The following is a 257,206-nucleotide window of genomic DNA, read 5'->3' as shown; positions in this document are numbered from 1 at the left end:
TTAATGTCATTTACCTTCGTTCCCGTGTTTGACTCGTGCTGTAAATCTCTTCCTTGTTTTTAGTTCACGTGATTATGTAGGAGGTGTGATGACGCGATACGTGACTCCGCCTCCTCCATTAGAGTATATGGACAAAAAACAGGTTCCAGTTATGACCATTACGTGTAGAATTTCGAAATGAAACCTGCCTAATTTTTGTAAGTAAGCTGTAAGGAATGAGACTGCCAAATTTCAGCCTTCTACCTACACGGGAAGTTGGAGAATTAGTGATGAGTGAGTCAGTCAGTCAATCAGTCAGTCATTCAGTCAGTGAGTCAGTCAGTGAGGGCTTTGCCTTTTATTAGTATAGATACTGTATATATATATATATATATATATATATATATATATATATATATATATATATATATATATATATATATATATATATATATATATATATTCATTGCATTCGTAGTGTGAGTCCCGACCTGATTGTACGGGTGGTTACCTACCAGGTAACGCATGTGCTTGGTCTGCCCTCGGCAAATATCCGCCACAGTGCCCTCTTCAGTTGCGAGAAGCAGATCATGGAATGTTGCATTGTTTACTGTCCAATAATGCAAAGTGTACGCAACATGTGTTTCGCCCTTATTTGGGCTCGTCAGGTGTACACACTCTACAGCTCCCCTCCCGGGGATCAAACCTATGCAACATTCCATGATCTGCTTCTCACAACTAAGGAGGGCACCTTGGCGGATGTTTGCTGAGGGCAGACCAACCACATGCATTACCTGGTAGGTAACCACCCATACAATCAGGTCGGGACTCAGACTACGAATGCAATGAATGTAACTACTCTGGACCTACAGGCTGTCAAATAAACGAACCACATGCCGTGGCGCAGCATCAAGGGGCTTCGTCTCTGACGCTGACGTCCGAGGTTCGATCCCCGCAAGGGGAGCAGTAGAGTGTGTACGCCTGATGAGCCCAAATGAGGGCGAAACATGTGTTGCGTACTCTTTGCATTATTTGACAGTAAACTATATATACAGTATATATATATATATAGTGATCTGCAGAGGGTTAGGGTTAGGTTAGGCTTAGGGTTGCTCATGAGCAACTCTCAACCCATAATGATGCAGAGACATACAAAGGTTCAAACAAGAAAGGATTTTATTGACATACGTGAAGTATTCAAGGGAGGAATGGAAGAATATATACAGTATAACATAATATAAAAGAAAACAAAAAACTGTGCTGCTCTTGGGGTCTAACTAAATTCAAATTTACCTTTTTTACTCTTCAATTTGTTCCAGACCACTGGTTAATTGTTTTCCCTCACTGCCAGGTGAGCTGTTGACTGTTCTTTTCTTCTAATTCCAAGCTTACCTGGCTCAGGAAATGGAACTTCTTTTAAAAAGGGGCCCTGGAAGACTTCTGAGGACATGGCCTGCCAGCCAGGAAGTACTTCTGGGCTAAAGCAAAGCCCTGGGGAGGCATACAGTTGTTCACTTTAAGGTTTAGGCTCCTGTAACAGTGGCTATTGTACAGCACCAGCTGCTTCTGACAGGCCTATTTTATATATATATACAGGGAGTCCTCGGGTTACAACATCTCGACATACAATGTTTCAAGTTTACAATGCTCACTCCCATAAAAAACTGAGACATGAGTGTTTCGGTTTATGCCATTAGTGTTGTACTTTCAGACTACGTGGATGAACTAGTTTGGTTGCGCGCAGTGGAAGAATACGCAGTAATGCAGCGTATGAGTGAGGGAGTTGGCGAACAAGCTTTGTTGCGTGCGGATGAAGTGTTCCATTTGTGTGTATTTGTTTGGCAACTTTGTGGCCCTTATCGTGGCTCCTAAATGAATGTCAGAGTTTTCAGATGGTAGTGCTTCGAAGAAGAGGAAAGCCATTACGATGGAAGTGAAATTAGACATTGTAAAGAGATCAGAAGGAATAAAGGTAAGGAATTTTTTTACACTCGTTTTTTGTCAATTTTTCTGTTACTACAGTACAGTGTACAGTACAGTATATTTATGTCCTTTTCCTTTTCTGTGGCTTAGTTGTGTTTTTATATTCTAGATTATGATTTTGCAAATGTGTTAGGATAGGTAAGTGACTTAGGCTAGGACGTGTTTCAACTTTGGTTTGCATCACTGTTGTAGGAACGGAACTGTGTCGTAACCCAAGGACCCCCCGTATAAATAACTAAAGTCCGTATGTCCAGTCTTTCAGAGAAATGTGATTGGTCAAATTGGCATTGGTGATGCTCTGAAAGAGGAAGTGTGAAATGCACAAGGAGGAGTAACGCTGAAAGTGCACACTGAAAGAGTTGACTTCAAGGGCAGAAAGTACTGTATAAAACCGGAAAGGTGCTAGAAAGGTGCCATGAAAATAATGACAGTCTGAGAATCAGGTTTCATGGGAATGTGCCCAGGATAAAGAGAGGCTGAGACGTGCATGAATACAGAGGAAAGAAGCAGAAAGTACATACAGGGCAAAAGATAGCAAATGTTTTTAAATTATGTTATAAACTGTCTTTGACAGATATAGTGTACACAAGGGGGTGCTCAGCTCCCCAAACCCCTGACACAAAAGACACAGAGCCCAAGTCCAGAACAAAATATACATTTATTATACATGGGGACACACTTTTCCTTAATCCCCCCAGCAGCACAGTACAAAGCACCAAGCACTAATACACAATCCTTTCTTCTCTTCTCTCCTTTTCTCTCCTTCCACCTCCACTCCTCCACTGGCAAGCTTTGCATGTCTTCCTCCTGACTCTAGCTCGTCTGAATGGAGTGAGGCAGCCCCCTTTTAGAGTACCTGGAAGTGCTCTAGGTGTTCCATAATACCCTTCCAGCTTCACTTCCTCGTGTGGCGGCAGCCCTGCAGAGAGGGCTCAGCCATTCTCCATGTGACCCCTGGTGATGGCGCTGGGCCCCAGCAGGGTTGAACTCCCATGCTCGAAACCTGTGGCACTGTAGCAAGCCAAGGGGTTGCCCTCTATTGTTCAGGAGGAGGTATTGCGCCGTGCAAGCTCCTTCCCTATGTCCTTCCATTATGACAGTGTCCCAGTCGGGTAGGAGTCCCAGCTGTCCTTGTGTGTGTGTGTGTGTGTATTAGGGGGGACCCATAGATTCCCCGAATAATTAAAAAAATTGTAAAAAATTATAAAATTTGCAGTAATTCCCTTCAAGTCAATGTCAAAATACTCTCCTTAAGATGCAATCCTGTTGTTCTAGCACATCTTTTGTTACCATGCCTTGAGCCTCCTGGGCTTTTTTTTTACTGGATTTCTTCAGCAGTAGCAAATCTTCTACCCTTCAGTCTCAGTAAATAGTAGAAAGGGGCGGGAGGTGTGGGTGTGTGTGTTAGGGGGGTTGTTGTGAAGTCACAACCACATTTTTTTTTTGGTCAGAAACCCTTTTACTGACAATGTGGTGTGTGCAGGTACTCTGTCATGGTAAAAAATACAGTTTTGTGTGCGCCACTTCTCCAGATGTTTTTTCTTGATGTTTTCCCATAGACACCTGAGCACTTCAGTGTAATGTTATTGATTAGCAATCTATTCAGAGAGAGCAAACTCTTCATAAACAAGTCTGTCAATGTTGAAAAATGTGATCATCGTTGTGTTTTGAAAATCTGATATGGCGGCTTGGAGAAAACAAATCAACAAATTCGCTTGAGTGATTGTCAAATAAATGGAAAATCAGTGCTCGATCAACTCAGTACAATACCACTTGATGGACTGATTATACACTCTCACTCTCTCTCTATATATATATATATGCAAAATGATCTATAGGGGAAATCTTGAGCAATTCACTAGCTGCAGCAGCAACAGCTACAAGAGACCACAACTGCTTGATAGAGGATATTTCAAAATATTTACTAAGGCAGCATGAACGAATAAGAAGGTTAAATGGAAGATTGTGAATAGGAGAATACAGAGGTCAATCACAAATGATTATGCCCTGCGTGGGCCTGACTAAGTAACTGCCCTTAATGATATCTAACCTCAAGGTTTACATACCCTGTGTAATGTTCTTCTTCTTCCTAATTCTGAACCTCTGCTCCTTTCTTCCATTTTTTCTTTTCTCTCACCTTCTCTCAATGCCAGTAGAGCTCTCGCTCCACTTCACTTGCAGTTCTAAGCTCTCTTACTGAGGTTAGGGAATTTCCTAAGATAATTACCAGTTTCAACACCTTCAGGACAGGAAGTACTTCTGAGCTGAAGCTGGGTCTATAATCTTTGTGAGGCAACTACATTTCCCAAGAATCATTGCAGGGTCTAGGGTTACCTGGGGTATGATAGTGACTGCCTACTAGCACAAGAGGTACTTGGTCACTCTTCCATTATGTGGGCATCCTGTCCTGCATATGCAACCTAATCGCATTCCCCCTTGAAGATGGCACTGTTCATACAGATGAAGAGGGCTCAGCTGCATGGAGTGACATTGACTATTTCAGAAAGTCATGAAAAATATTTCCATAACAACCTGCAAGGATCTTTGCTGGGGTCTGAGCAACCCTGTGGTCTAGAAGTGTGTGGTAGTAATGAACGTCTCTGTGTGAAGAAGTCCGGAGATTGGAGGAAAGTTGGTGTAGTGGAGAATAGATCAAGCGGGTATTTTTGAGGTGCCAGGGAGATTATCCATGCTGAAGAAAACATAAAGCATTAGGAGCAGCAAAATGAAGACTATGTGCTGTGGGACTGCATGTGAGCAGTTGGTGCCATATCTACAAGTGAAGACGTGTGAGTGCGACTGTCAAGTATGAACCTGAGTGGGATTAGACAAGGTGAACTGCAGTTTGCTCTGATGTCCAGTTGTTTTGGGGGCATTCCTCTAGGTTTCTAAGAACAGGAAAGTTGGCTTAGGTGTTCTACAGTTATGTGATTGTCTGTGTTCAGTAATACAATAAATACTTCTGTTAATTTAAGAGGTGGAGTGCTCATTCTCTTCTGTCTTGGTGGTAGTTAAAGTTTATACAGTACATACAGTTTATACTTTCTGTCTCTCAGCGTGGCTCATAAATCTTTACTTCTCCATGTGCATTTTACACTCTCATCTCCCCTTTCATTGAATCACCAAAGCCAATCTGACCAGTCACACATATATATACTGCGGTGGGCTGGCGCCCTGCCCAGGGTTTGTTTCCTGCCTTGCGCCCTGTGTTAGCTGGGATTGGCTCCAGCAGACCCCCGTGACCCTGTAGTTTAGGATATAGCAGGTTGGATAATGGATGGAAATATATATATATATATATATATATATATACAGTATACTGTATATATATATATATATATACAGTAGAGTCTCGCTTATCCTACCTTCGCTTAACCAACATTCCATATTATCCGACGTCCCAAACAAAAAAAAAATGCATCAATCGGCAACAAGAACTGCAAGTTGCGAGCATGAGCGTAGTCTATTTTTTTTTGCTCCGGACTCTACCACAGCTAATTACAGTGGAACCTCGGTTTGCGAACTGCAAATATCAAAGCGAATATCCCCATAAGAAATAATGGAAACTCAGATGATTCGTTCCACAACCCAAAACTAGTCATATAATAATGATTAATACAAAATATAAAGTAAACATACATAAAACAAATGAACCTGCACTTTACCTTTGAAAAGAATCATGGCTGGTGTGTGATTTTCTAAACTCTTGTGGGATTCCACCCAACGGGACGACACGCGGAAGAGCGTCCCAAAGCAATCGCAGTCTCCCAGTGCTGTAGCAGTTCACCGTAAAAGCAAATCAGACAAGATTGTGGACATGCTATAAGCGCCTGCCATCGATGGGTGATACAAGGAATAAGGAACGTTATAAATGTGCAAGGCACAGTGCTACTTGGCCATGGCCCTGCCTGACTGCTGTGTTTGTGTATAGGAGAGTGAAAGATCCCGCTACAATAAATAACCGTGCTGTTGCTGTTTCAGGGTGAATAAAGCTGGTGTTGCTAAAGTACTGAGACTCAGCTTTGTGTTTTCGGGTGCAAGACGGGAGCACGCATGTCACAGCACAAACACACACACACACAAGCAGTCACAATGCTGTAGTAAACAGTATACGCTTGTACGTATGTTGACTATATGAGTGATGGAGTTAAGGCTCTAGAAACTGCAATTAAATACATTGAGCAACAAGAAGAAGCTACAGGAATCGACATAATGATGCTGCAAAGATGGCGAGACTTGGCAGCGAAGAAACGGCACTCATCAGGAAAGCAGACTACGATCAAAAACTTTTTTAAATCATCACAGAACTGAACTTTTTAAGTACAGTACATACTGTATTTAACTTCAGACAATTCTGTAATTGTAAGTTCATTTTTTCAGTTAATTTTTTCTGTTGTTTTGTTGTAAAACATGATTATTAGGTTCATAATGCATAAATTTATAACATAGTTTGACGTTTAATAGGCTTTTTCTTAACACCTCCCATTAATCCGACATTTTCGCTTATCCGACATTCTGCCGGCCCGCTTATGTTGGATAAGCGAGACTCTACTGTATATATATACTGCTCAAAAAAATTAAAGTCAATGGAACATCTGGAATATTCATCTGGGGCCTCATATATAACGCCGTACGTAGAACTCACACTATAACATGGTGTAAGCACAAAGCGGGAATGTGCGTACGCACAGAAAAATCCAGATGCAGGAACCTGTACGAACGCAAACTTCCACGTTCTTCCGCTACATAAATCCTGATCAGCGTGAAAAGTAACGTACGTGCACGCGCCTTCTGTCCCGCCCCAACTCCTCCCAGAATTACGCCTCTTTGAATATGCAAATCAATATAAACAGCCCTTAAGCTCAGCCTTCTGTGAGAAGACAATGGAAAAAGCAAGGGAGAAAATATAAGAATTTCAGCGAATACCAAGTAGAGGCAAAGGAAAAACGTACTATTTATTGATTTAAACAGTGGTATAAACAACAAAAGGAAGTTGATCGAGTGACATAGCGTGTCGGAGAAACTCGAAAGCTCAAGTTCACAAAGTCGCACAGTGCCCGCAAATAAAAAAGAAATTGTTAGATATCAAAGTCACGGTGAAAAGCTGAGTCGTAGCCCACCGTCTGAGTGTCATATGAAAGCTTATTAGGGTACAGAGAAAAAAAAATAGGCACACAGTGGGAAAAAAGCACGAAATCTCGAAATTTCCACTTTAATCATGTAGTTTATTTTGTCATTAAAGTAGAACATCATAAACTTCATCTTAAAATCGTTTAATTTACTAGTTTCTCAAATCCCATCGTAACTAAAGTAGCATGTTAAATGCTTTGTTTTGTATTTGATCTTCTATGTGCTCTATGTGTGTGAACCACTACGTGCTTCCGGGTTTTGTCTTCCTCCGACAGGACACAGAATCCATTACATTCGTAATATCACAGCTCTCTGAATAATTAAAATACTGAGATGTATATTTGATATCATTTTCATGATGATAGGAGTTAAAGCATGTTATTAAACATGGGAACTCGGTGGCACAGTGATTGTACGCGACCTTCGATGAATTTATTGCAGCAGTGCTGTCTCTTTCAAACGTACTAACCCCCAATTCCTGTCCTTACTTTTCTTTCTCCAAATACCTAATCGCCACACAATCAGCTCTGTAATAGACGTTAAGCCATCTGTAAGCTTATAACGCCAATTCTTCAAAACTTTTAAGGAACACTGAAATATCTTTGTAGTACATGTTTAATTATTCAATCCTTCATGCCAGTCCCAGTGAAGCATACAGTGCGAGGCAGGAATGAATGCCAGATCCTTACTAGCTTAGCGACACCGTGTCCTTTAATTATTAACAATATAGATTATTTAAATGAAGTTAAAGTTTTATCTGTATAATATAATAAACATATTTTGCGGCATTTAATCTTAAAAATGATATCGTCATCATGTGTAAATACGCGCTTTATAAAGTGGCTTAGGTTGTGCAATATTATAACTGTATCACAAGTTTACAGTGAGGTAATTGTACTTATAAGTATAAACAGTTCTACAAGGAGCACTTGATGGACTGATTGAGTGCATTTATAGTTCTTGGGATGAAACTCTTTATGAATCGCGAGGTCCGTACAGAAAAGGTTATGAAGCGTTTGCCGTGTGAGAAGCAGTTCAAATAGGAAGCATGGCTGAGGCAGCGTGTGCTTGATGCTGTATACCGATAATTCTCTTTCTGATCAGCTGCTCCGAGTGGTGCAGTGAGAGTAATATGGAAAAAGATGATCCGCTGTGGCAACCCCTAACGAGAGCAGCTGAAAGAAGTAAAAGAAGGTGCAGTGAGAGTAACAATGCTAAAGTAGTTATGGTATTTGGAACAGTTTGACCATTCCGTGGACCATTATATTGTTACTGGTTAATTACAATCAGATGCATTAAACTAAAAAACAATATGCGGTTAATTACAGTGTATTTATAAAGCCGCGTCATGGATGTGGATCTGAAAAAGAAAGGATAAACTCACAGGAACAGTAGCACCGCTTTGACGCTGGGTGCCACCAGTCTGCAAAACCGACCACAGAACTTGCGTACGTCAGGGTATGAGGTACCGTGGAAATGTGCGTGGCTTTATGCCAAGTTTAGGTTTTATACATCGCGATTTGAGTGTGGAAACGTTCGCACGCAACATTTCTGTGTGTACGCACCGTTTATACATGAGGCCCCTGGTCAGTTAAGTAGCAGAGGGGGTTGTTAATCAGTTTCAGCTGCTTTGTTGTTAATGAAATTAACAACAGGTGCACTAGATAGGCAACAATGAGACAACCCCCAAAACAGGAATGAATGGTTTAACAGGTGGAGGGAGGCCACTGACATTTTTTCTTCTCATCTTTTCTGACAGTTTTTTCACTAGTTTTGCATTTGGCTATGGTCTGTGTCACTACTGGTAGCATGAGGCCATACCTGGACCCTACAGAGGTTGCACAGGTAGTCCAACTTCTCCAGGATGGCACATCAATACGTGCCATTGCCAGAAGGTTTGCTGTGTCTCCCAGCACAGTCTCAAGGGCATGGAAGAGATTCCAGGAAACAGGCAGTTACTGTACTCTAGGAGAGCTGGACAGGGCTGTAGAAGGTCCTTAACCCATCAGTAGAACACTGCCAGAGCCCTACAAAATGACCTCCAGCAGGCAGGCCACTGGTGTGAATGTCTCTGACCAACCAATCAGAAACAGACTTCACAAGGGTGGCCTGAGGGCCTGATGTCCTCTAGTGGGCCCTGTGCTCACTGCCCGCCCGGCACCGTGGAGCTCAATTGGCATTTGCCATAGAATACCAGAATTGGCATGTCCACCACTGGCGCTCTGTGCTTTTCACAGATGAGAGCAGGTTCACCCTGAGCACATGTGACAGACATGAAAGGGTCTGGAGAAGCCGTGGAGAATGTTATGCTGCCTGTAACATCGTTCAGCATGACCGATTTAGTGGTGGGTCGGTGATGTTCTGGGGAGGCAAATCCATGGAGGCACGCACAGACCTGTACAGGCTAGACAACAGCACCTTGACTGCCTTTAGGTATCAGGATGACATCCTTGGACCCATTGTCAGACCCTGTGCTGGTGCAGTGGGTCCTGGGTTCCTCCTGGTACACGATAATGCCTGGCCTCATGTGGCGAGAGTATGCAGGCAGTTCCTTGAGGATGAAGGAATTGATACCATTGACTGGCCCTCACGCTCACTTGCCTGACCTCAATCCAATAGAACACCTCTGGGACATTATATTTGGGTCCATCCGACACCACCAGGTTGGAGCTCAGACTGTCCAGGAGCTCAGTAATGCTCTGGTCCAGATCTGGGAGGAGATCCCCCAGGACACCATCCGTCATCTCATTAAGGGCATGCTCCCCCCCCCCCCCCGACATTGTTAGGCATGCATACAAGGACGTGGGGGCTATACAAACTACTGAGTATGATTTTGAGTTGCTGCAATGAAATTTTGGCAAAATGGATGAGCCTGCCAAGTCATTTTTTCACTTTGATTTTTGGGGTGTCTTTGAATTCAGCTCTCTGTAGGTTGATAATTTTCATTTCCATCAAACAATGTGCCATCCTTTCGTTCCTAACACATTACCATATCAGTCCATATCAGTAGAGATAGCCAGCAGGATTTTTTTCCCATTGAGATCTGATGTGTTGTTCAAGTTGTGATCCTTTAATTTTTTGAGCAATTTATAAATGTATATATCACAGTCATATATATTCTCACAGTGCCAGTTGTCATCATATATATTTTCTCACAGTTAATGCCACCTCTCCATGGAAGTACATTTAAAATCATAGCTGACCTGATGAACTCCAGATCACTCAAAGCATGTTCACTCTATCTCAGGAGAACATTGAAATTTTCTAGTGTGACTTTTCTGCATTCAGGTCAAGTGGGGCAGTACCACTATCTGCCAGCAGGTGGTGCTGTTGTACTAAAATTAAGTAAGTTGTAAAGTCAAATTAATGATTTAAGAAATTATTAAAATGTTTATATCAAGCTCAATTTAGTTGTCAGTTAAGATTTTTTACTTTTTACGTGATATGTTCAGTGCAATTTCTCATACAAAAAAGTTTCTTTTTGAAATATATTACGTTTTTTTCGGGCAGTTCTGGATTGCTCTGGCAGGTCTAGCTTGGCTCAGGGGGTGCATTTGCAGCTTCAGTTTTTCAGTTTTGTCCTGGGGTTTAATTTATATGACCCCTTTTAAGCTTTTTTGTGAACTTTTACATCTAACTCTTTTGCAGTTGTCATCATCATTATCATGAATCACAATGATGATTATACTATTTAGCGCTTTGTCTATTGAACATAAATTGTGAATGTATGAATATTTATGTGCTTTTCTGCTTGTAATGTTGAGTATTTGAAATTGATATTATTTACTACTGTACATCGGTGGTTGTACTATATAAAAATATATTAATAGATGTGCATGTTGTATGCATTATTTGGCTGACAATTGTCATTTAATCACTGGTACTGTTAGCTTAGTACATTTTGAAAACTGGTGTCTGTCCCTCACTGCCTCATGTAAGGTTTAGTGAAGGTGGTCTCCTTCCTTAGCCCCTCTCCAAAATCTTTGCCACTACTATTTTCTTCCATGGCTCTTTCCATGAGGCTCCAATAATCTTTATTCAACTGGCTCTACATCATGCCACTCATTTGGAGTCCAAGGGAACACCATCTGCGCTCACTTTCATTCAACACCATGATCAGATCCAAGCCAGGATGCTTCCCAAGTCTTGCTGGCAGCCAATGGATTAAAGCAGAGGAGCTGGTCTTGTAAGTTGTGCTTTTTAAGTGCTTGATCATCTTTCTCTCTCTCTCACTACTCACACACACACACACACACATTCTACGTGGCTTTTCATGATGTCTCTGTTCCTTCTGACAGCTTTTATCCAACAGGGCCATACAGCCCCACCAGAAAGAAGGACATGCCCTTAAGGAAACTGGAAAAAGTGGAGACATGTCCTAGCCCAGTAAATTTTGATCACCTGATTCCAGGAATTAATATAGCCTTCCTCAGTTCAACCATTTGCATATCGGGATTTAAGGACTCAGAATTAAACCCTGAGTAGAGGAGACTGCGTGGGAACCTAATCCATGTCTTGAAAATCCTCAGGGGCTTTAATAAAGTAGATCTAGCAAAATTCTTTAAACTAAACTGTGAATTATGTAGTCATAGACATTAGCAGGACTGAAATCAGGAAGCATTTCTTTGCTCAAAGAGCCGTGGGAATCTGGAACCAAATACCAAGTTATGAAGTTGAAGCAGAATCCTTAGCAATCTTTAAGAAGTATCTGGATGGGATACTGCAACATCTCAGCTGTTAGCTAACCGAATGAGCCTGATGGACTGAAAGGTCTCCACTCGTTTCTCTGACTTCTTACAGTATGTTTTTACATACTTTTTGCAGCTGCCAGAGGAGGCACTCCACCAGCAGGATCCTTGCTCTGAAAACTTGGGAAAAACCTTGTGAGACTGAATGAGAAGACTTACAAGAGGCAGATCTTCTTGAATCAATTGTGATCTTTTGGTTGAGTATTACAAGAATGAAGCCATCTCTGGAAACTAAGCTTGAGGTGTTTTTTTTTTAATTTTATATTTTTGGGGCCTTGAAACTTGAACTGATGTTGGGATCCATTCATAACCAGCAATGAGGTCTGGGTAGCCACTTTTATCTTCTTCAGTGGGGTTCTTCCACAACAGATCACCAATTTTGTTTTAAATGTAACCACTACATAGGGGTTTTTATAAACTCCTTCTCATACAGTAGACACAATCTAAATTTTTAAGAGATAAGGACTAAAGTCACTTCTGGGGTTCCTCTGAGATTAGGGGCCCTGAAGTTTAAGCTTTATTAGTTTTTAGTAGATCCGGCCCTGTTGCTGGACTGGATTATCACTGGTATATACTATTCATTAAACGTATCCAGCTACTTAAGGGATGTTAGTTTGTGTCTTGTTTGCTTAACCATTTTAGTACATCTTTTAATTTTAAAAATGAATTTTTGTTCCATTAACCTCCATAAGTGCAAATGTTTAGGTGAAACTATGCCTGCATGAACAAGAAATGTCCTGAAATGTGGGTAATTATTATGGACAAGAAATCTGTGATACACATTCTAATCACTTTATGTTTTAGACTTTATATTTTTTATGTTTCACGGTTATTACGAGGTTTTCAGGTGGAACACCGTCAATGCAGGGCGTGGAAGAAATAAACAGTGACAGAATAAGGAGGTGAAGTAAAACTGAGACAGCCAGGATTGCAAAACGAATAAGCTGGGCACTTTAACCCATTTCCTGAATACTCTTTTATCAAGATCGGGGTCGTACTGAGTCCGATTTTTGGTTAAACATTTTATGAAGTCTTTGGTCTTCTATTCCCAGTCGATGCACTTTGTATGCGGAGTTTCGTTTTCTACCCCTGGTGTGGGTTCCGTTGTACAATTCACCGTTGCAGTCAACTCAATCGGCGTCTGAGTGTAAAGATGTTTCATATAATGAACTGGAGTCCTCTACACGGCACACTCCTGTTGATTCAGATCCTACTGTGGTAACAGTGAGTTCATAGCATGGATGAATGGATCCGAGTCGTGTTCTCCCCAGCCTGCGAGGCATTAGACCATATCCAACAAAACAAGGTGTATCCTTTTCTTTCCTTTATTTTGAATACCCATGCGCGCTTAACTGAAAGGTACTTTTGTCAGCTTGGTAATAACAGGTTCCTAATCTAATAGCCACGATCTCTATCCGTCGATTGCAGCGCTGGCAGAAGTAACCGCAGCTTCCCCATTCATTATCTGCGATGGGGTCAATTCATTCAAGCTTTTCAATCAATGATGCGATATGTCAAGCGCGGCCCTTAACCAATGCCGCTCCTGGAATGGGCTGTCAAGAGGAAGGCGGGGCCAATACAATCATTTATAATCAGTGACGGCCAGACTATAACCAATCAGAAACGGCAGAGCTCACGGACTCCGTCCAAATACGGAGAAAGCAAAATAAAAGAGGCGGGGCAGGAGGAATAAGTTTAGTTGCCAGTGTCCAATGGATCCGTGAAGGGGCGGGGTAAATGCAAATTAGGATATGACAGCTGGCGCATGGAAGGTAAGGTTTTGAATTGACACACACGGAGAGAGCGCTGCTGCTTAGCTGGAGTTGAGAGTGGATGCAATTTTCCTGCACTTCATGCATGGCCCCGGCCATATAGACAGAGGGACGCATGGATTTCATCAAACGCTGAGTATTGTGGCCTCGCACAAGAAGCGACTGAAATACGTTTCAGCTGTTTAACGGTGACTAAAAGCAGTGGTCGAGTAACAGTTACCATCAGATTACTGCAAGAAAAAAATGTTGCGTGCCTTTTCTTTCCCCATCGGTGTGGAGAGGAGCAGGAACAAGGAAAGATTAGAAGCCAGTTTGGCTGGGTTGTGCGAACTGGAGTTTCTGAAGCAGAGGCAGGAATTTTTAGTTCTTAGCGCCCTCGGAATTCATCATGACAGCGAAAATGGGGCAGAAGGGGACCCCCGAAGAAAACAGCTGGGCCCCGCCAGCAGGAGCCAAGACGACTTGACGTTGAGACGGCAACTGGTAAGAAATGAAAACACGGGTGTGGGGGGCGTCTTATTATTGTAAAAGGTATGATATTGGGGTGGGGGAGATAGTCAATTGTCAGAGTATCTGATTTGACAAGAAGGCTCATGAGCTTTGCTTTGATTCTGTGTGGGTCTCCGATTTTTGCGTTTGCTAAGCGAAGTTTTCACTGGTTGGCATCAACACGCAGACGAGAACGCGCGCGCGCGCAACCCCGGGTACAACTGAGAGGTTTTTGGCGTCTCGACTTGGGCACGAACCCTAACCACATCGGGCAAAACTTGTCCTCTTTTGTATCTCCAGCGATTCTTTCTTTCTTTCTTTCTTTCTTTCTTTCTTTCTTTCTTTCTTTCTTTCTTTCTTTCTTTCTTTCTTTCTTTCTTTCTTTTAATCACGGTGCCAAACAGCAAAGTGGAGGAGGTGCACAAATCCCAATTAATTTCCACGTAAAAGCTGTGATTAATGACCCCTTTGTCTTGAAAGGAGACGGTGAAATGTTTTCAGGGGCGCGTCGGGGTCAGCGGGGCTTGGAATGCTTTCCGGCAATAATTAGAAATGTATATACTTACTTTGTGAAGGGACGGAGTAGCTGATGGGGGGCGCGGGGGTCATTATTCTACCCAATGTACGTTCACTCGCTGCATTTTCTTGCAATATAATTAAATTGTTCATTTACACAGCCAGCTGCGGCACAACACGCCTTGAGCGGCTTTCATGGAAAAAGGCGCTGAAAATAAAATAACGGTGAGCCTTAGCTGCCTCTTATTAATAGCAACAGAAGCGCCACAGGAGCGAGGGGTTCCGTTACTAAAGTGAATCCGAGGAGCTACTTTATTGTCGCGGGTTAGGAGGCTTTTCATTCGGGATGATTTTGCAATGTGTGTGAAAGTGCTGCAGTATCAGATGGTGTTTATCTTAGTCAAGCGTGACAGTTATTTACAAACACCAGCTATCGCCACAGAACTGCCCGCCACCGCTCAGCAACGACTTGCTACACAAGGAAAAACGAGTTTTACCAATTTTTCCGATGTGCACTGTTTTGAGTTTTCATTATTTAAATACTCATTTGGACTGATTTCACAAGAAAATAAAATTGCACATTACTGTATTGCACGTGTGCGAGGTAAATGAGAATGGTATTATAAAGATAATTTCCAATATCATGTACTGTATTAAATAAGAATGAGATTTCAATCGAATCCAATTACCCATTATTGCCCTGTTCACTCATAAGAATAATTTAGTAGTAGTTTCAAGTAGTTCCAGACTTATTAACATATACCAAATATGATTACTTTCAATAAGTCCATCCATCCATTTTCCAACCCGCTGAATCCGAGCACAGGGTCACGGGGGTCTGCTGGAGCCAATCCCAGCCAACACAGGGCACAAGGCAGGAACCAATCCTGGGCAGGGTGCCAACCCACCGCAGGACACACACAAATACACCCACACACCAAGCACACACTAGGGCCAATTTAGAATCGCCAATCCACCTAACCTGCATGTCTTTGGACTGTGGGAGGAAACCGGAGCGCCCGGAGGAAACCCACGCAGACACGGGGAGAACATGCAAACTCCACGCAGGGAGGACCCGGGAAGCGAACTCAGATCCCCAGGTCTCCCAACTGTGAGGCAGCAGCGCTACCCACTGCACCACCGTGCCGCCCACTTTCAATAAGTGACGCCTTTAATTATTTAGTTCCACTTTTGTTTTATTTAGGACTTTTCTTTGGAAACATCAACAATTAACACTTCACAGATATTGTGAGGGTACTGTATATAGAAAATAAAGAATGTTGTCGTGTCGATTTTTAAATTAGATTAGAGTTCCTGTTGGTGATTTGTGATACTTCTAGCAAACATGAAGGTGCCAGTGTAGTTCTTCAAAGTGATTCCACAGGTAAACCTTTTTTGGTTCCCAAAAGACCCAACCACATTTGTGTTACAGAGAGAACCTTTATCTATTTAGGTTCATAACAGGCTCCATACAGTAAACAACCATGAACAAATGGTAATAGATAACAACAACAACAACAACATTAATAATAATAATAATAATAATTCATTACATTTATATAGCACTTTTCTCAGTACTCAAAGTGCTATCCACATATGTGAAATGCCAATGGATCATCATTTTAAAAGGACTTTTACTGCATGCAATACCACTGGCCAAGTCCAGGTTTTCTGTTAGTAATCTGTTATTGTTCTGCTAGGTAGCATTTCATACATTAAAGATTTATTATTTTTTTTCTACATATAAGGAAGTTGTTTTCAAAGCACAAAAAAACCTAACTTCATATGCAAAGAACCCTCCCCAGAATGAAATGATACTTTGTCAATCAATGGTTCAATGAAGAACCCCACCACCCAGTAAAGAGCCATAAAATGCCATTGAAGCATCAGGATTTGTAAGCGGGTAAAGAACCATCCACATGAAGGCTCCAGAAAAATACTTTATTTATTTAGATCCATAACATCTCCATATCAGTAACTAACAATGAATGGATGGTAACTGATTTGTGAATAGCAAATGGGTTCCTATTTTAAAAGGACTTTTGCTGCATACGATATCACCGGCTATGTCCCGGTTTTCTTAACCTTAGTGTCCTGATAGGTAGCCTACTACACATTACAAATTCTTTTTTTTTTCAACATATTAGGAAGTTTTTCAAAGCACAAAGAACCAAAATCCTATAAAAAGAATGAAGAATAAAAGCAATGGTTCCACAAGGAACCACACAACCTTAACATTTTATTAAAGGACCAGGGTAGGCACCAAATCATTATAGCAACAATAATAACAATGAATAATTCTGCTAATCCCCAAAACCCTGAATTTGATTAAGTGGGGTTGAGAATGTGACATTATGTAATAGTGCTAATCTGCAGAAGTGCATGACACATTATCTAGAAAATTAATAACTATTATTACTATTGCATAACATCTCACATTCTCCAACTTATCTAATTCATTTTAGGTTTACAGGGTGCCAATAGCATCATGTCAAAGATCGCTGATGATGATGATATTGATGGTGATGATGGCAACAATCATTATTATTAATATTATTATCAACTCATCCACTTATTTTATAAAAATGCCATATAAGCTAAGGGTCAAGGTAACTACACTCCTAAAAGTAAAGGTGCAACCACTTTTGATTCCCAAAAGAACCATCCGCATGAAGGTTTCAGGAAGAATTTGGATCCAAAACGGGCCTCGTAAATAACCAAGAATAGATGATAACTGATTTGTGAAATACACCGTTGCTGCTAAGTTTATGTTTTCTTGATCTATTGGTATCCTCCTAGGTACCCTAAAGATTTCTGTTTTGTCATCATACTAAGAATCTTTTTAAAGCCCAAAGAACTCATTTCATAGGCAAAGAATGCATCCCAGAATGAAATGGTTGTTTGTCAACTGTCAACTGTCAAGCGACAGTTCTAAGAGGAACTGCACAACTCAGCAAAGTGCCATTAAAGAAACATTAAAGAGTGAAAGCTGAATGGGACATTTAACTAGAACCTGTCCTAAGTAGGCCACCTTCTTCTTCTTCTTCTTACAAATTAATGAAGTTATTATATAATAATATTAACTAATACTTCCTAATACTTACCTTGCATATGGCACAGTTAACACACAATGCCAAGTTCAATGACAACCATAATAATTTGTTTTTATCTAATACAAAATAGCCTTGCAGGAAAAGGGAGGTTTAAGAAAATGTAATATGGAGAGATTAAATTTATATTTCTTCCTGTTATTGTTTTATTTCTTATTAAAATGATGCAGTTCTACATATTTACAAATGATGGGCATTTGAACAGGGAATGTCTTAAAGAATATAAGAATTTTCATGAGTTTGTTTTATATCATTTTACACTTTTAGAGATTTTGCCCGTAAAGAATTGTTTGTTCTAGTGCTGCTCAGGGATATTTACAAATTTAAACTGTAATACAGTATTTGTGTTGGATCAAGTTGTAATAAAGGATCTCTAGTCCTGTGTATTTAGTGATAAATGATTAAGTTGGAAGTGAGAATCTGCTACGACAATTACCACTGCTGCTACTAAATGATTTATAATTACCATTGTATCTGTTAATAGCATTGCTGTAATGATACTACATGGTATTCTATCAGTCCTTTTAATGCTTGGTAATCTTTGTAATATCAAATATTTTAGGAAACTGGTAGCAGTTATAGCATTTTTTATTAATGCTCCATTTCAAAAATCACATAGAGTGTCTCTCAAGTTCATTTTCCTTTCTTGTAAAAATGTAATGCAACATTAAAGGGACAATTAATAATAGTCATAAAGGAAATAACCAATATAAATTCTACTGCCTAAATTTTACATTTTTTTAAATATAATTTATGTTAGTCTATAATTCCATTTATGGTAATCTGTCTTTCCATTGCATGCCTTAAACACACCACCCTTTCTTGCGTAAATGAACTGTAAAGTTATTCCCTTTTGGTATCAGCTGTTATTTTCCTACCCAAGTGTGTATTTGTTTTTTTTTAATACTTGTCAAATTGTCAATAGTAATACTAAGCCTTCTAAAAATGCCCCCTATGGCTCCTTTAATTAAGACCGAATGTTACTTTTGTTAGAGGTCCTTGTAATGATAAGATAATAAGCCCTCACTTCAACTGTAATAATAAAGAGTGCCCTGTGGGGTTTATATGGACTTGTATTCAATAAATGAATGGTTGTTATAATCTTTTGGTTGAGTAAAATGATTGTAATATTCAAATATGAATCTTAAAAATCAGTAATGCTTAGTATGGTTTACAAAAAAAAAAAAAAACAAAGAAAACCATCCAGTTCTTTGCAGGTTCGGGGGTCAAGCCAAAGTGTTAAGAACTGATGTTTGAAAGTATATTTCCAATCCATGCAAATGATTTTTCAAAATTGCTATAATAAAAGGCAGCCATGTCCCCAGGGGGGCTTCTCTGTCTTTCTTTCTTTCGCTCTCTCCCTCTCTCTCTCTCTCTTCTTGGTGACTGCATCGTCAACAATGGACAGCATTAGAGCTGAATACCAATGAGCCCTGCCTGCTAGAACAATGGATGGGATGAGGAGTTTGTCCAGTGCATCCCGAAACCCGTCTGCTTGGATGGGTTATTCTCTCTGGCTTTTCCACGCTTATTTATTCATTATGGATTCATGGTTTTTTTGCAATGATAAAAAGTTGCGTATCCCACTGGGAACTGGTATCACGTCTTATCTCGCCCAACTGCTCCATTTGGCATATAAAAGAAGACCTCTTTCGGGGAGTAATTGACTGATACGCGTGGTCTGCTCTCGGGCAATGACAGCAAAGCGTTTTTCATGTCAAGAGGAAGATGTTGGCTGCTTGCTTAGTATAAAAGCACTGAATTTAAGGAAAGAGAGCAGCAGTCGCCGGAGGGGCACCGAAGTCCGTTTAATTCTTGTCTTCTTTTCTGTACAGCAGGCAGAGCGCACCATGTCAAGGAAGCTGTCGCCTGTTGTCGTTTCTTCTTCTTTATTTTTTGCGTGTCCGCACGCCGTGTCACTCCACGTTTTCTGCCGTGCCATTTCATGACTGCGTCTTTCACACTCGCTCATCGGCACTCTCACTCTTTCTACTTCTGCAGAGTCCTGCTATCCTAATCAGATTTCGGTGTTTTTGCGACTCGATCTTCGTCTCCCGCTGTACTTTTTTTTTTTTTGCATGGTTGCGCGATGTTTGACTTTTTATTCTGCTTATGTTTCGATATTCATATCTGCTCTTCGCGCTTAGAGTCTTCTCTCCTTTTTTTAAACTTGCGCCCAGTGTGTGTCATTACACTCTCCCCGTGTGTTCTGTCACTCTGTCATCTGCTGTTTCACGGAGATCGACATTGAGCTGCACACCGATCTCCTCCTGTCTCGCTGGTGGTGGCGCCTCTTTCTCCAGCTCGCTGTGCTCTTCGCGTCTTTCTTTGTTCTGCCTCTTTATAGGCGCACCTTATACTTCTACTTAGGTAAAGCATTAGGAGTAAAGCGACTTAAAATCACGGCATGTTGATGTTTAAGTTCTATAGCAGGGGACCTAGCAGAAGGGGCTCGGTCCGGTTCACGCAGCTGAACACCATACCATATAGCACCTTTAAATAATGGACGCGTTCATAAATTGTATTTCAGATAAAGTTTTCTACAGTGTCAGGACTAACAAAGAGATTCAAAGAAAGCTACATATCACAGTTTGTACTATGTGATTGCTTACAGATGTTTGGCACATTGGCAAAGTGGTTACCCATTACTGTCTCCAGGGTGCGGGTCACTGTGGAATGTCCATGTTTTCCTTGTGTCTGTATGGCATTTGTTCAGTATAATCCAGCCCCCCCCCCCGCCCCCCATCCCAAAGATGTGAAGATTTCTTAATTGACTATAAATTGCCCACCAAGAGTGTATGTGATTACACCACAGTGGGCTGATACCTCACCTAAAGCTAATCCTTGCCATGCATCCAGAGATACCATGACAGATATTGGCTTACTGTGATCCTGAACTAGACATGCAGAACAGAAAATATTTAATTGTACCCAGACTCACAAATTGCATCCTTAAGCCTGATTTCATAAAGCACCTTGTAATAAGACTCAATCATGAGTGTAAAGGTTTGGGGAATTGCAAACCCGTATACTTGAAAATAATGCAAAATATAAGAAAAATGCATTGCAGGTAAAATTTTTTCCAGTGTCAATACTAACAACTTAAGGGAGTTAGTGGAGGGAATTCAAGAGAGCCTTTATACTGTAGCATGATTTGTACTAGGTGATTGCTTTCAGATAGATGGCACATTGGCAAAGAGGTTGCCAGTGCTGTCTTCCAGGTCTGGGTCAATATGGAAACTGCATGTTTTCCTTGTGTGTGTGGGGGGAGGTTGTTCAATGTAACCCGGTCCCACCCTCCCAAAATTGTGTAGATTTCTTAATTGACTGTAAATTGGCCACCATAGGCGGGTGTAAATGCACTATAGGGGACTGATAGCTCACGTAAGGCTAGCTCTTGACATGCATTCCATAATACCATGATAGGCTCTGGCTTGCTGTGATCCTAAACTAGATATGCAGGACAGAAAATATTTAATTGTTCTTAGACTCACAAACTATATACACAAGCTTGATTTCATATTATTATTAATAATAATAATACATTTTATTTATATAGCTCCTTTCCCATGCTCAAGGCACTTACAGAATATAAGAAGAACGGCAGGGTATACAGTATATAGCGTTGTACAAACCAGATAAATAAATAAAGAAGATTACAACAGTGAATTCAGATTAAAAGCCTAACAGACAGCATAATTGATGGTCTCACACACACACATGCACACACACACAGGTTACATGAGCATCTTGAAATAGAGGTAAACTGAAGGAAGGGTAATAAAGTCACGTAGAGCTAAAAGCCTTCCTGAACAGATGAGTTTTGAGTTGTTTTTTAAAAGAATTCATGGAGTCAGCTGACCTGATTAATTTCGGTAGGTCATTCCAGAGTCTGGGCGCTATACAGCTGAAGGCCCTGTCACCCATGGAGTGTAAATTAGTGAGGGGCACAACAAGATTGCCAGAATCAGAGGAACTTAGTGGGCGGGCAGGCACATAGTGATGGAGAAGGTCACTGATGTAGTTTGGCGTGAGGTCATTTAAGGCTTTGTAGGTTATTAGTAGGATTTTATATTCGATTCTGTAAGACACAGGGAGCCAGTGAAGACGGAGCAGGATGAGTGTGATGTGCTCGCTGCTGCTGGTTCGAGTAAAAACTCTTGCAGCCGAGTTTTGAATAAGCTGGAGCTGTGATATAAGATTAGAAGGGGCATCTGCCAGTAGGGAATTACAATAATCGATGCGGGATGTGATAAAAGCATGGACAAGTTTCTCAGCATTAGAGAAGGAGAGGAAGGAGCGAACACGAGATATGTTATTGGAGATGAAAGTAAGAAAGTTTCTTAATGTGATTTATGTGGGCGGAATAAGAGAGTGAGGAATCAAAAATGACACCAAGATTCTTTACAGTAGAGGCAGGTCTGATGAGATCACCACCAAGATGGACTGGGAAGGAGCTCGTTTTATTAAGTTGCATATTAGAACATTAGAACACTCTAGATGAGAACAGGCCATTTAGCCAAACAAAGCTTGCCAGTCCTTTCCACTTATTTCTTCCAAAAAAACATCAAGTCGAGTTTTGAAAGTCCCTAAAGTCTTACTGTCTACCACATTACTTGGTCGCTTGTTACAAGTGTCTATCATTCTTTGTGTAAAGAAAAACTTTCTAATGTTTGTGCAAAATTTACCCTTAACAAGTTTCCAACTTGATGAACTCATTTTAATGTCACAGTCTCGATCCACTGGACTAATTCCCTTTAAATTTTCAACACTTCAATAAGATGCTGCAGATGTTCTATCAAACAGTTGTGGCGAGCGCCCTCTTCTACGCAGTGGTGTGCTGGGGAGGCAGCATTAAGAGGAAAGACGCCTCACGCCTGGACAAACTGGTGAGGAAGGCAGGCTCTATTGTTGGCATGGAGCTGGACAGTTTAACATCTGTGGCAGAGCGAAGGGCGCTCAGCAGGCTCCTATCAATTATGGAGAATCCACTGCATCCACTAAATAATGTCATCTCCAGACAGAAGAGCAGCTTCAGCGACAGACTGCTGTCACTGTCCTGCTCCACTGACAGACTGAGGAGATCGTTCCTCCCCCAAACTATGCGACTCTTTAATTCCACCAGGGGGGGTAAACGTTAACATTTAACATTATACAAAGTTATTGTCTGTTTTTTTTTTTTTTTTCACCTGTATTATTATCATTCTTTAATTTAATATTATTTATTGTATCAGTATGCTGCTGCTGAAGAATGTGAATTTCCCATTGGGATTAATAAAGTATCTATCTATCTATCTATCTATCTATCTATCTATCTATCTATCACTTCAATCATATCACCTCTTAATCTTCTTTTGCTTAACCTGTAAAGACTCAGCTCTTTTAATCTTTCCTCATTATTCAACCTCTGCAGCCCTGGAATCAGCCTAGTCGCTCTTCTCTGGACCCTTTCCAGAGTTGCTATGTCCTTTTAGTAAACTGCAGACCCAAACTGCACACAGGATTCCAGATGAGGCCTCACCAGTGCGTTATGAAGCTTGAGCAGAACCTCTTTGGACTTGTACTCCACACATCGTGCTATATAACTTAACATTCTGTTTGTTTTCTTAATGACTTCTGAACACTGTCAGGAAGTCGATAGCTTAGAGTCCACTATGACTCCTAAATCCTTCTCCTAAGGTGTACTCTCGATTTTCTGACCGCCCATTGTGTATACAAACCTCACATTTTTATTTCCTATGTGTAATACTTTACATTTACTAACATTAAATTTCATCTGCCACAAATCTGTATGCTATCCAAGTCCTTCTGTAATGATGTAACGGATTCCAAATTATCTCCTAATCCACCTATCTTGGTATCATCAGCAAACTTAACCCGCTTGTTACTTATATTCCTATCTAAATCATTTATATATATTAAAAATAGCAGCGGCCCTAGCACTGATCCCTGTGGTCACCACTCTTAACATCGGCCAGTGCTGATGAGGTTCCTCACACCATCACCCTCTGCTTCCTGTGTCTGAGCCAATTCTGCACCCATCTAAAAACATCACCCTGAACTGCCACTTCTTTTAATTTGATGCCCAACCTCTCATGTGGCACCTCATCGAATGCTGTCTGAAAGTCCAGATAAATAATATCATAAGCTCCACTTTGATTTTATCCTTTTGCTGCCTCCTCATAGAATTCCAGCATGTTAGTAAAACACGACCTCCCTCTTCTGACCCCATGCTGACTTTTCCTAATAACTCCTGTCCTTGCCATGTGCTGCTCAATCTTATCCTTAATAATTCCTTCCATTAATTTTCCTGTTATGCACGTTAAGCTTACTGGCCTGTAGTTGCTTGGATCTGCCCTGTCACCCTGTTTATATAATGAGATGATATTTGCCATTTTCCAGTCCTTTGGAATCTCTCCAGTGCACAGTGACTTCTTGCACCTTGTAATAAGACTCAATCACAAGCATAAAGGTTTAGGGTACTGCAACCCCATATTCTTGAAAATTACAAAAATAAGAAAAACGTCTTCACAGACACAAGTTCAATGCAGAACTGAGGTAGAACATGATGGTGGTGGATTTATATAAAGAGGACAGGAAATGGTGGGATTTTAAGTGAACCGGAAACTGGATGTGATGTCATCATCATCAGGCGGGATCTTGGGAAGCAGAAGTGACATCAGTAAGATTCTGATGAGGGTTTGCAGAGGGAGAAAAGGAGAGAGTGTTACTGGACAGCGCCAGCCCCTGGCTCGGCTGAAAAGCACTTACTTTTGAGACTGTAAACCATCTCCCATGTGCACGTGTGTGACAACCTTTACATAATGTGAAATTTAGGTAAACATTTCTAAAATGTTTATACTAACATGTTAAAGGAGTCAGTGGAAGGAATTTGAGGGAATCTACATGGCATGATTTGATTGCTTTCGGATTGGTGGCACATTGGCACCGTGGTTACTACTGCTGATTCCCAAGACCGGGTCACTGGGCTCGTCTCTCTGTCTGTATGGAGTGTGCATGTTTTCATTGTGTCTTTTTGGGTTTTGTTCCATGTTGCTTTGTCCTCCCATCCCAAAGATGTGTAGATTTCTTAATTGACTGTAAACTTGCTACTGCGACTGTGTGTGTGAATGAACCATAGTGGACTGATAACCCCAACTAGGGTAGTCCTTGCCACGCACCCCATGATGCCATGATAGGAAATGGCTTGTTGTGATCCTGAAGTAGGACAAAAAAAATTGAATTGTGTGCAGACTCACTACTTATGTTAAGAAACCTTTCTTATAGCACCTTTTCATAATGGACACCACCATGCTCTATAGGTTGTCACAATCAAAGAAGCCACAGAAAGGGTTGGGACAGCCACCCGTATATTACTCCCTGGCTGCAAAATGATTTAAAGGTTTGTACTGATGTGTACAGATTGGAGTCCAGAACAGAAGTGCGGGGAAGGAGGAAAGGTGGCAGCTTTAAATGTCAGCATAGGAAGTGACATCAAAGGGGCAGGAACCAGAAGGGTCTTCCTCCATAAGCTCACACTCAGAAGTGAGGTCAAAGTGGCCGGAACCAGGAATGGCATCATCAGGGCCAGGTGGAATTTCCCGTGAACGGTCCATAGAAAAGCGAGCCAGTGCACTTCGCTACCTCCAAGGTGACAAGGTACACAACCATTATGTCCATATTTCTGCACTGTGAGTCCAAGTGGGTTAAGGGAATCTGTCATGCTCAAAAAAGAAGTAAATTAGTGAAGAGAACTGAGCAATTTGCCTTATCATTTCATTTAGTACTCTTTTACAGTGAGCATCAAGCAATATTTGATATTTCATGATTTCTACAAAAAAATGACTTGCAAATTAAGTGGCTCAGAATGGATTACACAATGAAAAGTATCATTTCATATAACACTTTTACCTAATGGATATCTTTACAAGGCCCACTGCAAGCACACCATGATTTTTAAATGTATACTATATCGTTACTTACAGAGTCACTAAGCATCACACAGCAATAATTTAATATAGTGCCCTTACATCCATCCATCCATCCATTATCCAACCCGCTATATCCTAACTACAGGGTCACGGGGGTCTGCTGGAGCCAATCCCAGCCAACACAGGGCGCAAGGCAGGAAACAAACCCTGGGCAGGGCGCCAGCCCACCACTGGCCACACCCACACACCAAGCACACACTAGGGCTAATTTAGAATCGCCAATGCACCTAACCTGCATGTCTTTGGATTGTGGGAGGAAACCGGAGCGCCCGGAGGAAACCCACGCAGACATGGGGAGAACATGCAAATTCCACGCAGGGAGGACCCGGGAAGCGAACCCAGGTCTCCTAACTACAAGGCAAGTGCCCTTACATGATAAACACTATTGTTTCCATAGTTCTATAATGTGACTACTTCCCAGCTGTTCATACAACAATAAATTATTTTGTGGTCAATTTTCTATTGAAGAATTTCATGTTTACTTATTTGAGACACAATTCCAGTTGGAGCAGATAAAGGTGAAGTGACTTGCTCATGGTCACATGGTGTCAGTAGTGGGATTTGAATTCATATCCTCTGGGTTTGGGGGTCCAAAGCCTGAACCAGTATGCCACACTGGCTGTGTAGCACCATTAAATAATGAAGACCATGCCAAGGAATTTCACAGCTTCAGCACAGGGCATTGTCTTCCATGTTTCTACAGCTAATTTAATAACTTTGCTAACTTTTTAAAAAGTCTCTGGATGTGATATTGGGACATGTGAGCTGACCAGATGAACTTGATGGATTGAATGTCATTTCTTGGCTTGGTGAGTGAGTGGCTGATGCTTATCCTGAACTGTCATCCCTATGCTTTGCACTCCAACGCCTTTCTCACGTTGCTCCCCTTCATCTACCGTTTGTAGTTTTATTCTTTCCTTTTTGTCCTTTCCACACTCCTTCTTCCATGGCCATCTTGTTCGACATGTGCCATCTACACTCATCCCTCCCTCCTTCCTTTCTTTCTTTCCTGCCCACACCAGGCCATGCCGGATCCTTCTCCTCAGCACTTTCCCTGTAGGCGGTCGGGAATTATGGATCCGTGGCACGCGCAGGAAGGGATTACACAGATTGCAGGGAGCACAAAGTCGGATTAGCTGGGTGGCGGCGTTGATGAAAGCATAAAGGATTAAGAGGGTCTCCTACTCGGAGCTTTGCAAAGGAACAAGAAGAAAAGTTAATGGCAATGGATTAGAAAGCAGAGTCGCTCCTAAATGATTATTTCAATTAGCCGCTCTTTGAGGCGCTGTCTCAGCGGTCGCCGGCAGGCTCCTGGTCGAGACTTAATGACAATCATCTAATGCCATATTGTGCATTTCATTGTTTATTTATTTACTTAAAGAATTAGAAGATTTTGTTTTTCAAACTTGTTCTGGGAACTGCCACTCAGGCTACCGAGGGAACACTTGGTCCCCGGGTAATGGACCACCACTGCCCTTCCCCTGTTTGGCCTCCCAGCTGGGAAAGGGAACGTCAACCATTCTGGCTGGGATGTATATCCACCCATGGTGCTCATCTTTGATGGCCTTCTGGCTTCAAAAGGGATAATTATCCATCTTTATCAGGATGCCCTTTCACCCCTACTGACCATCCATTATAATGTCCATTATAAGGTCCAACCCTCCAGGGATGCAAGTCCATCCATGAAATAAGTTAACTGTCAAGTCTGAATTGACCCCACATGTGTGTGAGTGGAATGGTGCCTTTGCACCCAATGCTTCTGAGATATCCTTCAGTCCCCGGCCAGCCAGTATTAGATTAAATTGACTGGAGATGTCTATGTTATATTTGATAATGGGTGTTTGAGATAAGGGAGACACAAGTATAAAAGGTGTGTTGCAGGAAGATTATCTAAAAAAAAATTAAGGTATACTGTAAGTGCAACTGCCACACAGCCCCGTTGATCTCAGTTTAGTTCTCTGCCTAGTTACACTCAGTGTGGAGTTGGCATGTTCTCCACATGTCCACATGGACCTTCTCCCAACACTCTCAGGACTCAGCTTTCAGCTCTTTGATGGAGTTAAATTGTGAGACTCTAATGGCTCAGAATGACTGAATTAAATAAAGCCGCCATTCCAGTACGTGGTCCTCACTGATGTGGTGCAGTGCAGACGCTGACTTTTACACTTTGTGATTTCTGTCTACATCACACATTAATACAGCTTTAATATTCAGTATTGTTTCAGGCAAAACTGCTTGTAATGCTGTAATGACTGTCTCTAGTTTGAAAGCTAATACATTTTTAAAATGGGTCTGAGTTATTAAGATCTTGACAGAATTACACATCTACTGGTGAAATGTATATTCAGGGATTTCACACCAAGTAAAAAAAGGAGGAATACAAAGACCAGACTGATCCCATCATTACTGGCTACTGATTGGGGTAGATAAAATTAACCAAACTGACTTTTCTTAAATTAGGGAACCTCGCCCCCCCTGCTCCCTTAGCTCGCCCACCCTTTGGTTTGGTTAACCAAATATACAATTTAAAGAGATTGTTATTTTCATGGGAATTGTTACATATGTATTATTTTCACTTTTACTTGAAAACTTTAGTAAAAACAATATTTGGAATTAACTTTTCTTCAAGATCACATTGAATTTTGATTCCATGTTTGGACTTACATTGTGACAAGGCAACGTATAACTGCCTGTGAGTGAATATTGTTTCCTTCTCTCTAATAAATAAAATAACTTCTTTAAATGTTTGTCCACGCTCTTTCTTTTTCGCTTACTCATTGACGTGTCATCTAGAACATATACAGCTAGCCAACCCGCGGCGTAGCATACGCCGCATAATTACTGTATGTATTGATGGGTGACCACTTCCTGAACGACACAGTTGTCAGTACTTGTAGTCACAGTTGAGAAACACTTTTTTAATGTCTTTTAAGCACAGGGGAAACAATGAACATGTGAAACATCCGTAATGTAATAAGCCACCAAGAAAAGTAAAATTGCAACAATACTATCTACAAAAGTGAAAACAAATTCGAGCCCTGTGTATTTTTTAACTGCCTTGTGGGGCTGTAGTAGTGCTGCTACTTTGCGGTAAGGAGACTCTGGAAGATTGTGTGTTCGCTTCCCGGTTCCTTCCTGTGTGGATAGTGCTTTGAATACTGAGAACACCGCTATATCAATGTAATGAAGTATTATTATTCCTATGTGTCCAGCGTGCTCTCGCGCGCGTGCGTGCGTCTGTATGTATGTGTGTGTGTGTGTGTGTGTGTGTGTGTGTGTCACATGCTCTCGCTCTCTCGCTGCACGTGGTCTTGTAGGCAAACGCCGCAAAAATAATATATTGATAGCTGAACACTTCCGGAAAGACACAGTTGTCTAAAAGGAGAGAAAAAAATGAACATTTGCAAAATCCGTAACAGTGCTTTCAGTAAGTACAATGCACACGCGTTTAATTTGTGGGCCAGTTTTTGCCAGCCGACCGCCGTCGCATGGTCATTCAGCGATTCAGTTCCGAGACAAACATGCCTCTTCTTACCTGGTCCTCCCCTGTCCACCTTCGTTCTCTAAGCTTACACACCCCCTGGTCATGTGCCTGCTTGCAAGAGCAACTCACGGAGACCCGGCCACCAACATTAAGACCATGGCGTAGTTGAGAAACACTTTTTTAATGTCTTTTAAGCACAGGGGAAACAATGAACATGTGAAACATCCGTAATGTAATAAGCCACCAAGAAAAGTAACATACTATGCTATGCACAGAAGTGAAAACAAATTCAAGCCCGGTGTATTTTTTAACTGCCTTGTGGGGCTGTAGTAGTGTTGTTGGTTTGCAGTAAGGAGACTCTGGAAGATTGTGTGTTCGCTTCCCGGTTCCTTCCTGTGTGGATAGCGCTTTGAATACTGAGAATCAGTATCGGTATATCAATGTAACGAAGTATTATTATTCCTATGTGACCAGTGCTCTCTCTCTCCCGCGCACTCACGTGCCTGTATGTGTGTGTGTGTCACACGCTCTCGCTCTCTGTCTCGCTTGCTCGCTGCACGTGGTCCTGCAGGCAAACGCCGCAAAAATAATATATTGATTGCTGAACACTTCCGGTAAGACACAGTTGTCTAAAAGGAGGGAAAAAAATGAACATTTGCAAAATCCATAACAGTGCTTTCAGTAAGTACAATGCACATGCGTTTAATTTGTCGGCCAGTTTTTGCCAGCCGACCGTCATCGCACGGTCATTCAGCGATTCAGTTCCGCGACAAACATGCCTCTTCTTACCTGGTCCTCCCCCCTCCACCCTCGTTCTCTAAGCTTACACACCCCCTGGTCATGTGCCCGCTCGCAAGAGCAACTCACGGAGCCCCAGCCACCAACTTTAAGACCATTGGATGAAGCAGGTGAGACGCCAATGAAACAGAGGCACAGGGCTTATTGATTTTTAAAGACTGCTTCCTTCATTGTGTTTTGAGAGGGAAACATACAATTGTCCGTGACTTACAATTGGAGGACCGCCGACGCTAATGAAACAGAGGCACAGGGCGTATTGGTTTTTAAAGACTGCTTACTTCATTGTGTTTTAACCTCAGTTGTAAAGGATTGTTTTAAGGATCCCATGGGATACCCCTCGCAAACCGTTTTACACGCTGCATATGGCGATTCACCTCCACGAGAAACATGCTTCTATGAACAGTCAATGTGGCTCAGAGGTGCATGTGGCCTCTATGACAGACGAATATAAATGACGCCGTTTTTTCTGTGTCGTCGCGTCTGAGTTGGTGGACGTGGCTCTGCGAGTTGTCGTCGCATCCAATGGTCTTAGAGTTGGTGGGTGTGGCTCCTTCCTGCGTGCGCCATGGGTGTCTTACTTGTCGGCGGCTTAGTGAATCCACGCCCCTTCCGGCATGCTTTCCATGGTTGGCTACTTGTCTTCTGGCTTAGTGAATTATATATATAGATTATTGTCCTGATAAAATTTATAAGAATTGAGAGGGCAGGAAGTGTGTCTGCCAAAAGCATTTACACGATTGAGGTTAGATGACCGTGGTCTTGTTTGAAAATAGTTATAAGTAGGGCGTGACTTGAAAGAATCTCATGTTAAAAGTCTCCATCTCATGGGACTTCATACCGCTCCAATGTTTTTGGAATCATTCAATTCTTGCTGGCAACACGAATTAGACTTAAAGTTTAAATCTGAACAATATATTCAATCTCATTTTGCTGTTCCGTTATTTCACAGAGTAATAATTTCTGTTTGTTTGCACTAATGTGATCTTTACTACCCTTTTTTTGAGACTTTCGAATTTTCATATTTCCATTATCTCTAACCTGCTCTGCATGTGTACCGCGGCAACGTTTTTGGAATCTTTTAATTCTCGAGGATAGGCCTCTTCATTGCGTAGAAACACTACTTTTTTTTCCCCTGATGCCAACATGAATTAGACGATCTACAAGTCTCTGACTTAAAGTTTAAATCCGAACAATATATTCAATCTCTTTTCGCTGTTCCGTTATTTCACTGAGTAATAATTTCTGTTTGTTTGCACTAATGCGATCTTTCCTATCCTTTTTTTGAGACTTTGGAATTTTCGTACTTCCATTACCTCTAACCTGCTCTGCATGTGTACCGCGCCAACATTTTTTAATTCTTTACGATGTTCTACTTTGTCATCTACTCTTTGTCCTTTATTTCCAGCCCCGGGCGTGGTTATAAATCTCTTGACACAAAGACTTGTCTCGTGGGACGTATAAGTGTCTCTCCGAGAAAATCACGTCTCGTCTCCTTCCAAGATTTTTATTTTTTATAAACAGAGAGTGTTATAAGAAGTCAGAAAAACCAATATAAAGAGTTGGGGATTGGCCCCATATATTGCTGTGGTCGTTTTAGCAAATTGGTCAATACTGTAGTAAATTCAGATATTCGACAAAATACAGAGGATTGAGGGTGCTTTTATAAAAGGAAAATTGCTGCTGAATGATTAAGGAGGAAGTGACGTCATCACTGGAGGACCGGAAGTGGCATCATCATCGGAAGCCGGAAGTGACGTCATCAAGGGAGGACCAGAAGTGATGTTATCAATGGAAGCCGGAAGTGACGGGGAAGATGAAATATTGGATGGACAGCCATTTTCTGAAATGTGAAGTGATGTTGGTAAATGCTTATTTGTCTTCTTTGGTTCTGGAAAGTTAGAGAAAGAGATATCAATACCATCAAACAACCCTTCATCCTTTATACCTTCACTCACCTCTGGGCTTGCTGACAGTCTCCTAAGCACTCATGTGTGACAAGAGATAATTTTAACACATTTCATAGGAGTAGCAAATATTTACTTGTGTTCAGATGCTGGCTGGTACATCTATGTACAGTAAGTGGAATGTCCTCCTCCATTGCAACAACACTTATTACTGGGGAGAGAGGAGGCACGCTACATGGTGGTAGTACCTTTATGTATCATTTTACAGTCTGGGGTGGGACACCAGGACACACTTAGGCACACTCTACATACTCCAAAACATATACAAGCACAATTAACAGCTCAAGTGACACCTCAGTTTAAAATGAATACTTTGTATCTTGCGTCTGATGTTTTCATGTTGTGCTCCACCATCCATGGCACTGAACTGGATGATTAAACAGTTTCAATACTGGATGGATGGACAACGTCTATTTGTCCATTTTCTAGCCCTTTGGTGATCAGGGCCAAAACCTATCAAGTGTTCTAAGGTGGATCAATGGCATAGCTAGCGGTAGGCGGAGGGGGAGGTCCACACCGGGCAGCACATTTTTTGGGGATGGCATTATTGGCCAAAAGGCTCAGTACAATTCTTGTGTAAGCAACAGGGTTCAGAAAAATATCACTCAAGAATGAAAAAAAGTAAAATTCTCTGATTTTTATCCACAAATGCTTCAAAAATAATTTTCAGACTGTCCTTCTGTGACGGCATAAGACACAGCAGTTGAAATTTATGAGGCAATAACAAAAATAAACATAAACATTACACCTATAACAATTTCTTGGAAGATAAACAACTAATTTACAATTTATAATTTTGTTTCGTTATCAATCCCCACCTATCACTTGTACACTATACTGGTTCTGGTTTTCGCAGCGTAATTATATTAAACTAATAATTACAACACAGCTTATCAGTGTGTCTATACTGTATTCTTGTCTAGTTGATGCTTATAAATAATTATATGTGAAAAAGTATTGCTGTTTCTCTATATATGAATACATCTATGCAAAATGTATCTTAATTTTTCTCTATACGTCATTTTAATTTTCTATTTAAATAGGTTAACATATTCAGATATGTTGGAGGGCGGCAAACTGAAACACCGCCCTGCCCTGAGCGGCACTAACTCGGGCTACGCCACTGGGCTGGATGTGTCTCTCTCTCTCTCTGTGTGTACAGTGCATCCAGAAAGTATTCACAGCGCATCACTTTTTCCACATTTTGTTAAGTTACAGCCTTATTCCAAAATGGATTAAATTCATTTTTTTCCTCAGAATTCTACACACAACACCCCATAATGACAACGTGAAAAAAGTTTACTTGAGATTTTTGCAAATTTATGAAAAATAAAAAAATTGAGAAAGCACATGTACATAAGTATTCACAGCCTTTGCCATGAAGCACAAAATTGAGCTCAGGTGCATCCTGTTTCCCCTGATCATCCTTGAGATGTTTCGGCAGCTTAATTGGAGTCCACCTGTGGTAAATTCAGTTGACTGGACATGATTTGGAAAGGCACACACCTGTCTATATAAGGTCCCACAGTTGACAGTTCATGTCAGAGCACAAACCAAGCATGAAGTCAAAGGAATTGTCTGTAGACCTCCGAGACAGGATTGTCTCGAGGCACAAATCTGGGGAAGGTTACAGAAAAATTTCTGCTGCTTTGAAGGTCCCAATAAGCACAGTGACCTCCATCATCCATAAGTGGAAGAAGTTCAAAACCACCAGGACTCTTCCTAGAGCTGGCCGTCCATCTAAACTGAGCGATCGGGGGAGAAGGGCCTTAGTCAGGGAGGTGACCAAGAACCCGATGGTCACTCTGTCAGAGCTCCAGAGGTCCTCTGTGGAGAGAGGAGAACCTTCCAGAAGGACAACCATCTCTGCAGCAATCCACCAATCAGGCCTGTATGGTAGAGTGGCCAGACGGAAGCAACTTCTTAGTAAAAGGCACATGGCAGCCCGCCTGGAGTTTGCCAAAAGGCACCTGAAGAACTCTCAGACCATGAGAAAGAAAATTCTCTGGTCTGATGAGACAAAGATTGAACTCTTTGGTGTGAATGCCAGGCGTCAAGTTTGGAGGAAACCTGGCACCATCCCTACAGTGAAGCATGGTGGTGGCAGCATCATGCTGTGGGGATGTTTTTCAGCGGCCGGAACTGGGAGACTAGTCAGGATAAAGGGAAAGATGACTGCAGCAATGTACAGAGACATCCTGGATGAAAACCTGCTCCAGAGCGCTCTTGACCTCAGACTGGGGCGATGGTTCATCTTTCAGCAGGACAACGACCCTAAGCACACAGCCAAGATATCAAAGGAGTGGCTTCAGGACAACTCTGTGAATGTCCTTGAGTGGCCCAGCCAGAGCCCAGACTTGAATCCGATTGAACATCTCTGGAGAGATCTTAAAATGGCTGTGCACCGACGCTTCCCATCCAACCTGATGGAGCTTGAGAGGTGCTGCAAAGAGGAATGGGCGAAACTGGCCAAGGATAGGTGTGCCAAGCTTGTGGCATCATATTTAACAAGACGTGAGGCTGTAATTGCTGCCAGAGGTTCATCGACAAAGTATTGAGCAAAGGCTGTGAATACTTATGTACATGGGATTTCTCAGTTTTTTTATTTTTAATAAATTTGCAAAAACCTCAAGTAAACTTTTTTCATGTTGTCATTATGGGGTGTTGTGTGCAGAATTCTGAGGAAAAAAATGAATTTAATCCATTTTGGAATAAGGCTGTAACATAACAAAATGTGGAAAAAGTGATGCGCTGTGAATACTTTCTGGATGCACTATATGCGTGTGAAACCTGAACTTTCAAGTTCAGTGATGGAACCTGAAGGCCAGAGCCCCTTATTCGGATTCTCAATATTATAACAAGGATTGCCTTTTTTTGAAATTGCATATTTGCATTTGTTAGCTGCTGTGAATTCTCCAGTTCTACCACATCCCAAAGGTATTTTGTTGGGTTCAGATCCAGCGAATGGGAAGATCACTGACCTCATTGTCATGTTCATGAAACTAGTGTGAGATGATGTTTGTTTTGTGACATGGTGCATCATCATGCTGGAAGTAGCCATTAGAAGATGGATAAATGGTGGCCATGGAAGGATGTACATGGACAGCTACAATTCATAAATATGCTGTGGCACTGAAGAGATGATTGATTGGTATTAAAAGATCCAAAGTATTCCAAGAATACATTCCCCACACCATCACACAACGACCACCAGCCTGGACTGTTGACACAAGGCAGGTTGGGTACATGGATTAATCCCATTGGTGGTAAATTCTAACCCTACCATCTGTATGCCTCAGCAGAAATCAAGATTCATCAGACCAGGCTGTGCTTTTCCAGTCTTCAGGTGTCCTATTTTGGTCAGCCTGTGCACACTGCAGCCTCAGCTTTCAGTTCTTGGCTGACAGGAGTGGAGCCTGAGATGGTCTTCTGCTATTAAAGCCCATCCACCTCAAGGTTTAACATGTTGGCCATTCTGGGATGCTTTTCTGCTCACCGCATTTGGTTATCTGAGTTAGCCTTTCTGTTAGCTTGTACCATTCTGGCCATTCTCCTCTGAACTCTCTTAAGAACGAGATGTTTCTGTCCCCAGAACTGCCACTCACTGGACATTTTGTGTTTTTCGCAACATTCTGTGTAAACTCTAGAGACTGTTGTGTGTGAAAATCTCAGGAGATCAGCAGTTACAGAAATAGTTAAACTAGCTCATCTGGCACCAACAAACATGCCACGGTCCAAATCTCTGAGATCACATTTTGTCCCCATTCTGGTGTTTGATGTGAACTTTAACTGAAACTTCTGACCTGGATATGTGTGATTTTATGCACTGCAATACTGCCACGCGATTGGCTGTTTAGATAATTGCATGGACAAGCAGGTGGACAGGTGTTCCTAATATTTCATTTAGTGAGTGTATGTGGCAGTATTTTGTTAGATGATGCCAATGTCAGAGGGTATCATAATGATCTGATGCCAACTTAGATAGACCTGGCATCTTCCTTCCATTTTTTGATTGATATTTTATGACACAAATGGTGAATGAACTTGCATGTTGGCAAAAGATAGACAGATATCATTAATAAGGTACAGTACATTATTGTTGATGTTAGAGAAGACTGCACACAGAAAAGAAAATTCTGGAATGGCCTCACCAGAATTTTCATTTTAAAAATGACACTGACCTTCATTTACCAGTTCATCTGCTGATGCCATCTCCAGTTTATGGAATGGACTGCATGGCCATCTCTTCACACTTCATTTAAGCCCTAAGCACTCTAATCTACTGCCATTTTCATGCGGGTGCCCTTTCTTGTTGTTTTATGTAAATGTCATCTGGATTGCTCCTGACGATATGTCTTCTTTGCTTTAAATGTGATTTTTACTGAATGAGGACTGACCTCCTGACGTCAAGTTGAACATTTTTTGTAATTTTATGCACTAGGCAGTTGTAGCTAGTGCTGTTGTGAATTAATGCTTTCATTTTGGCGGCTGTTTTTATGTACTGTCTGCTGGGCCTTGTTGACTTGTGACTCTGATTTGCCATTCAGGTTGGCCTTGATGATCTTACATGCAAAGCTATTTCAGTAAAAGCATCACCTAAATATATAAAATTAAACGTGAAACACTTCTCGTAATGAAATGCTAATGAAACTCCTGCTGTGCCGTTTGACTCTATCGTCATTCATCCATCAAACTGGCTCAGACAATTCCATGGTGGTGGGGAGCTGGGTTCTGTCCTGACAACAGGAGTACAAGACAGGAGCCAACTCTGCATGGGGTGCCACTCCATCCCAGGATATGCCCGGTCATATCATCAATCCATTCATTTTCATTTTCAAACCTGCTAATCACTGTCAGAGTTGTGGGGAGGCTGGAGCCTATCCCAGCAAATATCGAATACAAGACAAGAAACCAACTCTGGATGGGGTGCCACTCCAACCCAGGATATACCCGGTCATATCATCAGTCCATCCATTTACAATCCTGCTTATCCTTGTCAGAGTTGCTGGAACCTATTCCAGCAAATATCGAATACAAAACAGGAACCAGCTATGGATGGGGTGCCAATCGCTCCCAGGATATGCTCACCCATAACATCCATCCATTTTCAAATATATCTATCCTCGACAGAGTTGAGGGGAATCTGGAGAGTAATCCAGCAGACATCGGGCACGAGTCAAGAATAATTCCTGGACACGGCACCACACCATCGCAGTGTGACACTAATGCCAATTTTGCAATACCAATGCACTTAAACCTGCGTGTCTTTGGGCGGTGGAAGAAAAGCAAAGTATCTGGAGGAAACCCATGCAGACATGAGTAGAACATGCAAAGTCTGCATAGGGAACACTTGGGATATGAACCGCAAGGCAGCACCTCTACCACTGTGGCACTGTGCTATTCTCATGCATAATGAGCCAGTCAAGCTTTTATACCTTGTCTTCAGGTTATAGGAGAAAGACCACCATAAAGAAGAAATGGATTTCCCTTAACTTAGCTAAGTTTACTTTATATAATAAGTGCCTCAGGATGAACTAACCCCCCATCCAGAGCTGATTTCTGAAATCCACCAGATGTAAGACTTCAGCCCTCTGTAAACCTACAAGCTTGAGAGTGTTTTATCCAACTAACATCACTAGAAGCCTTCTTAGCTGCAGTGTGTACACACACAGTGTGTAATAAAAGGGAAGCACATGATGTCTGGAAAGGGTTGAAATCCTCTGCTGAAGAATATCCTGTTTATTACTGAGGTTTAGCTTGTGAGTAGTGTGTGACCACACCATACACAATGGCTGTTGCACTTTAAATAGCTGTTAAAACTCTTTTAGGGCTGATTATTTTTCTTTTCCTTTTGACTTAAGGCTGAATATTTTCCCAAAAAGCTCAGTTTTCTAAAAAGCACACAAAGCAATGGTTTCACACATCAATCATCAAAAAATATTTATTTATGACAAATGTCATTGTCTTGAATGTTGTATGAGCCAATAAACTATGTGATGTCACATACATATTACATACCTGTTACATGGTGTGGTTCTGCAAAGTATGGCAACGTTCAAAGCAAAGAAGTAATAAGTTAAATTTGAAAAGATCCGGTCACTGTTATGATGCCGATGATGTACAGTTATATCTTAGTACACACTCCCCTACAGATTCACCTCCCAGCACACTCACTGACTGCATCACTGATCTTAAGTTGGGCAAGGTTGTGGGGTCCAGCGGCTGTGGGGCATCTGTTGGTGAAGAAAGATTCACGGATCTTGACTTTACTGATGATGCTGTGATCTTCGTGGAGTCAATGGAGTCTCTGATCGGGGTGCTCAAGAGATTGATTGAGGAGTCTGAGTGTCTGGGCTTGTGAGTGTCCTGATAAAAACCAAGATCCAGGTCTTTAATGACCTCTTGGGCACGGCCATCAGCAGTGTGTCTGTCTGCGGAGAGAGTGTTGACCTTGTTGAGAGGTGTACTTACCTCGGTAGTGACATTCATGTGTCTGGTGACTTTTCCTATCAAGTCATTAGATGAATTAGAAGGGCATGGGGGGGTCATGAGGTCACTGGAAAGGGGTGTGTGGTGCTCCCGATATCTCTGCAAAAGGATGAAGGTCCAAGTGTTTCGAGTCCTGGTGCTTCCTGTCTTGCCATATGGTTGTTAGACATGGACGCTATCCAGTGACCTGAGACGAAGGCTGGACTCCTTTGGTACTGTGTCTCTCCAGAAAATCTTTGGGTACAATTGGTTTGACTTTCTGTCGAATAAGCGGTTTCTAATGGAGTCCCGAATGAGGCACAATACCTGCATTGTGAGGGATTGTCAGTTACAGCACTACGGCGTTTCCCTGAGGGTGAACCAGCTTGTAAGATCATCATTGTTGGGGACCTGAGGGACTGGACCAGGCCAAGGGGTCGCCCACATAACACCTGGCTGCGGCAGATAGAGGGTCATTTCCGGAGGGTGGGACTGGACCGCACGTCTGCCTGGGGGGTTGCCAACTGGGATCCCCAGTTGTTTCGTCATGTGGTGAGTGCGCCAACGCACTGCACCAGTGCTTGCTCCCCAACTTGACTTGACTTGTTACTGCTAGGCCCAAACTCCCAACTTTCTAAGGCATCCAGCTTCTCTGTTTCTGTTGATGGTACTCTTGTCAAACCTGCTCCTGTTGTCAGAAATGTTGGTGTTTTGTTTGATTCATCTTTTAACTTTGAGATGCACATTAGGTCTCTTTCCAAAATTTCATTCTATCATTTCCGTAACATTGCTCACCTCCGTCCATTTCTGTCCTTTAATGATGCTGAAACTCTGGTTCATAGTTTCATAATGTCTGCAATTCCCTCTTCATTGGCCTTCCTGCAAAATCTCTACAGAAGCTAGAGTACATTCAGAACTCCGCTGCCAGAGTCCTCACCCACGCCAAGCGTTCTGCTCACATCTCCCCTCTTCTCTCCCAACTTTACAGGTTACCGGTTCCATCAAGGATTAAATTCAAGATTCTGCTTCTCACCTTCAAAGCCCTACATAACCTTGCCCCCTCTTCCTCACTCAGCTCCTAGCTCCTTACACTCCTTGTCACTCTCTCAGGTCCTCGAGTAGTAATCACCTTACTGTCCCACACACCAGACTCTCCACCCTTGGAGGCAGGTCCTTCAGTGTTACGGCCCCTCAACTCTGAAACTCTCTTCCTCAGTCTCTCTGAGATTGCTCCTCTTTCTCCACCTTTAAATCTCAACTCAAAACTTTCCTCTTTTATGAACTTTTGTGTACTGTGTATATATTTTTTTGTTTTTATTTACTCTATATGTAAACAGACCTTGGGTTTGTGAAAGGAGCTCTATAAATGCAACTTATTATTATTTATTTTTATTGCACTGCTTGCAATATGTGCTGCACCGGTGCCTCTTTTTCAGTGGTCTGTTGCTTCACCCAACACAATCTGTATAAAACTTTGCAGAAACACGCACCTGTCGCACGACATGACCTGTGCAAAGCTACCAGGGGACAGAGCAAATTTGGACCGGAGATCCCTAAAGTTATAGCGCAAGTCTAGTCCCATTTCTGTTTGCAATGAAACATAGCACTTCATGTCTTCTTTTGTTGTAGGCTTCCACCTTGAAAAACAGGAATGCATTGCAAGCTCAGCACGGGAATCAAAAAATTGCTTGGCATACCTGTTTGTCTTGGTAGACATTAGCTAAAAGGCATCCTGAGGAAAGAACAGCCTGAAGTAGTCCTGGGGCTGGTAATCCGTTGAGTCCACCAGCAAACCACTACATCTTGTGAAGTCTGGTAGCCAACTTGCCTTCTAGACATTGATGTCTGGGTATTCCTTGATGCCGTAGGTGCACCAACTACGTGAACTTGCTCAGCTGGGGAGGAATCATCTAGGGTCAGATCATCTGATGCCAGTACCTCACTCTCCTGTTCGATCTCCAGATCACTCGCATCAAAATCAGAGTCTGAAAAGTCAGAGAGGCCGACTCGGCGATAATACATAAAATGTTACCCACTGAGTATTTTGCTTTGTGGGGTCGCTTTCCTCTCTTGCCTGATGTCAGTGCTATTTTTGCGTTGTTTGCTCTTTGCTACTCATGCACATGCAAGGATTAGACATGAAGTCAATGAGTCTAACATTCCTCCTAACAAAGAGAGTCTACCTAAAACTTAACAGCGAGTTTTGATGATGCTTACAGCTGATTATCGCTCTCTAACCCTGGATGTTGATTGTGGTCGACATCAGCTCTAGATGAGTTTTTTTAAGGTGATGATACCCAGGGTTGTTTTAACAGCATCATAATACGCTGGGGACCCTGTTTGGATAGCAAAACAGAAACATATATAGGCATTAAACATACATTACAGGCATTAAAAATATCATGGGCCCCTATGCTCCTGGGGCCTCCAGCCAGTGCCCATTGTACCCATATACCATCTGGTTGAAAGACAGAACAATAGCGAAGTAGAGGAACCTTTAGGGCGATGATGGGCTGGTGGGTCGATGTCCCTGCTCTTCATCTAGGTTAGCCACTTAAACTGTGCAGGAAATAGACAGGCACTTTAATTTTATGACATTAACAACAAACCCTTCCTACGTTCCTATAAACTTAGTATCTGTTAGCTCAGGTAATGGGTGCCTTCATGAAATTCATAAATGCATAGCCTTTTATGGCATCATTGGGTCAAAGTCTGAGACCAGCCATGATGCCTGTCCATCACAGGAATGAATTATGTTGTGCTGCTGAGGTGTATTTTCTTTGCTCTGTGAATGGAAGGTGCTATTTAAAACTGATGGATGGCATGGTGGTATAGTAGATAGTCTTGCTGCCTCACAGTTACAGAGATCTGGTAGTTTTCCCAGTGCATGTGTAGTCCGTGGGTCCCTGGAGCTGTGTGAGACAGTTGTGCCACTTTTTATTAACATAATATAAAATTCTCAAAGTCATTTCATCCAACTGGATATCTATTCCTGCCAGTCCATTGAAGAAGCCACTTACACCCACCCAACCATTTATGGACAATTAAATATTACCAGTTAGCTGTAATGAAATTACCAACACACAAAGCTTGGGGTGTGGTAGGAATAACGGAGAACCTGAGGGAAAACCTTGTGTAGACACCAAACACCATGTAAGCTCCATACAGACGGCCACAGGAATGGGATTTGAACCAATAATCTGTGTAGCAACAGCACAGGCCACTGTGTATGAACAAATCTGAATACATAAAGAACAGTTTTGAAGAGAACAGGCCATTCACCCCAACACCTACCTGTACTGTTCAATCCTAGTCACCTAACGTTTGTAAAATTTAATCCAGTCTGGTGTTAAAGATCTCCATAGTGCTACTACCCACCACCATATTCCTCAATATACATGATTCTCTGTGTGAAGAAACACTTTAAAAAATTGTGTGACATTTACCATTTAATGGCCACCATCTGTTCCTCTGTGTTCTTGTCAATTAACTTTTTTCAAAGTCACAGCTTGCATCTACCCTACTAATTCTCTTCATAATCTTGAACACTTCTGTTATGTCACTTCTTAATCTCAATTGGCTTAAACTGAAAACAACAGGAAAAATGATTGTATTTAGTTGTGTACATGAAAGTAGTGCAAATAATGCAGTGTTCTATTTATCCTAAACACATCCTTCCTTGAGTTGTACTGCACACATTTGGAGCGCTATATAACTGCACTCGCTTCTGTACACTGCCATGATGTTGACAGTGACGAGTCCACTGTGACCCCTAAATACTTCTCACAAGCAGTACTTTCAAGTTTCAGACCTCCCATTGTGTAATCACATTTAACAGTTGTACTTCTTATGTGTAATATGTTACATTTATTTATATTAAATTTCATCTGCCACAAGATTGTCTGTCCTTCCACCATACAAATATATTTAAAGGGGCAATACTTTTAACATCACCTAATTCTGGTAAACTTCTTCTCACTATAAGCCATTATTTCTGATGTTTAAGTCAGTTGTGCACCAATCTACATGCTGTGCCTCAGACTTCCGTTTCTTTTAGTTTGATGCCCAACCTCCCACATGGGTTCTTATTAAAAGCTTTCTGAACATCAAGATAAATTAACATCATTTGCACCTCTCTTATCATGTGCATTTGTTGCTTCTTCACAGAATTCCACCATATTAGTAAAATACAATCTCCCTGCCTGCTCACTAACATAGAGTGCCTGTTCTTAACAAGAGGTACTCAAACTTTTCCTTAATGCTTGCTTCCATTAATTTATCATTGATACCTATAAAGCTTATTGACTTTTAACTACTTGGACTGACTTATCTGATAGATAGATAGATAGATAGATAGATAGATAGATAGATAGATAGATAGATAGATAGATAGATAGATAGATAGATAGATAGATAGATAGATAGATAGATAGATAGATAGATAGATAGATATGGAAGGCACTACAGTAATCCCTCACTTATCGTGGGAGATAGGTTCCAAGGCCGACCGTGATAACTGAATTTCCACGAAGTAGGGACACCATATTTATTTAATTATTTAACGTGTATTTGGACGTTTTTAAACCCTCCCTGTATTGTTTACAACCCACCCTTTACTCTATTAATAACAGGGACAACTGCTAAGCAATATGAAATCGGTAGATAAGTTTACACGTACTGTATAGCGAAGTACACGTAGCAGCTTGTAGGCGGTCATGACGTCGTCGACCTTGTTGCAAAGATTCCTAAAGCAGATTCCATCCAGACTACTGCCTTATCACATCCACTTGCAACTCGTTTTGCGCCCTGGTTAAAGGACACTGCGGCCGTAGATCTTATATGCTTTTCCTCCTTTTTAAATAAAAAGAATCGTGGACTCATTGATGCCTGCAGCGGTGTAGCTGTTCCCTTCCTTCAACATATCCAAAACGTTTACCTTTTCTGCAATCATTTGCATCTTCTGTTGGCCCTTGGACACGGCCCCTGAAGCAGTAGCACGTTAATGCTGAATGAGTGAGATGAGACTTCCTGGTTAATGCAACACTCCGTCGCTGAGCCAATCAGCAGCACACAGGAACTTAACTGCGTGCTTTGATTGGGTAGCTTCTCAGCTATCCGCCAATAGCATCTCTTGTATGAAATCAACTGGGCAAACCAACTGAGGAAGCAAGTACCAGAAGTAAAAAGACCCATTGTCCGCAGAAAACCATGAAGCAGCGAAAAATCCGCGTTATATATTTAGATATGCTTACATATAAAATCCGCGACGTCGTGAATCTGCGAAAAGTGAACCGCGAAGTAGCGAGGGATTACTGTATATAGTAGATAGATAGATATGGAAGGCACTATATGATAGATAGATAGATAGATAGATAGATAGATAGATAGATAGATAGATAGATAGATAGATAGATAGATAGATAGATAGATAGATAGATAGATAGATAGATAGATAGATAGATAGATATTGTGAATGACACTTTATTTGTTACAAGGAGGAGATTTTTATAGAGGTTTAAGAAATATTACAAGGAACAACAATAAACCCTTTAAATATACACAAAGAATTATTAAAAAAAAAGCAAACAAAATAAAACATTCTGACTTGTCTAAAGATAAGAGAGGCGACAGCTTCCAGTCTTTAGAAATTTCCCCATTGTGCGCATCAGTTTCTGCGTTGAGTTTATATATTTAATTACTAACATCCTAAGCACATTGGGATATGTTATTTGGCTCCCGCAAGGAATTTGATTTTATCCTTCATAACCCTAGCAGCATTTCTCTCTGTGAAATTTCCAAGTCGCTGAGAACCCCCCCTTGATAGTTCCTGTACTACACGTGAGGTTATCGATTCCCTAACATATGAAAATTTCAGAAAAATTACAATGTCAAGCATTACTCCTTAAGTTTGTGTATATACAGTATTATTTTCATCCTTAGTGTTTCTAATAAATTTCACCTTCTTGTTGACTTGTACTACTGTAATATTAAAAAACCTTTTATACTTAACATTTGCAGTGTTTGCAATTTTTGTATTTAACCCTTTTATCATGTCTAATACAGTATCTCTCTAATTGTCATTCACAATAAGCTCTGCATTTAATGCTAGTGTTAATTATCTTTTATGTGTTATGCAGCAGCTTCTACTTTTATAGATTCCTTTTTAGTTCCTTTTCCATCCACTGCATATTTTTTAAACTATTAAATATTTTTAAATTTAGTATAAACTTATCCTGTGCTGTAAGTAGATCTATCTATCTATCTATCTATCTATCTATCTATCTATCTATCTATCTATCTATCTATCTATCTATCTATCTATCTATCTATCTATCTATCTATCTATCTATCTATCTATCTATCTATCTATCTATCTATCTATCTATCTATCTATCTATCTGTCTTGTGGCCAGGTGTGGAAATGATAGCTCAGGATGCAGCAAGAAAATTTTGGGCCACCAACCAAGTTGTCCCTCTTATTGTCCAGAGAAAGCAAAACAAACAGAAACAAACAAAAATAACGCTTGTAAGCATGGGGATCTCAAAAATAAACAAGGGTTGCAGTCGCTCTAGTGGTGCTCTGTCTATCTATTTATCTGTTTGTAGTATTCTGCATGTCAGTGGAGTCAGACAGTTTTTATCCCTTCATTTATTGCTCCCTGTGGAAATGACCCCTAAAAAAAGAGAACTTTTGAAGGAGGGCCACAGAGTTAAGGTCATTTAGCATTTACTGTCTAAGCTCTCTTCCGTTCGGAGTGATTGCCTTCTTTTCACACTTACACCTCACACTACACTCCAAGCTGTCACACAGCCAGACTGAATGTCTTTGTAGTTCACACTGGCTGCCCTCTTCCCCACACTTCCAAACGTGTAATTATATAACATTGGAAATGGAGTATTATATGTTAGTCAAATACTTTTTTCCAAAATTTCCAAACTTCAAAGTTTTCTAATATGAATTAGTTAATGTTTACTATTGCAGTTTTAATTTAACATACTTTAAAATTAAAAGGTAAAACAGCATTTGTCAGCCTGTTCTGCTTCTACATGAATGCTTGCTACATTTCCTTGCGACTGCCTGTGTGCCAAGGACAGTTATTCAGCACTCATAAGCAAAATGTATTTCTAAAATTACCGAGGACATACATGTTAGACTCATTAGTATCTAATGTGGTTATGGCGAGTGGGAACCAGTCCAATCTACTGCAGGGCACAGAAAGGTGCCTACATCCACACTTACTAATTTCAGACATATGCACAACATGCAGACCCCATAGAGACAGTGACCGGGCCAGGATTTAAAGCCAAAGCCCCAGGAGCTGTGGGACAGCAGCTCCCTGCCAGCTACAATTCAATGCATTTCTTCTAAACAGATGTTGCAGAGTCGGATTTAGGATTAAAATGTCAATAAAGGACCCTGTCTTATCTTAATGGCAGCAATGATTTTGAGCAGTAAATTAGGTGGATTCTACAACCAGTTCTGTTCTTCTAGACCAGTTAATAACATAAGGCCTGGACATAAGAGCACAGAATTAAAGTCAGGGAATACAAGAGCAGATTTGCTAGAGGAGACACTGAAGTTCACATTGATTTAGTCAGACTGGCTACTGCGATCAATGCATACATGTACTCACAGTCCATAACTGGTGTCACTCCAGCTTACGTGGGCAGGTTATGTCTGTCTGTCTGTCAGGTTATGGTAACTCATGGAATGTTTTAGTGTAAAATTCTCTAAGTCAGATAATACCAGCATGATTTGTCCCCACCAGAACGAGCAGTCAAGTTGACTTCTGCTAACACTAATGTCTATCTACTTGACATCCGTCCATCCATCCATCCATCCATCCATCCATCCATCCATCCATCCATCCATCCATCCATCCATCCATCCATCCATCCATCCATCTTCTTCTGCTTATCCGAGGTTGGTTCGCGGGGGCAGCAGCTTAAGAAGAAATGCCCAGACTTCCCTCTCCCCGACCACTTCTTCTAGCTCTTCTGGGGGAGTCCCGAAGCGTTCCCAGGCCAGCCGAGAGACATAGTCCATCCAGCGTGTTCTGGGTCTTCTCTGGGGCCTCCTCCCGGTTGGATGTGCCCGGAACACCTCACCAGAGAGGCATCCAGGAAGCATCCTGATCAGATGCCCGAGCCACCTCATCTGACTCCTCTCGATGCGGAGGAGCAGTGGCTCTACTCTGAGCCCCTCCCGGATGACTGAGCTTCTCACCCTATCTTTCAACCGCTCATATTCGCGATCTCGTTCTTTTGGTCACTACCCATAGCTCTTGACCATTGGTGAGGGAAGGAACGTAGATCGACTGGTAAATTTTTCACCACGACAGACCGATGCAGAGCCCGCATCACTGCAGACGCCGCACTGATCCGCCTGTCGATCTCACGCTCCATTCTTCCCTCACTCATGAACAAGACCCCGAGATACTTGAACTCCTCCACTTGGGGCAGGATCTCGCTCCCAACCCTGAGAGGGCACTCCACCCTTTTCCAGCTCTACTTGACATATTTATTTATTTATTGCCAGCTTACATCCAAAAGAGAAATACTTCCACGGAGATGGATAAGCTACTTTTTGAAAAACTCCCATCAATAAGCATCAATTTAGGTTTGGAACATACACAGCATATAAATGTATCTAACCTCTTGGAATATGTCATATTTTATTGTTGTATAACATTGAATAGTAGTGGGTTTAATTTTTTATTTTTATGGTACTTGATCAACAGAAAAAGACTTTTTAATTTTCAAAGTGAAACCAGATCCCTACAAAGTGGTATAAATTAATTACAAACATAAATACAAAATATCTGATCCCTAAGCATTCACCCCCTTCAGTATTTAGTAGATGCGCCTTTGGCAGCCCTGACAGGACAGAGTTTCTGTGCCCAGGCCTCTCTCTTTATCAGCTTGGCCAATTTTCTCAGTTTGTCTTTGCGAATCAGATGTCATGTTGAACGTGAATGAAGAGCCTTTTTCAAGTTCAACCACAAGTTCTCAATTGGATTGAGGTCTGGACTCTGATTCAGCCACTCTAGAACTTTCACATTGTTGATTTGAAGCCATTCCTTAGTGGTTTCGACTTTATGTTTGGGGCTGTTGTCTTGCTGGAACACAAATCGTCTCCCAAGGCAGAGGATTTCTGCAGACTGCGTCAGCTTTTCATTCAGGATTTCCCTGTATGTTCCTACATTCATTGCACTCTCCCACAACACAAGTCTTCCAGGGCCTGCTGCAGAGAAGCATCATCACAGCCTGATGCTGCCACCACCATGCTTTATGGTGTGTTTTTGATAAAATGTGCAGTGCTCACACATGATGTCTTATCTGGTGGTCCCAAATCTCAATTTTAGTCTCATCAGGCCATATAACCTTCTTCCAGTTAACTTCAGGGACTCCCAAGCGTATTTTGCTGAGATGTTTTGTGCGTTTTTCTCTTTGCCACTCTTCTATAAAGCTGCGACTAGTGACGCACCTGGATGCGGTTGTTGCCTGCATACTCTCTCCAAACTGACCAACTGTAGCTTCTAACTCATTTAGAGTTCCCAGAGGTCTGTTGATGGTTTCACTAGCTGTCTTCTTGCAAGATCATTCCGTTTTTGTAGACTAGGGGGCTTTGCCCCCTGCTCACTTCGCTCTCCAACCCCCCTGCCTGCGCTACACGGCAACAACTTTGTGTCTCTACCGCACGTGTATGTGGATTTCACTTTCACCAAACAACAAAACTTTTAATTCTAGGACTCTTCATTGGGAAGAAACACCACTTTTCCCTGAATTAGATGATCTACAAGTCTTATAGTTTAAAGCGAAACAATATCTACATACCTATGTCATACTGTATATTCAATCTCTTTTCGCTTTTACTTTTTCGTCAATATCGCATTGAATTTTGATTCCGTGTTTGGAATTACATCGTGACAACGTAACGTATAACTGCCCGTGAGTGAATATTCTCTCTACACAAACTTTTTCTGACAATAGAACTCATACAAATGAGAAATGATTGAACTGCTTGTAAGGTTGTTAATGTTTTAGATGTGGGCAGGACTTTTCCAAATCTCTTTGCATACAGTCTTGTCTCGCAGGGCTTGAAATCTTTTCTCACGAGATTTCACTTTCACCAAACAACAAATCTTTTAATTCTCGCGGATATGCCTCTGGGAAGAAACACTACTTTTCCCTGATGGCAACACGAATTAGACGATCTATAAGTCTCTGACTTAAAGTTTAAATCCAAACGATATATTCGTTCTCTTTTCGCTGTTCTGTTATTTCACCGAGTAACAATTTCCGTTTGTTTGCACTAATATGATCTTTACTATCATTTTTTTGAGACTTTCAAATTTTCGTACTTCCATTATCTCTAACCTGCTCTGCATGTGTATCGCGCCAACATTTTTGAATTCTTTACGACGTTCTACTTTGTCATCTTCTCTTTGTCTTTTATTTCTGGCCCCAGGGTTAAATCTCTTGGCACAAAGTCTCGTGTCGCAGGACGTGAAAGTGTCTCTCTGAGAAAGTCATGACTCGTCCCAAGATTTTTTTATTATAATAGAGAGATATCCTGCTTTATCCATCCATCCATTATCCAACCTGCTGAATTTGAACACAGGGTCACGGGGGTCTGCTGGAGCCAATCCCAGCCAACACAGGGCACAAGGCAGGAACCAATCCCGGGCAGGGTGCCAACCCACTGCAGTATCCTGCTTTAGCTGTGTCATAATCTTTTATTTCTTAATTATTCATTTAATTGGATATTCAGTGACTTGAATATTTGCTTGTCTCCATCCCCTAATTTGTGCTCTTCAGTCCCCTTCTCGTGGAGCTGCCTGAAGTGTTTGCTTGTCTTCACTGAGTAGGTCAGGCCACCATACTGACTACCCACAAGCTGGACCTTCCACATACCCACATACCCATTTAGACAACAATCAGCTGAAACCCCAGACAGGTGACCTTCATTGAATTCATTCTGGAACTTCTAAAACCAACTGGCTGCACCAGGGATGATTTAGGGGTGTCATATTAAGGGTGTTAATACTGATCTGATTAATTATTTTATGCTTGATATTTGTAATTAATTTGGACATTTTTGCAGAGATCTGAGTTCAGTTTCACATTAAAAAGTCTTTTTTTTCTGTTGATCATTATTAAAAATAGCAAATTAAACCCACTGTGATTTAATGTTAAATAATAATATAATGTGAAAACATCCAAGATGGTGTATACCTTTTATAGCCACTGTACTTAAGGGTAAACCAGAATATAAAATGGATGTTGTTTAAGCCTGGTAAGTTTAAGTGAGCAACCTGAAAACAATACATTAATTAATACAGTAATAAATGTGAAGTCTCCAAAGACAGAAGTCTATCCTATACAGTATTAAACTCCACACAAGACACCACCATCTCAGGGGCTGAACTGGAATTCAAATACTTTGAGGTGGCATCACTGCCATCTGTGCCACTCCAGCCAGGATTATACACTTAACAATTTTAGTGTGTGAAAACCCAACCTAGAAAGCAGCCCCACTGTTTGCCTTTAAAAGCGTTTGGTTTTCTGAGAGGTAGACAGAAATTTTAATAGCAAATAAGGATTTCAGGCAGTTGTGATGAGTGCTGCGCTCATACAAGTATGAGGAGGAGATAAAAGCTTAGGCCAGCACACTTAAAGGTATGAAGATATCTGATGAATGCCTGACCAAATTTGGAGAACTTCAGTACTGTGCTGAAGTAGCTCCACGTTTGGTGATTTTTTTTCCAGTCTGTAGGAAAACCACAAGGAGCAATACGGAAGATGTGAGACACTCTGCTGGGTGCCAATCAGCTTATCTGCTGCTAAATTATTCCACTCTCTACGCATTTGCGTCTTTCTTCATCCATGGAGTCTGCTTTATTTGAGCATTCGCTAACTGTTTAAACGTTCCCCTGGGTCTTAACTGTTTTTTTTAACGAGCAAATAAAAGAAATGCAGACTGTTAGCCAAGTAAGAAACCCGTCTTTCCTTCAGAAAAATGCTTATGTGGCATTGTCTTTAACAGCGAGTGGACCGAGAAACCATCATCATCTGTCAGGGGGCCTCCCAATGTCACCGTTTGAATGTGAGCACCTGAAGTATAAGTGGACAGCTCTGCATGGAGTCATCGTCTGAGTTACATGACAGGTCCCTGTGTGGGACTGTGTTCAAATGACAGTCCAGAAATGCACACTGGCAAATTGATAATTCACCAATTATTATTCAGTTAGTTAGACAGAAAATCTAATTATTTAATTACTGAATTCATTTCTTTATTAGTCAGTTCATTCATTTCTCTGTGTGAAGCCGAACTGTTACATGACAAAGTAAACTCTCCCACTGACTTTCATGAGAAGTCCCTGCACGGCACTGTAGTCCTATAACTATCCATAACTGTTCAGTTAATTAAAAAGGAAATCCTGATTAACAATCCATCCATTTTTCAGATCTTAAATAAATCCATTCAATGTCATGGCAGGAGAAAGGGCTCATCATAGGAGCATTAAAACTGACGTGAATGGTGCAGCAGTTCATCTCCCCATGTTAACCTGCAGATCTTGGGGTTGTGGGAAGAAAACCAGAAATGGGGTGCAATACTGAACTCATTTTACAACCTTAATGGGGGTCTTTCAGGGATGTAGATTAACCCCTTAACCGCCCTCTGCCGGATATATCCAGCATCGTAGCTTTATTGCTGACGCCTTACTGCCGGAATTATCCGGCACATTTGCCTGTGGTTATGTGAATGCCTGGCACGTAGTATAACTGACAGTTTGGCGTGGGTATTATTACTACGTTGTATTTCGACAACTCTGCGGTTGTATTGGCCACTCACGTGATGTGATTCGAAAGTGAAAGCTGTGAATATGGCGAAACGTAAACTGACTTCAAGTGAGGTTTTGCAGGCGATTTTGGACAATAATTCCGATCATGATTGTAGCAGTTCTGAAGAAGATTTTAGCGACAATGATGATCAGCAACGTGCGCTGCATGATACTGTGAATGACAACGCATCGGATGATGGCGATGAGTGGGTGTATCCCCAGCATCTCAGCTGGACTGCTGCCCGTTATCTGAGCCAGATATGAAAGATCCAAACCGTGACCTCTTGTTCAAGCTACGTCCTTTGATTGACCAATTATTTGAAACATTTCAGCAGGTATTTCAGCAGGTAAATACTGCTTGAATAAATGTAAAGTAAAAAAACGAAAATTGTTCAGATAGTGAAAGCTGTGAATATGGCGAAACGTAAACTGACTTCAAGTGAGGTTTTGCAGGCGATTTTGGACAATAATTCTGATCATGATTGTAGCAGTTCTGAAGAAGATTTTAGCGACAATGATGATCAGCAGCGTGCGCTGCATGATACTGTGAATGACGACGCATCGGATGATGGCGATGAGTGGGTGTATCCCCAGCATCTCAACTGGACTGCTGCCCGTTATCTGAGCCAGATATGAAAGATCCAAACCGTGACCGCTTGTTCAAGCTACGTCCTTTGATTGACCATTTATTTGAAACATTTCAGCAGGTAAATACTGCTTGAATAAATGTAAAGTAAAAAAACGAAAATTGTTCAGATTTCTCCTGGCATGGGGAATATTTAGGGAGCTGGCGGTTAAAGGGTTAAGAATCTACTATTAGTTTTAGTAACCAAGCCTTCATTTTGTTTCGTTATTAGTAGGGGGCTTTGCTCCCTGCTCGCTTCGCTTGCCAACCCCCCTCCTGCGCTACGTGCCATCAACTTTGCGTCTCTGCCTCTCACAAATAACAAACCTTTTAATTTTAGATAGGATAAGCCTCTCATTGGGAAGAAACTCTACATTTCCCTGATGGCAACATGAAATAAACTTAAAGTTTAAAGCCAAACAATATCTACATACATCTGTTATATCACCTATGTCCATACTGTATTTTCGATCTCTTTTCACGTTTACCTTTTTGTCAATATCACATTAAATTTTGATTCCATGTTTGGACTTACATCATGACAACGCAACATATAACTGCCCGTGAGTGAATATCGTTTCTTTCTCTCTACACGAACTGTGTCTGACAAAAACATCCACACAAATGAGAAATGATTGAACCATGTGCGTGGTTGTAAATGTTTTAGATGTGGGCAGGACTTTTCCAAATCTCATTGTATAAACACTTGTCTCGTGGGGCTTGAAATTTTCTCTTGCGGGATTTCACTTTCAACAAACAACCAATCTTTAATTCTTGCAGATACGCCTCTGCATTGGGAAGAAACGCTACTTTTCCCTGATGGCATTACACAAATTAGATGATCTACAAGTTTAAATCCGAATAATTTATTCGATCTCATTTCGCTGTTCCGTTATTTCACCAAATAATAATTTCCGTTTGTTTGCGCTAATGCAATCTTTACTATCATTTTTTTGAGACTAACCTGCTCTGCATGTGTATCGTGCAAACGTTTTTGAATTCTTTATGACGTTCTACTTTGTCATCTACTCTCTTTTATTTCCGTCCCCGGGCGTGGTTAAATCTCTTGGCACAAAGTCTCGTCTTGCAGGACGTTGAAGTGTCTCTCTTCAAAAGATCACGTCTCGTTGCAGGATAAAAAGTCTAGTCTCCCAAGATTTTTTTATTATAATAGAGAGATTTGTTTTACAGTTACCGTCACCATATTGTGTAGGTATGGCCGGCTCCTTTTTGTTCTCTGGTTGCTAGGGCTGCCTTTGCATCTCTAGGGGCGTGTCTTCAGAGGTCACAAGTCTTGCCCAGTTAATTGCTGGGGTTAAAAGTTGTTCGAAAAGGTCATTTTCCTGTCTGAGCTGACAGATTGCGAATCAAACCTTTTGCCTAATGCTTTTTGGAAATACTTTTGAAATTTCAGATATTTTGATCCTTGTCTGCCTTTTAGACTTTGGATTCTTGTCTCATGTTTTTGGTTTGGTAATGGCATGCTGACTTTTTGGCTGTCGATACTTTTTTATACATTTGACTCTGTCTCTTCTCCTGGTTGTTATTTTAAACCTTTTTGCTAGTCTAGTAGCATAACATAGGGAATTTGAGCAAACTCCACACAGTGTTATGATTTGCCTTTTTATTTCCTTCTTTGCTAGTTGCAGTTCATAATTATTTATGTAATTGTTTTACAGGTTTCTAATGGGAAGTGCATCAGAAACATACATATATGTTTTTTCTTGGGAAGTGCGTAATGCGTACTGGTTGTTATGGTATCTAATGTGCATCACATGGTGTCTACAACATTCAGGCCATATGATTTTGAGATCATTCGTGATTATGGATAAACAAGGAGGTTCTGCCAAATGAAAGAAAATGGCAAAAAACAGAAAAATTGGGTTGGAAGATGAACTATAAAGAAATGAGTGTTTTCAAAAGCAGGAAAGAAAGCCTAATAAACGTTTAAACCCAAAATGTGAATCAAAATCAAGGTCAAGAAAGTGTTATGAGATATGAGCCAAAGAATTCAAATCCTGAAACATTTTAACAGCACAAGTAGAAGCAGTCAATCCTGGACGGTGAATGTGCAGTACTGAGGAGCCGATTTAAGCATTGTTCCTTCAATAACTAAATGTAACCTCTGGTTACGTCATTGCACAAATTAAATGAAATTAAAATAAGGAAAGTAATTAATTTATATTTACACAGTCATAACATTCATAACGGTGGTGGTGTGTGTTACAGTTCGATTCTCTATTTTCCAGAACTCTGTCTCTCTTTCTCCAACTATGATTTTTGTTCTGATATTTTGGCACTGAAGAAAAGATAGAACAGACTCCAAGTTTAGAATTAGGCCTGGTTTTTGACTTAAATTTCATCTCTCTAACAAGCTACATGACCTAACCACCTGAAATGGCTGCTTATATGATCTGAACAAGCAGTAGCTCTACTCCAAGGTCCACCAATATTGTTCAGCTTCTCACTCTGTCAAGGAGAATGAACCAAGTAACACTGATCATGAGTTTTATTGCAGCTGCTTGTTCTTGCAGTCTCATTCTTTCAGTCATTACCCAAAACCTTATGACCATAGGTGAGATGCACACTGAGCGATTAATCTAAAGCTTTGTTGAAGGCGGAGTGGTGGCTCTGAGGCTAGGGATCTGCACTGGCAATCAAGTCCCGTAAATACCAGAAGTGACTCTACTATGTTGGGCCCTTGAACAAGTCCTTAACCTGAAATTGCTCCATCTTGGGTATAACGTTAATCTGCATCCAGTCCTGCAAGCTGGTCCTTCAACTTGCAGGGAAACCCTGGGAGTTGGTGGCAGGATTTGCACACCAGCCGCTGTAAACACCATCACACTCTTCAGTATGTGGTGCTGAGATGTTAATGGCTGCTCTTGGATCCCTGTCTGGATGGTGTGGACCCAACCTCTGTCTCTCTTTGTTGAAGAACTTGGTTATGATAACCATAAGACTGCTGCTGCTTCATTGATTCATTGCGTAATCTCATGGTCACCTCTGCAATCAGTTGTGAACAAGATACAGAGATGCTTGTCCACTTGGAGCCGATGGTCTCCTCTTACCTGTAGGGAATATATCTCCATTAATGAATAAATGAAATATTGTTTAATTAGTATCTTCTTTTTTTGGGTGTCTGAGTTGTTATATACAGCACTCCCACTCAGGGACTTCATCTCCACATGAACTCACTTTTTGACTCACATTGATACTTTATAGGTACCTGGGTGGATCTATGGCCATATACAGTAACAGTCCACAATGGCATACGGAGGCATTTAGCTAACAACATTAATGGACAACCAGTTAGTTCAGTTAGTTAATAAGAGAACCTAATTCATCTGTTTTCAAACCTATTCAGTGCCACAGTTGGGCATGGAGTTCTAGGTTCAAGGCAGGAACCAACCATGGAGACAGCAAAAGTCTATTGCAGGGCACAATCACACCGGGACTATTTAGCCTAGAGGAATACTCCACCCAAGAATGATATGTTTTAATTGTTACTTAGGCAGGCAATGTGGTGTAGTGGTTAAGGCCTTTGGACTTCAAACCCTGAGGTTGTGGATTTGAATCCTGTTACTGACGCTGTGTGGCCATTAACAAATCACTTGACCTTCCTGTGTTCCATTAGGCAAACTTAAAGAACTGTAACCAATTGGGTCATAAAAGTTGCCTTGGATAAAGATGTGTGCCAAATAAGTAAATGCAGCCCATGTAGTTTGTAGTGATGTGCAAGAAAGAAATTTAATTTCAAGTTTTCATGGAGAACAGGAAAAACAAAGTTTCAGATAGAAAGAGTGTCTATGAAGGTCAATGCTGGCCCAGAGCAAACAATATAAAAACATCTAGGGAAAAATCTCACTTTACTTGTGTGATGTATTCTCATAATGGTCAAAATGCACACATTTTTTGATAAAATATTGCTAAATAAACGCTTACAGAAAATCGGAGACAGTGCATGGAGAGAAAACGCATTTATATATGGGAGTGACCTTTTGAGGTGAAGACATTATTATTGACCAGTGAATGAGGGGGGAAAGGCGGGTATTCAATTCAAAAGCTCCATCTCGTGTGAATGCATTTCCTTTGCTTGCACTGTTCTGATTTTTTTATGGACACTTTTATATTGTTTGCTGTGTACAAGTGTTGGATTCCATAGATGCCCATTTGATCAGAGATTTACTCTCCGTTCTCTTTGTTCTCATCGGACTTCCAATACAACTCGGAGTCCTGCCATGTGCAAAAGTTCGCTGATGACACTGCTATCGTGGGCTGCATCAGGAATGGGCTGGAGGAGGAGTATAGGGACCTAATCAATGACTTTGTTAAATGGTGCGACTCAAACCACCTATACCTGAACACCAGCAAAACCAAGGAGCTGGTGGTGGATTTTAGGAGGCCTAGACCCCTCATAGACCCAGTGATCATCAAAGGTGACTGTGTGCAGATGGTGCAGACCTATAAATATCTGGGAGTGCAGCTGGATGATAAATTAGACTGGACTGCAAATACTGATGCGCTGTGCAAGAAAGGACAGAGCCGGTTATACTTCCTTAGAAGGCTGGCGTCCTTCAACATCTGCAATAAGATGCTGCAGATGTTCTATCAGACAGTTGTGGCGAGCGCCCTCTTCTACGTAGTGGTGTGCTGGGGAGGCAGCATTAAGAGGAAAGACGCCTCACGCCTGGACAAACTGGTGAGGAAGGCAAGCTCTATTGTTGGCATGGAGTTGGACATTTTAACATCTGTGGCAGAGAAGAGGGGCGTCAGCAGGCTCCTATCAATTATGGAGAATCCACTACATCCACTAAATAGTATCATCTCCAGACAGAAGAGCAGCTTCAGCGACAGACTGCTGTCACTGTCCTGCTCCACTGACAGATTGAGGAGATCGTTCCTCCCCCAAACTATGCGACTCTTTAATTCCACCCGGGGGGGTAAACGTTAACATTTAACATTATACATAGTTATTGTCTGTTTTTCACCTGCATTATTATCATTCTTTAATTTAATATTATTTATTGTATCAGTATGCTGCTGCTGAAGAATGTGAATTTCCCATTGGGATTAATAAAGTATCTATCTATCTATCTATCTATCTATCTATCTATCTATCTATCTATCTATCTATCTATCTATCTATCTATCTATCTATCTATCTATCTATCTATCTATCTATCTATCTATCTATCAATGCATTTCTTTTTCTCGGCCATCATTACAAACTAGATGGGTAAAGTTACATATATAAAAAATGTCATTTTTGGGTGGCATATTCCTTTAATATACACCTTTGTGGACTGTGGAACAAAAAGCCATACAGACATAAAGACTATGTGACTGTGTCTCCCAGATGTCTAATATTTATTTCATTCATTAATTGCATTGGGTTTTGAACTGTTTGACAACAGTTCTCCCTGAGTTCTGCATGGACATGCCACTTGACCAACATTGGGACGTGTTGTCATATAACTTACTTCTCTTGAAAGTCACTTTGAATAAACGAATCTGCTAAGTGAATAAATGTAAAGATAAATGTAAATGTAATGGTCCAGAATCCTCGGTGATGAATGACAATTGACAATCAACCAGTCAATTAATTACAGCTTTACTTGATAACTTTCATTGAAATGAATCAATCAATTATTGAAATGACTTAATTAGTAATTACTTTGTCTGTGTTCATCTGTGAATGTTATTTGGATTATAGGCCTGCTTGTGGACTTAGACTCTATGAGGACTCACCCATTGACCTGCACTGGCACATAACCTGTCCCTGTCACTCAGAATCCTAGTGTGAAGGAAATAATGAATTAGTACTTAATCTGTTAATTAATTATTAGTTTAATTTTATTATAAATGAAACGAATTTCATTAATTAATTGATAGTTTTGCTGAGTGGGTCTCTCAACTGTTTAGTCCTGGTTCTGGACTTGAACGCATGAACACACCTATTATCCTTCACTGGTGCATTACTTTTCCTTTTGCAGGTGTGTTGTAATATAATGGTTCAGAATCTCATTCAGAGATAGTAAATAAAATTAATTATTTAGAATCAAGCTAATGATGGCTTATTTGAGCTAAGCAGGCTTTAACTTTGAACTACACTGGAACATCAAAAGTCCCTGTGTGGAGTTGCCAAATATCAGTCCAGAATCCCACACAGAGACAATCCAAGTAATTATACTATTCATTCATTATTTACATTGTTTTAATTAGCAAATCATTAAAAAATTAATTTATTCAGCATAAGGAGAAAGTGTGAGATAAAAGCAAAGCTGCCTACAGTGTCTGGCAGTGAGCTGTGTGACAAATGGTGATGTATTCCATGCACAATCCATGGAACCGAATGAAGGACCAGCGTGTGCCAAAGTAGGTGATTGCAAGTCATGACAGTGCAGCCACGACTACATGCCACTTTCCTGCTTCCTTCTAAGACCAAACCCAGATTTTCCTTAATCCACCCAAGACAGCAGATGATGTCTGCATTTGTTGAGTCCCATTGTCTCTAGATCTTGAATTTGCTCGTACTGGTCTTGTCTCATTGTGGTAGTGAGGGCAGCACACTTTCTTAAATAAAGCCTGCCATGATTTAAATACAACAGTAATTCCCCCCCTTGGCCTTCCTTTATTCACAATGAAGAGCACCAGGTTTTTTTTTTTTTAAGCTATTCATTATCCTTGTAACCTGGGAATTATCTTCTATGCCCTTCGTTGAACTTGATGTGATGCGCTGGAGCACATGCATAGATTTCATCCAGATATGAAAAGCTTAACAATGAAGAGAGCGTCTGATCTGCTTTGTTCCCTTGTTTGAGGGCTCAGAGCTTCTCTGAACTGCTTCAGTCCCTGATGGCGGCAATAAAAGAAAAAAAAATGCATGCACAATATATGCATAGATTTTCATCTTCTGCATTAGCAAGCTGCTCAGGTGCTTTGAATATTAACGCTGGATGAAGTTTGTCAGCTTTTATGTGGTACAGAAGAGGGCTCTTATGCTCTGCTTTTATTCTGCTCCACTTCTAGTACTCACTTTGGAATTTGCTTAGAGGGATGAACCTGCATTATGGGTCACATCTCTCTGAAACTGTATCTGCCCACTTTGGGTTATTTTAACATTGTCACTTTTCTTCTGGTGACTAATATGAGATCGTCAATAAAATCCTAAGTGATAAAACAAGGAATGGGAGTGAACAAAATTGTCACGCATTTTTAGCTCATTTAATTAATAAAGTCACCCATCATTAAAAGCTCCTAATACAGTTCATCCATTTATAGGAACATCTGGCTATGTGGGCCTTCTTTTATCAAGCTGTGCTGATGTTAACTAACACTACACTATATAAATCTCACAGACTTCTGATCACACAAACGCTAGAGGCAACCAGAAGATATTCTTTGGAAAAATGTGACTGATGTTAGTCAGTCTGGAGATGGTTATAGAACCATACCTGCAGCGCTGTGCCTCCACCAAAACACAGTGAGATACATAATCATGACATGAGATTCTTAAAGCAGCTTAATCGCATTGAGAGTTGTGGGAGGTTGGAGCCTACCCTGACAACAGTGGGTACAAGTCAGTAGCAGCTTAGGTTCAGGGGGCAACTCTGTTCCAGGAGAAGAAATGGAGAACAAATGGTTGAATCTTCTCAAATGTAGTCATAAATTAGGGTCAGTGGGCATTATCTTAAATTTGAGATAATAGTGAATCTTCTCAGATATGGTCATACTACTAAGGTCATAGAAGATCATCTTAAATTTGGGATAACAATGAATCTTCTCAAATGTGGTCATACTACTAGGGTCATAAGGCATCATCTTACATTTTAAGTAATAATAAATCTTCTCAAATATGGTCATACTACTAGGGTCATAGGACATCATTTTAAATTTAAGATAACAGTGAATCTTCTCAAATGTAGTCATACTACTAGGGTCATAGGGCATCATCTTGAATTTAGTTAATAGTGAATCTTCTCAGATGTGGTCATACTACTAGGGTCATAGGTCATCATCTTAAATTTAGTTAATAGTAAATCTTCTCAAATTTGGTCATACTACTAGGGTCATAGGACATCATTTTAAATTTGAGATAATAATGAATCTTCTCAGATGTGTTCATACTACTAGGGTCATAGGGCATCATCTTGAATTTAGTTAATAGGGAATCTTCTCAGATGTGGTCATACTGCTAAGGTCGTAGGATATTATCTTAAATTTGAAACAATAATGAATCTTCTCAGATGTGGTCATCCTACTAAAATTATAGGACATAATCATGAATTGGACAAAGTGTATTTCTTGTCCTCAGTGACAGGTAACATTTCCATGATGGCAATAAGTGTAAGAGATGTTTGCCGAGGTGAGTGTAGCCTTTGATTATATTTCCGACACGTTGATGTATACACAATCTCAATGGAGTCCATCCCAGTAGTTTATGCTTTGAGTGAGCTGACGCTTTGCCATACGGGAGAGTTACAGATAAAGTGAGGACGCTTTCAAAAACTTCAAACTGCACCAACACTGATTGGGACAGGTTAAACATTTTAAGTTAACAGAGAAAAAACACCCACTGCTAAACTTTTTTGAGAATAGTTACTATATTTTCATCCCATATTAGATTGTGAGTGATAGTGGTGCTGAGAAATTTAAATGATTCCACCCTATTCATTTAAAATTAGGGTTGTAAGAGGTGATGACGGTCACCTAAAATCCACAATCATTTTCACTGCTTTCAAGGAACTCAAGGTACGATTGTTGTGGCCAGCCAATCCAACTCCTTCTGATATGGCACCTTGTCCCTGTCTGTGATCAGGCCAATCAGGGTGGCGTCATCAAGAAATGTCATCAGATTAATAGATTGGTCCCTGGAGTTGCAGTCATTGGCATAAATAGCGGATGGAAGAGGAGAGAGAACCCAGCCCTGACCATGTGCTCAGGGTCAGAAACCCTGACTGATATTTCTCCATCTTCACTGTCTTAATGTCTGTTCATAAGAAAGTCAGAGATTCAGAGACATGAGACATAGTCCAAATTCATACTGAGAAGTTTTCTGTGGAGAAGCTCTAGTATGATTGTTTTTAATGCAGAACTGAAATCGACAAATAAGATCTTGAAATAAGTAGACAAGGTGTCAAAATGCTCTAAGATATAGTGGAGAGCCATGTTTTTTTGACCTGTTAGCACAGTAAGCAAGCTGTAATGAGTGAAGGAGTCAATTTGTGACAGATTTGAGATGCTGAAGAATTAGATGTTCAAATGTCTTCAGTATTACAGAGGTCAACACTGCTGGCCTGTAATCATTTAGACTGTAAGTATTTTGATTTTTAGGCATAGGGATGATTGTGAATTCTTTGAAACAATAATTTAATTCGTGAAACTTTTCAATGCCGTGCTTGGTTTCATACTAGCGCTGCCATTTCTTGTCGTATTGTCTTTTAAAACACCCTGAGGTGTGTGGCGTGTGACGTCACAGGCGTAATGGGATAAAAGGTCAGCTCTCACATCCCATAGCTATTCAAGACTTTGCATTCATTCCTAAAAAAATAAGAAAATCTTTCATAAAAGATTCAACCATAAAAGACATTATGGTTTTTGACTTGATAGGCATATTTCTTCCACTCTGATTTTTGGTTGACAGCAGTTCTTTTAACTTTCCAGTTTCGATCTTTGCTTTGTTTTTTGTTTATGACTCTTCTCCCGATCATAGACATTTATGCTGGTAGTTCATTTCCACCAGTACCCTCAAGGATTGTTATTATACTGAAAGCAAAGTGTAATGAATGTGAACTTTTGGCATCTTGGACTATTTCTTATTAGTTATAATTTTTAACCCATATTCTTGTGGTGTCATTTTGTTTCTTGTCTTTGTATGGTTAATATATTATATTATATTATATTATATTATATTATATTATATTATATTATATTATATTATATTATATTGTATTGTACCACTCTTTGAACAGCCATGGCCATATTGTATACAGTTGCTAATCTCATTGCCTCTATGTGATGTATTATGTCATCTTGTACCCCCTATATATGATGATGGCACACAGGTTCTGATATATGAGCATTGGGTACTTCTTTAAAATAAACAATGAAAATTAGAATTAGTTAGCGGTAATGTATAACCTGGAAAGAAGTAAGGTCTTGTCAAATGGATGAATTGAACATGGACTGTGAGATGAATTACAAGGCAAAATCAAAGAACAGTAGAGAGTGCAGGAGAAGGTCAACACCAAAGAGACTAAGCAACGGGGTGCCAAAAATCACAATATTAGAAAAAAAATCCTCGGTTAAAAAGAGGCTGGAAAAAGGTCTTAACTGGCTAAAATTCATTTCCCTAACTTTGATACTCACCGTCTTCACATGTAGAGTTTCTACTTGTATTCAAAAGCTTTGGTATGCAGCAATGCATTGCTATTTCAATTGCTGAATATTTTTTTTTGATGATGTCACACATAATGTGGTATCATGTCATATGATTACCGGCCTCCGGTTGCTAAAACAATATAGTTGAGGCCACATAAAGGACACATAAAGTGGCATTGTGGGAAAAGAGAGACAAAAATAGTAATAATGACAAAAAATCTGATAATATTACAAATTACAGTATTAACAGAAATTACATTTAAATCATAACACAATGAAGACAAGCTAGTACGAGGCCTTTGCAACATTTATTTTCAACTATAACATTTGGTTTAATGTTTTGGTCTTGACGATTGGTTTTGACAGCATGTTTTGCTTTTCTGACTCTTATTTGTAACTAGGATGCAGTTTTGATAGCTCCTGCTTGTTTATTTCACTCTTGGTCATTGTACTATCACTCCTGTTACTTCAGAACCATATTTTCCATTCCTGGGGATTAATACACATAGGACATAATCCTACTAAAGTATTGGGACATTGTCTTAAGATGGGGTATATTTGGGAAAATATGGAATCTTCTCAAAGGCAGTAATTTCTTCACATAAATAACCATAGACATATGGAATAGACTCTCAAGTAGGTCTTTGGGGACAGTCAACTTGATGTTATTCTAGACAATCTAGGTGAATAGGATGGGTAAACTTTTTGGGCTGAATGGCCTGTTCTCGTCACAATTTTTGTAAGGTTCTCAAGTTCAAATTGTACCAAAGTCATTTAGAGGAGTAAAGTGGAATTAGTAACCAGGAAGTTGAACTGAATTGAATGGATCTGCAAGCCTGATTAAATTTGGATCAAAGCAGGGTTTATGACTCCTTAATGAGAATGATGATGATATCCACAGGTATGCTAAAAATATTTGCATTTTCCTTTAGAAGAAATGATTTACAGACAAAAGAGACACAATTGAAAGTTTTGAGCTTTGTGTGTCATTTTATGCTTTACAAATACCAAACTCGGCATACACCAAGAGTAGAAAGTCATAAGAACTGACAATCATGCTGGTGGACTCAAAGTTTTGAGATATTTGCGGTATCAGAATTTAGACATCTTCCAAACATTGAAGGAACCATGAATTCCTTCACTTGAGTCTGATATGTGATAGGATAAGAATGATAGGTTGTGAACCTATCAGAGTCCAAACATAACCTTGAAGAAATGTTTTGTATGCTTGAGAGAAACCTTGAAAATATTACCAACGTGAAGCAGTTCATAATGAAGTAATAGAACAAAACCCCTTAGAGCATTGTGAGAGAATGGTCAAATTGTGGGACCTAAAAATTCATGAAATTGTTAGAATACAACTTTAATTGTAAAACTTGCAAAAATTCCCTTTTTAGTAACCTTCGAAATATTCTCCTTGAGATGCAATATAACATCTCCCTGCACTTCTTCCATTCCTGAAAATATTTCCTGTACTCATCTTTTATTACCATGTCTAGAGTCTCCTGTGTTATTTCTTGGATTTCTTCCATTCTAGCAAATTTTCTTCCCTTCAGTCTCAGTTTTAATTTTAGGAAGAAAAAGAAGTCACAGGGAGAATGATCTGTCACATATCGGAGTATAAAGTAACAATCACGTTGTTTTTGGTCAAAGCTGCATGGGAAAGTTTTGAAAGTCACAATGTTAATGATATGAAGTGGCCGAGTCAGAGTCTAGATCTCAATCCAATTGAGAATTTGTGGCTGAATTTTAAATAGGCTTTTCACTCGAGATCAACATAACATCTGACAGAACTTGAGCAGTGAAGAACTTGAAAAAAGAAGAATAGGGAAAATAGAGAACATGGTGTGTGCAAGTACACTTTCATGGTGCAAAATCCAAGTTTAGTTGCATCACTCCTCAAGACGCATTTCCTGATGCTTTCCCAAAGCGGCCTCAGCATTTCAATGTACGGTTATTGTATTTGATAAAGGGAATTGCTGCAAGTTTTATAATAATAAATCGATTCCTCTATTAAAATTAAGTAGCCCACAACCCAATCTGCTTTTGTTTTAGAGAGGAATTCATTTAATAATATTTTTTGGAAAAAATGAACGCGTTTTGCATGTTTTGAGTTTTCAACTGGATGACTTTATGTGACACGAGTAATGTGACATTTTTTCATTGACATTTTGATATTGTATTCAGTGTTAGCCACCTTCTGCCATTGAAGCTTCAACTTTTTATTACCTTCATTTTCCATGAAAACATGAGATTACATTTTTTTTCTCATCACTACAAAAGAGAGTAGGGAAATAACACACCGCTGACTGACGAGTCCCCTTCTTGACCCTTCAAGGGGCTATCATTAGCAACGTCTCTCAACCCTTAGGTGACGCGGAATACCCCTTAAAACACTAACCACCCACTTTCTTTTCATTTTATGTAGCACCTTTCAAAGGCTAGAGCCTATTTAGAAATCATATGAGGACACAATTCAAAGCAACAAGACAGAAAAATGTAATCATTCAGATATGAGAGTAAGAACTTCTGCAGAGAGGCTAGAAAAGGAAAACAAAATGACCTGAATGCACTTAGGAGAAGATTGACTTTTTTACAAAACTTTACTTTTAAAGCAAAAACAATTTGTACTTGGTTTAATAATACATATGCTGCCAGACTATATGAATCATCTGAAAATAATAAAAAATGAAAAATTGTAGCTCACTTGCTGACTGCTTAATGCATTCTTCACTTCATAGCAAAGAAGGCATTAATTAATCACCAGGAGACAACAAACAAGCATAGCATCTAAACGCAAGATAACAATCTTGAACACGCTCGGTCTAATTCTGAGTTGTGTGAAAGAGAGAGAGAGAGACGATCCTGTTGACATAAGGTACAAGGCAGGAACCACACAGTTTATCACAGGGCCTGCTCATGCATAGTCCAACCCAGTATCACAGGGGGCTAAGTTAGGAGGAAGTTGGCAGCATGTGTTGATAGTGCATTGCTGCACCCACCACATGATGAACCACCTGGATTGGGACCTGAGTGCGGTGGGTGACACTCAGCACCACACTGGAACAGTGTGAGGTTTTAAATTAGAGGACCTGTTCCCAAGGTTGGATGCAGATTAACGTCATACCCAGGACATAACAGTTGCAGGTTAAGGGACTCGCTAAAGGGCCCAAAGGAGTAGAATCCCTTCTGGCATTTACGGGATTCGAACCGGCAACCTTGCGATTATCGCCACAGATCCTAATTTAGAGTTAACAATTAATTTTACCTGTTTGTCTTTGGAAATGTGGGTGAAAAACACACACTGACATGTGAAAACTCTACATGGGTAAACAACAGCTTTGTAGGCGATGAATAGTGTAGTGGAGCCTGCTGAGGAATCATGTGGTCATTGCCTTCTGTTTCAGGAATAACTTTAGCAGCATTGTTTTTAACTACTTGCAGTACTTGAACATTTTGGGACATATTGTATTCTGGGACTGTTTCATAAATGTTACAATGGTGTCTTGATTTTAGTTAGAGATGGGCCTGTCACAATTCAGGTCTCTGTCATATCTAACTGTCTAGATAGATAGATAGATAGATAGATAGATAGATAGATAGATAGATAGATAGATAGATAGATAGATAGATAGATAGATAGATAGATAGATAGATAGATAGATAGATAGATAGATAGATAGATAGATAGATAGATAGTGTGATAAGCTGCCCGGACATAGGCAGACAGACACCATTGTACAGTCAACCACACGTTTATTATACATAATCAATCCATCCATCCATCCATTTCCCAACCCGCTGAATCCTAACACAGGGTCACGGGGGTCTGCTGGAGCCAATCCCAGCCAACACAGGGCACAAGGCAGGAACCAATCCTGGGCAGGGTGCCAACCCACCACAGGACACACACAAACACACCCACACACCAAGCACGCACTAGGGCCAATTTAGAATCGCCAATCCACCTAACCAGCATGTCTTTGGACTGTGGGACGAAACCGGAGCGCCCGGAGGAAACCCACGCAGACACGGGGAGAACATGCAAACTCCACGCAGGGAGGACCCGGGAAGCGAACCCGGGTCTCCTAACTGCGAGGCAGCAGCGCTACCACTGCGCCACCGTGCCGCCCATTATACATAATTATATGTCCAAAATGTGCACAAACCCAGTGCCTCCAGCACCAATCTCTCCCAAAGTCCAGGCCTTTCTCACTCAGTCTCTGCCTGCTTGTCAGGCCGCCTCCTCTCTCCTGCCTCCAAACTTTGTCCACTCCTCACCCGACTCCAGTCCTTCTTTGCAGGGAGGCGGCCCCTTTTATAAGTGCCCGGATGAGCTCCAGGTGATCCCCGACACTCCCTAGACACTCCCCTGTGTGGCGGAAGTGCCGGCTGTGTTCCCAGAAGCCCTCCGGGTGTTCCCAGTCTTCTTCCCCCCAGCACTTCCTGGTGTGGTGGAAGTGTTGGGGATCCGGGTCCTTCAGGCATGGGGGCGCCCCCTGGCGGAGACCACGGGCCCCTACAGGGTTGGGCTTCCAAGCCCTGCACCCGTGGCCACTAAAGGAACCAGGGCAGTCGCCCTCTCGTGGTCTGGAGGAGGCATGAGCCCTCCTCCTGTCTTCCTGGGCGTCCCGGCTGGGTACCACCCCCAGCCGTCTGCCACGATAGATAGATAGATAGATAGATAGATAGATAGATAGATAGATAGATAGATAGATAGATAGATAGATAGATAGATAGATAGATAGATAGATAGATAGATAGATAATTTATTTGTCCAAGGGTGAAATTTAAATTTTACAAAAGCTAACCCTCAAAAAACCCTCAAATGGCTAATGATAAGAGAGAAGCCATAGTGAGGCCTTATAAAGGTGTATTGACATAGGTATGGTCTGCTAATGAACCTCAATCCAGACACTTTCAAGTGTAGCTCCTCACGGGTGGAATTACCTGCTGTCTCCAGCAAACTGCTGAGTCTCTGAATGTGCTTAAGAAACTTTTGTTCTGTGAATATTTGTCTAATTGATTATGCCTTTGTTAGGTTCTTGTAACTAGGTGAAGATTAACTAGTCTTGTGTTCTGTTTGGTTTAAGGCTGCTCACTTGGAATGATCAATTTTGTAACCTTGTCCTGTAGTACTTTTCCCCAAACTGCCACCCAGACTGATGTTTACTTGATTATGTTGACCTCTTTTGGAAGTCACTTTGTACAAATTGCCTGGTAAGCAAAAAACGTAATGTTAGGTAAGAAAGAGTTTTAACAGTTTCTTGACACACTTCTGTTGAATAAATCATTGTCTAAAAGTCCTTAGAGCTAGTGTGCCACAGCGAGAATGTGCAGCATTGTTCACAATGGCTCTCAGTTTTGTTTTAATTCTCCCTTCCACTACTACATCCAAAGGTATCCAGGGTGTGCCCCATAACTGAGCCTGCCTTCTTAGTCAGCTTGTTGATTCGGTGAGACTCTCATAAAGTGACTTTACAACAACAACAACAACATTTAGTTATATAGCACATTTTCATACAAAAAAAGTAGCTCAAAGTGCTTTACATAATAAAGAAAAGAAAAATAAAAGACAAAGTAAGAAATTAAAATAAGACAACATTAATTAACATTGAGTAAGAGTAAGGTCCGATGGCCAGGAAGGACAGAAAAAAAAAAAAAAAAAAACTCCAGACGACTGGAGAAAAAAATAAAATCTGCAGGAGTTCCAGTCCACGAGACCACCCAGTCCCCTCTGGGCATTCTACCTAACATAAATGAAATAGTCCTCTTTGTATTTAGGGCTCTCACGGAAGGACTTGATGATGACGGTCATGCAGACTTCTGGCTTTTAATCCATCAATGTTGGAACATAACGGTGCTTTGAGTAGATGGTGGTGGCTCAGCCCGCCACCACAAAGAAACCGGAAAAGAAGCAGAAGAGAGAGTAGGGGTTAGTGTGGATTTTAGAGCCACCATGAATAGTTATTATAATGAATTGAATATACAGAGTATCAGGATTAAATTAAAGTGAAGTTATGAGAAAGCCATGTTAAAATAATGTGTTTTCAGCAGTTTTTTAAAGTGCTCCACTGTATTAGCCTGGCGAATTCCTATTGGCAGGCTATTCCAGATTTTAGGTGCATAATAGTAGAAGGCCGCGGCCGCCTCACCACTTCTTTTAAGTTTTGCTCTTGGAATTCTTTAGAGGCCCGGCCCACTGCACTGGTCATCCCTGCCCACATTAAACTTAGACAGTCTCTGAAGAAGAAAGAGTCTGCTTTGTTCTTTACTAGACCAGTCTGGCCTGTCATTGTTGTGGACCTTCAAGTACTTGTAGAAGTACACCACCTCCACATCCTCTCACTGTATAGTGACCAGGTGTAGAGGATCTTTGGGGGAGTAAAATTTAATAACCAGTTCCATGGTTTTACTGTTGAGTAGCAAGCATTTCTCAAATTTCTCCATCTGACTCCTCTCCTCTGTCTCACCCCCTTGTCAATACACCCCACTAGTGAAGAATCATCTGAGAATTTCTGCAAGTGATATGACCTGGTGTTATATTTATAATCTGAGGTGTTCAAGGTGAACAGAAATAAGGATGACAAGACTGTTGCTGGTCGTTCTCCAGTGTTGCCCACATCTTTATCAGAGGCACAGTTCTTAAGCCTCACAAGATATAGTCTACCAGACAGGGAGTCCATTAATCCAGTTCACCATAGGCTCATCCACTTGCATATCTCTGAGCTTACCCCTTAGCAGGAATGGCTTCATGGTACTGAAGGCATTGGAGAAATTCAGAACATAATCCCCACAGTACTGCTAGCTTTGTCCAGATGGGAATACACTTTATGGAGCAGGAAGAAAATTGTATCTTCTTCCCCAGTGTTTGTCTGGTAGGCAAACTGCAGTGCAGGTACTCTTTCACACAAGGACTTACATAGTCCAGCACCATCCTCTTGAAGGTCTTCATGATCTTGTGCGTAATGGCCACTGGTCTGTAGTCCGTAGTTAAAGAAGTGTCTGCCTTAAAACAAGAGATGTTTTCCACAGCAGTGTCACTTTTTGCAGCCTTAATGACAGACTGATCAGATGACACAGGATACTAGAAAGTTGGTCAGCACAGGGTTTAAATACTTGAGGGCTGACTCCATCTTGTTCCATGGCTTTTCCTGTGTGTAGCCTCCTCAGTTGTGTCCTCACTTGGTCATCAGTTACGGACAGCCCACAAGTGACACTGATGACAGAGGGGATAATGCTGCTGCCTCAAAGATCTGACACCCACTTGTTTTTCTGTGTGACTTTATACTTTGTCCCCATGTCTGCATTGAGTTTTCAGGGTATTCCAGTTTTCCTCTAAATTCCCAAAGATGTTTTTTAGGTTGATTGGCATTTCCAAATAGACCTTGTGTGTTTTAGTAGGATTAGTAATGGCTGGTGTCTGCCTTCAAATGATTCTACCTGGATAGACTCCAGCTCCCCACAATCCTGAACAGGATGATTAATGTTTATGAATGTTATATTAGTATTTAACAGGAAGGAGTCAATCATTCACTTATTTCTTCCAAAAAACATCAAGTCAAGTTTTGAAAGTCCCTAAAGTCTTACTGTCTACCAGACTACTTGGTAGCTTATTCCAAGTGTCTCTCGTTCTTTGTGTGTCATTTTATGCTTTACAAATACCAGACTCAGCATACACCAATAGTAGAAAGTCATATGAACTGAGAATCATGCTGGTGGACTCAAAGATTTGAGATATTTGCAGTATCAGAATTTAGACATCTTGCAAACATTGAAGGAACCATGAATTCCTTCACTTAAGTGTTAAATGATAAGAATGATAGGTTGTGAACCTATCAGAGTCCAAACATAACCTTGAAGAAATGTTTTGTATGCTTGAGGGAAACCTTGAAAATATTACCAACGTGAAGCAGTTCATAATGAAGTAATAGATAGATAGATAGATAGATAGATAGATAGATAGATAGATAGATAGATAGATAGATAGATAGATAGATAGATAGATAGATAGATAGATAGATAGATATTAATCCCCAAGGGGAAATTCACATAGTCCAGCAGCAGCATACTGATAAAAAACAATATTAAATTAAAGAGTGATAAAAATGCAGGTATAACAGACAATAACTTTGTACAATGTTAATGTTTACCCCCTTAGAGCATTATGAGAGAATGGTCAAAAGGTACAAGGTGGGACCCAAAAATTCATGGAATTGTTAGAATAAAACTTTTATTGTAAAACTTGCAAAAATGCCCTTTTTAGTCACCTTCAAAATATTCTCCTTGAGATGCAATATAACATGTCCCAGCACTTCTTCCATTGCTGGAAATATTTCCTGTACTCATCTTTTATTATCATGTCTAGAGTCTCCTGTGTTATTTCTTGGATTTCTTTCATTGTAGCAAATTTTCTTCCCTTCAGTCACAGTTTTAATTTTAGGAAGAAAAAGAAGTCACAGGGAGAATGATCTGTCACATATCGGAGTATAAAGTATTTAACAGGAAGGAGTCAATCATCTTAAATTATTGTTGGTCATTCCCCAGGAAGTTGACCTGTCTTGCTAGCATTTGTCCATCCATTGATTTTGTAACCTGATTACCCAGTTATGGGTGGTTGGGGGGGGAACAAGAAACCAACATTAGATTGAGTGCCAGTCCATTGCAGGACACAAAAGCCCAGATATTTCCATTTACCCAGACACTGGGACATTGATTCAGGCAGTGGTATCATCTATGGCTGATGTGAATCTTAAAGGGATTTTCATACTGAGCTGGTTGTCATCAGCATAGAAGAAGAACATAAGGACATATTGTTGAATAGTATAACCCAGAACAAACATGTACTGTAGATATAAAAGAGTGGTGATCCGATGGCAGACTGTTTAGGATATCGAAACCCACAGCCGATAGGGGATCAGATTTTCGGTTAAAAAAGATAAAAAGAATGAGGTCAGAGAATTACAAACACCTCCAGATGTTGAAGGTTCCATTTAGACCAGCACAGCTCCCTCACGAAGTTTCAGAGGTTTTTAAGTTTAAATATTGTGAAAAGCATCAGTGAAGTGAAGACCCTCATTGTAAGGAATCCTTACAGCTCTGAAAACTGTGGAAAAGCTTGTTTCTTTATCAGGCATTGAAGTGTTAAGTTAAACAATAACGCCTTGATTGGAATCAACATGGGGAGTAATTGCAGAGACACACAGTTCAGATTAAGCCTGCCAGATGTTTTCTAAAAATAGCAAAGGTAGAATCATTAAGTTCCTAGACTGATTTTCTTGTGATAACATTTTATCAAAATGAATTTTTAACCTCAAGAAATGGTTTTGTATAAGAAATAACAACCCAAACAGTGCTTGCCACCCACCAATCCCAACCCTGTCCTATGCCACCCACAAATCCCAACCCTGTCCTATATTCTGTGCCACACCACCAGGAACAGCAGTGATGCCAGCTCACCACATCATCACTCCCAGCTTATTCTAATGAAGGACTTGACCCCAGAATTCCAGATTTGGATTTTCTAACTGGATGTTTCATTCATTTACTTGAGCTGAATGAACTTGTAAAACATAAGGCCATGTTGGTGTATTGTGTCAGTCAGAAGAAGACAGTGTTCTAGATTCTGAAAAGCAGTGATCCAGTTCTGCGAGTTATTAGTTCAGGGGTCTTCAATGTGGAAGAAAAGAGCAATTTAGCAGTTCCTATGCCCAAGCAGATAAACCTGTGCAGATGTACAGAGAGACAGACAGAGGGTCTTTAGAGGTCAAGGAGAATTAGAATTTTAGGTAAAGGAGGGACAACATCAAAGAAAGTAAGTAAGAAGTTAAGCAAGAAAGGTTGAAACTGGAAAGCCAAACCAGCATATGTAGATAAACATGGTGGGAACGTTGAATGGGCAGAGAACTGGGCCAATGGACCATTAAGTGTTGTCTGAGAGGGGATGCCATGAAGTCTATACACATATTAAAACTGAGTAACCTGGTTTCTTGTGGAGTATCTAATATTTTTTAACATAGTACCCAGGACAGAGGTGAAGATGAGGTGAGACCTCAACACCACTGAGAAAGGACGGGAAAATTAGTTTATAGGAGGCCGTACATAGCAAAGGTTAGAAAACCGAAACGGACCTTCTGAGAGTGGAGATGGAGCTTGCAAGGGAGAAAACTGCATGTATGTGTGGAGGAATTATGTTATGTGGCTGATGAAATAAAACAATATCTACAAACCTTAGTAATCCACTTCAGGATCAGTCGTGGCAACACAGGGTGTAAGGCAGGAATCCGTCTTTGGACAGGCTGCCAGTCCTTCACTGAGATCAGTTGTACAAGCACCATGATGGCTCAATTTACATTTGCCAATTAACCCAACACGCATGTCTTTGGCAATCTGAGGGGAACACTGGCATAACTGGAGGAAAACATATGCAGGCACAAAGAGAAACTTTAGTGAAATAACATGTTTCTGAAACCCTTCATAATCTAATTCAGAGTCATGGGGAGTTGCTGGAGTCTACCCTGGCAGCACGTGGTGCAAATCAGGAAATAGATTGATGAAATGTTTGTAATTAGTAGCAAGATGCTTGTGGTAACACTCGGCAGAATTCCTCTTGTAATTTGGAAACATGAAGACTCATTAATATATATATATATGGAATTAAAAAGCAATTAATCAAATGTATTTTCTATTGCAGCTTTGATATTGCTTGCTATCACACATTGCTAAATCCATCAATCTTTCTTTCACATACTAAGTTCCCACTCATTGTCAGATATTTAATCAATCTCTAAATTTTATAGCATAACAATAGTCACCATAAGAAAACATTCTATAGATCAAAACTAATTTTCTACAGCACCTACAGTGCCATAAAATGTACTTACTCCCTTGGAAGTTACATTTTATTGTCATTCAACATTGAATCACAATGGATTGAATTTGGATTTTTTAACACTAATCTATAGGAAACGACTCTTTAGTATCAAAGTAAAAACAGATCTAAATTAGTGGTTCAAATTAATTACAAATGTAAAATACTGAATTTTTTGATTGCACAATTCACCTCTTTAATGCTCAATGGTGCAACCAATTGGTTTTAGTAGTCATAGAATTAGTGTAATGGAGATAACCTGCCTGGGGTTTCAATTGATTGAATTAGAAACGTACCTGGATGTGGCAAGGCCAACTTCTGGAGAGTCAGTATGGTTGGCTAACCCACACAATGAAGGCAAAAACAACACTCTAAGGAGCTCGTTGAAAAGGGGATTGAAAAGCACAAGTCAAAGGATGGAGACAAGAAAACATCCAAGTCACTGAGTATTCCTTGGAGTCCATTTAAATCAGTCTCATAAGTATTTACCCGCATTACGTCAGTGTTTAGTAGATGCAACTTTTGCAGCCATGACAATCTTGAGTTTGTGTGCACAGGCCTCAATCAGCTTTGCACATCTCCACGCTGCCATTTTTCCCATTCTTCTTTGCAAAGCTGCTCAAATTCTGTCAGATGTCATGTTGATCATGAGTGAAGAGCCTATTTCAAGTGCAGTCACAAAATTCTCAATCGAATTTACATCTGGAATCTGACTCGGTCGCTCTATAATATTAACATTGTTGTTTTGAAACTGTGTAGCCTTGGCTTTATGCTTGAGCTCATTGTCTCCCGGGAAAAATAAATCTTCTTCCAAGGCATAGATTTCTTCCAAACTGCATGAAGTTTTCCTCCAGCTTTATCCTGCTTTTTTTTTTTTTGCTGCAATCATTTTTACCTCTACACTCACAAGTTCTCAAGGGCCTGCTGCAGAGAAGCATCCCCAGAACCTGATGCTGCCACCACCATGCTTCGTGGTGGGGATAAAGAATGTCCACACTGTTAAGGAGTGAAAGTTAAAAACACAAGGAATGAAGGCTAGAGACAAAACATTTTGGCTGTATAGCTTTCATAAGGTGTGCACAAGAAAAAGAAAAAGCAGGTAACATAAATAGGAAGGGAAGGAGGGAACAAAGTCAATTGGTGTGAAAAAGGTGCCACTAGAAATGATGAAGGGAAAGATTAGTACGACATTAAGTCCTGGAGAATTATGTGATTCCAGACGGTGTATGAAATTGGCTTCTTCTGACATTCTTTGAAAGGAGTCTTTAAAGCCCTGTGAAAGAATACAAACAGAGAGATCAGTGTGACTTTGATAAAGGGGTGTGAAGTATTCTACAATAAGCTTTGAAAGGCCATTGATCTTAATGATTTGGACATGTTCTCTGAAATGATCTGCTAGCCATTTTACGTTTACATCTCTGTAGATGGATGGCAACTTCCTACAAGAGGCCTATTGTATAATACTGAATTAAGCAGAGGTACCAGATACAGGGGTATTGTTGGTGACATATTTGCAATCGGCACACTGGCTCCTCTTGCAATTCAAAGTGTCTGGTGAGAAATCTGGCTCTCCTCTGTGAAGTGAGCTATGGACGAGAAGTTTGCAAAAGGTTTTTGGTTGATGGAAGGAAGTCAAGGGAGGGTTAGGAAAAGGGGCTCTTGTGGAAGGATCAGTCTACAAAATTGAGAATTTTCTTTAATGACCTTTGAGATCGCGAGAGAAAGAAAGTTAGGGTGGACTTTTAGAATCAGTGGGTTTATTATTGGGGTTTCTTTTAGAGTGGATGCTACAAGGTATACTCCTGGCTTGATTGAGGGCCCCATTCACATCATGACGCATAGATGGTGTGTTTTTTATGATACAAAGTATTCAAACGTAGCTTTAAGTCTCATGGCCAGGAAATTCAATTTCAGTCTCATCAGACCACAGAACCTTCTTCTGGATGACTTCAGAGTCTTCCATGTCCCTTCTGGTAAATTCTTTGCATTTTTTTTTAAATATTGGCTTTCTCTTTGCCACTCTTCCATAAAGCTACAACTGGTGGAGCAACAGATGTTGTATGCACTGTCTTTCTAATCTCAGCCAGCATGTTATATATGGCATCATCTTTCATATGGTACTGTTGCACTATGGTACTGGTCCTCTTCTGTTTTATGAATTCAGTGTCCTATTTTATTTCTACACATTCTTCTTGTGACATCAGCATCCTCACTCTATGTCTATGTGGATTCTGCTCCCAAATTTCAAAGACATTCTGGTTAGGAGAACCTGTAGTTTTAAATTGGCTATGGCCTACTGCCACAGACACCCACACACTGTGCCAATATAGACTCACCATATTATCAGACCTGTACATTAGACATTGGTAGAGCATACAAAGTCCAAACAGACAACAATCAGCTGTAGAATTTAAGCAAGGACTTTGGATCTGTGAGATAGACATCTTAACCACTGCACCACCATTCTGTACATTTTCTGAATTTCTTTAATCCTGTAATAGGGTTACAGGTGCCTGGCAATGATAGACAGTGGAACCGGACATTGTCACAAACACACCCAGGCTCACTCATTCTGGACTACTTTAGATGTGCCAGACTACAAAACCTGCATACATCTGAGATTTGGGGAGGGCCTGGAGAAGAATTCAAGCAAGATGCGGGCTTGTTGCTGGCCACACCCTGAGTGTCACCACATGAAGATGTGAACCTTTGAAAGGCATCTGAAAGTTACTTCAAATGATCAAGTGAAGCATGTTATTTAGAAGTCAGAATGGCCTAACTCTTTCAGTGCATCTCCAGAGAGAGGATCCAGCAATTAGAACATTAGAACACTCTAGATGAGAACAGGCCATTCAGCCCAACAAAGCTCATCAGTCTTATCCACTTATTTCTTCCAAAAAAATATCAAGTCACGTTTGGAAAGTCCCTAAAGTCTTACTGTCTACCACACTACTTGGTAGCTTATTCCAAGTGTCTACCGTTCTTTGTGTAAAGAAAAACTTCCTAATGTTTGTGAGAAATTTACCCTTAACAAGTTTCCAACTGTGTCCACATGTTCTTGATGAACCTCATTTTAAAATAACAGTCTCAATCTACTGTACTAATTCCTTTCATAATTTTAAAAATTTCAATCATGTCTCCTCTTAATCTTCTTTTGTTTAAACTGTATAGACTCAGCTCTTTTAATCTTTCATCATAACTCATCCCCTGTAGTCCTGGAATCAGCCTATAAATACTTGGGAGTGCAGCTGGATGATAAATTGGACTGGATTGCCAATACTGATGCTCTGTGCAAGAGAGGACAGAGCCGACTATACTTCCTTAGAAGGCTGGCATCTTTCAACATCTGCAATAAGATGCTGCAGATGTTCTACCAAAACACGCGGTGGTGTGCTGGGGAGGCAGCAAAAAGAAGAGGGACGCCTCACACCTGGACAAACTGGTGAGGAAGGCAGGCTCTATTGTAGGCATGGAGCTGGACAGTGTTGACATCTGTGGCAGAGCGACAGGCGCTGAGCAGGCTCCTATCAATCATGGAGAATCCACCGCATCCACTGAACAGTATCATCTCCAGACAGAGGAGCAGCTTCAGCGACAGATTGCTGTGATTGTCCTGCTCCACTGACAGACTGAGGAGATCGTTCCTTCCCCACACTATGTGACTCTTCAATTCCATCCCAAGGGGTAAACGGTAATATTATACATTATATCTGTCTCGCCTAAAACTCTCCAAAATGTTTCCAGGGCAAGATCCAACCTGCGAATGCTGCAATCAAGTCCCAGCCTCACTGGGTCACATATTTTGGGCCTGCACAAAATTAACATCATTTTGGACCAAAATTTTTAAATGTCTCTCAGACAGCCTTGGTGTCCCAATCCCTCCTAACCCATTAACAGCTGTGTTTGGTGTTCTTCACTACACTTTTGGCACACAGACTTATTTTGCTAAACTGGAAGAATCCTAACTCTCCTCTTTTAAGTCAGTGGGAAACCGATGTTTTATACTATTTGAAATTGGAAAAAATCAAATATTCAGTTAGAGGATCTGTACAGAATTTTTTCAAAACCTGGCAGGATATAATCAATGATATCTTAGAATAAGCTCTTAAAGCACCGAGGAAGCAATTATCTCCACATTTCTTTTTCTTCTCCATTTATCTCTATTGCCCTATTAAACTCATCAATTCAGGTATGTCTACAAGCCTTAAGTTTCACTCTGTTGGCCATGCTCTCTCTCTCAGGGGTGGGGAGCGACTTGTTTTCAATCCTATCTTTTGTAAAAATTGATCTATTTGTATGTAATGATTACAATAAAATTAATAAAATGTAAAAAAAAAAACAAAACAAAAAAAACAATCCTGAATGATTTAACAGTAAGGACTGGAGAAAATGGGGGCGGAGTTTCAGGGGGAAACCTGGTGGGTGGAGCCTTTTCAGCAGCAGATTTCACAGCTATTTACTACAAACTTTTGAACAAGTTGTCTCCAGACAGGTATTATCATCCTGAGGAATGCATCTGGCCCCACCAGACTATCTGTGTGGTGGCTATGGCTATGTATAAAACATTTTCAACTTATTAATATCTTTTTATTTAGTGCCTTTCACAATTAGTCATGTTAAGTCTTCTTCTTCTTTCAGATGCTCCCATTTAGGGGTCACCACAGCAGATCATCTATCTATCTATCTATCTATCTATCTATCTATCTATCTATCTATCTATCTATCTATCTATCTATCTATCTATCTATCTAGTTGCTCTTCACTGGACCTTTTCTAGTGCTGCTATGTCCTTTTTGTAGCCTGCAAACCAAAACTGCACACAGTTGGCCAAGTTTAGGCAAAACAGACATGAGTGACTGGAGGTAAAGAGGAGTAGAGTCACACAGAGACATACAGATCAGGACAAAGGGCTGTAATCATGGTGGCTAAACATTTCATCATACTCTTTACATGTGACAGTAATGACCCTATAAACCTAAAAACACGTGCACATCCCCAAAATGGACCTAATCAGAATGCCTTTTGTGGAAAGAAAAGCAGAGGATCTGGTGAAGAACCTACAAACTCCACACAGACAATAACCAAGTGGCATTCAAACCCAGGATGCTGGGTCCATGAGGAAGCTGTGCTATCCGCTGTTAGACCACTAAGGAAAGACATAATTTGTAATAATCGATGAAACCTGAGGAGAATGTGTGGATATCAGACAGAACCTTTTCTTTGACATATTGTTAAATGCTTGGGAGCTTCATCCTTTGTATGAAAATGAGCTATAGAAATAAATGTTGTTGTTGGCGATGGAAAAAGCTCCAAATTGTGTCACCTGTCTGGTTGACTGCCCATTGAAAGTGAATTCTACTTCCCTCACAATTACAGAACTGCTTTTCTACAGCGTTTTTTTTATGGAGGAACACCTTGTGTCCACCTAGATGCAACAGATAAAGAAAATCCTGAATAAGCTTAAACGTCTGAGGGTTGGCTAACTGCTAGTAAAAATACTGAAATGAAGAAGTTGTTGTTTTTTTTATTTTTGTAAAGAAATGTGTTTTCCCTGAAATGTACATTGTCCTCGCAGGGGAAAGGCCCTCATCCGTGGCACGTGTGGACAGTGATAGATCGGCGGTGACACGCTCCTCTGCTGTAAATGATCAGACTCCTGTCTTCTCTCCCAAAAGGAGCAGGGCTGACAAGAAGCTTGAATCTCAGCAGCTGCAACAGCACTAAATTGGTCCTCGGATAGTGAGTGTGTGTGTGTGCTAGCCTTGGCCAGAGCTGTTTGTTTTAGGAGCTATAAATTACTCCCACAGTTAAGCAAACAGCAACTGCTTGTAAGGAAGCAATGCAGCCCCCCTAGGGTTAGCGTTTGGTAGGCAGGGTTAGAGAAAGAGAGAGATTTATAGACTGCCCCGGATCTGCAAGCTGATCACAAGTGGCTCGGTCTCTCACCCCATAAACTACAGCACAGCTGCGCCGGTGATGCTGCTCCGCTTAGGGAGATGAGATGATGGCAATGTGAGGAGTACTCATAAGCTGACCGTGATCTTCTGCCCTCTCTGTAAATCCTGAACTGACTGAGAAGGTCTCAGGTAATGAGCTGTGAGATCTTATCAGGCCAAGTGGGCAGAGGTGAACCTGCTCTCCTTTGACTGGTATCTTAGACGTGATCACCGGGTTGACTGGCGATCACACATTGACCCTGTGTGTGGGTGAGACATTTGGGGTGTGTGTGAGTCGGCCCTGTCAAAGATCACTGCTCCGTCCAGGGCTGTTTTTTGCATTATGGCCTGCATTGCTTCTGGCTCCCTGTGACCCTGATTGGGATTAAGCAGGTTTGATAGTGCTGTGGTACAGTATGTTATGTCTTTGTCTTGTGTTTATCCAAAGCAGTTTGCAAATTGAAATTTGTATTTATTTTAATTTCTGCAGTGTAGTAAGTTTAAGAGCTCACTTTTTGTCATGCTGGAAGGATGTGCTCATGATTTTTATTCTAATTGCTTAGTTACTGAAATAACGTAATATAACATAACATAATAAAGGACCATTAAGTGTGGTCTATGAGGGGTGACATAACGCCTACACATATATTTAAACTGAATAAAATAATGATTAAGGTTTTTTGCAGATTATCTAATATTTCTGAACATAATATCCCAGGGCGGCACGGTGGCGCAGTGGTAGCGCTGCTGCCCTGCAGTAAGGAGACCTGGGTTCGCTTCCCGGGCCCTCCCTGCGTGGAGTTTGCATGTTCTCCCCGTGTCTGTGTGGGTTTCCTCCGGGTGCTCCGGTTTCCTCCCACAGTCCAAAGACATGCAGGTTAGGTGGATTGGCGATTCTAAATTGGCCCTAGTGTGTGTGCTTGGTATGTGGGTGTGTTTGTGTGTGTCCTGCGGTAGGTTGGCACCCTGCCCGGGATTGGTTCCTGCCTTGTGCCCTGTGTTGGCTGGGATTGGCTCCAGCAGACCCCCGTGACCCTGTGTTCGGATTCAGCGGGTTGGAAAATGGATGGATGGATGGATAATAAAGGACCATTAAGTGTGGTCTATGAGGGGTGACATAACGCCTACACATATATTTAAACTGAATAAAATAATGATTAAGGTTTTTTGCAGATTATCTAATATTTCTGAACATAATATCCCAGGGCGGCACGGTGGCGCAGTGGTAGCGCTGCTGCCTCGCAGTTAGGAGACCTGGGTTCACTTCCTGGGTCCTCCCTGCGTGGAGTTTGCATGTTCTCCCCGTGTCTGTGTGGGTTTCCTCCGGGTGCTCCGGTTTTCTCCCACAGTCCAAAGACATGCAGGTTAGGTGCATTGGCGATCCTAAATTGTGCTGGGTGTGTGTGTGTGCCCTGGGGGCCTGCCCGGGGTTTTTTTCCTGCCTTACACCCTGTGTTGTCTGGGATTGGCTCCGTGACCCTGTAGGTAGGATATAGCGGGTTGGATAATGGATAGATGGGCGGATAATATCCCAGCACAGAGCTGAAGATAATGTGAGATCCCAAGACCACTGTGAGAGAGGAGGGGAAGAGGCTTTATAGGAGAACTTACATAGCAAAGGTTTGTATTACTAGGGTGTTGTACCGTGTTAGCCATTATGAATGTAGAGAAAAGCCAAGCAAAATGACACCTTTTATTGGTTAACTAAAAAGGTTACAATATGCAAGCTTTCGTGAAGAAGGGGCCTGAGTTGCCTCGAAAGCTTGCATATTGTAATCTTTTTAGTTAGCCAATAAAAGGTGTCATTTTGCTTGGCTTTTCTCTACATAGCAAAGGTTAGAAGGCTTGAACAGGCCTTCTAAGGCTTGAGAATTGAGTTTGCCAGGAAGAAAACAGGATGTCTGGATAGAGGAACTCAGTACCAAATTGATGAAATAACGTTATGCAACATTTGCAAACTCGTGGAATCCAATTCAAAGTCATGGAGGGGCTAGAGGCTTTTTCTGGCAAGAATCATTCCTGGACAGGGTGCTATTCCATCAGTACCAAGTCATATAAACATACAGACATTTACAGTCGCCAATTAACCCTTCTATTGAGAATGTGGATGTAACGCTTGAGTTCCTGGATGAAAACATGTGCAGACATGGTAAGAATCTACAGACTCTGATGAAGTAACAAAACATTCTCAAACCTACTTAAACCATCCAGGGGTCACGGAGGGGTGCAGCCTAGTCTCAGCAGCACTGGCTGCAATCCAGCCAAGGATGGAACAAATCTCTGATGCAGTTAAGAACTGCTAGTGACCTTTATGTGCACCTCCTTGGGGATGTGGACTGAAAACAGGAATACCCAAAGAAAAAGTCACTTTAACACAAGGAGATCATGCAGAATTGAAATAGTTAATAATTCGCTGGAGGGCGGCACGGTGGCACAGTGGTAGTGCTGCTGCCTCGCAGTAAGGAGACCTGGGTTCACTTCCCGGGTCCTCCCAGCATGGAGTTTGCATGTTCTCCCCATGTCTGCGTGGGTTTCCTCCGGGTGCTCCAGTTTCCTCCCACGGGCCAAAGACATGCAGGTTAGGTCCACTGGTGATCCTAAAATTAGTATGAGTGCTTGGTGTTTGTGTGTGTGTGTGTGTGTGTGTGCCCTGCGGTGGGCTGGCGCCCCGCCAGGGATTTGTTCCTGCCCTGTGCCGGCTGGGATTGGCTCCAGAAGACCCCCCCGTGACCCTGTGTTAGGATATAGCGGGTTGGACGATGATGAATAATTAGTTGGAGCATTTGAACTCACAAAGCTGAATCTCAAAGGCAGCAGCACTAACCTCTGTGCCATTTTGTCAATCTAGTAAGTAATGTAAACTATTCACTCCAAATTGGATGGTCTCAAAATGCTATACAGAATTTAATTAAAAGTCAGTCATATTATTCCATCCATTTTCCAAACTTCTGTTACTTCTGTTTCAGGACTGAAAGTAGCTGGCAACATTAGGAGTTAGGCAAAAGGTAGTCCCGAATGGAGATCTGGTCTATAAGCCTTTGTTCAGTCCTTTATAAGATGTGTGAGGAATGTGGACCACCTAGAACATAAGAAATCTGGTAAAATGAGAAGAGACCACTCAATCCATCATGCTTGTTTTCTTAGCTATTAGATAAACTGTCCCAGTATCTCATCCAGTTACTTCCTAAAGGTTGTCGAGGTTTCTACTTCATCTACGTGACTACAGATTCCCCCAACTCTTTGTGTAAAAAAGTGCTTCCTGGTTTCAGTCCTTAATGGACTTCCCTTTAATTTTGAGTACTTGAGTCACTGTTTAGTTGAAATGACCTGGTTTATGTCCTCATGTAGTCTCCTCTGCTTGAGACTAAACAGGTTTAATTCTCGAAGTCTGTCAGAGTAGGACATGGCATGTCTTTAAGTCCTGAGATTCACCTGGCTGCTTTCCTCTATACAACTTCAAGTGCTAAAAGTGTCTTTCTTGTAGTGTGGGGACCAGAACTTTGGTGACACAATACTCCCGATATGGTCTCCCTAGTGCATTATATGCTCTATGCATAAAGTCCCTTGATTTAGATTGTACAGATTTTATGATATTACTTAACATTTTATTTGCCTTTTTCATTGCTTCTACTAAATGCTCAGATGATGAAAAAAAATGTGTCAACATAAACCCCTAAATCCTTTCCAGAGATTTCTTCCTATAGGACAATGTCACCTATCTTGTATTTATAATCCACATTTTTTTTTTTTTGCCCACATGTAGCACTTTGTACTGTTTCTGCGATTAATTGCATTGTTCCGGTGTTCGTCCAGTTGTGAAGCTTGTTGAAGTCTGTGTCTGCAAGTACTCCAATTTTAGTATCATAGCCAAGAGGCTAAGGATGTGCGCTGGTATCTGGAGGGTTCAAATCCCTGTTACTGCCATAAAGAGATCTTACTCTGCTGGGCTGTTGAGCAGGGCGCTTAACCTGCACTTGCTCCAGGGCGCTGTACAATGGCTGACCCTGAGCTCTGGAGTATGCAAAAACAAACAAATTCCTAATACAAGAAATTGTATAAGGTGAAATAAAGAACAACAAAAAATCACAAGTTTATTAACCACACCAGAAGCAATGTCATTAATCAAAAATAGTAACAGCCTTTGCACAGACGCATGAAGGGCCCCACTGATGACCTTACTCCATGGGAAGCATTCCCCTCTTATTTGAACTCTTTGCCTTCTGCCAGTTTATCAACTTGATGTCACCTGGGCAGAAACCCATGAGAAGACATGGAAGACTAGTAAACTCCGCTCAAACTGGCTGAGAGTCAAAATCCTGTTCCTAAGGCTGTGAGACAACACTATTATTATTATTATTATTATTATTATTATTATTATAGAGCGGCATGGTGGCGCAGTGGTAGTGATGCTGCCTCATAGTAAGGAGACCTGGGTTCACTTCCCGGGTCCTCCCTGCGTGGAGTTTGCATGTTCTCCCCGTGTCTGCGTGGGTTTCCTCCCACAGTCCAAAGACATGCAGGTTAGGTGCATTGGCGATCCTAAATTGTCCTTAGTTTGTGCTTGGTGTGTGTGTGCCCTGCGGTGGGCTGGCGCCCTGTCCAGGATTTGTTCCTGCCTTGTGTTCTGGGATTGGCTCCAGCAGACCCCTGTGACCCTGTAGGTAGGATATAGCATGGCTGAATGATAACTTTTTATTATTATTTATTGTATATTTGGCCAAATTATCCAAAGTGGCTTATGAGATCAATGTACATTGTTTTTTATAATTAATGCACAGACATCTTGCTTAGTGTCACAGACGGAGTCAGAAGTAAGAATTAATCCAGCAGTTAAACATCCATAACCCCAGCTCCCACACCACACTGCCTGCCACCATGACGTCTGAGACAGTAATAGTAAAATGAAAACGATATGCTGGCGTCCCTTTCTAGGGTTATTTTCTCATATCATGACAATATGAAGAGATGTGGTGTACCTGTAAGGCAACGTATTATGAAAGGTACTTTCGGATGATTATGATGATGTCCCCTGCATGAACATCAAAATATTAGAACAATCTAGATGAGAACAGACCATTCAGCCCAAAAAGGAGGCTCTGCTCAACCTTTCTAATGCACTGGTGAGGCCTCATCTGGAGTCCTGTGTGCAGTTTGGGTCTCCAGGCTACCAAAAGGACATAGCAGCACAAGAAAATGTCCAGAGAAGAGCGACAAGGCTGATTCAGGGCTACAGGGGATGAGTTATGAGGAAAGATTAAAAGAGCTGAGCCTTTACAGTTTAAGCAAAAGAAGATTAAGAGGAGACCTGACTGAAGTGTTTAAAATAATTAAGGGAATTAGTCCAGTGGATTGAGATTGTTATTTTAAAATGAGTTCATCAAGAACAGGAGGACACAGTTGGAAACTTGTTAAGGGTAAATTTCTCACAAACATTAGGAAGTTTTTCTTTACACAAAGAACGATAGACACTTGGAATAAGCTACCAAGTAGTGTGGTAGATAGTAAGACTTTAGGGACTTTCAAGACCTGCCGATGCTTTTTGGAAGAAATAAGTGGATAGGACTGGCGAGCTTTGTTGGGCTGAATGGCCTGTTCTCGTCTCGAGTGTTCTAATGTTCTAAAAAAGCTTGTCCATCCTATTCACCCAGATTGTCTAAAATAGCATCAAGTTGAGATTTGAAGGTCCCCAAAGTCCTAATCTCCCATTACACTACTTGGGAGTTTATTCCAAGTATCTATGGTTCTTCGTGTGAAGAATATACTACCTTTGAGAAGATACACTGTGATCCCAAATATTCTCCAGTTCAAGATTATGTCCTAAGACTTTAGTAGGATTATGTCCTACATGTATTAATTTCCAGGCATGGACTAACGTACTGTGAATAATAGGAGTTTTAGTAGAACCACCAGAGGTGGAAGAAACAATCAAAAAGGCACTTTGTGATGATGATGATGTTGCCTCCTGCATGAACATTAGAACATTAGAATAATCTAGACAAGAACAGACCATGCAGCCCAAAAAAACTCACCAGTCCTATCCATTTAATTCTTCCAAAATAACATCACAATAGCATGAAATAACATAAGTAACATGAATCCAAATGTGACCAGAAGTGTGACTTTTTTAGTAGGAAGATATACACTATCTGTCAAGGAGACATCAAAAGGAAATGGCCAGTAGAACACTTTTTTTTTTGTCTTCTGTACTTATCCTGTCTGTCCTGTGGAGGGTGAGGCCATTAACACTTAAGTCATGTCCGAGAAAATGGGATGTTTAGCCTTGATTTCATGCTTGGACAAGCTGTTTAAACATCCTAAGAACATTGGTACACAAATGCCTGCTGGTGGAGCGAAGGGATGGTCTCTCGGGGCGGCGATGAGAGGGCTGATTTACGCCCTGACCACATGCTCTACATGCTTCTTTCTCAAGACGATTACACCAGGGAAACGGAGATTTTGCAGTTTGTTTTGGAAGTCTGTAATTGTATTGTAAATTTGTTACTTGCTTCTGGGGTGGTGCTTGCCTTGAAAGGAACTTTATAAAATGAAAGAATAATTGGCATTTATGTGTATTTACCGGTCTAGAATGGCATAGCAGCACTGTGGTGTGTAGACCCCTGGTTTGCTTCTCCTGTTGATTTCAGAGATACAAAGTTCAATTGGTATTTCCTTTACTAAAAGCAAGTTATTAGGCTTTTCATGCTACATAGCAAATGTTAAAGAATGACATGAAGGACTATTCCCTGACGTGATCGGTAGCATGAGCCCCTTATTATGGAATTTAATGTTTGCTTTTTGCCAGACATAACGGCACCCACATAGTCTAAAAAGTTTCATTTTTGAATCTTCCATCCATATGTTTTGTTTCAGCCAGGGTCTGATCCTTTGCCAAGTATGTTTTCAATCACCTTAAAGTTTTTGTCATTTTTCAAATATTATTTTTCATTTGATGTTAGTTCTGTTTTGGATTAAGTTTGTCATTTTTGAATTAATGCAATTCTATGATTCTTTTAAATATTGTGTTTTTAATTTTTGTGGCGGGGGTCAGAACCTATCCCCAGCATATAAGGATACATACAGTAGTAGTGGAATAGAGAAGAGCAAGCAGCACTTTAGACCAAAAAGGGTGCAAAGAAGAGGTAGAAAAAAACAGGAATGGAAAAAGACAGCAAAGAATATAAAAGAATAAATAAGAGAGGGGTGGCAAGAGCAAAAGCGCTGATATTGTGATGGATGGCATGCAATGACAGGCATCCCTGCCAGGATGGTCTCCCTTCCCTTACCTGGCTGGAAGGCACAGTTGCCATGTGGATGGGAAGAGTGGCACAGTGTTTCCTGTCTTAGTCAGGAGGGTGGCAGAAGATGCCAGTGCAGATGTGGGCACACTGACATCCCAGCAGGGTTGGACCGAGGAATAATACCAAACTATGAGGCCAGTATGTTGGATGGACAGGGGGAGACAACTTGGCAGGGTTACATATTCTCCCAGCATGCTAGATAGCGACATCCCTGCGCAACCCTATCTTGCACAAGTCTGCTGGGAAATGTAGTCCCATAGGACAGCTTTGTCGGGTTCCAGGAGGTGCTGCAGGCACCCATGATCCCTATTTTCTCTGGCTTATGGTTAACCCGGAAGTCCTTTCGTTGGGCTATGCCCTTTCACAGGAAGTACTGCCAGGTCTAAGATAAAAGAACCTCATCAAGGTGAGCTGGAATCGGGTGGGGGATGAACAAAGCTCGGCTGGAGGAGTGGAAGGAGATGAGAAGGAGAAGAATACTTCTCTTTAGATAGATAGATAGATAGATAGATAGATAGATAGATAGATAGATAGATAGATAGATAGATAGATAGATAGATAGATAGATAGATAGATAGATAGATAGATAGATAGATACTTTATTAATCCCAAGGGGAAATTCACATTCTCCAGCAGCAGCATACTGATACAATAAATAATATTAAATTAAAGATTGATAATAATGCAGGTAAAAAACAGACAATAACTTTGTATAATGTTAAATGTTAACGTTTACCCCCCCCCCCCCAGGTGGAATTGAAGAGTCACATAGTTTGGGGGAGGAACGATCTCCTCAATCAGTCATCGGAGCAGGACAGTGACAGCAGTCTGTCACTTAAGCTGCTCTTCTGTCCGGAGATGATACTATTTAGTGGATGCAGTGGTTTATGTCACTTTATGTCACTTTCAGCACTTTTGTAAGGTACTATATATACTCACGTATAAGTCGGGTCTTGAAACATGAAAAATAAGTCATAAAATCAGACCCCGACTTCTACGCCCGTTCAGAAATGTGACACTTAATTTTTTTTTTACATCTTCTTGCCTCCTCCAATCTCGCACCAGCTTCTCAGACACATCAAATTTTGTTGTAACAGCGCAGTTACCAATTTCTTTTATCACTCCAACAACTTTTAATTTAAAACCAGCTTCATATTGTATTCTGATCGAATGCTGTATTGTATATAAGGGATGCTTTTATGATAAAGGCATATGAGGGTGTGAGATACAAAAAAACACAAAGCAGTGCAGACGTCGCTTCCGAATAGTTTGGATATTACCATGTGGTCACGTAGGTACAATACATAGAAAAAAAGGCAATATACTCCGTGGTTACTCTCTCAGGTGGGTGTTAGCATATTATAATCTCTTCGACCAATAGCGTGAGTTTTCCGCATTCGACTTGACTGACATTCTAAAAACCAGAAATTATACGGTAAAATCAAGCCCCGACTTATCCACGGGAGAACTTAAATGCGACATGGCAGCGTTTCTCAACCTTTAAGGATTTGCGACCCGAATTTTCATAACAGTTTTAATCACACCCCCCTAACATTTTTTTGAAACCCTAATAAAATTTATTCTTATATTTTTTGCTGCAAGTTTAAAATTTTCCTACGAATAGTGAAATTACGCCACATATGGCAACATTCGCGCCCCCTTTTTTGTTACCCCACAGTTTGAGAACCGCTGATATATATTTGTGTTTATAAACCTTTTATTTGAACCTGGGACTTGTTTCTGTACAGTTGCACCTGGGTGCTACAATGCCTCCTACTGGTCATAAGATGTACAAGGAAGTGGAAACTCCAGAAGAGGAGAAAAAGGCTTGAGACAAAGCAACAGAAGGTTTTACCCAAATCAAACAAATAAGTGCAAATAAGAAGATGTACTAAAAAGTACTGATAAAATTAAGGAGCATTGGAAGGCATACTTTGAGAAATGGCTGAATGAGCTTAATCCAAGGGGAATATTTGAAGATGGAATACCAAATGAGGGTGTAACAGCAGGGATTATTAGGGAAGAAGTCAAACAGGCATTGGAAAGAATGAAGAATTGGTAGTCAACTGGACTAGATGGGAAGCATGGGAAGAGTCTGGGGAAGGAAGGAATGGATTTGCTATGGGACCTGAGGTCAAAGATGTATTGTGCCAAGAAAATGTCAGATCAGTGGAGAAATGGTGTGATTGTGACTACTGTATATACTGTATAAGGAGAAGAGGGACATCCAGGTTTGTGGAAATTTTAGGGTTATGAAGCTAATATCACATGCAATGAAAATATAGCAAAGGATAATGGATAAAAAGGAGAGAAGACAGGACAAACAGGGGAGAACAGTTTGGATTTATGCTAAGAAAACATAGAGCAGATGCAATTTTTGCCTTGAGACAGATTATGGAAAATGTAGAGAGAAACAGATAGGACTGCACACAGTATTTAGAAATTTAGAGAAGGCATAAGATAGTGTTCCCTTGAAAGAAATGTGGGGATGTATGTGAGAGAAGGAAGTAACGGAGAACTTTGTAATTATAATTAAGGGTTTGCATGAGGGTGCCTACACACAAGTGAGAAGTAGTGTATGAATAACAGATGGATTTACATTTAAGGTTTGCATTACATCAAAGATCACCGTTAGGCCCATATCTTTTTTACTCTAGTTATGGATGTTTTTCCTAGAGGGATAGTAGATTAAGCCTCAGGGTGCATGCTATTTGTGGATGACATTGTGTAATGTGGCACAACTAAGAATATTGTGGGAAGGAAACCGGAGCAGTGGTAAAGACATATGGAGGTAAGAGCCCTTAAGGGTGTACTCACACTAGCAGTTTGATCCGTGCCTAAGCATGTTTGTCCACATGTAGCCCTGTTTGTTTGACTAGTGTGATCATTCCATGCCGGGCCAATCATACCATGCCCTGGCCCACTTGGAAGAGGTGGGCCTGAGCACGATTCAGTACGATTCGGGATTCCGCTAAACGTGCCCAAACATGGAAAACAGACATGATGTCAATGATGTGTCATTTCATTCAATACCATTTGAGTTAAAAACAGATTTTATTCATACCTTACACATGAACGTGAATTTTGGTTGGCAAGAAAAGCTGCAAATTTCTCCCTTAACCTCATTTGTCATCGTAAAAATCTTCTACGTGCAGCATGAAAAACAACAAAATGCTGCACTGCACTCTCCATAAATCTTTAAGAAAGTAGAGCGTTATCCCGCTCTACACGACTCCAAAACAACCACAACATAAGTAAAATCATTTTGACATGCATGCTGTCACTCCATGTTCAGATCTTATTTTGGTCATACGTGTTGCCGTATGATCATGATGAAAGCGTGCCTGGGCCCAGAACATTAAATGCAGTGTGAGAGCAGGCCAGTGGGGGAATAGGGAGGGGGAACAGTCGCACTTGAGCATGGTATGGAACAACCATGCCTAGTGTGAGTACACCCTAAGATTAGTAGGGAAAAGATAGAAGAACTAAGATTTATGGGAGAAGAACAAGATGGAGAAGCTAACATCCCAAGAGAAAAACTTAAAAATGTGGAAATGTTCAAATACTTTGGACCAACAATAACAAAGGATAAAGAGCTAGATCTAGAAATAAACCATAGGATGCATTCAGTTTGGAATAATTGCAAGAAGGTATTGGGAGTGTTATGTCGCCAAAGAATCAGTGCGAGGGTGAGGGGTAAAACAATGGTCAGACCAGCATTGTTGTATGGGTTTAAAAACTTACCACCTAAAAAAGTGCATGGAAGAAAACTGAATGCTACATAACTGAGGAAGTTGAGATGGACGTGTGAAGTAATAAAGCCTGATAAGAATAAGAATTGTAAAAAAGGTATCAGGAGTGTTATGTGACCAAAGAATCAGCGCAAGAGTGAAGGCTAAAGTGTTTAAAACAGTGGTCAGACCAGCATTGTTTTATGGGTATAAAACCTGGCCAGCTAAAAACGTGCATAGTAGAAAACCTTATGTTACAGAATTGAGGATGTTGAGATGGATGTATGAAGTAACAAAGTTTGATAAGATCAGGAATGAGGGAATCAGTTAAAGGTACAGTTAAAGTCTCTAAGGAAATACAGGAGAGAACTTAAAAGTGGTATGGGCATGTAAGGATAGATAGAATGATCTTTATTGTCATTGTCACTTTTACAAAGGAACAACGAAATTGAAGGGAGTTCACAGTACACAGCCGCAGCATCTAAGCGTGCCGCTATTGAGAGGAGAGTTGAACAATGCAGGGGCAAAAGAATCATGGACATGGAGAAGAAGAGGACAACCAAGGAGGAAGTGGATTGACTGTGTGAAGGGGGATTGAAGAGAGAAAGGGGTATTAGGCGAGAAATTGTCCAACAGATGAGAATGGACATGTTGGTCAAATGCGGCAACCCCATATGAAAGTGTGAAAAACTTTAGAAGACGAAGAAGAAATAGGAGTAGAACTTATCCTTGTAGAACTGGGCATAAGGAAGAATACAAACCCAGACTAGGTGCAGGTTCATCACAGAGGCCAATTTAAAGTTAATAATTCATCTAACTGTCACATCTTTGAGAAGGAAAACCCACCAAGACATGGGGTGGACATGCAAACGTCATGCAGACAACGACCAGGATGTTTGAACTGTGAATTAACCGGGCTAACCACTGTGGCACAGAAATGATTCTGAGCATCCTTTTATATGGATTCACTGAACTCAAGGAACATCATCGTTTTTCACCCTGTTGGGCAACATGGTAGCACAGTGATTTGTACTTCTACCTCACAGCTCCAGGGGACTGGGCTTGAATCTTCTTGTGTGAAGGTTGCACATTGCCAATGGGTCTACATGGCTTTCCTCTGACATCTTGAAGATGTGTGTGCTAGGTTATAGTTGACTCTACTCTGTGATGGACTGACCATTGGTTAATGCCTGATTTATGATCCTTGGTCCAGTGTTAATTCCTGGAGTGTAAGTAAATTAAAATACTTTGAGTGGTTTTCGCCAATAATCACCGTTTTATAGGGTACTAAACCTTACTAGTACACTAAGAAGATAGATGTGTAGTATTAACTTGCCTAGCTAAAGATTTCTGGACATTAGCCTAAGGACTGATTCTGAACAGAGAACATATTAGTTTTATTGTACATCTTTAAATTTGGGATACGTTACACTGTTTACAGATATTCACAGCTGGCAGTGACTGGCTTAGGGTTATACAGTGAGGCAGACGCTCTAATTGAACCAACAAGCTTGCGGTTTTGAGTTTCTAAACCTCAGCCATTACTGCACACTGCCTACCTCATCTAATATATAAAGCTGAATATGTGTGTGTGTGTGTGTGTGTGTGTGTGTGTGGGTGTGTTTATTCAGTATGCAAATCCACACCCACTTCACCTGAATTTTGCACAGATTCCCCATTTGTACAAGGGAAGACCGTTGGCAAGCTGTCATTCTGAAATCTGACCGCACTTGTTCTTTATTAAAGAAGTGCCCCTAGGAGACATTTTTGTAACTTGGCACAGTTGCTCGCCACAGTGGGTTTAGTCAGTGAAATTTTGTTATGGGGCCAAATTTTTTCCCCCAGACAATTTATTTAGTGACCACACCTGCACTTTATTTCACCCTGGGCAGTGTCGGCTGCCCCTGCTTGACTTTTCATTACGGGGATGTGCCTTGTTTGGACTGTTTACATGCTGTCCCATTTTTTTCCCTCTGGATCAAAGCACAGGTTTAAACTATGATTCCAATGAGTGACAACTGTTTGGGACACCAAAACTAGAGGTTCATTTTTAGGTATGTTGGTATATAATTGAGTGAAGCACCTATTGCGAAAGCCCATGTCTGTCTGTCTGTCCGTCCGTCCACCCATCTGCATTAAATTCGACCTTTCCCTGTGGACCAAAGTTGTTGAGGTGTTGAAATATTTTTGAAAGAAACTTGTCCAAACAGTTTAGTCTTCATTCAGATATCTCGAAACAGATCATACTGTTTGAAGTTTTAAAATTTCAAAATTTCCTATTGAAAAGCATTGGCGAATTTGCGAATACATTGGATTCCCAATACAAGCGAGCCACACACAGGTCATAGCGTGGGCACAGAAGATATCCTCCATGTCAGATGTTCATTTGCAGTTTGTGTTAACACACTAAGAACAGCAAATGGCAAATACAAAAAACAAAAATCAGGACATTTTGTTTGGACTGACAATAAGATATAAGGTGAACAAAGCAGGTGAGAAAATGTATTGACCAGGATTCAATCGGCGAAAAGCTACGTACTCATAATAAGCACAAAATAATCACAGTGCGAGTTTTTACCCATCCACACTGCAGTGCTGAGCCAGCAGTTTAAGAAATATACAGCTCTGGAGAACATTTTCAAAAGTCTCTGTTTTTGAGAGTTGAAGACACTGGGGTGGTGTTGACAAAAGGCCAAAATAGAGATTAATGTCAGCATTTTTTACAGAAAAATGTATTAATGTGGACATAGACTTAGACCGATACATGGTTGGAAAGCAGAAGGTGTTGCTGGTAACATGAGCCCTGATACTAGCATGTCAGTCCATCGTAGGGCATAATCCGTCACACGAGGCACATTTCAGTACCTGGAGAACATCCACAAAGACATGGGAAGAATTTGTAAATTGCACCAGATGAAAACTAAACTGTGGCCTCTGGAGCCGTGAGACAGTCCTTTAACTGCTGTGCCGCCAAGCCTCCAGATGGTAAATGTTAAACTAAGTTTCTACATTTTCTTTATTGGACAGCAGCACAGAGACCCATCTTTTGGTCCCTCAGAATTGTTTTTGCTTCGTTAGATTGCGTGCGTTAAAGCTGCCCCTCTGAACGATGCTTTCATATATGTTAATATCGCTCAGTGAAAGACTGGGGCTTGACACCCAAAGGCTTTTATATCAAATCGCAAAAGCTGCCAGCGACTCACAGCTTGATCTCGAAATGGCCAGCTTAACCTCACTGCACTCCCTCGGTCACATCAGATGGAAAAAGTGAGTTTCATTTGCAAATGACTCAGCAGTGGCTGTTTATATAAAGTACTTTAGAAAGGAAAAGTGTTGCATTTATTGTAACATTTAACATCACTTTATGTAAGGTGGCATGCAGAACCACTGGTAATAATTCAGCTTTCAAGAAATTTTATATTAAGTCAGTAAAAAGTCTTCAGACCTGAGTGTTATTGTATTGGTCAAGCTGGGAAGCCTTGGTTACATTCTGTAGGTATCATTTAATATGTGCAGTATATAATTATTTTCAACTCTAGTTATCTAAATGAACCTCAAAAATGTTTTGATGTCTTGTTGGGAGTAACTTGTATTGGTAATAAAGGGGATGAGACAGTGTAGGGGTCAGGTGGAGAACTTCAGGGAAATGCTTATTGACTTTCACCGCACCAAAGAGTCACTATTCTTGGAGTGGATGTAGAGGTGGTCCAGTCCTACAAATACTTGGGGTTCCATATAAATGACAGGTTGGATTGATCTCGGAACACAGAGGAACAGAGAAGGCTCTTTTTCATTAGGAGACTGTAATCCTTTAATGTGGGAAGTGACTTCCTTCACATCTTCTATATACAATACAATACAATTTATTTTTGTGTAGCCCAAAATCACACAAGAAGTGTCGCAACGGGCTTTAACAGGCCCTGCCTCTTGACAGCTCCCCAGCCTTGACTCTCTAAGAAGACAAGGAAAAACTCCCAAAAAAACCCTTGTAGGGAAAAAAATGGAAGAAACCTCAGGAAAGGCAGTTCAAAGAGAGACCCCTTTCCAGGTAGGTTGGGCATGCAGTGGGTGTCAAAGAGAAGGTGGTCAATACAATACAATACACAGAACAGAACAAATCCTCAATGCAGTATAAGAATAAAAATTTTACCAGAATTTAACAGTAGATGATATCACATAATAAGATTTGGATTTGTGTAGAGTCCTGGAGACCTCAACCATCAAGCTGCCTCCCCCATTTGGCCATTCCATAGCTGAAACATTGCTTGGCCAGCCAATCCAATGAAAGGACCCCTCTACCCCACGATTCCTGCGATCCTCTATCAGGGATGACTTTACCTTAGGCAGGCAAAACAACTTGGCAGGTGGGCCGTGGCACCAAGTGCCATATTTGAATACTGAGAAGAGAAACAGAATAGGTGAGGGTTAGTAACAAATTAGAACTATCATGTTACTTATGTTTTAGTGCTAATGACTAACAACAGAGATACAGTATGTACAGTTAATCAGCAGCTCTAGTCAGGATATGCTAAGCTGAAGTAGTGAGTCTTCAGCCGGGATTTAAAAGCTGAGACCAATGGGAAATCTCTTATAGTAGCAGGCACACCATTCCACAGATTAGGGGCCCTGTAACTAAAAGCTCAGCCTCCCATTGTTATTTTATTAATCCTTGGAATCATAAGCAGACTGGCATCTTCAGATCTTAATGTGCGCTCTGGTTTGTAAGTCATGATAAGTTCAGACAAGTAAGCCGGACCTCGGCCATTTAAGGCTTTACAGTAATCCCTCGCTATATCGCGCTTCGCCTTTCGCAGCTTCACTCCATTGCGGATTTTATATGTAAGCATATTTAAATATATATCGCGGATTTTTTGCTGGTTCGCGGATTTCTGCGGACAATGGGTCTTTTAATTTCTGGTACATGCTTCCTCAGTTGGTTTGCCCAGTTGATTTCATATATGGGACGCTATTGGCAGATGGCTGAGAAGCTACCTGGCTTACTTTTCTGTTTCTCTTGCGCTGACTTTCTCTGATCCTGACGTAGGGGGATTGAGCAGGGGGGCTGTTCGCACACCTAGACGATATGGACACTCGTCTAAAAATGCTGAAAGATTATCTTCACGTTGCTATCTTTTGTGCAGCTGCTTCCTGAAACGACATGCTGCACAGTGCTTCGCATACTTAAAAGCTCGAAGGGCACGTATTGATTTTTGATTGAAAAACAAACTCTCTCTCTCTCTCTCTATCTCCCTGCACCTGACGGAGGGGGTGTGAGCTGCCGCTTTCAACAGCTTTGTGCCGCGGTGCTTCGCATACTTAAAAGCAAACAGCCCTATTGATTTGTTTGCTTTCCTCTGTCTTTCTGACAGACTCTGCTCCTGACGCGCACTCCTTTGAAGAGGAAAATATGTTTGCATTCTTTTAATTGTGAGACGGAACTGTCATCTCTGTCTTGTCATGGAGCACAGTTTAAACTTTTGAAAAAGAGACAAATGTTTGTTTGCAGTGTTTGAATAACGTTCCTGTCTCTCTACAACCTCCTGTGTTTCTGCGCAAATCTGTGACCCAAGCATGACAATATAAAAATAACCATATAAACATATGGTTTCTACTTCGCGGATTTTCTTATTTCGCGGGTGGCTCTGGAACGCAACCCCCGCGATGGAGGAGGGATTACTGTATATGTTAAAAGGAGGACTTTGAAATCTGCCCTAAACTTAACCGGGAGCCAGTGTAAGGATTTAAGAACTGGAGTTATGTGTTCATACTTTCTTGTTCTTGTAATAATTCTTGCAGTAGCATTTTGGATTAACTGGAGGCTGTATAAAGAACAGTTTGAACATCCAGTGAACACCGCATTGCAGTAGTCAGTCCTACTAGAAATAAATGCATGAATTAGTTTCTCAGAATCCAGTTTATTTAGATAGTGCCTTAATTTCCTAACATTTTAAAGATGGAAGAAATATCTCTGTGATAGCCAGTGCGATCTTCTACACTATAGTGTGCTGGGATGGTAACATCACTTTGAGAATGAGGTCCACCAAATCAATGTTAATTAAAAGGGCAAAATCACTTATGGGATACACTCCAGATCCCCTGAAAGTAGAGGAGAAGAGAATTAAATTGAAACCGACTGCCATTATGAAAAATGCTGCACATCCTTTCTATCTATCTATCTATCTATCTATCTATCTATCTATCTATCTATCTATCTATCTATCTATCTATCTATCTATCTATCTATCTATCTATCTATCTATCTATCTATCTGTCTGTCTGTCTGTCTGTCTGTCTGTCTGTCTGTCTGTCTGTTATATAGTGCCTTATCTATCTATCTATCTATCTATCTATCTATCTATCTATCTATCTATCTATCTATCTATCTATCTATCTATCTATCTATCTATCTATCTATCTATCTATCTGTTATATAGTGCCTTTCCTATCTATCTATCTATCTATCTATCTATCTATCTATCTATCTATCTATCTATCTATCTATCTATCTATCTATCTATCTGTCTATCTGTCTGTCTGTCTGTCTGTCTGTCTGTCTGTCTGTCTGTCTGTCTGTTATATAGTGCCTTATCTATCTATCTATCTATCTATCTATCTATCTATCTATCTATCTATCTATCTATCTATCTATCTATCTATCTATCTATCTATCTATCTATCTATTGTCAAATGTGTCCTAATGTGTTCTAGTCGAAGGGGACATCAAATATGATGACTGCATATGTTGCTGATCTTGTTGTTAATTTATACGACCAGTAATCACTAGGAGTGTTAAATTAGATGTTTGCATGATGACTTCCCAGCACAGTTTCCCATTTCCAAACTTCTGTAAGCTCACTCCTTTTTCTGACTTCCAATAACATGTTGTCTGATGGAGCTGGTATCCATGCAAAGATCTTTCAGGTTGTTGGATTGAATTCAGTCGTAATCTCTGGCCTTTTCTGTTGTTTTCTCCACTCTGTCATAGTATGAGAAACACAAGACGTCAGACACTCAAGACAGGTCTAACTGCAGTCCACACTACCTATGATGTAGGCTACGTAATGCCTATAGTGTCACTCACAAAATACCCTTTGAGTCAGATAACTCTCATATAACCCTAGTCTTAATGACAGTGTAATCAAGCATGCGATGGGTGCTTTGTGACTGATGTTATGGGGTGTTTCATGATGTTGGGTGTTACATAACAGTCCTCATAGGTATTGCTGGCTATAATCACACTCTGTTGAGACACACAATCCTCCCTTCTGTTTCTGTCCATGTGACCATCATCATCAAGTTCTTCCATATCCATCCATCCATTCATTTTCCAACCCGCTGAATCCGAACACAGGGCCACGGGGGTCTGCTGGAGCCAATCCCAGCCAACACAGGGCGCAAGGCAGGAACAAATCCCTGGGCAGGGCGCCAACCCACCGCAGAGTTCTTCCATATGAAGCCTGAAAACCATGAGGACTAATTGAGATCATTTATGTTACGTAGAATGCCTACAGGGGGCTGCGTGGTCTTGTGGCCTGGAACCCCTGCAGATTTTGTTTTTTTCTCCAGCTGTCTGGAGTTTTTTTGGTTTCTTCTGTCCTCTCTGGCCATCGGACCTTACTTTTATTTTCTGTTAATTAGTATTGCCTAGTTTTATTTTTTATATTTTGTCTTTTTTTCTCTTTCTTCATCCTGTAAAGCACTTTGAGCTACATCATTTGTATGAAAATGTGCTATATAAATAAATATTGTTGTTGTTGTTGTTGCAAGGTCCGAAACACTTGTGTTCTGTATCCCTCTTCTCTGTATTCTATACATTGCACTTCCAGCTGAGTGCTCCTTGGTTGTCAGCTGTCATGTACACTCCTATGATTTAAGACAAAAGCAGTCCTGATTTTGTTGGGATGAGATGCAGACAAGTCAGGCCACATTACTGGTAGTCACAAGAGCGTGCTATTACTGCCTCTAACTTGCTAAGATTAAGCAAATGAAGGCTATGACTGAAAATCACCGGAAAAGCTGTGTAATATGACAGTACCGTTTTGAGGACTGAAGTCTGAGATAAGGTGGTATCACTCACTGATCATGGCACTGGAGAATGGCGGCATATTGTATGTTGATTAGCACATACAATGAAGACGTACAGTACATGTGGCATACAATTCATGTGGCAATAATGATCCTAATAAGTCTATAAAGAATAAACATGTACCACAGGGCCCAACATGTCCCTAAGAAATGGGAGAACCTGCACTGGTGTTAGAATTGCTATTCACATGCCACTGTGGGAAGACGGGCACCACCACAGGCGTAGTTAATCCCTATTGGATATGCACCTGGCGTCATTATCCATGGCGACTTAGAAAACCAGTGCATGTTACAACTCTTTACAGAGGTTTTTGAGGTTGGAGTACCTCAAATCAATGTATGGACATCATTATCTAGGAGTGTGGTATGGTTTGTGAACCAATGGGTATGGTATGGTTCTCCATCACCTCAGACACAGTTTCTCATAAGATATCACTAAACCGAGTTGTCCTTAGTAAAGCTCTTCCCTGAAAATTAGTACTCTTTCGAAAAGGCAGAGTTCTCATCTTCTAATCTGGTCAATGGGAAAAGGCTCCATCAGCAAAATTTACTTTTGATATGAATTATTTAATTGAATCACAAACAACACCAGCAGAGGAGCATCAAATTTCAATATTCCTCATTTAACTAGATTCCACCTTACTGACTTTAGGCTGCATTTAGACCAGTGGTCTCAAACTCCAGGCCTAAAGGGCTGCAGTGGCTACAGGTTTTCATTCTAATCCTTTTCTTAATTAAGGACCTGTTTTTGTTACTAATTAACTTCTTTTGAATTCATTTTAATTGATTTGCTCTTAAAGACTCAGACCTCTTAATTGTTTCTTCTTCCTTAATTAGCAGACAAACAATAATGAGATACAAAATGAGCCAAAACGTGACCAGCAAACTGTGTCCGTCATACAGGATCTGAAAATAAAGAAAAACAAATGTCTCAGGAATGTCGATGAGCTCAGATCCACTAAACATTTTACCAGTGCTCTTAGAAAAGTGAAAATCAACAATTTCAGAAATGTCTGCTAATGCACAACGAGAGCAGCAACAAGCCATGGGATTAAAGAACGAGTTTAATTAACAACAAGAATCAGAGCCTAATGAGGCAACTGGTTGGAGTGAAATTGGTTGGAGTTTGAGGCCCTGACTTAGTTGGCCTTCTGTTAGTTGACTCACTTCACATTTCATTTTTGTTTGGGTGCCATTTAAGGAAAGAAATGAAGCAATCAAACGAACGATAAAGAAATTCAGGGGAACAAATCTAGTTCATTAAAATGAAAGGAAAAGGAGTTAATTAGCAGTAAAAACTGGTCGCCAATTAAGAAAAGGGTTAGAATGAAAACCTGCCGCCACTGTGGCCCTCCAGAACTGGAGTTTGAAACAACTGATTTAGACAATGTTACCTGCTCTTGGTCAGGGCCACTTATTGAGTCATGTGATGCTGAAGTGTCCACCGCAAATCCTAGGACACCACAGTGTGCAATTCCTGATGCTGATGCCCAAGATGTACCATAAAATCAAGTTTGAGCTTGATCAACTCAGTTTTTACACCTTAGCACAAAACTTAATTCCTTGCATATCTTGGTAACTAACTGAGATGGGGTCTCAGGGATTATTATGAAGGATATTAAAGTAAAAGTCTAGGAGATAATAACACAAACCAGAATCAGAGTCTGAGCCTGGCAAAAGGTCAAACTGAGAGATCAATCATATATTGAGCAAACAAGGCACTTGGGCAAACTAAAATTCAAAATCAAAGTCAAAAATAGAAGATAGAACCAAAAAGAAACCTAGCACTAGGCCTGCTGGAAAAGAGATACTAACTACCGCTAAAGATTTATCTAACTGAACGATGCTTTTCATTTGAACTGTAACCATATTTGTACCAGAGCATCCAGTGATGTCATTGATGCGAAGAATAGCAGTCATATAACCCGTCAAACATGGCAAATAAACAATAAAACAAAACATTAAATGCGCAAAAAATAATATTACAGTGACCCCCCCCCCCGATTAATGCCCCTCTGTAGATTCCAATCTTCTAAACCTCATGCGTCATTCCTTCGATGAAAATAGCCCGCCGTCTGAAGGTTCACTCTGAGAGGCATGGAATTTAGAACTGTAAATGGCATTCTACTTCTCTTTATTACATCACACCTAAGAGGATGACTTGCTGAAATAATCACTTACCCACAGCATTGCATTAACTTTTTATTAAAGGCCGCCGTTCAGTTCGAGTTTCTGGGCTCTGTGATCAGTGAGTCACTCACTTTATAAAAATTAAAGGAAATCTCAAATTTGGCCTAAAAATGCCAGGAGTAAAAATAAAAATAAGAAAAAAATGACAAAAATGCAGTCAAGAGAATAAGACAAGGACAGGAGCAAAGGAGGAAAAAATGGTTGGTAGAATAAAAAAATGTAGATGAAGAGAGAAAAAGACAAAAAAATAGTTAGAAAGAAAGAAAGAAAGAAAGAGAAAGAGAAAGAAAGAAAGAAAACAAGCTGAGGACATAGAAGATATAAGAAATAGATGAAAATTAATAAGAAAATTGTTAGGGTTAAAAAAAGGAAGACGGGAACAACAAAGAGAAGTAGACAATTAAGAGGGTGAAGAATAATTGAAAGGGAAAAGGATTAATGTAGATAGGCAGAAAATGAAAAGAGCGGAGAATCAAGAATGACAGAAAAAGAAGCCTGTGAAGAAAAAGAAAAGGATAAAGCAGAAGAAGGAGAGGAAGCAAAGGAAGAAGTACAGGGCAAAGAAATGGAAAAATGAAAAGGTTGAGAAGGTTAAAGAAGAAAAGTATAAAAAGAAAGAATAAGGAGAAATAGAGTGTGAACAATAAAGAAAGAAAAAAGGTGAATACAAGAAAAGGAAGAAGGTAGAGGAACAGGAGGAAGCAACGAAGGAGGTGATGAAAAAAGAAAGGTGAGGTGAGTTTCCAATTTTAACTCTTAACGTTTCTCTTTTTATTTTTTGTTGGGTCACTGTGGAGGGCACTGTAAAGGTCTTTGGGGTCCTTTTTATGCCGGCGAACATTAGATTCTTTCCCATGCATGTGAATTTTGGCAGAACCGCTCCAGTCTCAGGCGTGTATTCATTTCGCCTTTGGTGGGCGTGGAGTTCCCTCTGCTTTAGAAGGATAGTCCCACTCCGCAGCTGCCATTTTGAAGACTGGGGGGGTCAGACAGGGTCATTGATGAATGCAGCCGGCCTATTTTCTGCATCGCGGTAATCACAGAACTATTGTCTGTCTCTTGACTGTTTGCACGAGGGGGCAGAGGGGATGTGGAGCGGATGGGTCGCTGCTCACCCTTTCACCTTTCTGAGATCGGGTTCATTGTGTGCACCCAGGGTGACAATCTGCTCGTTTTTCTAAATCAGCCTGACGCCGTCTGAAGTTGGGGGGCCGTGGCTTTTCCTTACTTTTCCTTCTTCTGTCTCATTGCAGTGCTTTTCATATTTTTTTCAGTGTGTCGTCTGATAAATTGAGAAGATGGTAGTGGTGAAAGCAGGGTGTCATGCTTATATCCTTACGTTGGTTGAAGAGCTCTATGACCTCGGTGAGCCTCCTTTCAGCTGGCCAATAAATGTGTGAGACTTGAGCAGGCTAGCTGTAAGCGGTTGGTGAATTCAACATGCAGAGGTCAAGTGAGTGAGCCGAACGCGTTCTAAAGGTCATTTCAGTCTGGAGGCAGTCATTAGGATTCAAGGCCATGTGGATTTGGTGATGGCATCTTCTCCACTGATGCTGTAGATTGTTGTGTAAGGGTTAAAACACACTCATGGACTTAAAATCTAATAGTAAATACATTTCATTTAGAAACTTATAAAAATCTAACAGTAATTGCATTTAATTTCATAATTGGAGATTACTTTTTTTACCTCGTGGGCAGGCCTGCCAGATGTAGTGAGGTCCAAACAGACCAATTTACTTGAGTTCTGTCACACAGAAAGTCCTAGAAAACCCAAAGGACTGAACTAATTAGTATTAAACCTCCACAGGCACCTCAGCAGTGGCTTAATAGGTATGACCTTTACTTTAATTAAAAACAGTTATTTTCTTAAAGGATAATTAAGTTTACTAAGACCAAAAAGCTTGAAAGTAACAGGAGCAATTAAAAGAGACAAAGGAATAAGTAATCAAAAGCTGCAGTAAAGAAATAATAATTTTTACAATAACAACAGAATTCATAAATGAATAAAGAATAAAGGAACTGCATGGGCAAAACACTAAGAAAAGAAACAAAACCTAGCAATTAAAGGGGAGCAAAACCAGAATAGCTGGAAAAGGAGGAACAAAATATAAAACCAGACCCTAAACTCAAAACAGAAATTTGCAGAATTTAGTACCCACTAAGCCTAAACAAAAAGATAAAAGGCACCGAGCTTTACTTTTAACAGAATTCTTCAGGCATAAACAAGGCCAGACCACAACCACAATATGATGCTTGATCAAGGCTGCTGGCTTTGACGTCTTTTGATTGGCTTAGCCCTGCCTAAAGGGGAATTGTCTGACATAATAGAACCAAATTAGGTTCACCCCCGACCACCCTGACACAATAATTAAGTCATCATGATGAGCCTAGCTCTACCTGGATTTTGACTCACAGTAGGCCAAACTATGACCAGAAAATGGGAGGGGAGTGGGGAAATGGGGAAGCCCAGGCCAGACCATAACATAACACAACATACTGTGACACAGCATGGGACATACTGATATTGCTGAAAGTTTTTCATGGCTGATTTATGGCTGATAATTAAACAAATGAACATGACATGAATTGAAATATTTGTACCCTGTAGCCTAATATTTTCTAGAACTAGGTGGCTCTGCCCCCTGCTCACTTTGCTCGCCAACCCCCTTGTGGGCTCTACATGCTAGTCATTTCCCATATCTGCCACTTGCGACGAATCGTGCTGTGCTTTTGGATAAACACGAATATCAACTCTGTCTTTCGAAAACCTATTGTTGCTGACAATATGTCACATGTTGGTTTATTATATATGTGAGTTGATTTGTATCTATTATTGGCTGTAGAATTTCTAATATGTCTGATCGTTTAACTCTTTCGATTCTATGTTACATCGCTTATCCGTGATCACTAATTGTTGCGGGACCAAAGATTCTCATAGCGTATGGTCCTGACTCATGTAAATCTACGTTTTGAGCATCGAATGATGCAAATGTGAGCAGATTATTATAGATTTGGATATTTTGCCTGTAGTGTTTGTAGATTTCACTATCACCAAATAACAAATCTTCTTATTTCTCGCAGATAGGCCTCTTCATTGGGAAGAAACACTAGTTTTCCCTGATGGCAACATGAATTAGACGATCTACAAGTCTCCGACTTAAACTTTAAAGCCAAACAATAACTACATACTTCTGTCATATCACCTATGTCCATATATTCGATCTCTTTTCGCTGTTCCGTTATTTCACCGAGTAATAATTTCCATTTGTTAACGCTAATGCGATCTTTACTATCAGTTTTTTGAGACATTCAAATTTTAATACTTTCATAATCTCTAACCTGCTCTGCATGTGTATCGCACCAACGTTTTTGTATCTCTTTACGAGATTACTTTGTCTTCTACTCTTTGTCTTTTCTTCTTCTACTGTTTGTCTTTTATTTCCGCCCTCTGCTTGGACCTGTTAGGTGTTCAATTCATCTCTTGGCACAAAGTCTCGTCTTGTGGCACTTGAAATTATCTCTCTGAAAAAGTCTCATCTCATCTCTCTGAAAAGGTCTCGTCTCGTTCCAAGTTTTTATATATAATAGAGAGACGGCCTTAGGAGACACTAACTTCCATCAAGTGCTGAGTGAGGTTTCTACACTTCTACAACTGATCATTTGGCCCACTCTTCTTCAGTTCTGTCAGGTCTGATGGGCACCTTCTCCCAACTTTGACATTGAGATCTTTCCACAGATGTTCGATGGGATTCAGATCAGGACTCATAGCAAGTCACTTCACAATGTTCCCGTCTTCTCCCTTCTTGGGTGCTTTTTGAGGTATGTTTTGGGTGGTTATCTAGCTACAGGACCCACAATCTGTGACTGAGACCCAGGGCTGTATGTTTCACTCCCAACAGTCTTCTGTTTTTAATGTGCGCTGTACAGATTCAGAGCAGCAGCAAAGGAAACCTCAATCCATCACTGACCCTCATTCACATTTCATGGCACGGATGGAGTTCTTTTCTTTGAAAACCTCATTTTTCTTTAGTGTGTACACTGAGTTGGTGTAATTTACTAAAACCCTCTAATTTTGTTTTTGCACTTTGAGCTACATCCTGTTTATGAGAATGTGCGATTGAAATACAGTACATGTTGTTATTGTTGTTCATCTGCCCAAAAGACATTTTCTCAGAAGGACTGTGACTTGTCAGTGTGCCTTGTGGCAAACTCCACAGCTTGTTGGTGTTTCCCTCTTAGAAGTGGAATCTTTTTAGGTGTTTTGCCCTGGAGCTCGTTTTCATCCAGACAGCGACAGATGGTCCAAATTGAAACTGTTGCATCTTGAGCTTGAAGGGCAGCTTAGACCTGTTTTGAAGTTTTCCTTGGTTCCTTTTCCATCATTGTCTTTCTGTTCAACTTTTGGATCAGTTTTCCTCAGGGATATTGATTACAGTTACGTAGCTTTTAAACTTTGTTGATCACAGGAACATCAAACTCTTTGGAGATGACCATTTTTGGCTGTTACTGTCTGTCTTGCCTCTTCAGACAACTTTTTCATCGGTTTAGTGAAACACAGAATAGCTGAGTGAACTCTTTTCTTTATTTAAACTGGCAGAATGTAATGATTGAAACTACATGTGATAGTCATTGAAAGACATTAGTCAGTTTGAAGGGTCACTATAAGACAGTTATTTCTTATAACTTCTAAAGCAGCATTCCCAACCTGTGGGGTGTTGCAGAATTTCTAGATTGGTTGTGGCCAAACTTGGACAAAACCCCATCTTCCGGTCTGATAATCGCACTCAATTCACAATGGAAGCATTGCAGGTAGATCACAATCGACCCTGGACAAAACCCCATCTTCCGGTCTGATGATTGCACTTGATTCACAGTGGTAGAATTGCAGGTGGATCATGGTCGACCCTGGACAAAGTCCCATCCACAGGTCGGATAATCACACGTAGATCGCAGGTGATCCTGGACTAACCCATTCTGATGATCATGTTTGAGTCGCTAAGGAGGAAAGGCATTGACAATCAAGCTTGATTCATTTAATGCTCTGATTGCCCAGGAACTCCCTCCACTCAGATGCTCATGCTCAATTCATCAAGGGGGGCACCACCATTGGTGGGTCGCAAACTCACTGGCATGTGAAAATCAGGGTTGTGACAACACAAAGGATAAGAAATGCTATTCTGAAGGGTTCCAGTAATTTTGTCCTGGCCATTTTGGAATGTCTTTGTAGCATGAATTGAGTTCCTTTCAAAGCTTTTTTGTTTTGTTCCACTGTAAACCAAAGAAATGCATGTTTGAATGACAAAGGATCTTTTAATTTCAATAGTTTTCTGGAAGAATTGTACATTATTTTAATAAATGCAAGGTTAGTGAGAAGTCAAGCAAAATGACACATTTTATTGGCCAACTAAAAAAGATTACAACATGCAAGCTTTCGAGGCAAATCAGGCCTCTTCTTCAGGCAATGAAAGGTGTCATTTTGCTTGACTTCTCACTACATTCATAATGGCTAACACTTTACAACACCCTAGTACTAAATGCAAGGGTACAAATGGGTTATTGTCCATAGAATAATGGGGAAAATCCACCCATCCATCCATTTTCCAACCCGCTGAATCCAAACACAGGGTCACGGGGGTCTGCTGGAGCCAATCCCAGCCAACACAGGGCGCAAGGTAGGAATCAATCCCGGGAAGGGTGCCAATCCACCACAGGACACACACTCACACCAAGCACACACTAGGGCCGATTTCAGAATCGCCAATCCACCTAACCTGCATGTCTTTGGACTGTAGGAGGAAACCCACGCAGACACGGGGAGAACATGCAAACCCACGCAGGGAGGACCTGGGAAGCGAACCCAGGTCTCCTTACAGCAAGGCAGCCGCGCTACCACTGAGCCACCGTGCCGTCCTAATGGGGAAAATGTGAAATTTATCCATTTAAAATTAAATCTACAATGCAATAAAGTCTGCAGAAACTGAAGGGGTCTGTATATGTTCCGAATCCACTGTAGTACTATCCATCCATCCATTTTCCAACCCGCTGAATCCGAACACAGGGTCACGGGGGTCTGCTGGAGCCAATCCCAGCCAACATAGGGCACAAGGCAGGAAACAATCCTGGGCAGGGTGCCAACCCACCGCAGGACACACACAAACACACCCACACACCAGGGCCAATTTAGAATCGCCAATCCACCTAACCTGCATGTCTTTGGACTGTGGGAGGAAACCGGAGCGCCCGGAGGAAACCCACGCAGACACGGGGAGAACATGCAAACTCCACGCAGGGAGGACCCGGGAAGCGAACCCAGGTCCCCAGGTCTCCCAACTGCGAGGCAGCAGCGCTACCCACTGCGCCACCGTGTCGCCCCTGTAGTACTATAGGGACCTTTAAAACATGACTTGATGCTAATTGGCAAAAGTTATGTGGGATAGTGATGAACAGGTTGCAGTATGTTGGGCTAAATCGTCTGCTCTTGTCAAAAATCATTCTTATTTTTTTAATAGCGACAAAATCCTAAGACCGACAGCAGCCGTACTGATTGAAGAGACAGCCCCATACACAGAAGACACATCACTGTCCACCCGGCTATTCACATGAGCTTTCCAAAAGCAAAACTAAGTGAGGATCTGTCTTGGAAACTACACAATGCAGGAAGCACTAATTGGGAGTGGGACTCCCACTGTGATGAAAACAAGTGTCTTCGATTTAATTAGTGGGTTATATAGTAAGGTCAAAGAATCTGGAGAGAAATATAGCACATTTCAAGTCATTATCTCTGGGTTTATTATTTTTTTTAAATTTCCTGATGACAGGTAAAGCTGCCGTGTCGACTCAGTTGCCTTTTGTTTGGCTTTCAGCTGCCTTCTAAAGTCATTCTGACAAGGCGGCTTGTGCCCGGGTTGTATTGTATTTGTCTTGCAACAGACTGCCATTTGAGGTCTCCTGTAAGTGGCATCCTTACTTTATTACACTGCATGTACGTATTCACCCCTGATCTACTAGTCACTCTTGATGTCTGTATTTGAATCTTATTCATTCTGTCTATCTATTTTAGGGTCATGGTGACCCAATTGAAGGGAAAGGCAGGAGCCAACCTTGGATTACATATTACCTTACATATTCAGTATATCCACACTCACTAATACAAATGTATATTATTGTATGTTTATCTGACACCTTAATCCAAGTCAGCTAATAAGATCAGTATTAATTATAATTGCTTACACGTTTATTTCTTTACAGTTGGAGTACAGGTCACAACGGGAGCCACAGGTGGCGTCTAAACTGAAACCTTTTGTAGTTTATAGTCCAGTCCCTTAGTCACTACATTACACTGCCTACCTAGAGACACCATTTAACATAACATGCATATCTTTGGTGTGTGGGAGGAAAACTTAATTAAACGGGAAAAAAAAAAAAAAAAAAAAATCTAACATGGAGAGAAGAAGAAAACACTACACAGGCACAAAATCGAATCTCAGGTCCCTGGAGCTGTGCAGCTACAACAGTAACCATTGGCCGACCCCCCGTAGAGACCACAATTCATTTGTCTGCTTATTGTAATACAGAGCTGCAGCCAAGGACATACAGAGGGGATATTAGGTCTGATTTTTGTTGTAGATGACAAAAATCTAAAGAGTTTACCTGCTTATATCTGATTTGGTGTGGTAAAAAAATGTAGGATGTCATTTCAGCTATTATTTTGGTTATGGTGAGAGAGACCTGTATTTGAATTAATAACTTATGGTTCTGACTTTTACATTAATATGACCTTTTATTATTAACATTTACAATTGTAACTGATTCGGGTTTCAAGCAAGGCATTGGTCGGGCTGCATGAATGGAGGTGGAAGTGTGACAGTCAAGTGTTATAGCTCTCCGAGTGAAGTGCCTATGCACTCCTTAACCAGTTACTGAGAACTGAGGCTCACAAGACCCTCGGCTTTACAATGAGAAATGGAAAGAGAGAACATAAAGGGTTGAGAACTGTCCAGGTAACCCATTTAATATAAAGCAATAAAGAAAAGAAAGTGACCTAAATTAAATTGTGGATGTCTCACATACTCTATAGACTATTCAATACATGTGATGAAGACCATGGAGAGGCTGCTGCTTCACTACCTGAGGCCACAGGTCCAACACGCCCTCGACCCTCTGCAGTTCGCATACCAGGAGACAGTGGCTCTTCTTCACAGGTGGCGCAGTGGTAGTGCAACTGCTTTGCAGTAAGGAGACTGTGGAAGATTGTGGGTTGGCTTCCCGGTTCCTCCCTGTGTGGATAGCGCTTTGAGTACTGAGAAAAGCGCTATATAAATGTAATGAATTATTATTTATTATTAAGGTGGGAGCAGAGGATGCCATCATCTATATGCTACACCGATCCCTCTCCCACTTGGACAGAGGCAGTGGCGCAGTAAGAATTATGTTTCTGGACTTCTCTAGCGCCTTCAACACCATCCAACCTCTGCTCCTTAGGGACAAGCTGGCAGAGATGGGAGTAGATTCATACCTGGTGGCATGGATCATGGACTATCTTGCAAACAGACTTCAGTATGTGCGTCTCAGGTACTGAAGGTCTGACATTGTGGTCAGCAGCACAGGAGCGCCACAGGGGACTGTACTTTCTCCGGTCCTGTTCAGCCTATATACATCTATATACATCTATAATCAAGGACTTTGTTAAATGGTGCGACTCAAACCACTTACACCTGAACAGCAGCAAAACCAAGGAACTGGTAGTGGATTTTAGGAGGGCCAGGCCCCTCCTAGACCCCGTGATCATCAGAGGTGACTGTGTGCAGAGGGTGCAGACCTATAAATACCTGGGAGTGCAGCTGGATGATAAATTGGACTTGACTGCCAATACTGATTCTCTGTGCAAGAGAGGACAGAGCCGACTATACTTCCTTAGAAGACTGGCATCCTTCAACATCTGCAATAAGATGCTGCAGATGTTCTATCAGACGGTTGTAGCGAGCGCCCTCTTCTACGCGGTGGTGTGCTGGGGAGGCAGCATTAACAAGAAGGATGCCTCACTCCTGGGCAAACTGGTGAGGAAGGCAGGCTCTATTGTAGGCACAGAGCTGGACAGTTTGACTATCTATCTATTGCTAATGGTTTTGAAGAAGAGCATCTTCTGTGCCCTAAAGATCCTCATACTCTTTAGAAGTAGGTTCCCATTTAAAGGATGATATCCAGTGCTGTTGCTTCTTAAATAACCACGGGGGCAGAAGAGTCGGGACAACAGGAACTGACATCAGTGTTCATCTTGGGGCTTATTTTCTGGTCTGTGGGTGAGAGAGAAGAAGGAAATCATGATCTCTCAGGCATTGAGGTTGGAGGTCTTACCATGTCAGGGCTTTGTAACTGCTCCATATGCACTTGCAGTCTGTATAAAGCATAGGTCTGCTCTTACACATATTATCAGAGAGGAGAAAGACTTGAATGACATTGAATTTACAAGGGACAAACAGAAAACTGTAGCACACTGGTCAGTGCTGCTACCCAACAGCTCTAGACATCCACCTCTTAGCTCTCTATTTCCTTCCACATTCCAAACTTAAGATGTAAGACTAAATAAATGAACAACTCAAAGTCAACAGACTTCAGATTTCAATCTACCGTATGGCTTAGTATACACTTCTGATTATGTGGCTCTCATATGATGGGAAGAACAGGGGAGGTAAAAAGGTTCAGCTCAGGCAGAGGTGCTGTTCGGATTCGATCCCTCATAAAAGTCACCATTTGAGCTCTCCTAGAGTTGTAGGGCATTGATTCTTGTTTTGTTTGACTTCTATTTTTGGATTATGATTAAAGCCTAGTGCTCACTGTGTGTGACCCTTTGCTGATTCTTCAGATTATTTATCTGGATTGGAGACTTGCTAAATACAGCATTTGTTTTAACTTTTCATGATACCTTTGTTCAAGCTGCCAACCACACTTTAAAGAGTGGCATGCCTTGTTGAAGTCCAGCAGCTCTGTTGTTTCTGCAGAAAAAAAATAACGGTGCTAAGGAGCTGAGGCGTTCTCTCTCCTTGTGGCCATGTCTGGCCAGTGTATGCCAGGCAGAAGGCTGTTTTTGGTGATAATAATTATAACCATCATAATGTTGGTCATGAAAACAAACACTGTTATTATTTTGCATATATTTAATATTAACAATGTATGTAATTGCGCGGGGCGGCACGGTGGCGTGGTGGGTAGCGCTGCTGCCTCGCAGTTGGGAGACCTGGGGACCCGGGTTCGCTTCCCGGGTCCTCCCTGCGTGGAGTTTGCATGTTCTCCCCGTGTCTGCGTGGGTTTCCTCCGGGCACTCCGGTTTTCTCCCACAGTCCAAAGACATGCAGGTTAGGTGGATTGGCGATTCTAAATTGGCCCTAGTGTGTGCTTGGTGTGTGGGTGTGTTTGTGTGTGTCCTGTGGTGGGTTGGCACCCTGCCCAGGATTGGTTCCCTGTGTTGGCTGGGATTGGCTCCAGCAGACCCCCGTGACCCTGTGTTCGGATTCAGCGGGTTGGAAAATGGATAGATGGATGGATGTAATTGTGCATACAGTATGCTGCATGTTTTGTGTGTGTATGCTGTGGAAAGCAGCTCAGACACAGACAGGCAGACAGCGATGGTTCACCCAACACACGTTTATTTTCCATACTCATATTTACAGTAAGTGCAACACAACCCCAAAGTCCCCAAAGGTCCAGGCCTTTCTCACACTATGTCTCTTTCTCTTCAGGCCGCCTCCTTGCCTCCTCCAAGACCTCGTCTCTCGACCTCCCAACTCCAGCCAACGAACGGAGGGAGGCGGCCCCTTTTATAATCACCCGGATGTGCTCCAGGTGCCTCCTGACAATCTTCCGCCGGCACGCCCCAGTGTGGCAGAAGCACTCCAGGTGTCCCTGATCCTCTTCCCCCCAGCACTTCCGGGTGTGGTGGAAGTGCTGAGGTCCAGGGCTCCATAGGCATTTGGGTTGAGCTTCAAAGTTCTGTATCCGTGGTCCCCATAGCCACCAGGGCAGTCGCCCCCACATGGTCTGTGGGAGGCATAAGCCCTCCTCTGGTCCCTTGGGGCGTCCCAGCTGGGTCATCCCCCCAGCCACCTGTGACAATAATATTAGTATTTTATTCCTGTCACTCTTTTATTGGAGACATTTCATTTTCTAACCTGTTTAGACCTGAACAGGAGGCTATCCCAGCTATCATAGGGTGCAAGCCAGGAGAGGGCATCAGCCTCTCGCAGGGCAAACACACACACACAAACACACACTTGGGCCAATTTTGTGTCACCGATTCACCTAACCCTGCATGTCTTTTGACTGTGGGAGGAAACCAGAGCAAACAGAGGAAACTCATGTGGACACGGAAAGAACATGCAAATTCCACCCAAGGAAGACCCAGAACGTGAATCCTGGTCTCCTTACTGTTAGACAGCAGCGCTACCACTGTGCCACTCTAGAGGGGACATGCAAGGATGAATTTCATTGTACTATGTGTCCAAGACAATACACTTGACCTTAAACATGAATTCGATGAAGGAGCAGCCTGGACATGGGACATTAGGTTTATGAATCTGTCACTCTTGAAAGATTTTAGGTGCATCATTGTTGCCTTTAAGACATGAGGTAAAAAGCCAGGCATGGGAGTGAAAGTTTTTATTGGGGGGGTGGTGATATAAAGGAATTTAGTTTATAAACCCCAACCCCCTGGTCCATTTGCTGTCTCCCATCAATCCACACTTCACTAAGGAAAGTTAAATAAATGATACAAATCATTATCAATTCTCCTTCAAACAAGCAGAGGCTCTGGCGGCATGCAGCTATTAAATATTTCAAAAGGTTAACTATGTATTATTTATACATGAACAGGGCTAATATTTAAGCATTATCCAAATTACACAGTTTGTTGCTTTATTATTATTATTATTATTATTATTTTTTAATCCATCCAAAGTTCTTCTGCCCATCAGATCATCTAAACAAGACATGGGCATCTTAATGTGTCTGTCTGCATCTCGGGGTTATACTGCCCGGCCTAATCTTTAGCTTTCAACTTATTTCTGTCTCCTTGAAAGTATTTCCAGTATTCTTCCTGAATTCTTTACTTGTAATAGTGTCACATAGTCATTACAAATCATCTGGACTGTTGTCGTGTCCTTCTCAGTGGTCTTCAAGCACAGTTTGGTGCTAGGACCCTAACTCCACCTAAACTCAATGACAGTATCATCCCTCAAGAAGTTCAACCGGACTTATTTACTGTGTGACACACAATAACCTTCAGCACTCTGCTTTTAACTTATGAAGTTGAGAATTTTAACTCCTCGGATCGCTATCATCATCAGTCACATCCTAAAAATACATGAAGACACCTGAGATCTTCTATCAGAGGCATCCTTGTATGCCCAGCACTCCACTAACCACATCTTGATAATTAGATTAGATTAGATAAACTGTATTAATTTCATGGTGAAATTCAGATGCATATATCAGCAGAAACATAAAAAACAACAATAGGACTTACAGGACAGATGTTACAGCCAATCGATCAATAAATTAATCTTGTGCAGATATTTAAAAATGAATTTGAGAAGTACATGAAATTAATAGCAGTGAGTAGAAAAGACCCCCAAAGGCACTTCTTGGCAACTGTGGTGGAATGAGCCTCTGGCTAAAATTGCTTCAAGAGAGTGCCTTCTGGGGGGCATGGAGGGGATTTTTCACAATGTTATCCAGTTTTGCTACCATCCATAGGCATTGGGGTGCCCCCTGGCAGTGACCATGGGCCCCTATAGGGTTGGGCTTCAAAGTTCTGTACCCGTGGTCCCCATAGCCACCAGGGCGGTCGCCCCCACGTGGTCTTTCAGAGGCATAAGCCCTCCTCCGGTCCTCCGGGGCATCCCCAGGGCATTTCCAAAATGACTTCCAGTGTGTTCAGGTTTCGCACTGTGATGGACCACTCTTTTCAGATAGGTTTGTTCAAGCATTGTGTTTCTTTTGAGCTTGTGTTGCTTCCTCAGGAGACCAGCGTATTAAACACCACACAGGCTACTATGGACTGATAGAACATTTCCAACAGCTTGCTGCATACATCAAAAGATTTGAGTCTGCTTAGAATGTCCCGTCTTCTCTGGCTGTTCTTGTACAGTGCCACTGTATTGTCAGACCAGTCCAGTTTGCTGTTTATATGTAACCACTGTGCTTATAGCTCTGCACCAAAATGGTGACTGGCCTCAAAGGCACTTTGGCAGGCCAGACATTCACCACTAGCTCTGTTCTCTTGCTGATGTTGAGTTGCAGATTGTTGTCCCTGTACCACAAGATGAAGACCTTCACAACCTTCCTGAACTCTGACTTGTCTCCATTATTAATGCAACCGTCTGAAGATTTTTGTGTAGAGGATACACAGGAAGGGAGACAGGATAGTTCCCTGAGGTGCTCCCGTATACCACACCACCATTTCTTTCACACAGTCCATCAGCCTCGCAATCTGCTGTCTGCAGGTCAGGTGTATTCCTTGATCGAAGAGACTGTGGGGGCATCAAGATTCATATCCTTGAGCTTTTTCCCCAGTCAATGAGGCTGAATGGTGTTAAAGGCAATGGAAAAATGAAAGAACATGATCCTGACTGTAGTACGGGCTTTGTCCAAGTAGGAGTAGGCTCTGTGGAACATGGAGATCAGAGTGTCCTCCACACTTATCTGTGTCTGATAGGCAAACTGCAGTTTATCCAAATTTATTTTTGTTTATTGTTACCGTTTTTGTGTCAGGAACTCATTGGAGTTTAATTTCAATGTATCTTAGGGAGACATTGAAACATTTTATGAATATATGTGTGATATCTTTTTTAAAGATGACTTTTCAAGACTCCTGAGATCTTTTTAGAAGGTTACTTCTTTCAAAAATGATATGTTTGGAAATGTAATCTACAACCACACATTCCATGACCAACAACTAACATTCGCATTGTCATTTTTACATCACTTGTGTTTGCAGTGTATGAAAGCTACTGAGCCACTGCAGGATTATTTATGCTGCATTTTTAACTACATGAAATTATAAAGTACTTTTGAAAAAGTAAAAGTACATTTTTAATGTAGTTTACTAATGCACTGAATTGTATTCCGTTATCTCTGTTTTAGTGACTATGACTCATTGTTACAAAAGTATTTAATAAGCAAAAATGACTCTTTAATGAATTAAGTAAAAAAAAAACGTAAAACTTTCAATGTTGCTGCTGAATGTTACACCGTGCCTACATTTACTAACTTTTTGTTTTTATTTTGTACCTGCTGTACTGATGTCGACTCAGCTTTTCCAGTCCAGTTGCCTGCTGTATTAGTTCAGCTCACTGCTTTTATTTTGACCCATCTGTAGGTTGTATACAAAGCCTCTTATCCACCCATGCACTCCCTTTCATTTTCATAACACCTCGGTGATATCCGATAGCAGTGATGGACATTGGGACAACCTTAACAAAATGACCTGGGCTACTATGTTTCATGAGAGACGCATGCACCATTTTTCTTCGAGGACTGTAGCTCTGTTACTGGTTTTTGTATTTTTTAATTGTTATTTGTCATATTTTTGCATAGTTTTAAAATTATTTTTATAATTATGTGCCATCTTTTTAAATGTGCATCCATTCCATGTGTTTTCTGGGTGGAGTCCCAGGAGGCGGGGCCACCCTGATGTCACCGCTGCTTGGTCCTCCTTCTACCTTCCAGAGGTTCTTTTTCTAAGTATGTGCATTATTATTATTATTTCTTGTTTTGCTGGTTGCTGGATTTTCTTGACTGTTTATTTTGGATTTATGTATTGGAACTTGTTTTGGACTGCCTTTTAGGCAAAACTTTTTTTGTCTTTTGAGCATTTAACTCTGTTTTTCCATAAATAAATTCTTACTTTATAAAGATTTCTTGCTGCTCTTTTCTTTACAAGTCTGGAGTTTCTGGTAATCCCCTCTCTTTAATGGCATTTTTGACATATTTTAGGATATTTCTCTCTATTTTAAATTATTAAGCCAGTTGCCCACACTTTGGGCCTAGCCAGGTCGAAGCCAGCAAGCAATTGTCTGGAGCAAGCTGGACTGGGTGTGTCTAATCTGGGCTGGCTAGTGAAGTTACTGGCCTGCCTTTATGGGTATTTTTGGATGCCCCAACCCCTTTTCATTATGTTTGTGACTTCTTTTTGCAACAAAGGTGGTTTAAGAAGAGCATTAACATCAAAACTACATCAATCCAGCTTTTTTGTAAACTGGCACGTGTAAAACAATGACTAAATGTCCTCACAGGTGGCGCAGTGGTAGTGCTGCTGCTTTGCAGTAAGGAGACTGTGGAAGATTGTGGGTTTGCTTCCTGGTTCCTCCCTGTGTGGATAGCGCTTTGAGTACTGAGAAAAGCGCTATATAAATGTAATGAATTATTAAATCAATATTAAATCAATATGAAAAGTGGCACAGTGGTGGAGTAGATAGCACCGCTAATGCACATTTCTAGAAGTCTGGAGTTTGATTCTCTATCTGGCCACTGTCTCTGTAGAGTTTGCATGTTCTCCTTGTGTTTGTGTGAGTTTTCCATTGTATACAGTCAATTCTCGTTATTCACTGGGGTTAAGTTTTTGAAAAATCCAACGGAAATGCAAACTGCAGAGGCTGAAGCATTGATCCTATGGGAAAAATGGTGGTAAGACACTAGCTTAAGAGGAGGACTTGTAGAAGGAGGTAGATCGGGTGGAAATGGCGGCCCTCTACTTTCTCCACTCAAGGCTTGATAATGTAAAGGTCCACCTATGGAAACCTACTCTTTACCTATGGAAACTCTCGCTTACCTACAACTTTTTTATTTTCTTACATAGTCATGTTTGACAGTCTTCTAGGCAAACTGCCAGAGGCTGAAGTGGCTATAGCAGGACATCACTAAACCAATCGGTAGTAATGATGGGTAGTGTGTACAAAGGGCAGAAACTTATTCAGTGCAAGCTTATAACCCACACTTACAGGGAATTCCTCGTTCATGGGGAATAATTGTAAGCTGTGGTCCCCATCACGAACGGGCCTCTCTATGCTGAGTAGACACGCATTGATCTATTCAGTGTAGTGTGGGTGCATCTAAGGAACATCTAAAGCCATCAAATACCTGTTATTGCTCATTCTTACATTTCACTGCTGCGCGATAGGCCTCTCTGAATTTTTTTTTTGGTGCTGCATATGGCAACGAATACAAGCAATTAGACTGAGGGTGACGCAAAATGGGTTACACTTTTATAATAGCAGATAAGCAAAGCTGTGGGAACGGAAACTGCAGATAGCGAGAAATTACTGTACATGCAAATTAGGCTGTCTGGAGACTCCAAGCTGGAACTGCATGATTCCCAGGTCGACTACTTAGTTATGTCCAATGCTGAAGTCCTTCATAATCCTGTGACTGAATAAAGCTGGTTTGAAAAGAAGTGGATCCAAAAACAGCACAATGCACGTCCAGCTTATAACAAGCCAACTCTTTTTCTTTATTAGAATGAATATGACAGATTTAACCGAAAGGTCTCAGGCAATTAAACCAGCATATCTAACCAAGGTCAAAGTGATTGTCAATAGTTGCCCACCCTCCCCCATGTCTTTCTGTCATCGTACATTTCAGTTTGCCAGCTGTCATTGTGTTGACCCTGAATGGCCTCAGAGTCTACAGATTATCTTTATGCAGAACAGAACAGTCATTTCTGCTGATGTGCACATTTTTCATTTCTGAAGTTTCTTTTGGTTAAAGATGTTTGCAAATCTAACACTATATGTTTATTATTCACTGAGGTAGTTGCGGGAAGATAGTCTTGAAGGAGCTGCAACGTCCCTATTGCAGACCACGGGAGCCATACCTTTTGATTGATCATCTTACGAACACAGCTTAAAGGTGGCATTAAACTACTACCAAATAGTATCGAGCGTTCACTTTTGAATAACAGCCTGTCAAATCTTCTCTTGGCCTCTGAGCAAAAAAGAAGAGTATCCTTATCAAACAGTGAATGTAAAAAAAGGCTACAGGCCAGAAATGGATTTTAGATTGTGTTACAAGTTATTTTTCTATTTATACATCCATTATTGAACTCCATTTAATTTACTACAGGGACTAGAGCTTTTCCCAGCAACATAAGTATCTATCCTGGACACAAAAAGAAACACAAAACAACACTGTCCACTGTAGATCAGAAGCATTTATTCACCTTTCACAGACACCAGCATGTCATAATCTGAGTGAACAGGCAAGATGCAAGCACATCAGTGACCATCTAGAGTCATTTCAAGTTTGACATCGGCTTCATTATGGATTATATGAAATTTCAGGGACTTCTCTTATTTTTGATGCCAATGAAAGTTATAGTGAACACAAAGGGATGGATCTATCATCAAGGACTTCTGATGACAAGGGGTCTGTTTACTGAAGTAATATTTGAGAATTGAATTAAGAATTGAATATCCACTAGAAGAAATGATCAAGGTGGATCCAACTCGATGAAAGGACTCAGTTTCCGAGAGTCGAAATAATCAAAGGGGTCCCACCTCCTGCGGTCAATCAGGTCTCACATTCAAATCAAAAGTGAGAAATACTGCACTGCACTAAATGACCTGGTGTCCACACATTGCATTTTTAAATGTATGATCAACTGTTAAGGAGCTAAGTCAACCAGAGACCCATGCAGGGTCTTGGCTACACATACACCTAGAAGGCAGTTGTTGGGCAGTTTCTGTAAATTTGTGTTAAGGAGAAATTTTGGAGTAATATGAAAATGAAGGATTTTGTACAGCTGAGTTTAATTAATTGGGTGTTCTCTACATGGGTTTTCATCAAAAACATGAACTGTTCTAGTTCTATATAAGGCAATTAATACAGTATATAGCATAATTCACTGTAGAATATGTATTGCCATTTTCTTCAGATATATGTTTAAAAATATTAGATTGGCTTAAATGTTCATTCTAAATTGGTTTAGAACAATATGGCACCAATGCATTGTACATTTTAAAAAATCATATCATTTTTATTATTAACGTTTTAGCAAACTCTAATGTGGTGTAAACATTGTAATTATATTGTATATTTCGTTTCATGAATGTAAACGAAAAATTATTTTCAATTAGCACAAATCTTAATGATTTTAATTTTGTCTACATGTTAATTTGTTCCCATAGACCCGAACACAACATAAATGTTAATAGTGTATGTCACAGAAATGATCCGTATTGTTTAGTTTGATGTATGAGACGACTTGATGGCAGAAACCCTCCGAACTTCACAATGATGCGTATTATTTGGTTTGATGAACTGTTGTTCCTTCTCATTTTTAACGCTTAATTTTTGAATGGGTCCTTGACCCGAAGTTACAGTACTTTCTTGGCTTTGTTGAGACCTGCCGAAACCTTCCGAAAAGTAATTTTACGAAGTCAGTCCTGAAACTTCAGTGACGTCACTTCCGGGTCTGCAACTGCGGGTCTATAACTGCGGGTCTACAACTGCGGTGACGTATGGTGCTGTGGCTCTGCATGTGGATGCTATTCGTTAGATTGAGAAGTTTTGTGTCACACTTTTCTAGCTTTATGAAGTGCGCAGTTCTTTTTAACGTAATGAGGATTTTCGGCATGGCTGTCCCATTTGCAGTAGTTGTTATTAGCAATCTGCATTCTTAGTAGCAGAGCTGCTATTTTTATGTTTCATTTGCAATATGAGAGGAAATCTCAAAAATATGTGATTGCAATAAATTGGTGTATGGTAGGAAAATTTAGAGGTGGCCTTTGTGATTAGCAGGCCAAAATCCATAAGATGCTGTATACCCAAAAGTGTCAAGGAAGCAAAATTTCCATTGTACAGTTTTATTAATAACATAATGAGTCACAAGTGCACTGTTTTCGTATCTCACTACCCATAAAACATCTTCTTGCACACCTGTTCATTGACAATTGCTGATTGTCCATTGCCATTCATTGTGTGTGAATGAGTGAGCCTTGCAATGGACTGATACCACATCTGGGGTTGCTGCTTGCCTGGAATCCATTTGCTTCTGCCATAGTCTCCATTCAGGGAGACCTGGAATTGTATTAAGTGGATATGATAAAGTGAAGTTGTGCAGCTAGTTAACAAACTTTGTTTTACATAGGGATTTTCTATAGTAACGACCATCTTAATGCACTTTGTAATAGGTACAGTGTGGTTCCCTTATTCATTCATTTTCTGGACTGCTCATTTCAATACAGGGTTGAAGGGGCTGGCATAAAATGCAGGGAAAAAAACATAGAGTTCATGGGATTCCAGTCCATTTTAGGTCACCGTCAATTGCACGCCCATATTCACTTATACAGCACCAATTTAGTGTTCAGCCCAATGTGCATGTGTATAGAGTGTGGGGAGAAACCAGAAGTCCAGACCAAAACGAAGTAGGTGCAGGGAGAATGTGCCAGTTGACTAGCTTGTAGCACAGTTCAAAGGTCAGGTTAGGTCAGGTTGGGGAGCATGTACTGGTACAGTGCATTGCCGCACCCACCACACAACAAAACAGCTTGGGATCCCAGTTGGCACCTCCCCAGGCAGACACGTGGTCCAGTCACATCCTCCGGAAATGACCATCTGTCTTCTGCAGCTAGGTGTTACGTGGGCATCCCCTTGGCCTGGTCCAGCCACTCGGGTCCTCAGCAATGAGGATCCTGTGAGTCGGATCACTCTTGGGGAATCATGCCACATGGCCATAGTGTCGTAACTGATGCTGCCTCACAATGCAGGTAATGTGCCTCATTCAGGACTCCATGAGCAACTGCTCATTTGATACAAAGGATACTCCGAGGAGAAACAGTAATGAAGGAGTCCAGTCTTCATCTCAGATCACTGGATAGTGTCCATGTCTGGTAATCCTATATCAAAACAGGACGCACCAGGACTCTAAACACTTGGACCTTCGTCCTTTTGCAAAGATATCAGGAGTGCCACACACCACTTTCTAGTGACCTCAAGACCCCACATGCTCTTCCAATCCGTCTACTGATTTCATAGGAAGAGTCACCAGAGACATAAATGTCGATGCCAATGTAAGAAAACATCTTAATGTGGTCAACATTCTCATCGCAGACAGACACTCTGCTGATGGCTGTGCCTAAGAGGTCATTAATGGCCTGGATCTTAGTTTTTATCCAGGACACTCACAAGCCCAGGCACTCAGACTCCTTCCTCAGTTTCTCGAGAGGCCTGATCAGAGCCTCCATTGACTCCACGAAGATCACAGCATTGTGAGCAAAGTCAAGATCAGTGAAACAGTAACCTGAGACATTACAGTCCAAAGCCCATGCTGCCTCTTTACTACAGGCCCTTTCACATAACATGACTTTTCCAGTGATTTTCAGGTGCAGAATTCCTTTACGTAACCTTAGTAAGTCATAGGGCTGTCGTGATGAGCTCCTGTGGCCTTCAGTCATATAGTGTGACATACCCAGCCACTCAGTCCAACTAGCCTGTGACTTGCGCTGATGATATCAGTGGATTTGTTTTGTCTTAAGTCATATGGGTGGTCTTTGTGTGCATGAGAGATGACAGTTAATGAGTGCTCACCTGAATCTACAATGCAGAGCATACGGTGACAGTGAGAGTGATTAGCAGCTTCAAGAATTTTACGTTACATTATGAACCTTAGCAAATAAAATAACTTGAGGTCACAAAGGGAATCAGTAGTTTGCCATGACCTCACACTATCAGGAAAAATGATTCCTAATTATAAACAAACAAGTTTACTTTTTATGTCCTACCCTTCCATGGTGAACACCTTTTCATAATGCATTAAAGTACAATTCCAAGTGATGCGGATTAAATGATCAGCCACTGGCCTCCACAGCCCTAGTCTTCAGGGAGCAACTGAAGGCCACTGAGCAATCTTTTCAGCAACTTCAGCATCCTAAGAGAAATGAACCAGCGGTACCAAGGGTCTATTTAAAAAGAAGAAAAGAGTGAAAAATGAAAGCAAGGCCGAACCTCAGTAGACAAAAGAGGAGGGTGGTGCTGGGTGCCCTCTGGGGACTTGCTACATTAATCCTCTGGTGACTGTGACCTGCCCCTTACTTCCCCCTGTATAGGGAGAGGACACCACCTTCCCCTCAGCTCATTAATAAAAACACACATGAATAATTAACCAATTAAACAAAACAACCTTGTGTGATTCAAGAGCAAAGCATAAAATAGACCCCATTGCCCAGCCTACTTTTTTTTTTTTATAAAAGCCAGAAGTAGCCCTACTATGGCAGAGGACAGAATTCTCTCAATTTATGAGTTTTGGTGACAGCAGTGAACAGAGTTTGCTGCAAGGAAAATGTCTCACGGGGCTACTTAGTATAGTGCTAGGGTCTTTGGGGGACAAAATGAAAAGATGTGGACTGTCCCAGCAGGTAGAAAAAGAAAGAAATCAAGCCGGATGTTTAGCACACCAACCTCGGCCAGGGCAATAAAGCAGAAAATGAGAATTCTGCTGTAGATTTCCGATTAAAACAAGACAGGGAACCTAGGGAGTGATAGGGAGGCGGGGGCGGAAGTTATCTGGGCTAGCTTCCAGCCAGCACATGATTTAGCTTATCACGAAGAAATAAATAAATAAATAAATAAATAACAAACAAAAGAAAGTAAGCTCCCTCTTTACTTAAAACGACAGATTGACACTGAGTCTTTAAATAGCTGTCACCTTTGCTGATGATATGGCAGCTTTCAAACTCCGATACCCGGCATCGCTGCCCACGTGAGATACTGAATGTCATTTGGGGAGCTAATTGAAGCGGACACATGATAGGGAAACTCGCTATCTCAAACACACCAGGCCACTTTATGATGCGCTTTTGGCACAAGATGCCGACTTATGCCCACTGCCTTACTATTCCCCCCCACCCCCAAACACACACTGTAGACATTTAAAGCTTAGCTTTTTCAAAGAAGACAGTAGATAAATAAAAAGTCTGTCAATATATTACGTCATTTGGCGATTAGTCTGGCCACGAGCAGCTGTTCTTCTGTTGAAGCGTTCACTCTCTCTAATCAACACTGTTTGACCCCTGGGAGGACTTGACCTGACCTCTTGCATAGCCGCCATGCAGCGACTTTCTCTATCTTGGACTCTTTTCTTTCTCCGATTGTCTCTCTCTCTCACCCTGGCACGTTCTCCAGTCTTTCCGTAAATTTGGACTTTTTTTTTTTTTTTCTGGCGACCTCAGTTTCTGCCTCCTTCATTCCCTTACTTGTCCGCTCATCTCTGCGCCTAGGTTGCCATGACGATAAACCGTTGTCTCGGTATAATTTAGTTGCTATGAAGAACTCTTGGCACCTCAATTATTTTTAGAACTGAAATCCTTCAGATACTACTCCCCACCACCATCACCATCAACGCCCAGCGCTGACCCAGGCAAATCAATATCTTCTACACAGTACATTTGAAAATTTTGGGACTTCAGCTTCTGCCTCTCACTGTGGGTGTGAACATTTATGTAGGACAACTTCAGGTTTAGAAAAGCGTAGGATGCCGATCTGGTGTTCTGCTTAAATGGAACTGTGAAAATGAGCAGCACAATATAGCGGCTGTCTGTGCTTAACATCTGATGGGGGGGTGTTCTCATTCTCTTTTAAACGTCCTCAGTATCTTTAGAAATAAAAAAGTATCTTAAGAGGCATCTCCTGCCTTATAAACATGTGGGAGGCTCCACTCCGAGAGAGATTTTGGAGACATCAGTGCCAAAAGACACTGAAGGCATTTTTATCACATCACACCGTGAGGCTTTTTTGAGGTGGCAATCTGCATGAAGTTTGTGTGTTCTCCATGTGTCTACAACATTACCACATGTGCTGAGGCTAAGCATGTTTGGGCCTGGCAAGTACTTGGATAGAAGAGCAACTAGAAAAACTTGGATTGCTGCTGGAAGAGGTATTGGTAAAGCCAGCACGGGGCGCTTACCCTGTGGTCTGTGTGTGGATCCCAGCGCAGAGATGGGGACACTTCTGAAAAATGGTGCAGTTCTTTGGATGAGACGTAAAACCCTGAGGACTAAAATGTCCACCATGGCCTGGTCATTCTGGCCTGCCTAATCATCCCTTTTATTGGCTAAGTATCTCTCTCACTCCTTCACCACCTAATAGCTAATGTGTGGTGAGCAGGCTGGCACATGAATGGCTGCCGTCACATCATCCAGCTGGATGCTGCACATTGGTGGTGGTTTAGGTGTCTCCCCACAGTCTATGCAAAGTGCTTTAAGTAGTGAGACAAACACCATATAAAGGTAACTAATTTTTAACTTCATTATTATTTAAGTGTTTCATGTTGGTTAAGTTGGACATTATATTAATGACATTAGTTTCAGTGTTGTTAGCAAACTTGTGAAACTTGCAGAAGACACTGAAATTGCAGCAATGGCAGACACCGAGGAGGCAGCAAAAGCAATTTAGAAAGACTTGGACAGATTCAGTACTAGGTCAACACTTAGAAAATGTGATTTAATGTAGAAAAGTTCAACATGCTACATGAAGGTGAAAGGAACATCAATTATACAGTAAATGAAAGATGGGAAACACTGTCCTCCAGGAAGCAACATCTGAAAAAGCTTAGGGTTTTGTGTTGACACAATATTTTCATCGTCTACGCACTGTGCAGAAGTGATTAAAATGGTGGGTTATATTGTAAATACTGTTGAATATAAATCAAGGAACATTATGCTCCGACTGTATAATGCTCTTTTGAGACCACATTTGAAGTGTTTTCTGCAGTTCTGGTCACCACGCTACAAGAAAGGCATAGCAGCACTTGAAGCTGTATGGAGAAGAGCAACCAAGTGCATCATGGGACTTAAGGACATGTCTTACTGTGACACATTCAGAGAATCAAACCTGTTTAGACTCAAGCAGAGGAGATTCCATTCTTTTAAATTCTCAAAGGTAGTCATGAAGTAGAACTCTTTCAACTGAATGGTGTGGTACTAGGGTGTTGTACCACGTTAGCCATTATGAATGTAGTGAGAAGTCAATCAAAATGACACTTTTTATTGGCTAACTAGAAAGATTACAATGTGTAAGCTTTTGAGGGAACTCAGGCCTCTTCTTTAGGCAAGATGTAATGGTTACATCTCACCTGAAGAAGGGGCCTGAGTTGCCTCAGAAGCGTGCATACTGTAATGTTTCTAGTTAAGCAATAAAAGGTTTCATTTTGTTTAACTTTTTACCACAACTTAATGGTGAAACTTGTACTCAAGGACACCAGTGGAAATTAAGGGGAAGTGCTTTTAGATAGATAGATAGATAGATAGATAGATAGATAGATAGATAGATAGATAGATAGATAGATAGATAGATAGATAGATAGATAGATAGATAGATAGATAGATAGATAGATACTTTATTAATCCCAAGGGGAAATTCACATACTCCAGCAGCAGAATACTGATACAAAAAACAATATTAAATTAAAGATTGATAATAATGCAGGTAAAAAACAGACAATATGTTTGGAATTGAAGAGTCGCATAGTTTGGGGGAGGAACGATCTTCTCAGTCTGTCAGTGGAGCAGGACAGTGACAGCAGTCTGTCGCTGAAGCTGCTCTTCTGTCTGGAGATGACACTGTTTAGTGGATGCAGTGGATTCTCCATAATTGATAGGAGCCTGCTGAGCACCCGTTGCTCTGCCACAGATGTTAAACTGTCCAGCTCCATGCCAACAATAGAGCCTGCCTTCCTCACCAGTTTGTCCAGGCGTGAGGCGTCTTTCTTCTTAATGTTGCCTCCCCAGCACACCACCGCGTAGAAGAGGGCGCTCGCCACAACCGTCTGATAGAACATCTGCAGCATCTTACTGCAGATGTTGAAGGATGCCAGCCTTCTAAGGAAGTACAGGCGGCTCTGTCCTTTCTTGCACAGAGCATCAGTATTGGCAGTCCAGTCTAATTTATCATCCAGCTGCACTCCCAGGTATTTATAGGTCTGCACCCTCTGCACACAGTCACCTCAGATGATCACATGGTCCTTGAGGGGCCTGGGCCTCCTAAAATCCATCACCAGCTCCTTGGTTTTGCTGATGTTCAGGTGTAGGTGGTTTGAGTCGCACCATTTAACAAAGTCATTGATTAGGTCCCTATACTCCTCCTCCTGCCCACTCCTGATGCAGCCCACGATAGCAGTGTCATCAGCGAACTTTTGCATGTGGCAGGACTCCGAGTTGTGTTGAAAGTCCGATGTATATAGGCTGAACAGGACCGGAGAAAGTACAGTCCCATGTGGCGCTCCTGTGTTGCTGACCACAATGTCAGACCTGCAGTACCTGAGACGCACATACTGAAGTCTGTTTGCAAGATAGTATATGATACATGCCACCAGGTATGAATCAACTCCCATCTCTGTCAGCTTGTCCCTAAGGAGCAGAGGTTGGACTGTGTTGAAGGCGCTAGAGAAGTCTAGAAACATAATTCTTACAGCACCACTGCCTCTGTCCAAGTGAGAGAGGGATCGATGTAGCATATAGATAATGGCATCCTCCGCTCCCACCTTCTCCTGATATGCAAACTGCAGAGGGTCGAGGGCGTGTTGAACCTGTGGCCTCAGGTGGTGAAGCAGCAGCCTCTCCATGGTCTTCATCACATGTGATGTCAGAGCAACAGGCCGGAAGTCATTCAGCTCATTTTAGGCCTGAATCTTGGAAGATCTTCTTTATGCAAAGATTTGTGGGAATCTGGAAATAAACAATCGTGACATGTAGTTCAAGCAGAAACAACTGATTACCTTTAAGAAGTATCTGGATGAGATAATTGGACTGCTTAGCTTTTAGCTAAATAAATGAACTTGATGAACTGATGGACTGAGAATGCTCTTCTTTCTACAATTTCATATGTTCTTAAATGGTACAATTGTTTGCATTGATTTTCTAGAACTGGTGAGTGGTTAAACAACTCATAGAGGGTCATACAGAGATCCTTCTTCTTTTTCTTTCTACTTATTCTTCCTCGACATCTTTTCCCAAGTTGATGTGCTTGATGAACCTTCTCCAAACAGCTCAGCCCTGTACCTCCTTGCCAGTCAAGCCCTTTTCCTTCAGATCTTCTTTTACTTTAACCACTTTAGCTTCCTTCTCTTTCTCTTGCCTGTACCTTCATTCCCATCACTCTTTCATTGTCTGTCCACATCACATGTCCATACCACTTCAGCCTACTTTCCAGACTTTCTTAGATATTTCTCCCACTTTTATTGCACCTCTCATTGTCAGTCAGTCAGTCATTGTCCAACCCGCTATATCCTAACACAGGGTCATGGGGGTCTGCTGGAGCCAATCCCAGCCAGCATAGGGCGCAAGGCAGGAACAAACCCCGGGCAGGGTGCCAGCCTACCACAGGGCACACAAACACACACACACACACACACACACACACACACACACACACGCACACACACCGTCTCATTTCTTATTCTGTCGTTTTTTGTAATCCCACACTTTCATCTCAATGTTCTCATTTTGCCACATCTAACTTCTTCTCCTGTGCTCCCTTTACTGCCCAGCTTTACTTTACTCAGCTCCACCTCACTTTTAACCCTCACCCCAGTTCTTCTAACACACAATACTCCAGATACCTTCTTCCAATTGTTCTATCCACACTGCATCTAATTCTCCATCTCAGGTTATGACTGATCTTAGATATTTAAATGCTCTCCCTGCAGGCTATCTTTTGAATCCTGATCATCATAAACCGCAGATATTCTGTCTTCTTCCTATTTATCTTCAGTCCTCTATCTTCCAACGCCCTTCTCCATTCTTACATCCACAAATCCACAAACTGGATTTGAATATTGCGGTTTAGAATCCTACACATTAGTCACTCCACTACACTGCCTAAATCTAACAATGAGAAGTCACGCAAAATGACACCTTTAAATGGCTAACCAAAAAGATTACAATTTGCAAGCCTTCAAGGCAACTAAGGCCCCTCCTTCATACAAGATGTAAAAATGCCTAAAATGTAACAAGAAATTTGAAATCCAAACTGGTAGCCATCAGCTGTCTGGTGTCATCATGGCGGCTGAGTCTTGCTTTATACCAGCAAACTAGAATTATTAAGAAAAATTTCCTGCAAATGAAAAGTAATTTGATTTTCCTTCTCTGTATGGTGATATTTTTGAGTTAACTTGAGTGTCAGGGTGTGATTTGAAAGGGTTAACAAACGTTCCCAGGGGGCTAAAAGCAACATTAAAGTCAAACCCCACCTAAGTCAATTAACATCTAACTGTCATGTCCCACCTCTTCTTTTCCTTCACTCGTCTTAAAACCCACCCTCAGTTCCAGTCACCCCTTTACTTTCCATGAATGGTCTGCACAGTTTAAAATAAGCAGTGATGTCAGCAGAGGAGATTCCCCTTGAAAAAAAAAAAACAACATCAGCGAGAGTTCATTTTTTAAAACAGTGTCCTTCATAAAGGACCAACATTGTGAAACTTCAAATAAGTACAAAATTAGCAAATCTATGGCACATACTAAAGACTGAAGGCTCGGTGGTAACAGAAAAAGGAAGCAGAAAATCTGCATGATATGAATTGTGAAAAAACAAAACCGCAGGGGGTCCAGAGTCCTGACATTCAGTAAAGGTCCAGCAGATGTATTCCACCAATCCCCCCACCAGCTCTCTACAAAGCCTCCCTGATCTTTCAGGAGAGCTCGAGGGGCTTCTGTTGTCTCTTGAGGCTTTCCTAGTACTTTACTAGGTAAATTGTGAATCATTTCTGTAATGTAACACGTTATGTCAGAGGATGGTTGCATTCCTAGGGGCGGCATAGGTGCTGTTAAAGGCCACCATTAGAGAAGAGCACATATTCTAAACAGGATTAATGGTTTAACAGAAGAGAAAGAGAGGTTGTGATGCAGGTTTGTTTAGTTATGCATTCCTGCCCTTTTTAATGTAATGTTACCTTTAATGTTCATGGTGCTTTATTAGATTAGCAATGTTGTCCAGACATTCTGTAATACTACATAAAGAGCAAACAGAGTGTGCCCACATTGCCATCTTACTGGGATCAAGCTTTCTTTCATATAATTCTTGTGTTTGAACTGCATTTCATGTATTTATTTAGCTAGACGACATGGGTTGGTTGGCATCTTGGTCAGGATGGATTGCTTCTTACCCTCTCAGGAGGCCCTCATAATGGATGGATTGGAATCTCAGATGGAATGGTGGGTGTTCCTTTTCCCAGTTAGTATAATATTATGCCGGAAGGATGGAAGGAGACTGCCACCTGGGACCATGTGTTCCTCCAACATGGCTGGATTCCCCTGATATTTTCCTCATGTCCTCATCTCCAGGGTTGTATGGAAGTGGTAGTCCCAATAGGTGGCCCTGTTGGGTTTCTTGGGGGCTGCCAGGAGGAGTTGGGTATATAATAATACTACTACTACTACTACTAATAATAATTCTTTACCTTTATATAGCGCTTTTCATACAGTGAGTGGGGAGCCACTTCAGCCATCACTAATGTGCAGCATCCACCAAGATGATGCAATGGCAGCCATTTTGCACCAGAATGTTCACCACACTTTAGCTGTTAGGTGGTGAAGGGGTGAGAGATATTAAGTCAGTTAGAGACAGGGGATGATTAGGGGTCCAGAATGACCAGGCCCTGGTGGGCAATTTAGGCTGGACATCGTGATACATGCTGCTCTTTACAATGGATGCCCAAGGATCTCTTATGACCACAGAGAGTCAGGCACATTCAGACCACAGGTTAAGTGCCCCCTGCTGGCCTCACCAACACCTCTTCCAGAAACAACCCTAGATTTTCTTGGTTTGTCTCCCATCCAAGTACTGGATGGGCCATTAAGGTTGGAAAATGACTTATAATCAATGGGAAGTAGAGACAGTATGTTAGAATTCTGAATCAGTGACACGTGGATGAGCCAAAGATGACAGTCTCAGTTTTATTTGCAAGAAAAACCAAAGGCATGTCATGCTTGTTCAGTACACGGCAGTTAATTTATCTTTTATTTATTTATTTTATTTTGTACCACCTGTTTTCTTTTTGTGCATTTTTTTTTTTTGTTGTCTAGGTAATTTTGACTCTTAGACCATTTAAATTGTAACATGTAAATATAAGGTTGGATGGAAAAATGTCTGCACTCATCAATATATTTTTGCCGCAGGGCATCAATCTCTTGGTGTCTGTGAGTCTAATGACTGGTCAGTTTGCTTCAGGCTGCAAAAAATACATATTAAACAGTGTAATACCCAAATGTCATCCTTCATATCTGCTCTAAATTAAAAACAGCAGTTCCTTGGAAATCTACCAATGACTAAATAAATTGCATCCTTATGCTGTCACAATCTAGATATTGAGTTGTGTCACTCCAAAATAGTACTTTGACAAGGCTTTGTACTTCTTGACGTCTTACCAGATATTTACTACTTTTATTAATTTTTTTCAAAGCCAGAAGTAATCCAGTGTTCTTCACTCAATCAATAAATAAATAATCCATAACATCAAAGTTTTTGGTGTGGAGGTTAAATTCCAATAAACAATAAATAATATTAGGTAGAATCCTTCCTTTAATACCAATCAAGCCTCGGTGCTTCTTTCTAAATCTGACGTCTCCTCTGCTTACCCTGTGTAAAAGTACACATTTTAATTCATTAAATATTTGTTAATTTAATATTTTAAGTTTTTTTGAAACTAGCTTTGCTAACCGATCTGAGATGGGTTGAAATCTAAGCAATCAAAATTTTCATATCCATTTGCCCCACTATGGGGCACAGAATGGGAGGGAGTCAGATGTAGACGGAGTATTACCATTTAAGGAAGGTATAATGTTCGATTTTAAGTTATTTATTCAATTAGCTAATAATGGTACTCTTTTTTTCACTTCAATAGTAATGATATTATTTATTCAATACTCTTCCCTATTGTACTAAAATGTAGGTTTAGGTTTAGGTTTAGGTTTCTTTATTTAGTCATGTTTACACAGGAAAACATGAAATTTGCATTCTCAGTTGCATCTAATAACAGGTAACAGACAGAATGAAATAAAACAGACAAATAGAAATAAGAAAGGTTAAGGTAAGGCAGTTAGATAAAACATATTTATACCAAAAAAAAAAGTAACAGGATATATATCAAAACCTTAAACATTATCTCCGATATTTCTTATTGAAAAGTCGTCTGGCACTAGGAAGAAAGGAGTTTCTGGAGCGATTTGTGTGGGTTTTCAAAGCAACTATCCTTCCTGATTTACTGAAGTTTAGTTCTACATGTAATGGATGTCTGTCATCAGTTGAGATGATTTCCAGTTTCTTTAGCATTGCCCTCTGACAAGATCTTGTTATATGTTATCAGGGTATTACCCACTGTGCACCATCCCATATCCAGCAGCGAACACCTAGTCTTACATGATATCACAATATTATCCAGTCCCACCTTCATAAAGCTCCCTCCATGTTGCTTCTCAAATCAAGGACCCCCAAAAGCATCCATGTGTGTGTGTATATGTAGAAAAAGTATAAGGAAAAGCAGAAACCACTAAACCTCACCTTCATTGATCTTACCAAGGCATTTGTTCCTATGAGCAGAAAAGTTTGCTTTGAAATCCTGGCCAAGATTTGCTGCCTCACTAGGCTGCTCAGCATCTTCAAGTCATTCCATTAGGACATAAAGGAGACCATCATGTTTGACGGCTCAACATCTTTGACATACTCAGTGAGATGAAGCAGGGTTATTTTCTTGCACCGACACAGTTTGAAACCTTCTTTGTGGCCCAGCTTAAACATGGCTTTGGATTGACCATGGGGAGCATCTATCTCTGCACAAGATCAGACAGGAACATCTTCACACTGTCAAGGCTTCGAGCCAAGAGTAGAGGTGCAGATGTGACATTTCAAAGATTTTCCTGTTTGCTGACAATGAAGCTGTTATCACTCACATTAAAACACTTGTGACCCACTTTGAGAAGGAGTTTGTCCCTACTATAAACCTGAAGAAGACACTGGTGACAGGCTAAGATTTCATTGCTGAACCTTGCATCAGTCTATGACTTAAAATCGTCCATGGGTTCACATCCCTATGCTCAACGATCTTGGATCTTAGACAACATGTCACTTGAGAGTGAGATCAAAAATACGTCAGAAAGGCAGCTACAACCTTTTCAAGAATGACAAAGAGAGTATGGGCCAACAGCAAGCACAAGGAAAACACCAAACTCAAGCTATATTGCTTGCGTCCTGAGCACATTGCTGTACGCCCACAAGACTTGGTTGCTGTAAACAAAACAAGAACAGCGGTTCAGCTCCTTCCATATGCGCTGCCTCATGTGTATATTCAGCATCATTTGGAGAGGCAAGGTCACCAACAACCCAGTGCTCGAGATTGCAGGCATCTCCTCCAATTTCACCTTTATCAATCACAGGCATATGAGTTGCCTGGGTAATGTTTCACTCATGGCTAATGGTGGTATACCCAAGGAACTCCTTTTTGGAGAACTGGCATCTGGTCAGAGGCCAACAGGAAGACCCCAGATGTGCTGGGAAGATGTCTGTAAGGATGACCTCAAGGCTCTTGATATCAACATCAGCACTTAGCAGTTGGCAGATGCCAGGAAGCATGGGGATGAAGGTTCTCTCCATGTAAGAGACCGAAGTAATGCAGAAGGCTAATAATAAGACAGCCAAAAGGTAGTACTGTGCCCAAGATGATAGAGCTTCCTTAGTGTTCTGCTGTTGTGGTGGAAATAAAGAATCATAAAGTCTCGCAAAGAGTTGGGAGCCCCGTATAATGTCCTGGTACAAAATAAATTGAGAAATATGCAAAAATGATCAAAAATAAGAACATTTGACAGTTGAGACTTGATTACATCGGGTGTTTATACAAAATGGTGGCAGGACATGAGGTTGACAGGAAATGACATCACAACCATATGGACAGAAGTGACGTCCATCACCGAGGACCAGACGTGACATTATTATGTTGGGCCGGAAGTGACATAATCATGGAGGGACCCAGAAGTGACGTCATAATGATGGGACGGATGTGACGTCATCTCAGTGAGTCGGAAGTGTGACATCATCATGGAGGGACATCTGCCTACTAAGTACTCTGCCACTGTGTTGGGTGATGACCACCTGGGACCCGGCACTTAATTTGTTTCAAATGACAGCGCTGTTCCTTAAAAAGGAATGAAGGAGTCTGTAAATGGACTAGAGTACACAGCGGGGAGATTATGGCAGGGTTCTTGTACAGGATCATCGGTGAAGTGGCCTTTGGAACTCTTTGAAAGATTTGGAGTGCTTTAGAAGAATTGAGCAGGGGGCACTCGCCGAGGCTTAAGGGTCTGTACTTCTGCTTCAAGAGCTGGCAGCTCTGCCTTCGGTGGAGGCGTCTTATCCTGTGGCTAAACACCGTGGGGTTTATTGCGCTTTGTTGGTATTTATCTGTTTATTATGCTCTGTAGTTGATCCAAATTCCACATTCCTGTAGAGATTTGCTTCTTTCATCACTGTGTGCCTCCTGGAACTGAGCTGAGCCGCTGTGTTCTTACCTTCTTGGTTAGCGGCTCGAGTATACAACACCTCTTTTCATGCCTGCTTTGTGTCGTGGGTACGAGACTGTGTCAGTTGTGTCCGTGCAACAGAATATCTGAAAGAGCCACACTCCACCAGTCATGCCTTGAATTTTTTCCACTGCTTTTATTATCCTTAATAACCTCACATTCATTTGATTGCTGCCGCTGTACAAATGAAAAAGCCACGGATGCATAAACCCATAATGAAACAGGCAGTCTCTCGGGAACAGCTTGTCGGGCAACCTGGTAGTAACGAGAATTAAAAGAACCCGTAACTCCACCATTTCATTTGAAGCACAGGGCTACAGCAGATAATCATAAGCAATCTGATGCGTGGAAAGCAAATCAACTTTTATTTCATATGGCTCTTTTCCATAATGAGCATTTTTCCCAAGTTTGAATACAGCTGCTTATGCAAACAGAACACAGGCAGGTGAAGTGCTGGGGAGAAAATCACAGTTTCTTTGTCCAGTTCGTAAAGTGTCTTCCTATAATGGACACCATTACAAGACATTTTACAGAAATGGTAGAGGTCATTTAATTCTTTCTGCAGTGGGGGCTTTGTTAACTGGCATAAAAAAAGAAATGGATAGAGACATGAGAGGCTGAATGGTCCAACCATTGTTATGAAGTGTGGCCTCTAGGGGGCACCACTGAGCCCCAAACCCCAGACACAACTGCACAGACAAGTTCCAGATTCTCAATTCATTTTTTTATTTAACAAAGTACCTTTCCAGAGGCTTCTTTTCCATTTTCTCAGAACAATCAAATCCTTTTCTTTGATCTTTGTTTTCCTTTTACTCTTTACTCCTCCACTCTTCCCAGATGATTGTTGCCCTTCTCCGCTGCAGACTCCAACTTGCTGGGTCAAGTGGAGGGCTCTCTATTTTAATTTACAATCTCGGTAAGTACTTCCGGTACTCAATCTAATGCTTCCTTTGAAGCATTTTCCAGGATAGGCAGATCACCCTGGTTGCTCAGCAGTTAATTCCCAGGCAACTCTACCTGGCGGCCACTACAGAACCTGACAGGGCAGCCGAATGGGACCACAACTTCCATGCTGCTCTTCGGGCATCCAAACTGTAGCCTTCCAGAAGGAATGCTGCCACTTAGTGTATGGGGGAACGATATGCCCATAGCAAGTCAAGTTTTCTACTGTCTTTCACTGTTCTGTATTTCTGGACCTCCCAACCAGGAATGTGACTGCCATCGATCCCGGTCTGGTTGCTTCCCCAGCCAATACGTCCATTCGTTTCTGCTAGGACACCAGTTCTGGTGCACCAGCATCCCTCCATGTCTACCTCTTGGTACAGAGGGGCAAGATTGCAGCTCCCTTCTTGATCATCCCTTAATTTAATAAGAGAACAGTGGTCCATCTCAGCTGGTATGTCACAAAAGATGCAATGCTGAATTGTCCCTGATGTGTGTGTGTGTGTGTGTGTGTGTGTTCACTCTGTGATGGTCTGGTACCCTGTCCAGGGATAATTTCTTCCTTGGCATCCAATACTTGCTGGGTATAGGCTTCAGCTTCCCTGAAACACTGCTCTGCAAAAGTGGGTTTAGTAAAATGGATGGGATGGATGGAAGAAAGCACAGCAATTTCTTGTCTCTTTCATAATGACCTTCCATCAATAGGTTTTATCACAGGGATGTTTATAACTGTTTGGTGCCCTGGAGGGTTATGACTAATTTAGTGTTAGGCAATGAGCAAATGATGGGGAAACCTAAATCTCAAAGTTGGGTATGTTTATAGAGCACCTTCTGCATTAAACACTATCTCAAGATATATTGAACATATTTTTTAAATAATTCTACAACCGGGTTTCTGTCAAGTCACTTACCCGGAGTCACTCAGAGGGCAAATGGTAGGGACTAAACACACAATCTTAGAGGTCTGACATCTAAGAAACATTTTATGTAGCACCTTTATATAATAGCCATTATCACAAAGGGTTTGGGGCGGCACGGTGGTGCACTGGGTAGCGCTGCTGCCTCACAGTTAGGAGACCTGGGTTCGCTTTGTACATTGTACAAGTACATTGCATGTACTCCCCGTTTCCTCCCACAGTCCAGAAGACATGCAGGTTAGGTGCACTGGCGATTCTAAATTGTCCCTAGTGTGTGCTTGGTGTGTGGTGCCCTCTCCGGTGGGGGCTTGGCACCCTGCCCAGGGTTTGTTCCTGCCTTGCACCCTGTGTTGGCTGGGGATTGGCTCCAGCAGACCCCCGTGCCCCTGTAGTTAGGATATAGTGGATTGAATAATGGATGGATGGGTGGACAAAGGGTTTTCCAGATAATCTTATATATAATTTGCCAGTCTCCTCACTCACTCAGTCACTCACTCACTCACTCACTCACTCACTCACTCACTCACTCACTCACTCACTCACTCACTCACTCACTCACTCACTCACTCACTCACTCACTCACTCACTCACTCACTCACTCACTCACTCACGTCCGTCCGAAGCCGAATGCGCAACCGCCTCCTGGGCAGCTGCCCGAAAAACCTTACGAGACTGACATCGTGGCAGGCAGTGGATTTACGGCCGCGAAAATTCAAAGAAAAAGACGACTTCTACCAACATTGCATCAGGTGGCGGATTTACGGCCGCGAAAATTCAAAGAGAAAGGTGACTTCGACCAACATCGCGGCAGGATCCATCCGAAACCGAATGCGAGTCCGGCCTTCTGTGCATGTCCGAAGCCGAATCGCAGTCGCCTTCTGCGCAGCTGCCCGAAAAACCTTACGAGACCGACATCGCGGCAGGCGGTGGATTTACGGCCACGAAAATGCAAAGAGAAAGGCGACTTCGACCATCATCGCGGCAGGCGGTAGATTTACGGCCACGAAAATGCAAAGAGAAAGGCGACTTCGACCATCATCATGGCAGGCGGCAGATTTACGGCCGCGAAAATGCAAAGAGAAAGGCGACTTCGACCGTCATTGCGGCAGGCGGCGGATTTACGGCCACGAAAATTCAAAGAGAAAGGCGACTTCGACCAACATTGCGGCAGGGTCCGTCTGAAGCCGAATGCGCAGTCGCCTTCTGTGCATGTCCGAAGCCTTCTGCGCAGTCGCCTTCTGCGCAGCTGCCTGAAAAACCTTACGAGACCGACATCGCTGTAGGCGGCGGATTTACGGCCGCGAAAATTCAAAAAGAAAGGCGACTTCGACCAACATCGCGGCAGGCGGCGGATTTACGGCCGCAAAAATTCAAAGAGAAAGGCGACTTCGACCAACATTGCGGCAGGGTCCGTCCGAAGCCGAATGCGCAGTCGCCTTCTGCGCAGTCTGCCTGAAAAACCTTACGATGACCGACATCGCTGTAGGCGGCGGATTTATGGCCGCGAAAATTCAAAAAGAAAGGCAACTTCGACCAACATCGGCGGCAGGCGGCGGATTTACGGCCGCAAAAATTCAAAGAGAAAAGCAACTTCGACATCATCCGCGGGCAGGCGGAGCGGATTTACGGCCATGAAAATGCAAAGAGAAAAGCGACTTCAACCATCATCGCCGGCAAGGCGGCGGATTTACGGCTGCAAAAATTCAAAGAGAAAGAACGACTTCGATTAAAGCTCTAGAGGCCTGAAAGGCGATTTCGACTACAGCTCCAAGGCCTAATTACGCATTCATTCAATACACCTATATCAAGTTTGTGGTGCTTATACTTATTACTTACTATTCCACTTGTGCCCGTTTCATCTTACGTTGTCGAAACGGGCTCTTTGTCTAGTATATAATTATTTAAATACTTCTGGAACTGAAGCTCTGGTAAGAGACTGAACTCTCTTCAAGTGATAAAGTGAGGGATTAGGGAAGAGTAATTGATGAGCCTTCTACTCCAACACTTTCCATAACAAACATCCTTACCAGCTACTTCACACATTCGCTATGTTGCAGTTATGTAAATGTTTCTAAAAAGTTTAGACATTGAAGATTAAGTAAGAAGCTTAAGGGTCACACAGCAAGTCAGTGGTGGGGATTGCCACAGGATGCTTTTGATTACAATACAAAGCTTTTTTACACACTGGATTCAGATGCCTTCACTTTCTGAGCTTATTGTGTTTTCAATTTAAGTTTAAATGAATAAATTTGCCATTGCTCCAACAATCTACACTTAATAACTCATAATAACAAAGTGAAAAAATACTTCCAGAAAAGGTTCGTAAATTTATTAAAAATCAAAAACTGAAATCTCTCTGCCACGTGAACCTTTGCTACAGTGTATCCCTCCAAATTGTGTTCTGGTGCATTCTGTCTGCTTTAAATTCTCTTTGAGATGTGTCAAGAACTTGAATGGAGTGCACCTGTGGGCAAACTGAAGGGACTGGCATACACACCTCACAATTCTCACTGCATGTTAGGACAAAAACCAAGACGTGAAGTCCAAGGAAGTCTTTATATACAATACAACACAATACAGTAATATTCAATACAACTTATTTATGCATAGCTGTCTTCAATGAGTGCAGGTGCAGAGCTGTAGACCTTCATGATCAAACTGTGGAGAGGCACAGATCAGGGCAAAGGTATAAAACCATATCTAAAGCTTTGAGTGTTCTCAAGAGCACAGCGGGCCTTAACAATTATGAAATGGAAGTTTCGAACCACAGGACTCTTCCTAGAGTTGGCCATCAGGCCAAACTGAGCAACTGGGCAAGAATGGCCTTGGTCAGAGAGATGACCAAGATCTTAATGGTCACTCTAATAGAGCTTTATAAATCCTCTCCTTTGACAGCAGAATCTTTTGGAAGGGCAACCATCTTTGACATTTATGGTAGTGTGGCTAGAAGGAAGACATTCTTGAGTAAATAACATATGACACCTTGCTTGGAGATTGCTGATCTGCATTTAATGGACTCTGAGAGAATCTGAGAGTCTGATTCACTAGTCTGATGACACACACATTTAACTCTTTGGGCAGAATTCCAAGTACTAATTTTGGCTCATTGCCTGCCCAATACCATCCCTATGGAGAAGCATGGTGGTGGTATCATCATGCTATGGGGTTGCTTCTCAGCGGCAGGGACAGAAATACAGGTCAGAATTGAGAGGAGATATGAATGCAGCCAATTACAGTGAGGTCCTTGAAGAAAACCTGCGCTAGTGAGCACACCATCTTAGACTGGACCAACAGCTCAAATATCAGCATGGCAATGACCTGCAGCATACAGCCAAGATGGCATTGGAGTAGCTTCAGGACAAGTCTCTGACTGTACATGAGTGGACCATCCAAAACCTAGACTTAAACCCAATAGAACATACTGTATGTGGAGAGACATGAAGGTGGCATTTTACAGACGTTTCTCATCCAACATACTGGAACTTGAGAGGATCTGCCAGGAAGATTGGGATAAACTGGCCAAATTCAGGTATGCAAAGCTTGTAGAAACTTACCAAGGAGACTTGATGCTTGAATTGCTGTCAAAGTGGGTCCTGAATTAATGATCTGAATACTTATATGAATGGTTGCAGTTTATGACTTTTAATAAAACTGCAAACATTTGTGAAAACAAGTTTATCCTTTGTAATTCTGGGTTTGTGAGTGTAGAGTGATGAGTAGAAATGGCAATGTTATTGTGTTGTAGATTTCATTTTAAATGGATAATGTGTGTGGAAGTGTGGGGTGTGTGTGAATATTTTCTGAATCCATGCTATATCTCCTTTTTATAGTGAGCCCCAAGCCATCACCCCCCAGTCATATTCCAGGAGTGTTAGAGTTGTTTGGAATCTTAGAAGGCTGAATGTCTCCGCTCCATGAGTGAGTGAGTGAATGGTGGGGATTAGCTCCGCGGCTCCATGATCTAACACTTTAGCTATAATTTATGTAGTGCCATTCCATCTTGGACACCATCACACTCAGGGATGTTATGATTGTTTGGAACCCAGAAAATTAGATGATAACTCACTTGGGATGAAGCGATTTAGATAAATTTTATATAGTGCCTTACATAACACATGTCAAATTCACGTGAATAATCTTATTGGAATGTTGAAATTATTTGTCACCCTGGAAAGTGAAAGTAATCACTCAAGATCTCCCACTTGTGTAAGTGGTGTCGATTAAAACAGCCACATGTTTGTACATTGTGTATAGTGTCTAGCTCAGTGGTTCTCAATCTGTGGGGCGGGCCCCCCTAGGGGGGTGCAAAGATGTGAAAAAAAGAAAACAAGAATCAAAAATATGAAAAATACATCTATTGGAGTGTTTGACCACCCTAACCCACTCTCACTCTCACCTCGGAGTATTGCACCCTCCACACATCCTTCTGCTGATACCAGCATAGGAGAGACATCCCCACCCATAATTACAACAGCGCAGGTGAGCAGAGAGCTGAGGAGACTTCGTGCCAGCAAAGCAGCGGGTCCAGATGGAGTATCGCCACGACTGCTGAAGGTCTGTGCATCGGAGCTGGGGGGTCCTCTACAGCGCATCTTCAACCTGAGCCTGGAACAGGGGAGAGTCCCGAGGCTTTGGAAAACATCTTGCATCACCCCAGTTCCAAAGGTATCACGTCCTAGTGAGCTGAATGACTTCCGGCCTGTTGCTCTGACATCACATGTGATGACGACCATAGAGAGGCTGCTGCTTCACCACTTTAGGCCACAGGTTCAACACGCCCTCGACCCTCTGCAGTTTGCATATCAGGAGAAGGTGGGAGAGGAGGATGCCATCATCTATATGCTACACCGATCCCTCTCTCACTTGGACAGAGGCAGTGGTGCTGTAAGAATTATGTTTCTAGACTTCTCTAGCGCCTTCAACACAATCCAACCTCTGCTCCTTAGGGACAAGCTGACAGAGATGGGAGTTGATTCATACCTGGTGGCATGGATCATGGACTATCTTAAAGACAGACCTCAGTATGTGCGTCTTGGGAACTGCACGTCTGACATTGTGGTCCGCAACACAGGAGCGCCACAGGGGACTGTACTTTCTCCAGTCCTATTCAGCCTATATACATCGGATTTCCAATACAACTCGGAGTCCTGTCACATGCAAAAGTTCACTGATGACACTGCTATCGTGGGCTGCATCAGGAATGGGCTGGAGGAGGAGTATAGGGACCTAATCAATGACTTTGTTAAATGGTGCGACTCAAACCACCTACACCTGAACACCAGCAAAACCAAGGAGCTGGTGGTGGATTTTAGGAGGCCCAGACCCCTCATGGACCCCGTGATCATCAAAGGTGACTGTGTGCAGAGGGTGCAGACCTATAAATATCTGGGAGTGCAGCTGGATGATAAATTGGACTGGACTGCCAATACTGATGCTCTGTGCAAGAAAGGACAGAGCCGACTATACTTCCTTAGAAGGCTGGCATCCTTCAATATCTGCAGTAAGATGCTGCAGATGTTCTATCAGACAGTTGTGGCGAGCGCCCTCTTCTACGCGGTGGTGTGCTGGGGAGGCAGCATAAAGAAGAGGGACGCCTCACGCCTGGACAAACTGGTGAGGAAGGCAGGCTCTGTTGTAGGCATGGAGCTGGACAGTTTGACATCTGTGGCAGAGCGAAGGGCGCTCAGCAGGCTCCTATCAATTATGGAGAATCCACTGCATCCACTAAATAGTATCATCTCCAGACAGAGGAGCAGCTTCAGTGACAGACTGCTGTCACTGTCCTGCTCCACTGACAGATTGAGGAGATCGTTCCTCCCCCAAACTATGCGACTCTTCAATTCCACCTGGGGGGGTAAACGTTAACATTTAACATTACACAAAGATATTGTCTGTTTTTTTTTTTTTTTTACTTGCATTATTATCAATCTTTAACTTAATATTGTTTATTGTATCAGTATGCTGCTGCTGGAGTATGTGAATTTCCCATTGGTATTAATAAAGTATCTATCTATCTATCTATCTATCTATCTATCTATCTATCTATCTATCTATCTATCTATCTATCTATCTATCTATCTATCTATCTATCTATCTATCTATCTATCTATCTATCTATCTATCTATCTATCTATCTATTGAAACCAAAACAAATTAACTTAAACTACATTCTGATACTAGAAAAATAAATATAGAGTTAGATAAATGTCGATAAAAGTTAAGTAGGTATAATAAATAATAGATAGATAGATAGATAGATAGATAGATAGATAGATAGATAGATAGATAGATAGATAGATAGATAGATAGATAGATAGATAGATAGATAGATAGATAGATAGATACTTTATTAATCCCAGGGGGAAATTCACATATATCTGTGATATAGCGTTAATTAAAAAAGAACAAATTGGTATTAGTGGGCTCCTTTCAAAAAAACGTTAGGAGGGGGGCGATTAAAACTGTTATGAAAACTTGGGTCGCAAATACTAAGAAACGCTGGACTAGCTATTGTTAACACCAGACAAGTCACTTTATAGGTATGGCACAACGGTTTAAATATTTCTGTAACTTGAAGCTTTGTAAGGAAAAAATGTCATGTTGAGGCTAATACATTCACTCAATAACAGACACTGAACCAACACCCTTATACTGTACTAATGTCTTATAGGAGAATGGCGGAGGTAACAGCCAGGGGCACACAAATGAGGGAGTTTTTTTTTTTTTTTAATGGAACAAAGCTCTTGCAAAATACTCATTTCATTCCAATCCCATTAAAGTTCATTCCCACATTGTTTTGATAGCAAACTCCCAAAGTATTGCTTCAGACACCAAGCTCTGGACTCTCACTCTGCAGCCTCTTCCTACTGTGTCTTTGGTTTTCTTTCCAAATAATCAGCCGTTTACTTTTCTGCTTCACAAAGCTGTATAAGCTGTTTGGACAGTTGCACAAATATAGGAGGGGGTCTCCAAGAATCTACACATGTTTTAATCAAGAATATCTAATTTACGGGTTCATTGAGGAACTCAACATGTGATGTGTCATCACGAATGAGCCTCATACTCGACTCCAGGGGGGCTGCCGTGGCTGCTGGTTTTTGAGCTTGTAATCAAAGGCTAGTTTTACCTTCTAACTGAAATCCCCCCTTTTTTTTAAATAACTGTCTTCTTTTTTTTCCATTTCTGAAATCCATAAGCAGGTTTAACAGAGGAGTATCAATTTCAGCTTCTCAATGGCTGCAGTGACAGCAGAAATTCATTCCAGCCAGACAATTTTTAATGAGAGAAGCTGCCTGCTTATGTAGGCTTCTTGCTTCCACACAGGTTGAGAGAACCTGTGGAGAGAACTCCACACAGGGGCATCTAAAATAAAAGTTGAACCAGGCCTTGAGCTTAAAGTAAGTGGAGCCTGTGAGCTTATGTTTAAGATATTTTGGCATTTCTTTCTAAGTAATAATAGAATTTCTACTGTACTGGATGGCGAGTATGGATGGGCATCCTGGCTGGGATGGTTTAAGGAAGGCTGGGTGGGCAGCCCATCAAATAGGTAGGGTGGTTCCTGCTGCAGCTAGGTGATGGACAGAAGTAGATTTGCTGGCATCCCGGAAGGACTTGATCAAGGACTCTTTATCGGCTGGGAGGTTAGGATAATCGAGGAACAGGTGAAGGTAGCTTATGTTTATTCCCATGTCCACGCAAAACTCATTTGGGTCCCTTTCTCTTTATTACCGACAGCCATCTACACCGCCCCATGCGGCAACACGCCACATTGCACCTCCACTCCATGGTTCAGAACCAATGTTCAACAGTCCCCTCCTTCTTACCTATGCACATAAGGCCAACTTCACAGCCACTATGTACCAGTACCCTCCTTCAGTAAGTGCACCGTTTAAGAATTCACACTTTTATTGTTTTATAAACAGTTAAGCCCAAAACTAACCCAGTTCCTAAGTTACTCTGTGGCACTCTATCACCAGTGCACATAAGATAACGAAAAGGGTGATAAGGCTCTAAAAAAGACCCACAAAACCAGGCCTCATCTCAGGTAGCCTGACCTCAAAGTTCACAGGCAAGCTTCGGCCTGCACAGCCCCAAAACTTCGGAGCTGGCTTTAAACATTCAAAAAAATTTTAAATGTCCCAAAATACAATAAAAATATGTCTCTAGGGAAAGGAAAGCATGACATCTCTAACTTGAGAGACAAGTCCAAACAAAGAAACTTTATAAATGCAGGAAATAAATAAAGAAAAATGAGGCACAAGGATTTAAGAGATTTACCTAAAAAGGCAACCCACAACAACGAAGTCCTAATTCGTAAGCCAAGAACCAAAAACAAGAAGATCCGCAGTTAGACAGACAACTGACCCTTCAGCCAACCAAAGTTTATAACCTCTAAAGACACACAGCCTAACAACAATGGGCGCTTGTCCTAATGACAGATTCATTAAATTGTGAGTGTCATAATGAATCAAAATGGCAATCAAAAACTCACTAGGGAATTGGTAATCAATAAAGAAATGTCAGATACAAACTCTCTGACCCGAAAAATCCCCAAAATGAGTGTTAGATCAACCCGATTGGTGGAAATAAAAACATTAGAAATATCAGCAAAAATAGAATCCTAACTGTCAGAGCTCCTCCAAGTGGAACCTGCTGTCCCTGCAAGTCCATAGGAGACTGTTCAAAACAGGTAGCAAGGCCTGCAGTGTAATTTAAGGCTCCTTATTGCCCCTTACTTGTTTGGAGCAAGCAGTTCATTGTGTCTAATGAAGAACCTCAGCTGCTGCTCCTTTAATGTGAAGCAGGGACAAGCAATGGGGCTCAGTGGCTGAGGTGTTGGACTTGAACCCACAAGGACATGAACCAGCCAGATCAGCCCCGGCTTGGAGCCCTGATGTGGCCCTGCTAAATCATTTCAGGTTCACTATAACAGGGGTCGCCAAGTCCGGTCCTGGAGGACCACCGTGACTGCAGGTTTTCATTCTAACCCTTTTTTTTTTAACGGGTGCCCTGTTTGTGCTGCTAATTAACTTCTTGTGAATTCATTTTAATTGAATTGTTTTTTTAAGATTTGCTCCCCTGAATTTCTTCATTGTTCCTCTGATTTGTTAATTTCTTTCCTTAAATGGCACCCAAACAGAAATGAAATGTCAAGTGAGTGAGCCAACAGAAGACCAACTAAGTCAGGGCCTCAAACTCCAACCAATTTCACTCCAACCAGCTGTTTAATGAGGCGCTGAGTATTGTCATTAATTAAACCCGTTCTCTAATTTCGTGGCTTGTTGCTGCTCTCGAGGTGCATTAGCAGACATTTCTGAAATTGCTGATTTTCTCTTTTCTAAGAGCGCTGGTAAAATGTTTTGGGGACCTGAGAAGATCGACATTCCTGTGACCTTCATCTTTCTTTATTTTCTGATATTGTATGATGGACACCAGTTGTTTTGGCTTAAATTGTATCTCATTATTGTTTGGCTGCTAATTAATTAAAAACAAGCAATTAAGGGGTCTGAGTCTTCAAGAGCAAGTCAATTAAAATTAGTTCAAATGAAGTTAATTAGCAGCAAAAACAGGTCACTCATTAAGAAAAGAATTAGAATGAAAACCTGCAGCCATGGTGGTCCTCCAGGACCAGAGTTGGCGACCCCTGCGCTTCAAAATGGTTCTATGTGAGGTGTAAGGGCTGTACCACTAACAACAAGGCTCTAATTAAAGTAAAGAAAGCCTTTGGCACTCCGTGTTATCGTTCTTTGATAGGCACAGACTTTTCATACAGTGAGTACAACACACTTGTTGCCCGGCTGCCTTTTCTGTATTGTTTCAGCAGTGTGCAGTGATACAGTGTACTTGCACCTGAGGGACAGCCATCCCATCCTAGACAGGCTAGTAGATTCATGTGGTGACTAAGGATTTAGGATATGAGTCAATTTGCGGCCGCCAAGTGAAAGAACGTTCACATGGAAGTGGCTTGCACCAGCTCTGCCTTGTTAACCTAACCTGTCATGGAAAAAATGAAAAACACAATGCTGAGGTTTTTTTTCGCTGAGCCTTAATCCCTAATCATCATGGAAGAGGGTCATGCCGAGTGCACATTGATTTGCTATCAAAGCATTTTCTGTTCATTTTCTTTTAACCCCTTGGTGGATATAAAGGCTTTTTATTACAAATCCAGTCCCTGCCAGGTTTCCATTAACTGTTTATCATAAAACTTATTAGAGGTGTACAGATGAATTAGCTGTCCTTACATTCTGCCTGTCTGTTGTGGACTGGTTTCATGCATAAAAGTATTGGTATGGCAAAAAACAGGAAAATGCATGCGGCAAAAAACTTAAACCTTGCTCATGCACATTTCTACACAATTTACTCTTTATCATTTTGTGAATGTGTGTATGTGAATGTGCCTCGAACCCTACCCAGTGACCAGTCTGAAGCAACCATACATGGACTATGCTAATCATCCTCATATACAGGGCTCTCCAAAATGAAAGAGCAGATTTCAAAAATGTATTTCAAACAAAATGTATAAGACAGAAATACATTAAAAGTTTTTTTTCAAAATTAGCTTAGCATTAATAGTAACTTCAGGAGTTATGCGAATGCTGAGAAGGAGTTGAGCCTTTTCAATTTAAGCAAACAAACATGAAGAGGTGAACTAGTTAAAATTACGAAGAGTATTAGTACACTGAACCCAGCTGTTATTTAAAAATAAATTCTGCATCAAGAGCAAGGGGGACACAGTTGGAAATGTGTTACATGTGGAATTAAGGATCAAATAGTGCGGTGGAGAGTAGGACTTTAGGGACTTTCAAATCTCGACTTGAAGTTATTTTGACCAATCTTGGTGAATAGAATAGATAAGCTTGTTGGAATGAATGGTTAGGTTCTCATCACACTTCTTCTATTGTTCTAATATTTTTTGGTAACATTTTTCAGAGTGTTGATTGGAGAGTTTCTGCTTAATTGTAGTTACAGTGTTTGTGACACAACTGTCTTTCAGTCGTAGATGTCCTTTATATAATCTTTGCTTGTCATGTCTTCCATGACATTGATTACCTAACGTGACATACCCAACGACTGAGACCATCAAACTTGCGCCAATAAAATCAAACAGGTTTGAATTTTGTCTTTAGTTTTAGGGGATGGCTCTGTGTGCCAACCAATAAATTCTCATTTTGTAGTGTAATGCATATACGTTTGTGAGGAGGAATAAGTAAAACACGTTTTTAAACCTTACAAACAGAAGAGAGGCCTGTCTCATGTTTAAAATACTAAAATTGAATGGAAGAAAAGAAAAGAAGGCAGAGACTGCGGCTTAACTCACCGTACCTGTTAACCTGCTAAGCCTTCTTACAGCACTGGTGCCAACAAGCAGCACGTTGTTGGCTGTCACAGAGAGGGGAAAGCATGGCTCTGCTACAACGTAAGCACTCAGTTGGTAAAGTAGACATGGGCAGTGACTTTCAGTCGTAGGACAATGAGATCAGTGACCATGGCCAGCAAATCTGCAAATCTGACATATGCCATAACTACTGTAGAAGTTGCATAATATGACTGACATTGGCTTTAGTGAACATGGGGGAAGATTAATAAAAAGTGACGTTGACCATGGCGATTTCTGCAGTTTAGAAATTTTGAATTTTCAATCCATGCAATAAAGGAGAGGCAGAAAACTTAAAAGAGGGTGTTTGTCTGCATTATTTTAAAAAAATGCAAATTCTGAAAAACAAGTATTTGTCAGACACAAAACGCAATCACTCTGTTAGCTTTCGCTCAGCTGATGCTTTCCGATGCTTTATCAACCTCAACAACTTGTAGGCTTTTATTTGTTTTTAATGTAATATTTATAAGGTACTGCTTGCAATGAACCTTTTGTTAAAATATACATTTTCACTGTTCATTTGAAGAAAACATTGCAATAAATTTCAACTGGCAAAAGGTACCATTTCCTCCTGCATAGTCTATAGGCTACTGTTGGCAGAGGGCTGATTTTTCTTGCATCACCCACTTTAAAGTGAACATTGCACTGAATTTGCCTGAAAACTAAAAACGGATTTAAACTAGTTGTTTAAATGAAAAAAATCGAAGGCAATAGTACCTGAAACCTTGTTGTATACCATCTGTATATATATATATATTGACAGTAAACTATTTCAACCATTCTATGATCTGCTTCTCACAACTGAGGGCACCATGGCGGATGTTAGCAGACGTGCTGGCCAACCACAAGCGTTACCTGGTAGGTAATCACCCATACAATCAGATTGTGACACAGACTACGAATGCCGTGAATGTAATTACCCCGATCTACATGCTGTTAAATAAACGAACCACACGCCGTGGCGCAACGTTAGGGGCATCGCCTCTGACGGTGACGTCCGAGGTTCGATTCCCGAGAGGGAGTGCAGTGGAGTGTGTACACCTGATGAGCCCAGAATGAGGGCGAAACACGTGTACTCTTTGCATTTATTTGACAGTAAACTATTTCAACCATATATATATATATATATATATATATATATATGAGGTGTGATCAAAAAATATGGTGAATGTTTAAATTGAAAGAAAAATATTACAGTAAAAGACAAATTGCTATGAACCCTCCTCAAAATACTCCTCCTCGCTTTGAACACACTTATCCTATCATTCTCGTCACTTTCTGAAGCAGTTCTGGAAGTCCTCTTTCGTGACTGTCTTTAGTTGTGCTGTTGTGGCTGCCTCGATGTCCTAATCGATTTGAAACGTTTATCTTTCATGGTCATTTTGACTTTGGGGAAGAGCCAGAAGTCACACGGAGCCAGATCTGGTGACTAAGGTGGATGAGGACACACCTTAATGTTTTTATTTGAGAGAATTTGCCGTACCAGAAGCGATGTGTGACACATAACATTATCAAAATTTCACATTAAAGCATTATCTGTGATCTTTGATTTACATCACACTTTAAAACACACCTTCTCTCAACCGGCGCTCACTACCGACTGACTGCACCATGTGCCGCTTCCCATATTGAAGATCCCTGCCTTTCCATAGGATGACGCATAGCAGCAGCAATCACCGTATTTTTTGATCACACCTTGTATATATATCTATCTATTATATAAAAAAATTTTGAGTCGAGACGTGGTCATCTCGGGGAGACGCTTTGAAGTCCTGTGAGACTACTTGCGCGTCACGCCCTACTTACAAGCAATTTCTCGGAGACACTTTAATGTCCCGGGAGACAAGGAAGTGAGACAAAAGGACAGCTGCTGTACAGGCTTTTAAATGATCGTCGCACAGCGCAACATGTAAAACACTCAGCATGGCAGCAGCTGCTGCAAACCCGCAGCTGATTCGTCCGCATCTTCTTAGGGTGCGCTCAAAACCGAACCCCCCCTTCAACACGTAAGTGGCAGAGACGAAAGGTGGTGAGCGTGAAGCACGTCCCTGGAGAGAGGGGTTGGGGGGTGGGCGAGCAAATTGAGTAGGTCGCAAAGCCCCCTTGTACACAGTATATATATATATATATATATATATATATATATATATATATATATATATATATATTTATATATATTTTTTAAAAGTCCTACTAGCACACCCCTACAGTACAATCCATACTGGAGAGAGGCATCTCCAGAAGAGTTAGGACCACCCAGGCATTCCTCAAGGAACAGTATGACATATTATAAGGTCATACCACAGAGAGTGAACCTAGGGTATCTATGTCATTTGACCCATGGATCATGTTTAAATAGCTACCCAGTTAGTATTTATTGACTTTGGAGTGTGGAGGTTGGGAGGAAGACTTGCTGGTCAAATACATGGAGGTGGAGAACTACAAGTGAGAGGGAGTTGAAGTCGGCAATGGGATGAGTCTCACCCGACTGGACATGTCTCTATATAGGGTGGAAGCTTTATTGTGTTGCAGATTTAACTTTAAATGGATTCATTTTCTATTTTTGCCAGTTGGTATACACTCAATTACCCATAATGACAAAGTAAAAACAGGTTTCTGAAAAGATTTGTAAATTTATTAAAAATCAAAAATTGAAATCTCTCAGTCATGTAAGTATTCAGACCGTTAATTCAGTACTTTCTAGAAACCCCCTTTGGCAATAATTATACCTTGAAATCCTCTTCGGTAACACTCCACAAACTTTACACACCTAGATTTGGGCAGCTTATCCCATTCTTGACAGATCCTGTCTGACTTCATTTGATTAGATGGGAAGCATCTGTAAACGTTCATCTTCAGGTCTCAACACAGATGTTCTATGAGGTATTGTGGAAGAAATTAAATTTGGAGATATATTAAAGAAAGAAAACTTTGTCTACACTAACCCTTCTTTAAGACTTGAACCAGGCAGGAGGAAGCTTTGTTCATGCGTCTTTAATATCTCTTCATGAAAAGGGAGCATTCAATACAGCAGTCTGTTAGAGAATGGTGAAAAAATGAGAGCAGAGGTCTACTTTATAAACAACTGAATTGCAAGATCATTCCAAGATCCAGGCCTTTAATGACCTCTTGGGCACAGCCATCAGCAATGTGTCTGTCTGCAGAGTGAGTGTTGACCTTGTCAAAAGGTTTACTTACCTCAGCAGCGACATTCATGTCTCTGGGGGCTCTTCCTAAGAAGTCAGTAGATGGATTGGGAGAGCATGGGGGTCATGAGGTCGGTGGAAAGGGGTGTGCAGTGCTCCTGATATCTATGCAAAAGGATGAAGGTCCAAGTCTTTAGAGTCCTGGTGCTTCCTTTCATGCTATATGGTTGTTATCCAGTGACCTGAGACGAAGACTGGACTCTGTTGGTACTGTGTCTCTTCGGAGAATCCTTGGGTACCGCTGGTTTGACTTTGTATCAAATGAGTGGTTGCTCATGGAGTCCCGAATGAGGCACATCACCTGCATCGTGAGGAAGGGTCAATTACGGCACTTCGGCCATGTGATGCAATTCCCCGAGGGTGGTCCGGCTTGCAGGATCCTCATTGTTAAGGACCCCTTGCGGCTGAACCAGGCCAAGGGGACGCCCACGTAACACCTGGCTGTGACAGATAGATGGTCACTTCTGGAGGGTGGGACTGGACTGCGTGTCTGCCTTGGGGGTTGCCAACCAAGATCCCGAGCTGGTTCTTCGTGTGGTGGGTGCAGCAACGCACTGTACCGGTGCATGCTCCCCAACCTGACCTGACCTGACCTGAATTTACATAACAGTGCTGATTTATGCATACATTTACTCTGATCGCTTCATTGCTCACACCCAAATAACTTATCCAAATAAAGTCTATTCTACTACAGTCTTGTTCTTCTCATATCTCTTGGGTTCAGTTATTACTCTGGACGTATTTGTGTATGTGACAACTGTCCAGTCTTGTTTACAGGACATCTGCTGATCTCTTTATCAATTCTTAGTACATTTTGTCTATTATATCAACCATTCTCCTAGTACATTATTGTCTTTTATTCACTTTACCATTTCAGCAGTCTCTTCATGACATTTCTAACACAAATGCTTATATATTACAGTGAGCATTGCAAACCAAAATACTTAACTATCGTTACCTCAAAAGTATTCTCTCACAGTATAAGTCTGGGCTTTGACTGGGACATGCAGTGACAATTAAAGACTTGTTCTGAAGCCACTTCAAAGTTATCTCGGCTGTATTTTTCGGTCATTGCTTCACCCCAGTATGAAGTTACATGCACATTGGAGCAGGTTTTCTTCAAGGACCTCTCTGTATTTGTCTGCATTCATCCTTCCCTCAGTTCTGACCAGTCTCCCTGTCCCTGTTGTTGAGAAGCACCATGATAGTATAATTCCTCCACTCATGCTTCTCCATATGAATGGTATTAGGCAAGTAATGAGAAATGCCTTGTCTTCTCCAGATGTAGGCCTTGGAGTTCTGCCCAGAGATTTACGTTTTTGTCATCATCAGACCAGAGGATCTTTTTCCTCATGCTCTCAGAGTCTAAATGGGCTGTCATGTGCCTTTTACTCAAGAGTGACTTCCATCTAGCCTCTCTATCATGGATAGCTACTGAGATGGTCAGTCTTCTGAATGGTTCTCCTATCTCCATTGCTTTGTCAGTCACTTCCCTGGCCTTTCTTTCCTAGTTTGTGTGTTTGCCTAAATGACCAACTCTAGAAATAACCCTGGTGGTCCCTAATTTCTTCCATTTCACAATTATTAAATGTACTGGACTCCTGTTATCATCTGGCCCGGATCTATGCCTCGCCACAATTTGATTGCAGAGGTCTAAAGAAAGTGATTTGGACTTCATGTATTGCTTTTTGTCCTGACATACAGTGTGCATTGTGGGACTTTATATACACAGGAGTGTGCATTACTGAACAATGTCCAATCATTCAATTTGCCACAAACACATCTCAAGGAGAATTAAAGGAAACAAGATGCACTTGCAAAGGGTCTAAATACTTACAGGAAGGAGAGATTTTAGTTTTTATTTTGAATAACTTGTAAACCTTTCTTTACTTTGTCATTATAAGTTATTGAGTGATAATTTATGGGCAAAAATTGCAAATTTATCCATTTAAATTAAATCTACAACACAATAAAGTGTGCAGAATAGGCCTGGGTGATTGCTTGAGTTTATTTTGTCTGTTCCCTGTATTCATCCTTTAAATATTTTTTGACTGCTTTTTTTTCTTGCGTCAGGATGACCTCCATGAGGCTCTCAAACATATTAGGTGGAGAACACGTGAATCCAAATGACTGCTGTAGCCAGATTTGAATTGTCTGATAGAGTTCTTTGTGTTCTTTTTCAAGGACATAGTCTTTTAATTCAGTCCCTTTGAGTCTCATTATGAACTCTCTGTGTCACTCTACAAATTAGATAAATATTTGCTCCATTTTACAGGAAGAATGATGTGACATTTCAGAAGTTGATTTTACTGGGTGCATTTTACCTTTTCTGTATAAATGAATTCCTGAATAGTGTGGTAGATTTGAGTGCAGACATCTGTGTGAATCTCATTCAACCTCCTGTCTTAATCAGTATTTTATATGAGATGTGACCTGAAAGGGGCGTACCAGCACCCCAAACCCAACACAGACAAATGCAGACACAAGTTCTTTCACAAACACATGCTTTTATTTTTCTGTGGGAAACTCTTCCCTGTTGCTTCCCACTCGCCAGCACAGTACAACAAGCACAATACAACAATAAAACACTTTCTCTTCTTTTTCTCTGTCTTCATCTCTGTCTCTCCTTGTCTCCAGTTTGCCCTCCACTCCTTCTCCATCAAGCCTCGTCTGCTCCCTCTCGACTCTGGCTCCTGGAGCAGTGGCAGTGGGCTTCTTTTATCCTGCACCCGGGAATACTTCCAGTGGGCCATTAGCATGGTCCAAAAGCACTTCCAGGTGAGGTGAAAGCCAGACAAAGTAGTGCTCCACAATCCCTACAGCATGCCCTGTTGGCAACCCTGGAACCCAACAGGGCTAAGCAATCAAATTCTAACTCCCTGCATGCCCTGTGGGAATCCGTGGGGCTGCCACAACCCTGGTGAGGTGCCATCTAACAATCTGGGGGAGATAGTGCCCTGTGCACGCTCTCTACCCTGGTCCTTTCATTAAGAAGGTGTCCAGGCCAGACAAGAGCCCTGGTCATCTGCAACAGAGGGTAAATCAATAATTATCTGCATGTTATCTGCACCAATGGAAACATGGTGTGTCTGTGGGCTAACAGTGGTAAAGTTTCAACATCGATCAGTCAGTTTCTGTTGTTGCTTTCTGAGAGTAAACATGACTATTCTGCTCTCTGTTTGCACCAAAGAAGAGAAGCGAGCAGTGAACATTTTGTATGGGCTGAAGGTGAACTGGGGCTGATATCCTTGTTCATTTGTCAGAATCAGGGTACAGATTTCTTCAGTGTTGTCGCTGGTAGTGGATGTGGATGAGCATCCCACTCTTCCTTCATGCTTAACACATGTCCGACTTCTCCATACTGTGGTACACGGCGGGGGGTCAGACCCGGCCGGGACGCCTGGAAGGACTGGGTTGTGGCATATTTGTCCTCCAGGCCATGAGGGGGCAACCGTCCTGGAGTAGAAGAGGCCCACGGAAGGGGAGCAGGGAGGCTCAAGACCACTGGGGCCTCTGGTCACCACCAGGGGATGCCCCGAGCCTCATGGAACCCGGGACTTATTCACTTCCACCACACCCATGGAGGACAATCCTTCCAGGGTCTCTCAGAGTGCTTCCGGGTGCTCTCCTGATGCTTCTGCCACACCAGGACGTGATGTCAAGTAGAGCACCTGGAGCTCATCCGGGTGAAGATAAAGGGGGCCGCCTCCCTCCTGTCAGTGAGCTGGAGTTGGGAGCAGGAGCAGGACAAAGCTCCTGGAGAGAGAGGACAGGTGGCCCAGGAACAAGGAGAGAGAAGGCCCAGGAGAAGGGTGACTGGGGCTAGAGGCACTTTGAGAGTGCAGGACTGAGTAGTGTGTTGTGTGGGAAGAAGAAAATAAAGCATATCATTGATAAAGATGTGGTCTCAGTCTGGTGGTGTCCGGGCAAGTCTCACAATACATTCGTAAACACTTCTTCATGATAAAATACTGTCTCCACATTGTGCAGAAAGCCTTCTGTGAATTTCAGGATATCGTAAAAGTGTGGATAATTATTGACTTATTGTTAGAGAAAACTTTCTGTCAATAAAGAATAGTCTTGAGTCAGCATTTCAAATGAAATTCAAAATGGATATTCTTTACTTATTGAAAGTGGTGGAACCTCGGCATGTGAGCAGCAGAGTTGACTGAAGGAATCTAATAGAATAGCCTGCTGTGTCAATTAGGTTCATTTACATATAATAGCTGTAGTACTAAGGTGTTATACCATGTTAGCCATTATGGATGTGGTGAGAAGTCTGGAAAATTACACCTTTTATTGGTAGTACTAGGGTGTTGTACCGTGTTAGCCATTATGAATGTAGAGAAAAGCCAAGCAAAATGACACCTTTTATTGGCTAACTAAAAAGATTACAATATGCAAGCTTTCGAGGTAACTCAGGCCCCTTCTTCAGGCAAGATGTAATACAGAGACTGGAGTTCCCTATGTTTATATACACACTCTAGGACAAGAAACAACATTGGAAAATCTTTAAATGAGAAATTTTAAATGTAAAAAAGAGATTCATTCAGGCTAGGATTAATTTAACAAGAGAGAGAAGAACAATGTATGGTCAAGATGTCTGGATTAGATAACTGTCCAACAAAGTCTTTTGAACTTTGTAATGAGTTTTTTCAAAACAATGTGGATCTGTAGACAGGTTCTCTCTTGCTGTGTTCTGAAGTTGCCCATAAGCACTGTGACTTTAAAGTCCTTCTCACAGTGTCCATGTCTGTTGAAGTGGGCCGCTACAGGAACATCTGTGTTGCCACGTTTAATGTGTAGCCTGTGTAAATTCATTCTCTGGTGGAGTGTTTGTCCAGTTTCTCCCACAAAGAGTGCAGTGTCAGGACATTTCATGCAGAAAATTAGATAGACCACATTAGATGATCTGCAGGAAAATGATCCCTTTATGTGATGTTCAAGTTGGCAGTGTGGTATAACTATACGGTCTGTATCATAGATGTGGGCACATGTTTTGCATCTTTTCTGTAGGCATGGAGATGTGCCATTTTCTGTTGGTTCACTTAGGGAGCTTCGGACAATTAGTTGCTGGAGGTTTGGTGGTTGTCTGTATGCCAGGAGGGGAGGTTCAGGAAATACATTTTTCAGTTTTTGGTCATTGTTTACAATTGGCTGAAGTTCTTTTATAATTTTTCGAAGTGTTTCAAGATGTGGGTTGTAGGTGACAGCAAGGGGGATGCGGTTCTTGTTGACTTTGTGTTTATATTCCAGAAGGTTGTCTCTGGGTATGACAGTAGCTCTTCTTATTTGAGTGCCTGTTGTTTTGGGGGTATAACCTTGTCTGATGAAATCTTATCTGAGCTCCTGCAGTTGTTTATCCCAGTTTGTCTCATATCAGTTTGTCTTTGTACTGTATTGCTTGGCTGAAAATAATGGAGCACCTTATATGCTTGGGGTGGAAGCTATCACTTTTCAGGTAGGTCCATCTGTCTGTCGGTTTGTGAAAAACAGAAGTTACAAGGGTGTTGTCTTTCAGTTGAAAGGTGGTGTCAAGGAAGATGACTTCTGTTTTTGAGTAATTCAGCTTCGGCTTTATGTTGGGCTGAAAACAATTATATTCATTATGAAAATGGAGGAGGTCCTTCTCACTGGCAGTCCAGATTATGAAAATGTCATCTATGTAACGGAGATACAACATTGGTTTTACGATGCACATTGACATGAAATCTTCCTCCAATTTTGCCATAAATAGGTTTGCATAGTGAGGTGCAAACCGACAGCCCATTGCAGTCCCCATTTGTTGCAAGTAGCAATCTTGTCAAAAAGAGAATAGATTATGTGTCAGAGTGAATGTTATCATTTACATTACTGACTTTGTGGGTAAATCATGTTGTTTGAGGTACATTTCACATGCCAATATGCCATCATCATGGGGGATGTTTGTGTAAAGTGCCTCAACATCCATTGTGGCCAGTAAGGTTCCCTCAGGTAAGGGGCCTAAAGCAGACAGTTTTTTTAAGAAGTCAGTGGTGTCCTGGATGTAGCTGGTTGTGTTACGGGTGAGGGGTTTAAGGATGTGCTCCACCCAACCTGAAATATTTTCGGTAAGGGAGCAAATTCCTGAGATTATAGGCCTTCCTGGGTTCCCTTCTTTGTGGATTTTAGGAAGCATGTAGAAGTAACCCATTTTGGGGTACTCAGGAATTAAACTGTTTACATGATCCCTGATGTCAAGAGGAAAGCTACTTACTATTTTTTTAGTTCCTTTTTGTAGAGATCTGTTGGGTCTTCTTGCAGTTTGTAATAATGCATAGTATTGGACAATTGTCTTTGTGCCTCCTGTATATAATCTGATGTGTTCATGATGACTAAAGCACCCCCTTTGTCTGCTGGATTGATAATGATTTCTGTATTTTCCCTTAGTGAATGTATGGCTCTCCGCTCATCCCCAGTAATGTTTTCTATCCGATTTTGTTGCCTGTTTAAGATTCCTGTTTTCACTCTCTGTCGGAAGCAGTCTATATAATTATCCAGGGTAGAGTTTCTGCCAGCTTCTGGTGTCCATGTGGATTTATTGGTGGGGTTGTTGTAACTGCTTGTTGTTGGTTCCTGTGTGTTACTGTTTTCTTTCTTGTGGAAAAGTTCTTTTAGTCTGAGTTTTCTGAAGAATTCTTCCATATCACTGCAGAGTCTGATGTTGTCAATGGGCTTTGCAGGACAATATGAGAGTCCCTTTGTAAGTACTGATTTTCTCTACCTTTTATTGGCTAACTAGAAAGATTACAATATGCAAGCTTTCGAGACAACTCAGGTCCCTGATTCAGACAAGACGTAAACGTAAAAAAAATGTAAAAGATGTAAAAAGTGGTGGCTCTGATGCTAAGGATCTGTGCTGGGATCCTGAAGGTTGTCGGTTCGAATCCCTGTCACTGCTAAAAGAGATTCTACTCTGCCCGGCCCTTGAGCAATGCCCTTAACCTGTAATTGCTCCAGGGGACGCTGTACAATGGCTGACCCTGCGCTCTGACCCCAAGGGGTATGCGAAAACTAACAAATTCCTAATACAAGAAATTGTATAAGGCAAAATAAAGAACAAAAAAAAATCTTGCCAGAAGAAGGGGTCTGAGTTGCCTCGAAAGCTTGCATATTGTAACCTTTCTAGTTAGCCAATAAAAAGTGTCATTTTGCTTAACTTCTCACCATATAATAGCTAGAAAGCATTTCAGTAAGTCAGTCAGCACACAGCTAAATGGCACATTCCTTAAACATCCCTATGCTATTAGGTACTATCTAAAGGTCCCAAAATAGTTAATTATTTAAAAGTGTGAGTGTGGTATAGCGGGTCCACAGCTCCTGTTTAAAGGGCCACTTTTAAAATAAATAATCGCCGCACTCGCGGCTTAGCGAGGGGGCATGGTGGTGTGTGGCCGAAGTGGTTCCTGAGGAGTTCATGATGTGGGCGTTTCTCACCTAAGTGCACAGGTGAGAAACGGTCCGCATCCATAATTGTTCCCAGGAGCTGTTGATTGCCACGACTGCCACGTCCTCTTCATAAATAGAAGCGTGAGTCGGCTAGTGGAGGGAGATGAAAGAAAGAAATGGAGGTTGCAGGAGTGTGGAGGAACAAAGAAGGCAGGAAGCAGCAGCAGAAGGAGAAAGCTAGTGCAGGAGAGCGAGCGAGTGCAGCTGAGCAGGGTGTTTGGCCAACACCCGAGGAGCAGAAGTGATGGTCACTATTTTGAAGAGCGGGAGTGACCGGAAGGTGGATGACTCTCCGAGGAAGGCAGCGGGAGTCGGGACTTGGGATGTGCATTCCCCAGCGTGGGCGCCCTGGTCGCTGTAGAACCCAAGTCGCTGTTTGGAGGAGCCTACCGGAGTCAGGGGTTGGTGAGGTGATCCGATCAGCCGAAGGAGGCAGAGCAGGTCAGTTGCAGCTAGGGTGACTTTCCCGTTGTGGGGTCCATTTGGGAGAAGCAGGGGAGCCGCCAGCAGTAGCAGAAGGATGCACAGGATTGTTAAAATGATAGCTTCCAGCCGTTATTTTAACCTCGTTGTTTTTTCTAATGGTTTTTAACCTCCACTTCAGCACTTGTTTTATGGATTATTTATTTAATGACTTTGAAGGCACTGCACTAATTATTTGGACACATTGTTTTGTTTTATTGATTTTTAATAAAAGCACTTGGCACTTTTGTACACCATCCCCTTGCTCCATTGTTATGTCTCACTGCCAACATTACCGACGGTGCAGGTTTCAAGGGCTCCCAAAAAGCAAGATGGGAGCGTGGAGAACCCGCATCGTCACAGTGAGGTAAGTATCTGGTTCATAGAATAAGACATTTTATATGTACAGTAAACAACAAACTGTAAAGTTAAAATGTTATATGATTTTTTTATTTTAATATACCTAGTTAATCTCTGAGAAGATCTTGTGTCTACCTTGATGTACTATATGCAGATGTTGTTAGGTAAACTTAATTAACCAGGCAGGCACAGGTTCAAACACTTCATAAATTCATACAGTATGCGCTTTTTCCATTACACTTACCCTCATACATTTTATTATGCAGTAGGAGCACGCCATCTGGGCATCTCCATCCATTCATCCATTTTATAACCAGCTTGCGCAGTTCAATATCACAAGGATCTGCTGCCTATCCCATTAGCATTGTGCTCAATGCAATGAACTATCCCCAGGTGTGATGCCATTCTTCACCAAGCACAGTCACAGACACAAAGTCACACGTATTCACACTAGTTGAAAATTAACCCAACATATGCATATTGGGGATTGGGAGAAGGATGTTAAGGATAGAGCTCCCAGGCAAGAGGAAAAGAGGAAGACCTAAGAGAAGGTTTATGGATGTGGTGAAAGGGAAGATATGGAAAAAAATGATCTGCTGTAGCGAGCCCTAATGGGAAGAGCCAAAAGAAGAAGAAGATATGCATATTGGGGATGTCATGGAAAGCTGGTGCACCCTGTGAAAAAAACCTTCAGAGATATGCAGAATCCACACAGACTTTGCCAGCGTGCCACCGTAGCTAGGAATTCCCCCAGCTCCTAACAATAGATCACTAGTTTAAAAAAAATGGTTTATTAACAGGGCGGCACGGTGGCGCAGTGGGTAGCGCTGCTGCCTCGCAGTTGGGAGATCTGGGGACCTGAGTTCGATTTCCAGGTCCTCCCTGCGTTTGCATGTTCTCCCCGTGTCTGTGTGGGTTTCCTCCGGGCGCTCCGGTTTCCTCCCATAGTCCAAAGACATGCAGGTTAGGTGGATTAGCGATTCTAAATTGGCCCTAGTGTGTGCTTGGTGTGTGGGTGTGTTTGTGTGTGTCCTGCGGTGGGTTGGCACCCTGCCCAGGATTGTTTCCTGCCTTGTGCCCTGTGTTGGCTGGGATTGGCTCCAGCAGACCCCCGTGACCCTGTGTTCGGATTCAGCGGGTTGGAAAATGGATGGATGGTTTATTAACAGTTGGCAGACAAGACAAGGTTGAGTACAAATGTGACAAATAAACAGAATCTTCGACAAAAGCCGGCTGCTTTGTTGGGCCTGGCTACTATATAATGAAGATTGTCCTGTCTGTCAGGTGGTGAGGACTATAGTAGCACTCTCAGTTACCTCCTGCTCACGCCATATGAACTTCCTGACAGTTGAACCTTTGCTCAACTCCCAACTCAAGACCTATCTGCCCCAGACCCTCCTAGAGTCAAACCCAGGAATCTTTTCTGGAGTATTGCGTAAATCACGGGTACTCAACTCTAGTCCTTTTAAGTGGCTGCGGTTTTTGCTTTAACCAAAATTTCGAAGAGAACTCATTTGTCTATTACTAAAGCAAAATGTTTTTTGGGCTTAATTTTATTTAACTCACTTGTTACGATTCAAAACCCTTAACTGCATATTTTAGTTTCAAACCAGTGCATTTAGGTTTTAATTGTTGCCTGTTTTCTTCACCAACCATCAGTTAATAATGAGATGCAAATAAGAAAAGAACCAGCAGCTCTCCAGCTAACGTGCTTCCATTTAAACTTGTGTACATGCATGATGAAGTATCTGTGGTAATACCATATTCTGAAATGAATAAGAGAGAAGGAAAGGACCAAGAGGGACAAATTTGTTCTACAGTGTGATAAAAATTTGTTTTAGGAAGAATGAAAACACTAACAAACCATAAAATTAAATGCCAGGTTTCAATATCTGCTAAGCCTGACTTCTGGTTGGAATGAAAAACTTGCACCCGATGTGGACCACCGGAACCTGAGTTGAAAGCCCTTGGTCTAAATCCTTTAAATGTCTAATTTCACAAGTTAGGGACCAGGCTGCCAGCTTTCTGTACTGAGCATTAGGCCGCTTTCTGTCCCATGAGGTTTGTCACTTCATCTTTACGTTGTTAGCAGAAGTCACTTAAACAGAGTCTCCCTTCTAGGGGATGCAGTCCTATGCAGTGTATGAATATCATCCCGAGGGGACCAAGGGGACCTTCCCCATTGTACATTTTAATTTACATATAACATCATGATTGAGCCCCCAGTGCTGTAATCTAATGTATGAACACCAACCCAATCGAAATTACAAAGGGGATTTCCCATAACTGCAATTAAGAAATTGTGTGTAGTTTGCAATGCATGGGGAGAAGAACCAAGAAACCAGCAAAAACAAAGTGCACCGGCATTTATTTGTTTCCACTCCATTGAGTTAAATGAAAATAATGCATCATTATAGACAATAGAGTGATGTGCAGTTGACCTATACAGTAAATCAGCTTGTTTGTATGATATATCCATAAGGGGTCTAGACCAGCCTTCAGTTTCTAATGATTGAAGCTTTTTTGTTTTTCTGTGGAAGCCAGCAAAATGTGAAATTTCTGGCCTTATAAGTCAGTTATTTCTTACAAACACAGCATGGTATTTTCATAACTATTTTCCTTTATTTTAGTTTATACACACATGACTAATGTTCAATTGGAGCAATGGAAAGAGGAAAACTTTACTGATGGTTTGCATCACACATACCAAGCAGATATGGTCAATTAAAACATGGACAGAAACAAGGCAACTGTTGTGTTATTGCTGTGTTAGAAAGATGTATAATAACTAGCTGCGTGTGGTCTTCGGGACAAAAAACAACTGCAGACTCCCTAGCAGTTTTATTATATTTGTGAATTTGGAGTGATATCAGCAAACTCTTAAAAATTACCCAGGGTAGACAACATGGACCCACCTTGTGCTTGCTGCCCCACTGGCTTTCGTAAGAAGACATTGGCGATACCATATCTTAGCTGTATTGCTGGCATACGAGTCCTACTAATCTTTGTCTCAAGAAAATACTTCCAGATAGACAATGTTTTTAGTGAAAACTTCAGATCTTGCCCTCTGTTGCTGAAGTGTCTCACGCTGTTGAGCTACGGTGTTTGCTTCCTTTCGACGTCGAGTCTGTTCATCTGTGTCATTAGCGTGACAAGGTTTGGCGGAGGCATTTACTGCACACTGGTCTTTCACAGTGAGAAGTGAGGTACATGCATGTGGCATCTAGAGGCTGTTCCATACACACATATATGTATAATAATAATAAATAATTCTTTATTTATTTGTCACATACATAAATATACAGGACAACACGCAGTGAAATGCATCTTTTCGCATACCCCTTGGGGTCAGAGCGCAGGGTCAGCCATTGTACAGCGCCCCTGGAGCAATTGAAAGTTAAGGGCCTTGCTCAAGCATCTCTTTTAGCAGTGACGGGGATTCGAACCGGCAACCTAGCGCAGATCCTTAGCCTCAGAGCCACCACTCCTCCCCTAATGCTAGGTGATAATAAAGTTAAAAATTTATAAGGCTAAGCAAGTGTGCATTGTTCTTGCAAGCATAGATTAGCTCAAGATAAGTTTGATATCTAAACAAATCCAAATCATATTATGTGATATCACCTGTTAAATTCTGCTCCGGACTTGTAATATTTTTATTTTCATACTGTGTTGAGGATTACTTGTGTTCTGTTCTGTGTATTGTATTGTACTGACCCCCTTCTTTTTGACACCCACTGCTCGCCCAACCTACCTGAAAAGGGGTCTTCTCTTTGAATTGCCTTTCCTGAGGTTTCTTCCATTTTTTGTTTCCTTGTCTTCTTAGAGAGTCAAGGCTGGGGGGCTGTCAAGAGGCAGGGCCTGTTCAAGCCCATTGCGGCACGTCTTGTGTGATTTTGGGCCATACAAAAATAAATTGTATTGTATTGTATGTTGCATTATGCATATTTATGTTTTTGACAGTTTTTCGATACATTTGTTGCACTACTGTATTCTCTAGTGCTTTTTGTATTACAAGTCTTATTACCGCACAATGAACAGTTATGTGCCTTGTGTTTTGCATAAAGTATACATGCAGCTGGCTGGCCAGAACAACCACTGGCTTTTGATGCCATGCTTAAATGCTTGGCTGCCATCTACTCTATTTGACATCTGAATGCAGCATGCCAAGAGGTGGCATGCCATATGTTGCTTAAATGCAGCAGGCCAAACCCAGCCAGTGCAACTTGTTGACTGCTTTTGTTCCTTCTGTTGCCTGCAATGTCCTAATAAAGCAGGCCAAAACTAGCCATTGTTGAAAACATATTCTCTCAATTCTGTTTACTCTCTAGATATAGCAGGCCAAAACTGGCCAGTTTCATCAGTTCCATGGTGACATTTGTTGAACATGTGTACCCTATAAGGTATTTAAGGTCTAAATGCAGCAGGCCAAAACTGACAGCGACACTGTAATACTTATTGAACACTTGATGTGCCATCTGATATATTTAACATGTACTTGCATCAGAGCAAAAGTAGTTGGTGGCACTTACTGTACATATTGTATGCTATATGTAAAAGCAGCAGGCCAAAACTGACCACTGTGACATTTTTATTTAAAGACCTGCATTTCATTTGTTGTATTTAACATATAAATGGTACATAGCATAATGGATAGTAGAAGTGTGACACTTGTTGAACACTTGCTTGCTCTCATAGCCTCCATGAATGGATTTCTAGTTTTCTTTTATTTTTATGCTTTTTGTGTACTTTTATTGGGCATGGACACTGGACACTAGTTTAACTCTACTGTATGCTAATATCTCCATCACAGTACTATTGAAATATACTTTTTTGTCATCGATATCACTGTACTGTGGTCATATCAGCACTGTGAAGAGAAGAGCAACCAAGTGCATCCCGGGACTTAAAGGACTCATCCAACTCCAAAAGACTCACAGAATTAAACCTGTTTGGTTTCATGCAGAGAAGATGTAATCCAGTCTTTCAAAATCCTCAAAGGTGTTGCTAAAGCAGCATTCCTTCAAAATTAGGGATGAATCACATACTCGAGGACATCAGTGGAAATTAATGGGAAGTGCATTTAAGACTGAAGCCAAGAAGCACTTCTTTACTCAAAGAGTTATGGGAGTCTGGAACAAACTACTGAGACATATCATTGAAGAAGAAACCTCGACAACCTTTAAAAAGAATCTGGATGAGATATTGGGACAGCTTAGCTATTAACTAAACAAACAAGCTTTGTGGACTGAATGGACTCCTTTCTTTTGTTAAATTACTTTTTCTGAAGGCCACAGCCAAGTTATTTACCAAAATGAAATCTGTTACCAGTTGCTTGATGGAGTGACGTTGTGACATCACATCATAGTGTGAGCTCTATTTAAGAATGACAGCGAGCAACACAAATTATCTGCACATAGAATTCAAATTTAAAAAACACTTTATGTTCTAAGTTAGGAAGTGGTAAAGACAACAGCGAGTTATAACCTTCTTGCAACTTTTATTTTGATCACAATTCAAATTCTGTGTTCAGACTTTCATGCTCGAGTCTTTTTGCTTCCAACCCCCACGACTCATGTTTGTGTATTTGACCTTGAGTCTGCCTTCTCCTTCTGTTACTTCTTAGGTTGAATGCTTTTGTGTCACTCAGAATGTGACTTTCTTTGTTTCATTTTGATTTCTTTAACTGCAAAGAAAGCTGAATTATGCTTCCCTGATTATTTTAGTGCAAGGGTTTCTCCTTATCCTTTATTCCATTTTCTGGTCTTTCTAAGATAAGATCATATGAAATTTGTTGTATTTTCAGTAAAGACTAAATTCAGCAGGCCAAAAACAGCAAGATTTACTCAAAATAATTAAGTGCTATCTGTTGTAATTTATCATTTAAACGCAAAGTGGACATTAAAACAAAGTGGACAGTGTCACTGTGATGCTTGCTGAACACTTGAATGACATTGGTTGTGTTTAACAAATTAAATGCCAAACCAAAACCAAATAGTGGTAATCATGTGTCATAATTTGGGGTTTTGTGATGATTTCTTTCTGTTGTATTCTGAATGTTGCATTTATTTTTATTTTTAAATGTATTCAGAATTTTTTAACATATTCTTTGGCTACCATGTAAAGTTACTGTGGCTGCTATATTATTTTGACTATCAGGATCTGTTGTCATCACTTTGTACCGCTCCTCAAGACCCTTTTTCCACCCTGAGCTTGGCACTATTATAATATTCACTAATGATCCCCTAGAGTGGCAGCAAAAAGCAAAAAAATTGGAGCATGACTGACTAACAGTAATTCCCTACTAGCCACAAAATAAGTACAGAGCACACCAACAAGGATAAAATATATGACTGAAATAAAATTGTACAATACACCGAACAAATAAATCAACTATTTATAAAAATCCCACACTGCAGCGCAATCCCCAAACACAAAACACTCCACTAAAAAAACATGAATACACCAAAAACAATTACAGTGGACCCTTGACTTATGAACTCAATTCGTTCGCGAGGGCTGGTTGTAACTCAAGTTGGTTGTAAGTCAAGACTATTTTTCCCATAAGAAATAATGGAAATGCCCTTAATGTGTTTCGAACCTCCCACAGCAACACTTACTTAACTTTTTTTTAATAAAAAAGAGTTGTATAATGTGCATAATTTACCAAAAACACCAATAATTTTTTTAATGTACTAACCAAAAAGTTCCTAGCCTACCAGAAACAACAATTTCATACTGTACTCACCATTTAAGTTGACATCTTTGGCTTGCAAGAAGGAAGGAGGAGGAGAATGAAATGGAAGGTGGTTATTGTTTCGCGCTTCCTTATACAAATCTTTTCTTTGTAAAATTGTCAAGATGGTGGATTTCGACATGCTGTACATATTAGCGAGATCGGTCACACGAACGCCACTCTCATATTTCCACACAATTTCCTTCTTCGTTTCGATTGTGATCGCTTTCTTTGCCTTCGTTACCTTCTCTTCCTTAGCAATTATCGAAATAAATTAATATAAATCACTGCACTGACTGAAAGTTACGTCCACTAACACATGTATCTGGGCTCCGACTGATGCTTACAAACGCTCTCGGCTGTTTGTTTATAATCGCACAAGCGGATACACGTGACCGCATTCGGGTCGTAACGCAAGATGTTGGTCGTAATTCAAAACAAAAATTTTGGTTGTAAACCAAGATGTTCGCATGTCAGGCCAGTCGTATATCAAGGGTCGACTGTATTATAATGGATTAACTAGAAGTGAGAATAAAGGTTCTTTACACGTCCATCAGTGGAATTACTGTTCTTTTTTTAATGTCATACTGCAATCAATTTCACACAACCTCCTCACACAGGCATGTCAGACCCTCTCCCATATTCTCCATAAAAAGGTAAAAGTACCCTCTATGTGGCCAAGTCCTTTTATCTTCCATAGAAATGAATCTGGGTTCACCTGACATTTTCTGTAGGCAGCGTAGTTTTCCCCATGATATTTATAACTTTCCCTCTGGTGCTGTTCCTTGCCTCTCATCTGCTCTTCCTTGCTACTGCTCCTTCACCTATTTACATATGGTCAGCCCCTCCCCTTTTAGCTTTTATTGGTCATCCGAGTCAGGTGATCCTTTCCGGGAAATCCATAGGTTTCTAATACCTATTTAGATTCTTTTACTGTAATAATGAAAAGTTACAACCAGACAATGACACCAAACGCACATGACAACTGTTACAACTTGACCAGAAGTGATGTGCTGCATGGTGTCACCAGAGTTCATTGATAAAATGGCAGCACCCAGTGTCTTCAAACATCCTACGATGGATTGAAAATTTGTAGTTAGCTATAATAAAGAAAATTTGTTTTATTTTGTTTTATTTATTTATTTTTTGCAGTTTAATTGAATTTCTTCTTGTTCTTTCCCTTGGAGTGTCCATGACGACGACTTTACTTTGGTCCAGTACAGTAATCCCCCCTCCATCGCGGGGGTTGCGTTCCAGAGCCACCCGCGAAATAAGAAAATCTGCGAAGTAGAAACCATATGTTTATATGGTTATTTTTATATATTTTAAGCCCTTATAAACTCTCTCACACTATTATAAACATTTCACGCACAATTATACAGCATAAACCCTTTGTATTCTCTTAGATATTAGGTAAGATTAATTGAAATTATGTATGTAAACACAGTTTACATACAGTAAAACCTAAATATTATTTTAAAGATATCGAGCGTCTCCGATATCACATATGTTACAGCCATTACGACAGAGAGGCCACCATCAATACATACGTACAATGCAAGAAAAATTGTATACAGTAAAATGTGTGTACAGTGACACTAAACTATGTACATGTAATAAGTACTGTATGTAAATAATTAATTATGGTTACTCACCAACACTGACACGACGACTTGTCCGATAACGATGAGTTTAATTTTACTGCACAACAAAGGATAGCGTTACAGCTCTTCTAAAGGAGCCTCTTCAGGTGACTGTGTAGCACCGCCGTTGTTCTTCTTCCATCACTCTTCAATCCAAATCCCTAAAGCAGATTCCATCCAGACTACTGCCTTATCACGTCCACTTGCAACTCGTTTTGCACCCTGGTTAAAGGACACTGCGGCCGTAGATCTTATATGCTTTTCCTCCTTTTTAAATAAAAAGAATCGTGGACTCATTTATGCTGTAATGGTGTCCTGCAGCGGTGTAGCTGTTTCCTTCCTTTAACATATCCAAAACTTTTACCTTTTCTGCAATCATTTGCATCTTAATGCTGAATGAGTGAGATTAGACTTCCTGGTTAATGCAGCACTCCGTCGCTGAGCCAATCAGCAGCACACAGGAACTTAACCGCGTGCTCTGATTGGGTAGCTTCTCAGCCATCCGCCAATAGCGTCCCTTGTTTCAATTCAAATGCGTCCCTTGTTTGAATTCAAATGGGCAAATCAACTGAGGAAGCACACGTACTGTAGACCGCAGACGTCTGCGAAGCAGTGAAAAATCCGCGATATATATTCACATATGCTTACATTTAAAATCCGCGATGGAGTGAAGCCACGAAAGACGAAGCGCGATATAGCGAGGGATCACTGTATTATTTCTTTGTTTCCTGGTGAAGTTTTTCTCACAATATTTCTTTTACTACCTGCCCATAACATTAATACTTTTTAAACATTTGCCTTCCATCTGTTTTACTTAATGCCTAAATTCAGCACTGTCTAAAATAACATCAAGTCGAGATTTAAAGGTCCCTGAAGTCCTACCACACTACTTGGTAATTTATTCCATGTGTTTACGGTTCTTTGTGCGAAGCAAAACTACATTTTTGTGAAATATGCCTTCAAAATGTTTCTAACCGTGTCCCTGTGTTCTTATGAACTGTGATACTGTGACATTTCTTTAATACATTTCATCTGTAAAGTCGAACACCTAAGCACAGCAAGTGAAGACCATGCAATATGCAGTTTGATGGCTTGTTAAATGCCTGGGTGACACCTCGTGTGTGTTTTAAGACAGCAGGCCAAGACTGGCCAGTGACACTATAAGTTTTGTTGAGCACACTTAGAAAAGATCTGCTGTATTTAATGTCTAAATGCAGTAGGCCAAAACTGTCTTGTCGTATTATATTTGTTAATAGCAGTTAACTTAAAGGCAGATGGTTTACTGGGTAAAATATTATATGTTACTTTGAGCTGTGTCAACATGTTTCTTTGTATATCACCACATTTAGCAAGTCATCCGTTTCAATCTGAAAACTGCAGTAAAAGTGTTTACAAAAAGAAATGAAAGGTGTATGTCCGTATTGTATGATGGAGAGAAAATGATTGCTTCTACCACAATATCTAACTGTTTCATTTCATTTTACTGTGATAAGATGATATGCTTCACTATGTATTGGGTAGCATGGTGCAGACTGTGATGGTTTTCTTTTATTACCAATGTTCTTGTGATAGAATTTTATATGAGGGGGAACTCCAGCATTCCTGGCACTGCTAAAAACAAACTTTTAATCACCTTCAAAATACTTCCATTGAGATGCAATACACTCATTTCCCAGCATTTCTTCTTTTGTTACCAAGTCTAGAGACTCCTACATTTTCTTTCTGAATTTCTTCCACGGTAGCAAATCTTCTTCCCTTCAGTTTCAATTTTCATTTTGAGATCAAAAAGAAGTCACAGGGCATGAGATCTGGCGAATATGGGGGGGGGAAGTGAAGCAACAATCACATTGTTTTTTTGTCAGATACTTCTTGACTGACACCACAGAGTGTGCAGTTGTGTGGTCATGGTGCAAAATCCAGTTCTCTGAACTTGTTTGTCCTGATGTCTTCCTGTAGATGCCTCGGGGGTTCAATGTAATGCCACTGATTAACAGTCTTTTCATGGGGAACAGGTCCAGCAGAATCCAAAAACTCAATCATCATCTATGGTGGATTGGAGAAAAATATCGCCCAAGTCAACTACACGATTGTAGAATAAACAGCAGAGAAATGTACTCGCTCAACTCAGCACAAGGCCATTCAGGGGGCTGATTCAGCAGACTTCAGACAGACACTGCATATTTATAAAGCACACGTTTATTTTTCTTTCTCTGCACAATACACAGTCCCGCACAACACACTGTGCTCCTCGCACCAATCACCTTTCCTCCGGACTTCTCTCTCTCTGTCCGTGGGCCGTCTTTCCTCTCTCCACAGGAGCTTCGTCCTGCTCCCACTACCGACTCCAGCTTTCTGATTGGAGGGAGGCGGCCCCTTTTATTCTCACCCAGATGTGCTCCAGGTGCTTGATGTTCTTCCAGCAGCACCCGGAAGCACTCTGGGCATCCCTGGCAGGATCATCCTCCATTTTCCCGGGTGTGGCGGAAGTACACGTTTCCTGGGCTCCCTGAGGCTCGGGGCGCCCCCTGGTGGTGGCCACGGGCCTCCACAAGCTTGAGCCCCCTTGCTCCTCTCCTGTGGTCCTCTCCCGATCCAGAGAGGTTGCCCCCTCGTGGCCCGGAGGATGAATACGCCACCTCCCGGTCCTTCCAGGCATCCCGGCCAGGTCTGTCCCCCAGCCTCCTGCGACAAGGTATATTCAATAACCACATCATACTCTGTGTGGTAAAGCATATGGTGCGGTCCGTGATGATGTAAACCTTTGAAATACATAAATATGGCGTGCTCGGGCTCCATGTGGGTGCAGGTGCACATGAAAAGCATGCATGAGCGACTCCAGAGTGTTGATCAGGAGATCAGCGAGCCCGCATTTACGACTCTCAATTTCAATATTAATGCTGTGGATTCCATGATCGCAGCATCTCTGCCCAAACAGAGTATAAAGAAGCCTAGGCAGGAAACAGGAAGATGAATAAGACTTGAAGAGAAAGAAAGAGAAAGAGACCCAAAGATCGAGAGAGAAGATTGGCGGTTAAAGCAACGAGAAAATGAAATTGAAATGCAGGAGCAAGCCAGAGTTAATGTTTTTTTGTAGAGATGAGAAGCAAGGGGGCAGAGGTTGCTGCTGAAGTAGAAGCAACCACACAGCAGCAGGACAGAGGAGCAAGGCGCATAGCAGGGCTCACTGCTGAATAGCCAGGGTGGTGGCAAGAACTTAAGTCTGTTTTAAAGTTCAACTACACTTGCTGATGGGCGGCTCTGCCTGCTGAGATGACCTGTTCAGGTGAGTGGTAGAAACACAGTTTATAGAGGAAAGCACAGAGGCTCGTGGTTTTTACTGGAAGGATTCTGCCGGTGATTTTAACCTCATTTTATGGATATATTTATTGTTCCTTATTGGCTTTTAATCTCACATTTTTATGGATTAATTTTTTACTTTATTTATTTACTGCACTGTTTGCACCTTTTTGTAGACAATAAAAGCACAAATCACCTTCTCTTGTTGGTTCTGTATTCTCCTTAAATGGTTCATCTCAGTCATGACTGTTGATGGACCTGGGTTCATGGAGTATGGCAGCTGCAACCAACCTGAAATGTCAACCTCCTGTGCTACTGACTGATCCTGGGAATTTTCTGACTCCACCCCCCCTCTATGTTTTGAACAGTGGTATCCTAATGCTTGACCCGCATCAAGACGCAAGGAGCTGTCCACTTGTTAGACATTCTAAAATCAGTGTAAAATGTGTTAATACAAAAAACAGTAAGCTATATGTGCTGGTCATAAAATTAGAATATCATGACAAAGTTGATTTATTTCAGTAATTCCATTCAAAAAGTGAAACTTGTATATTAGATTCATTCATTATACACAGACTGATGTTTATTTCTTTTAATGTCGATGATTATAACTGACAACTAATGAAAGTCCCAAATTCAATATCTCGGAAAATTAGAATATCAATTAAGACCAATGCAAAAAAAGGATTTTTAGAAATGTTGGCCAACTGAAAGGTATGAACATGAAAAGTATGAGCACGTACAGCACTCAATATCTAGTTGGGGCTCCTTTGGCCTGGATTACTGCAGCAATGCGGCGTGGCATGGAGTCGATCAGTCTGTGGCACTGCTCAGGTGTTATGAGAGCCCATGTTGCTCTGGTAGTGGCCTTCAGCTCTTCTGAATTGTTGGGTCTGGCGTATTGCATCTTCCTCTTCACAATACCCCATAGATTTTCTATGGGGTTAAGGTCAGGCGAGTTTGCTGGCCAATCAAGAACACAGATACCATGGTCCTTAAACCAGGTACTGGTAGCTTTGGCACTGTGTGCAGGTGCCAGGTCCTGTTGGAAAATGAAATCTGCATCTCCATAAAGTTCGTCAGCAGCAGAAGCATGAAGTGCTCTAAAACTTCCTGGTAGATGGCTGCATTGACCTTAGACTTAAGAAAACACAATGAACCAACACCAGCAGATGACATGGCACCCCAAACCATCACTGACTGTGGAAACTTTACACTGGACCTCACGCAACGTGGATTCTGTGCCTCTCCTCTCTTCCTCCAGACTCTGGGACCTTGATTTCCAAAGGAAATGCAAAATTTACTTTCATCAGAAAGCAGCAGTCCAGTCCTTTTTGTCTTTACCCAGGCGAGACGCTTCTGACACTGTCTCTTGTTCAAGAGTGGCTTGACACAAGGAATGCGACAGCTGAAACCCATGTCTTGCATACGTCTGTGCGTGGTGGTTCTTGAAGCACTGACTCCAGCTGCAGTCCACTCTTTGTGAATCTCCCCCACATTTTTGAATGGGTTTTGTTTCACAATCCTCTCCAGGGTGCGGTTATCCCTATTGCTTGTACACTTTTTTCTACCACATCTTGTCCTTCCCTTCGCCTCTCTATTAATGTGCTTGGACTCAGCTCTGTGAACAGCCAGCCTCTTTAGCAATGACCCTTTGTGTCTTGCCCTCCTTGTGCAAGGTGTCAGTGGTCGTCTTTTGGACAACTGTCAAGTCAGCAGTCTTCCCCATGATTGTGTAGCCTACAGAACTCGACTGAGAGACCATTTAAAGGCTTTTGCAGGTGTTTTGAGTTAATTAGCTGATTAGAGTGTGGCACCAGGTGTCTTCAATATTGAACCTTTTCACAATATTCTAATTTTCCGAGATACTGAATTTGGGACTTTCATTTGTTGTCAATTATAATCATCAACATTGAAAGAAATAAACATTTGAAATATATCAGCCTGTGTGTAATGAATGAATCTAATATACAAGTTTCACTTTTTGAATGGAATTACTGAAATAAATCAACTTTGTCATGATATTCTAATTTTATGACCAGCACCAGTATATGTTGATTCACATAGGAACAGCAAAACATGTCAGCTTGCTAATTAATTGCAGAGTTTACTGAAAAACATCAAAAAAAAAAAAAAAAAAACATGCAGTGGAACAGAGTAGAAATGGCAGCCACAGCTAGATCTGAGGTCCCATGGCTTCCAGCTTTCTAAAAGACATGTCCTTCTTACTGTCTTCTGGAAGCTCAGAGGCTCTGGTGCAAAGCAGTGAGTGACATACAACAGTATTCTGTTTGTATTCCCCATGGAGATCCTTAGTGTAGGTGGAGGGGTACAGTGTTAGTTTTACTCTCCCTGAACTTTCCATGCAGGCGGCGGTCAACAGTTTAAGAAAAGGGAGCGCTCAGCTATTAGCATTAGATGTTGTCCTAGTGATAGATAGCAGACTGTCTCATCTGTTTTCCTTTTTCTTTTAACTATAAGATGCCAGATTATTCTAGTGGAGATGAAGAGGGTTGTGATTTGAAATCGCATCTGCTTTATCAGGTCTGTTTCAGAAGTTCCAAGACCAAATGGCTCTCGAATGGCCTTGTAGTGAGCATCTGGGGACCTGATCTCCGATTTCTCTTCTAATGGATCTGAACACTGAATGCTGTCATTCCAACTCACGTCTTTGAATTTCTGTCATGAAAGGTTTTGTGGTGGTGGTTTAGTGTGCTAGCCTGGTGTTATTTACTATACGAACCCTTTCACATTTTAAGAATTAAAATGGATGACAGTTTACATGGCGGTGCAGTGGTTAGAGCTGCTGCCTAACATCTTCGGAGTTTGATTCCTGGCCAAATCAATGCCTGCGTGCAGTTTGCATGAACTCCCTATATGTTGTTATGGTTTTTCTGGGCACTTCCAAAGATGTGCCAGCTGGATTACTGGTTCATTTCGGGTATAAATGATTGTGCCCTGTGGAAGACATGTCATGGGTGGTCCTCATTACTGGTGATACAGGTTACCGCTCGCAAGAACCCTGAAATGGAGACAGTTGGTTAGAAAAATGAATATATAAACATCAAATTTACATGAATAAAGACAGAAGGCTGATTATATTCATATATTCAGAGAGAGGATGCATTGAGTTAAAACTGCCTGGACCCAAAGGATTAATAACATACTGTAATTCATTAGAAATGTCTCCAATGTAAGACAATAGCAATATTTATCCTATCTTTTCATTGAAAGTAATGGATGAACATAATGTTTTTTGTAAACCTCAGGAAGACGTCTGTTGTCACATTTAATAAGCTTCAGGAAACATATGGCAATGAAAGCATTTTGTGGATGCTAGTGAATGTGTAGCAAATAAAAACTATCCTTTTAAAGCTCCTGTGCATACTTTATTGATGCATTCATTCACCGAATCTACTTATTCAAACATCAGCCCATGGAGAGGTGGAGATGATCTTGATGGTGATGGGTGGAAGGTGGGCATCAATGTTAGTCTTATACCAGGTCAGTGTGGAATCGACATTTAGCTTAACATGAGTGTGAGACAAAAAACCACGAGAAAAACCATAAGTGCGGGGTTGACAGGACTTGATCTGAACCCAGACCCTTAAAACACTGTAGTTCATCATTATGACCCCTCAAAAGCACATTGGTGTCTGCTTTCACGGGTGCATGTTTATAGAAGAGTTTTAGCGCCAGTAAAGCTTTGTCTGTTGCTTGTGATGTATCACATCGTCGCTTTCATGGCATGGCACAGTGTTCTACTTATGCAGTGTGTGCGATTTGCCCTCTTTCTACAGTCTGACAGGACACAGTGAGAAGAATACTGGCCAGTACCTATAAAGGATCTCCTGAGACTTACTGCTGACAAATATGTTTAAATGTTGTTTAGCAAACATTTCCCAACCATATTGACAGGACAGTGTAGAAAGTTTAGTTTATCGTTCAAAATACCATATGATTACTAATTTATGATTCCATTCATTTTTGGACTTAATCCAGTTTTAGTTTACACAGGGTAGATCTTTGCAGGATTCAGTTGTGGACATGCCAAAGGAAACTCATGTATAAACTCACATTCTCTTTTGCTAGAACAATCTTGACAAGAACAGGCCATTCAGCCCAAGAAAGCTTGCCAATCCTATCCAGTTAATTCTTCCAAAATAACATCAAGTTCAATTTTGAAAGTCCCTAAAAGTCCTACTGTCTACCACATTACTTGGTCACTAATTCCACTTGTCTGTGATTCAGTGTGTGAAGAAAAACTTCCTAATGTTTGTGCAAAATTTACCCTTAACAAGTTTCCAACTCTGTCCCCATCTTCTTGTTGAACTCATGTTAAACTCACAGTCTCGAGCCACTGGATTAATTCGCTTCATAATTTTAAACACTTCACTCAGGTCTCCTCTTAATCTTCTTTTGCTTAAACTGTAAAGGCTCAGCTCTTTTAATCTTTCCTCACGCCTCATCCCCTGTAGCCCTGGAAACAGTCTAGTCAATCTTTAATGGACATTACCAGTTCTGCTATGTCCTTTTTGACGCTTGAAGTCCAGAACTGCACCAGTACTCCAGATGAGGCCTCACCAGTGTGTTATAAAGCTTCAGCAGAACCTCCTTGGACTTGTACTCCACACATCAGGGTGCTATATAACCTAACATCTTGTTAGCCTTCTTAATGGCTGCTGAACACTGTCGGGAAGTCGATAGGTTAGAGTCCACTACGACTCCTAAATCCTTCTCATAAGGTGTACTCTCGATTTTCCGTCCGCCCACTGTGTATTCAAACCTAACATTTTGACTTCCTATGTGTAATACTTTACATTTACTGACATTAAATTTCATCTGCCACAAATTTGCCCAAGTCTGTCTGCTGTCCAAGTCCATTTGTAATGATACAATGGATTCTAAATTACCTGCCAATCCACGTATCTTGGTATCACCTGCAAACTTAACCAGTTTGTTGCTTATATTCCTATCCTAATCATTTCTATATATTAAAAATAGCAGCAGCTCCAGCACTGACCCCAGTGGACACCACTCCTAACATCGGTCAATTCTGAGAAGGTTCCTCGCACCATCACCCTCTACTAACACCCTGAACTCCCACTTCATTAAGTTTGATGCCCAAACTATCATGCGGCACCTTATCAAATGCTTTCTGAAAGTCCATAGAAATAATGTCATATGCTTCACTTGGATCACATCCTTTTGTTGCTTTACCATGTGCCAATTTAGTGCTGCCAGATTACCTAATCTGTATCATGTGGTGTGAGTGCTATGTTGGATGGACTGGTGGCCCAACCAGGATAGTAGCAACTTCCTTGCCAGGGCAAGAGGCCAAAATTGAAGGACAGGGATGGCCTGGTGTCCCATCAAGGAAGGGTGCCAATTACTTGTCAAGATGGGAAACCTGCTTGGAAGAATAGAGGGTGGTTGCTCCTGGGAATTATGTCTTCCCAACCATGCACACGATAGCAGCATCCCACTGGTGGTGCCACCAGGGGAAGCTGCATTGGAATATTATACCCACGTTTTGTGTCTGGAAAATCCCCAAGTGTTTCCAGCATGCAATGCTGTGGCACAGGAAGCACTCCCAGGTCTGACGTAAAAGAAGCCGAGTTTCCTGCATTAGTAGTCAAAGTCGGGAGGACAGTGGATGAGACTACATGGGAGGTGTGGTGGCAAGAGAATATATTGTACTATTGTGGGAAAGGATTTGGAAGTCTTTGAAGGTATTGTAAAATAAAATATCTTCTGTATGAATCCAGGATGCTACCGTGTAGTTGGGTCACAAGGTTTAAAGACTCAGTTGAAGAAACTGAAGGGGTCTGAATACTTTCTAAAGGCACTGCATGAAGACACTGAGGTATTGTTTCAGACAATATTATGCAATGTTAATAAGAATAGGCTGAACACAGAGAGAGATCAAAACTGGAACCCGACAAAGACCCTGTTTGCTATGAAGCAGGCTTCACAATTACTTGCAAATGCATGTGAGTTTTGTCTTTTTTTAATAATTTGAAGTTGTCTTTAACTGATTTTTGTTATGTTCTTACATTTCAGTAGAAATGACAACACTTTGTCCACATGTTCCCTTGATTTCACATATCAGTGGCGGGTCTTTTAAAGTCATCATTTTTAGTAGCTTTGTTGCATATCCCTTGCATGCAATGACTGCTTGAAGTTTGTGATTCATAATAGAACAATTACTACCATAAAAACGAAAGATATAAACAAACCTGCTTACTGAGAGAGTTACCATGCTTTCGTTTTTTTCTATAAAAATGTTTTTTCTATAATAATTGTTGTTTTATTAAAAAAATCACAGAGTGGAATAATTATTATAGATTTTTTCTTTTATATTCATTGATTATTCTGTAAATAATCTAATGGTTTCTGCTTACTCTATTTTTTGGTCTGCAATTTACAGAAATCACCAGGTTCTGAGAATCTTCTCTGCCAAGCCTCTAATGCGGCCATCTTCAGCTCCTGCTTGTCCGCTTAAGTTTTCTCTTCAGTACATGGAAGGCCAGCTCAATTAGCTTTGTAAAACTCCTGTGTTACCTCATTAGTATGTGATGCACAAACCAGTGTGTTTCTTCATGCCAGTCCCAAGCCTGGATAAATGGGGAAGGTCATGTCAGGAAGGGCATCCGGTGTAAACTTTTGCCAAATCAATATACGGACAACAATACAAATTTCCATACTGGATCGGTCGAGCTCCGGGTTAACAATGACTGCCACCGCAAGAGTGAAAGGGAAGGTCTACAGGACAGTAGTGAGACCAGCTATGTTATATGGGTTGGAGATGGTGGCACTGACCAGAAAGCAGGAGACAGAGCTGGAGGTGGCAGAGTTAAAGATGCTAAGATTGGCATTGGGTGTGACGAGGATGGACAGGATTAGAAATGAGGACATTAAAGGGTCAGCTCGAGTTGGACAGTTGGGAGACAAACTCAGATAGGCGAGAATGAAGTGCCGTTGACTGAAGTTGAAGGCATTTACTGGAACTTGAGCAGATCAGATATTTTTATACACCTCAAAATTCATTGTGCCACTGCTGTTAGCACTTGCATCATCAGTGAAGAGAAGTGTGCTAGAACTTGGCAACCATACATGCCCAAGCCATAACAAACACCCCCCCCCCCCCCCCCCCCCCATGTCTAAGAGATGATGTGGTCTCTATAGTTCCTTTTTGTCTCTTCACTTTTAACCCATGGTGCCATCTTGCTGTCTTGTCCACCCGTAGTTAGGGACGTGTTCATTGGTTGCTGGGCGATGTATCCTGGAGGTCACACTGTGTGACTCCATCATCTCTAGAATTCATAAGCTAGCAGCACAGAGCATTCATGATTTTATTTTGTGGACACAACCTTTGACCTAATGTTTTTGTTTGGGCATTTAAAAGAATTTGTTTTCTGACTTTTGACTGTATTGATTTCAATCCACAATGAAACACAAAATGGCAAAAAAGCCTTAAAATAACAAATAAGCCAGACCAGGACGTTGTTTAAGCCTCTGAAACAGGCCTCATCATAGACATGTGCACCACACTTCAAGGTAGAAGTAAATCTACACCTCACAAAATCTTCATTTCTATGTTCTTTTAGTATTCCTGGTTGGTTCAGCATATTTAAGATGAATCTGGTGTGGCTGATACTGAACTGGAAGAGTTTGGAGTAGTAAATGCTATGAGGCACTTGATGAACTTCTCCATGCTCGTTGTCTTTCTCAATAATAATAATTCATTACATTTATATAGCACTTTTCTCAGTACTCAAAGCAATATCCACACAGGGAGGAACCGGGAAGCGAACCCGCAATCTTCCACAGTCTCCTTACTGCAACGCAGCAGCACTACCACTGCGCCACCTGTGTCAATGAAGCCTGTGGTGTATAATTGGTTGCCCTCTGCTCATAACTGGACTTATGTCAGTCATTTCAACTCCTCAATATGCAGGGGCAAACCTTTAACTGAGTGCAAAACTGAAATTTGTAACCAGTAGCCCCCTAACACATTAAAGCAATAACTGGTCTGATTATTATCTTAACCTGCTTTTAGGTTGAAACCCCTGGGTTCAGAAGCACTGAGCCAAATTGTTTTGTGGTTGGGAGAGCACAGTAATTCTCTGTTCTTCTGTTATTATGTTTTTTTTTATTTTTGTCACCTTTGTCACTTGCATCTCATTGGTAACTGTCAATTGGTTAAGAAAACAAGAAGCAATTATGAATTGGGAATCTGAACAAACGAGTTAATGAAAATGAAGGCCAATGAGCAATATTTGGCTTTCAACTTTGACATTTTATCCACCAACTGTCACTAAGGCTCTCAAAGGCAGAACTCGAGCACCCCAGTTTAGTTCCATCCTGTAATCTGATAAGATCAGCTGAACGAATTCCACCACTGCTGCTTCTTCTTCTTTTCTTGTGCCCTCTTTCTATGGATGTTGATTTTTTTTTTTCATTGTCTAGAGTTTCTATTCCAAGACATCACATTGTCCATCTCTTGTGATGGTTTGGTGCGATTCAAACCGGTGTTGGAATAAGCTGCTTTGAAATGATATAATAATAAATAATTCTTTGCATTTATATAGCGCTTTTCTCACTACTCAAAGCGCTCAGCAATTGCAAGTTAAGGGCCTTGCTCAAGGGCCCAACAGAGCAGAGTCCCTATTGGCATTTATGGGATTCAAACCGGCAACCTTCCGATTGCCAGTGCAGATCCCTAGCCTCAGAGCCACCATTTGTTAAAAGCAGATGATGTAAGGTGCCATCACACAGCTCTTCCATCCTGGGTGGATCCCTTGCTGGCATTCATTCTGAACACTCCAGTATTCACCCACAGTTATATTGATTGGTGCCAATAAATTGTGAGGTGAGTGTGGATATATGTGTGAGAGTCCTGTCCACGGTTTGTTTCTGGCTTATTCCCATCACTGCTGAAATATGCCCCAGGCTTAGAGAAAGGCTGGGTGGGCATGGTGCCAAGAACAGCATATCAATGGAGGTGCCTTAGATTGAGTTATAGTGATATCAACACCAGTGGGGGAGTGCTGAACCAAAGGATAGAAAGCCCTGAAATCACTCTGGATAAACGACTTGTTTTTTACTGCATTAAATATCATCATAAAGTGCTATAACAATGAGTAGAATTGGCAGGAGGCAAGAGAGCATTTGGGCGCACCATTTTTTCTGGACTTCTCGTATCCCTGCATCTGCTCACAGACTAATGTCATTTGCACATGTGTGTAAAGACAACGTATATGCATATAACGCGGGGGTGTCAGACGCCATTCCCGGAGATCTACCATTTTTGTTCCGGCCAAACTCTTATCATAGGCTAATTATGCTTCATACTGAAAATGGACTCAGCAGGTGGGTTTAAATAAAGTCTGCAAGATGTCTTTACAGGTCTTGTTTTTAGCACATATTATTTCAATTCTGTCTCTTCAGGGATCTGCTCCATTATTTCTATTTAAATAATTTTTAGACTAATTATAGCCATCTCTGATGTGCAGGCACAGGCTCATAGGGTGAGACATTCATCATACACTAGACCAGTGTTTCCCAACCTTATAGCTATAGCGGCATTGCAAGTGAAAGTGTTCCGATCCTTCATCCCTGTTACTGCTCTGATGATGCTTGATTCACAGCTGTGGCATCTCATGTGGATTGTGGCTAACCTTGGGTGAAACCCCATTTACCTATCCATTGATTGTGCTCGATTCACAGCGGCAGGTGGATTATGGCTGACCCCGGACATAACTCCATCCACCAGTCCGATGATCATGCTTAATTCACAGTGGCAGCATCACGGTTGATCCTGGATGACCTCCCCAACTGCCACGCTGCTTGATTCGCCAAGGAGGAAAAGCACAGCTGATCGCGCGTGATTCATCTAATGCCCTGCTGATTGTGCACGACCACCCCATACTTTGACCGAAGGGGGTGACCCCACTTAGACAATCTCACTAAATTCACAGTGGAGATCAAAGCCCCAAGGTAGGCTGTGAACACACTGTCATGTTCAAAACTGGGGTGACACGTCAAAGGATGGGAAACACAGCACTAGATAACAAACTTTTACAAACATTAGGCGTCCTGAAAATATTTTGATGATTATGGCCTTTCATCAGCCTGTGTACTCCCCAGATCCACAACCTAAAGTTGATAATGTTGGTAAGGCTGTTTTGAATATCGTCACCCGATTGCTATCTTCAGAGCCATGAGTAAGCTTCAAACTGCCTTTCACTATCCTGGGCTATTAATTTGTGTGCTCTTCCATCTGCTTGTTGTCTTTCTTTCTAACCCTATATATTGAAACATTTATTTATAGGGGTCAAAATACCAAATATTCTATAGAATTCTTTTCTATGAGAATAAGGTTTCCATTATTTGATTTTCCTTTTTTTTTGGCTTTGCTGTTCCTATTCAATTAGTATTGCTAGGCAACAGATACTAATAGGAGGGGCTAAAGGCAAATTATAGGCAAAAGGGGTGGAGCTGGAACCTAACCCAGACACATAAAAATAATAATAATTCATTACATTTATATAGCACTTTTCGTAGTACTCAAAGCGCTATCCACACAGGGAGGAACCGGGAAGCAAACCCACAGTCTCCTTACTGCAAAGCAGCAGCACTACCACTGCGCCACCTGTGAGGATGTACGGGTCTGTGACGGTAATGTATTACTTCAAAATATTTGACCACTATAATTTGACGTGAGATAAGTGCTTGCAGTGGAGTGGGGGTATCTCAGAGGCTAAGTATCTGTGCTGGTATCTGGAAGTAATCCTCATTACTGCCAAAGGGGATCCTACTCTTCTGGGCCTTTGAGCAAGGCCCTTAACCTGTAGTTGTTGCAGGGGCGCTGTACAGTGGCTGAACCTGTGTTCTGACCCCAAGGGGTATGCAAAACAAGAAATTTTACAAGGTGAAATAAAGAACAACAACAACAAAAAGTTTGACTCATGAATCCCAACTCCCACTACTGTCATACCTCATTTACTAGCTTTAGACTCATCGCTTCAGATGTTAGGACCTTGCAAATTTACAAACATAATCTGCTCCCTTCTTTAACGTTTCCCACTTCACTATTTCAAGTTGAACCCTAGATGGTACAAGTTTGTCTCTCTTAACATATGTGAGAAACATTCTCTTTTTGCCCATTTCAAACCGCAAATATTGCTCTACCAGGCCATTACTGAGAGAGTTCCCATCTCAAGTCTGATCCTGGTACCCTCGTTAAAACCTGCATGCCAGCCATTTTAATCAAATTATACCAACCAAAAACATTCCCACTCGTGATAAAGCTAAAAAAGCATTGGTTGCATCAGCTTCTTTTTCATGACTGACCTAAAATGCTTTCAGCATGCACCTTACCACTTGATACTTAAAAGCTATCTCTGAATAAATGAATTGATTTGCTGAGTTTGAGAGACTACATCCAGGATGATTAAGTAAATAAATGTGTCTGTATGCAATGTAAAGACTTAAAATTGAATAAAACTGGACTAAAACAAATTCACACAGTTATTGTTATAGATCACTTTTCTGTTAAATTTAGTACTTCTTTTGTAAAATTTAAAAATTACTATTCCAACCGTGAGTTGACAGAATGTTAAGCTGTTACTTCTTTAAAGTAAGTCCCAGACATGGCATGCTTTGACAGAATTTTGTTATATGTAGAGCATAAATACACGCTTCCTTAAATTGAAATTTTACTGTTTATTTATCTCCGTCATATAAACTGTTTGAAATCTCAGCGGCTGCCTCTTGTATTTAGGCTTCTCGATTCTCTTGGGCCCAAAAGTGAGACTCTGGAGTAATGGCAACATCCAACAAAGCCTTCACAGCTGCTGGCATTTCTGACATGCTTTTCATCTAAAAAAATTGAAATGACAAATTGTTTGCTTCAGAGAATATTAGTTGCCTTCAACTCGCATTCCTTTAGCAGTAAGGCTGACTTCAGTGAAAAAATATGTTGAACAATCTGTGTGTCGAAGTGTCTAAGGATTTAGTCTGTAACCCATAAGGTCATCAGGGCAAACAGCATCCGTGTTTCCTCGTATGATCTTGAACAGGTCACCTAATCCAACAGTAGTCTAATTGTATGAGTAAATGGTCTTGTGCTGAAGTCTGGGAGAGCATTCATCATGAAAAACATTCCATTGAGAGAATGGGCAGTATGGTGGCACAGTGGTTAGTACTTTCACACTGTCCATTGTGACAAGAAGTGACCCGAGACACTGTAAAGGTTTGGGGCAGCCACCTGTATAATGTGTTCCTGGCTGCAAAAAGTAAAAAGGTTGGTAGCAAGTAAAATTTACAAGACAGAGTCCAAAGCAGAACTGAATTCCAGAGGAAGGGAGAGAGGCTTTATAGGAAGTCTGGGGGGCACGCCACTTCTGGTCATCCTCGGGGCCGGGCCCAGAAGTGGCGTGTCCCGAGTCGAGGCAGTGGCTCCTGGTGGGATTTCCCGGGAAAGGTCTGCAGGGAACTTAGAAAGAGTGTTAGTGCACCCCGCCACCTCCTGGACAGACGTGTTACCGTTATTCTCCAAGCCCTTCAGCTGCCTCCTATTCACATGTGTGTGACACCATCTATTTTCCAAACCTAATTTTGCTAGCACAAAGTGGCATTTCATGCAAGACAGGAATTAATGTTGAATATGAAAATCACTTAGGAGGACATCTGAGCATCCAGAACAATTTGGAAGAGTGTCAATAATAACTGCACTTCAGAACAGGTGAAGCTAAGCATGTACAGGCCCAGCCAGTACATGGATAGGAGACCATCTACAACTACAACAACATTTATTTCTATAGCACATTTTCATACAAATTATGTAGCTCAAAGTGTTTTACAAAATGAAGAAAGAAAATAGAAAAAATTTTAAAATAAAATTAGGCAACACTAACTAACAAAGAATAAAACAAGGTCCGATGGCCAGGGAGGACAGAAAGATCAAAAAAAAAAAACTAAATCTGCAGGAGGTCCGAGGCCATGAGACCACCCAGCCCCCACTAGACATTCTACCAAACAGAGGAAAAAAGCTTGGGTTGCCGCTGTAAGAGGTGTTGGTGAGGCCAGCAGGGGGTGCTTACCCTGTGGTCTGTGTGTGGACCCCAATGCCCCAGTGAAGTGATGGGGACACTGTGTTGTAAATATGGCACTCTCCTTCGGATGAGACATAAAACTGAATCCTGAATCTCTGTGGTCATTAAAAGTCCCTGGGCATCTTTCAAAAAAGAATAGGGTGCATCCGAATGTCACGGCCTTGTCCATTCTGACCACATGATCATCCTCTATCTGTAATTGTCTGTTTCTCTCACTCCTTCACATCCTAACAACTAATGTGCGGGGAGCATACTGGTGCAATAATGGCTGCCGTTGTATCGTTGAGGTGGGTGCTGCACATTGGTGTTGGACGAAGTGGCTACCCTTTGTCTATCTAAAGTGCTTTGAGTAGCAAGAAGAGTGCTAAAAAAATGTAATATAGTTAGTTACTGTGACGATGCGGGTTCGTGAATGTTCCCATCTTCCGTATGGGAGCCCTTAAACCCAACACCGTCGGTAATGCTACCGATGAGCTAAGCAGTGAGGCAACAACATAGCAAGGGGATGGTGCAAAAGTGTCAAGTGCTTTTATTAAAACAATCAAAACAATGTCCAAATAAATAAGGTGCAGTGATTCAAAAATCTTCATTAAATAAATAATCCATAAAAACAAAACGTGGAGGTTTAAAAATCAATAAACAAAAATAATAATCCTTTAAAAGACGATGAGGTTAAAACGTTGGAAGCAATCTCTTTAAAACACAACGCCCGGTGTGTTCGTCTAACTAGTGACTCCCCTGCTTCTCCCTATCCAGGCTTTGCAACAGGGGGAGCCACTCTACCTGCAGCTGACCTTCTTTCCACTTCAGAACTGGTCTGGAGGCCTCCCGATCCCTGGCTTCGATCGTGCACTCAACCCAGACTGGGACTAGGCTTCTCTCCAACAGCCAGGACTCTCATGCTGGAGATTATCTTCCTAAATCTCCCGACTCCCGTTGTCTTCCATGGCGAGCCACCCCCCTCGCTAGTCACTCCCGCTCCTCTCAAAATGCTCAGCGGGAGCGACCACAATCAACTGCCCTAGGTGTTGGATAAACACCTTGCTAGGGCCCACAGTCCAACTGCACTCGAGCCTGCTCTCGCTCGTTCGCTCGTTCTCCTTCGCTTTCTCTCTCACACCGGCTTTCTCCTCATTTCCTTCCAGCAACCTCCATATTTTCCTTTCTTTTCTTTCTTTCTTCTCTCTCCTTTAGCTGACTCGCGCTTCTATTTTATCAAGAGGGCATGGCAGCTGTAGCAAATTAGCAGCCCCAGGAACAATCACGGTTGCGGGCGGGCGGTCTCTCACCTGTGCACTTAGGTGAGAAACTCCCACACCGTGAATCGCCCTGAGAACTGCTTCAGCCACACAACCACCATGCCCCCTCACCAAGCCACGGTTATTTATTTAAAGCTGGACTTTAACGGGAGCTGGGGACCCACTATACCACAGGTACTTATTTATTTATTTATTTAATTAATTATTATTATTACTGTTATACTGTATATGCACGTTTAAATGATGCATCATTTGGGTAATAGGATGACATTATATAGTTTGTTTTTAACAAAACATGATTGTAGTGAATGTAATACTGTGTATTATAAGACAGAACACCTCCATGATAGAACAAAACATGTACCTATTATAATAGATGTGAACCTGAGCATTAACTTGAAATTCCAAAGTTTATTAAAATAAAATAATTGAATAATCAAAGATGAATTGTACAATTAACAAAAGGAAGAAATGAAAAGTATCAAAATAAAGGCAAAGGGGTCAGCCCTGTTGCTTCACTCTGTACTTCTTGCCCCGGCCCAACACGTTCTTGTTCACTAGCGCCTTGTATCCAAATTGCCTTCTAAAATCCTATCTCATTTCCTGTCACCTTGGAAGGTGAATGCTTTGCTATTAATCTTGACTAAGGACTTTAGGTGTCTGTAGTCGGAATAGAGCATTAGAACATTAGAGCAATTTTAATGAAAACAGGCCATTTTAATCCAAAAAAAGCTCATCAATCCTATACACCTAACTTCTCCAAAATGTGTTTTCAATGTCCTCAATGTCCTACTCTTTAGTACACCCCTTTGTAACTTATTCCATGTAATGTCCCACTCTCTACCAGACAACTTGGCATCTTATTCAACGTAATGTTTCACTCTCTACCACACTACTTGGTAGATTATTTATTAAATATAATGTCCTACTCTCTACCACACTACTTGGTAGATTATTCAATGTAATGCCCTACTCTCTACCAATCTAGTTGACATTGACATAAGTGCCTGCAGTGCAGAAACCTATCTTGACTCATGATGCATGATTCCCACTACTTCTTGCATATCCTACTCTCTGCCACACTACCTGATAACCAATTCCATGTATCTGTGATTCTTTATGTGAATAAATACTTTGTGCAACATTTGCACATTCATGTACTTTCCATCAGTGTCTCTGTGTTCTTGTTGATGAATTCATTTTAAAGTACCAGCTTACATCCACCCTACTAATTCCCTTCATAATTTTGAATGCTTTTATCTTGTCATGTCTTAATCTTTACTGAAACTTGTGGGCAAAAATGCATGTCCTCAGCATGAGTGAGCACTTGGTCCTATCTGGGGAGAATTCCTCCTTAAATCAAGTACCATTTGCTCTGTTGTGGTGACTTTCTGGTCAAATAGTGCAATGTCGACGGCACTGGCGTCCTTACCCTTGATTATGTAGAAAATACAAAGAAGTTGGGCAAATAAGCAAGGTCACTGAGAGACTGTCACTTGATATAAACTGCAGTGTAATCTTCATAAAACAAGTCTGTGATCCAGATTTGACTGATTGACCAATTTCTTGGTGATTTGGGAATGTTGCATGGTGTTGATAAATAGAAACTTGGCGTGGACTCAGATATCTACAGGTTTGTGGTGTCAAGTAGGAGTGGTGTTGCATCACCCACTCCTCTCGTACAATGGTGCACAAACTGGAGAGGATACAAGCAGAATCTTGTGACATACACAATGTGACACTTGACCAACTTGTTGTTAGCATAGGCCCCTGGCTATTGAAGAAATGAGGCATGTGATTTTTGGAATGGGCATGATGGTCAATGTTTTCTCTTATAGCAGGAATTGCCTGTTGTCCAGCAAGCACTTGGGCAGCTGTAGTAGAAATTCACTGAACTGTGAACCCCAGTGCCTGAGAGGGTCCTGTCGCAGATATAGTGTAGTGCGGGGCAGCTGTGTCACCAGCAAGGAAATGCTTAGCCCCTGTCCGTCACAGAGAAGCTGGCCAGGAACCCGGAGCCTCACAATTTGTAACTAGAAGCTTATCCAGTTAAGCTAAAGAGACAAGCAAGCAGGTATTTTAACTGCTACTGCAACTGCAATGGTATCATATGAACCAGCAGCAAGCTTCCACTCAGCCTCACTGCCCTTTAATACACACTGGTACACTGTCCTGCAAAATATAATTACATTTTTTTTTATTATTTTTGTAATTATTAAAATTACCCACTAATTTGCTTATTACTTTAGCTTTTACCATTACATGGTAGCAGAACCTATCCTTGTGTATAGCAGGTAGCAAACCTGGAGAGGAAGCCATTTCATCACAAGTACACTCACTTATCTAGGGCTAATTTAAAACTGCGAGTTAGTTAAGCAGCAAATCACAGGACTGTAGTAAAAATGACAATTATATATATATATATATATATATATATATATATATATATATATATATATATATATATATATATATATATATATATTAAATTTGTATTATGATAATTATGGCAAATACTATAATTCCATTCATTCTTTATCCACTTACTCAAATTGGGAGGTCACAATTGGGAGGCAGAGCTTATCTGCTGTTATGATACAAAAAAGGCAAGATAAAAGGTTGAGGATTCCCCATGGTACCTCATTTAATGTCCAAAAAAATAAATAAAAATCTGCTAATAAGTAAAAAATGAAAGGTTTGCAACCATTATGGCCCAAGGTCAGAAGATCTTAAGTAGGATATGCTTATGAAGTTGGAGCTCTGACTTCATGAACAGCGATTTACAGTCCCTCAATTTCTTAAATATGTTGCAATGCAGAAGAGGTGAGACTTCAGGAGGTGAAAATATGTCACAGGTCTTCTGGATAGCCGGCTTCAGTTCCATAGGTTAAAAGGCAGAACAAGTCAATAACTTTGCTTCCCCACTCTCCATTATCCTTATATCATTAGAGCACAAGTACAAGTACAAGTACTTGATTTCCAAGTACATGTGTCCAGTAACTATAAGGTAAGAGTTGACCCAGAATAAAGTGCCACTCCATCCATCATAGGGGACCCAATCAGGGTCAGTCTTAAGTTATCCTGACTGTGTGAGGGGATCACATCCTTTAGAAATTATTACTTCTTCTGTCCCCTCATCTCTTCCCACTTTTATGTAGAGACAACGGTTTAAAAGATTTGTCTGAAGTTCTACAGTCCATCCTGATGCTAACCCTCTCTACCTATCTTGGCCTTTGGACTGGAACCAAGTAAGGCTGGTTTGCCCCCTTGGTGGCAAGATTATAATTCTTCTTCTTATTATTACTATTCCTGAATATTCTGCTTTGAATCCCAATGGTAGATTTCAATTAATGACATCTGAGTCTGGGTCATATCTGAAGATGTATGAAGACTTATTACTATTTTCTTATTCCTGATTTCTCAGTTTCCTTCACTTCAATAATGTTAATTCATCTCTTTGAGTGCTCATGGGATTGAAGGGTGGACATTACTTTTTCTTTAGTCGTACTTCTTCTTCTTCTTCCTCTTCATTGTTTCCCACTTCTTTGTGAAGACTGTTTTATAGGTTTCGGGACAATTTTTATGGCCAGATGCCTTTCCTGATGCCAACTCTCCCCATTTGGGCTGCACATCAATGGATAACAAACATGATAATATTATTATTATACTAAAGACAGTGCCAATGATTACTATTATAATGAGTTAATGTCTGTCTGATTTAGTGTAAAGAAAATATTATTTTGAAATATAAATCTTCAGAAGGACACATGACTGTCCTGTATGGCCTTGCAGAATCCGAAAACAAAATCCATTCCTTACCTTTGTTGCCTTTAACAGTGTCTGTTAACTCCAAAATATTAAGAACATATGAAAGAAAAGGTTGTTTTGAGGGAGCGGAAACATTTCAAAAACTGAAACTGTAACCTACAGTGTCATTGCTTTTATCATTACTGTTTGAGCCAATCAACCATCAAGTCCAGAGGGTCCCTGCCATGACTTCTGTGAGTTACAGGAAGAGATCATGAGCTCCATGTTTAATGGTTTACTAGCTGTGTTACCCACTTCTACTTCATCTGAGAAATTTCATAGACAATGGGGCCTCACTTATATAGTGCCATAAATTAATTGGATGTATCAAAAGTGTAACTAACTGAGTACCTTTCTGTGTGCGATATATATATATATATATATATATATATATATATATATATATATATATATAATATATATATATATTTTTTTTTTTTGCCAGGGACTAATATTAATAATTCACTGGGACTTCTGACTCTTGAACATGCTATGTACAATTGCCAACGAGTAAAACATTCCTGTTGTAGATCAATTCTCTCTTTTTCTAGTGGCTGACATGGGCTTTTATTTATGATAAATACAGTAGATAACAGTTTGACATGAAACTATATTGTTTTGAATTCAAATAGGACATTAGTAGGAATAATAGGAATTTTGGGTAGATAAAAAATTCCACCCAGTTAGATATCCTGTAAAAATGGTAGCTTCAATCAGATTCTAAATCCTTTGATCTTTGAGAATGGGAAAGGTGCTATATAATTTATTATTATTATTATTATTATTATTATTATTATTATCTGTAGTCTTTTTCTGGTACAAAGTTTTGAAGAGTTTAGATTAAAAGCAACACACACTGAGGCATGATTTAATTTAATCTATTATTACATATTGACGCTTATTATTACATGTTACACTTATACATACAGTATATTATTATTATGCACATATTATTAAATTGACACATACAGACTACATACTGTATTTACATGGCGCATACAATGAATTGAACATTACAAGTACTGTACAGAAAAGAAGAGCTGAAACAAAACAATATGAAGAACTATGTACAATGTCCACCTTCTCTATTTTCTGCCCATGGGGGGGCCAGTTTACTGAACTGTGCAAGTGTTTAAACTGACCATAGCATGCCACCCCCTCCCAGCTTGTGTTGTACCCTGGGATTGAAGTGGATCAGTACCCTGTCCCAGCCCTTCCCTGTTTCTGCTTTGCGTGGTGGCACAATATGGCCTGATTTCCAAGGGGGCACCCCATTTCTCTGCAATATTACATGTATTTCACCACCATGGCCTGCCAGCCCCCCACCCTGTTCTTCAAAGTATATGTACAGTACAATAAATGTGATCGGCAGTCCAAGAGCGGCAACTTCATCCCTCCAACCTACTTTAAATTTGTGTGTATTTTATATTGCATTTCATGCTGGTCCAATCCCAGAGAAGAGTTACTGTAGCACAGTTTGCTGAAAAGGTTAATGCTGGCAATGACTGGTCCTTTGTGCCCATGCTGACTCCTGTCCACCACTGAAAGTGCCATCAATGAGCACATGAGCATTAGAAGTTGACAACAGAGCAGTGGAACAAGGTGGCCCCGTCTGATGAATCACATCTTCTATTAGGTGATGTGGATAGCTGGGTGTGTGTGTGTGTCATTTACCTGGGGAAGAGATGGCAGCAGGTTGTCCTGTGGGAAAAAGGCATTGCAATGCTCTGGGCAGTGTTTTGCTGGGAAACCACGGGTCCTGGAATTCATGTGAATGTTACTTTGACACCTACCACCTACCACGCCTCCATGACAATGGTATTCCCTGGTGGCCACGTACAGCAGCCACACTGCAAAGATTGTTCAGGAATAGTTTGAGGAACACCACAAAGAGTTCAAGGTATTGACTTGACCTCCAAACTCTCCACATCTTAATGTGATTGAACATCTCTGGGATGTGCTGGAAAAATAAGACTGGTCTATAGAGGCCTTAAAGGACTTAAAGGATCTGCTGATAACATTTTGGGGCCAGATACCACAGGACACCTTCAGAGGTCTTGCAGAGTCCTCGCCTCGACAGCTCAGTGCTGTTTTGGTGGCACCAGGGGGCCCTGCACAATATTTAGCAGGCGATTTAATGATGTGGCTGATCAGTATATTTACTGTATACAGTTACATGTCCTGATCAATATTAAAAATCTCTCAGTAGCTGAAAGCACAGCTAAAGCTTATTACAGAAGCAGCAGAGCATTGAAAGAAAGAAATACTTTGGATCTTTGAAAATGACCAATGTGCATTAGGTTTTATTAATGTCTGACAAGAAGTAAATCGTAATATTGATTACTGGCTCTTTCATTTCCACAGCACATTCTCCTTTTTTTTCTGAGCCAGTTGCTATCATGTAACGGATTGGAGCCTGCAGGGGCAAAATTACATTTACAAATATTGATACAAATTATGGAAAACAACATAAGTTTAACCAGAAAAAAATAATGAAATGTTACTTTCAGGGCTGTGGAGTCGGAGTCGGAAACAATTTTGGGTACCTGGAGTCGGGGTCGGTGTCGGCAAAAATGTTCCAGACTCCAACACCTAATAAATTTAAATTGTAATGAAAAAAAAATTACAGCAAGTTCAAATGTCCCATTTCACAAACGATAGTCATAATTAAGTACTTCTCTGATATAAGAATAAAGCCCAGTGCATAGTTGTGTTACTACTAGTGTGAAGTTCAGCTGAGTTATTATACAACCTGACATTCACATATTGTAATCTGTGTTATGGTACATTACAAATCAGATCTAATGTGTTTAACAAGTTCATTTGAGTGTAAACAAGTGTAATGATGTACAGTAGGTGTAGGTGTGTGCTATGGCCTGATGTGTGTTCAGGGGTTCTTGTCTTTTGTTTAAACTGGCCAATACAGTAGAGAGTCCTCTTCCTACCCAGTAGTTCTGTGCTTAAATGACGTGTATGTTGCCTTCCTTCAATCAACATGGAAAATACATTAGCATATTAAATACAGAGTAGTCGGGGAGTCAGAAGTACCGGAAACTAAGTAGTCTGAGCCGACTCCACACCCCTGGTTACTTTTACTTAAGATAAAATCCTACTCATCTGGTAAAGGGTGACATGTCCATGACATGGCTTTGTAAAACAAATGCTCCTTCTTTAAGCTTTGCTTTAATATTTTAGAAGGTGCTAAATGGAGCCAATCCCAGCAGGGATAATAATAATTCATTACATTTATATAGCGCTTTTCTCAGTACTCAAAGTGCTATCCACACAGGGAGGAACCGGGAAGCGAACCCACAATCTTCCACAGTCTCCTTACTGCAAAGCAGCAGCACTACCACTGCGCCACCTGTGAGGACACCTGGGATGCCAGCCCATGCATGTTGTCCGCCACACAGTCGCACATTTCCAAACATATTTAAAAAAATACAAAAGTGCTTCTTTTTTCCCCAATTTCAATAAGTAGACAAACCAATAAAAATGTGTTTTCTGTCATTTAAATATCATTATTGGTTACTTATGTACATTTTTGTATTTTTTATTTTTTAAAACGTGTTAATGTAAGTTAGATTTATCCTCACATTATGATATTTGAATTGAGATGCAACGTACATGTGTAACAAATTTCAATTATTTTTTTTTATGGTTTATGTGCTCTGTCCAACCAGTCTAAATGACAAACTCCACTCATTTGTGACATCCTCTGACATTGTCATCACCTGGAAGGAGTACACATAAGAGTAGTCTTGGGGACTGTTGGAATACAAGACATGTCTGAGGATTATTTGAGAAAGATACACAGAATCAGGAGGTGGTCAAATAGAGAGGGATACAGTCAAAACAAGGCAAGGGGTCAAAACCATAAGATCAAAAACTGGAAAGAGCAACAAGTGGGCATGACAAGAATCAAACATTGTGGAAAAACAAAGTTACAACCAGAAGCACAAACCTGGCACTAGGGCCTAATTGAAACAGAAACTACCGCTAATAAAGAGAGTTGTTTGGTTTGACGTATACTCACCAAGGGACAATGCATATTGTGGCTGTCACATATAAAAAATCGTCATCAGTGTGATGATTGTGTTCACATGATGTCTTCAAAAGATGTTGTGTGAATAAAAAACAAGTCTTTAGCAAAACAAACAAAAAAAAAAAACCATAGTAATAGAAATTGAAATGCACGAAAAATGCATTAATGTAACAATGGCTTTTTCAAGTTTAGCACCATCCACCTCAGCAGTGGGTGTAAATCAAGATGTCTCCCAGGCCCACTCTGATCAGCATACTGTCTGGTGCTTGATGAATTGCCGATATTGATCTGCTTTCTTTATTTTAAGATTACTGTGGCTACTTTAATGGGAGAAAATAGTGCTGGACTTGTTTGTACCTTTTCACTGGCTTGTGACTCGAAGCCATGACTGGTCACAGCTCAAACCAGAAGTGTAAAAGTACAAGTAATAAAAATGTAAGCTGAGAATGAGGGGCACCAGAACACCCCCCCCCCCCAACCCCGACACACACACTCCCCCACACATACAGGGCTGGATTAATCATTAAGCAAAATAAGCACATGCTTAAGGTATCAAGGGAAAGGAAGCACCATGGAAATTTTGCATTTCTGGATTTGGTGCAGTTGAAATTTCACAAGACGGGGCTCCCACATTAAATGAAAAAAATTACATATATAGATATATCCATCCATCCATCCATTATCCAACCCGCTATATCCTAACCAGTGGCGTAGCTAGGGGCAGGCGGATGGGGCGGTCCGCCCCGTGCGGCACATTTTTGGCCAAAAGGCTTAGAACACTTCACGTGTAAGCAACAGGGTTCAGAAAAATATCACGCATGAATGAATTCTCTGATTTTCATCCACAAATACTTCAAAAATCATTTTCAGACGGTCCTTCTGTGATGGCATCAGTCACAGCAGTTGAAATTTATGAGGCAATAACAAAAATAAACAGAAACATTAGATAGATAGATAGATAGATAGATAGATAGATAGATAGATAGATAGATAGATAGATAGATAGATAGATAGATAGATAGATAGATAGATAGATAGATAGATAGATAGATAGATAGATACTTTATTAATCCTAAGGGGAAATTCACAAATTCATTACACCGATAATAATTTCTAGGAAGATAAACAACTAATTCGCAATGTATAATTTCGTTTCATTAACAATCCGAATGCGTTCTTGCTCATCCCCACCTATCACTTGTACACTACACCGGTTCTGGTTTTCGCAGCGTAATTATATTAAACTAATAATCAGAACACATCTTATCAGTGTGTCTGTACTATATTCTTGTCTAGTTGATGCTTGTAAATAATTATATGTGAAAAAAATATTGCTGTTTCTCTATATATACATAAATCTATGCAAAATGAATCTTAATTTTTCTCTATACGTTATTTTAATTTTCTATTTAAATAGATTAACATATTCAGATACGTTGGAGGGTGGAAAATTGAAGCCCCACCCCGCCCCGAGTGGCGCAAACTTGAGCTACGCCACTGATCTTAACACAGGGTCACAAGGATCTGATGGAGCCAATCCCAGCCAGCAAAGGGTTCAAGGCAGGAACAAATTCCAGGCAGGGCGCCAGCCCACCGCAGGGCACACACACCAAGCACACACTAGGGCCAATTTAGAATTGCCAATGCACCTAAACTTCATGCCTTTGGACTGTGGGAGGAAACCACAGCACCCGGAGGAAACCCACACAGACATGGGGAGAACATGCAAACTCCACACAGGGAGGACCCGGGAAGTGAACGCAGGTCTCCTTACTGCGAGGCAGCAGTGCTACCACTGCGCCACCATGCCTCCCATATATAGATATGTTCTGTATATATATCCATTCATCCATCCATCCATTATCCAACCCGCTATATCCTAACTACAGGGTCACGGGGGTCTGCTGGAGCCAATCCCAGCCAACACAGGGCGCAAGGCAGGAAACAAACCCCGGGCAGGGTGCCAGCCCACCGCAGTACTGTATATATATATATATATATACTATACACTATATATGTAGACTTTGGCATTCATATATTTTTAACAATAATGGTCACAAATTGCTCAGATGAGTGTTGCATTATATTAAAAATCCCAACAGAACAAATGTGCAACAAGTCAGGTTGGATGCCTTATCTCTACTAAGTACAGAAGGAAATGTGTTATGTAAGATTAGTTTTGAGGATCTGATCATTGACTTTGCAATTAGAAAAGGTAAGAGAAAACTTTTCAAATATAAATAATGTGAAAGTATACAAACATACATATTATTTTCCATCTTACTATATGTTTTGTTTCATTTCAAAAAATACAATTTTATTTTACGTTTTTTATTGTTTATGTTTTGAATTAGATATGGGGGCACCAAAATCATTTAAGGGCTTAGGCCCTCTAAAGGTCTTAACCCTGCACAAATACACACACACACACACACACAGAGCTGGTAACTTATCTTAGGACCAATGCAGGACAGGGCAATACTCAAGGTATACCATACTTCTTGCCCAACTTTGGTGCCCTAAATTATCTTTTGTCCCACATTTGTCAGTTCATCGACCAAGCAGTATGCAAGTTGTAGTAAAAGTAGAACTTTGGAGTGTACATCTTTCAATGCATTAAAAATCACCAATCATATCAATTCTATTTAAAACAGGCAATATCAGACCATCCAGATATTCTGTACTTACAAAGTGAAGCCCACAAATTCTTAGTTCTGAGGTGGTTTGCTTTAGCCATGTGCTTAATCTATCAAAATGACTATACATCTGTGCTCATTTAATGAAGAACTTCAGAGAGAATTTAAATTTCTAAAAAAATGGGTATATTTGGTTCTGAGACTAACAAGCTGGAAATCCAAAAATGTGGAGGTAGATGTTCTGTTTCCTGTGGAGGAAGTCAAGATATTACTCAGTATATTGTGATGGATGACGCACCTGGGTGGGAGTCCTGACTGGGATGGGGCAAGGTTCCTTACTTGCTTGGAAGGCCAGCCCTTCAGAGGCACAAGAAGGAAGGTGAGGATCATCCTGCCTTGGACAGGACTACAGGCAGGAGATGGCAGTGCAGAAGTGGATATACTGGCGTCCCAGCAGGGTTGGACCAAGAAATAATACCCAGCAGGGATGCCGGTTGTGATGGAAAGACAGGGGGAGACAACCTGTCAGGGATACATGCTCCCCTGTCATACTAGATGGCAGAATCCCTGGGTGATGCTACTTGTACGGAAACTCAAAGGGCATGCTGGGAACTGTATCCCATGGGGCAACCTTGGGTGCTGCCAAGGAGTGCTGCAGGGGTCCTTGATCCCTACTTTGTGGGGTTTCCACTTGATTCGGAAGTGCTTCCAAAGGATTTTGTCCTGGGACCAGAAGTACTCCCGGGTCTAAGATAAAAGAAGCCACTCAACCTCATACAGGTGAGTTGGACTCTAGTGGAAGAGGAGTAGAGGAAAAGAAAAGAAGAGAAAAGTAGTTTTTTTGTACAGTGCTTGTGAAAGTTTTGTTAAGAAGCCTTTGTAAAGGTAATTATATTCAATGAAACGTTTTATTTAAAACCATAACTTATGTCTGCAAGGTTGTGTCTGGGGTTTGGGGTTCTGCATCGCCCCCATACAGGTCATAATATCTCTACTAAAAAGCATAAAGACACTGAGAAGATTAAACGTGTCATGCTAGGGCTTGAAGCAGACACAATTTATGCAAGCATAGGGCTGGTCACATATAATTCATCAGCATAAATAAAATACAGTTTGCTTGGCTGTATAGCACTTTCTAAAAATATTGAGGAATCATATGTGCAGGCCATGTCAAAGTGGTTTTAGACAGCATTGTGACATAACTGTACATCCCCAGTAAATACACAAAGTGCTGTTTAAACCACACAAGTAATAACGTACCTTGTTATATGAGTGTCTCTGAAGGTTGGATTTGTTTTATTCTTTGGAGTTGTGTATATAACAACAAAAACAATGACAATTTATTTCTTGTATAGCCCTAAATCACACAAGGAATTCCTCAGTGCGCTTTAACAAGCCCTGATTCCTTAAGAAGACAAGAAAAAAAAAATCCCTGTAGGAAATAAATGGAAGAAGTCTTGGGCCCCCTTTCAGGTAGGTTGTCTGTGCAGTGGGTGTCAAAAATGGGGTAAATACAACACACAAAACAGAACACAAGTAATCCTCTTCACAGAGCAAGATGGCCACCTCAGAAATACAATTCAACAGTACAAACTACACGGCAAAATGCAAGAATAGATGATACCACCCACTAAATAAGAACTATCACATATGAGGATACAAATTTGTTCAAATACATCAAAACCAAAGTAGAAACTAATTAACATAACTAGCCGCTGAGCGAAAACACAAGACAACAGACAGTAAATTTAAGGCTAAGAATATTTAAGCAGTAAGGTACAATATTATACAGTACAATACAATTTATTTTTGTATAACCGAAAATCATACAAGGAGTGCCACAAATGGCTTTAACAGGCCCTGTTTTTTGACAGCCCCCAGGCTTGGCTGTCTAAGAAAACAAGAGAAAACTCCCAAAAAGAACCCTTGCTAGGAAAAAAAATAGAAGAAATCTTGGGAAAGGCAATTCAGAGAGAGATCCCTTTCCAGGTAGCTTGGGTGTGCAGTGGGTGTCAGAAAATGGGGTAAATACAACAAACAAAACAGAACGCAAGTAATCCTCAATACAATACAATGGTACAATAGTAGTGCTGAACACGTACAGAGCCAAATGTAAGAGTAGATTATATCGCATAACAGGATTCCGATTTGTTCAGAGTCCTGGAGACATCAAGCCGCCTCCTCCATATTGGCCATTCCACAGCTGAGTCAGTGCTGGGCCAGCCAATCTGATGAAAGAGACCTTTCTACCTGATGATTCCAGTGCTCCTCTATCAGAGATGAATTTTCCTTAGGCAGGCAAACAACTTGGCAGGTGGGCAGTGGCACCAAGTCTTACATTTGAGTACCGAGAAGAGAAACAGAACAGGTGAGGGTTAGTAACAAATCATAACTATTATGTTACTTATGTTTTAGTCCTAATGACCAACAACAGAGTTGCAGTCTGTACAGTTACTCAGCAGCTCTACTCAGGGTGTGCTAAACTGAAGTAGTGAGTCTTCAGCCGGGATTTAAAAGCTGAGACCAAAAGGGCATCTCTTCTAGTAGCAGGCAGACCATTCCACAGTTTAGGGGCCCTGTAACTAAAAGCGCAAACTCCCACTGCTATTTTATTAATCCTTGGAATCAGCAGACTGGCATCTTGAGATCTTAATGTGCGCTTTGGTTTGTAAATAATGCTAAGTTCAGATATGTAAGCTGGACCTTGGCCATTTATGGCTTTATATGTTAAAAGTAGGAGTTTGAAATCTGCTCTAAACTTCACCGGCAGCCAGTGTAAGGATATAAGAACTGGAGTTATGTGTTCGTATTTACTTGTTCTTGTAATAATTCTTGCAGCAGCATTTTGGATTAACTGGAGGCTGTATAAAGAACAGTTTGAACATCCAGTGAACACCGCATTGCAGTAGGCAATGCTACTAGAGATAAATGCATGAATTAATTTCTCCGTATCCCGCATATTTAGGAAATGCCTTAATTTCCCAACATTTTTAAGATTGAAGAAACATGATTTTGTAATGTGTGCTATAAATTACATTACAGAGTCAAACGTAACACCTAGATTGCAGGCTGATTCAGTAAAATTAATGATGATCCCAACTGAGTTAAATGAAAACAAAATATTGTTGTGATTAGCATCATTCCCTCCAATAATTAACATCTCTGTTTTACTGTGTTTAAAGACAAGTAGTTCTCATCCATCCACTCCTTTCACTAACATAGCTAATTAAAGACAACATCAGAGAAACTTCATTTGTTCTAATGGAAAGCTGTGACTGGGTGTCATTTGCGTACAAGTGAAAATTAATATTTTGTTTTCTAATGACAGATCCCAGTGGAAGCATGTAAAGTGAAAACAGTAAAGGTCCCATTACTGAGCCTTACGGGAAACCATATCTCACTTCTGTGTATAATGATGGAGTCCTGTCAGCACATTTCTGTACATATTGGAATCGATTTGATAAATAAGAACTAAACCAGGCAAGGACAGGGCTTGTGATCCCAGTGTAATTTTCCAGCCTGTGTACTAAAATAGCATGGTCAATGGTGTCAAATGCTGTGCTTAAGTCTAACAACATAATTACATCAGAGGATATCAGAACGTCATTTACAACACGCGTTCGTTCCATTTGTGCACTATGACCAATGCGTAAACCAGACTGGAATTTCCCAAATAAATTGTGATGTGTAAGATGTGACTGATGGTGATTGGCAACTACTTTTTCAAGTATTTTAGAGAGAAAGGATAAGTTTGATATGAGTTTATAATCATTAAGTATATGTTCGTCCAGGTCTCACTAGTTTGATGGCTGACAATTTTAATGTATCAGGTACTGTGCCATGCAATAATGAACTATTGATAATGTTAAGAATAGGCGCTGCAAGAACATCCATTACGCTTTTCACTAGTTTTATTGGCACTGGATCTAGGGAACAAGCAGTAGGTTTCATTTTAGAAATTAAACTTAAGACTTCCTGTCCTGTTACATGATTGGCACTTCTAAAGTGTTGAATGAATGGTGTGACAGGGTCTGCCAAGTCAGTATGTGGCTTGCAGTGTAATGCAAATATCTGGGATCTTATATTTTTAATTTTCTCTTTAAAGAGGTTCATGAAGTCTGCACTGCTAATGTCTGTTGGTATTTTGCACTGTAGATCTGAATTCCCATTTGTTAAATTTGCCACTGTTCTAAACAGTACACAATGATTATTATTATTGTTATCTATTATTTTAGAATAGCAGTTAACCGCTGTGCAGCCCACTTTTGTGCTTATTTTGAACTCATTTGCCTTTCAGTTTCTTTTGTTACGTCTACTCAGATTTTTAAAAATAAGGTCACATTGGCATCAGAAAGCCTTTCTTCATTCTCTGTATATCGTTTTCTTGACGTGAGATGTCATGCATGCAGTGAGTCAGCATAGTGAAATCTGATTACTGAAATACATTTTGAGGAATTATGAAACCAGTAAGAAAAACAAGGTGAAACGCCTCCGCTGCTTCTACCAGGCTCCTTTAGGATTAGGGGGGGTCATACTGTAAATTTAAAACTTTTTTAGTATAGTTTTTTTTAAGATACTTGACTATGCTTTTTCTCCATTAAACTGAAGAGTTTGACCTGTTTCAATAAGTGCTTGTCCAGTTTTATAGAGCCATCATTGAATGCAATCTCAGTTTGTCCGTAACAGTCTGATATGGCAATGCGTCTGTGTACTCCAAACATAAACTGCGGCTTGTTATTTAGACAGCAGAAAATATTTTAGGAGTGAAGGTGGACTTCACTATGTTTATGTATACCTGACGGGTCAGGAAATGAGCTGGAATTATAAGCAAAGACAAAACTCACCTGTGCAACCATCTTTTTCAGTTATTACCATTGAGGAAACATTAATGGTCAATGCAGGCAACAACTGTGATACATTAAAAGCATCAGTCTGTGAATCACCTGTCTCTTCCCTATTTCTATTCTCCTCCATTCAATATATATTATGTTTTGTGGGGAACAGCCCGGACACAGACAGGTAAACATTATGGTTTCACCACACACACGTTTATTTACAACTAGCCAACCCGCGGCGTAACATACTCCGCATAATTATGTATTGATGGGTGAACACTTGCTGAACGACACAGTTGTCCAAATGGGGTGGGTTTGTGGATACCACTGTGAGTGAATGAAAAGATGGACCTCTGGAGAGAGCAACATACAATTGTCCGTGACTGAAAGCGGGATCGTCTGTGACAATGGAGGCCACGATGGTGAAAGTTACTTCGTCGGTAGGGATAAGTTTCAACACTTGTTCATTAAGGTGTAGCGAGTCTTCGTTGTTGACGCTTAATATAGTTTGCGTACTGAGTTGTTCCAGAGTCACAGTTGAGAAACACTTTTTTAATGTCTTTTAAGCACAGGGAAAAAAAATTAACATGTGAAACATCCGTAATGTAATAAGCCACCAAGAAAAGTAACATTGCAACAATGCACGCTACGATCTGATCGCTGTAAGCAGAAGTGAAAACAAAATCGAGGCCGATGCATTCTTTAACTGCCTTGTAGCGCAATGGTAGTGCTGCTGTTTTGCAGTAAGGAGACTGTGGAAGATTTTGGGTTTGCTTCGGGCATTTCTCCCCTGTGTTGTGTGTGAGCAAGTGAGGAGAGAGAGAGAGCAAGCCAGTACGTTACAGTAAGCGAGAGCAGGCTCGAAGGCAATGTGTTCCTGTGGTATAGCGGGTCCATAGCTCACATTGAAAAGGCCATTTTTAATCAGGCGACTGACAGTAGTGAAGTCAGGCACAGAGAAGGTCAGCTGCAGAGAGAGCGTCTCGACTGTTGCAGGGCCTGAAGCAGGTGAGACGCTAATGAAAAAGCGGCACAGGGCTTATTGGTTTTTAAAGACTGCTTTCTTCATTGTGTTTTAACTTCAGTTTTAAAGGATTGCGCGGCTTTCTCTTGCGCTGCCTGTGTGTGCCTCTGTCTCTCTCTGGCGCTGCCTCTCTGTGTTTGTGTGTGTGTGTGTGCGCCCCTCTGTCTCTCTGGCACTGCCTGTGTGTGCGCGGCTCTGTCTATCGCGCTGCCTGTGTGTGCCTCTGTCTCTCTCTGGCGCCGCCTCTGTGTGAACCAAGGTTCCACTGAGGTTGACTAATGAAAAGTCAACGTGGCTCAGAGCTGCAAGTGTACTGTGGCACAGACAAACAGAAATGACGGCATGTTTCCCTTGGCGTCGCGTCCGAGTTGGTGGGCGTGGCTCTGTGATTTTTTCGTCGTATCCAATGGTCTAAGAGTTGGTGGGCGTGGCTCCTTCCTGCGTGCGCCATTGGTGTCTTACTTGTCGGCAGTTTAGTGAATCCACGTCCCTTCCGGCGTGCTTTCCATGGTTGTCTTGCTTTAGTGAATTATATATATAGATATTTACAATTATCACAGTGCACAAACCCAGTGCCGCAGCACCAATCACCCCTTAAGTCCTGGTCACACAACACAATGCCTTCTCCAAGTCTCTGGTCGTCCTCTGCCACCCGACTCTTGCCATTGAATGGAGGGAGGCGGCCCCTTTTATACACCCCCGGATGGACTCCAGTTGCTTCTCGAGGAGCCTCCGATGACACACCCCTGTGTGGCGGAAGCTCTGGCTGTGTACCCGGAAGTCCTCCGGGTGTCCCCCAATCCTCTTCCCCCCCCGCACTTCCGGGTGTGCTGAGGTCCAGAGCTCCCAAGGCATCGGGGCGCCCCCTGGCGGTGACCACAGGCCCCTACAGGGTTGAGCTTCCAAGCTCTGTACCCATGGCCCCCAAAGCAACCAGGGCGGTCGCCCCCTCGTGTTCTGGAGGAGGTACAAGCCCTCCTCCGGTCCTCCTGGGCGTCCCGGCCAGGCATGAACCCCAGCCGGGTGCCACAGTTTATTTAATATAGGACTTACCTTATATATCACTGAGTAGGAGCGCAATTTTACTTTGCTATTTTGTTTAATAAATCTGTATATATAATGTTGTGATGGTGTCATGGATTATATGTTGTGTTATTCATTCCATGTATCTTGTGTATGGAGTAACACCAAGGGAAATTTATAGCAACTATGTTGCCTGGCAAAAAAGTTAGAATTCAAGTTCTATAAACTATAAAGTTACCAGTTCAGTTGTCTGCACAGCCTCATGTTGCAGCCCTGAGCAAATCACTTAACTTGCATGTTCTTCAATTGGAAATAAAATTTCTAACACTGAACACTATAACCCAAAGTTGTCATGGTGAAACATAAATGATGGAACCATAAAGGGTGAAACATAAACCACACTCTTAGAAATCCTGGTTCCTTTATGGCACTTTATGGTTCCTTACTGGGTTATACAATACAATACAATACAATTTATTTTTGTATAGCCCAAAATCACACAAGAAGTGCCACAATGGGCTTTAACAGGCCCTGCCTCTTGACAGCCCCCCCCAGCCTTGACTCTCTAAGAAGACAAGGAAAAACTCCCAAAAAAACCTTGTAGGGAAAAAAAATGGAACAAACTTTGGAAAGGGCAGTTGAAAGAGAGACCCCCTTTCCAGGTAGGTTGGGCGTGCAGTGGGTGTCAAAAAAAGGAGTAATAACAATACAATACACAGAACAGAACACAAGTAATCCTCAATACAATATAATAGTGCAATCGAAATATTACAAGTACAGAGCAGAATTCAACAGTAGATGATATTAAATAATACAATTTGGATTTTTTCAGGGTTGTGTTGTTCCTCATAGAGCCATTGCTTGACAAAGCACCATTGCATTCTGGGAAGTGTTCTTTACATATGAAGTTGGTTCTTTGTGCTTTGAAAAATTTCCTAATATGCAGGGGGAAAAAAATGTACACGAACAGATTAAGAAACCCTAGACTTAGCCTGTGTTAATGTACATATGTAGCAAGAGTCCTTTTGAAATCATAACCCACTGGTATTTCACAAATCTATTACCATCATTATGGTTATTGACTATATGGAGCCTGTTATGTGTCTAAATAAATAAAGGGTCTTTCTGGAAGGTTCATTTTGATGGGTCTTTTGGGATCCAAAAATGGTTCTCATATGGCTTTTATCTGAAGAACCACTCTGGCACCTTTATTTTTTAGGAGTGCAGCCTGCGTTTGTGTGCCCTTCTGCAGCAGGTTTTCTTCAAGGACCTCTCTTTATTTGGCTTATTTGGTTCTGACTGGTCTCCCTGTCCTTGCCACTGAGAAGCATCTCCATAGCATGATGCTGCCACCACCATGCTTCACCGTTAGGATTGTATAAGGCAGGTGATGAGCAGTGCCTGGTCTTCATCAAACATCGTGTTAAGAGTTCTGCTCAAAGACTTCAGTTTTTGTCTCATCAGCCCAAAGACTTTTGGCAGGTACGAGGAGACTGGTTACAATTGAGAGAAGTGTGAATGCAGCCAAATACAGAGTGGTCCTTGAAGAAAACCTGTTCCAGAGTGCACACAACCTCAGACTGACAATTCACCTCTAAACATGAAAGTGACCTGTAGAAAGCAGCCAAGACAATGGTGGAGTGGCTTCAGGATAAGTCTCTGTGTGTCCTTGCAGGACCCAACCAAAAGCCCAGATGTAAACTCCATAGAACATGCATGGAGAAACCTGAAGATTGCGGTTTGAAGATGTTTCCCATTTAATCTAATGGAATATCTGCCTGGAAAGATGGCATAAACTGCCCAAGTCCAAGTGTGTAAAGCCCTAGGGACTTAATGAAGAAGGGCAATGATGGGAATGTGGCTTCTACAAAGTACTGAATTAAGGGTCTGAATACTTTCTGAATCAACTGCAGGTCAGAATAATGTCACAAAGGACTGCGGCTTCACTGGTTCAAAGACTTGGGTTTATTTTGCAATTGACTCCATATTTCTAAAATCACCATTCATAGCAGACTTCTTGTGAACAAGCCAAGCTTTACTTATAAACTGGAATCGTCTCCATTTTACAGAGTAGTACATTGGCTAGTGTTTTGCCTACAGATATAAGGACCGGTCTTAAACCCTGTGTAAAATTTGCGTACTCCAGTATTCTCCCACACTGAATTATGTGCATGCTAGGTTGGTAGCTGGGTGTATCTAAACTGATCCACTATGGGTGTTGATGAATGTGACCTTTGACTGACTGGAATCGAGTCAAAGGTCTTATACTGCTCTGTTCAGATCTGGCACCTAGTAATAGAAAAACAGGTTGATGTATTGAATGGACAGTCTTTTTTAATCACAGGTGTTTATCGCATGTTATGCGGACAAAATATTACACTTTTATAGCAATCACTCCTCATTACATAAACAGAGTTGTGTTAAGACTCTGTTCAGAAGGATTCACATCAACTGTAATACAAAGAATTCTAAAAAGAATGAAAGACATTATCTTCTCACTCTGTTCACATCAAATGGCTATCTCAAGACTTTTATCAAATGATGATTACTTAGGAGGCACCACAGACCTCAGCAAACAATCGACTCCAATGTGACCTAACGACCTGCTTGGCATACCCTTCCCTATCATGGGGCATCAGAAACAACAGCGCACATCCTCTCCAAATCAGGCATCAAACTAGCACATAAACCTACAAACACTCTACAGACTGTTCTTTTTAATGCCAAAACCAAGAAATCGGCATCAGAGACACAAAATGCAGTATACAGTATGCCATGCAGTGCATGCCCAGCTGTGTATGTGCTCAAACATCTAAAACACGTGCAACCTACATACAAGAACGTCACAACACTTACAGAAGGAAGGACCCACGATCTCTGATACACGTTCAACTGGACACACGTTTAATTGGGACACGGTGCAAGTGAAATTCAGGATTAATACTAAAAGTGCCAGAGAGTTGGCTGAATCCTGGCTTTCAAATGAAAACTCCATTAACAGACATTTGGAGAAGAACCCAGCATATGTAAGCTTAAAAAGGAGAACATGTTGTAGCAGTTGAGGCGTGGAGCCACCTCTTGAACCCTCAGGTACCACTCTGAACACGAGGTAAAAGTATAACTAATATTTATTTCTCTGTTATACAGTGCACCAAGCACCCTCCACTCCACACTCATATAATCAATAAACTCTCAATAAACCAATACACAATACTCTCTCCTCCTCGCCCAGACACTTTGCCACCCTACCTCCCAGCTCAGCTCAGTGTACTGGGCTTCCCACAGTCCTTTTATAGCCCCTGACCCGGAAGTGGTTCCTGGCACAACTCACAAGTCTGTTTCCTTCCGGGTCAGGGCAAACAGTCCTCTTCTTCATCCCGGGAGCACATTGTTTCCTCCAGTCACGTGACTGTGACGCACTCCCGGGTTATAGGGCACGCAAGAGCCCACTAGCCCCCCTACAGCGACTCCCGGTGGTCCCCAAGATATCCAGCAGGGCTGTGTATACAAACTACAAAGTCCATGAGGCCCTGCTGGAACTCAGGGCACCATCATGCTGTCCGGAGGGCTCCTCCTAGCGGCCTGGGGGGTGGCGACCGGAGTCTGTAGCCGGTCGTCCATCACAACGTAAATAATAAACAAGACTTTTTGACCAACATCTTCCCAAACCCACCCCTCTCTTGCACCCCCCCATTTACTATATATTGCCATTGATTCCTGTATGTCTAATCATTTTCCTCTGATGATGACACTTGGTAGGTGTTGAAAGCTTAGGAACAGAAAACTATTTTAAGATATGTGATTCATTTTTCTCACTTTGTGCATTACTAGCTACAAGTATGCAAACCATTTCACAGTCCTTCACTTCTATATATATATATATATATATATATATATATATATATATATATATATATATATATATATATATTTTATATAAGTAGACTTTATTATCCCAGAGGGAAGTATGTTTGGAACAGGAAAGCTTACATGCTTAGAGTTGCTAATACTGCCTGCTTTTGTTGCTGGTTTATGGTAGTTGGCCTGCTGAAGTTAGACCAGATAAGTTGCCAAGGTAATAAATTTACAGATTGCAGCGATCTGACAAGAGCAGACTTTGGGGGGGGGGGGTTAAAAAAATCCAGTCGTGTGGAGGTTGACAGCATCAAGGCTTTAGTCTGATAAACGCCGCAGGTCTCACAAATTCCAGACCCCAAAACGTTAACGCTTTTATACAAACCTTTGACATGTGATGGGATCAATTTCTGAGGCTGTGAATGCTGCAAGCTTCTGAGACTTGATGGGATCAGAGTTAAGCTGCAAAATTCTGAGATCAAATCGACTTTGGCATTCTGGCAGGCATGAAGGTTGATCTTCAAATTGCCTATTTATAGGTGTCTTTTTGAAAGAGAGGGTTAATGTTGTCTTCCAACAGAATAGGTGTAAGGCTTTGTCATCAGACCAGGGGTGGCTGTTTCCTTTACGGCAGAGCTTCCCACTCTGTAAAGGAGTCTTTGATTTATCCAGGCAGCATTTTGTAATTACGCCTTGAACACACAAGTGCAATCAAATTGTATATTTACTATCTTGACACTCCCCCACCTCCGCCTGCTTAGGCTTACTTAGTCACTTTTTACTGTGCAATCCATCACTGTAGCATCAGGGAAATCATATTTTTATATGGCTGGAAGAAGCTTCCCACAAACTCATTTAACAATCGTAAGCTAGCTGAACAAATCCCATACATGTACGACTTGTCTTGTGTAAAAACTGACAACAAAGAAGCTTCCAAATCAGCTGACAGTCCCCACCTCCTCAATAAATCTCATCAATATACAGTTAGCTATACAACAGAACACAATAGCCTCAAGGACTCAAGCCTCCACCCGCTACAAGCAAATCCCTATAATTTGCTTTGTGAACATAAATAGAAAATACATAAAAAGAGGAAGAGCAAAAGCTTAACATTCGTGGAAGTGGCTCTCTGAATTCCAGCTGTGTATCTGACCATGTACTGATGCCTGCAGGATTGGCCTACAGAGGGACCTTTCATAGCCTTTTCTTTTATTGCCCATGTCTAATCTCTGATTTTCTGTTTCTTCAGCTTTTAAAAGAGAGTAATACAGTTGATCAAGGGTTGATTTTTTTTTTGGTTTTGGACTGTAGATTATTAACTCTTTCCCATCGTGAGCTCACATCTTAGAAACTTTAACCTATTCAGATTTAAGGCATTTACTGCTAACTCTAGGGTCTTTCAATAATATGTTGTTTATGTGGTCCATCCATTTTCTTTCAAACTCATTCTCTGTCAAACCAGAGTGGTGTCAGTGGGATACTATGTTTCACAATCCAACTGTCATTGATGCCTTAGATTTCCGAATACCACTTAACTTCCCTTATTAGTGGAGTGACTGTCACTATCTAGTCACTTACCTATTATCTTATATATAAACATCCATGCGTGGAAGTGTGTGTGTCTGTCGGCCCGGAAGTGAGAGGTGGAGTTGGGGTAAGGGCTCCACCTCCAAAGAAACAGAAAACTAAACATCTGCGCGTGGAAGTGTGTGTGTCTGTCTGTCCGGCCCGGAAGTGCGAAGCTACTACACATATGAAGCTCAGATAGCCGGCAAGGCAGCCCCAAGTTAACGATTCGGAAGAAGAAAGCGACTCTGTTGCCAAAGTAAAACCGCCAAGAAAAGAGAGAATCACTTACGCAATAGAGATGAGCACATTGGCAAAACGGTATCCCTTTTACTTTTTCTCCCTCCTCTAATACACAAGTCAGGCAAGCACGTCAGCACAACGAAACCCAGGAGAGAGACCCCCAGAGTAGTTCCTTCCTTTTTTTTCTGACGATTTCATTAGTTTCTAGGATGCCGGGCTTTTTACAGCACGGACTTACACTGCTAGTTTATTTCCATCCATCCATCCATTATCCAACCTGCTATATCCTAATACAGGGTCACGGGGGTCTGCTGAATCCAATCCCAGCCAACACAGGGCACAAGGCTGGAAACAAACCCCGGGCAGGGCGCCAGCCCACCAGAGGGCGTGCACACACTCACACACCAAGCACACACACTAGAGACAATTTAGAATCACCAATGCACCTAACCTGCATGTCTTTGGACTGTGGGAGGAAACCGGAGTACCCGGAGGAAACCCACACAGACATGGGGAGAACATACAAACTCCACGCAGGGAGGACCAGCTAGTTTATTTATATATTTTTATATGTTTTTAGTATAGTATAGTTCTTTACTCGTCTTGCACTTGCCCTTTGTTTATGTGTATGTTGCACTGTGGTCCTGGGTGAATGTTGTTTCTTGCCACTTTATGCTGCAATACTGTGTATGGATGGTACGACAATAACTGCCTGTGTAGGAACCACTTGTCTTGACTTGACTTGATCTGAGTTACTTACTTGAATTATTTAAAGCTTCTCAAGAGTCAGTCAATTGTCATCAGTAGATTTCTTGAAAGTTCTGCTCCATTTGTTGTTAGTAAAGTTGATGCAATGCTTCAGTTTCAAGGGTGTCACACCTCAGTCCTGACAGCTAAGTTGCTATTGTCATTGTTAGACTTGATGTGAACCTGGATTGGTTGTATTCCTGATTCATTTCATACAGTGGTGACAAGAACAGGCCATTCAGCCCAGAAAGCACATCCATTGTATTTACTTAGATTATGTAAAATAAGGGGCGGCATGATGGCGCAGTGGGTAGCGCTGCTGCCTCACAGTTGGGAGATCTGGGGACCTGGGTTCGCTTCCCGGGTCCTCCCTGCGTGGAGTTTGCATGTTCTCCCCGTGTCTGCGTGGGTTTCCTCCGGGCGCTCCGGTTTCCTCTCACAGTCCAAAGACATGCAGGTTAGGTGGATTGGCGATTCTAAATTGGCCCTAGTATGTGCTTGGTGTGTGGGTGTGTTTGTGTGTGTCCTGCGGTGAGTTGGCACCCTGCCCAGGATTGGTTCCTGCCTTGTGCCCTGTGTTGACTGGGATTGGCTCCAGCAGACCCCCGTGACCCTGTGTTCGGATTCATCCATCCACCCATCCATTTTCCAACCCGCTGAATCCGAACACAGGGTCACGGGGGTCTGCTGGAGCCAATCCCAGCCAACACAGGGCACAAGGCAGGAAACAATCCTGGGCAGGGTGCCAACCCACCGCAGGACACACACAAACCAAGCACACACTAGGGCCAATTTAGAATCGCCAATCCACCTAACCTGCATGTCTTTGGACTGTGGGAGGAAACCGGAGTGCCCGGAGGAAACCCACGCAGACACGGGGAGAACATGCAAACTCCACGCAGGGAGGACCCGGGAATTGAACCCAGGTCCCCAGATCTCCCAACTGCGAGGCAGCAGCGCTACCCACTGCGCCACCGTGCCGCCCTGTTCGGATTCAATGGGTTGGAAAATGGATGGATGTAAAATAAGATCATGTTGACATCTGAAGGCCCATAAAGTCCTAATCTGCACCACATTACTTGGTCATTTATTCCATGTGCCTGTGGCCCATTGAGTAAAGAAAAACTTTCTAATATTACCCTTAACAAATTTCCAACTGTGTCCCCGTGTTGTTGATGAACTAATTTTGAAATAGCAGTCACGATCCACTGTACTAATTCCCTTACCTTTTAAACACTTCAATCAGGTCTCCTCTTAATCTTCTTTTGCTTAAACTGTAAAGGCTCAGCTCTTTTAAACTTTCCTCATAATTCAAACCCTGTAGCCCTGGAATCAGCCTCGTCGCTCTTCTCTGGACCTTTTCTAGTGCTGCTATGTCCTTTTTGTAGCCTGGAGACCAAAACTGCACACAGGACTCCAGATGAGGCCTCACCAGTGGGTTATAAATGTTGAGCAGAACCTTCTGTGACTTGTACTCCACACATCAGGGCGCTATATAACCTAACATTCTGTTAGCCTTCTTAATGGCTTCTGAACACTGTCAGGAAGTCGATAGCTTAGAGTCCACTATGACTCCTAAATCCTTCTCATAAGGTGTACTCTCTGCCACAAATCTGCCCAAGCCTTTATGCTATCCAAGCCCTTCTGTAATGATATAACGGATTCTAAATTATCTGCTAATCTACCAATCTTGATATCATCTGAAAACTTAACCAGCTTGTTACTTATATTCCTATCTAAATCATTTATATATATTAAAAATAGCAGCGGCCCCTGCACTGACCCCTGTGGAACACCACTCTTAACATTAGCCAATTCTGAAGAGGTTCCTCACACCATTACCCTCTGCTTCCTGTGTCTGAGCCAATTCTGCACCCATCTACAAACATCACCCTGAACTCTCATTTCTTTTAACTTGATGCCCAACCTCTCATGTGGCACCTTATGAAATGCTTTCTTAAAGTCCAGATAAATAATATCATCAGCTCCACTTTGATCATATCCTTTTGTTGCCTCCTCATAGAATTCCAGCATGTTAGTAAAACATGACCTCCCTCTTCTGAACCCATGCTGACTGTTCAGAATAACTCCTGTCCAAGGGGAGTTTGCCCACCCTTTGCAGCTATAAAAGCTTCAACTCTTCTAGGAAGGCTTTCCACAAGGTTTAGGAGTGTGTTTATGGGCCTTTTTAACCATTCTTCCAGGAGAGCATTTGTGAGGTCAGGCCCTGATGATGGACGAGAAGGCCTGGCTCGCTCACAGTCTCAACTCTAATTCATCCCAAAGGTGTTCTATCGTGTTGAGGTCAGGGCTCTCTTTATGCAGGCCAGTCAAGTTCCTCCACACCAAACTCGCTCATCCATTTCTTTATAGACCTTGCTTTGTGCACTGGTGCGCAGTCATGTTGGAACAGGAAGGGGCCATCCCCAAACTGTTCCAACAAAGTTGGGAGCATGATATTGTCCAAAATGGCTTCATATGCTGAAGCATTAAAAGTTCCTTAAGAGGCCAAGCCCAACCCCTGAAAAACAACCCCACACCATAATCCCCCCTCCACCAAACTTTATACTTGGCACAGTGCACTCAGGCAAGTATTGTTCTCTTGACAACTACCAAACCCAGACTCATCCATTGGATTGCCAGACAGAGAATCGTGATTCATCACTCCAGAGCACATGTCTTCACTGCTCCAGAGTCCAGTGGCAGTGTGCTTTGCACCACTGCATCCGACGTTTTGAATTGCACTTGGTGATGTAAGGCTTAGATGCAGCTGCTCGGCCATGGAAACCCATTCCATGAAGCTCTCTACACACTGTTCTTGAGCTAATCTGGAGGCCACACAAAGTTTGGAAGTCTGCAGCTATTGACTCTGCAGAAAGATGGATACTTCTGCACACTGTGCGCCTCAGCATGCGCTGTAACCGCTCTCTGATTTTACATGGTCTACCACTTTGTGTCTGACTTGCTGTTGTTTCCAATTGCTTCCACTTTGTTATAATACCACTAATAGTTGACCATGGAATATTTAGTAGCGAGGAAACTTCACGGATGGACTAATTGCACATGTGGCATCCTATCATGGTACCACACTTGAATTCACTGAGCCCCTGAAAGCCACCCATTCTTTCACAAATGTCTGTAGAAGCCGTCTGCATGCCGAGGAGCTCGATGTTATACACCTGTGGCCATGGAAGTGATTGGAACACCTGAATTCAATGATTTGGATGGGTGTCCCAATACTTTTGTCTATCTATCTATCTATCTATCTATCTATCTATCTATCTATCTATCTATCTATCTATCTATCTATCTATCTATCTATCTATCTATCTATCTATCTATCTATCTATCCATCCATCCATCCATCCATCCATCCATCCATCCATCCATCCATCCATCCATCCATCTATCTATCTATCTATCTATCTATCTATCTATCTATCTATCTATCTATCTATCTATCTATCGGCTGTCATCAGCCGAGCTATATTTATGTTTTGAATTTCCCAGGCACCTCGCAGTTAGGAGACCCGGGTTTGCTTCCTGGGTCCTCCCTGTGTGGAGTTTGCATGTTCTCCCTGTGTCTGAGTGGGTTTCCTCTAGGTACTCCAGTTTCCTCCCACAGTCCAAAGACATGCAGGTGAGGTGCATTGGCGATCCTAAATTGTCCCTAGTGTGTGCTTGGTGTGTGGGTATGTGTGTCTATGTGTGAGCGTGTGGGTGTGAGTGTGTGTGTGAGCGTGTGTGTGTGTGCCCTAAGGTGGGCTGGTGCCCTGCCCGGGGTTTGTTCCTGTCTTGCGCCCTGTGTTGGCTGGGATTGGCTCCAGCAGGCCCCCGTGACCCCTGTAGTTAGGATATAGCGGATTGGATAATGGATGGATGGATGGATGGATGGATGGATGGATGGATGGATGGATGGATGGAGTTTCCCAAGCACTGCATTTGATTCATAACTAGCAGAGTCACTAGGATGCTTACACTGTTGAGAGTCATGCCTCTTTTCATGAAATTGACCTTTCAGGCTCCTATCTATCACATTCCGATTATCACTGCATGAGACAGTCTGATTTTTTGGATTCCCCCAATCCACAACCTCATCTTTATTGGTAGAGTCTGTGGGATTGTTTGCATTCCCATGAATTGTTTCCCAATTGCTATCATTGGAGCCAGGAGTATTTTTCAAGCTTCTTTAGGTTAAGTTATATTAGAATAGGCCGGCTTTACTATCCCAGTGGGAAATTTGTTTGAAACAGGAAAGTACAAAACCATGAGGTATTGTTACACAGATCCAATAAGATAAATCAAGATGCTATAACTGAGAACTAGTGTTATCGCATATACACACACTCAATATTAGTACAAAGAATTACTTTTAACAGTACACAAAGTAATAATTCAGAATTTAGTGTTTAGGAGCATCCGTACAAGTAAAAGAGTTCAACATGCTTAAAGCTCTAGGATTAAAAGGGTTCTTAAATCGTTTCCTATTTACCTTTGAATACTTAAATCTGCAGCCTGATGGCAACTACTGAAATTTAGGAAAATGAAGATGCCTGTTTGCTGGTAGAATTGAGTTGGCCTTCATTCTAACGGGTTGGTGACACCGTTCAGTGACAGAGGTCTGCTGCAAACCAATCATTTTACTGCTGATTTTTACAATGTTGCTAAGATGGTTTATTTTCTTAATGCTGAGGTTGCCAAACCAACATATAAAAGCAAATGTGACAATAGAGTCAATAAAGAACATATAAAACAGTGTCATTACGGTTTAGTCCATTTTAAAGCAGTTTAGTTTCCTAAGAAAGCAAAGCTGTGTCCGCCCCCATTTGTTTAAGACTGCTTTTTCTCTTTGATTACAACTGCTCTGTCTGATTTTAACTTTTGTATATTACTTTTGTTTATAATCTGTGTTTTTTCTCTTGTTCGGTGTCCTTGAGTGTTTAGAAAGGTGCCTACAAATAAATAAAATGCATTATTTACAAATTTGTTTTGTGTTAAGATCAAAGTTTAGCCTGTTATCAATGATTGCTCTCAGATATTTGTAATGCTCTGCCATCTCCACTGTCTGTTCGTTAATGAAGTTTGAGGCAGTGGAAGGAGGGGAGCGCCTGAGATCTACAAGCATATCTCTTGTCTTAGAAATATTTAGCTGTAAAAGAGAATGATCACACACCATTGTATAAACTCTTTGACAACAGGTCCATGGCTTTCTTCCTTATCTTGTAAAAGACTCAGAATGACAGAGCTGTCTGCAAATTTCAGGATATATCTGTCCTTGTGTGCACTCTTGCAGTCATATAAAAGATAAAAAGGTGATAAACAGCAACCATAGAGGGTACTGATAGTTATTCTTAGGCTAGCAAAAAAAAAAAGAAACAGTCATTAACTCTCATTCACTCTTTGTGTTCTGTTTGTAAAAAGTCCAGAATCCATCCCACCAAGTTAGGTTCTAACCAGAATTGATCAATCAGTTTGTCAAATAAAATGTGAGTCTGGATTGTATTTAAAGCTGAGGAGTAAATTATAAACAGCAATCATGCTTATTTTTTGAACCTCCTAAATGGTCATTCAGTAAATTCAGAAGTATTGCCGTGGTGTCCTCCACCTGCCTCATTGCTCTTTATGCATACGGGTAAGGGATCCAAATAGGCCTGGGTTTTGTTAAGTAGTTCTCTCTTAATTAACTTCTCAAAGCATTTCATGACATGTGAGGTTAACACCACCGGGATGAAATCGCTAAATGCTTTGGGGTGTGTAGTTTTTTGCTAATGGAATAACATTTGCTTGTTTCCATCAACTGGGTCCTTGCTGTACATCCAATGATGACTCAGATGAGGAGTGTGATATTGGAGAGAGCTGTTCTGCACAGGAATGAAGCAGACCCCCACTTATTTTGTGTGGACCCGAGCTTACACTATCCTACTCAATCGATTTGTTTGCTCTTATGCTTGTAGCCTTCTTTCTGACCATGCATATTGTAAATTTGTATATAAATGAAGACAAAAGTGTTCAAAATACCAAACATTTGAAAATGAGAATAAGGTTTCCCTCTTTTTTTTTTGTTTTATCTAATTAGTACATCTAACACAACAGATAGATAATGGAGGGGCCAAGGCCAAACTGTAGGCAAATGGCATTGGGGGGGGGGGGGGGGTATGGGGGGTGGTGGTCAGGGGCAGAGCTGAGACAGACCCAAACTGGACACATTGGGGTCTGTGATGGCAATATCACATAGCGGAAAAATTCACAATTCTACAATCTGACATTTGACAAATACTTGCAGTTCAGCAGCCTATCTTGACTCATGAAACCCTCTATTTCATCCAGCTTCATGTATATTTTCAGAATCTTTGGTTTTGTGGTCATATATAAATTGCTAATTTTATTAAAACCTTACAAATTTACAAATATAATCTGCTCCCTTCTTTAGTGTTTTCCACTTAATTCTTTGAAGTTGGACCTTACATGGTAAAGATATGGCTATGTTGCCATATTGGAGAAACTTTCCAGTTTTGCCAACTTCAAACCTTAAATATTGCCCTATCATGTCATTTCTTGAGATACTTCCAATCTTACGTCCGATTCTGGTGCCCTTTTTAATACCTGTTGTGAGATATGGCCGGCTATTTATCCCAGCTAATACCCCAGGCCGCCAGATGGAGCCCTCCTTGCAGCATGGAGCTACCCCGAATGCCAGCAGGGAATTATGGACAGTGGACTTTTAATGCACAGCCCTGCTGGATACCACGGGGGCCACCAGGAGTCGCTGCAGGGAAGCCCAGGGATTGTTATTTGCACCATAACCCGGAAGTGCGTCTTAATCACAGCGACACAAGGAATGACGTGCTTCCGGGGTGAAGAAAAAGGATTTTTATCTGACCCGGAAATGTCCCATGTCACGTGGACAGGGAAGGCGAAACACTTCCGGGTCAAGGACTATAAAAGGATGATGGGAAATCCCAGACGCTGAGCTGAGTTGGGAGGCAGGGTGGCAACGTGTCTGGGAGTGGAGGATTGTTTATTATTGATTACTGTAGTGATTATTGTTCATTGGAGTAGTGTAGAGTAGTGGTGCTTTGTGCACTTATTTATAATAATAAATATTCATTTTGGACTTTTATCTGGTGTCTGACGTCTGGTCTGAGGGTTCAAGGGGTCACGGGGACCTTAAACTGTCACACTATATATATGGCATTTTACCCAGATTATACCAACCAAAAACATTTCCATTCATTATGAACATCAGCAAGTATTAGCTGCATCAGTTTCTTTTTCATGACTGACCTAAATTGCTTGCAGCATGTACTTTACCCCTTGATACTTAAAAGCTTAGCAGATGTGGACAAATTAGTTGGTCCCCTTACAGCTCATTGAAAAAGTGCTGCACGCCTCCTGAAAACTGACTAAGTGAAAAGCAATTACCCCCTGTGTGCCTGCATGTCTTTGATATAATAATAACAATAATACATTTTATTTATATAGGGCCTATCCCATGCTCAAGGCACTTACAGAATATAAGAAAGAACAGCAGGGTATACAGTATATAGCATTGTACAAACCAGATAAATAGATAAAGAAGATTACGACAGTGAATTCAGAGAAAAAAAAAGCCTAACAGACAACATAATTGATGGTCTCACACACACACACAGGTTACATGAGCATCTTGACAGAGAAGTAAACTGAAGGAAGGGTAATAAAGTCAAGTAGAGCTAAAAGCCTTCCTGAACAGATGAGTTTTGAGTTGTTTTTTAAAAGAATTCATGGAGTCAGCTGACCTGATTAATTTCGGTAGGTCATTCCAGAGTCTGGGCGCTATACAGCTGAAGGCCCTGTCACCCATGGAGTGTAGATTAGTGTGGGGCACAACAAGATTGCCAGAATCAGATGACCTTAGTGGATGGGCAGGCACATAGTGATGGAGAAGGTCACTGATGTAGTTTGGCGCAAGGTTATGTCATCAAGTAAAGCAAAGCAATTGTAAAAAGAGATCAAGTATTGCTTATTCAACAAAGATATTCTAAAATGGCCTGCACACATTTGTGGGCACCCCTAGAAAAGATCACATATACGGTTCACGAACGTCTTGGTACACGTACAAATCGGTTTATGACCAAAAAGTTTGCCAAACGTTTGCCTCGGTTCACGACCACACACTTGGTATACGAACAAGCCAGGTTCCTTTTCGGTTTATACATGTTCAGTCTCTCCCTGTGCATTTCCTGTGCAGTGAGCAAGAGAGAGAGCGAGAGCGCGCAATACACACACACACAGAGGCAGCACACACACAGGCAGCGAGAGAGAGCCGAGCACACACACAGGCAGCAAGCGAGAGATAGAGCCACGCACACACACAGGCGCTCCAGGCTTGCAAAAGAGAGAAAGAGTGAGCGAGCGAGCGAGAAAGGGATAAACGCATAAGGTAGAGAAGGCTTGTTTTTGTTTTCAGTTCTGTTTACAGTGATCGGTTCGTAGCCTGCATTGTTGCAATGTTAATTTTCTTGGTGGTTTATTAAATTACGGATTTTTCAAATGTTCTGTGCTTAAAACTCATTAAAAAAAAAGTGTTTTTAGCGAGCAGTTCCTAGCACTATAGCGCAAACTATTGCAGTGTTAGTTTTCTCTGTTGTTCAAGGTTTTCTCAGTGTTATTCAATGTTTTTACATTTAGTTTACTATTACGCTGTGCATTCTATGGTATGATTAACTATATTTGTGCTTAAAAATTTAAAAAAAAATATATTTACATACAGTTCGTACGTTCTGGAACGGATTAATTGTATTTTCATACAATCCTATGGGGGAAATTGCTTCGGTTCACGACCAAATCAGTTTACGACCAGAGTTTTGGAATGAATTATGGTCGTGAACCGAGGTTCCACTGTAATTAGATTTGAGTGATTTTTTAAACTCACCGTATTCTTTAATGAGTATCACACATGTCTACAATTCATATTGACAAGACACAATGCTTCTGGGAGAATGTCCTTTGGTCAGATGAGAGAAAACTGGAGCTTTTTGGCAAGTCACATCAGCTCAATGTCCACAGATGAAAAAAATGAAGCTTTCAATGAAAAGACACCATAGCTACTGAAAAACAAGGAGGAGGATTGGTTATTTTTTGGGGTTGCTTTGCTGTGTCTGCCACAGAGTACCTTGAGTCTCTGCAGGGAACAGATAAACGTCAAGACTCTTTGCCGTATTTAGTGTATCTGTGCTGCATTCCTAGTAGCAGTGCTGCTACTTCTAGATCGCCACAAATGTTCCACTTGTAGTTGTTGCATATGAATACTTACATTATGAGAGAAAATCAGGCAATTATAATAAAACAGTTTGTGATTGGCAAGCCAAAATCTATTGGATACATCTACCAGTCTTCAGAATAGACAATCTTCATTGTCCAGTGTTACCTTTCTTAACAACTTCTTCTTTATTTATTGTCATTTCAGAACAGCCTAAAAAGCACCCCATGGGGTTTAATGTCATCCTTGGAGCAGCAGGTTGGAGAGTTACGAGTCGATGCTGACCCACCTTTCCCAGATCCTCCTTCAGAACTTGCAGACAGCAGACCAAGTTCAGGTAAACAAGTTCTAACTTCCCCCTACCCCAAATGTCCTTTGTGTAGAGGCATGACGTAGAATGACGTCTTGGGAACAGGGAAACTTTTTAAAAATTAATGTGTCTGACATTTTCAGAGTTAGCAGAATTAATAATCTCATAGGTTGTATATGTCAAAAGTAATGCTGCTTTATTTTTGTGCCAGCAGGCTTTTATGAACTCAGTGAAGGGCCATCACCTGTGGGTCTGTCAGACTCTTCTGTTTTTGGGGAGTTCCTGCCCAGCTATTCACGGATTGGTTCTCTTGCAGAGGCCAGGATGAATTATTCCAATGAACGTCCAAAATCTGTAGGTAAGAAGTTAAATGTCAAGGAAGACATGACTGGAATGATCTTCTGTTGAATGTGTGGAGTATGTAGGAGTGCTTCATGACTTTCTGGCAATTATTGAGTCTTATGTCTCTACAACCTAATTGGCTCCTGGAAAGCTAATGTGAAGTGAAGTTAAGACAATGTTATCAATGATCCATTTCATTCTAAAGTATCAAACCTGAGAGTTGGAATAGGGTGCCATAGTGGAGCTGAGGTTAGCACATCCAGGATATTGGAGCATTAGATCACTAGAATAGTTGTGACAGGAACAGACCATTCAGCCCCACAAACTCGTCCATCCTATTCACCTAAAAATAACATCAAGTCAAGATCTGAAGGTTCCTAAAGTACTGCTCTGCACTGTGCTACCAGGTAATTTCTTCCACGTGTCTACAGTTATTTACGTAAAGAAAAGCTCTGTAATATTGGTGCCAAAGATGCCCCGTGCCCTTGTTGCAGAATTTATTTTGAAGTAACAGCTGGGCTCCACTGTACTATTTCCTTTCATAATTTTTAAAACTTCTAGTTCTAAGTCTCTTGAACTACCAAAGAAAAAAGCGAGTTCATGGAATATATAATTGGGAGAATGAATAATTCATTCAGGGTGGCACATTGGGGTTAAAAGTACTGTTTCAAAGCTATAAGAGACAAGTTTTCAAACCCAGCATGTTCCTTATAATGTTATTGCACTGACAAAAATTATTTTTTTAAAGGAGATCAAAAGAAAAGATGTAGTCAAAGCCAGAAAATAGAGAATAAAAACCTAGAAGACTTCGGTACCATTACCAAAACCAAAACAATTGGGGACCAAATAAGCAGTTTAGGAAAAGGTTTGTTTAAAACAAAAGACAGATAGGAAAAGGCTTTTGGAATCCACAAACTCGGATAAGGAAATGCCTGAAATGATGACCCTTTTAACTCAACACCGTGTTACCGCCAGTTCATGACCTCTTAGGACACACCCCCTAATAATGTACACCCTGCCCTAATGACGAATGACCAAAAACAATGCAAAATAATTCACAAAAACTAAAGTAAACTTTCAATCAGAAAACTAATAAGGGATTCGGAATCTAGGATTCCACAAAGCAAATGTTCAACCCTAAAAAAAGAAAAATACCTAAAAATTAAGAATGAACTCATTCACAAAAATAACCATCTGTGTTGAGTCGATATGTTCGCCCCATATTTTGTATGGGGTTTTTTTCTGGGTATTTTGATTTTCTCCCATCTCCTCAATACGTTTTTGTGAGGATGATCATGGAGACTATTCAATTTTATGAATGAGTATGGAAATGTAGTGTGAGTGTAATCAACTTGGGCCCAATGCTGCTGTAATTGGTTCATGTCCTCCATAACCCTAAATTGGAATAAACAGCGTGAAAAGTCCAGAGGAAGACAATAAAGGAGAGTCAAAGTTCCAAAAGGAAAATCCCATTAAATGATACCTTAACATAAAATCTTCATGGAGAATCATCCACGATGTCATCCTACAGCAGAATGACCACTGGGGGTTTTCATATAGTCTGGTTGGCAGACTAGAAGGGCTGATGTACAGAATTTAGTTGGGCTTGTGGATTTGTGATGGCTGCTACCTGACTATGCAGAACAAAATAGATAATGAGGCTTTCTAGGCAACCTCAAACACGGTCCTTCTGATACTTCCCTAAATCAGTCTTGCTGAAACTGACAGATTAGTTACATATTCTGGACAGCAATTTCAGAAAATGGATCATTGGAAAGACTGAAAACAGAAATTTTTTGATAGAATGATCTTATCTCATTTATCAAATATGTTTTAGATTGATCAGTTTCTAACTGGAGAGGATGCAGTAGGTTTGTAGTCTCAGTGGGTCTTTGGGTCAAGTTAAAAAATGACTTCTGCTGTCTGTGTATGTCTTGTTTGTCCATAGGAACAAGAGAGCAGAGCTTCCTCTAAAAGCATTTGTAATAGCAAATGTAACTCCCTAAGATGTAGATTTCTCAATTTATCAACCCCATCCACCTCCATCTCACAAAGGGATTGTCTAGACACCTGAAGGCATGAAGGAAAAATGCTAGTTTTTTGTTAATCCTCACTGGCCTAGCCTCACATTCCTTGGCAGGAACTCCTTGCTGTAACTAAGTTTGGAGGTCTTCTTGCCTACTACTATCCGTTGCAGATTTCAATCTTAAAGAAGCAATTTTATTCAAGCTGTCCAAGCTGTCACCTGTTGGTTCACACATTACATCTAGCCTCCTACCATTTCCCTCAGATCCCAGTCTTAAGAGTGCAATGTGATGCCTTCCTTCCCTAGTTGGAACCCCATTCTTTCATTTGTTGTTGTGAAAGTCTCACCTAGTCTTGTAACATTTCTCCTCAAATCTCAATCTTAAGGGAACAATTTGGTTCCTACCTTTTCTAGCAGGAGCTCCATGCTGCCACTTATTGACCCATAAGTTCACTCTGACCTTTCAGAATTTTTTCTCAGATCTCCATCTTAAAGAGGAAATTTAATTTAAAACTCCTCCATCAAGAACTGCATGTTTCCACTAATTGGCATGGAGGTCTGCTGTAGAATCCTTAGATTCCTCGCAGATCTCAGTCATAAAGAAGCAGTTTGGTTTTTACCTGCTCTAGAATAAACTCCAAGCTGTCACCTACTCACCTGGATATTTTCTAGCCTTCATGAAGCCCTCTGTGGCCTCCATCTTGTAATACTAAGAGAGTCAAACAGCCCTAAACTATGCTGGTCACTTGTGATCCCGCGTCTGCTCTCCTGAGGCTCACTAGGTGTACTGTAATGCGTTGGATGTCTTTGGTTATTTCTTTTTCAGGACATCAAGGTCTGTTTCTTATTCTGGTTCCATTGGAGGTTTACACTGACAGGGTTTATTACCCCTGGACCTCCCTGGTGCTTTTCATTGTTAGCGTGGCTTTGTTTATCTGTTGTGATTTTTGTCCCGGGCAGCAAACAAGAGTGGCACAGTGGGTAGCGTGGCTGCCCCGCAGTTAGGAGACCCGGGTTCGCTTCCCGGGTCCTCCCTGCGTGGAGTTTGCATGTTCTCCCCGTGTCTGCGTGGGTTTCCTCCCACAGTCCAAAGACATGCAGGTTAGGTGCATTGGCGATTCTAACTTGTCCCTGGTGTGTGTGTGTGTGTGTGTGCGTGCGCACCCTGCGGTGGGCTGGCGCCCTGCCTGGGGTTTGTTTCCTGTCTTGTGCCCTGTGTTGGCTGGGATTGGCTCCAGCAGACCCCCGTGACCTTGTAGTTAGGATATAGCGGGTTGGATAATGGATGGATGGATTTTTGTCCCCAATGCCATCCTTGCACCACTCAAGCTTTTGGTAACTCCTTGTCAATTGGGCAGACCTATAAAATATATCTTGTGATTACTAATTATTTTTGCTAAATAAAGGACTTTATAAATATTCTTCAGATCATCTGCAAGTTACAGAGTAGCTCAATCAGATGTGAAAAGCTTAGACAGGCATTGTATTTTTCTGTTTTCTGTAAGTAAGCATGGTGGTTGAGCGATAAAGGTTTAAATTTCATTTTGGAGATCTTTTTGATCTATAACAAGTCTTTTGAAGCATTTATATTTCTGGATTTATGGTTAGGTTTGCAAAAACAAGTGATAAATGTTCAAGTAGTCAAAGAATTTGTAAGTTTCATAGTGTACATCACACTGTATACATTGAGAATGTGCTTTACAAAGCAAATTTAATACAGTTCAAATAAAAAAGGGAAAAGACCATTCACTTTGATTAAAACAGAAGATCTGTTCTGCTTTGGTGGGTCAAGTAAAGCGTGTTCAGCTCATTTGGAGTGTCAGATGACAGCTAGAAAGTGCACATTTAAAACACAATAGAATTAACTTTCAAGGGATGACGGTGAAGTGAAACATTTGGAGACATATGGTGACAAGATGGCAGGGACACCCTCTGCTGGATTTTCAAATATTGCAAGTGACTCACCTCTGATATTTTTTTTTTAGGGGACCTCTTTTTGGTGGACCAGGAATGCTTAGACATGATGTCTGAGGGCAACACTCTTTCCTCTGTGCCTCGCTCCTTTTCTGCCCCCTACAACTCCTCTCCAGAGGGTAATCCTGAAAGTGCCGGAGGTGAGCCCTATATTTGGGAGGACCAATACCCTTATCAGTCATCCATTCAAGAGCCCCACAATTTCCAAGACCAGTCCTGTCTGGACTCCACGGAGATGGCCACTCCTGAGGACATTCAACAAGCCCATCGTGTTGAGAGTTACATCTTGGGACTTATACAAAGGAGGGGAATGCCACACCGGCCTACCAAACCTCGGACCAGTCTCAACTCAGATCCAAACAAGGGACTAGCCCGGCAGAACAGCTTATGCAGGAGGCCCGTGGAATCTACCGAAGGGCGTTACCCCATGATTGGCAATTCTACACCTTCCTCAAGCTTTGAAGGCAAGCCTCGACCCCTCTGGGCATGCAGAAGCTTTGACCAGTCATATGGGCGAAGTCAGGGGAGCAGCAACCTCTCAGATAGCTACCCAAGGCTGCCTCTGAGTCCTGAAGAAGCCCTGAATATCTTATATGCCAGGCCTCCTAAAACAACCAGGCCTGCATCCTTAGAGTACCAGGAGTCTGTGTGCATTGGCTCCAATCTTGGACCCAGTATGACTGACAGTGTGAGCAGTGATCCAGACTGCCCTGAAGATCTTCTGTCAACCTTCCAGCATTATGTGCCTTATGAGGAAAGACAAGAATATCGAAGGGTCAGGTCGCCTCCTTTGGAGGAGCACATGGTGAATGCTCAGTATATCCCTGCCCAGCAACCATGCCAAGCTCAACAGACAAGCCGATCTAGTGGGCACACCCATGGTCACCATCTTCGTCACACCAACAAATCGGCATCTTTTGCGGGAAAATGTCGTGGCGAACCACCCCAGTCGCCTGAGCGGTACCCCTTCCACCACCAACAGTCAAGCAGAGGCAAAACAGGGTCAAAAAAATGCCGCTTTACAGATGAAGGAGCATCCAAGTCTAGCTCCAAGAAATCTGGAAAGAAAGCGTGTCGATCCCAGTCTGAGAATAGCCTCCTGGGACAAAGGGTCATCCTGGAGAGGAAGTATAACACCGTTGAACGAGAGGAGCTTTCTGGCTTTGGGCGCGGTTCCCAACAACGGCCTAAACGGCAAAACAGTGGAGGTGGTGGGGCTGGAAGTGGGTATCGGCGGTGGCGCTCAACCTTAGAGATCAGCCAGGATGAGAGTGAACCCCTTATTGCAGAGCCACCCAGGCGGGTGAGGAAGCCCCGTTACACCTTCTTACCCCCTCCACCTCCCCCAATGCGATCCACATTTCAAGGCTACTCTGAACCACAGGCTGAATTTGGAGAGCCACTCTCCCCTCCTCGGGCTCCTGTGTGCCTTCCGGAGGACGAGCTGAGTGGATATGGGCAGCCATGCGCTGGGGACAGCGAGTCTAGCCTGAGCGAGGCTGAAACTCCAGGATCTAGCTCTGTTTCCAGTGACTCAGATGAGAGCGGGGGGCTGGTGTGGCCTCAGCAGTTGCCCCCACAGCTTGCTGGGCCACCATCCTCGTCCTCTTCACCTTCCTCATCTTCTACTGCCCAGCCCAAAGTCTTTGTCAAGATCAAAGCTTCTCATGCTCTGAAGAAGAAGATCCTCCGTTTCAGGACGGGTTCCTTGAAAGTGATGACTACCGTCTGAGATCTGAGAGGATAGTGCACTGATGGTTGCTTCGTGCCAATTAGTCACCCCATTTGCAGGGGTGCTTTCTTGTTTTTAAACCCTGCTTTGCTCATGTGAATGGCGTGCGTGTTGCCATTGAATCAGTGCTTTCCCTACTAGCAGGTGGCACACTAAGATCAAGCCAGGAAACCCTGCAGGTGTGCATCATGTCAGGCGAGTCCTCTTGTAAGCCTGCCAGCCTAGCAGAGAGGAACAATTGTCCAAAGAGTAAAAGACTTGGAGATGTCTGCTGTGAGCACATAGCTTTGGCTCAAAGCTAGCCAAAACCTGAATGCTGACTCATCTTTGAAACTGTAGGATGTGCCATCAAACTTTAGAGATGTTATGTGTTGAAGGCCTTCACAGCTACTGTATGTGCCTCCTTGTTGCCTAATGTCAAGGACTCTGGGCATTTATCTGTATGTCAAATGGCAGCTGCTCACACTTGGAACACTTGAAGTACAGAACTGCTTTGTGAACAAATGAAGGAGCGTGGAGCCTCATGGGCACATGCTGCAAGGCTGGCATCATTTACTGATGATTGAACAAGCTGCTCTTCCCCTGTCCTTCCCAAAGATTTGATTTTAAATGGCCAAGCTGATTTACTCTATTGTATTTGTGCATAAGTTAATAAACACATTCATGTATAAATATAAATCCTCAGTGGCCACTTTATTAGGTCCACCTATGCACCTATCCCAGTACAAAGTAAGAACCCCAGAATAACATTTATTTTTTGAGGAATGGATTGAACAAGGGCCTTGAAAAATGTCTTAGGAATTCTTTGGTCTGTGCTAAGTTGTTGCAGAAGTGTTGGCCACATATTCGTGCTGATGTGGAATAAACCAAGGTCACTGCCATGCTAACGGGTCCAGCTTGAGGTGATGTATGCTTTGCGACATGGCACATTATGTATTTGAAAAAAGATGGAGTGTAGGAGTGCACATGGTAAGCAGGTTCCTAACCTTTTTAAAGCTAAGGGCCACGTTTCCAACTACATATAAGTTGCGGACCAAGGGTTTATGTGTAATATAGCAATGCCATAAACACGTAATTGTTTTTATTCAATAGATCAGAGGTTCTTAAACTGTTTAATCTGAGGTCCTAAATATGAAAATCAATACTATACTGGGATATAAGAAAAAGATTGTTGCCATAATGACAGCAGAGCCATAAACAGACAAACAACAATGGCCATTTAATTAAAAAAGTGAATGGTCTTCTTCCATTCCAGCACATTTCTTACATGAATATTACTAAAAGAAAAAAGTGGAAGACAAATATATTGTTAACAAAGCAATAATTATTTCAAAACAGGGAAGAGATTCCTATAGTGCAGTATATCACTGCCAGTGTAAATGCTAGTGTTAATCTTTAGTAAATCTGAGAAAAATAAATTCTTCATTACAGAGGCAGCTCAATCTTTGCAAAGACGGAGTGAATGGACGCTTAAAATGGCCTCTTGACCAATGGCGCTGGAAAAGGAAAAAAGTGGTAAAAAAATAATTCATCAATGCTGTTTACTTACTTTGTCTTAAATAGCATTTTTAAAATAATTTTTTTAAACAAGCTCCACTGTTTACATTAATTTTTTCTAAATAAGTTCACACATAGTTCAACATTCCTGTTTCAATGTAACAATTTAGCAAACCGCGTAAAAAGTTGTCATACAGCTAAATTATTACTAGCAAATTTGTGTTTGTTATTTGTATTTTATACAGGTGACAGGATGAATGTTGATAAATAATTTGGCAAAAGGTCTAGTCTAGATAGATAGATAGATAGATAGATAGATAGATAGATAGATAGATAGATAGATAGATAGATAGATAGATAGATATTTTATTAATCCCAAGGGGAAATTCACATACTCCAGCAGCAGCATACTGATAAAGAAAATATTAAATTAAAGAGTGATAACAATGCAGGTATACAGACAGTAACTTTGTATAATGTTAACGTTTACCCCCCGTGGTGGAATTGAAATTAAAATTAAAATGCTTAATCTTACTGATTTACATTATGTTGAATCATTGAGGGTGCAACTGATATTTTCTGATGTTTTTACGGTTCTCAGTGATCCAACAAATATGCCTTTCACACAACTAGTAGATTAAGATTTATCAAACCAGTTTAAATTAGTGTTAAGAAAAACGCACTAAACTAAATGTAAAACTTCTTAGCTCCTGTGTTAGAGATTTATAGTGTAACAGTAAACACGCAGTAGTTGTCTGTGAAATCTTAAAGTGCATTTGGCACACAACTCTGCCAGCAAGTCAAGACTTCTGCAGAGGCTAATGTGGGCTGCAGGACCCCTGAAATTAATCAAGATGTACGAAACTGTTTTTTGTCTTATAAAGAAAAATATTCCAGCCGCTGGACTGGCATTTCCAGTCCTCTTTAACTTCTGTAGCGTTATTAATGAAATCACATGTCCACTGCTTGCTGCACACACACCACAATTCATGTGTCAGTGCTGGACAGCATTTGTGATAGTAGGAGAGCCAAATATGGCCTATCAGAACAGAATTACTATGCCACAATTGTGTAACGACCCATCACAAACATCAAGAAGCACTGCCTTAAGCTATAAGGTCATTTAATAATAATAATAATAATAATAATAATAATAATAATAATAATTCATTTATCACATATAATATACAATCACTAAAACCATAGGGTCGATCAGAGCAAAATCAAAGCACTTAACATCATATTGATTACACAGTCGTGGACCACCTGATAATGCACATTGGATCACACATTTGAAACTACAGCATTAAGATCTTGCTCACTTGGCATTAAGAAGCCTTGAGTGTTTCAGGAAAACATTCTTCAAACTACTGCTCTACCACCATTAACCTTTACACAAGATAAGATGTATTTATGAATTCATGCCATTTCCACCAAATTTTTACCCAGCCATCAGCATGTCCCTGTAGAAATCAAAATTCATTAGACTAGGCAATCATCCAATGTTCAGTCATTCGATTTTAGCAAAACACATTCTCTCTGTATCCTTGCTGACAGGAATGCTACCTGATTTGGTCTTATGCAGCTGTAGCCCATCGTCTTTGAGTTCTGATGTGTTGTGCTTTCAGAGATGTTCTTCTGCCCACCAGTATTGTTAAGAACTGTTATTTGAGTATTTGTGGTTTGTTAGCTTGATCGAGTTTAGCCATTGTCCTCTGGATGTTTGCTGCTTATCACAACATTCGATGTAAATGCAAGAGACTGTGAGGCGTCCATTTTTGAAATGCTGATGTGTATTATGGGTTTTGGCCTGCTGACCACAAAAATCAACTTTAAATTTTCTTGTCTCATACCGTTTTATTGCAATCTCCAATTTTTGTGATTTCCATTCATTTTGTAAGTGTACAGAGGTAGTACAACAACAACAAGTGGAACGTCTGTGGTGATCTAAACGTCGAGGCACTGCTACTATAAATGCAGCTCAGATACACCAAGTACTGCAAATAGGACAGCTGTGTTACTGTAAAGAGTTTCATTACATTAAAAAGAAGTGACTGCTCCATAAGGGCTGAAAAGTAAGGCACACAAGCCACTTGTGGACCTAACAAATAAATTTTTAACCTCCTCTTTGTATAACAAACTTGGACTGATGAAAAAGTTTGCAAAAGCATTGAACAAGGAAGGTGAAGGATTTTGATAATTGGGACAGATGTTTCCCTAAATAACTGATGCCAAGATTATGGGAGGCATTTTTGTTGGTCCACAAATCAGACATGTCATTAGTGACATGGAGCCAGCAGAAATTGTGTAGAAGACTTTCAAAGATGTTGTTGAGAATTTTCTTGGCAACTACAGAGACCCAAATTACATCCAGCTGGTTGACAACATGCTTCAAGCGTTCAGAACCACGAAGTCCAACATGTATCTAAAGATTAATTTTCTGTACTCACACTTGGACTTCTTCCCTGCTAATTTTGAAGCAGGTAATGATGAACATGTGGAATGGTTTCACCAGCACATTGCAATGATGAAAAAGCGATAACAAGGCAAGTGGAATCAATCTTGTATCCATCCCATACTGATGGTCTGTGCAAGAGAGGACAGAGCCGACTATACTTCCTTAGAAGGCTGGCGTCTTTCAACATCTGCAATAAGATGCTGCAGATTTTCTATCAAATGGTTGTGGTGAAGAGGGACGCCTCACACCTGGAAAAACTGGTGAGGAAGGCAGGCTGTATTGTAAGCACGGAGCTGGACAGTTTGACATCTGTGGCGGGGCGACGGGCACTGAGCAGGCTCCTGTCAGTTATGGAGAATCCACTGCATCCACTAAACAGTATCATCTCCAGACAGAGGAGCAGCTTCAGCGACAGACTGCTGTCACCGTCCTGCTCCACTGACAGACTGAGGAGATCATTCCTCCTCCACACTATGCGACTCTTCAATTCGACTCAGGGGGGTAAACGTTAACATTATACAAAGTTATTGTCTGTCTGTATACCTGCATTGTTATCACTCTTTAATTTAATATTGTTTTTTATCAATATGTTGCTGCTGGAGTATGTGGATTTCCCCTTGGGATTAATAAAGTATCTATCTATCTATCTATCTATCTATCTATCTATCTATCTATCTATCTATCTATCTATCTATCTATCTATCTATCTATCTATCTATCTATCTATCTATCTATCTATCTATCTATCTATCTATCTATCTATCTATCTATCTATCTATCTATCTATCTATCTATCTATCTATCTGTCAAAGCTAGCCGAATGTTGTTGGACACTGAAAGGAGAACCATCAGATGCTGAGTAAAAATGAAAATCCATAGCAAAACATTTTAAGCTCAACTGAACCAATGCAGTTTTTTAGCATCATTAAGTAATTAAACACACTAAATTCAATAAAAGTTATTTTCATGTTTCTTCAAAGCCCTACGTGATACAGCCAAACTACAATTATCATGTGCTCATTGTGACGCTGTCTGTCATAACCACCAATTTCAGGAAACCAAACATTTGAAAAAAAAAATGTTTTCTATTGTGACCGGACCATGGTAAATCTCACGCAGATTATGTGTCTCCTCCATCCCAATGATTGGCCAAATAACCACTAAACACTTTGCTAAGTATAGCATATAGTCTATTTGTTAATGAGCAGGTGGACCTAATAAAGAGATCACTAGATGTTCTGCGAAATAAAATGACTGACATCTAGAAACATTTGTCCACTTTGTATTACACTTTTATATTTAGAGCAGGTGAAAAACATGCAAAAATTAAAAAAACAGTACATGTAGAAAGTATTGAACCAGGAGAGATCTACACGTGTGGGTTGTTAATATTGTTTTAAAGTTCCAAAGCTTTCTAAGAAGCTATGCAAAAAAATAGAGAGTTCTGCAGCTGGTAAATGCCATTTTATGACACATCCAAAAAGGTATTACATTATTACTCTTTCAGGCAAGCAATGGTCTATGAAGAGTGTGAAGCAGGCTATAGATTGTGTCTGAAGATTGCTAAAATCATGCAAGCATTCACTGGAAATGACATCCTTGTGTGGCCGAGCATTTTCTAGGCAGACATTTGATAAAAGGCAACAGTTACTCCTTTACATATAATTGTATGATTAAACAGCATGCGAGATGTAGCCCTACTGGAGGACACCCACTGTTCTGAAGATGTTCTGTCCCATTCATGAATATTGTGCTTCTCCACGTGTAAGCCAAGTTCTTCTATAGCCAAAGCAAAAAATGGGACACACCTCAAAAGATGGTCTAATACCAGACCAAAAGCTGGCCACAAATCCAGACTCATTTAACCAAGATTAGTAATGGACAATTCACAAATTATTTGCACTTTTTGAATGACCCTTTTTAGTGAATTGATTCAGTGGAGCTCAGCACTACTGTAGCACATGCGTGATTTTGTCAGTATTTTCATTTCGCAGGTAGAAGTTGTCATGCATGCATGCCTGAGAATTGCCTTCAGGGCTCACCTAAGGTATGTGGTACCACCCCAGGATGAGAGGGGGTGCTTTCACTAACATTCTTATCACCCTTTTCCCTCACAGCCTCAAGAAACAGCTCTTAGAGTGCAACAAAGCCAAAGGAGCCCCACTCCTTCTGGTCTGGCCAGTATAAGGGAGAGACGCACCCAGAAAGTGGTGTCTCAGTTTGGATCTGATAAGCCATTAGGAAGGTCACACAGGTGCCTCACGAACTTACAAAACGATGGAAACTTTCCTATCTTTACAGTGCCACTGTGCACATATTTTGTTAAAAGATTTACTATTTTGTGTGAGCACAGATTAAACATGGTTTTGCCACATTGGCACCACAGCTATTTTTAGCCTCGCCTTATGTCATCCTTTGCCTTGCTACAAAGTGTAAAGGACATATACAAGCACTGATAGTCTGAATCATTACTCTCGTTTTCTTCACTTGTGACTCGTGCAAATGGAATTGAATCATTACCAGGAAACAAGGTCTCTATAACTGATGATTCCATCATTCATCATATGAACACCATACAGTAACAACACATTTATATCAGAATGCATTGTTTTGTACAATTAAAAAATAGTTTTAAAGAGAATATATAACTATAATTTTAAACTAATACATTTATGTCCCATTGTGCAGTCAACAAATAAGTCAAAATTATTTTGTTTGAACTCTGTGATTGTGTGAGGAATGACGATTCCACAGAATAAATGTTGGGGTACCAACCCTGTCATCCCTGCTTACTTCAAATGTTGTTTAAGGCCAAACAAACAGGGCACTCAATGGCGCTGTTAACATGAACAACTTAACAAAGACAGCCTGTCCTTGACTTACAACAATAAAGCTTCTCTCTTTCTTTTTTTCAAGCTATGGCGCTCTATCTAGCAGGTTGCTCGTTCATCAGGAATGACGTGTCCTTCTGGCCAGCATGTAATTTATGGGCAGCGGACAAGAAGGGGTGAGGTCAGTTGCCATCAATGGGCCTCTTCTCAGCTCTTTAGAGAGAAAGGGAGATGACATGATTTGCGCCAGCACTCCCTATCATCCTGGAGGGGAATTACATACCTCAGATGAGCTCTTAATGTGATCCTCTGATGTGCATGCTTGACAGCTCCTTTTTATGGGTTAGGTTTAGGTTTAGGTTTATTTGCCATATATAGGTTAACATACAATGAAATGTGTATGGCAAAAAAAACAAGTCACTCAACCTAGATCCAATAAAGCTAAAAAATAAAATAGACTAGCCATATAAAATAAAATGTGTACGTTTTAAAAGAAGTTATACAGCAATATGAGTTGAATGAGCAGCAAGTACAAATGACAGTTATTGCACAGATAATTTTTTATAAGTACAGATGCATATTCCATAAAGTGCAGATGCATGTTCCAGTCAATATTCAGAGTGTGTGCAAGTACAGTTTGTATGTGAGTAGTGCAATGTAGATGTAATGCAATGTAGGTGTGATGTAAGTGTATGTAAGTGTTCAGGTGTTGCTGTTGGCCTGGTGGTAAAAACCGTTCTTAAGTCTTGTAGTCCGAGCAGCCAGACTCCTGTATCGTCTGCCAGACTGTAACAAGGAGAACAACTGGTGTGATGGATGGCTGTGGTCCTTTATGATGCTGCTTGTCTTACGCAAGCACCGATGGAGGTAAATGTCTTCAATGGCATGGAGACTCTTGCCCGTGATGTGCTCTGCTGCCTTTACCACTCTCTGTGGTGATTTCCGGCTGCTGGCAGAGCAGCTCCCATACCAGATGGTAATGCAGCCCGTCAGCAGACTCTCGATCACACTCCTGTAAAAGTTTGAGGTGATGTTGGCATTCATGCCAAACTTCCCCAGCCTCCTCAGGAAGTAGAGCCGCTGGTGAGCTTTCTTGACCACAGTGTCTATGTAAAGGGTCCACGAGAGATCCTCGGTGATGTTTACTCCGAGGAACTTGAAGCTGTTAACCCTTTCAACTTCTACGCCGCTGATGTAGATGGCCCAGTGTTCTCCGCTTAGCTGTTTCCGATAGTCCATGATCATCTCCTTCATTTTGCTGACGTTAAGAGACAAGTTGTTATCCAGGCACCAATTACTCAGTGCCAGCACCTCCTCTCTGTAGGCCGTCTCATCGTTGTCAGTGATAAGGCCTATGATGGTTGTGTCGTCTGCAAACTTGATGATGGTGTTTGTGCCGTGTTTTGCAACACAGTCATGGGTGAACAAGGAATACAAGAGGGGGCTAAGCACACAGCCCTGCGGTGCTCCTGTGTTTAAAATGAGTGATGAGGACATGTGTTTGCCGACTCTCACCACCTGGGGCTTGTTTGTGAGGAAAGAGAAAATCCCTCTGCAGATGGTCCCAACCCAAGGTCGTCAAGCTTCAAGACGAGTTTTGAGGGGATGATGGTGTTGAATGCCGAGCTGTAATCTATGAACAGCATTCTTACATATGTATTTCCTCTTTCCAGGTGGGTGAGGGCAGTGTTTATTGTTAGCGCAATGGCATCCTCTGTAGATCTGTTTGCTCTGTAAGCAAATTGGAGAGGATCCAGAGTGTCGGGGAGGGAGGAGCAGATGTAACCTTTGACTAGTTGCTCAAAGCACTTCATAATGACCGATGTCAGTGCAACCAGGCGATAGTCATTCAGACAGGAGACCACCGGTTTCTTTGGGACAGGAATGATGGTGGATGCTTTGAAGGAAGTGGGGACCACTGACTGCCTCAGGGAGAGATTGAAGATGTTGGTGAACACACCTGCTAGCTGGTCAGCACACGCCCTGAGGGCACGGCCTGGGATGCCATCTGGTTTGAAGGACCTTCTCACGTCAGACGTTTCAAGGATCAGAGTGACAGACTCACTGCCCCCTTGAGGATATAGCACCTGTTCTTTGTTGGCTGCATCAAAACGAGCATAGAAAGTGTTGAGCTTGTCTGCAAGAGATGCAGTGGGCTGAACACTGACTGTGTTTTTCTTTTTATAGTCAGTGATGAAGCACAGTCCATTCCATTGGTTATTGACTATATCAGAAAATTAGAACTGAATGATTACTTGCTAATGAGTAACGCGATTCTTGCTCATTTGAGTTTTGAGTTGAATCATTACCTGAGGACAAGGTGTATAATTCTCGTTTATTTGACTCACAAATTGAATCATTAAACAAAGTCACAAGATTCTTGATTCTTCAGCTTGAAAACTGAATCATTACCTGAGGATGAGTTGCATCATTTTAATTTATTTTAGTTGTGAATTGTCTCATTACCTAAGAATGTGACTCATGATTCTGCTTCATTTGATCTATTGAATGTATCATTACCCACTAATGAGCTGCACAATTCTTGTTCACTTATGATTTTCTAACATATTTTCTGTTTTTAATTATACATTTTAAGTATGCTGAAGAGTGAAAGGGAAGATCTACAGGACGGTAGTGAGACCAGCTATGTTATATGGGTCGGAGACGGTGGCACTGACCAGAAAGCAGGAGACAGAGCTGGAGGTGGCAGAATTAAAGATGCTAAGGTTTGCATTGGGTGTGACGAGGATGGATAGGATTAGAAATGAGGACATTAGAGGGTCAGCTCAAGTTGGACGGTTGGGAGACAAAGTCAGAGAGGTGAGATTGCATTGGTTTGGACATGTGCAGAGGAGAGATGCTGGGTATATTGGGAAAAGGATGCTAAGGATAGAGCTGCCAGGGAAGAGGAAAAGAGGAAGGCCTAAAAGAAGGTTTATGGATGCGGTGAGAGAGGACATGCAGGTGATGGGTGTAATCAGAACAAGATGACGAGGACAGAAAGATACAGAAGAAGATGATCCGCTGTGGCAACCCCTAACAGGAGCAGCCAAAAGAAGAAGAAGAAGAAGTATGCTGTCATGCTTTCTCAAACAGGATAATGTGAAACAATAAGGATTATCAGCAAATTTAATATATAATTTATTATATATAATTATGTATAAATTATTGAAATTGTATATTTGCTATCTGGTCTATTCAGATTTTTTTTTACAGCCCCAGATTGCATTGGTAAATGAACTTGCTCAAATGGCCAGTTAAAAAAAAACCAAAACCAGATCTGTAAAGTGGATTGATAGTGATATGAATGGTGTAACCAAGGTGTTGTATCTTTTTGCTTCTTAGATCCTTCCAGAAATGTTTGAAAACCTTTTTGCCAAATTGATCACTTATTTTCAAATTCACTTGGCCAACATCAGTAATTAATCTCTTTTCATATTAGTTGGTAAGACAATTGCATGCATTGGTAAGGCATTCCTGAATGCCACACAACCCAGCCACACACCAGGGCCAGTTTAGAGCCAGTAAGTCACCTCACCTGCATGTCTTTGGACTGTGGGAGGAAGCCAGAGCACCCAGAGGAAACCCATGCAGGGAGGACTAGGGACACATACTTACTACAAGGCAGCTGTGTAACCACCATGGTGCCTGTATTCCTGATTTGCTGTAGCCGAAATACAGACATTCCATGGTTTAGTGGTGTTTAGAAGAGTAACACACATGCAAAACTATATTTCCATACTTTCCCATATTGATACTGTAATATCAATTTTCATGCAAATTGCACCAGAAGGCCTGGGTGCAACTTTTTGCATTTTGCTGCAAAGTGTACATATTGTAAGTGTTCCCTTTTGGGTTCTACAGATTCTACTGTTGATTTAAATTCAGTTATATATTTTGGACATTTGTCCATAAGCATACGTACGGGGATGAATATCAACTAGAGGGATAAATATATTTTATGACAGTTTCAACTGATTGATCATATACAGAATTGTAATTCACGTACTTTCTTATTATTCCTACAAGAATAATTCCTGGCTATGTCCCTTGCATGTATCGATGTATTTTCCAGCTTGCTTAATTCAGTCATAGCCCCCACTTGGACATCTGCTCTCTTTATAACACTCTCCCAGACCTTGTGCCGATACCCCTGCTATAATATCTTTTGCTTTGGTTTATAGTAACTTAAATTTTGTTTAAAAAATGCTCACTTAAAATGGGCTAATTAGTTTCATTAACAATGCATCACTGATCTTATTTCTATAAAAATACTTTTTGTAATTTCAACTGTTTAAAAAGTAATATCATCATGTCTTCTTTAGGCATTTTGTTTTATACAAAAAAGGGAGCAGAACAAAGCAATGTTTTTTTCTTAGTTGTCTTCAAGACTGGAAATGAGAAGCAGATGACTAGAGCTCTGCTTGACAAGTTTATCACTTCCAGATAACCCGTCAACATTTTAAAGTAATTTATTTATAGTCTGCTGCCAACAATTTTAAAATCTGACCACCAGAATTGTTTAACTAATTTTTACTTTTGACATAATTGTAAGAAAAAAAATTCTGGCACTCAATTTACAAAATACGTGTTATGACTTCCTGTTACAATGAAACACAAGAATGGGTGCAGGCCTCAAAACACCACAAGCAAGACCAAGACCTTCACCTAAGTTTGGCACTCCAAGGTTAGCTTCACCACGGGCCATCTAATCCAAAATTCAATAGGCTGGCTTCGGTCTTCATAGGCCCAAAATTAAAACTAAGATTAAAAGTGGCTGGAGGAACACTGTCAAATCTTGCGCCCACAAAAAAACAGAAGAAAGATCCTGTATAAATAATTGATTTTAAAGAATAGTAAAGCCACGTAGATGTAAATGAGCAAAACTTAAAGGTGAACGAAACCAAGAACACAAATCCAATAATAGTACCTTGAGAGACAGAAGGAGTCAAAATCAAGAAAATCCACAATGAGAAATTGAAAATCACAAAAAATGGAATATAAATCACTTTTGTAATTACTTTCCACATGGGACGAGACTATCCCCACTGGCATTTAACACAGAAATGGCACCCGTCAAGAGAGAGGAAAATCGAAACATGCACCAGAACTTATTATACATGAATATTGGCATGATATGTGTATACAGTGCCTTCAAAAAAGTATTCAGACCCTTGCACGTTTTTCACAGATATTTTATGTTGTAGCCTTATGCTAAAATCATTTAAATTAACTTTTCCCTCAACAAGCAGCACTTAAAAGCACATACTTACCAGCCTGGTTACTGTCAGGGTTGATAGCTATTGTAATTAAATATGCCACCCTATCTTTTACATTTGTAACCCCAGCCAATTAGACAGAGTATCAGAACAGGCAGAATATTCATGTGTTATAGATAATTTGCCCCAAAATATATCCATCCATCCATTTTCCAACCCGCTGAATCCGAACACAGGGTCACGGGGGTCTGCTGGAGCCAATCCCAGCCAACACAGGGCACAAGGCAGGAACCAATCCCGGGCAGGGTGCCAACCCACCGCAGGACACACACAAACACACCCACACACCAAGCACATACTAGGGCCAATTTAGAATCGCCAATCCACCTAACCTGCATGTCTTTGGACTGTGGGAGGAAACCGGAGCGCCCGGAGGAAACCCACGCAGACACGGGGAGAACATGCAAACTCCACACAGGGAGGACCCAGGAAGCGAACCCAGGTCCCCAGATCACCCAACTGCGAGGCAGCAGCGCTACCCACTGCGCCACCGTGCAACCCCCCCAAAATATACAAATGTGCAAATGTGTTTATAAATTAAAATGAACACAACCTGCATATCAATCAGTTCATCTTGCTTAGACTACCAGGTGGCTTTCTGTCTTAATATGTTGATTGGGCTCTACTCCGACGTGGTCTGGCAGGGCCCAAAGATGGAGCTGCCTTCTGTAATACTGTGTTACGAACTTGAGAGTTCAAAGTGCTGAAGAATCCAGCAATTATTTATAATACCCACTAGAGGGGGTAATACTATCAAACGGGATTGATATGAGGGTGAACACAGGATATTAAAAAAAAAATAAAAAAGATCTGTTTTCTTAAAAAATGCTCTTGAAAATGAATGAAACGCCAAAGAGCTCAGAAGGCAAAAGGAGTTGCCTAAAACAATAAGGCAATCCAAGAAAACAATGTCCCAATAAACAGTCCAATGGCAAGATCAGAAAACAGAGCAAAATAGTTGAAAATTCCAGAAATCACAAGGTACAAGCAAAAGACAAAAGTAAACTCATCTACCCCTTAGCGCATTCAAATGAACTGCCAGGAACTGGTAATGAAGGGCAGCTAGCCATATCTCTTGGGCAACCACCAACAAAATACAAGGTGCATAATAAAGTCAAGATTTATACATGGAAACTAAGTAAATAACAATGTTAATATTGTCAAAAGAACTAAAATTGCACCAAACAGACAATAAACATGAATATGAATCCCAGCCAGGGGAGGATTTCCTGGTTGAAACATAAGAGAATGAAGCAGCAGAGATACGGAGAGAGAGAGAGAAAGACTGACTGTATGCCTTTGCAAACCTCATTTGTATCCATTTCTAATGGTCCTTCTCATGCCTCATGTACCAGTGAGTGTGTTGTTCCCAATGACTCAGCACAGGTACACTCGGCGCTCATTCCAATCTAGCTGCTGGCTTGTTTATGTCCACTCATCTCATCCACCTGTATTCCATTAGGTTAACTGGCTGTTCAGTTCCATCTTTGGAATTTCAGTTTTAAGGGTTAATGGTTTCTGCTGTGGACTCACACTACAAAGGTTTTTAAGTTTGCAGATTAGCACTGTGGTGAATTGCCAGTGGTCAACCATGAATCTGCAACATCTGGTTCAAAACAATTCTCCTTACAGCGTGAGCTAGTAGCAGATCTCATAGTTTTGGCTGTGCAGAGTCTGTGTCTGAACACTGCAAGCAGAGAACTTCTTGGTGATGTCAGATGACCACTTTCTCTTTCTCTCTCTCTCTCTCTCTCAATCTATCTGTCTACCTCTCTCTCTCTCTCAGTCCCCACCTTTTCTGCGTAACACAGCCAATGACATACTGCAGATTTTCCACACACAAAAACGTCCCCTGGTGCACATTAGAAAAATCTCACTAAACATGAAGTGAAAACCCATTACCTAGCATCTGTCCATTTCTGTTTCTTAATTCCTGCAAAAAATGTTGAGGATATGCATACTCCAAGAATTGTGGAGCTTCAAGTTTCTTTTCTGCCTCTGGTGCATCTTTAGAATTGCAATTGCCAAGATTGTCATCTTAATTGGAAAAATTAGAACAGAACACATCTGGTGGCTCAACAAATGTCTCCACATGACACTAAATAAATCCGGTGATTGTTTTTCCAATAGAAATCATCAATTAAATACTGACAGGCAGACACATGTGGAATCAAAGGATGAAAATGTGTCCAGACAGGACTAAATGCCTATCTTCGTGTGTTAGTAGCATTAATTAGCTGGACGTGGAATGCAATTTATTTTGGGAATCTTTTATTGAAAGCAAACACAGTGTTTCGCTGAAAATTTAGTTTCGCACGAATCGTTTTGGTCATCAGTTGTCATGTGTACCCAGTACAATTAAATTGTTACAAAGGTTGAAGTCTGCTTTTAGTAATCTCATTGGAGAGGTAACATGCTCTTATTATCCAGAGAAGTACTTCATGTAAGTAGCTGGACTAAAATGCAGTGTTCATTTTCTACTTTATAGACAGCTTTCCAAGTGCTTCTTCATGAATTTCATCTACATCTCTGTACAAAACGATTACCATGCCAACTGAAAGTGCATCACTAAATAAAATCAGGCCAATGCACTTGTGAGTAAAGTAAAATGAACTGCCATTCTACTAGTAACTGTGTATGTGATAATCCTCCTCATTGTTCCATCATGGTGACTTTAAAGATGTGACTTGTTATTTTATCAGCTAATCATCTTGCGTTAAGTGATATGAGAGACCGCCAGTTGGTGAATGCTGGCTCTCCTTAAATGAATATTTTGCAGATTCCCAGCATTATCTGTTCTCTGTGCTCCCAATGATCTTTATAACTATAGAAATTACCTTTATAAGTCTTTTTTAGATCCATGTATGAATTTTTACCTGTCCTATTATGATGAACCAGTGCTTTCAGCAGCCATAGGCACCAACAACATCTAATAGTTCACAACCAAGCTGAACCAGGGCAAGTGAGGAGACACACAAGACTTTATGTTCAAATGTGTTCTGTATTAATTCACAACAAAGTGTTACAGTGCATAAATAAATTAAAACATGCAATACGTAGCAGCACTACTTACAATATCCTCAAACTCCACACTGCTTCTGGAACCTGGTAGGACAAAACTTTATATTGCTTTGAGAAAGCTGTTCATAGGGTGTTTCAATCACACATCCATCATTGACTTCCCCTGCCATACTGGACTATCTTGGTCATTGTTGTTGGTGTTTATTGTTAGTGTTACAATTTATTATCACTGTTGGGGAGCTGGGGAGGGCCTTTGTGTACTTGCCTTTGAGTATATTGTGTGTTGTTTTTCATTATTTTATTAATATATTTCATTTGTTAATTACCAATTTATTGTGCCACTAACAGTGTCTCTGTGTGTTGAGTGTATTCTTGGGGTCCCGACAATAAAATAAACACATCACTGTCTTTGGACGATGTAAATCTTAGCATCCCTGCGACTGCTACAAATGAATACATTTTCCTAAAAACCATTAAAGTTAAAATTCCCTTTGTATCCCCAGAAATGCAAAAATAAACACTTTTAAAATCCGAATATCCAATTAAAATTCCTTTTTTATATGTTTTCCTTTTCCACAGCCAGGAAAAATCCCCTCTGTGAAAACCTCAGATCCATTCTGTAAAGACTTCTGAAACCTCTATGCAGCCAGGGCACCGTTTTCATCCCACTTGACCTAACAAAGACTTTCACAACTTCACTTCCTTCGGCTTCCACAGCTCCGCTGCCGCAACCCCCTTGGTTGGCCCCATCTCAAGTTCCTCCTTATATCTGGTGACTATCCGTTCGTTATTCTCCTCTGCTCCCTACATTTATTAGGCAGCATCCAATACCGTTGTTTTACTGCACTTGCCAGAAGCTATCACTTCTGCTCCTTGGACAAGTAATCAGCTGGGATGATTACTGCCTGTTTATCATGAAAGGTTTTACACCCTCAGACCGAATCCTCACACAAACAACCGCTCTTCTCCTTGGTTCCTCTTTCTCTGGTTAACCTTTTTTTTTTTTTGCTTCCTCCCACTTCTTTCTATTACTTACCCTTCCCATTTTTTAACCTGTGGCGACCCCAACAGATGCTGGTTTTCAATGTGCCACTCCTGCAATTAACTAAACCACAAGCAATCACACATGCTCATGTGCCACTACTTCACAGATGTGGTTAAGCCACAGGAAAAGTATAAACCACTAAGATTATTCATAAATTAACCCATTAAAACACTCTGGAACATGAATTATCACACCTACTGTATTTAAAATCCCTAGGAAAAAAGTTAATCGTATGAAGTGGTAACTTCCCCTTCTGGTGTTTATCCAAACTAAATATTAAAAAAATTAAAAGAGAAAGAACAACATTAAAAATGACATTTAGCAATGAAGAAAGATGCTTACTGTATATAGTGCCTATTCACAATGTAGCCCTTACACAAGGAGGTTGGGGTTTACTCCTTCAATGAGCAAAGTTCGGGCTGGCTATAACTATTTTTAAACAGTATAACATATCTTTCACAATTAGAAGTATACACGTTCCAGTGGCTTTTTACCAGGCCTTTATGTAGACTTTTGTTTCTACATTCTGGACACACACCACTGTTAGCCTTTAGGCTAACACTCTTCCTCTTCACGGATTTTGCCCATAAGCAGTGACCTTTACATTGGCTTTGTGACCCTTGCCCATACACAATGGATTTTCTCCGAGGCAGTTAGTAGTTGATGACCATCGATAATTGCTTTAACCCTGAGCTAGTTTAGCTTAGTCCACACTAATAGAGATGTATTTGAAAGTACATCTTTATTTATTTTTTTTTCGTCTTTCATCCAAACTAAAACAGCATTTTCTGCAACCAAAAACTAAATCTTTTAAAGAAATGTCCCCCCAAAATCTCTATATATTTGAAAACACCGAAACTTGCATAGCAATTTGGATGAGGAAATCTGAACTTTTGGAAAACATCCATCCATCCATCCATTTTCCAACCCGCTGAATCCGAACACAGGGTCACGGGGGTCTATTGGAGCCAATCCCAGCCAACACAGGGAACAAGGCAGGAACCAATCCTGGGCAGGGTGCCAACCCACCGCAGGACACACACAAACACACCCACACACCAAGCACACACTAGGGCCAATGTAGAATCGCCAATCCACCTAACCTGCATGTCTTTGGACTGTGGGAGGAAACCTTTTGGAAAACACAGATGTGTAATTGTTTGTGATCGAATGAACCATTTTATGCTGGCCCTATAGCGTACTTTACACTTTCTATTGCCCTGTTGAATTATTACCACAGAAAATTATCTTTTGTGGCCTGTTGTGTGCAGACTTTTCTGTTGGCCTACGTAATGATCTTTCCCTTATCTTGTTTGATATCCCACATACACAATGATTTTGTTTTTCACGTTGAATTTTGTTACTATATAATGACTTTTCTTTGGCCATCTTGGTGTCAAAATTATGCCTGGCCAACTTCCAATACATAGAATATCAACTTTGCATATTAAATACACAACAACATTGCACCCTCAGCTGTGGATCTTTTACTTTTTTCAGATTTGTGAGTTGACTGCAACCAGAATCTTTGAAAAACTTTGTAGATGATGGCGTCTTTTCTTTGGACCACTTGATTGTTTGAATTTTATCCACTATTCTATATTACTTTATATTGAAGGTACTGTTAAAGGGTGCAGGACAAAGCAATTATAGGACAGAAACTACTGGTCGTCTTCTTCTTTTTGTTCACTCAAATAGACACACGGCCTCTTAAATGAATGTCGCTGTACATTTTAGGTTCTCCAGGCTGCAAAACAGCATCTGTATCACTGGTGTCTCCTCCATCCAGATCTAGGGACTCATGGCTTCATGCAGCAGACAGTCTTGCAGTAGATGCTCTGTTGTCCGGCTGTCTGCTTTTTATAGGCACTAGTCTAACTGACCAAGCCAGAACTTAGTGTAGAGGTGGTGGTAAAAGTGGTTGTGGCCTGTGCAGAGTCTGAAGATAGGCACCTGCTCAGGTTTTGAGTAATTCCTATTATAACATGGGTGCTGATACATCCACTTGGTGTGTTGATTGGCCTTGATGGTGGTTGTAACTTTGTGGTAAGTAGTAGACCTGTCTTCCTATTCTTTTATCGGTCCCTGCTTTTGCAATGTGTCAGGCAACTTCTATGCCTAATACATTGCAGTGGGAAGGAATCCATTGCAGGAAGACTGTGTGGAATCTTCATAGAGAAACAGGAAGTGGACTTTACATATTAAATACACAATGGCAGATAACCCTTAGCTGTGGTCCCTTTACTTTTTATCAGATCTGTGATTTGGTTCAACCAAAATGTAGAAAACCTTGTGGATTATGATGGCTTTTCTGTGAGCCCCTTGCTTGTTTGTTTAAACGTTATCCACTTTTCTATATTATTTTGTATTGACAGTACTATTATAGGGTACTAGAATACTAGGATGTTGTACCGTGTTAGCCATTGTGAATGTAGCGAGAAGTCAAGCAAAATGACACCTTTTATTGGGTAACTAACTCAAAATGACACCTGACATTACCTGTTGTTTTAGCTTTCTAGAGAGGGGAGAACTCTGTGTCTCATCATGAGTCATTCCATTGATTTGGAAGCCTACAAGGCAGGGGGCTTCTCTGGCCTTCAACCAACATGACACTGATTTGCATGTCCAAGCATGATTTTGAATTGTTGCAGCCCAACACCATAACACGTGCCCAAAGCCACTGGGGAAAGATGAGAGGAGAACGTTGAGTTTAGAATGGTGCCGGCAGAGAATATGCATGTAGACAAAGAGAAGGAAAAGGTGGAGTGAAAGTGGGTGGAAGTTCACCGTGTAGCTTACCTGCAATGTTGAACGAGCAGCCTGCCTGGTGTGGTTGTGATCGCACGCGCAGAAAAGGGGAGGTTTGATATAACGAAACTGCACCTGATCAGTGTAGGACGTAGTGTGTGTGTGGCTTGACTTTGTTTGTTATTGGGAGACCCTGGAAGACATGAGTAAGGATTAGCTAGGCAAAAGGGTTAGCTGTTGTGACTACACAAGGGGACCAGAGAGCCCCAAACCACAGAACCAGTAATACAGCACAAGTTAATGGAATAAAATAATACATTTTTATTTTCATTCCAGGAATTTTTCCCCAATCCTCTCCCACCAAGAAGCCTCAAGTATGCAATAAATATTCAATAATTCACAATTTTTCCTCCATTGAGTTTTGCTCACTGCCTCACGACTCAGCCCGTGTGACAGCAGGCTTCCTTTTGTTCTGGACCTGGGAATGCTTTCAGTGCCATTCTGTCTCCTCAAGGAAGCACTTTCAGGCCATACACAAATTAGGGTGGTCCTCCCCCGACAGAACCCTCTACAGATGCCAAGGGACCCATACTGGGGTGCACTTCTGGACTCCATGTCCGTAGCACCCCTGCAGGTGTCCCGACTGGGGTTCTCATTCAGAAACCACTGTCACCGAGCACATGGGGGAATGGAACCACTCCCAAGTTCCAGCTTCCACTGATCCATCCATTGTTTTATACCTGTTGGTCACAGAGTTATCTTACCCCCATGCTGTTAGACTCCTTAACACCAGGCTGCCCCCTGGGACCTTCCACACGGTCTCAACCACCTCTAAAAACAGAACTTTTATACATGCGAGCCACTGTCCTGCAAAGTCGAGTGTGCAGGTAGAAAAGAACTGAAAATCTCATACTGACCTTTAAGGATTTTGACAATCTTGATATCCTTCTGCTGTGAAACATTCTGACCTGTCATTGTTTACACGTCTTAAACAACTATTATCATACACTGATCATTTCAGTATTATCTATATCTATTATTTATTATTTATTTATTATATTACATATCTTACACATCGATATTGCTGCTACATCTTTGTCTTGTCTTTGCACAAGGTCTTGTCTTGTTTGTGTTTTAATTTTAATTTAAATTTAAAATTTTAATTCTATTTTTAAATTATTATTTGCACGTCATGTTGTTACACTGTGGACCCTGAGCTTCGCAATTTCGTCTATCTGTATACTTGTATATCGTTGAGATGACAATAAAGTTCACTTTGACTTTGACTTTCCGCAATGTGTTTAAGTTTGTATATACAGTATCAATGAGGACAGCACTTGTATAGATTTGTATACATTTTTGGGTGGAAGTAATCTGTGGTTGTGGGTGTTCATTTTTTCATTATCGTCTTTTTCATTTTTTGATTATTTTTCTGTCCCTGCTTTGTAAACTGTCTATGGAAGAAGGAGGAAGAAAAGGCTTTTAGTTTATATTTTTGTGTTTTTGCATCCCTGTACTTATTCTTCTCATTTATGTTAATGTTCTTGCATTGAAATTTATTATTGTACATAATTATCAGAACCTCTGGAATAAATCAGAATTCTGTTTTTTTCAAAAGTCATCATCTGTCTGTGTTTCGATTCTCCCATCCTCTGGTTGTTTGGTTACAGCTTCAGGTGCCCGGAATCTGAAATTGTGCAATGGTACCATTGAAGGGGGAACCAAAGTCATTGTTTATGAAATGTTTAAAACGTTTCTTAGTTTGTAAAGATATTCAATTTCTAAACACCTCCCCTTCCTTCATTCAGTTCACTTCCCTACACGAGGACAGGTTGACCCTGCCAGCCTGAATTCTAAATTGTGACTCCCATGCCAGTAAATCCAGACTAACGTGCAATTAGTGAACATTGACATGGTCAGATGCCGCTTAACATTAATACAACAACATGAACATGTGCCTACTTTTCTGATTTACCTGCTGACAGCTCTCTGACTTTAGTGGTCCAATTTCCTGAAAATTTATTAAAACATTTTTGTTTTGTCGTATGATGTTCAGCTTATCTTGTGTAAATCTCTATAAATAGCTTCTGTTGCTGTGTATTTATAAATTTGTTCTGTAAATAAAAGCAACAGGGGGTCCACATTGTAGCCCTATTCATTTGTCAAGATGGCTTTATTTTTCCTGGCAGGATGGGTGGCATGGGATTTGTGTAGCCATGAAGCATGGATTCAGACAAATAACCGAAGAAAGATAGCAGACTGTTCCCGGCTCAGGGATATGGGTTTCATTTTCTAAATGATGATGGCATGTAAGGCCTCTACTCCAGGCTTCCAGGTCATTACTTTTATCAGTGACCCCTAGCCAGATAATCATCCACAGATGGCTCCTAAGAAATATCCCAGTGCAGCTTCTCTCTTGTTTCTCTGGGTTAGATATTTTGGGGGGAATTACAGAGGAAGGAGGAGCTAAGGGAGATTTACAAGGAATTTCTTATGGGCCACTTTGAATTAAAAAATGTAAGATGTTTAGTTTATTCAATTAATTTATAAACCCACTCAATCCATTATTAATTTCACAGGGATCTGGAGTCTATCCTGGCAGCATAAGTCAGGGGTGAACCCTGGATGGTCCATCACAAAATATGCTTATACACACAATCACATTCACTCACTGTAGAACAGTCAATAGATACCCTGACAAACACAAACACCCCACATTTTCACAGATAGTGACTGGGCTGGGATTCAGCTTTGGTCTCCTAGATCTGATATCAGGGGCCAGCCTGATGCTGGAATATTTGGATTATTCACACTTTATTATCACTTCTGGTAGGAAATTACATGCAAATTACCTGAGCCTATAGCAGTCATTCTATATTACAGTGGTCTTCGATTTTTGCCATCCCAGGAGTTTCCTCTAAGATTTGGCCTCTAAAAACAGGCTAGGAAGCAAGCCAGAATTCTACCTAGTATGTCCATCAAAAGCTCACCTGACTTCAGCCAGGCTCCAAAATTTACCTCCTGGCTTCAGCTGGAGCATGACCAAAATTGGGGCACTGAGAAGAGAAGTCCTAAAATGGAGCAATTGCCCCAAAAATAGGAGGATAACTGCCAAACCCTGGCTTGTGCACAAAAAGGGTAACAAATAATTCTTTATAAAGCAAAGATTTATCTCAAAACAGCAAAAAGCAGCACTGCTTAAAGTGGCAATCCACAGCAAGCAAAGTTCCAATCACAGTTCAGATATCAAAATCCTAAATACAAAGTGTCCTGTGGTATGCTGGCGCCCTGCTCCTGTCTTGTGCCCTGTATTGGCTGGGATTGGCTCCAGCAGACCCCCATGACCCTGTGTTAGGATATAGCGAGTTGGATAATGACTGATTGACTGACTAAATACAAAGTGACAAATAATCGATAAAGTAGAAAATCAAGATCAAGAACACAGCGATACTTGCAGAAATGCCTTAAATGAATGATTCCCACTCCTGAGCCTTCTCAGCCAGTTTAAGTCACATAAGGCAGGGCTCAGGAGTGGTGAAAATAATACACAATAATAAACGTAACAGAAAATTTGTAAGGATAAAAACACATAAATACTCAAAAAAATGAAAATGACAATAACATCAGTACACATACAATAATGCATAATGGCCCCACATTATAGGTGTGGCCAGCTTTGCTATTAGTGGGCCATGATCTGCGATTTTTCCATTCATAGTCATGTTAGTATACCTGTTATGTTAGCCTTAGTTTCTTTACTTTTTCTGGACTGAATACATTGTTCCTTATTCTGTTTTATTTTCTATTTTGTTTCTAAAATACAGAGAATGTAATGGTACATTCATTTTTATAAGTGACATGTTTAAAGTTAATATTTTATTTGGCATTATGTTTTAGAATTCCCAAGACAAAATTTTGTTTTTTTCTATGGGTGCTGCCTTTATGTATAATGGTTGCTAGGATGCACTCTCCAGTTGCAAGGCCATGCCCCCTGGAGGGTGCATCAGGTGACATCACTAGCACAATGCTATTTAAGATGGACTCACACTAGTCTTGATCAGGATTGCGGATACCTCTCCAAATCTTTTCTGTGCTTATGCTTTTAAAAAAATATCTGGTTTACAAATATTGCTCCTTGTTTTTTTGACTTTGGCTTTGGTTTAGTGATTTGTGTTTGATACATGCTAGGATTGATGTCCTGGTTTTGACAATTGCTTTGTTTCTTGACTTTATCTACAGTCACGTCCAAATGTTTTGAGAATAACACAAGTATTGGTTTTCATAAAGTTTGCTGCTTCAGTGTTTTTTGTCAGATGTTTCTATGGTATATTGAAGTATAATTACAAGCATTTCATAAGTTCCAAATGCTTTTATTGACAATTATATTAAGTTTATGCAAAGAGTCAATATTTGCAGTGTTGGCCCTTCTTTTTCAAGACTACTGCAATGCTCCCTGGCATGCTGCCCATCAAGTTCTGGGCCAAATCCTGACTGATTCTTGCATAATCAATGCTTGGAGTTTGTTAGAATAGGTGGGTTTTTGTTTGTCCACCCACCTGTTGAGAATTGACCACAAGTTCTCAATGGGATTAAGGTCTGAGGAGTTTCCTGGCCATGGACCCAAAATTTCTATGTTTTGTTCCTTGAGCCACTTAGTTCTCACTTTTGCCTTATGGCCCAGTGCTCCATCATGCTGGAAAAGGCATTGTTGGTCACCAAACTTTGGATGGTTAGGAGACGTTGCACTCGGAGGATGTTTTGGTCCCATTCTTTAATTCATGACAAACATGAATTCTGACAAATTCCAAGAATTGATAATACGAGAATGGGCTGCCATCAGTCAGGATTTGGCCCAGAAGTTGATGGACAGCATGCTGGGGCGAATTGTAGAGGTCTTGAAAAATAAGGGCCAACACTGCAAATATTGACTCTGTGCATAAACATAATGTAATTGTCAATAAAAACCTTTGAAACTTACAAAATGTTTGTAATTCTACTTCAGTATACAATAGAAACATCTGACAAAAAGATCTAAAAACACTGAAGCAGCAAACTTTGTGAAAATTAATATTCGTGTTATTCTCAAAACTGTTGCATATCTACAGTGATCCCTCGCTATATCGCGCTTCGCCTTTCGCGGCTTCACTCCATCGCGGATTTTATATGTAAGCATATTTAAATATATATCGCGGATTTTTCGCTGCTTCGCGGGTTTCTGCGGACAATAGGTCTTTTAATTTCTGGTACATGCTTCCTCAGTTGGTTTGCCCAGTTGATTTCATACAAGGGACGCTATTGGCAGATGGCTGAGAGGCTACCCAGCTTACATTTCTCTTTCTCTTGCGCTGACTTTCTCTGATCCTGACGTAGGGGGTGTGAGCAGGGGGGCTGTTCGCACACCTAGACGATACGGACGCTCGTCTAAAAATGCTGAAAGATTATCTTCACGTTGTGATCTTTTGTGCAGCTGCTTCCTGAAATGACATGTTGCACGGTGCTTCGCATACTTAAAAGCTTGAAGGGCACGTATTGATTTTTGATTGAAAAACAAACTCTGTCTCACTTTGTCTGCTCCTGAGGAGGGGGTGTGAGCTGCCGCCTTCAACAGCTTTGTGCCGTTGTGCTTCACATACTTAAAAGAAAAACAGCCCTATTGATCTGTTTGCTTTTCTCTATCTCTGTGACATGATCTGCTCCTGACGCGCACTCCTTTGAAGAGGAAGATATGTTTGCATTCTTTTAATTGTGAGACAGAACTGTCATCTCTGTCTTGTCATGGAGCACAGTTTAAACTTTTGAAAAAGAGACAAATGTTTGTTTGCAGTGTTTGAATAACGTTCCTGTCTCTCTACAACCTCCTGTGTTTCTGCGCAAATCTGTGACCCAAGCATGACATTCTAAAAATAACCATATAAACATATGGTTTCTACTTCGCGGATTTTCCTATTTCGCGGGTGGCTCTGGAACGCAACCCCCGCGATGGAGGAGGGATTACTGTATATCTATATCTATATCTATGTTTCTTCTTGACTCTGTGTTTGTATCTTAATTATGTCTATATCTCCTAATCGATGCCTTTCCATGATCACCTCTGAGCAATAAAAAAAAAGTAGAGATGTTTTTCTTAATAGGCATGAAATGTAGACAAGTTTTCAAGTCATCTTTTAAGAATTGGATGGATTTAAAAGTTGTCCAAAACTTAACAGTTATTGATTTTTTCTTTTTTTTTTTGGTATATCTAGTTCAGAATGTGGCAGGTGGCACTGCTGCCTCATATACCCAACATGCATTTGAATCCCACCCATTCTCTGGATGTTTTTTTTTTCTGGTCTAGTTTTTAATTCAGCTTCATATAGTAGAGTGCTATTGACTGAGTATAGGGCTAGAGAGTTAGCTCATAGAAACAGCTATAATATTACTCATATTATGAACCACAAACCATTTAAATGTATAAACATGCAAATTCCATTAAACAAACAATAAAACAGAGGACTATCAGTGATTAGCACATTGAAATCAAGACAATAAAATGTCCATTGTAACAAACATGTCATTGAGAGTGAGTCTCAGGGGGCCATGCCTCCTCAGTCAGACTGCTAGTGCCATCCATAAATGATTTTTAATGTCAAAACTATATTTATTTAAAACATATATAAAATCCTACTGCTTTACAAAGAATAAATAGGTGATTATTATGATTGAAAGGTGCCTCTCTAGTGTCATGAACCTGAGAGCACCTTAGCATTAAGTCCCAAAATCTCAACACAAGAAGGGTCTAATCCCAAAAGCACAAAAGTCCCATAAATACTTTCATAATTGCCTACTGGGTGAGTTACCATCAAAACCTCGATTAGAACAAAAAGGGTCTTGAAGAATCTTTATAAAATAAAACATTTATTTTTAAGAAAAATTCTCTGTAGCACAAGAAACTCCATAGAGCATAAGGGAATGTCCTGAGAAGACCAGGCAAACCACAGCAAACACAATCCCCTTGCAGAATTCCAAGGCAAAGTCAAAAACAGAGCACATGTTCAAAAATCCAGTATTCATAAATGTATAAAACACAGCAAACACAAGTAAACACTTCGCTCCACAGCATATAAAACATGAACCACCAGTAACTATGGGAAACCCTTTGGATTTATCAAGTGGAGGATAGTTCTTGGCTGTGATTAGCAGGTGGCACTGTCCCCTTAGAGACCACTCACAAAACACATGGGAAATGCCCAAGGAATTGGTATTTAGACAGAATGAAAAGTAAGGAATAGAAATAAACACAGGCAATATCAATGTAAAAAAAAATAAAAAATAAACAAAAAGGACATAAAACAAAGAAATGAACTGCAGAAGAAGTTGCCTGCAGTAGTAGCAAACAAGTCCCAGTACAAAATCCAAAACAATGGTCAGGAATCCAGGAATTCATGAAAGCATAATAATAAGCACAAGAACTCACTGACACCACTAAGTGCTTTCAATGAACCGCAAGGGACTTATTTGCTCAGCATTTGAACAGATGCCCCTTGACTCTTGGGGAACATATCTCAAAGTACAAGGAACATAACAGAACAAGACACTTTGAAATGAAAGAATTCACAAAGATAATAAAAAACACATAATAAAGTAAATCATTAACATAAGTAACAATATAAACATAAACAACACAATCAAAAATTAACAAAAAGAACACAAAAAATGAATTTAAACACCAGTCAAGGATGGGAACCCTTGCTGAAGCATGACGTCTAGCAATTATATTTCCATTTACCCAGACTGGCTAGTCAGCAGTAGTAGTAACTCACCATTGCCTTATGTAAGAGTTTCTTCATATGTTCAAAGTCATTGGTGTACCTCAGTGAAAATTACAAAGCAGAGAGTGTCTACTTTTTGAAACATTAATTAATATTAGAAAATGGTTGAAATTAAACCCCAGTTACATTAAGTACAGATAAGAAAGAACTCTGCTTCTGAATCTGATACTGGAATGGAAGAACACAACCTCGATGGTGAGAAAATGCAGATAATAAATGGTAGGAAGTTATGAAAGAACACTTTAGTGAAAAGTTATACTAAAAAAAAGTAAAACAAACAAAATAGATGATTTATTTAGCTACGCTGAGGGAGCGCCATATACAATGAGTTATTATGCATTAAACACTTCACACACAGTTTTTGAAAGCTACTGCTCACTGGGGAGATTCCTAAGGACTAGAAGATAGCAGCCATTATGCTATTATATAAAAAGAGAAAATCCAAGTAGCTGCAACTCAGTAAGCATAACGTAAATTACTGGATGGAATTATTTGGGGAAAAATTGAGCATCACATGGCAAGAAGAAGAGTGTTAGTGAGCAGTCAACATAATGCAATATGCTGGAATTCTATGAAGAAGCAACAACAGCATACAAGAAGAGAGATGCGTATGATATTATTTGTGTTGATTATTAGAAAACATTTGATAAGGCCCCACATGAGACTAAAAGAAGTGGGAGTTCATGGTGTTGTGTGTGCATGGGAGCAAAATTGGCTCAGACACAGGAAGCAGAGGGTGATGGTGTGAGGAACCTTCTCAGAATTGGGTGATGTTAAGAGTGGTGTCCAGCAGGGGTCAGTGCTGGGGCCTCTGCTATTTTTTTAATATATGTAAATTATCTACTGTAGATAGTAATATAAATAAGAAGCTGGTTATGTATGCAGATGATACCAAACTAGGTGGAAAAGCAAACATGCCAGAATCTTTACAATGGGACCTGACTAGCATACAGGATTGAGCAGATTTGAGGCAGATGAAGTTTAATGTACAGTGGTGTGAAAAACTATTTGCCCCCTTCCTGATTTCTTATTCTTTTGCATGTTTGTCACACAAAATGTTTCTGATCATCAAACACATTTAACCATTAGTCAAATATAACACAAGTAAACACAAAATGCAGTTTGTAAATGGTGGTTTTTATTATTTAGGGAGAAAAAAAAATCCAAACCTACATGGCCCTGTGTGAAAAAGTAATTGCCCCCTGAACCTAATAACTGGTTGGGCCACCCTTAGCAGCAACAACTGCAATCGAGCGTTTGCGATAACTTGCAATGAGTCTTTTACAGCGCTCTGGAGGAATTTTGGCCCACTCATCTTTGCAAAATTGTTGTAATTCAGCTTTATTTGAGGGTTTTCTAGCATGAACCGCCTTTTTAAGGTCATGCCTTAGCATCTCAATTGGATTCAGGTCAGGACTTTGACTAGGCCACTCCAAAGTCTTCAGTTTGTTTTTCTTCAGCCATTCAGAGGTGGATTTGCTGGTGTGTTTTGGGTCATTGTCCTGTTGCAGCACCCAAGATCGCTTCAGCTTGAGTTGACAAACAGATGGCCGGACATTCTCCTTCAGGATTTTTTGGTAGACAGTAGAATTCATGGTTCCATCTATCACAGCAAGCCTTCCAGGTCCTGAAGCAGCAAAACAACCCCAGACCATCACACTACCACCACCATATTTTACTGTTGGTATGATGTTCTTTTTCTGAAATGCTGTGTTCCTTTTACGCCAGATGTAACGGGACATTTGCCTTCCAAAAAGTTCAACTTTTGTCTCATCAGCCACAAGGTATTTTCCCAAAAGTCTTGGCAATCATTGAGATGTTTCTTAGCAAAATTGAGACGAGCCCTAATGTTCTTTTTGCTTAACAGTGGTTTGCGTCTTGGACATCTGCCAAGCAGGCCGTTTTTGCCCAGTCTCTTTCTTATGGTGGAGTCGTGAACACTGACCTTAATTGAGGCAAGTGAGGCCTGCAGTTCTTTAGACGTTGTCCTGGGGTCTTTTGTGACCTCTCGGATGAGTCGTCTCTGCGCTCTTGGGGTAATTTTGGTCGGCCTGGCCACTCCTGGGAAGGTTCACCACTGTTCCATGTTTTTGCCATTTGTGGATAATGGCTCTCACTGTGGTTCGCTGGAGTCCCAAAGCTTTAGAAATGGCTTTATAACCTTTACCAGACTGATAGATCTCAATTACTTGTGTTCTCATTTGTTCCTGAATTTCTTTGGATCTTGGCATGATGTCTAGCTTTTGAGGTGCTTTTGGTCTACTTCTCTGTGTCAGGCAGCTCCTATTTAAGTGATTTCTTGATTGAAACAGGTGTGGCAGTAATCAGGCCTGGGGGTGGCTACGGAAATTGAACTCAGGTGTGATACACCACAGTTAGGTTATTTTTTAACAAGGGGGCAATTAGTTTTTCACACAGGGCCATGTAGGTTTGGATTTTTTGTTCTCCCTAAATAATAAAAACCATCATTTAAAAACTGCATTTTGTGTTTACTTGTGTTATATTTGACTAATGGTTAAATGTGTTTGATGATCAGAAACATTTTGTGTGACAAACATGCAAAAGAATAAGAAATCAGGAAGGGGGCAAATAGTTTTTCACACCACTGTAAGTAACCGTATTACACGTAGGAAGTAAAAATATTACAAAAGAATACACAATGAGAAGAGCATGGGTATCATAATTAACTCATCACTCTCTACATGCAGAGATTGTACAGAAGCAATCAAGAAAGGATGTCAGATTATATCACAATGTGAGGACTACAAATCATAAGAGGTTATTCTTAATAATAATAATTCATTACATTTATATAGCGCTTTTCTCAGTGCTCTAAGCGCTATCCACACAGGGAGGAACCGGGAAGCGAACCCACAATCTTCCACAGTCTCCTTACTGCAAAGCAGCAGCACTACCACCGCGCCACCTGTAAGCTTTATAAAACACTGGTAAGGTTTTGTCTGGGGTACCATGTGCAGTTTTGGTCACTGGGCTGCACAAAAAGGACAAAGTGGCATGAGAGAAAGTCCTGAGAGGAGTAACTAGGCTGATTCCAGGACTGCAGACTGTAGACAATGAAGAAAAATTAAAAGAGTTGAACCCTTCCAGTTAAAGCAAACAGAGATTAAGAGGTGACAGGATTGACGTGTTTAAAACTACTGAAGGAACTGTTATCGTGAATTCAAACTGTTATTTTAAAATGAGTTCATTGAGAATGCAGAGACACAGTTGGCAACTTGTTAAGGGCAGACTTCGCTAGAGCATTAAGAACGTTTTCCTTCACACAAAGAACCAGAAATACATGAAATAAATGACCAAGTAGTGGAGTTGAGATTTGAAATTTAGGGGCCTTCAAAACTCGACTTGAAGTTATTTTGGAGAAATTAGATGAATAGAATTGTGTGTTCTCATCAGAATTTTTCAAATGCTCAACCATTTTTGTCTCTCTTCCTCTCTCCTTTGCACTGTGTCTGTGTGTCTCACTGTGCGCCATGATGTTTATAGTCCTTCAACTGTTCATAGGCCTGATGCCTGCCTTGGTGCTACTCTGTCCTGTTGTTCAGTGTGTCATGACTATAGCCTGTAGCATTTGATTAATATTTTATTAATATAGTCTTATTTTATGTCTTTAGTAGCTACTGTGGTGTTCAACACCTTTACTGCATTTTTGGCAAGTTGTATTTTTCTTTTTGTAGCCTGGGCCTAGTGCTGCTCTCTAACTTGATGGCCTAACAAGAGGTCTATTCTGTAGGTAAAAGTTTATCTGCTGGATTGTAGGATGCCTGATCATAGTGGCAGTGCTTCTAGTGCTTGACTGAATTTTGTATCGGTATCGCTGCCATTCATTAATTTTAAATTATTTTAACATAGATGCTTTAATAAGGCAGTTCTCGGAAATAGGACCAGGATTAATTTGATTTTATATCCCTGGCCCGACAGTGCTGTATTACAATAAATGGTTTTGACAAAGTAAATGAATGAACTGAGTTGGCAGCATTGGTACCAAAGGACAGCTTTTAACTGTCATCACATGCTGCCAATGGACAATCAGGCATGCACTGCTTCCTCCGTCACGTTTGCCAGCAATCATCATCCTGACGATGCAGGTAGAGGCTGGCAGGCACCTTGTACAAGAACAACAACTTACAGGCAACACCTGCTCCTCGATGAACCCAAACTTGGCAGCGCATGATCATCTTTTTACCTGCGATTCTGCTCACTGCAGAAACTGCAGACAGCAATGAAACCGTGTAGCCATCCAGGTGATCTTCTTCTAGTAGTGACTGTTGCAAGAGAACTCCGAGTATTACCAACCTAACTGTGCCAGGGCTTAAGTGGGACTCAGTAATTCAAACTAAAGATTAATTGCTTTCATTGATGATGGTACCCAATTAAAAAAAGCCAAGTGGACGAGACTCTGACGGCTCTGCTACAGACCACCTATAAGTTAGCGTATAACCTGAATGCTTTGTCACAAGCACTCATGGTGTTTGTAATTTGGTCATATGGTACCACATCTTTTCACAACTCCTGGAAAGTACACAATAATATCATCAAATAGGGCGATTCCAAAATTGTAGTCCAATTCCCAAATATTTTTCCAATACCTGGCTTTGGAAAATGAACAAAGTTTTGTTTTTTTGTGCAAAATTCTCGAGTGAATCGCAGATTTAGCACTAAAACATAAGTAACATCCATCCATCCATTTTCCAACCCGCTGAATCCGAACACTGGGTAACGGGGGTCTGCTGGAGCCAATCCCAGCCAACACAGGGCACAAGGCAGGGAACCAATCCTGGGCAGGGTGCCAACCCACCGCAGGACACACACAAACACACCAAGCACACACTAGGGCCAATTTAGAATCGCCAACATAAGTAACATGATAGTTATAATTTGATACTAACCCTCACGTATTCTGTTTCTCTTCTCTGTACTCCAATGTGGCACTTGGTGCCACGGCCCACCTGCCAAGTTGTTTTGCCTGCCTAAGGTAAAGTCATCCCTGATGGAGGATCACAGGAATCGTGGGGTAGAGGGGTCCTTTCATCCGATTAGTGTTATTTCAGCTGTGGAATGGCCAAATGGGGGATGCAGATTGATGAAAGAGGTCTCCAGGACTCTAAACAAATCCAAATTATATTATGTGATATCATCTACTATTAAATTCTACTCCGTACTTCTAAAATTTTTATTTTTATACTGTATTGATGATTACTTGTGTTCTGTTCTGTGTATTGTATTGTATTGACCCCCTTCTTTTTGACACCCACTGCACACCCAACCTACGTGGAAAGGGGTCTCTCTTTGAACTGCCTTTCCTGAGGTTTCTTCCATTTTTTCCCTACTAGGGTTTTGTTGGGAAGTTTTTTCTTGTCTTCTTAGAGAGTCGAGGCTGGGGAGCTGTCAAGAGGCAGGGCCTGTTAAAGCCCATTGCGGCACTTCTTGTGTGATTTTGGGCTATACAAAAATAAATTGCATTGTATTGTATTGTATTTAAATACTAGTCATTTAGCCCGTTACAATAACGGGCACTAGAACAATGGTGCATAAACATTAGTAGGAAAAGTCTATATTAAATGGCAAGGGACTTTGACCTCTTTCTTTTTTGTTGGTCGTATTTTTCTTTCTTTCAGCCTTTCTTTTGTTGATGTTTACTTGCTGAGCTGACCGTTCTTTGTGGGCTGCCGCCGTGTATTGTGTGTCTTTAATTTTCTATGACAGTAATACTGTCTTGTATGTCCGCTGGCCTGTACGTCCGTAATATACCTTTAATTTTCTCTGGCGGTAATACAGGCGTGCGCGTCGGTAATATGCCTTTAATCTCCTCTGACAGTAATACTGGCTTGTATGTGGCTGTAATATGCGTCACTGTATTGTGTACCTTTAATTTCCTCTCGCAGTAATACTGGTTTGTATTTCCGTAAAACGCCTCTAACTTTCTCTGACAGTAATATCGCGCATCGCACCGTGCCCCGCGCATGCGCACTTCACCAGAAGACACACACACACGGACACCTGGGCACACAAAGGGATTTTATTAAAGAGGATATCATCATCTGGAACTTTGATGATTGATTCAATTGCTCAGACATCAGACAGATGTTAGCATCAACTAGTGTGAGGCTGCCAGGGTGTTTTGTGAGCGTGATCTGTTCATTGCTGTGACGGTGTTGGTTAGCTCCATGCTCCCACTCCTGTTTGGGAGCCTCTTGAACCCAAAAACATTGATAATGTTACCGAGATGAGCCTAGCAGGTGAAGACACATACATTCAGCCAAGGGGTAGGTGCAAAGTGAATTGTGCTTTTATTAAAACCCAAAAACAATTGCAATTTACGTACCCAACATTCGTTGGAAAAGTCAGGATTTGTAAAAGAATACTTCAGTGGAGAACATGCATGTATTTACATTAAATCTGATCCATTCGTATACATCATTTTGTAAAAACTGGCAAATAACACCTCCTTTGATTAAGTAGGTACTGTAAATGCAGCCAAACCAGCTAAAAAATGACTCATGTGTATAATAATTCCTATCAGCAAGTCATTATGATAATGTGCATTGATGTGACAAATACATTAAGTCTCAAAAGTGATGAATGCCATGTGATGTATTTTCTTTATTTTAGTTCCCTTTTTAAAGAGCTAATGTTGTGTGTTTACACTAAAGAACTTTTTTGTTTTTTTGCCTTTTTGGTTTATATCTGCCAGCTGTTGTCAGTTCAAAGGATTAGAAACCAATGCAATCCCTTGTTGTCAATAACTTCATGATGTTAAAATACAGATGTGATTCACCTCCTGGAGGCTCTAAATCCCATGCCCTACAGCCTATTCAAAGTCTAATGGTTTGACAAAATATGGCTTGTTTAGTGCGGCTTGAAGTCTATGCAAATGGACATATAAGAAAAGAACAAACTTTTACGGGCTGGCAGAAATTTTTTCACATGACGATCACTGGCTTATGAGCCGATTTAGGCTATCAAGAGCTGCTCTCTTGAAACTTTGAGTTGAATTCATCTCAGCATTACAAAGCTAGATTGCCAAAATTGGGCTACACCTGTTCATATAAAGGCTTTAGCAATTAATTGGCTTCCTACCAGAGGCAACTGACCGATGGGTCAGGAATGTCTCAGGGAAGCTTGAGCTCCATCATGCCTGCTGAGCTGGCTGCCATAAACCAACTGACAAGGTGCTACATTCAGTTTCTGTGTGGTGTGGGCGTTCAGGCCAACATTAAAAGGTAGTTTGCAGGAGTGTCCAGTTTCTCTAATGTAAATGGGGCAATTTACCACACTCCTACTGCAATAAGGGCACCTAATGAGAATGATATACCATTAATGCACAAGTTATCTGTGATGCGAAGGTGAAAATGGCTCAGTGGCAC

The 257,206-nt window shown here is 41.1% G+C and overlaps 1 protein-coding gene across 2 annotated transcripts; it reads left to right on the top strand.

The window, feature by feature from the left end:
* Window positions 1–13,613: 13,613 nt before the first annotated feature.
* Window positions 13,614–223,812, top strand: dact3a (dishevelled-binding antagonist of beta-catenin 3a). Of its 2 annotated transcripts, none has more exons than XM_028796358.2 (4): window positions 13,614–14,095; window positions 216,958–217,087; window positions 217,272–217,418; window positions 221,414–223,812. In XM_028796358.2, the coding sequence occupies exons 1-4, from the start codon at window positions 13,856–13,858 to the stop codon at window positions 223,132–223,134; spliced, it is 2,238 nt and encodes a 745-aa protein (XP_028652191.2). In that variant the 5' UTR covers window positions 13,614–13,855; the 3' UTR covers window positions 223,135–223,812. The 2 variants fall into 2 exon arrangements, with proteins under 2 accessions (XP_028652191.2, XP_051788676.1); XM_051932716.1 differs by having other exon boundaries at window positions 13,615–14,095; window positions 217,275–217,418.
* Window positions 223,813–257,206: the final 33,394 nt, after the last annotated feature.

The sequence above is a fragment of the Erpetoichthys calabaricus genome, chromosome 1, assembly GCF_900747795.2.
Source record: "Erpetoichthys calabaricus chromosome 1, fErpCal1.3, whole genome shotgun sequence".
NCBI classification, from domain to species: domain Eukaryota; kingdom Metazoa; phylum Chordata; class Cladistia; order Polypteriformes; family Polypteridae; genus Erpetoichthys; species Erpetoichthys calabaricus.
Note: the sequence above shows the minus strand (reverse complement) of the source record. Positions and strands in the feature narration are given on the sequence as shown.

Excerpts from the sequence above, each read along its gene's own strand:
- dact3a (XM_028796358.2), top strand. The coding sequence starts at position 13,856 with ATGTTGCGTGCCTTTTCTTTCCCCATCGGTGTGGAGAGGAGCAGGAAC. Across the intron at positions 14,096-216,957 it reads TGACGTTGAGACGGCAACTG|AACAGCCTAAAAAGCACCCC; the intron begins GTAAGAAATGAA and ends TTGTCATTTCAG. Across the intron at positions 217,088-217,271 it reads AGACAGCAGACCAAGTTCAG|CAGGCTTTTATGAACTCAGT; the intron begins GTAAACAAGTTC and ends TTTTTGTGCCAG.